This window comes from Chamaea fasciata, unplaced genomic scaffold, assembly GCF_029207755.1.
Source record: "Chamaea fasciata isolate MVZ Bird 193981 ecotype frontalis unplaced genomic scaffold, bChaFas1.0.hap1 SCAF_13, whole genome shotgun sequence".
NCBI classification, from domain to species: domain Eukaryota; kingdom Metazoa; phylum Chordata; class Aves; order Passeriformes; family Sylviidae; genus Chamaea; species Chamaea fasciata.
The window spans coordinates 17,903,230-18,191,587 of NW_027094098.1; the positions used below are offsets into that span (position 1 = coordinate 17,903,230).

Below are 288,358 nucleotides of genomic sequence, written 5' to 3' on the forward strand. Positions count from 1 at the left end.
CTTTATTCAACTAGATCAAGCACTTTTGTGTCAGTAATTACTGTGATGGAGCAGTTCAGTACTGGGCAAGGTTGTGCATGCTGTTAATATTATGCCTTACTAGTAGGACTGTACTTGTGCAGAGTCTTTATAGGCTAAGGAGTATAATCAGAAGATAAAGTGGGTTCTGTGTGAATTAGATTAGACAAAAAATAAAAAGGTTTAAAAGGTTTGCAGTAAAGCAAGCTTGGCTTCAAACCATCAGTGCAGCAGATGTGAGGACCTGGGTGAACTGCATCAGCCTAAAATCTCTTACTGTCTTAGCATTTCCAAAACTTAGCAGCACTGAGCTCTCTCTGGAGCTGAGGGAACTCTCTCTGTGGGCCAGAAGATGCACAGTAGTGTGTATTTGGGCTTGGATGTTGGAGGAGGGAGGAGGCAGCAGCATTCAAATATCTCAAATCCCAGCATCCCAACATCCCAACATCCCAGCATCCCGATACCCCAGCATGCCAACATGCCAACATCCCAGCGTCCCAACAACATCCCCATATCCCAACATCCCAGCACAGTGCCTGGTGCTGCTCTGTCCGTGGATATTGCTCTCCTTTATCTGCCCTTTGTAACTCGGCCTCTTTCCATTTCCATGCCTGGTGTGTCCATGGAAATGTTTCACCCAAATTCTGCTCTTTCCTTTCTGCCCATGTCTCTGCAACCCTGCTCCTCCCCCGTGTTCGGGTGAGTGTCCCTCTGTCAGGAGCACTCCTGGTGTCACCTCCCTGTCCCTGTCCCAGTCCCACTCACTGGGACTGCCCAGGTCCTTCTCACTCTGCCTGACTTTGCCACCCCCACTCTGCTTACTCACATTTTCCACTCCATCACACTCAGATTCCTTATTCTCCCTTTTATTTCTCTTCAAAAATCTTCTCTTTCCTATTTGGTTCTTAGAATTTTTCACACCTCCTGACTCCTTTTTGTTCCTTCTTCATCAGTGCTGCTGTCTTTCTCTCACAGAAGCTTCAGACTTTGCTCAGAAATGCTCCCCTTGCCCTTTGAATTAATAGTTTGGTTTCCTTCCTCCTCTCTAGCCCATGCCCTGGTGAGTATTTGTTGATTTTACCTTACCTAATGAGCCTTTGATGTACTTAAATAATCACTGGAGCACTGGTTGGGACCCCATGTGTCCCCTTTCCTGGATGAATGCTCTGAAGAGGGGTCAGATGTTGATGATAAAAAAAGAAAAAGCAAAAAAATCACTCTACAAGGCACAACAAATCTTTAGTTGTCCTCTCCAAAGTGGAACAGCTTCAGCACAGCCTGCAGGCTCACAGCCAGGGCTGTCTTTTGGGAAACAGGAGATATTTTGAGTCCAGCAGCAGAGAGAACAGAACCCAAATTGCTGAGCTATTAGCTGAAGGCAGCTCTGCTGTAACACACCACTGATCTCCCTCCCTCTTTTTGTCTCTCGGGAAAAGGTCTTGGCTCTGTGATGTGAGGAGCTGGCTCAGTCCTGCGTGTCCTGAACGGAGCAGTGAGCTCTGCGCACTCTGCATCCAGCCTTTAATCCCCTCTCCCTGCTCAGGGCTGGCTGCTGGCTCCAGCCTTGGGAAGGCTGAGCTGGAAGAGAGGCTGGACAGAGCTGGAGAATAAAGTAGACATTTATTCAAAGGCCTCTGGGATCCACCTTGGGCAGGACAGGGCCTGACCAGGGCTACACCCAAGGTGGACACAGAACGGTCACAAAATGGACCCAAGATAGACAAATGGTCATGAGGTCTTACATATTTATAGGTTTTGGCCCATTTGCATCTTGGGGTTTAATTGTCCAATTCCAGCTGCAGGCTGTGAGGTCCCATCCTTCTCGTTCCTCCCTCCAGCCCACCCTTGTTTGTGCCTTTGGGCTGAAAGTTGTCCTTGGTGTGCAGCAGGAGAAGGATTTGTTTTGTGTCCCTGCTGTGTGCAGAGCCCAGTGACACTGACTGTGAGCTCAGAGCTGCACCCCTGGGCAGCACAGAACCTGAAATCCAGGAAAGATAAAACTGAAGGCATCACTGCAGGTCACAGTTTGGGTCCCAGCTGGCCCTACCCAGCCCTGGTGTCCCCTGGGGACCATTGTGGGGCAGGGTCCATCCTGGGTCCAGCCCTGGCAGGATGCTGAGCTGAGCTCAGGGCAGGGTCAGGGCAGGCTTAGAGATGTCTGCAGCCTCATGGGGTTGGGTTTGGATGTTTCTGGCACAGCAGGGATGTTCCTCAGGATAACTGGCTGCTGGCTCTCAGCTCCAGGCTCTCAACCCTATGGAGAACAGGGCTGGACATCCCAAGACTTGTCCATTGTCTGCAGCCCCATCACCTGCTCAGGAGTGGCAGAGCTGCCTCCCCAGCCTCGGGACAGCTCTGTGCTCCCTGTCCCTTTCCCCTGGCAGCACCGCACCCTGTGACTCCTTTAAATCTGCCAAGGACCGAGGCAGATTCCAGCAGTGGGTTGGGCATTGGGGCAGAGGCTGCTGGCTGGGGGAGATCCACGTTCCCCTACCGATGTCTGCTCTGCTTTTATCTCTGCTTGACATTTTCTCTTTCCCACGTTGCGAGCCTCAGCCTGAAATAATTGAAAAGCAATATAAAGTGTCTTATTTATCTTTGTTCAAGATAGCAGCTTGTTCTACCCTTAAATTCTCCGAGGACTCGGGGGCAGGTTTTTTCAAAGCACTGCTTTATTCTTGGGCGAGCAGTACAAAGTTTTCTAATGTCTATAAAACTTGGGATTGCTTTCTGCAGACTCCAAGCAGGTGATCATGCAGCCCTCCAATCTTTCACTTCTTTATGGGCTATCATCTTGGGCCTCTCCAATTTTAAGGATTTTTTTTTTAAGTGCTGCTTCTCTGCTGTACTTTCATTTTGCCAAGATCTCACATCTTGTTTGCTACAAGCTCGCGACTTGGCAGACCTTATCTTCCTGCCATAACTTATTGGGATCAAAGAAACTTTGTCTTTAAAAATGCAATAGGTATTGAATTATTTTATTTTTGTGAAGAGACTTGAAAAAATTATCATCCCAGCAATCATCTAAATGGAACATTGCAGCTGAGTTATGTAAATATTTTTAAATTTTTGTCTCGTTTTAGGAAGAGAGAATCCAAAATGTCAAATTCTTACTGAATGAGGACAGCTTTTGGGTATTTGCTCCTGAAAAACCACATTACTAATTAGTTGTGTGTTTTACTTTCCTCGAGCTTTTTTTTTATATCAACAATAGGTTAACAAAGACCCATGACATTTTTTGGTTGAACCTTCTCTTCTAGTTTTAGCGAGCTACTTTAAATCACACATAAACACATCTATAAAAACCTATATCTTGGGATTTGGTGCCTGTAATTACAGCTTCATAATATTTACCAAACGAAATTGCCTTCTTACTAAAAATGAGACAAAGAATTTGGGGTGTCATGCCTCGAAGTTTGTGTGGGTTTTTTTGTAAGGCCCTAAAAATGTGTGTGTGCCTCTGATCTCTTGTAGGCTGCTGCTTTTTGCCGTTTTTCTTTAGAATTTTTTAATTGGAGATGGCTGAGCAGGATCCTTGCCCCATAAAGTGCACGTAAGAGAGAGAGAGAAGTGGAAAAGGAACCGAGGAGCTGTGAAGTGGAAGAGCGAGAAGGCGAGGTCTGTTAATCCCAAATAAAAGCCCTTAGGAGTGCAGGAAGAAGACAACCGTGTAAAATCAATCACTCAATCAGCCACAGCCCCACGTGCTGCCGTGGCACCCGTCCAGAGCCACTTAAAACAACCGTAAAATTAACAACTCAAATAATGAGCTCGTCAGTTCCAGGGGGAAGGCTGGGCAGGGACGGGGCTGCTGGGGAGAGCTCAGCACAACATGAACATCCAGCCCTGAGAACTGGTCACCACAGAGCCTTGCAGTGCTGGAATGGGAATTTTGTGGGTTGCGAAGCTGTGGAGATGGAGTGAGCTCTAAAGGAAGGTCCAAGGAAAGGGCTGGAGGTCCCTGAGCAAAGGCAGGAGGTGCAGAGACAAGTCCTTGCAGATATTCCATGGCACAGGTGTGTTCCCAGTCCTGTGTGGGATGTGGAGCAAGGATGGGACAGCGCTGGCTTTGGTAAGGGGAAAGCAGTGGGCATGTAGGATCTGGCCCTTCATCTGCCTTCTCCGTGCTGTGTGTCACGAAGACAGTTCAAAACCAGCTCAAAAAGGTCTCAGATTCAAGAAGAGAACAAAAAGTGCTTTGGCTACTCCTGTTGGCACGAGTTCCTGCAAGGGGAGGTGGAAAGCCACGAGGTTTGGCAGAAAGAGGATGCAGTGTTCTAAAGCAAGGGCTCGAAAAAGAGGAGAGGGAAGAAGGGGAGGGCTTTTGGCAGAAAATCAGTGGATTTGGTCAAAGTGTAGATAGCAGTGGACGTGAACAGAGGAGAGGTGGGGATCACCCTTGGTGACATCTCTTTGGAGGAGGGGAGCCTGTCAAAATGTCCGTAGGGTTGTGCTGCCAATTTCCATAATGCAAATCTGAGCCATGTGATACCTTGCACATCCTCTCTGCCCGTGTTCTCTGTCTCCTGTGATCTGCTGAGGAACTCAGTATCATTTTAAAGCACATTTCTAAGTCTCCTAATAAGCAAAAACCTGAATGAGGCAGTCTAAAGCCAGGAGGCAAAAGACATTGAAAAGCTTTTAGTTAAAATCCTCATAATTTGGGGCTTTCATTAATTAATTTTTTTTTTTTTTTAAATCCTTCTCTCAAGTATTTGATTTCACCCTTTGGTCTTCCTGCAGCCATCATGTTTTAGCCATGCAGCATCCATTTGCCTGTAATTACAGTCGTGTCATTCAGCTTTCAAACACCCCCTCAGACACTCTTTTGGCAAGTGGGATTTTAAATAGAAAGCGAGAGTTAATCAGCAGCCAGATTGAAGCATTGCAGAAAGATAGCGAAGCTGCTTGATATTCCTAAGAACTCTGGTGGCTGTTTTATGTGTGTTTTAAACCACGCTGTGCTTGATGACCTTGTAATGATGAAGTCTGAAGGGAAACAGAGACTGAATCATCACTTCTGAGACTGATGGTTTCGGCAGAGGCTGATGCTCTGCGCACGGTCACGGGAAAAAAAAAAAATCTGTTTTCAAAGGTCAGGACGTGGATTTGGCACCGGGCCCAGCTACCTAAAAACATCTGCAGAGCTGCTGTGGTGGCTGCTGATGAGCAGGGCACAGGAGGAGGTGGAGAACCAGAGCCAGATGTGCTCATTAGCAGCTGCTTTGCCCCCGGTGCCTGCATTTCCCAGAGCTTTGCCATTTCCTGCAGCACTCCAGAATGTCCCAGGAGGGACATTAGCACAAAACCAGTGTCACTGATCGGAGCTGAGATTGCTGCAGAAATTGAAACTGGTGGTGGGGGTGTTGTGTTGGTTGGGGAGCAGAGTCCCACATCCTCAGAGTCCCACATCCTCAGGGACTCAGCACCTGAGCCCAGCTGGTTCAGTGCAGGCAGGTCCCAGCTCCTGAGTGTTCCTTTCTCAGGAGCACACGACAGTCAGCTCGGCTCAACTGGCAGAGCAACGAGGCACTGGGGGAGCTCAATCCCAAAATCCAGCCCTTGGTTCTGGCACCTTTGATTGCCACTCTGCACCAGGAGAAAGAGCTCCTTTATCCCGGGCTGCAGGAGGCAGCCTCCACCTTTCCTGGCAGCTCCCGTGTTCCTGGCAGGGTCCAGCTCTCCTCCTGGAGCTGCCAGAATTGCCTGATGGCACCAGGCTGGCTCCAGGCTCTGGGCCATGCACAGGAGTTGCCAGCTCCCAGGTGTCTGCCTCAAGGCTGTGCTGGCCCTCCTGCTGCTGCTGCCTTTGGATTTCAGCTTTTCTATTTTTCATGTATTTGTAACCCTGCAGTTCTTTAGTGTAGAACTCTGAACTCCACACACAGTGTGAGCTGCTGCTTCCCCGTTTTGGGCAGGCACAACAATTCCTCTCCAGGCCTGGGGATCAAGGACACCTCACTGCCTCAGGCCTGAGAGATGGAGACAAAAGTGAGTTGGGGGCAGCAAACTTGGGGTAAATGACTTCATGAGCTGAAGCTGTAATTGGAAGATGAACCCCCAAAATGCAAATGGACCAAACTGATAAAAGTGTGAAAACCCGTGACCCGGGGTCCATTTTTGGGTTCAGCTCCTGGGGGGCTTTGTCTGCCCTAAATGTACCTGAAGGCCCTTCAATGAATAAAACAGCTTTTTATACCCTTAATTTTGCCTCTGTTTTTAGGCCGCCCCAAAAAGGCAGCACTGCCAACTCCCCCATCCCAACCCCTCCACCCCAAACAGCTGCAGCTTCCTGAAACCAAGTGCAGGGAAATCTCTGATCCCTCTGTGTCTGCACCTGGACCCCACACGAGCAGATATTTGGGCAGGGGGGTGAATTGCTGCCGTGGTGAGGCAGAGCTGGCAGCAGAGCTGCAGCATCCCAGGGAACAGAGTCCCCCCAGCTGCCAGCAACGTGCCTGGAGGGAGAGCAGCTGCTCCACTGGGCAGCCAGTGCCTCCAGGGAAGGAGTCCAAGTCCCAGACAGCAACTGGGAAAGACAAAGATGCATCACCTTGAAGGCTTGTCCTTGGAGATGCTGGCTACTTTCTAGCCTTGAAGTGAAACAACCTGTTTTTTTCCTGTTTTTCAAAAGAGAGCTGAAATATTTTGGATACTTGATTATATAATTAGCTTTTAGCTGCTCTGAATACCGTGGCTTAATTATTCTGGATTCCACTGTTAAATAATTAGAGCTGTCTTGTTTACTAGCAAATTTTCTGTTTGTTGCTCCAGGGTGATTTGTTTTATGAAATTAAGTACCCAGGGCAAGTAGCATTCAAGTGTCCCAAATGCCAGCAAAGAATTGGGTTGGTTTGTTTTGCCTCTGGGCACGTTTGAGATGTTTCCAGAACAGACATAACTAACAAGCTGTCTCTTGGTTTAAGATCCCTCTCTTTCCCAAAACCAAATCTTCCTTCTGTTTATTATTTTTCTTTTTATTATTATTTTTTTATTTTTTTATTTTAAATTTTTTTCTCTTGAGTTCTGTGTTGTCTGAGTTGTTCTTGGAGTTACTTCCAAGCTGAGGATTGGCATAAAAACTTTGGCTTTGCCCTTGCACCACTTGGATAAATTGGGATGAGATTCTCGTCCCCCTTGGGACATGTGCTGTCAGCTCTTCTGGCAGTTCATTGAGTTGACTATTTCTTCGTGTTTTGGGATGCCCATTGCAGCCCCAGCTGTTCTGAAACGCTCGGATAAAACTTGTAGAGAGAAGAGGTGGATAAAGGGAGGATTCAAACTGTAAGGATTACAGTAATTTCTGTAAGGAAAGTCTGTTGAGCTCATTGTTGACCAGCACCCCGAGGAGAATCACAGTCATTAAAACATGAGTGTGTTTTGGAGAGCCCAGGTTTTGTCACCCAGCCAGCTCTAACTGTGGCTCTCTGTTGACAAAACCTGTACAAATGCACTTTATCAAGAACGTCTTTTATCTTGGGTGAGGAAGAAGACCAAGCAAGAGAAGGAAGTGTCTGCAGAAAAGCTTCTGTCCCTCATTTATAAATGTCTGTGCAGCAAACAGGGTGAGAATAAAGCAGCCATCCACTGCTGCTCAGGTCAGGGGCTGGGTTTTATACCAGAAGCAATAAATGAATCAAAGGCAGAATATTGACATATTTTCAGGAGCAAACCCATTGCGATGCCAGGTGAGACCTCCCTTTCCTCACAGTGGTCAGCAGCAGTGGCTTCTGAAAAAAAAAAAAACCAACACAGGGAAATTTATAGGGGATTTATATTTTTCTCCTCCTACATGGAAATTTATGTGTCACCTATTCATTTGGGTTCGTTTTTTTTTTTTTTTTTCCCCCAAGCCTCTGCAATATCTATTTAGATGCCTGGGAAGGGGGAGGAGTGCGTGTCCTGCGAGGCTTGGCAGGAAGTTTGGAGTTTTATAGGCACTGTGCTTACTCAGTTATTTTTAGCCCGTTATTACTGGGCTGCTTTGGGTTATTTAATGTGTGGTATCGACTCCCTCCTCCCCCCTGCAGGCTGGACTGGCTGGGAGGAGCTGCCTGCTGGGGCAGCCGCTGGATGGGAAGAGCATCACCCATCTCTCTGCCCTTTTGCAGAGCCTGATATCACAGAATCACCAGGTTGGGAGAGACATTCAAAATCAGATCATTGTGTCCAACCCAATTATCAGGCACCCACGATTGTTGCCTGCAGGACATGAAAGAAACACTCCAAATATTTCAGAAGGCAAAGAGCATAGGAAAAAAGGCTTTTATTGTCTAATCCTTACTACCTTCTATAAGGTGTTCCCATACAGACTTAACATGGTTGGTGAAATAATGCCATTGGTTAAACCAGAGAAACAGCAAAACACCACCTGGAGAAAGATTGTTTGGAGAGAGTTGTTTGCCAAGATTGTTTTGAGATGAAACTTTCTTGAGAAAGTTTTCCTTGGGAAAAAGTCAGCAGCTACTAGCAGGCTCATATCTCTCAGACCCACACACGGTGACTTTTCTGTGCTCACGTGGAAGAATCTTGCCACTATCTGGTTTCTGGACCCCACTGATGAAGCTGTTGGAGCTCCCAAGCCAAGCCGGGGAGTGCTGCGGCTGTGCTGAGCTGCAGTGAGTGATGGCCTGTGTCCCCTGCCTGTGACAAATACAGCCTCACACCCCAGTGAAACACGCTTATGGGAACACAATTTTTCTTCATTTGCATGGGGATGAGGGTTAGTACAGCCAGCTTAGTGAAATGGAGCTGCTTGTTAATCCCTGGAACTCAATCACGGGGCTGGGCACAGGCTGGGCGGGGGGTAATTTGCCATGGCAGGTTGCTGTTGCATTGATGGTTTTCAGACAACTGATACTGTTTGGCTGGAAGATAAACTTTCCACAGGCACACAATGATTTAGGAGCTGTGGGCAAAATATATTGGAGTTGGGTATCTGAGCTCATTTACAGACCTTGCTGAATATTCTTATTCCTAAAATGTGGCAGTGAGCCAGTTTTCATAGATATTTAAATACTGACAGAAGCACACAGAATAAAAACCCTGCCAGGTGACTATCTGCATCCTTAAACTTTCAAAGTCTTCTGTATATCTAGCATTTAAAGGCTTAATTTTCAAGTCCCATTTGTTTGAAATAATTTAATGAGTCCACATTGCTTTCAATGAGTGAAGACCTCATTTCAGACAGGTATTTTTGCAAAAAAGCTTAAGTAACCTTATCATTGTCTACAACTCCCTGAAAGGTGGCCGTGCTCAGGTGGGGCTTGGTCTCTTTCTCCAGGCAGCAACTGACAGAATGAGAGGACACAGCCTTAAGCTGCACCAAGGGAAATATAGGTTGGATATCAGGAAAAAGTTTTTTATGGAAAGAGTGATAAAGTGTTGGAATGGTCTGCCCGGGGAGGTGGTGGAGTCACCATCCCTGGATGTGTTTAAGGAAAGTCTGGATGTGGCACTCGGTGCCATGGTTTAGTTGGTGTTAGGGCTGGGTTGGACTCGATGATCTTGGAGATCTCTTCCAACCTGATGATTCTAATCACTGTGAAAAGCCCCTGAATTTGAATTTCTTTGAATGGGATTCAAGTCTGAATTCTCTAGGACTCCCCAGTGCCAATGGATCCATCCCTGGAGGGCTCCCGTGGGCACAGCTGGGAAGAGGGAGTTGCACTCTTTGGGATGCTCGTGGTGGAGGAGCACCGCAGGGCCCTGACACTGCCAAGGTGGGACCCGCTCCTGTCTTTGAGTTTGCTGCCAAGAGAAGGCTTTGCTCCTGAGAGGGGAAAAGGCTCAGGTAGAAAAAGCCCAGGTGTTTGGGTAGTTTTACATCTTTTCTGAGCCGTGGGGTAGGTGACGGGCTCTCTCTGACTGCAGGCTGTAGACTTCTGCTCAGTTGTGCCTGTGAATTGCAACAAATTGTTACCAACTCTAAGTAGAGAGAAATGTGACTTTTTAATTGTTGTTTATTTTTTAATCAACCCAGTGTAAGCCTGTGCATACATCTGTTATCAGAGACCCTCTTCCTTTTGCCTTTAATGACATTTCTGCTGCCAGCCTGAAGACTGACTGTCCAGGCTGGCATTTTTCCAGCGTCAGTTTTTCTTCTTGTCAGCTTTTCACTTCTTTCTTTCCTTTTTTTCTTTCTCTCTCTTTGGTGACAGAATTTCTCTGTTCAGCCTCATTCCATGCTAGACTCTTCCCCACCACAAACCCCGTGCTGGGATTTGGCTGCACGTGCTAAGGAGAGATAGCAGAGCGTGCTTGGAAGTGGCTTTAAATGCTCACACACATGGGAGATGTCTGCTAGCAAAGGAAACGTTTAAACTGCAAAGAAATCTACAGTTCAGTGGATTTATGGAAATAAATTTGACTGCAAGTCAGGTCTGGAAGGTATAAAAGCGTGCTGGAAGGAGAGGTTTGTCAGAGGGGAAGTGCAAGGAATGGCTATGCAGGAGAAGGAAGAGCAGGGCACGAGGACGTGGATTTGGGGCTTTGTTTTGTCGTGCATTCATCCAGCAGGGGCTGGACTTGTTAATTTCCCGTCTCACGTGAATAGCAGTGTTTGCTCCTGGCCTGGCAGCCCCAGTCCCCAGCTCTGTGCCGCTCCTGCCTGGACCAGGAGCTTGACTTGTGCTTGCACATCCTGCAGCCTTTCCCTTCCTCCTGCCTGCTGCGCTGTTTATAGAGAAAGCCTGGGACATGGAAAAGATCCAGGGAGAGGATCTGTTGCCTGTGTAAGTCTTGGATGTGGGAAGCTTTCAGGGTTTTTTGAGTGCACAGGGCTGGAGTGTGTCTGGCTTTCCTGCAGCCCCAATCTGCCATGTCCTGGCACGGGGCACAGGCTTTGCAGCATCTGTGCCGTGGAGGAGGAGAAACCTGCTGTGCTCACCCTGCAGAGCCCACTGATGGTCGGGACAGCAGCTGGAAGTGATCACAAGGCACCCAGGGAAATGGAGAGTGGGAGCACCCTTCGGGTTGTGAAGATGGAAGCTCTGAACATCTCCTGTACCCAAGTTTTTTTCTGACAGCCAGAGCTCGGACTGCACCCTGAGCTGTCAGCACGTTCATTCATCCAGACCAAAAAAAGAAAAAAGATCTGGCTTGGCCATTTGCCTGAGACCTTTCTGACTTTGCTGTATTCCACAGGGCAGCCTGCAGGGATCCAGCCCTGCCTGTGCTGCTCCTGCTCAGCGTGAGCAGCTGCCTTGACAGAGTTTGTGTTTTGCTGTGCTCAGATTTCAGCCTGGCTCCAGCCCCGTGCTGGGTGGGAGCTGCAGGCAGGAGCCACGCTGCTCCAATGACACGGAGATGTTTTCTAGGAAGAGCACTGTAAAAAATGCTAGCAGCTTAACTGCATGAAATTCAATGTATATTGTCCTAAATTACCAGGGTTTGTAGGTCTTTGCTGGCGCACATCAAGGAATTTATGGGGTGTAAAGCAGTTTCAGAACTGACAGTGCAGAGATCAGAAAACACTGTTGTGCAGCTGGAAATGCAAAGCAATGGGTGAGTTTAGTGCTGGGAGAGGTGTTGGGCTGTCAGTCCCTTCCCCAGCTGAAAGCAGGAAGAGTGACAGTCATGGAATCATCCTAGGATGGGTTGGGTTGGGAAGGACCTTAAAGTTCATCCCATTTCCACGGGCAGGGACAACTCCCACTGTCCCAGGCTGCTCCAAGCCCCAGTGTCCAACCTGGCCTTGGACAATCCAAGGATCCAGGGGCAGCCACAGCTTCTCTGGGCACCCTGTGCCAGGGCCTCAGCATCCTCATGGTAAAGAATTGCTTCCTAAAATCTGATCTAAATCTCTTTCCCAGTGCTCCAAGTGGAGCAGCCTGGTCAATGGCTGTGAATTTTCCAGTGGATGTTGCACCTTTTAATTGGGTTCAAATGCTTAATCACATCTTTGGAAATACCAGGTAAACAAAACAGAAGTGTAATAATCAGAGGTGGCAGCAGCAGCAGCTCTTGCCTTTTCAGCTTCCTTCCTGGCACAGTAATTTAGGGGAGAAAATCAATTAAAAGCTGATGGAGATGATTTGAGTTTGGCCTTTGGGGGATGAGGTCTCTGCTGCAGGCGTTCAGGACAGTGGGATTTTCTCTGGCTTGTCTTGGTTCAGTTGACAAAGCAACGATTCCTCCCAGTAGTGCATGGGTAACCTTTTTTTAAACAACGTCAGTGATATTTAAATATAATGATACTTGAAAACATTTGAAGTCTGGCAATTTAGGGAAAAAATGGGACTGTTTAATCCAGGCAACGAGAACTGGCAGCAGTATATTGAAATATTGGACTGGTATTTTCTTGCAGGTAAGGCTGTAGATAAGAACAAAGATAAATTGCTTTTTTTTTTTTTCTTCGTGACTGTTGCAGTAAAATCTCTTTTCTCTGGAAGACTTTCTTACGGTCTCAGAGAAATAACTCAGCAGAGTTTCAGGGCTGCACCCCCAGCCCCAGCAGATGGGAATGGGTCCTGGTGGGGCCAGGAGGAAAGGTGGATATGGCAGAATGGAAATGCCTGGTTTGGGAGTGCCTGTGGGGTAATGATGTGAACATTCTGCCATTAATAGAGAATTCAAAGACAGTTGCTGGTGGAAAGAAACTTAAAATAGCCCAAACAGGTGAAATTAGCACCAGTAGGGGAAGCAGCAGAGATTTCCAAAGCAGGCACTTGGGAAGAAGGGACAATAAAACTCAGTAAACAAAATGCAAAGCTGTTTGGAAGGTGGAAATGCTCCTGAGAGGTGTTTCCACCGTGGAAAGGCTCATTCTGAGTTTGTTTGTGCATTTAAGATGGCCCAGGGCAAGATTCAGAGGAGGATTTAAGTGTTGCAGTTCTGTTTAGTGCAGCAGAATTTAGGAAGCTCATCCTCACCTTGAGCCTGTAGCTGCCTGCTGGGTGCAGGGTGAGAGTTCTCTTCGATTAATTACCTGTAATTGTCATTAAATGAAGGAGCAGATCTCGTGTTTTCCTCGGCTGTGCTGTAGACCACCTCCAGTCTTCCACACCCAGTGGAAGGGAGTACAGGAATATGGAAATACTCCATTTATTGTTCAGCATTGCCTCTCCTTCGACGCAGCCCCATTGGGTGAGAGCAGCCCTGCAGGAGCTTTTCCTGAGGCACATTTCAGCTCAGAGTTTTATTTCTTCAGAATGTTCCATTACTGCAAGGACTTACCTTGGAGAAGAAGCTGAAGAACAGCTTTTTTCAGCTTTTGGTAGTCACTAGGTTCCCACATGCAGTTCTTAAATGAAAATAAATTATTCTAGTAAAAGATCCTGTCAGAAATCAACTTGGTGTTAAATGTAGATTAATTATTATCTTTTTTTAATCCTTGTTTAGGCTATGTAGGGAAGAGACACCAACCAAATGTGCAAATCAAATGTTTTTCATGTATATATATTTCGTGATGGTCTTTAGCTGCTGTTCCCTTCTATAGGATGAAAGCTTCCACCCCTTCTCCACCCCAATATCTGCACTGTGTTTGATTTCCCAGGGCCAGCTGCCCAAGCATATCCCAGACCTTGTGACCCTCAGTCCTGCAGAACAGAGTCTGAATTCCTGAACTATCCCATCCATTCCACTGGGGCATTGCTGCAAGAGAAGTTGGTATTTTCCCTGTCCATCCAATTACCTTTGTGGAAAAATACCAGTTGGTTTTTTTTTTTGTTTGTTTTTTTTTTTTTTTTTTTTTTTTTTTAATTAATCCATTGAATCCAGGTTATGGATGGGCCCAGTGAAGTTCTCAGCAATTCCGTGCTGTAAATCTTACATTACCTACAGCCAGAAATCTACAGTTGCTTTATAGTTTAATTACTTGTTGTTATGATAAGAATTAGTTAAGTTGCTTGAGAATGATGCCCTTAAATTGTGCTACAAGCATGGCTTTGGCACTGATTCTGAGGTCTTTATTTATGTAGCTGAGGAGTTTCCTGGGCTGTAATCAATGGTTTGCATGAGCTCAAAGCTGAGTGTTGCAGAATCCAACCCCGTATTTTTGGGGCAGGCTCTGGAGTGGTGACATTGCTGTATGAGCTGCGTGGCAGCTGTCAGGTTGATATTAATGGTATAATCTCTTGAGGGCTTTGATAGAAACGCTGTAATTGATGTGTTTGTGACCAAGGATTGGAGCACTCGCTGCCAGAGGGTTCAGCACTGCCCCTGAGCAGAAATTCTCCAACATTCCCATTTGTTTCTCCCACTTACTACTCTTGTGTTTACCTCATTTACCCACAGCTGCACCCCTCAGCTCAGGCTGAGTTGGGGAATGTGACTAAACCCAAATTCCTGGGTGGAGGGGAGGGCTCTGCTGGTTTTCTTCTAGATCAAGCGGTTTCAATCCTGATTTTTCTGATGCTGTGCCAAAGGGTATTTCAAAATGGCTTTAAATAAGTATGTTATTCTCCAGCTTTGTAGTAACAGCTGTATCTGGTGTCTTGGCACGGACTCTGGAGTGGCTTAGTGGGGTAGAGCAGAGTCTCAGGGAATTGCTGGTGTCTTGGTGGAGTGGCAGGAAGGTGACATCTGGATGGGACACAACACCCTGATCCCATTTTAAGTGCTGTGCAGAGTGGATTGGTGGGGCTGATGCCTTTTTCTCTGGTCCTCTGGTCCTAGAATCACAAGGCAGACACAGTCAGGGTGATATAAAGGGGTCACATTTATATAAAGATCCTTAGGTGCGCAACTGGTGAGGTGGAAAACGCCGAAGATGCACACGCCGTGTAAGGTGGATACAATTTTTGTACATTTCGCAAATTAGCATATCTGACAAGAGTCCCCAGTTAGAAGCAAACCTGGTGAATTCACCCCCAGCTCCATCCTGTGCCTCCTAGATCCTCCCCCACTCACATGAGGACTAAACTTTGTTTAGAAAAATTATGTCTCCAAGAGCTGGTCTCAGCCTTGGTTTCTAAGGAGAGCCAAGACAGCGTAGGGGTCTTGGAATGTGTTTTGTCTTTCTGCCCAGGAAAATACTGAAGTTACAATAATAGACTAAGAGCTACAAATATATGTGTAAAGAATGCGGAGAGCACATAAAAGAAAAAGAAATCAACACAGCATGAGGGGAAGCAGGGTCAGGGATGAGAACACGGCTTTTGCAGCTCAAGGTTTAGGTTTAGGATATGGGTTTAGGATCGTTTTCATGCCCATTTCACACAGGTGGCTCTGTGGCGTGTCTCTCCAGAGCTGGCAGGTGCAGGGTGGGGACGCTCCAGCCTGATAGGAGGGGATGCAGAGTGCCCAGGAGGAGATTTTGGAAGCTGCTTCTGAGCACCCCGTGGTGCAGCTGGGACAACGCCCTGACCCTGGGGGATGCTCCAGGCAGCAGCAGCCAGGGCTGTCCCAGCAGAGCCAGGGATGGCACCGAGGTGGATTCGGTGGTGTCCAGCTCATCTGAATCCTTCAAAAGCAATTGATGCCTTTTGGGGCTACCTAAAAACAGAGGCCAGACAGAATTAAGGGAATAAAAAGCTGTTCTATTTATTGAAGGGCCTTCAGGTGCATTTAGGGCAGACCAAGCCCCCCAGGGGAAAAACCCAAAAATGGACCCTGGGTCATGGATTTTCATGCTTTTATAAGTTTGGTCCATTAATCTTCCAGTTACAGCTTCAGCTAATGAAGTAATCTACCCCAAGTTTGCTGCCCCCAACTCACTTTAGTTCCCATCTCTCAGGCCTGAGGCAGTGAGGTGTCCTTGATCCCCAGGCCTGGAGAGGAATTGTTGTGTCTGCCCAAAACGTGGAAGCAGCAGCTCACACTGTGTGTGGAGTTCTGAGTTCTACACTGAAGAACTGCCGGGTTACAAATACATGAAAAATATCAAAGCTGAAAGCCTAAGGCATCACAATTGGCCACAGCCGAGCAGGGGACACATGGGGCAGGGGAGGTGACAGCTCTGCTGGCTGTCCCTGCCCCTCGGGCTGGCACCAGGCTGGCCAGGAGGAGCTGTGGCACCATGCCCTGCTCCTGCTCCGTGCCAGCATCACCAGGAGTGGGACTGCGGCCAGGAGGGACAGGGAATGTGTGGAGATTGAACAGGGAATGTGTGGAGATTGAACAGGACGTGGCTTCCCAGATGCAGCGGGGCTGTGGCTGAGCTGGGCTGTCCCGGGGTGTCTGCAGCCCCTGGCACTGTCCCCACAGCAGCAGCTCCAGGGAGGCTCTCACTGCAGCCACCATCTGTTGGGAAGGGCACTGGTTCCTTTTCCATGCCCTCAAGCCTAATTTGCACATGAAAAATAGCGACCCAGCTGCCCATATGCTCCTGCAGGTGAGACTCTGCCTTGAAACTTCTGAAAACAAAGCCACAAATTCTGGTGGCTCTCCAAAAGCTGTGCTCTGACTGTGCCACCTCGGTGCTGGGATTGCAGACCTCCTGGTTCTGGGAATGCTGCTGCAACCAGCCTGGGCTTACACAGCATCACCCTGATCCCAAATGTTGTGGGAATGGTGCTACACTCAGCTTTACACAGCATCACCCTGATCCCAAATGTTGTGGGAATGGTGCTACACCCAGCCTTACACAGCATCATCCTGATCCCAAATGTTGTGGGAATGCTGCTGCAGCCAGCCCGGGCTTATACACCATCACCCTGATCCTAAATCTTCTGGGAATGCTGCTGCAGCCAGTCTAGCCTTACACAGCATCACCCTGACCCCAAATGTGTGATTGGTGCTGAAAGCAATGTCAATCAGAATGGGTGGTTTCTGCAGTACTGTGATCTACTTGGAAATAACCTGCTCCTAACTCAGAAGGGAGCAGAGGAAGGAACAGAAAATTGCCTTTGTGCTGGATTTAATATTTACATCTCCGACTTTGCCAAATAGGTTTGTTATTTATAGCAGGAGCAGCAGGAATATTCATCAGTTGCCATGGACATATTAAGCTCACCAAGTACAACAGTGAACCACAATCTGCACTGGAGTAATTTTAAAATGCTTCCAACGCCGAGCGAAAGAGTTTGTGTTAAATTTAAGAGTTAAACGCTGCGTTTCTCCAGCGCCCTTTCTGGGATTTCAGATATAAAAATGGAAATGCTTTATTGGAAATTTAATGGGAAGAGCAGTGCTGTACACAGGAACCCTAAAGAGCTCCCCGTCACCAGGCAGCGTTCAGGATCGCAATTTACGGGCCTTAAAAAGCAGAATATGCAATGAGGGTGCCTAGAATCCCATTAATGGGGGTAGACTTCTGACGAGTCGAAATACTAAATGTAAAATAACATTTTGTAATTTAAATGGAAGCATATTTAGGGGCTGGGTGCTGCCTTATTGCTGTTGGCATCTGTATTTGAAGCGTTGGTTGGTGTGTCTGTCCCGGGGCAGTAATCACACAGGACCAAATCCTCCTGTTCTGCTTCTGGGTGAGCAATCCTCATTTCTGCAAGGCCAGGCTTCCAAAATATTGCTGGAGCTGCAAGTTTTTCTTTCTCGGGCTAATTTAGGGAAAGGAAAAGGCAGAGAAATTATCCAAGGCTTTGTAGCCAGAGCCTGTGCAAGGAGTTAAATCTGGGCAGGGAGATCTCAGCAGATATTTACTGGTTCTCCACTGAACCTGCCCTTCCCCAGCCCAAAGAACAAATCCAGCAGTAAAAGAACAGCTGAAAGCTGTCAGGCTTTAATACCCACAGATAAGGTCATTCCTTAGGGGAGACCTGCTCAAATGCATAATAATATAACCAGGAGCTGTAAAAGACACCGAGATATATTAAAAGATAAAATAAAGCAGACTGAAGTTCAAACATAGAAAAATCTAAGCTTTATGTGGTGAAAGGTAAAATATTCTCCCAGATAAGCAAGGGCTCTTGAGAGAGGAAGTGTTTGAAAGGCCTGGGAGGCTGGAGAAATCCTTGGGGATGAGCGTCTGAAGAGTTACATGATCCAGATAATGCAGGAGGCGGGTTGGGAGGGGGCTGGGGGAGGCTGAGCTCACCTGCCACAGTGGTCAGGGGCTCTGGAAGCACAGCAGGGACTGCAGCATCGCTCTGGCCAACTGGAGGAGCAGCAGGAAACTGGGGAGAATGTCCTGGTAGAGAACAACAACCCCAGCAATAACCCTAAACCCCAAGAAGTGGAGTCTGGCTCGTGGTGTGGCACCAGCACTGGAGGCCAAGGCTGTCTCCGGGGGCTCTGGGATTTTTGTCTCCATTGTAGTCTGCCATTTTTCGTGTGTTAAAACTGAGAAAGTCTGAGTTGGATTGTTGGTATCTGTTTTGAAGGGATTCCTCTCCTAAGCCTTTTTGGATTAATGTTGGCACATTTTTGCTGTTGGTTTTTTGTCTTTAACTTGCAGGTTTTTTTTTTTTTTTAATGCAGCATCATCCTGTAAATCCTCTCAGTGGGGCTCTAGCCTGGTGTGGAAGCTGTAGCTCGGAGCAGGGGTTTGATGAGGTGTCAATACTCCATCTCCCCTGGGAAAGGAACCTGCTGCTCCCTGGTTTGAGCTGGCTGCCCTTCATCAAACCCTTTTCCATGAGGGACAGCCCAGTGCTGGATTCTCCTGCCACCTGGGCGGGGGTTCAGTGCTCACCCAGCTTGTGCAAGATGTGCTCTTGGATGTATTGAACAGATTTTCCAACCTGGTATTTCTGCAGGGATCAAGAAACTGGTGCTGGGACAGGGCTCAGCACCTCTGGCTGGGCTGGGAGTCATGGATTTTGTGGGGATGGTGCCTTGGGGGTGGTGGGGGACAATGCCAGCAGTTTGGGGGAGAATCTTCTGAATTCTGAGAGAGCTGAAGGCTGTCAGGATGTCTCAGCACCAGGACTGGAGCAGGTTATGCTTTGGGAGTACAGGAAGTATTCAAATATTTTATAATATATTTATTTGAAATTTACTAATTTAAAATATGCTTTGGGAGTACAGGAAGTATCCAGGCAGTACAGGAAGGGTTCAAATACCAGTTTTGCCCATGAAATTACCTGCACTTGGTCCAATACTGTGAGATTTTAATAGTTCTATGGTTGAAGACACAAAAGTGATTATGAGCTTGGGGAAAACGAGCTTCTTGAAAGTGATATTGCCATGGAACTGCAGAGTCGGGAGTGTTACACCCTGTTAATTAAACTTTTGGTCCTGGCTAAGTGGTGCTCTGGTTTTTGCAGACTGCAGGATGTTCATATTCCTCTCCAAACCCTTCCCTGCTGCCAGAGCAGCCTGGAACTCTCCCTGACAAGTTTCTCTTTTCTTTCTCAGACAGACTAAGATAAACTGCAGATATTTTATAGTTCTAGCCTGGATTGTTGTGCTCAGTGTGCAGTTGTTATTTCCTTGCCAGCAATACATTGGAATGAGAAACCCTCCACTGCTGCTGGATTCTCTTCCCTCCCATACAATGTGTGTGGGTGGGATTGCCTCCCTGACACAGACATGAAATCCCACACTGAGCTCTTCTGTGTGTTTTTCTTGCAGAGAAAACAAATACGAAAAAGAATGTGGAAAAAAAAAAATCATGTTTCAGTTGTTCAGTTTTGTATTTTCTTGGGGAGTTTTTCACCTACTGACTTTAGCCAAGCAAAAGGGGTTTGCAAAGTGAAAGCAGAGGGAGAACTGTTCAAAAACCTACTTATAAAATTCAGCATGTCTTGAGCCTTCAAATACTATTCCTCTTCCCTGAAGTGCAGGGCAAAGGGGCTGAATCAACTCTCCAGATTATTAGGAAAAAAAGGATAAAACACAGAGCAAATGATCCCTCCTAGGTGTGCTCACTGCATCCCCTGAACACCTCCTGCTGCCCTTCAGGGCCTCTTTGTGCAGCAGAGAGCTCCAGCAGCACCACTTTTCCTCCCTGGATTGTGTCTCCCAATATATTCATCTTTATATTCATATTCTCCCCAAATATGAGTACATTTTGTCTAGACAGAGCTCACTTCTGACTCTAAAATTAGAGTTCACCCAATTTCAGCTATCCTGCAATATTAAGCATGTCTTTCTGAAGGCTGGGAAATCCCAGCTATGTGTGATTTAGTTAAAATGGCTCTTGTTTAAGCAGGAATGATCTGAATTGAAAAAGAAAAAATTATGAAACCTCTCTGGAAGTAGGGAAATCATCAATGAGGTTTGTGTGATGTGTTCGCTGTCTCCATTTTGTATTCAGAAGGCTTAGCCCCAGCTACTGCAGAAAAAGTTGGGAAATTACCACTTGCAGATAAATCTTGTGTCTAAATTGTACTTCTTGCTTGCTAATTTTGCTAATTAAAATATCTATCACCCGTGCACGGCCTCAGACGGATTTAAAATGGGAGCATCGCTGTCTGTAATTTAATGAGGAGCTGTACATGATCCTGGGGTTCTTGCCTGTGCTGGAATTTATCCCTGAGGTGAGGATGTGGAACGTGTGCTGGGTGGGCTTGGACAGTAATCCACATTTCCATGGAAGGGTTTGGTGATGTCACCCCTGAGCCACAGTTCTACGTTGGAGGGACCAATGGCAACAGCGCGAGGTTGATGGCTTTAAATTAAAAGAGGGTAGGTTTAAACTGGGTTTCAGGGAGAATTGTTTTGCCAGGAGGGTTGTGAGGCACGGGGACAGTTTCCCACAATGGTGCTGTGTGGGAAGAAAAGACAGAGACAGTGCAGAAGACAATCCTGCCCTGACGTTGAAGCTAATTACCAAAGAGTGGGAGCAGCCTTGCCCTCCCAGCTCCGGGTGTGATGAAAAGGGAGTTTGCTGGGAGGGGGTTCAGCTGGGGTCTGCTGTGAGCAGGAAGGGACAGGAGGGTGTGTGAGGGACAGAAAGGCTCAGATGTCCTACCAGGGACAGACAGGGTGAGGTGGCCGTGCCAGGGACAGGAAGGAGCCGGAAATACAAAAGGAATGGAGAAGATGGAGAGAAAGAGGCAGAGCTGGGAGGAGCTGCCCATGGGAGGCTGCAGAGAAAAGGTATGAGGGACTTTTGAACAACGAGGTGCTGCTGCTTGGAGCCTTTTTTGGTGTCAGTCACATCTCCTCTGTCAGTGGTAGCTGCCCCGTCCCTGGAGATGTTGAAGAGGAGGTTGGACAGGGCAACCTCACCTGGTTGAAGCTGTGCCTGCCCGTGGCACGGGGGTTGGACTAAATCACCTTTATAGTTCCCTCCCAACCCGAACCATTCAAAGATTCTCTGCTGCGTGAGCTGCCGGCAGTGGGACACAAAAGGTACAAAGCTCTGTTTGCCCTCAGCCTTGAGGCCTCAGTATCATGTTTTTTGTGGAAGTTCTCATCAGATTCCCGTTGCCTTGTCTCCTGAGGGAGGAGGGGTGGATCCTGCTGCCGTGCAGGATGCTGTTTGCCTTGGGGACACTGTGGGACACCCCCTCTCCCACTGGGAATTTCCACACTGGACCCCACCCTCTCACCCTCACTGGCCTGAGGCACCAGGAAATCTGTTTTCTGCTCTGCATTCAAATGGGAAAGAGCATTCCCTGTGCACTAATGTGCATCATCAGTCTTTCAGAGATGCTTGATTTCGGTTTGATTCTTAATTATTATAATAGTTAAGGCACTTAACATGCTTTAGTGATTTACTCCATTTAATTGGATGTAGTGATTAGAATATCTTTTATATTGCCCTCTCTGCGGTTTTAATTTAAGATTATAATCTCATGGTTCTTTTCAGCTCCTCTGGCTTTCATTTCGAAACTGCTTTTCTTTTCTGATTTCATTTTGTTTATTCGTTTTTCCTGCTGATTCAGTAAACATGCTGCTAGGATGATTTCTTGGGAAACCTGAGCGTGGTTATAAATTCTTTCATTCAGCGCAGACATTAACGAATTTAAAAAAAAGATATGAAAATGATGCATGAGCCTGTGCTCAGCCTCTGGAGTTGTCTGTTGCTTTTTGCAGTAATTTGCTAGAATTTAAAAAAAAAAAAAAGAAAAAAGAAATTATTCTCTTGATGGGGCATATGAAATAAAGAGAAGGGAAGTGGAATTGTGACACTCTGTGTGTGTCATAGCAGATTATGACCCAGGGTGTGAGATTTTGGTAGGAAATTGAGGAGGAACTCCTCTGGTGAAGGGAACTCAAATCTGAGGCTGTGGCCTCGGCCACCAGTGCCCTGTGCTGAGGGCAGCAGCACAGGTCTGGGGAGGAGGGAGGAGAGCAGGGAGTGCTGAACAAGCTCATTCCCTGTGATTTGTGGAGCAAACAAGCACTTCTCTGCAGGGACAGTGGCAGATCCTCCAAATTAGCCTGACATGCACGAAAGCATGTTCCTTCCTCCTCTTGGTGCTGCACAAAATCACACAGACAATCCAGCTGGTTTGTCACTGTAGGAATACGTGGGATCTGTATTTTTTCCTCTCCTCCATGGCTCCTTTCAGAGGGAAAGGGCCAACAACAGATTCAAGCATGCGCAGGAACTCCGAGGACCAGCAGGTCCAGCAGGAGAGGAGTGGCTGCTCTGTGAGAAATTCCCATTTACAGTTAGGGCTGGGAAAGCTGAGAGGTCCATTTTAAGGGCTGTTCACTGCCTTGGGGCTTTGTGCAGCTGAAATCCATGAAGTAGAAAAGTGTTTTATCTGTTTTCTCTCCTCAGCAGCACAGATACTGCAGCAGGAGCAACAGGGTTTGCTTGAATCCTAACACAGAACTAAAACTACAAAACCCCCCAGTCCTTATCTTCAAAAAGTACCAGGGATCCTGTTCAAACAGAATAAAGGATGGGGGCTCCTGGTCCTGCCCAGGAGTGGCCACTCTAAGAAGGGAAGTTCCTCATCCCCCAGGGCTGGGGAGCAGCTGGAAACACAGGGCTCCTTCTTCTGCCAGGCCACCTAATGAAGTGAAAGCCACTGATCCATGCAGGGCCTCAGAAAGTGCCTTTGATGAATTAGTTATTGAGCCTGTCTCATCACACTTTTGAGCTGCTCTGCTCCCAGCAGCCAGGCAGGTGGGGATTTACACCTTCAGCCAAAGGCACTGAATTCACTCCCAGCTGAGGCTCAGGGGTGTCTCACCTGTGCCTTGGCACTGCGGTGCCACACAGCCTGGTCCCTAGCAGCTCCATCACCAGCTGGAAACAGCCCCGGGATTTTCCAGGGATGTTGCTGGCCCTGGGCTTCCAAAATCCCCCAAAACAAAAATCCAGCACACCCAGTGATGGATGCCAGGGCAGGGAAAGTTTCATGTGCCTTCACTTTAAAGACAGGGCAGCAGCAGCAGCAAACAGGTTAAACAATTCAGCCCAGGTTGTTCAATCAGTGCTTTGCAGAGCCTGGGTTGGGATCTGGAGATCTTGTCTCCTGCTATCGACTTGATTTAACATTGCTGGGAACACCTTAATTATTTGGTTTTGTTGTTCCAAAGAGGTGAGCATAGGAAAGAGTCTGGGAAGGTTCCCAGTGAAATCCGTCAGGTTTTGTGCAGATCAAGGTGCACCTGAACACGATTTCAGGTACCTGAGCCTGGCTCTGGGTGACCACAGCATCTGCTCTGACCATGCTGGAGCATCCCAATCACTGCAGTGCCGTGGAACATCAAAACAGCCCCAGTGCTTGGAGCTGCCAGCTGCCAGGCCTATGATACATGTCCTGAAGCAGTAAAGTGTTGTCATGAGTGCAAAAATATTAACAAAAAGTCGGTTATTTAAAGGGAATCATTTAGGGCTCATCTGGCTAATGAGGAAGAAAAAGCAGAGCTGAACACTTGCTCTGAGTTGTAGGGAGACGTCTGAGATCAGCTGTGGTGGGAAACTCTCAGGGAGCACACCTCGTTAGCTCCCTCGTGGAAAACTGCCTCTTATTAGTCTTTCATTAATTAAAGCTCCAGAATTCAGTGGTTTTTGTTAGCTGTTCTCTCAGCATGAAATTCAGCTAATTCTTCTCCTGTTGGAAACAAAGCTCCCAGAATGAAGTTTATTCTTACAGTGTTCTTGCAGTTATTTATTTCACGTTGCTGTCATGCATGGATGAATTTATATGATGCTCTGATGACCTTTAGAAATTCTTCTGATTAAATGCTGTTCTACTTCATTATGACATTTCTGTACTTGTAGTACCCGATTTGATGTGTACAGCTTAATAACACAACTAGACATGAATGCTAATAACTTTACAATTCATTGCATTGCTATTTTTTAATGTAGATGAATTTTAAAACAAGTTTCTCTTGCTGCAGGCTTACATGAATCATATAAATTAGGAGGTAACAAAAGAACATATTAGCATTTGTTAGCCTGGATGCACAAATTTTGTAGTAACCATTTTAATATGTACTACAACTTTTCCAGCCTCAAGTTTAATATGTACTACAACTTCTCACCCTCGATTTTTCAACCAACATCGTAATTGAATTGGTTTCCTTCTTGCCTAAGGATAATGATTTTACACTGATGGAATCATTATTAGATTCTAAGGATTATACTGATGATGCCTGTTTTACATAGAGCTAAAAAAAATTAAAATTATTCAACCCTAAAACACTTTTTCCCCACAAAGGCTACTGTAAGTTGGAGATAAATGAATTAATTATTGTGTTTAGAGTTGCTGTGAATATCCAGCATCCATAACTGGAGCCAAGTCCTTGCTGCAGCTCCGTGCAGGGCGTTTGAAAGCCTCATCCCAGGCTGTGCCCTTGAAGTGCTGCGGGTGGGAAGTGGCAGTGCTGGAGCTGCTGCTGGGTGAGCGTGTGTTCGTGGAGGAGGAGAGGGCTCCTGCAGGGGAACTGATGCCTTGGAAGATTGAGCTGAAACAGAGACTGGGCACAGCTGGAGAATAAAGTAGAGATCTATTGAAAGGCCTTTAGGATCCACCTTGGGCAGGACAAGAGTCTGGCCAGGGCTACGCCCAGGGTCAACTACAAATAGTCACAAAAAATGCCTGACTGGTCACGAGGTCTTACATTTTTATAAGTTTTGGTCCATTTGCACATTTGGGGTTTAATTGTCCAGTTCCAGCTTCAGGTTGTGAGGTCTCATCATTCTTGTTTTCTCTCTTCAGCCCACCCTTGTTTGTGCTTTGGGGCTGAAAGCTGTCCTTGGTGTGCAGCAGGAGAAGGATTTGTTTTGTGTCCCTGCTGTGTGCAGAGCTGAGTGACACTGACTGTGAGCTCAGAGCTGCAGCCCTGGGCAGCACAGAACCTGAAATACATGGAAGAAAAAACTTAAGGCATCAGAGTCAGGAAATTCCTCATCCCAGCAGTGGCGGGAGAAGCAGAGGAAAGGTGGAAGAGTGGAAAGGAGAAGGGTTTGCCAAGGTGTTTTCCTGGGAGGGAGCTGGGAGTTGGTGCAGTTTGGGTTTGGAAGAGCTGCCCGTGCTCCCCCTCACCCTCCTGAGGGGTTAAAATGGCTCAAACTGGTCCAGAGTGGGTGAGACCCAACTCCCCTGCATCCATCACGTCTCCCTGAACATCCAAGCACTGCTTCTGGCACGGAGGGAGGGGAAAACAACCCAGGTTAAGCATAAATGATGAATTTCTGCTATCCTGAAACCCATCAACATTTCATGGGTAATTACACTTCAGGCTGCAGAAATAGCTGTTGAATTAATTGATTTTGCAGTTACATCCTGATGTGCTGAGTGGGTGTTGGTCTGCGTGGACGTGTCAAAATAACATCTTCAAAAGTCTCAGGGGTGAAAGACATTTACCTCTGTCTGCTGAGTGATCAGCAATTAGAATACAATATAAATATCTGAACGTTTTCATCTGAACAAGAGGAAGAAAAGCCTTTAAATGCATGAAATATGTTTTGCAATTTTTACCTGTCAAATATAAAACTGCCTGGAACTGAAATTCAGCAAGTAGTCCTCTTCCTCTAGCTTTTTAAAGCTGGAGGTTAACCTCAATTAAAAAAAAATATTTTAAAATCATGTTTCTTTAAGCATCTATTTAAAATAATTTTAAATCACAGGTGAGAGAGCTGTCAGCATAACTCCAAGGGACTTGGAGCTCCTGCATGATTTTAAAAAGCCTTTATGCTTTGTGACTGCTGCTGAGGTCAGGGAATGTGATTGCTCCCCCTGCCTTCAGCTCCAGCCAGCTTTATTCACTCCAAAAAACAAGAGCAAGGAGCTGCACCAGCTGTAAACTTGCACTGTTCTCCACTAATTGTGTACAGAGTGATCAATATATGAAATCAAATGCTCTGCATTAAAACATTATCAAACTCCTGTGCTCCTCTGACGGGGCTCCAGGAGCAGCACAGAGCTCCTGTTGTGCGTGGTTCAATAGTTTCCTTAAGCTGAGACGTAAACTTGTCTCTAAAAGAAAAAAAAAACAAGCTGACCTACAGGTAATAGAGCTACATTGAATTCATCTCGAGCACATGTTAAATTTTCTTGACACCATTACCCTTTTCCTGAGGAAACTTCTGAGTGGCCTTGATTAATAATGAAAATAAGGAAAAACAACCTGTGAAAGCGAGCCAGGAGAACTCAGTGGCCAATCTACTTTCAACCTTTTGCTCTTTGTATTCTCGGCAAAAGAAACAAAATCTCATCAAGCTTTCTTTTCAGCACTGAACAGGGCTTTAGACTCTTTCCTATGCTCACCTCTTTGGAACAACAAAACCAAATAATTAAGGTGTTCCCAGCAATGTTAAATCAAGTCGATAGCAGGAGACAAGATCTCCAGATCCCAACCCAGGCTCTGCAAAGCACTGATTGAACAACCTGGGCTGAATTGTTTAACCTGTTTGCTGCTGCTGCTGCTGCCCTGTCTTTAAAGTGAAGGCACATGAAACTTTCCCTGCCCTGGCGTCCATCACTGGGTGTGTTCGATTTTTGTTTTGGGGGATTTTGGAATTTCCAGCTGGTGATGGAGCTGCTAGGGACCAGGCTGTGTGGCACCGCAGTGCCAAGGCACAGGTGAGACACCCCTGAGCCTCAGCTGGGAGTGAATTCAGTGCCTTTGGCTGAAGGTGTAAATCCCCACCTGCCTGGCTGCTGGGAGCGGGGCAGCTCACAGGGCACTACCCTACAGCACTGGTGTCTCTGCTGCTCAATCAGCTTCATGAGCAGCATCGGCTTTGGGGTTTTCTTGTTCCCCAGAGCTTGAATTAGTCCAAAAATTGGCCAGATTTCTCTAGATCTCTAGAGGAAGAGTAAAATCTGTTGTTGCAGTAAAGCCTCATTATAGACGTGGTGTGATGTTTCATGAGGGATCAGTTTGGGAACATCTGTCATTGCTCTGTCACACAAGGTGGAGAGTGGAGCTGCAGAGAAGCTTTAAGTTGAGTTTGGGGGATTGGGCATGATCAGGGACTTGCTGAAGACTTGCCATGTGCTGTAATTAAAGGGCTGCTGTCAGAGGCCAGGCAGGCAGAGAAATGTTCCTTCCTCAGCTGCTGTGCCCTCTGTGAGCTCGTCCTTACTTCCAGCCTTTGATGGAGAACTAAACTGGGAGGTGGAAGAGGGGATGTCTCATCTTTGGGATGCTGTGGTGACGCGTGAGGGTGTCCAGCGTGCACAGGCATGGAGGAAAGGGGCTGGGTCCCTGATCTACCACCCAGTCCCCCAAAATATCCCAAAGGCTCTGCAGGGAATGTGCTGTCCCCCAGCTGTCTGACTGGAGCAAAATCTGCTGCACCACTAAAGAAATCCTGGCCCATAGGCTTGGAGAAGACCTTTCCCTTGGCACAGGTGATCCCAGTGGGGACCTGTATCAGGAATGTCCCAAGGAAGGAGGAGTTCCTGAGGATTTGGGCAGAGCAGCTCCCGAGCTGTGTCTGTGCTGCTGGGGCTGGGATGTGTGGGACTGGCCAGGATCCTGCAGCTCTTGCAGAGTCCCTCCGAGGAGCTGGGAGCAATGGCCACGTTTCAGCAATTTCTGCATCCTGCAGCTGCCTGCTGGGGCAGAGAGGGAGCCCTCACCACCACCAGCCAAAATCATCCCAAACTCTGCAGAGCTGGCACCCGTCACCCTCACAGGAGTGACCACAGCACAGAGATCTCCTGTCGCCCTCAGACCATGCCTTGAACAATTGGGGTGCATTCTGCAGGACTTGTGGCCTCCCTCTTTGGAAAGAACAGGATTCCGCATTTGCCAGGAGAAAAGATTCATTCTCCAGTTGTTTTCCCTGCCAAACATTTCCTTCGGTGCAAGTGTGAATATTTCCGAGTGTGTCTTTGAGTGTGGGGGCTCACGTCGGGCTGAGATGGTGCCTCGGTGTTTAATGTACAATGCACACAGCTTGGATGGATGCATTAATCATATTCCTATTGCCTTTGTTATGGTAATGGCAGAAACAGGCTCTTGGGGTTTTTTTAATTAAAAAAAAAAGGAAAACGGGTTGGGTTATTTTTTTTTTTTTAAAGATGCATTATATTTCAGCAGCTAATGAAGAGGAAATAATGATGACTGTGCACTGTAATATGTATTAGAGAACTAATTAGACTATAGCAGAACTGCTTACAGATGTCTTTTAAACACCTGCTTGGTAATTTTCAGCCCCACGTGCTCCTCCATTCACCACTATGGGCATGGTGGGAGGACTGAGGTAACACTGAAACATGAAAGAGACACATCAGCCTCCAATTCTGTCTTTTGTTTGCCCTGCTCCTTGTGTCTTTAAGAAAAGGATCATGTGGGTGGTCACTGAAGGGCCCTGTGTGTGGGCTGGGGTCTCCCTTGCCTGTGGCAGGTATTGGGAAAGGAGTCAGATACATTTTCTGATTTCCTTGTGACCACCCAGAGGCAACGTGGTGTCGGGGCAAGAATTCCCAGTTCAGGCTGTGGTTCTGCATGTCTTTTGTGTACTGTACCTCCAACACACCTTTATCATTGATTTAGTTGTAAGTGTGTGTTTTAAAGACCATTAAAAGCTCTAAATCTGGAAATAATGATGGCCTTCATTTTTAAAGCTGTTTTGAAGTTGTCTTTTACTGTCATAAGAAACCACAAATATTTTCACTCTGTTCTCTTATTTGCTTTTACATTTCTGTCAGTTATGTAAATCATTGAATTGTAAACATGAATTACAAATGTGCCCCAAATCAAGCAGACATTAGAGTTCCTAACCCAACCCTACCTGTGATTCAGCTTGTTTCTCTCAACTCTTCCCAAAGGAAACTTTCCCTGACTTCATGTTCAAGTGTTGGAGGACATGGAGCTGTTGGTGCCTGAGATCCTGGGCACAGCCCAAATGAGGGTGCTACAGGTGAGCAACTCTGATTCAAAGCCTTTATATATATTTTTCTTTTCTTTGCAATGAAAATTTTCGGCAGGTGCACTAAATCCTGAGGTAGTCACAGGTTTAAATGGAGTATGACCATGTTTTTCACGGAATGATGCATTTAAATGTAACCAGCAGTATTTTCATTTATAGGTATGTCAGATATTTTTCTGTATTTTGAAATTTTTGGTACTGCCTGCAATTCCACAAAACACCATTTCAGGTGGCCATTGAGAGCAACAACTGATCTCACCCCCTCTGAGGGATCAGTTCTCCCTTACAGAGCTGCTGCTGTTTTATGTAACCCCTGCTCTGAACCCTGAATGCAGCAGCAAAACTTGGGTAACTTAATGCAACCCCCGCAGAGAGGACAGGGCTGAAGAGGAGAACAGTTCTGGGGAGTTCAGCTGTCCTTGGCAGGATCAGAGTCCCAGAATAGGAGCAGATAAAGGGACCAGCAGGGCCTGTCCAGGCTATGTGACAGATGTTCACATTTATACCTGCCACAGTGGCACTCTGGGAGGCACGCACATGGCATTTCTCAAGGTGCCTTGGGGCTGGTGGCAGAGAAACCCCCCGAGACTTCGGTGTCCAATATCCATTGTCCTGAAGGGATGCCCCAGGGACTGCAGTGATGGAAGGTGCTGTCCTCGGGTGGGAAGTTCACAGGCAGAAAGTAACAAAAACTTTACTCCAAGAATAAGACAAGGGACTTGTCTGGATACAGCAAGTTGCTAAAAACCCCAGAACAAAGCCCCAGCAGTTTTTGTCGTGTTCCTCACCGGGATAAGCGATGCTCTCAGCATCAGAGGTGAAGGCAGCAGAGCAAAGCACAAATGCATTCATACCAGGGAGGCCAGAACCCGAGTCTGGCAGAGCCCCAGGTGGGTGTTCTGCCTCTCTGAGGCAGCCTGGTGGCTCGGTGGCACCAGCTGCCTGTCCCCATTGTCCCTGTGGCACTGGTGGCACCCGGGAGCTGTGGCTGTCAGACCCGAGCTCACAGCCAGCCAAGTGCTCAACAGGGACCTCGAGGGTTTCTGACAAAGGCAAGCTCATCTTTCCAGGGATGCTGCTGGGCTTGGTGCTTTCCCTCAGTTCTGTGAGAAATCATCTCACTGCCGGGAGGGGAAGGCAGGAAACCTGAAATTGGTCTTTTTAAATTCCACCGTGTGCAGTTGTGCTGGGAAATCTGAGAGGGTTTTGCCTCTGCTCTCGATGCTGGGGTGGCACTGCCTGGGCGTGTGTGAGACAAACCTGTCCCCACCTCTCCCTCCCTTGTGGCTTCAGAAATTGTGCCCCCTCTCCAGACGAGATGGAACCGTGTGCCACCTCACCAGCATGAGATAAATGACCAGCCCAGAAGAGCTGAAATAAAATCCCCCTGGAGGGTATGCACGGCTTTTTGGGGTCAGATCAGGCCCTGCAGGGGCCCTTCCCTACCAGCTCCCCAGTGCATTCCAGGTGAATCCAAGGATCTTGGCTTGTATTGCTGTGTAATTGCTCACCTGTATCAGCAGACACGAGCAGTATCAATCTAATCACAAACCCAAACAAAGCAGCAGTCGCTCAAGTCCTTTATCTATTGGCAGGCAACAGCAAGCCCTCATCTCTTACCCACTCTGCATACGCACAATTTTTCTGCAGCCTTCATCAGCACCAGGAATTCAACAGCTGAGACCAACATTTATCTCAGTAAATCCAGCATGTGTGTCTGCCCCTGCCCTGACTATTCAAACACGCAGCCACATCAGTGCTGCTTGTTTGGAAGGCGATGACAAGGGTCATCATTTCATTCTTTATCTCCCGCTTCACCTGCTCCTGAATGCCAAAGCAAGGCAGGGAACAGCATCCCGGGGAGCTCGGGGGTGTGGATGACAACCCTGCCATGCCTGGCTGTTCGTCAGGGCGTGACAGGAGGATGAGGAGCAGTGGGAGGCAGAGCTGAGCATCCTTGCCCGCAGCCCTGGCACCGCTGAGGTGGGAGGGAGATGATGGTGCCAGCCCTGCCAGCCCCTCCAGCCAAAGGGCAGAATTGCCATGTCAGGTAGGAAACCTTCAGCCTGGTCAAAAATCCGTTTAATTCCTGAAGATGAGACAGGTTTGAATTGAGTCTGAATGTCTCGTCCTTCCCTCAGGGCTGTGTTTTTGGGAAAAAGGTTTCGTTCCGCCGCTTTCCGCTCAGGCGGCGTTTACGTGCCTAAAAGGATTCAGCTGTCACAGCCTGACAAGCGCCGAAAAGCTCTTGTTAAGGTCACTGGTATCAGAGAAGTGTCTCTCCTACAACATCCCAGTGAGTCAGGGCCGCTGGCACTGGGAGACAGGGACTGATGTCGAGGGACTGTGCTGCAGACCGGACTGTGACCCGCTGTCCCGGCACGGCGTCTCCTCCTGAGCACAGCCCTGCAACTCTGCTCCAGCCAAGTGAAAAAAAACCAAAAAAAAAAAAAACCAAAACAAAAAAACCCCCAGCTCTAAACATCCCTGACCTTTAAATTCAGGCTGCAGCGAACAGATCTGCTGCTGCTAACCAAAAAACCCAGGCTTGCTTTCATGTGTCTGAGCGTTCAGGGAATAGATGTAGCTTAACATGCAAATGCTGGGCTTCCTGCAGCACGCCGCTGCTTTTCAAGCTCTCTCATTTCATGCTGTTACCTCCATCCCTGCTGTGTCTGTGAAAAGAGCCTCTCTGAGGAAAAGTTTCCCACAGACACCAAATCTGACTGATGCTGTAAAAAAAAGCCCCAACAAGCAGTCACTTGTAGTTTAATTTCTAAATGCAGCGTCCATCTGCAGCCTGGCGATCAGCAGCAGCTCTGCTGCTGGCGTGGGGAGAAAGCAGCCCCTCACTCCCTCAGGTTTCTGGGTGTATCTTTCATATATTTGTCCTCATGTTTAAGTGAGGAAGTGCTGAATTTGTGAGGCAGGAGTCCTGTGCTGCCACAGGTGTGCAGGGGAAGGTTTTCCCTCTGGAGCAGTGATGCTCCAGTGCCCTTTGGCGTGTTCATCTGAGCGTCTCTGTGTCCGAGTTCCTGTGCTCACAAAATTCAGTGCTCTACACAGAGGGGGAAATGGATGTCTCCTGTCCCAGGTAATGAGCCCTAAGAGAGGAGAAAATGGCCTCAAGTTGTGCCAGGGGAGGTTTAGATTGGATATTACCAAGAATTTCTTCCCTGAAAGGGTTGTTAAACTCTGGAACTGGCCAGGGCAGTGGTGGGGTCACCAAGCTGGAGGGATTTGAGGAGGTGTAGATGTGGTGCTTGGGGACGTGGTTTAGTGGTGACCTTGGCAGTGCCGGGTTAATGGTTGGACTTGATGATCTTAAAAGTCTTTTCTACCCTAAATGATTCCGTGGTTCTCTGTTCAAATGCCTTTTTTCCTTCTCACCAATGAAAAATGCCCTCCAAGCCCACGTACAGCAGCTGCTGGGCAGGTGGCACTCACCAACAAATAACATTTTCTTGGCATCTCAGATATCTTCCCTGAGCCTTTCTTGAATCCTTAAAGCAACACACGAGGCATTATTGACAGGTGAAATAGACAAAATGTTCGATGTTTCTCTAATGCTCTTTTAATTCTCTTCTGATTTCATTTTTTCCCCATTCTATGCTACTCCCATATAATCCAACATTTTAAGTATATTGTCCCTCATAGTGTCAGCTTCTATTTATAAGCTCATCTGGTTATTTTGGCCACAGGAGACATCATGAATTCCATCAGCAATTCCTCTCCTTGGGAGCTGGTCCCAGCCCTGTGCTGCCCCAATAAGAGCAGTGAGTCAGGAGCTGCTTTGGGAATGGCAGGACTCACGTGGCTGCACCTCAGCTGGGTTGGACCAGAGAAAAGAGCTCATGGAGTACTGGAAATTAATTGAAACTTCATAGACCTGGGGTAAAAAATGAGAGTTAAACCCGATTTTCAGCAATTCAGTCTTGAAGTTGCGCCTGTGCGTAATGGAGGCCAACAGCAGATGATCCAGGCCTAGAAAACCAAACCATGGTCTCTAAAATCTGAGCTTTCATCCCAAACATGCAGCTGGGTGTTCATGCTCCCCAGGTGTATGGGAGAATTCTGAGCCACGAGGCTTCAAGAAAACCAAGAGATATTTGGGCCTCTCCCACACTTTGTAGCACAAACTCCCAATTAAGCAGGGAAGTGGCCCCAAGCAGCAGAATCTCTTCTTGAACTCCAAGAGCAGACTGACTCTGTCAGGGGAAAGGGAGCAACGCCTGGCTCTCATCTGGGCTTTTCTCAAGCTCCACCACGGTGTTCATGTTCAGATGGCAGCACTCTGTCCCCTCAGTCAGCTTTTCCATCTAAACCACCATCACGGACCACTCCTGAGCTCTACCCAGGACAGATGGCCTCTGCCAGCTCCAGAACATCGCAGAACTCTCACCTTTTGAAGAAAGCCTTCCCCTAACGGGGCTCACCTCAAGCATGGCCTTTCTCATTTCTGCCCAGAGAAGAAATGAGGAATGTCCCTTCTGCTAATGAAGTGCAGAAGGGCCAGCTCTGCTCCTCCCAGGGCAGGCACAAAAGTGGGTGTTTGATATCAAAACATTATGATTTGGTTTGGTTCCAGCACATCAGTGAGGAGAGATGATGAAGTCATTAGAATAAACACCAATAAATGTCTTGAACTCCCCATTTTTTCCGAGTTTCCCAGAGCTGGCCAGGAAGAGGTGAATTCTTGAGAAATATCTTGTGAAAAATATCTCTAATTTTTTTTTTTTTTTTTACTGCAGTGGCCAACCCCAATTCAATGTGTGTTATCTCTCATAAGTTCTATTAATAGTCTGCTGCCAGAATTGGTGATTGCAGCTGAGGAGCTCAGAGGAGGTGGTAACAAAGTCCTTGTCTCGCTTTCCAAGGTCTGCCTGCTCCAACCCAGCTGTTTCTGGCTGCCATTTCCCAGTCAATTGTCTGTGGTGGGAAACTTTATTCTCTTTTCCTCCTCTGCATCAAAATGGCTCCAAGAGATTCTTCTCCTCCAGGCAGGAAACCCTGGAAACTCTGGATCTTTTCAATTAGCTGCATCACAAACTGATTTCCAGCCTTGTCTCTCTTCTCTAACATGAGCTATAAAATCCCTTCTCTCCTCCCCAGCTGAACTAAAAATGGGCAAATTTTTAACATGCCTTTTACAAGCGTGTCTACATGATAGAAACGAGGAGTTCTGGCTTATCGTGTGCTGCGTAAATATTTTTGTGCTTCCCAAACAAAGTTTTTCTTTCCCTTTGATCTGGCTTTCTAGCCAGTGTAACCTCCAGAAAGAGGCAGGAGATTCACAGAGATTGCCACTGGCATTATCCTGAGGAAAACTGGAGAGAGAAAAGAAAACTCCCAATTACTGCTGTAAACAGCTCATTTAGAAGTGGATGCTCACCAAAGGGAAAGCTGGTCTTTCAGTATCCTTTTTAAGCAATTTTTCACTTAAAATAGCTGGGTCCAATATAAAAATAGCATTTGCTTGGTGTGGTACAAGATGAAAGTGGTGCTCCTCCAGCAGCCTGGGAGGTGCCTGTGCCCCAGACTTGTGCTGTGGGCAAGATCTCAGTATTACTGGAGTTATTTTTATCCTTCCTGAACTTTTTGTGCCTAAAATTCTCACTGATTGCTTTGGGCTGTGCTGGTGGGGGGGTGTATGTAGCATTCCCAAAAGAAACTTTTACGACGGCCACAAATTCCTACAAGAAGAGGCTGATTCCAGTTTCACTGATTTCACAGCGTTACTTATTATTAGAGTTATTTCACAGAGTTATCACGTAGAGTTATATTTCCTAATTACAAAATTAGCACCAAAGCACCAGTACTAGAGGGAGGTAAAACAGCACGTGCAGCCTGTAGATAAAAATGTTCAATTACACTTAGAATGTTATTGTACTGAGGAAGAAACAGTAATGATTTTGGCAATATTTTGGGTAGAATGACAGCAAAAGGTCTGGCTGAACTCCTGGTTCTGTGCCAGTGGCCAGGACTTCCAGAATGGTTTCTATCAGGAGGGAAAAAAAAAAAAAAAAGAAAAAAAATATTAAAAATATAAATATATATAAAAATACAAAAATATATAAATATAAAATTTATAAAATATAAATTAGGTGTAGATATATATAAAATATATATAAATATAAAATATATAAAATATGTAAATAGATATAGATCTAAAAATATAAAATATATAAAAATATACATATATATAAATATATATATACACACACACATATAGATATATATTTGTGGGATTTATATAGGGCTTGCATGCGTGTTTTCCTGGATGGTTATCAGGTCTGCTGCTGGTACCTCCTCGAAGAAAAAGTGCATTTACTATAAAAACCAACCAGCTGGAGATGTTATCGAGGTCATGGATGTGAAGGCAAGAGGAACCAGTGCCCTGGGAGTGTGTGCCTGGAGCCTCCTGGTGACCCTCTGGAATCCCAGGCAGCAGGAAAACCTGGCAGAGCTTTGCTGTGCCTCAGCCCTCCCCTGGTTCAGCAGGGCTGATTGATCAGCCCAAGGCTGCTGAAATTGGGGTGAGGGATTCATTAGCCTGGGATCAGGCCCTCAGCACTGGATACACTGCATGCTCCAAAATAGGTAATTAACGGTGCTTTATTTTTCACGTTTCCAAGGCAACGCAAACCCCCAAGACATTGTTTTCCAGACCATGGGCTGATGCTTTTGGCTGCTGCAGAAGCTCCCCCATCTCGTCTGGAGCTGCTGAAAAGGTACCAAAGCCATGGGTTTTTGTATTTTGTTTTTTTTTTTTTTTTTGTTTGTTTTTGTCATTATAGTCTATTTACATCCTATATCCAAAAAGTAATGGTGATCAGATGCTGCTGCTGGAATGATCTGCTCTCACTGCAGAACTCATTCAATCAGCAGAGAGCTCCGCTATTCAAATAGATAATTAGTGTTGTGACAAGGGTGACTGTAAATGCCTCCGTTTGGTGGCAATGTTAGGAAGTGTGACAAAAATTAAATTATTTGTCTGCCTTAAGCATGGCCCTCCTTGGATTGCTAACGAGGGAAATTCTTGTTAAACACGTGTCCTGTTCTGACTCCTTTACAGGTCCTGGGAAAATGATTTATTCTTTGTATCATCAGAGGCAGGAAAGACAGGGCTTTCCTGGGTTTTCTCTGACTCTTTTTTGTGTGTTGTGCCTGATGTAACAGATCATTGCTTGTGTTCCAGCACAGAGATCCCCCCAGGGACAGCAATCCCAAAGGACACCTTTCCTGCCCATCCGTATCCCCCCTTTAGAAGGAATTGGCTCAGGGAGAGCCTTTGGGTGCTCCAGTCTCAGGGGAACATTCACAGCACCTTCCCTGGAGGTGACAAAAATCCACCTGTGGTTCTCTCTGGGGCTGCAGTGTTCAGGGTTGCCTCAGAGTTTGTCCCAAGTGTTCCTGGAAGTCCCTGCCTCGCTTTGCAGGATCTGGATGATGCCTTAAGTTTTATCTTTCCTGTATTTCAGGTTCTGTGGTGCCCAGGGGTTCAGCTCTGAGCTCACAGTCAGTGTCACTCAGCTCTGCACACAGCAGGGACACAAAACAAATCCTTCTCCTGCTGCACACCAAGGACAACTCTCAGCCCCAAAGCACAAACAAGGGTGGGCTGGAGGGAGGGACAAGGATGGGACCTCACAGCCTGGAGCTGGAATGGGACAATTAAACCCCAAGATGCAAATGGACCAAAACTTATCAAAGTGTGAGACCTGGTGACTGTTTGTCCATTTTGTGACCATTTTGTGTCCACCTTGGGTGTAACCCTGGCCAGGCTCTTGTCCTGCCCAAGGTGGATCCTAAAGGTCTTTGAATAAATATCTGCTTTATTCTCCAGCTCTGTGCAGTGTCTATTCCAGCTCAGCCTTCCCAAGGCATCAAGGAGACTCCCAAGGCCCCGTGTCCCTGAGCAGGAGGATGTTGTGGAAGCAGGGAATCCCTCTGGAGCTGCCCATGGCTTTTGTTCAAAGGAATCACTTATATTGTGCATTTTCATTAATGGCCACACGCTCTGGCACCTGGGTTTAGGTCCCACCTTTGACCGAGGGCATGCGCACCTGTGGGAAACAGAAAAAGCAGAAAGCTTTCACAGCGGTGCAGATGTAGGCCTAAAGTTAAAAGGATACAAGAATAAGGACACAGAACAGTAAGACTGTGTTTTTGTGCTCTGCAGTTAGACCTCAGCAAGTAGAAGAATAAGTTAAGCAAGATAATAGAAAAGTTTAATAATGAGGCTCTGTGCTTTGTTTACAGAAGAGAACAAAAAGTTCCTGAATAGCAAAAAACATGAAACAAGCCCCTATTGTTAAACACGAGGCATACGTGTAGTTTTAATGGTTGGTTTATGCAGATGCCTGTCAGCTCTTAACAATTTGCTGTTGTTTAGAAAACTTTTTAAAAAGGCCTTGGAACACTGAGAATTCTCTCCTGTAACACAGAGAATTCTGGCTGCTGTTGGCATCTCTCAATTGTCTCACCCTGTACTGAGGCTGATGTTGCAATAAAAGCTTGAGGAACGTTTCCCAGCAGTCCTGTCTTGCTATTTCCAAATATTTCATATCCAACACAAACCTTCCCTTGTGGGAGACTCCAGCCCTGCACCCTTGGCTCATAAAGGAGTGAAAAAGCCAATCCCTGTCTCTCTCCATGCACCTCTGCATCCCAGTCACTGCAGGATTTGGGAGGATCAGGGCTGAGCAGGCAGCAAGGAGCTGGACTCCCACAAAATCTTCTCTTCCCTCATGGACAACTTCAGCTGTCCCACTGTCCTAGGAGCTGTTTCTGAGTTTAAATTATCATGGGCTGAGTTAATGAACATCCTGGAGTCGCATCCTTTCACAGGCTCCTAACAGGATGCTTTTGATTCTTCCTTTTTCAGCCTCTGCCAGTGCCTTGATGTTGTCTCCCCCAAAGGGAATTAATCTCTGGGAAGGAATGAAGAGCACAGCACAGAGAGCAGGCATGGTCCAGACCTCACAGGACTAATTATGTCTTAAAGGGGAAGAAAATAATCTCGGGTACATTGGGAAGAAAGTGTCTCAGTAATGCTGCATGGGGTTACAGGCACGTCTCCTGTATTTGTGCATCTGAGGAAAAAAAAAATAGTTTCAAAGACTCCTCTTGACCTCAGAAAGATCAGTGAGGAGTTCAAGAAAAGAAATTTAATTCCAAGTGAGTTTATCAAGTTTTCTTGACCCTTAAGGATGGAAGAAGCAAAGGAAGGATGCACATGAAGGTCCTGTGAAATTCTAATACTAAAACACTCTCATGCACAAACTGTGAAGTCTGCAAACAGAGAGTTCAAACCCAAAGCAAGAGCAGGGTATGAATTCCAACGAGGGCAGTGCAGACACTGCAATGTGGCAGCTCGGCCTCTGCAAGAGGAACAGGAGGAAAGGTGAGTGTTTATTCAAACACCAAACTTCTGGGGGGCAGCTCTGGGGTGCACCTGAGAGGCAGGACAGGGGACAGGCAGTCACAGCCACTGGCACAAACAGGGAAATAAATCCCAGACTGGTGCCAGGGTTGTTTGAGAATGACAGTGAGCTGTGTTTGCGGCAAAGAACTCGTGCACAGACACACTGGTGCCCACTGAGGGCAAATCCTGGGGACAGGAGTCTGGCTCTGGCATCACCTGCCAGCAGGAGAGTGGCAGAGCTGGCACAGGACTGTCCTGGAGGGGATGCCCAGGAGGCGTCCACACCCTCAGCCACCTCGGGAAACGCTTCCAAGCCAAGGTAAGGCTTTAATAACTGCAACAGAGCTCGCCGAGTGGGAGCTCAGCCTGGAGAAAGAAACTTTTTGGCCTCTTTCCTAGGCTGCTCCCTCCTCCTGAAAGACCCAAGCTGTGACCTGTGGGACTCTCATGAAATCCCTTTTCCCAGAGGACAAAGCTGCTCCCAGAGCTGTCGCAGGTGCCCCACATCCCCCACTCCTGGCAGCTCCCAGATTCCAGGTGCCTCTTTCTATCCATCATCCCTGAGAAAGCAGCAGCAAGGTGCACTCAGGTCTTTCTCTGCTGAACACATCCCTTTTTATTGCTTTGCAGGAGTTCACAGCATTAGCATTAAACAATCCAGGCGCTTGTTTCCCCTAAGAGAGCCGGGGCCTGTTTACAAACTCATTTTATTTTCACAATATTTCCATTGTTGTTTATTTCAGAGCTGTCAGATGAATGCACTCCCTGATGCTGGACAGCTTGCTTTATTGCCTGTTATTAAGACATAACAGATAGAACCTGGCAGGCACTGCCCACGTCTGCCTGCCACCACTGAAAGGCAAATTAAGTGGAAAAATGGAGATCTCCAATATTTCTTTGGCTTGAAGTGATATTAGTTTTTTAACTCGTTTTGTATTCATAAAGGATCCTGCATGTTTGTAATGTATCCCACAGTAAACTGTTCAAAGGAAAAGTTGGGTTTTTAAAAGAAATTTTTACTCCAAGTACCTCTGCGAAATTCAGGCTTTAGAATACAGCTCTGGTGCTGGACGGGGAATTGAAAACAATGCCGTTTTTAAAACCGTAATTGAAGCCTATCATTCCTACTTACGAGATTTCAAATATTAGTTGTGACAAAGTGCTGGTTATTTTGGGGAAGCCCAAGTCCAATGGAGTGGCAGAACCACCTTCCTCACCACCTGCAGTTCTTGTTTTATAAGCGACTCTAGTCACATTTTTCACTGTTATTCTTTTTCTTCATTATTTTTTTCACCCCAGGACTGAGTTGCTAATTTTGGATGGTCACAGGAGCTGCTCTGGAAATGCCTGCAAGAGGTAGGAGTTATCTCTTACTGCCTCTCCACCTTTTCCTCCTGCTCTTTCCCAATGCCAGCTTGTTTTTGATCAACTCACTGGAGAACCAGGACACTTCTACTAATGCAAACAACCCTGAGCTGAATTAACAGGATATGAGGAAGAAAGAGAGACCAGTTTAAAGGAAGACTAATCTGGACACTGGGGGAGGCAGAGTAAGGAAGAAGTGTCCACCTACCACCATCTGAAAGGAAAAAAATCTGATTTACTCAAGAAAAAATACTTTCAGTCTTGTGCACACACTTGTGATTTGTTGGGAGCGTTATTAACCCTTACTGCAGCACCTGGCTCAGCTCCTTATTAGGCAGGTAGAATCCACGCTTTAAAAACTTTAAAATGAATAGTTGTGCTGTGCCTTTGCTCCCAAGGAAAAGGTTTTAGTGCTGGAAAAATCTCAGGTTTTATGGGAAGCTGCAGGATGTAAGGAACAGGCAACTGCAGCAGCCAACAGGACCTGCAATTTAATGCAGAATAGTGAACCATTGAATAAATTATTATTAAAAAAACCCTAACTCTTCCTCAGTATAATTACACTGAGGTTTTTTTCCACTTTAGGGAAGGGGAGACTGATTGGAGAGATGGGAAATGGAGGTGAATTTTAGCCCATCCTGCTGTAGGCAGAGGTGGACCTCAGGAGCTTGAGCACAACCATTTTTAGATATATTAAACCCCCAACGTGTGCAAATATGTGACAGGAACAAGCAATAACACTTGGAGATATTCTATTATCCCTCAATGTAATAAATATTTTATTAGAGCCATAGAAAAGAATGCATACAGATAACCATAGGATACACACACAACTGGAAGTTCAAGGATAAATTTCAACCTTTTCAATATGAAACAAGGTACTGGGTACATATCTCATGGAGATATAGAACTAGAAATCAAGTGGTAGTACAATGTAAGCGCGTGAAAAATGGGCAGTACAGGAACCTGGACTAGAATTTTGTGAGACAAGAGAAAGAGTCACCCTTTGCTGCATGAAATATTAACTATTTACTCACTAGGAACACCTGGATTTCCATGTCCCACCCACCCCCCCCCACCCCCCTCCCCCTTTGCAAGTGTCTGAAAACAACACTGGTCAGCCACATGGAAAAGCAACTAATTTTTAACTCATTTATAGCTCTCTATGTACAGTATATACAGCTCTTGCTTTCCTCAGCAGCACGCTGTCTCATCTGCAGCTCAGCAGCTCTTTTGCCAGCTGAATGCATATCAAGGTTTTTGTTTTTTTGTTTTTTTTCTACAGTGCCACCATAACTTTATTATTCCTGGTTCTCCCTTTGTAGTTCTGTGTGTTGCAATAGTATTGCGGAATTAAAGAAAACCCAGTATTCAAGAGGAGATGCTTTATGTCACGTGAGCACATGCCGGAACAGGGATGCTGTGACCTCTCTAAAAGGTCTCTAAAAGGCTGATGTGACTGAAGCCACAACTCTAGAAGTCCAATGTACCAGGCTTAATGTGTCTTTAATTTACTGCCATGAAAGAAAGCACAGATTTCTCTACAACAGCAAGCCTGAAGTGTTGTTGTATCATTGTTTTTTGTATCCTAGTATTGCCATGAACTTCCCAGACTCATGTGACAGTAGTGGGGTGCAGCTGACAGCCAGAGCAGGTGGAAGAGGTCAGGACTGGTTCAAGAGCAGCAGGAAGGAGAGGTCTGACTGTAAGTCTGAATTCAGGGTGTTTGCAGGGCAGTGGGGCAGAGGAATGAGCAGGAGAATTTGGGGCTGTAGGTCTGGGAGCACCACGTCACCTCTTCCTAAGGCCACGGTGCCCCTGCGTGTCACCAGTGCTGCCAGCTGGGCACTGGAGCTCCTGGAACACTGGCAGGAGGGCAAATCCAATCAGCCTCAGGGTGGGAGAGCTTGGTTATGGACTGAGAACCTGGAGAGGAAAGGTGAGGTGGGGTGATGAGGAAATGAATTTCAGAATTTACCTCCTCCAAACACTGCTGGGGGATCATCTCTGGGGAGCAGCAGTGGAGGCCCTGCCTCTGCCCTGCTCCAGAGGGGATTTCTTTGATTTATTTTGGGATTTTCTTTCCCATTTAGAGCAACTCCCAACTAAATGATCCCAACGCCTTGGGAGGAGCCACGTGGTGGTTGTGTCACCCTCGGACTGGTGACAGCCACAGCTCTGATTTCATCTTGCCCATGCCAAATGTGATTTTAACAACGCACAACAGACCCTGAACAATTCGGGGTTGCTGCAAAAATGGAGTTTCTCCCTCTCCCTCACAGCCCTGACCTCACAGTGCCATCCCTCCCCCTCTCTCTTACACTGTATCTGAAGTATGGAACATGTAAACTCCTTTGGTTCAAGTATTAAGGCATTTTAGATTCCTTTTTAAAGGATTTGCTAAACTTTACACGGTATTTTTTACTTCAACTTACAGTGAAATAGAAAGAATTTAAAAACACGTCAGGATAGAAGAAAAAAAACATGCATTAACCACTGCAGGTTTTTTTTAAAAAAAAGCACTTTAGTAACCAATTTTTTTTTTCTCCCCAGCAAATGCAAATGTATCAGCACAACATGGAATTAAGGGTCAAGGAAAATATTGTTGCTAAGAAGCTGGAGACAGTGAAGGTACTCAAGACTGATGGGCCAGAACCTCTTGCATCCATACCTGTGACAAAGGAAAAAAATGAATTCAGGATTAAATGAAAGCATAAGTATGTGCTGTGCCACATTATTACTCTTCCCAGATGCTAAGCAAAAATTACTGTAATTTTTTTTTTTCTTACAAGCACTAGAGATCTACAAAAATACCGGAAATATTTAAAAATTGCAGAGATGTCTTGCAAAATGCAGTGCTCGTGAATGGTTTCAGTGCTTGGTTTAGCTGACAAGGTGGTGCTTGATCAAAGGTTGGACTCAATGATCTTGGAGGTCTTTTCCAACCTCAAAGATCCTGTGAGTCTACTTTCAAGGTAATAGTTGTTTGTTTGTTTGCTTTTTTTAAAAGAGAAAAAAAGTAAAAAAACTTAACATTTTTAATACCAATTTGGAAGGTAATTTACCAGTTCAGTAGAATGGAGCTTGTCATGCATAAGGGCATGAAGACTTTTAATTGCTTTCCCTTTTATTACATGATTACCACACAACATCGAAGTATTAATTTTAGCTTCCCCCCCCCACCAACAAAGGAAGCAAAGCCAAGCTGGGAGAAAATAAAGTGGTTGGACTTACTGGCTAGCCTGGGAATGAGGATCTGCTCGCTGCTGCTGCCATCTCCCCCCTCGGTGGTGGCTCTGACCTCGATGAGATAATCGTCCTGCAGCCGCAGCCACAGCTCGGCCGTGGTGCTGGCCGTGGTCAGCACGTCCATCCTGCTCTGCCTGCTGGTCCTGTACAGCACCTGCAACGCAGCACACCTCACACCTGCCCTGCCACTGCTCTGCCTCTAACACATGAGGTTCCAGTGGTTAGAAGTGATGGGATGAGAGAAGAGAGCTGATTTTTGGTTAATATCCCAGGGTGGAATTACATTTAAAGGAAGAAGGGAGCATCACCCTTGAGTGCATGCACAGGAGGCACCGAGGCTGGTGAGGGGCTGGGAACACAAACCCTTTGAGGAACGGCTGAGGGTGCTGGGGATGTTTATCCTGGAGAAAAGGAGACTCAGGGGTGACCTTATCACTCTCCACAACTCCCTGAAAGGTGGCCGTGCTCAGGTGGGGCTTGGTCTCTTTCTCCAGGCAGCAACTGACAGAACGAGAGGACACAGCCTCAAGCTGTGCCAAGGGAAATACAGGTTGGATATCAGGAAAAGGTTTCTTACAGAAAAAGTCATAAAGTACTGGAATGATCTGCCCAGGGAGGTGGTGGAGTCACCACCCCTGGATGTGTTTAAGAAAAGTCTGGATGTGGCACTCGGTGCCGTGGTTTAGTTGAGGTGTTAGGGCTGGGTTGGACTCGGTGATCCTGGAGGTCTCTTCCAACCTAATGATTCTGATTCTGACCAGTCAAAGCCTTTTATTCTAGATTTAATTTGAAATGGCACAAGGGATGATAATACTTATTTTATATTATTTTTATACAGTAACATGAAATAATGGGTGGTGGGACACTGGAACAAGCTGCAAACATGGACTTCTTGCCAATACAACTTGGTGGATAATCCGATCTTCAGCCTGAATCTTTTATTCAGGAATACATCATGTGGGATCCAGCTGTACAGAGCTTATCAGGAGCATCCTCAGCTGTTCTTTTACACACACTTATATGACACATTTAAACACTTCTACATTCGTGTGCTGATCAGATTTAGGGCAGATGCAACAGTGTAATTTCTATCAGGGAAATGAGCACGGCCCACAGCAGGTAAGAGGAGAAAGGGCTTCAAAATATCAGTTTAATAAATGTGATCATATATAATAAATATAATAAACACAGCCGGCCAGCAATGGAAGCTACATCCATCAGGCTAAATCTTTTCCGTTTCTTTCAGAGTTTTATCCATTTGGGTTAAGTGTTACACATTTAAAAGAAGTGTTACGGATGTGGTAAGTGTTCAAATGTTCTAAGATCCAGGCGTGGGTGGGATCCCAAGAGCTGAGCAATGCCAGCACGGGGAGGAAAAGGGATTAGGGGATGTTAATGGTGAGACACTCTTAGAATATGATTGAGAATCCCTAAAAAGGAGACCCCAGTGAAATGGTTTAGGGGTGATATTGAGCAAAGAGACAAGGAACTATCAGCTCTGGATTGTTCCCAGCTCTGCCCCCACTGACCTTGTAGCCCGTGACCTCGGACTCGTTGTCCATGGCTCTGACTTCCTCCCAGCTCAGGATCACTCTGGAGTCTGTGACATTCCACACCACGTTTCCTGGAGGTTGGCTGGGCGCTTCAAACACACAACAAAAGCACGACTTTAATTCAATTGGCGCTGGAGATTGATTCCCCAGCTCAGGTAATTGCCTGCCATTACATTTGGGATGCACAAGCAGCTCCTCTCTGTGCACGTCATGGTTCAGAGGCTAAATTCGAAAAACAGAAGGAAGGAGAAAGCCAGAATGGCACAAAAATGTTGTTTCTGAAGCTGAAATATCTGTTGCTGGTCCTTCATTCAATACAGCCAGACAGAAGCATGTGCCTTAGGACATGGGTGATTAATTAGAACAAACTCTAATGATGGTAACAGACAAATTTCTAGTTTTAGTACAGTGCCAAGAACAAGAAAATTCTTCACAATAGATCGTTAGACAGATTTAGTCTCAGTGAATATCCAAATTTACCCACTATGCTGATTTACTTTAAGATGTTTGTTATGCAAAATATTTGAAGTTTTTTTTTTTTTTTTCTCTTGGTTCTTCCAGCTTGAGTTGTGGTTCTGAACTGAGCCTGTGCCAAAAGTGGGCTTTGGCCAAGGAGATCTGCTGGGATTTTTTTGTTCATTTAGCAACCCAAGCCTGTTATTTGCAAAGCAGCTGCACGCTTTGGGCTCTGCCCCTCCATGTACCTTGGAGCTGCCAAGCTTTCAGGGAAGCACAAACCTCTTCAAATACCTCAGGTTGGTTTCCCAGAAAGTGCGTCCTGCAGTGACACAAATCAATGATTAAAATCTTTTCTAAATGTGTTAAGGAAAACAATTTACTGTTGCTGTCACCTAGTGGAGGCAACTGCTGCTTAGGTGGACTGAGCTGTGCTTTGAGACTGGAGGCTCCAGCTTTAAGCACCGAGAGTGGTTTTGAACACTTGTTTCCATGTTCTTATGATGTTTTTTCCTCTTTTTTTCTCCCTCCTCTTTTCAATTCTTTCACACAGGAAGTTCCCTGTCCTCTTTCCATAAGCAGTCAGATCAAAACACACCTGGTTATACTCAAAAAAAAGAAAAAAAACCCTGTGAGACTTAAAAAAAAAGAATTCCAAAGTCAACCAACCACCCACAGCTATTTTTTCCCCCACTATTTGTCTTGTTCTATGTACTGAGGAAGATTTAACCTGATGTTCTAATAATAACCACTTCTTGTAAATGTAAGAGGAGAGAGTTTCACTCCTGAGAATGAAGTGTTACAGCGTGTATGAATCGTTTTCACACTGGGATATTACAGCTGAATTTCAAAGGAAATGAGTCATCCTTGAAATCCACAACAAAATATTAAGATGACATGTGGAAAAAAAGAAAAAAAGAGTAATTATCTATAAAAACTGTAAGCCTCTGTCTGTGGGATTCAGAAGGCTCAGTTTGCTGCAGACACCAAAATCTCCAGCAATCACCAGTGCTCAGGACTTCATTTGTGGCAGGTCCTGATCCATCAAGTCACGTCAGGACGTGTCCAAGGAGCTGCAGGGATTTCTCAGGTGCTGAAAGCTGCTCCCACACAGGAGCCCTGCTCAGAATTAAGAGCTGATGGACAGAACTCGGGGTTTTATTTTATGACTTCCTAAACATGAAACAATTGTAACAACTTAGACAAGTCTTCCCCACCCTCTTGGCATTTTGCATAGCAATATTTAAACCTTCACTTGCTATTCTGGGCTGTAAACATGCATATTTCAAATTTAAAAGCCAAGATATTTTAATTGTCAAAGGCTCAATTTCCATTTTGAAATACCCTGCCAGTAGAACTGAGCTATTTGTATTTCTTGAAATGGCAAGAGTTTCTGTGATGTACCTGGCAGGTCCTGTGGGGGAATGCAAATCCTTCACACCAATCACAAATATTCAAATTAAATTACAAATTGGGATTGATTAAAAATCACACATTTGAATGAAAAATCACTTTCTACTGCGACTAGCACGGAGAATTATTTCTCTCAGTCATTCAACTAATTTATCAAAATCTTCACACTGACATTACATGGTTTCGCTCTCCTTATTCACCTGAAAGATCCATGGACATAATGCAATTAATTTTCCTTTGTAATTATTCCAAATAGCAGCGACTTGCCCAAGGGCCTGATGCAGATCCTGCTCACACATCAGGGGCTTGTCCAGTTCTCAATCACACACCTCAAAAGTGGGGAGCACACTAAAAATGGACTGAAAATTCCTGAGCTGACCAGCCTGGCACCACCACCTCTGGTGGAGCAGCCACAAAGATAATTAATTAGAAAAAAATTCCTTTTCCCGTGTCCTGTCCAGGCTGCAGGCACTGAGTCACTCCAGATCAGCCAGTTCATGGTAATTGTGCATACAACACACTTAAACTCTGGCAAATCTGAGCTGGTTTAGTCCTCAGTGACAGACTGACACTCAGTTTTGCATATCATAATTTCTGATAAACTAGCTTAGTTCATAATATTAATGCTACAACTCCGTCTGCTCGGGGAATTTAATGACTATTGCAGGGAATTTGACCCTTCAGACAGATTTAATTGTGTGTTCTTGTGCCTCTGACAGAAACACTTCAAGACTGATGACCCTGATTCCGAGCTGCATTACAACAGAGGAGCGCACTAAAAATATTTCCACTTGTAGAAAAATTAGTGCAGCCTTTGACAATCAGTTCTCCAGCTTAATTTGGCCTCTGCAGCAGCAGAGTGGCCTCGTGTGCAATTTGTTCAGGGGGAAAACAGTGGACATGAAGGATTGTTTTGCATGAACTCCGTGAGGTTCATTGCATTTCAAAAGCCATGCCCCAGAGAGGTTATAAATATGTTATGGAACACTGAAAAATTCAACAAGTCTCTCTCTTCTTCTTCTTTTTTTTTTTTTTCCCTCCCTTCTAAATGACAGAGATTTTTCTTTCCAATTTCTCCCAGTCATTAGCAGCCTAAGAAAGGCTCTATGCAGAAATTACAGATCTTCCCTGGGCTCCCCTGGAATGGTTGGGTTTTACTCACCCTGCTGAAGGAGAAGAAGAGCCTGGAAGCTCTGTGCTTGATTTATCCGACTACATGGAAATTCAGGTCACTCAAATTGTGATTCTCAGGAATGCCACCGTTTCTCTCTCCCCTTCCAAGTGCTGCCACACCATTTATGGGTGTCCCCACTTTAAACTGAGGTACTCACGTGGCTTTTTGGTGGTGGCATTGACAGTGGCACTGAAGGGCCCTGCCCCAGCGCTGTTGTAGGCACGGACAGCTGTGTAATAAGCCAAGTTGCTCCTCAACCCTGTGATTTTTATTGATGTTTCATTCCCTGCTGCTTTCACTCTGTTTGAAGATTCTTCTTTTTGGTCATTATTCCAGTACCTAACCTAGGAGATAAAAAACCAAAACCATTTAAATCTTGCCTGGAAAGGGCTGTTGACTCGCAGTGTTTTACTCGACTCTTTTAAGTGCGTTTTTTTTTTCCTTCAGCTGAGAAAGGTAGAAATACATTAAAGTTTCAGAAATACGTTTACTGTGCAAAAATGAAATATTCTTATCCATCTGCTTCTCACGCTTGCTGCTCTTTTCAGTGTGACTGCAGGAAAAAGGCAATTGAAATATTAGACCTTGCTTGAACTAAAGAATGACAAGAGGAAAACCATTACTTCATTAAGAAGGAAACAAGTTAAGCTCAAAAAAATGTACCTTACAAAGAAGTTTCTTTGAAAGTAAATGTAATTCTGAAAAATGTTACTTTGGAGTTACGTCAGGCACATGACTATCTATCAGCACAAGAAGCAAAAAACTTCTCTTTGTGGGGTTTTCTTGACAGAGACAGAAAAGAATTATCCTTCTTCTGGCTGTAGGTGGGGCAGGAAGAGCAAAATTTGGGGTGAACCTGTGTGGTTGTGCTGCAGCCTGTACAACCCTTCTGGCCCACGGCACTTGACAAGGAGGAGTGGGTTTTATTTAAAAACAGGGTTGATTCACTGAAATATTTCGATTTCCACAGACTCACCTCATAGCCCAGCAGCCTTCCATTGCTCATCTTCCAGGGGATGGCTGTCCAGGACACCTGGATGGCCGAGGAGGACAGGCTGGTGGCAGACACTCCCGAGGGGGCTGTGCTGGGCTCTGTGTGGGGAAATCAACCAGGGAGAAGTGACTGTGGGAATGATCTGGTCCCTCATCCCAACCCACCTCATCGCCCTGAGCAGCTGCTGGAAGGGCTTGGGGTGGCTCTGTTGGAACCCCGGAGGCTGAGAATTTGAGGTTTTCTGTGCTAAAAGGCACTGACCCTCAAGCAAACACTGCATTTGAACAGTGGAACAGAGTTTTGAAAACTGAGTGATAGCACTGGGGTTGTGGGTGTGCAGTTTGAACAGAATTGTGTGATATCACAGGGTGAAAAACTTGTGAGTTTAAGATTTTAATATACAGTAATATATATAGAGCAATATGGAGGTTTTTAGGGCGTAGGGTAAGTTCTTCCTCTTTCACCCTCTTCTTCATGGGTTTGGGTGGTTTTTTATAATTGGGTGAAAGGGTCCCCATTGTGGACCATGAGTGGTTAATTATTGGGTTAAAAGTATAAATAATACAGGTGTCACCTCATTACCGGATAGTTTATGCTTAAGAAAACCTTGGGAAGAGTTAGAGCCATCCATTTTCCACCTTGTTAGTTAGAGCCCACAACTCATGAGACTGTCCTATAGATAAGAATTAATAAACACTGAGTCCAAACACCAAAACTGCGTCCCCCGTGCATTAATCCCGGCTCTTAACAGGAAGAAAAGAAGACAAAAGCCCCCAGGCTCGAGGCTGTACCTTCCTCAGCTGAGAACACGGTGGTGACAGCACTGAAGGGCCCCTCTCCCTTGTTGTTGTAGACCCCGACCTTGACCTCGTAGGGCGAGAAGGGCAGGATGCTCTCGTTCCTGAAGACGTATCGGGGCGTGTCGGGGGACGTCACCACGGTCTGGATCCACGTCGTGGTGCCCGAGGGCCGGAAGGCAACCACGTACCCAAAGCCTTCCCCGTTCTGCAGCTCCTCAGGGACGGGCTGGGACAGAACAGCACGGGTCTGTGAGGCCACTGGGGGTGCTGGGCAGGGAGAAACTCATGGACGTGACTCATGGACGTGATGCTGGCACTGAGCTTGGCATCAAACCCTCAGCCAATTAACCTCTGGTACAATGTGGGAAAGGGATTTGTAGAGAATTCTCAAAGCAAGCAGACCAGATACTTTGGAGAAACAGAACTCTGAAAGATGCATTGTAGTAGGACCCATGAGGGATAGTTTTAGATGACTGGCTTTAAGGTGTTAGCAGCATTGTGTGGCAATAGCTGATAGGCCAAGAAACGCTTATAATGTATCTTAATTAGGAAGCAGTTTAGCTTCTGATTGTTATGGAGTGAACTGTAACATCTGTACTGTCTCATCCTTCACACGAGACTGAAAATGGAATAAAAGTTTTTAAAATGCCTCTTTCTCAGTTGCCCTATCTCTGGGTCTGAAAAAGGTATAATCCGACAGCACAGCAGAGCAAAATGTGCTCCCTTCAACCTTTTTTAAGGTTTGCATTTCAAGAAGAGATCAACTTTCAGGTATGATCTCTGGTTTTCACTAAGTATTCTGCTTCAAGACACTCTTCAGTAAATAGAACTTTTCTTTCATCAATCCACAGTTTATAAAAAATGAATAATTGCTTGGTCAGCTATTAGAGAATCCAATACCAGCTTCATACAGTGCCTTAAGCCTTCTTCTGATGTGATTATGATTAGATAACCACACAGAGTGATCAATACTAGGAAGAGAATATTAACAGTTCTTTAAATCATTAAAAAAGGGATACATAATATAAAGTGTATCCAGATTTAATGATGGGAAAGCAATACCTGCAAATCTGCACTGCAAAGCCCAATTCTTTGGCTTGACCATCCCCCTTCCCTCTTGCCCTGCCCTCCTGCCTCCTTTTCAGCATTCACGTTTGCTTGAGAAGAGAAGCAATCCCAGCCAATCTGAACTCTCAGGGGATTTCCACCCAGCACAGGGACACGTGGGAGCGAAAGAACAAGGCCAGTGTGCAGGGCTGACACCACACACGGCACAGAGCACGGGCACATCCCGGAGCAGGAGCTGCTGCAGCCAGGGAAACTCAGGGAGAGCAGAGAGAAAAGAAGTTCTGTGATGAAAACTTCCCCCCAGCAAACTTACATCCCACGTTATGACGAGCTCAGATCTGCTGCCTCCTCCCCCACTGACCTCAGACGGGGGAATTTCGGGAACTGTGGGAAGGAAAGGCAGAGACAGATGTCTGCACAGAGTAGAGACAAGAGAACACACCACATCACTCTCATGCTCTGAGCTTAACCCACATTCACACTCCTCTTGCAATCAGGGTAAATATTTTTGGGGTAGGAGGGGCAGAGCTGGAAAGCCCCAGCCCTGACCCACATTCATCCTTCCCTGGGCCAGGCTGGGGATTCTCTGAGCACCTGGAGAACCTCAGCAGCCCACAGGTTACACCACGTCTGCTGGGTTTAGGAACTCCTAAAAACTGGAGAGAAGCTTTACTTTTTCTAGAGTGAACTCAGAATGGTCTGGGTTGGAAGAGACCCCAAAGATCATCTTGTTCCAGGACACCTTCCAGTAGACCACGTTGCTCAAGAATTCCATGTCCTTGAACACTTCCAGGGATGTTATGCAGACAAATTGGGAAACGGCCTCATTCCAAGTGACCTGGGGTTACAATGGATGGGTTCTTCTGAGCCACATGCTTGTTACAGGGAAGGGTTTCACTGATCAAACACCAGGAATGAAAAATCCCTGTCAAAATTAACCTCTTTCCATCCATTAATACCTTCAGACTCTGCAGCACTGCCTGAGCTGGCAGATTTTGGCACAGCAAACGCAGTTGAAATGGATTTAGATGACACGCTTTTGTGATGTTCAGTAATGCAACACAAACTGTCCCACAGCTAAATGGAAAACTATGAACAAACTTGTGACAGGCTTTTATACCCAATGGCAATTCCACGCTTGTTTGCAAAGAGCTGAACTTATGAACACTCCTTTTCTTGGTTAATATTCAAGACTCTTGAATTAAAAACAAATAGAAGGACCCACTAACCTGCCTCTTCAGTTCTTACTTTTTCTGAGGGCAAACTAGGCTCTCCACCTCCTATTTTGTTAGTGGCAACTACACGAAATTCATATTCAACCCAAGGATTTAAATCCACTACTGTGCTTGTGAAGGTTTTCCCGTCGATCACATCTGGAACTGGGAAAGAGAAAGGGAGAAGGAAACTCAGGAACACGGTGCCATATGCAAAATGCAACCAAAATCATGTATTCTATTATCATCTCTTCAAACTGGTTGGGGAGGTGGTTTTTTTTGCTCTTCTGTGACCAACTGCTCATGACTCTGGGGGAGAGGGGTCTTCTGTTACTGGGCCAGCTGTTGAAAACAGCTGGGGCTGTGTTCCTTATCCCTTCCAGGACCCATCCTCCCTACAGGGGATATCCGCTGTTCATGGGCCATCGAGGCTCACTGCAGGGCTGATACAATTCCATCATCCCACTGGGAGATGCTCCACCCCGGGGGAGGAGCCAAGCATTCCTACCTGGACAAAAACTGGGATTCAGAACACCAGCACAGCCTGTGTGCACTGGATTCCCAGAGGAGGACCAGACCCATCTCACCACCACTGGACCTTTCTACAGGATCATCTCTGCTCCAAGAGAACCACATCCGTCACTCCAGGAGGACTTAACTGGGCTGCTCCCAGCACCCTGACCAGGGTGTCAGGTCGTTTTCTGACTCTTGTCAGTGTTTTTCCTTTTGTTAGTTTGCTTTTTTGTAGTACTACATTTTTATTTTTAATGTTCCTAGTAAAGAGCTGTTATTCCTATTCCCATATCTTTGCCTGAAAGCCCCTTAATTTCAAAATTATAATAATTCGGAGGGAGAGGGTTTACATTCTCCATTCCAAGGGAAGTTCCAGCTTTCCCTTGCAGACACCTGTCTTTCCAAACTAAGACACAGAGACATTCCCTGGGATGGCTGGGAATTGTGCTCACCCGTGGTGGCTCGCTGCCAGCCCACGGAGAAGGGAGTCCTGGCCTGGATGGTGTAGGTGGTCACGGGGCTGTGGTTGTCTGTGCCCTCCTGCCAGGAGATCTGGGCAGTGGTGTCCGTGATCTCGTCCACCTTCACGTGCTCAGGGGGCCCAGGAGAGCCTGGAATCAGATGGGAAACCAGGCAGATGTTGGTGAAGCCCTGAAGCAGCCTGGGAACCACTTCCAGCAGGGTGGATTCCCCTTTTTTCCTCCTCAGGGAGGAGGAGAACAATTTGAACTGGAATAAGAACCACTTGTAATTCTGGTTTTACATTCACCAAACTTAAGTCTGATAATTTCAACCTGAAATACTCTCAAGGGCAGAACAGATGACTGGGTTTTGTTTTTTTTTTTTTACCAAGAACCTTTGTTCAGCACATCCCTCTGTCTTTCCAATGTCTTTTCCTTTATTCCTAAATGTCCTCTTTAATCTACAGATACATCTCTGTAGTCTGGAATTTTTTTTTTTACCTACAACTTCTTTACTGACAAGGCACTGGAAGAATTTTTCAGCACATCTGACCAGCACCCCAAGCAGCAATTCACTCAGACAAACTTCCTGCTGCCTTCTGGAAAATTCCTCATTCTGGGCATTTCCTGGCCAGAGTGTTGGGGGCTGTCTCACCTGCGCCAGCAATGGGGGTTGAAATGAGTAACAGTGCACTAACAATGAGAAAATATCTGACATATTTTAAAATACATTGAGTAAGTGCTGATCACATAATGTGCTTTTCTAGATCAAAGCTTTTACCTTGCAATAAATGTAGCTGTAACATCAGCAAAGAAAGCCACAATTCTGGCTCAACTGTGAACATTCCAGCTTGGAATGAAAAGGAATAATCCTCCATTAAAGGCTTTAAACCCTAGGACAAAGCCTCTCCTGGGCTCTGGCGGAATTGCCCATTTCACAGCAAGGATTCTGGAGTCCCCAGCACTTCAGTCTGCAGCAACACCCACTGCCTCAGAGCTGCCAGTGAGTTACCTCTTGGCAGTGACCTGAAGGACTGGCAGTGAAGAAAGATGTGAAGTCACTATTACAACCCCCAGCTCCTAATCTCTCTCGGAAAAATCAGGCTTCACCCCAAACCTGAGCAGTAACCCTCCCTAGGTGCAAGTCAGAATGACATCATTCAACTCACAGCCATTCATCACACTATTCAAACCATGGATTGGTTCTGTAACCTCAAACATCAGTTAAATCTATAGCCTGAAATATAAAGTAAGGTGGAAAAAGGGATCCTGGGGCTGGGCTGTACCTCGCACGATGAGGTCGGCAGCAGAGGCCACGCTGTCCACCTCTGTCTTCACCATGCACACGTACTTCCCACTGTGCTTCAGCTGGATGTTCCTGATCATTAAATCACCTGAGGCACTCTGGGGGAACACAGGACACTCATCAATGCAAATACACCTCTCCTGCAGTGTGACGTTTTCTTCGCAAAGGGAAAAGAAATCCACCAAAAACGTGAAGCTGCTCAAAAGCTGCATTGCAGGGCAGCAAATTACTGCGCATCAGCACTTCCATGATTGTTGTCTGGGAGTGTTTTCCCAAAAAAAAATGAGGTAATGTCCCCTTTTTAGGAGAAATGAGTTCCAACATGGAGAGCTCATACTGGGAAGGCATCTCCTGCCTGCACTCCCAGTAATCCCAGTGCCCATTTGTCTCAAAGCCCAAGAAAAAAGTGTTTTCAGTGGCCATTACCAATTGGACTTCTAGACAGAATTCACAGTGTTTTTATCTAGAACTTGTAAGCCAAACCATGACAGGTTTGTAAGGAGTTCAAATGTGTAAGAGACAAAGCTGAATTCAGTCCATTCTCCAGGTTATTGTGAGCACTTTCATTTAAAGGTTGCATATTCTAGGCTGAATTTCCCATTTTACAAGCCCAACTTCTGTTCTTTGCTATTCACTGAGTATTTAATCTTTAGTCTTTTTTCCCTGTTGTTCTCCCTCAGCTCACAGCATGTGGTTATTTCCCAGATCATGGGAAACAGAAATAAAACTTGAATGAAACTGTAACTTCCTATCACATTAGGGCTCCTCGTGCACTGTTTGTTTTCTACACCACTGAACAGAGAACTTGATATTAAATCTTTGCTAGACAGTTTCCCTTAAAAAAAAATAAAAAATCTCCTCGTTGTGTCAGCTGAATTACTGCCTTAACTCAGTTCCAGTTGAATTTTCCAGGTGAAAAACGCCTCAGTCAGATTTTAATTTTTAAATTTTAATTTTCTGGAGAAGCGGCATTTTCTTCAAGGACAAAACCTTAATTTGTGGGGTTTTTCAGCTACTTAGGCCACTGATTCATGGGCAAACAGTAGTTTGGGAGAGAGGCAAAGACATGAAGTTTATTTTAGTCTTGGAAAAAAAACATTAACCTTTCAAAACATTTGGTTATTTTTCTTTGTTTCAGCATTACAATGTCTCAGTTCTTCATTCAACACAAGCTGAAGCCAATTCTGCCTGACTCCCTTCCATGTGTGTGCCTGGTCTTCTGTGAAAGCACAGATGGAAGTTGTTTGCAGGACAATTCAGCACTGATTGCTTACAATAAATTAAAAGTTGAGTCAAAAGCAATCTAAAATCCATCTCCTTGATTGGAAGTGGATATTCAGGGAATGCCCAACACCGAGCAAATCACGTCCTACACAAAGTGATTTCAGCAAACTCAATTTGAGACACCTCAACAGAAGGGGAGGGGGGCTGCAGACAGAACAGTTTAACTTGAATTAAACCCCAGGAAAATGTTAAGAGTGCGTTTTAGTTATTTGTGGGGGTTTGGGGAGAGCCTCAAAGGGCTGGGGAGGCAGCAGGAAGCTCCCCTGCAGCCGGGACCCCTTTCCATGGTGGTGTCCCAATCCTGCCAACACAGAAGAGAAAGCTCAAAAAACAAACATCTTCATTTTTAGCACGAGGAAAAAGGAGTTTGTGCTGGCTAAAGGAGGGAAGGGAAGGGAAGGGAAGGGAAGGGAAGGGAAGGGAAGGGAAGGGAAGGGAAGGGAAGGGAAGGGAAGGGAAGGGAAGGGAAGGGAAGGGAAGGGAAGGGAAGGGAAGGGAAGGGAAGGGAAGGGAAGGGAAGGGAAGGGAAGGGAAGGGAAGGGAAGGGAAGGGAAGGGAAGGGAAGGGAAGGGAAGGGAAGGGAAGGGAAGGGAAGGGAAGGGAAGGGAAGGGAAGGGAAGGGAAGGGAAGGGAAGGGAAGGGAAGGGAAGGGAAGGGAAGGGAAGGGAAGGGAAGGGAAGGGAAGGGAAGGGAAGGGAAGGGAAGGGAAGGGAAGGGAAGGGAAGGGAAGGTTTGCAGCTCACCCCTCCAACCTTCTCGAAGTGCGAGGCGTCCCTCTGGAAGTCGGTGCGGGTGCCGTTGAAGTACCAGGTGAAGCTGATGTCCAGCAGGGGATCGTGCTGCACCTGGCAGGGCAGCACCACGCTCTCCCCCACGGTCACATCCATGTTGGAAGGTGCCAGGGTGATCCTGGTGGGCTCTGCAGGGAGTACAGACATTGCTCATTGGATTTTTCAGTGCTGCTGAACTTTGCCCGCCACTGATATCCCCCTCCACATTCCTCAGATGGGATCCGTGACAGCCACTCCCAAAGATGCAGTTGGGCTGGGAAATGCTGCCAGGACCTTTGTGTCCTCGCATTTCCTAGCAGGAGCTGCTGGGCACTGGGAAGGTGAATTTGAGCCTGCTGGATGCAGCCAACCCACTGCAGCCAGCTGAATCCACAGGCAGGAGCTGCCATCCCACAGCTGGGTGGCTGTAGGCCTGGTTTTGTGCCTGAAATGTTTTAGTTTTCTGAAATTCTCTTCCCAAGGGTTTTTCTGTAAACAAGAGAAGTGTTTTTGTAACTGTAACTTTGTTCACATTCCTTCCCTAGGAAGGACTTCTTCTTGACGTCCCTCTGGTCTGACCAATGTGATTGAAGAAGTTTGTCTTCTCGTCACCAATCAAACTGGTCTGTGTAGAATAGTATAAAAAGAAGACACATCCCAAAAATAAAAAAGTCATTTTCAGCCTTCTGAAGTCAGAGTCTGTGTTGTTGTAGTGTACAACAACGTCAGGTGGCTCTCAGCAACCCCACTGTGCTTCGAAGCAGCAGCAGCCACTGGGCAGATGAAGAGGTGGGAGTAAGGGAAGGACCTAATAAACCCCAGAACCTGGAGGAAATCCACTTAAGGAAGAGCACACTGGATATTTGGGTCCATGCATCACACAGAACATAAATAGTGCCATTAAGAGCAGCTGTTTGCTATTCCAGAATCACATTAACGGAGGAAAAATTTCAGCTACTCTAAATATTTTTAAAATAAAATTTAATTCTAGGAATTCTCTGTATATAATTCTATTATTTGTATATAAAGGGACATGAATCATTTAGGAGCACTGGCTGGAAATATGAAGCTGTTAATTCACTGAACAAAGTAATTCTGTTTGGACCTATGAGATATACAGGATATGTAATGCAGAGGGACATTAGGTAATTCTGAGTTTGGGAAATCTTTCAGGTATTGAAATATCTGAAAAAGAACATTATGAGAGAAGACATTTTTCAGATAAACTTCACAAACTCCTGGCTCTTTTCATCCAGTATCTCAACCAGCAGCCAGGAATGGATGACTTGGAGGAAGGATCCCTCTGAACAACACTTCTGTATAAAATTTGCTTTTGAAAGACTGTGTTCTACTGCCCATGGAGTCTCTGAATGCTCCCCTGCAGCCGGAGTTTCCACCACATCTTTTTCCATAAGCAAACAGCATTTAAACCTCTTTTGGGCAAAACAGATTTTTGACTGGAATATAAAATTACCTCGAAGATTTTTTTTTTTGATTGACATGTTTTTTTCATAACAAATTAAAAACCCCCACGAACTTAAAAGCATAATTGCACTATTTAGTGTTTGGAGAAGTGAGAGGAGGGAGCGAAGCGTTCAGAACTCCCTCACATCTGAGAAATATCTTTGTCAGAGACAGAAAACTCCCTCAGCGTCTTTTCAACTAATAAAAGAGCTGTAACAGCTATCCTTTTATCTTTATACATTAAATAAATAACTTCTCATACTCTTTATGTTCTACCACATCACTCCTGAGCCTGCAATCCCAGCTCCAGCCCGTGTCCCAGCTCACTCACCTGTAACTATCAGGCTGGTGGAGCCCCTGGCTGTTCCAAACTGGTTTGTGGCCAGGCAGGTGTAGCTGCCAGCGTCCCCCTTGGTCACGTTGGCTATCCTTAGTCCTCCGTCCTTCAACAGTGTGATCCTGAAAAAATCACCAGGAGATTTTAAAAGCTGCAGAATTTATAGACAGAATGTTTCAATACTTTACTGTTATCTGGGACATGTTAAACTGTATCGACAATTAAGAGGAAAGGGAGCTCAATGCCAGCTGAAACCAGGACAATCACCAGCCTGGGGTTTGAAAACAGTGCGATTATCCACTGATAACACACAACAAATCTGAACCCAACCACCTACTTGGACCTATCATTCTGGACACCAGCAGAACCAGTTTTTTAAGAGATGTGGGCGCATGTGTGTATGTGAAAGAGAGAAATCCCACATGAGCTCCGTCTTTTTTAGCTGCACCAATGGAAACTGGAATAATTTTCAGCTCTTTTGTTGTTTACCTCAAGCAATCTTGCACAGCAACTTTGAAATAACTGTGATTACCATGACAACTCCATAGGACTGTTCATCAACTTCCTTTGTGGAAGGACCTCCAGGACAGAAAATTCCCTTCACCCCACACAAGCCCCCACAAGTGAGAGCATGGAAAAGCAGGAACGTGCTTATTAAATGTGGACAGAAGAAAACCCACAGCACTGACAGGGACAGAGGAGCAGGAATGTCCCCACAGCAGAGGTGACAGCCCAGACAGCAGCACTGGAGGGATGTAAGGCTGATTTGACTCCCTCTTCCCCTAATTCTTGTCCTCCCAACTGTTCTATAGGATTTCTACCCTAAGACAACCTGCAGCAGCAAAATAACTGAATATGCACAAAAATGTCCACAGTAATTAACAAAAGGTACCCATTTCCCTGATGTGCCCAAGTCAAAAGAGCTTCAGAGCTTTCCTCTCACATCCCATCAGCCCAGCTGAGAGGCACCAAGCTGGAGCACAGCACCCTGGCTGGATGGTGGTTTGGAAATGCCCTGCACTGAGCTGCAGGACGAACAGAGCAGCAAACAAAAAAAACTCTCCAGGCAAAGCTGTGCCTGCATCAGCTGGAGTCTTGCTCGGTTTTCAGGGGAAATGCCAGCTGAAAAGGCAGCAAATGTCACCAAACTCCACCTTCAGTGGCACCACACGGCCACCTCCCCTCCCTCAGAAGAGCTGGGAGGGTTTCGCCTGCCCACCTGCACGTGCCTCGTTATTAACCTGCTGCTTTATTCAGTATAAAGGGAATGAATTCATTACACACCTCTGCTGCTCTTTCTATTTTCAAGGCTCTTGAGGTAAAGTGATGTCAGTAGATCCCTGTCACTCCTCCCAGCTGAGCTCTGTGGCTGGATTCCGCTGTGCTGGGATCAGCATGGGATAATAAACTCTGCACAACCCTGACCCCAGGTTGTGGTGAGGGGTGGCTCAGTCTCCTCTCCCAAGTGACAAGTGGCCAAGGTGGCTTAGATTGGATTTTGGGGAAATTTTCTTCAGGAAATGGCCATCAAGGGTTCAGTGATCTTATCCTGCACACTTTACTCTGTCTGACCCAAACCCACACTCTGTAAATGCAAACCACAGCAATGGGGGTCCACCAGGGCTCTGGAATTCCACTGCCCCACTCCCTCAACAGCAAATTCACCTCATCCTCAAAGCCCCGTGGAGGCTGTTCTGAACCTCTGGAAGCAGGAATCTGGTCTCCTGCCACAGCTGCACTGCTCCATACAAGGAAACAGAATTTTTGGAATTACACTACAGAAATGTATACACCACTTTGAAATGTTATTTTTTTTTTTCTTAATTAGTTCAAATTGCATTCTGTATTTCCTTAAAAAGGGTGTTTCAGCTCTCAGTGCTGCAGCTGAGCAACTCTTCCTCTGGGCATAGGTGCTGCAATAATGAAATTAGCAGATGCAAATTACACGAGATAACAAGTCACCCTGTTAGAACAACAGACAAAAGCGCCTTATTGGGGTGAGAAAGAGAGCTGTAAACAGGCAGTTTAATCCATTTATAACCACAAAAGCATCCTGAGGTACCTCAGTTGATGAGGTGGAATTTGAGGCTGTTGATTTTTGTTTTTTTTTTCCAAGGGAGGATGTGCCTCGCCAGTGACTTCCCCGAGGTTCATTAACTTGTTTTGCAAAAATCCCTAAGTCATATTTGGCTGCACTTCATGTTAGATGGAACATTTAAAATTAATTAAACCGTGCCATATGGTTTATAGGTATTTTAAATGTGTTAAAGACATGAGTGATACATTTTATAGGTAATTAGGATGACATCAAAAAAGGGTGTTAAAATATATCAATTATGGTTACAAGCAAGTGCTGTTGCACTTTCTAGCTGAGGCTTCATCTACTTTGATGCAATTTCCAACAGAAAAAACACAAAACTAAAGAAACCCCGAGAGTTGACAAAGCCTAAGATCAAACAAAGGAAAAAGCAGGATCAGGGAATAAACCTGAAAATGTCTATAGTTTAATTAAAATGAATCACTTTTAGAGTGCTCTGAGCTACCTGCAAGCCCAGCTTGCCCGAAATAATTAAACAGAAAGCTTATTAAAACCCAGATATAATTAAGAATCATTTTTTTTTCCAGAATTAAAAACAAAAAGCAAACAGTACAGCAAAAAAAAAAAATCAATTTGAGAAAAATATTATAGTCGAAATAAAATCTTTACTGGTAAATTAGAAAAAGAGCAATGCTCCACTTTTTCCAATTACAAAAGAGTAAACGCAGCTCAAGAGCCTATGGAAACCCTAAATCCCAAACTGGCTCTGCTTTTAGTTTATTTAGAATTATTCAATATTCACACACGGTGCTGGAACACTGCCAGGGAGAGACGCAGACCTGTGACACACAAAAATAACAATCCAGCCTTTGCCATCCCCTGCATCCAGAGCTGGTTTTCCAAAACGTTTTGCTGAAGGCCAGCAACTTTCCATGGAAATTCCATTTTCTGCACCCTTCTGATACCCTGGCAAACAGCACAAAACCTTTTTCCCTTTAAAAGGGACCACGGGGGGAGTGACTGTCCTAAATCCACCTCAATTCCAGCTGGAGATGGATTTAGGACCTGTTTGGTCATCAGATCAAAGCATCATTGACAAACTCATCACCTCTCACAAATTCCTGAGCAAAACTGGGGGAAAATTGATGTCTGGGGAGATTTTTTTTGTCTCTACAGTCAAATAACACCCCTTTAACTCACAGCCACACCCTGACACTGAGGTCAGCAGGGTGGGGAGAAGGATTAAACAACTTCAGGACTTCGGGGTTCCTAATTAGAAAGAAATTTTTCCTCTTTATGTACTTATTTAAAAAGGAAACCTCTTTATATATTGGTATTTGGAGAAGGAAGGCAGAATGTGCCTCAGGATCCACTGAAACTTGGTGTCATTAATGCAACTGTTACAACTGCAAACCTCCCCATCCTCCCAAGGCAAAGCTTTATTACTGAATTATCCGACATCGCCAAACTCAGGGATCACTGCCTGATTCATTTGTCAGATTATTCAGAAAAAAGAAAAAAAAAGCAAATCAACTATTTTAGATCCTTATTGATAAGGTAATAAACACCACCACATTCTTTTCCAGTTTGGAACACTTCAGTGCAAAAGGAATGGTGGAAAAGTGGGTCAAAACTGTCTTTTAATGTATCAACCAAATTCCAGCTCAATTAAAGCAGATTAATTAACAGGCAAGTCAGCAAAAAAAAAAATCCTATGCAAGTACTGGTAAGTAAATTCATTACTTTTCACATCATAGCATTTCAAACTATAACACAAAATGAATAGAAATATCTAATTCAAATTGCAGGGAAGCTAAAATCATTAACTAATACTTCTAAATACAGTGCAATTTTTTATCAGGAATTATTTCCTTTCTCCCTTAATTTGCCATCACTTGGCCACAATGAAAAGCTGCTAAAACTGGAGTTTTCCTGAGGGAACTGCACTGGGAAGTCTTTTAGTCAAGTTTCTGCAGCATCTTCTCAGCTTTTTCTAGTCTTGGAAAATTTAGAAACATCTTGGAATAAAGGTGAGTTTGTTTAAAGGTGAAATGCTGCTCTGCATTTTCACAAAATCCTGGTTTTTAACCCTCTTCTAGTCAGGTATTTGAGCGAGGAGTTCGGGACCCACCACAGCCCACAGGCAGCGACTGTCAAGTATGAACTGAAACTCAAAAGTCATGTACATACATAAAACATTAGGGAAACCTTGGAAGGGGTTATGTCTGGGTTGCAGCTATTTTTGTATTTATTCTGGTTTCGGTGACTTAAACCAGCATCAGGAGCATTTAACCTTGGTGAAACACCAAATCCTCCTTTTCTGGAGGATAAAAAGACAACAAAAATTCATCCATCTGGAGGTGGAGCTGTCTCAGGCACCCAATAAATTTAATTCCCATTTTCTGTCTTTCCCTCTGCGTGTTATCCTATGCTTTTGCTTCTCTCTGCACTCCATTGCTCTTTAATGTTTAGCTCTCTTTATTAAAGATATTCTAGAAAAAAAAATGAATCACGTATTTTGCAAAATTAACAAGAAACAAGATTGCTTTCTTCAATGCTGAGCGATTTCTCAGCCCAGAGCTCATGAATCCATTTTGAATTATATTTCCTCCCCTCCACAAGACACACTATATTCAGCTCATTTAATTAAAATTTACTGAGTCATTATCCAAATCTTCTGCATACGGGAAAAAGCAGCACCATTTAAAAATAAATTAAGAATACGAGCAACAGTGCCATCGAAATGAAACCCTCTCAGGCTTCACTAAAGCATTGTGGTCAGTAGCTCAGTGCAACCCCAGTTCTCTGATTGCACTAAAATTCAAGTATTTGTGCTTTATCTTCGTTATTCAAATAGGAGTTTTCTTATGACATTAAGAAATGTAATTAAAATTTAAAACTCCTTCTGCCACCCCACCACCTCTCCCAGGTGTTGCCCGTGCTGGACCTCCCTTGTGGGAGGAACTCGTTCCTCCTGTTTGCTGCAATTAAAAAAGAGGAAACCCGCCCCACCAGACTTCTCCACTGGAAAGGGAGTTTAGTTAATGGCTGAAAAAAAAGTGCTGCTAATTTGAAACCCTTTCCTGAACTGCAGGAATTGAGGAACCGCATGAAATTCACGAATTGCAATTATTCACAGCAGACAGTAATGAACTCCGGGGTTTTCTGCAAAGAGCCACACTCTGCTCTTCTCCGAAGGCAACTTTACTTCATTCCGATTAATTCAGGATTACTGCCTCGTTATTGTGCTTCCTCTGGAAGCCATTTACAGTATGTTGTCAAAAATAAACACTCTGGGTCATTTTTGGGAATTACCTGCACTTGGCAGAAGTAACAGCTGTAATTTATGTTCCATAAACCTAAGCAGGCAGCATGGTGTTCAACTCATTTTTGGAAACTGAGCGTTGATCTCTTCAGCCTGGTACTATCACCCCAAATGAAACCAGTACCATCCTACCTTTTACGGAAATGAGACAGGAACAAAATTATTTAGGAATTTTCCTAAATGGATAAAATCAGGAGCTGTGCATTTTTTGCACGTGCTTTATGAAAGGAGTCATAAAAATAAATCCGACTGAGATCCATCAACAAGTTTCACAGATTTTAGAGATCATAATTTAATTTAACACATTAGTATTGTTTAATTAAAGGCTGGAAGTATTCAATAACCAAGTGGTGTTGTTTTGAAAGGGATTTTGCTTGCAGGCTGGCAGCCAGGGAGGCTGTGGCACAGTGTCCAGTTCTGCAACAGCAGATGCCCCAAATTCTGCCAAACTGTCACATTTGACAACACTTAACACCAGAACACGTGAAAGGCCTTGTGGCCCCTGCGAGCAAAGGGCAAAGATGACTGCCCAAAGCTTCTGGATAACAAGGAGACAGCTCCAGCCTCATGATGGAACAAATAAAGGTCTCCACTGCACTCTCTCCAAGTTTTATCGACCTGGGAGCAACTTCTGTGTTTAGAAATTGCAAAAGAAAAGCACAACGTGGTGTTCTGCAGGAATAGGACCAGGAGAATTCTGTCTGATTTGGAATGTTCCTGATGCCAGGCTAAGCTTTGTTCAGATCAGCACCCAGTGCTAGAGGAGTAGGGACACAACCCTGGAATCACACCACACTGCCATGGCAATCCTCCCTCAAAACCCACGTGTTTGGTTTCCCCAGTCTCCTGTCTGGCCTTCTGGACACTCCCTGTCCATGAATTATGTGGTGTGACCCCAGAGTGTTCCAGGAGGAGCTGGCACAGCCAGCCTGTCCCCACTGCTCCCAGCAAACACTGGGACCCTCCAGAGCTGCTGCTGGGACTGCACCTGGGTCTAACTCAGACAGAAAGGCTGACCTGGGGCCAGAGTGAACTCCCAAAAACCAGTTCTGGCTCCTCTGAGCCTGTCCTGAGCACTGAAGTGTGCTCACTGACCATGTCCACGGCGAATCAGACCTGTAACTATCCTCATCACACCTTTCCTCCAAGGAGGTTCCTTGCTGCCCCAGTTCACTCCCTGGAAGTCCCAGCCTGTGTAAATACCGAAGCGTAGAACAAAGGCTGGGAAGTCAGCAAGGCCCAGTGTGGGGGAGATGCAAACCCAAAGGCTGCTCCAGAGCAGAGAGGGACAGCCCTGCATTGTCTTTTTGTACAATCTAACCAGCACACGTGTGCAGCTTCAGTTTACGACTAATTCAATAATGCTTTAATGGGTATTGCTGGAAAAAACTCATTTACATGTTGTTGGAAATCAATAGCTGGGGGCATGGGTGAATCACAAACTCTCCCCTGGGAGTCACAACCCCAAAACACATCCACTATCACGCAAACAATGATGACATCTGTTATCCCTGGTAGGATCATGGCTGCTTGAAAAGAACCTTTCCTTGGAAAAGGGAAAAAAAAGTGCATTTTCCTTCTCTTGTCATGTTTTCACCTGCTATTCCTGACCTCCCAATTAACATTTCTTTCTTTTCTCAGCTATTTCATCCGCATGACTGTAACACACCTCAACTGCTCCTTTGCCAACATTTTCAGAGCATTCTGCTGAAGCCTTTTAGTGCTTTGGTACAGGCTTTGCCTACCCAGTTTTCTATCAGTACCTGGCTCTCTCTAAACCAGGCCCAACTTACATGAAACTGAAAAACAAAATCTGACCCTTGACCTTAGAAAAAGCACCACACTTAAACTCTCAGTGCTCACATACCATCAAAACAAACAAACAAACAAAAAAAACCAAGGAAAAAAAAATCCCCAGGCCAGCCAGACTTCAGAGAGACTTTACAAGCGTTTGGATCTACAGCTTGACACTACTGCATAAAGTGACACACAAAAGCTTCTTGTAAGGTTAAAACAAATAAACCAACGTAAGGTGATACCTTTCATTTTCGCGTAGCTGCTCACCTCCCTTCTTCCAGGAACATTTGGCCTTAGGGAAAGCTTTGGGTTTGCACTCAAAATCAACTGTGCTGCCTATCTGAACCTGGATCAGTCTCTTCATTGGACTCTTGGAAAAATCTGGAGCAGAAGCTAAAACAGAAGGGGCAGCAGTAGTGAAAGAAAGCACTTTTAACTATATTAATGATACTATTACTTAGCACTTACACGAGCACTTCTCAGACTCCAAACAGAATTAACACCATTAATTAGTTCAGACAGATCTTCTATTGGGCAATTAGGCATTTTCTTCTCCTTTTTTGTACCCCATCCTGCTACCAGAGGTCTCAGCTGTGCAGGTGAGCACCCACCAACCAAGCACAGAAGATCACAGCGATGGAAGCTGCACAACCCAGTGAATGTTCAGCACCTGCCCAAGTGGATGCTCTGCTGAAAGCAGCAGATTTATCCCATCAGCATCACACCAGGAGTCTCACTGAACCTCAGGGAACTGCAAAGTTCCCAGTTTCACGTGCCAGCGCACGTCAGATGACAGGAAATGACAGTGCAGCTCACCCTGAGTGAAGTTTTCATGAATTAACAGTTTGGAAAAGGCTCGTGGCCTCTCCCTGCAGTAACACAGAACTTGGAAAGGAAATTCAGTGCTTGAGGAGAGCAGGGCTGAAGGAGAGTGTGCTAATCAACACCACAAAGGAAATAACCTGAGTCCCCAGCACACAGCACTGTTACAGCTTAGTCTGGACTGTGTTGGAGGGAGAAACTGCACGAGCGTGAGTGTGTCGGTCCCCAAACAAACAGCTGGCACAATTTCAGCCCCAAGCACGGGCAGGTTGGGTGGATGGCTGAATGTCACTGCTGTCCCTGGCTCCAGAAGGGCTGCACACAGGGATTTTTTAACCTCCTGAGCCCCACACAGAGCTGAGAGCAGCTGATGGAGCCAGCACCACCTCCACACCACACCAGGCTTTAATCCTCCTGCCCAAACCCAAACCCCCATCCCTGCTCTTCCCCTCGTGAATGATTTCTCCTGTTCTGCTTTAAATGAATGATTGGCCTGTAAATCCTCTGGCAGCAGATGACTCAACTCCTCAGCTCTGCAGATAAAGACATCAGGTTGACAAAAAAAATGTTTTATTTCAGTGACAGCAGCCGAGCGAGTTAAATCTGAGGGGGTGTGGAGAGGGGTAATGAGGTTTGTGTTTTAGCGAAAAACGGAACATCTTACCTACAACCCTGAGCTCTGCACTCGAAGAGATGACACCATGTTTATTTTCAGCTATGCACTGGTATCTGCCAGAATCTGTCAGATTTAGATTTGATATTGTAAGTGCACCATTTTCAATTTGGATCCTTCCCTGAATATTAAGAAAAATACCTTTATTGATGATATATTTCCTGTGAAAAATTTAAAATAAGTAAGGAATAGAAACAGGACAGCATAAATACAATGAATAGGGTAAATGCAAAAGCATAATCATGAAAACAGTTCTAAAGGAAGTGACATGACTGCATCACGGTACAGCAACGGTGATCAGATATGGAGATCAATGCAGCGTATGAAGTAATTCTTCAAACTTGCCCAGTTGCAATCTCAAATGCCCTTTTACTTCTCCAGAAATACAGACAGAACCCTACCAGCCCCCTCAGACAGACCAGAGAATCCAAACTGTGCAGATGGCACTGGCATTTCACACTATTTAGAGCTTTCACATGTGCCACTTGCTAATGAGCTCTCTCGAACACTGTGCAGAAAAAATTCCATCAGCCATTAAACCAAAGGCACAAACTGAAGGGCCTTGGAGCCAGCAAGGAGCTGGGTCTTCTCACCTTGCTTACTCCTGGAAAGCTCAATTACAGCAGCAAGTGACTAATCTGAGTGGCAGAAATGGCAGGAAAAGGAACCAGAGAGAAAGACAAAACCAAAGGAGCAACAGCTTTGGGGAAAACCGGAGACACAGAAAGGGACCAAACCCCAAACTACCTGCCCAGAAGTGTTTCCTAAGGGCTGTTTTTTGGATCTGGACCTGGCTTAGGAGGCCCAGTGCAATCACTCCCTCCCTGCCTCGTGCCAAGGGCAGCACAGGGTGACTCCAGGGACAGCTCAGCTCCTTCCCTGCCAGGACCTGTCCCAGCTGAGTGTGAGGGGCTCATCCAGACAGACAGAAAACCACCCCAAAGAGGACAAATCCCGAGTCTCCATGTCCCGGTCTCCTCTGCAGCATCCCAAGCAGCTGCTCTTAGAAAAGATTTGCTCCTGGAGCAGGGGAGAGCTGAGTGGAACAACCCCAAGAGATGTTTGTGAAGGAGGAATTCCCTGGAATCCCAGCACGAGGGATTACTGCAGCCAAGGAGCAGAAGGCACCTGATCACTGCACACAGAGAACTCCTCTGGCGTCTCCTCAGGGCTGGTTCTCCAAGAGTTCTTTCACTATTTCCAGAGGAAGTCACACTTCTGCCCTGACATCACACCAAAAGGCTGGACAGCAACACTCCAAACTGGAGAAATGGGGAGACTGAGTGATTCCAAGGTATTTCTGTGCTTCCCGAGGTGAAAAAAGCCCATTACCTCAGTGACTCTGTATGACACAGCAACAATGCTCTTAAATCACCCAGGGGAGATTTTGTGCTCCCTCATTTAACCTGTCCACAAAATACCACCATTCCTTTCAGCCAGCACGGATGTAAGAAATGCTTTCCAGTGCTCTGCTCATTTTTCAGAACCATCCAGTGAATTCACTGAGCAATCCCTTTCTTCCCCAAAAGCCAGTGCTGAGCACAAGGACTGGCCAAGGGCAAAAGTTCATATTCCTGACAACCTGAACAGCGCTGTTTTCCAACGAAGCAGTGAGATTTAAAATCAATAAATAAGGGGTATCAGGTCCTGTTCTGCATTTCTGACCTTCCACCTTCTAAGTTCAACCTCTTCTCCCTGTCACCAAATGCATTCCTTTCAATTAATTTACTATGATAACTGCATTAAAGCAAATACCTATGTTATGTTGCTGTTTGTCTTCCATTCTTTGCAACAAGTAGGGGCAAATCCATGAATCTTCAGGAGTTTTTTCAAGAAGTTGGAAAATATTTTCCTACTACATTTAATGAAATGCCAGCTGCAAATACAGTAAAATAATTCAAGCTCTCCATCCCTTATTTATAGCTCTTTATTTAGAACATTATTGCAATTCCTTCTCCAGTCATTCCTTGCATGTTTCTGTGGCTCTATTGCTTTTGGATCTGCTTTTAGCTGGAATATTTTTGTTCAATGTAATTTGCCTTTGCAGCTTTTGAGGCTTCATCAGGATGCTCTCAGAAAATACAAACCCGGTATCAAAAATTTCTCTCGATTAATACCAGGAACTTTTGGATTCTCCAGTTGGCATGGACACTGTTAATTTCACACAGGACCACTTTTCCCAAACAGAATGTTACCTCTATTGCCAGCTGCTCCCCATTCTTCAGCCACCTGTAGGATGGTTTGGGCTTCCCACTCGCTCTGCAGTCCCAGTATAAAGTGTCCTCCACAGCAACTTCCACATCCCTTATGGTCTGCATCCAGTGAGGCTTTGCTGCAGATAAAAAACACAACGAAGACTCTCCCAGGTTATTGCTCCAGAGGGAATCAAAGGGTTAATGGGCACAGAACTCATCAATTTTCTGCACAGACCCATCTGTACCAACAGAGCTTCCCACTGCTCCTGCTTCAAGCCCCCTGATAAAACAAATAACTTATTATTCCCCTTACACATTTTTATGATGAGCACTAAACCAGAAGAAAATTGAGAGTGCAGATCACTAAAGCTGGACCAGTGAAACCAATATTAAAATCACTAATGATTAAACAACATCATTTTGCAATCAAGGCAAATGTAAGAGAAAGACATTAATGGCAAGACTGAAATTAAATAAGTGATGTGGCTAAATCATCAAATTAATGCTGAAGAGAATCCTTTAAGTCCTAAAAAAAAATAATGGTATGCCAGCCTTAGTGCTAAATACCATTTAAATTGTTTTCTAATGCAAGGCAGCACTTAACTCGATGAAAACATGGATATATGAGATTGTTTTTGAAAGCAGAAGTCTTGGCACAGAATTTGGGTAACGCAAACCAGCAGAATAAAGTCCATAAACATCTCTATTTTTAAAGCCAGAATTTGATGCAATAATACCATACATCCTTCAGAATCACCCAAAATACAGTTAAAACTGTGAAGATATTTAAAACATCTGAAACAGATTTCACAGGAAGGAGAAGTCTCACTTGGTAAATAAACATCAATGCATGAAAGACAACGGTAATTTATTTTATTTATTTTTACTTATTTATTCCTTTAGTGCTATTTCACACATCAGTTCAACACTGTTTTACAGGCAATTCGTGAATTTTCTTTGAACTTATTTAAGTTACCAAGAGTTTATAATCTCAGCCTATGCTATTTGTCCAAGAAAAGATAAATTCTGGACATTGCCTATGGAAAGAACAGATGAAAGAGCAGGGTGAAACATGGTTGCAAACTCTTAGCTATGGGCAAAGAATTATCCAGAGTCCGTTTGCCTATCTTAAGTCAGTAATTCAGGAAAATCTCATACCACCCTCATATGAAAACAGCTGGGAGAAAACAAATCCCTGATGATGGAGGAAAACATTATTAGATACATGAGTTTAGGAAGCACAGAAGGTCAGATTAATTCCCATTGAACTTCCCACTACAATGGAGCTCCAGCAGCAATTAACTTGGGCCAGGGTAATTAATGATTTGCCCACGGGCACAACTGAGAGATGAACCTTTCCACTGCCACGGGCACAGCACCAGCCAAGCCAGGTCTGGATGAGGGCTGGCACTAATTTCATTTTAAAAGATTCCTTGTTTCCCAGCATGGAAATTTCCTCTCAATCCCAGGTTCTGCAATGCAGTGGAAAGACCTCAACATGACCATGTACAGCACCAGGGTTTTAAGGTAACGATTATTATCTATTTATGATTTATGTATCCATATTTAGGATTAACTTCTTACAGAAGAACTTTCTAAAATGCATTCACTGAGGTTTTAACTACTAATAAATATTGGAATTCAACCAATATTTGCTGGCAGTGAAACCCTCCGAGTATTTTTTTTTCCCCCACATCCCCATGAGGATCAACACCTTTCACTGATTTGGGGATAATTTATTTTTTGCACCCTCTTCATCAAGGCCAGCTGAAAAAGACGGGACGACCTGATCTTTGTGTCACGTGGATGTACAATTTCACCGGTATTAACTGGGGTTACACCTTCAAAGTTCATGTTACAACACTGGAGTTCAGCCCTCGCTTCATCTCACATTGTCACCTGCCCCACAGGTGCCAAGGGAATGAAAGCTCAGGGCTCCAGGTAATGAGCTCCCGGCACTTTGCACACCTAAATATTTATGCAACATTCAGCAGTGCTTGAATTACTGATGGATCCACACACGTGGAATATTTAACATCTGCTGCCTGTCTCCACTTGAAAGTGGGTTAAATATCATCTGTTTTCAAGTCTAAAGATCTTGGATTCAATTATACCAATAAATTAAAAAAAAGCCCAACATTGTCTAGCTAATCTTGTTTCAGGACTCTGTGTCAGGCAGTCTCCATAGGAGGGTTCCCCAAATTCCCACAGGATACAATAAAGCAGAAATGCACAGAAAAGCTTCTCAAGGCACAGGGTGAGAGATTCCGGGTGCTTTTACATCCACAAGAGAATTCTGATGAAGACTTCAGTGATTTCCTGGAGAAAGGCTCTTTTTCTCTTCCAATTACTGATGGAGGAGTCGAGCAGGAAGAAAAGCACCACTTTCAATCTGTCTTTGAAAGAGAACAATTCGACCAGCCAGCTGAGAATTGAAAAGGCAGCTCAACAGGGGCAATTCCAGCTGGGAATGCTCCGACTCCTGGCCAGGATAAAGGTGCTCCATGTGCAGAAATGAAGTCAAGTATCAGTAGCTCTGATACCCTCTCAAAACAGGCGCAGGACTTGCCAAGCCCAGCATTGTCCCTTTTTGTTGAGCTGAGGACACCTGAAGGACGCTGAATAAACAGCTTCATTCCTCTCCAGGTTTAGCCACTGCCAGGCAAATTTTACTGCCCAAAATATCTGATTCCACCACCACTACCACATCTGTGCTCCTGAAGGGAAGGCTGGGTTACAACGCCCCATTTTCTCCTGGAACTGCTGCAAAGTTATTGTGAAACCTGGATCTTCCTGAGGAGAGAGTCACTTCTTCCTAAAGTAAGGAACAGACAAACAGGCAGCACATCCTTGCTGAGAATAATAATAAAAAAATAACATTGTCCTGTAAGCCGAGAGGTTGGAAGTTAATTTTAAGGGAGTTCACTGTGCAGGGCTTGAGACTGTGACAGGAATCCATATTTTGGGATAAGACCAAGAATTCTTCGGAACTTGCTGTGCAATCTTCATGAAAGATTCATCTGGAGCTCCCCCAGGACGAGATGCTTGTAGGTAAGTGATTTTCTAAAGCAGGTTAGCCGTCAGCTCCATGGCCAGTCACTTGGAAAAAAGCGCCAGCCTGGATTTTGCTTCAGCTGTTTTAGCCTAAAATATTCCTTGCAGCGCTCACGGTCCCAGAGGCAAGGAGAGAACAAGTGTGTAACTTCATAAAAAGTATCCCAGTGAGAGGCCTCTCTCATCTCTTTTGTTTTTTATTATTTTTTTGGTGGTTATGATGACCCTTCTCTTCCAGGCAGTTAGGCCTGCAGGAAACAACTGTTGCTTCATTACATTCCCGGCCTTCCCTGTGGGCCGAAAGGGAAGGAAGAACCACATTTTTTCCTCAGATTTTACCGAATTTTCCAGATTTTACAAAATCCTTCGAGGCGTTCTGGGGGTTGGTGTGAAGGAAGACCAACTGCAGTGAAGCAATGGCTGAAGAAGTGACACTTTCCAGAGGCTGAGGTGAGATTTGTAGATTATTTGTGGGCTAACCACGCGCAACGCATCAAAACGCATTTTTATGGATCATTTCCTTCAGAGTGAGAGAATCCAACGAAAATCCGTTTTTAATTCTCTAGGCCAGTGGAATAGTGAAGGGAAGGCAGAACTTCAGGGCCATGACTCTTCCAGGGAGTTCTGTGCTCTCCAGGAAACCAAACCCTCTGGGAAGCTCTTCCAGCACAAGGATTCACACAAGATGTTGCCTTCTTACAGTCTGACATTTCCACCATGAAACCTGGGCTGGAAATCTCTTGAACACCTTTGGGGCGTGTTTGAAATCAGAGCAGAAAGAACTTCCCAGGGCACAAGAGGAAGCAGCTGTGAAGCAAACAGGGGGGGAGAAACCCACCCCCAAAGTGCGCCCTGCAGTTTTCCAGGCAATTCTGTCTCAAAGCCAGGCTCTGACACTCACACTGGTGCCCGCAGCAGGGATGAACCCTTATTTCATCTCCAAACTCCTAAGGACTTCAAGCACGGATCACTTTTGTTCTGCTGAAACAGCTTGGCCGAGAGAAGCAGCTGACACATCCCTGAAAATGTCCATTCTTGGGCTCCCATTTGAAAATAAGAACGCCCTCAAGCAACAGGTAATTCCAAATCACTGGGAAAAGCTTTAGTATGCAAAAGAAGACAAACTGTTTGCCTGGACAGCAAGAAAAACTTATTATTAGACAGCATTAACAATTAAACTCTAGGCTGATCAAACGCAGCAGCTCCTTGATATCATTTAGTTGTTTGCAGCTCTGTTGATATTTTCAAGACATTTCCATGCACAAGACAGAGTGCACAGTGAAGCTATCAGATAAAACCTTTAAACAGAGATATTCATCCAATACACAAATAACACAGTTTCAGTTTGCTGGTAGATTATTAAAAAAAAACCCCAAAAAACAAACAAAAATAACCCCAAACAAACAAACAAAAAACCCCCACAACAACCCAAAAACCCCAAAACACACAAACCAAAAAATAAAATCCAAAAAATCCCCACCAAAACCCAACAAAATATTATCAGTAGTTTTTAATACACTAAAAAAAATGATGTAGATTCTACTTATTCCTGGGGAATTTTGTCTTTGTTATCACAGCCCAGAACCGCAGAGCAAAAGGAGAACAGCAGCAGAATTTCTTTCTCCCTGTCAAACATTTTACCTTGGTACTGCCAAGCAGGACTTCTGGTATATCAGCATGGACTAATTAAGAATATATTTTCTTCAATTATACTTTACATTAATTGCCTTATGTATCTTTACCATGCTTCATGTTTAATTGCATCCTAAAACACAAAAATGTAATTGTTTCATCTCCCCTCGTTTTTCTTTGCCATGAAACGTCGCCGCGGATACTTTCTTTTTTTTTCCCTCTTATCTCTTTATGGGAAGCTAAAAGCGACGACAAATGAACATGCTAATAAAGGGAAAGCAAATTATTTATATATTCAGGTTCTACATTCAATCAAAGTTGGATAATCTCGTCCTATTTTTAGCACAATCTGCACTCCCCTGAGTAGAAAACTGGCATTTAACAAATGTTAGAACTGCAAAAAGGACAAAAAACCCCTGAACATTGGATGTCAGGCTTTTCTTGATAAAATCCTTCAGGAGAAAAAAGGAAGATTAATAGTCTGTGAGTACTGTAATGAACCCAGACTATCTGGTTTAGAATATCTATTTTAATTACCAACGCCAGCTATGGGTTGAGAGCTATATTTAAAACACACCATAATGATAATAAAACAGACTAGTTTCATTTTTTTTTTTTCTGGATTTTTCAGGAGAAAAATTTCAGGATTTTTCAGGAGAGTTACAGCTGGGACAGATTTACAGGAATTCTTGAGAAACTGACTATGGACAGGAGTGAAGCTGAGTCTGTGTTCAAGGGCTTTGTGGGTTCAAGGCTGTAATTCATTACTGGATGAAAAAGAAGGCTTTTAACCAAACTATTTATGCACTGGAAAACCTGATTTCCAGATTTTAAACTTTCCAGTTTCAGCTCATGAAACAAATCGGAACAGGAGTGTTTCTCCTCACAGCAGAGCAATGAATCCTTCAAGCTTTTGTTTAGGGCCAGCTTTATGTTACGTTTACAAAGAATCCTTAAAGTTTGCAAAGAAAGAAAAACCTATTTTTCTGGTACATGAAAGATTTTGATCAATACTTTTTCATCCTAAAGACTTCTTTTTCACATTATTTCACTACCACAACTTGCAAAATGTTAACCCCAATCCTTCTCATACTGGTATTTTTGGGTCAGGCAGGAACACGCTTTGTTCTGCCAAGAGAAAAATCAATGTTGTCCCTGTTGAAATAAAAAGACATTTGTACTTTTGTTTTGTTTATATTTTTCTGTGTTTGATAAGCAGACACGCCTTAAACTTCTACCAGCAAAGTTGTTTTAACAGTAGCCACCACTCCCTAAAAACACCAGTTCTGTGGATTTTTGACAGCATTGGTACTTTCTGGCAAATGAGTAATTTTTTAAGCTAAGTCTTCTTATTGCATTAGTTTCCCCCAAATCCTCATCTGCTTTTAGAATAACTTCCTTAAATAATGATCTTTTATTGGAAGGCTGAGTGGGATGTTGTTAGATTTCTCCACCAGACAGATTTCTGGGCTTTGGCACCAGATGAGGTGGCAATCCATCAGAAGATATTATCTTTAATTATAGAACTTCGTATTATCAAAAAGAGTTAAATACTCTTATCCTGAATCCAGGCTTGTTGGAATTCTAACTGCAACAACAAAGCAAGTACCAAAATAAGAAAGATTACTTAAATCTATTTAATTCTGCAGAATGGGTTCCATGAAGCAGAACAAATGAAATGAAACAGTTGGAGTGCCATTACTGCCATTACAGCACTCATTATTCTTTTTAAGATAAACATCCATATCAGGGATGACTCTTACCATGGGCAGTCATTCCTACTGGAGTATGAACTCCATCTAAGGGTTCAAATCCCTGTCTAGATTTGCAATGAAAACATTCACTCTGATTCAATTGTCACAGAACTGCAGCTGGGTTGCTTTTGTTCATTAGCAACATCCTTTATTTCAGCTCTGTGGCCTTTTAATGAGCAAAGAAGAATTTGGGCAGCAGGGCTGATGCCTTAAGTTTTATCTTCCATGTATTTCAGGTTCTGTGGTGCCCAGGGGTGCAGCTCTGAGCTCACAGTCAGTGTCACTCAGCTCTGCACAGAGCAGGGACACAAAACAAATCCTTCTCCTGCTGCACACCAAGGACAACTTTCAGCCCAAAAGCACAAACAAGGGTGGGCTGGAGGGAGGAACGAGAAGGATGGGAGCTCACAACCTGCAGCTGGAACTGGACAATCAAACCCCAAGATGCAAATGGACCAAAACTTATCAAAGTGTGAGACCTGGTGACCATTTGTCCATTTTGGGCCCATTGTGGGTCCACCTTGGGTGTAGCCCTGGCCAGGCTCTTGTCCTGCCCAAGGTGGATCCTAAAGGCCTTTCAATAAATCTCTACTTTATTCTCCAGCTCTGCCCAGTCTCTGTCCCAGCTCAGCCTTCCCAAGGCATCAGGGCACAGGAATGGCCACTGCTGGTATTACAAGGACTGATGAACAAATCTACTCTATTTTATACGTAATTTACACTGACGTATCTCACAACTGCCCTGATTTAACACTGCCACAGGAATGCTGAGCCAAACTGATGTACAAACCACAACTCTGGAACTTTCAAGCAGCAAATAAGGTCAGTCAATAAAACCTAATGCAAAGTGCCGAGTTTGGAATGGCAGAGGACACTGGCAAGTGAAGCAGCTTGGATTTGTTGCCCTCTGCTAATCACAGGATTTCTCAAAAAGTCATGATTACAATCAGTGCATGGAAAATCTGTGTTGCCTCAGGTCCCCTGTCCAACCTGACCTTGAACATCTCCAGCAAGGGGGCGTTCATTCAGGGTAAAGATTAATTTGGAAGCTGGCAAAGAGAAAAATCCCTTTTCCTTCCTCCTTATAAAATCTACTGTGCCTTAAACTAAAATCTTCATGGACCAAAACCTGTGTGTTCTACCAACCAGCAGCTCCCCACGGAGAGGCAACAAAGAACCTGCTCCCAGTGGCAGAGGAGCTGTGCTCTGTGCCTTTATCCAACTAAAAACCCATCTCTTTGCTCAAATATTCCTCCATGAGGGAAACATTCCAAGGCAGAGTCAGAAGCACCGTTTAAATTGCCACTGAAGTAAAGAAAATTATATTTGCTGAGATCTGGCTTTAACAAAAATTGTCAATTACCACTTTGTTGCAAATCACTCTTGCTTTACACCACCACCACCAGTGTGCCTTGCTGATACTCATTTCACTCTATAGCCTTAAAAGCACAAGAGACTGCCTTTTTCCCAGCTATAAAATTTCATATTATTTCATTTCCTATACTGGATTATATCCTCCCATTTATTTACTCATTTTAAAATAAAATTGGCTGTTTTGAAAGCACAGGATTGAGAATATCCACCAGTAATCTCTTCACAAAGCAAGACAAAATTTGTACTCCCCATAAACGGGAGGCCTAAATGATCCCCCAAATAAATCCAATTGACTGAAAATTGAAGGTTTCACCAATGGACCAAGAAGAAATTTTTTTTTTTAAAGTCTTTCCATCACAGAAAAAAAAAAAAACCAACCCAAAACCACAAAACCAAGCACAAGCACACTCTGCTTCACTCTCTGCAATCCCTGTGAGCTTTTAAGCCATTTCTTAAGAGATCCTAGCAAGAAACTGCTGCAGAAGTTCTCATTTTGTGGGAGCACTTAAAATGCCATGGGTTTTTTAAGCCCAAATGCCTGATGGAACTGCAGGAAGTGGAAATTCCGGGGCACCCCAGAGCAGTTTGTATTTCATGAGTAAAGAAAGGTGGGAGAGAGGCAGAACAAAGGTTTCCTACCATAGTAAGTGAGACGTCCTCTTGCAATGTTTTTGCCTCTGGAGTTTTCGGTAATACATTCATAGAGCCCTGCATCCTCCTGCTGGAAATTAGGGATTTCAATCATGCCATTGGATTTCCTCAGCTTTATTTTACTTGGAAATGGCAGCCCGTCAGTTCTTCTCCAGTTAATCTGAGGCACAGGGCTAAAGAGAGAGTAATGAGATTTTAAACAGTTTTGCTTGAAGTCCTTGATTGTCATAATGAGATACTTAAAGCAAACTAAATTCAGCAGTGACTTAGAGGCTGTGTTAAAAGCAGCAACCACAGTGTACATGACAGATGGTCAGACACTCTGGCACCTGATTTGCATTCACTGCTGATTCCTGCGCTGCATTCATGGCACCAAATTTGTCAGGAATGCCCAATAATTGCAAAATTTCTTGTAAACCAACACTGGCCTCCCCTGAGGATGGCTGAGATTTACCAGTGGCTTCCATGGAGGAAGAATCCAGGCAAGTCTTTTGGAATTTTCATCCTCCAGGAGCCTTTTTTTATTCTCTGATTTGCAAACTTTCCTCCCCTCGCCGGGGAGCCAAAGCAATGGTTTGTGATCAAGTTATCAATCTGATAAGGGCACACCTGACAAAGCTGCCTGCAAACAAACCCCACACTGGTAAGTAAATACATCCACAGAAACACAAATGCATTCTCAGATCATCTGTGAAAGAGAGATCAGCTGTGAGTGAAGTGTCATTCAGAGGAGAAATGCATTTCAATCTTTATTTTGGCTATAAAGAAAGAACAATATTATGAAAGCATCAAGTACATTTAAGAGGAAAATTCAGACAACATTCTCACAGACTTCAGCACCATTTCCTTGCACACGGAAATGAGACTTAGTTCAAAGGCCATATGCAAAATCACACTGAACCTACTCGAGTTAATTTGAAATCTAATGTAAAAGTGCTGCCAACATAAACATCACAAAATCCAAATATGCTCCAAGAGCCTTAGCCCTCTGATTTCAAGGCAGGAGAAGAACAAGAAGAACAAGAACACCAGAACCAGTGCCAGAACCCCACACCTCTTGTGCGGGTGAACCCTAAGGTGCCTCAATTCTCAGTGAGGATGAAAACTTACTTTCCTAGTGCAAAGCACTCCAGCTTCACCGTGGAGCCTTTGGCTGCAGCAAGAGTCTCAGGGAACTGAACTTCTATTTTGGGCTCGTATTCTCCCATCACACCTGTGGGAGACAATGGAGAAGGTCAATTTTCCAAAGTGATTTTTAAAGGGTTTTCTTTCTCTCTCTTTCGCAATTCAAAATCAAGTTTATTTCTATGACAATCTACTTAGAAAGGGAAGCACGGTGAGATCAGGGACAGAGGAAGGGTGTACCAGAGTTTATCTCTGCAGAAAGCAACCAGTGTTGGGACAGCACATGAGAATTTGTGACAGCATTGTTTAGGCTGGGAAAGACCTCCAGGATCCTCGGGTCCAACCATTCCCCAGCACTGCCAAGTCCCACTAAACCACATCCTTAAATCCCCCTCTAAACATCTTCCAAGTACCCCAGAAGAAAAGGACATCTGCTCTATGTTATTTGAAGAACACCTTCAGTAAGACAATGTGGTCTAAAACCCTAAAACCATGCCAGGGCACTATACATCTCAAAAAACCGCCCCAAAACAGTAACACCCCCCCCCCCAAAAAAAAAAAAAAACCAAAAAAACCCAGAACAAAAAAAACCCCAAACCAAACCCTACATCTACTAAATGATGAAGCCAAATTCTCTCAGCCACCCAGCCAAGCTTCCCATTATTTCAAGTCCTCATCAGAACCCTTTGAGCATGGCTCAAGAGCCAAAAGCTCTGAGGGATGCTGGGAATTATCCTGGATTCCTGGAGACTCCCTGACTGTGGTGGTGCCTTGGGAAGGCTGAGCTGGAACAGAGACTGGACAGAGCCAGAGAATAAAGTTGGCATTTATTCAAAGGCCTCCAGGATCCACCTTGGGCAGGACGAGACCCTGGCCAGGGCTACATCCAAGGTGGACCCAAAATGGACACCAAGTCTCACACTTTGATAAGTTTTGGTCCATTTGCATCTTGAGGTTTAATTGCCCCATTCCAGCTCCAGGCTGTGAGCTCCCATCCTTCTTGTTCCTCCCTCCAGCCCACCCTTGTTTGTGCTGTTGGGCTGAAAGTTGTCCTTGGTGTGCAGCAGGAGAAGGATTTGTTTTGTGTCCCTGCTGTGTGCAGAGCTGAGTGACACTGACTGTGAGCTCAGAGCTGCAGCCCTGGGCAGCACAGAACGTAAAAACCACAAAATCTGGGCCTGAAGGCAGCAGAGGTGCAGCCGTACCGTCCGTGCGCAGCACCAGGGGCGTGGGGGAGCCCAGCACGGGGCTCTTGGTGGCCCTGGTGGTCACCACACAGCTGTAGTTGCCCACGTCCGAGGGCTCCACCTTGGCTATGTACAGGTGTCCTGTCTCCTGGGACACGAAGCGCCGGCTGTCCTCCTGCACGAACGACGGGTACTCGTTGAAGATCCAGGCGAAGGACAAATCTGGGTGGGGAAAAAAACAAAATGAAACACAGGCAAAGATGTTTGATTGGATTTTTTCCCACTTTTTTTTCCTTTTTTTTCCTTTATTATTCTATTTGACAGCCTTATTGTAGCCCCGGTTGGTGCCTGAGATGCTTTGGTTTTCTGAAATTCCTTTCCCAGGGAATTTTCTGTGAACAAGAGAAGTGTTTTGTAAACTGTACCTATATTTTCACTCTTTTCGCTAGGAGGGACATCTTGATGTCCCTCTGGTCTGACCAACGTGATTGAAGAGGTTTGTTTCACCAATCAAATTGGTCTGTGTAAAATAGTATAAAAAGGGAGACACATCCCAAAAATAAAGGAGTCATTTCAGCCGTCTGAAGTTGGAGTCTTTGTGTTGTCGTGGTGCACAACAGCACCACCTTATTTACAGTAAATTATTTACTGTAAATAATTCACATTATTTACAGGGCTTTACAGTGTAACAAACACAGCCAATGACTGAGAAAAACATTTTAAAAAGTACTTGCACACATTTTAAAATGTTCTTAGTACTAGTACACGGTTTAAAAAGTACTAGCAACTAGTACCCAGAAACTAGCAAACCCTCACCTCCGTTTTTCATCTCCATCTCCTCCAGCAGAAGGAAAAAAAAGGCAGAAGAAATCCAGGAGTTTGTTTAAATCTCTCTTTTTTTTTTTTTAAATTTAATATGCAAGGAAATAGGAGCAGACAGCAAAAACGAGAGCAAACTTTGCTAAAATGGGAAGATTATTCATTCAGTAGCTACTTAACTCCTCAGCCAGATGCTTAGCAGGTAGGAACAGGACAGGAGTATCCACGTGATAAGAATGTCAGAAGAAGCCTCAATTCCCAGTGGGGCTCATCACACAGCAGGACTACTTTTTTCACACAAAAATCCATAAAAACTCCATTAAAAACATTTCTGTATGATGTGGCAAAGTTTCTGCCATTCCTTATGATTATTTAAAAGGAATAAAAAAAAAAAAAAAAACAAACCCACATGTCAGAAGATAAACTAAGAGTTTTGGCAAAAAAATCCACTGAATTTGTTCTGTTTTCTGAGCATCACTCTGAACTTTGTGCGCCCAGTTTTAATTGGCAAGAGCCCCTTCCTGTGTGAGGCCACGTGTTTGTCTCACTCATTTCCTACAGGATCAAAAGGAAATAAATTTTTAATGGCGTTCCAGGCAAGGAATAATTTTTTCACCCACGTGCCACTTATACAAAGATTACAGCTTCTGGAAGTGCTAATTAGCAATGATTACAGCTTGATTGACCTCTCCGCGGTGTTGCTGTGTCTGCAGCATTGGCACTGCCCCCACGAAATGGAGATCAGCCCTTCCTGCACAGGTTTAATTCGAAGGTGCACAAATTTGGGTGCATCACGGAACGAAAAGGTGACACATCCTGAACCCTCAGCACCTCCCCAGGCTGCCAAAGCCACCAGGACAATTTAACACAAGGTAAGACCGTGCAGGTGAAAATAAACCCCACTCAATAAATGAAATTATTAAGATATTTATGGGCTGCCTAATGCAAAAAAAAAAAAAAAAAAAAAAAAAAAAGGGCATCAAATGGAACGGCTGATCATTAAACTGCATTTCATTTTCTTCCATCAATATTTAAACCTCTCTCATTACGATGATTTTGCAGCAGCAGCGTGTGCCAACCATGAACAGGCTCAGGAGTTAAACTTTTGTCATGCTTAGAAATATTCATGGTCAAAACCCAGCACCATAAGGAGGAAAAGACCTGCGAGACCATCACCCCCGTGGACCTGCAGCATCTCCTCAGGAACAACATTGGATCTCAGCACAGCTCCCTCCTCCAGAACTCCAAAAGTGCAAATCATTTATGGAAAGGAAGGCAGCAAGGATTTGTCAGGAAACAACGAGGGAATGAGTGCAGTGGGAAGCACTGAATTATTTCCAAAAAAAAAGGGAAAAAAAACCAGAGTACACCTGAGGGGTTTGGAGGGGACTACATGGTCTCAGTGAGCAAGGAATGGGTCGTCCTTCTAAATGGGAAAGGCAGAAAATAGAGGAGAACTCTTTCCACAGAAGAGCAGGGTGGAGACTGATCACAGGGACGCCAAGTTAGGGACCAAAAATCCCCATTTTCAGCTCCACGCCAAGCTCAGACACCCACAGAGCAGCAGAGGGTGACACCAGGCTTGACTGGTTCTGGTATCTCTTGAACCACTTGCATTTCCTTGCTCAAAATATTACTTCATGCTTTTAAAAAAGGAGAAAATAAAAAGAAAAAAAAGATGTCCAGAGCAGAGGGAGGGGGTGGAGAGATCTGGAGATGCAGCAGGAAAGAAGCAGCTGCATTTCATTCCTGTGATATTGGGTTACGCCAAGAGTAATCCCACTGAAATCAGTCACTGGGATTATGGCAGCCATGCAAAGTGGATTCCAGTTTAATTGGGTCCTTCAACCTATGAAAAAACACTCCAGGAAACCTAATTCCCCATTCAACACATATTTTCACTGACTCTCTCAAAAAAGGCTGGGGCATTTCTATCCCTGTGCCCCACCACCTCATTTTATATTTACTGTCCTTGAAAAAACTGTATTCTTATTTTCCAAAATAAAAAAAAAAGGAAAAAAAATCATATTAAACAAGTTGTGTGTGATTTATTATGTTTACACCATTTGCCTGTTGCTGATCTCAGGGCACCTCCAGGGACACAAACTCACTCCCTTTCTGTCAATTACAAGTTTTCAGTTGATTTTCTGTTATAAATGGAAGTAATATGTCTCTCCTGGGCTTCCTCTGAGTTCTAAGCCTTTGCTTTCCAATGCATTTTTTCCCTTATTTGGTGACCATGCATGGATAAGGTATTGGAAATTACAGTTATTACTCAATTTTTATTTGCTTACTACATCTTGGTTGGCGGCTTCTCTTTATTTTGCATTATTTGATTATTATTTACTGTGCAGTCTCCAACACACTCAGCATGTTCACACTGTTCCTTTCTGTGCACCTAAGTGCTCAATTAAAAAACGCTTATAAAATTACCTGTCATTTTAAAACCTGAATTCTTCACGAAATTCAACAACTAAATCACCGTGGCCTTTGAGGTTTACCAGGGTCATTTCCTGCTATTTATGGACCTTAAAAACCCCCAAATTACTGTTGTTTATAATGGGGTAAAACCCACACATTTATTGGTTTTTAACTATGGTCAAAGCCAAGCCTTAAGTTTATGCACATCCTTTTGAAAATAAGGCTTTAAATTATGCTTAAAGAATTTTAGAAATATAGAATTTAAAGAAATTACAGACTTCTTCTAAGTGAGAGTGAAAGACTTCAATGGGAGATCATTTACAGAACCAGGGTGATTTTACTTCCTGTAAACAAAATTTAAGTGGCAACAGCAGTGGTGGAAATCCCAAACTGTAATTAATTAAATTCAGGAAGTTGGAAAAGGAGAAGTTTGGGGGGGGGGGGGGGAAGGCACACAGACCTCTGATCAAAAGGAGAAGGATAATTCATGAAGTTCATTTATCCACTATTTGCATAAAATAATGTCAGCTTGTCTTCTGGGACATCACTGCTTTACACCTGCTTAATATTTACCTGCCAGCCCCATAATTCACACCTAATTGAGGCTTCTAAAATAGCCAGGAGTGAGTGATGTGAGCAATGTTCTTCTGAAACAGATTTAAAATGTTCCAAACCGACTGAATTTGAATTAGCCAAGTGGGTGTTTCCAGAAATAAAGCTGGTATGAAATGAAAATTCTTAATTTTGGGGAGCATGGAGCTGACTGAACAACACTTCAAGGTTAAAAAAAACCAAACCCAAAAATCAAAAAAACCCCACCCAAACCCGAACAAACAGAAAAATCCAAAACATAAAGAAGTTTCATGTCAATCATTGACACCCAAATCTCAATTATTTCATGCACTTCTCCAGTTCTGATTTTACAATATTCTGTAGCAGACACTCAAGGAGAAGCTGAAATATCCTGGAATTTTGTGTCCCCAAGTGGCTCTCTCCCTATCCCACAGGATGGCTCCTGGAAAACCATTTCCAAGAAAGTAATCAGACAGAATTTAGCAATGACAGAAACTGCAATTAAAGAGATGAAAATCTGCAGCAAACAGCTATTTTTGAATGATCTATCTCAGGTTAAAAATAACGGGAAAGTAACACTGATTTTGAGAGGATAATAACAGACTCCCTAATTAAGGCAGAAAGCAATTAGTTCTTCATTGGGCCCAATTTCAGCTCCAAGTGTGACGAAATGACAGAAAAGGGAGCAAAGTCTCTTGTTTGTGGGTGAGCATCACTCACTGAGGAGGGAGCAGCTCCCAGAGCTCACCCTGAGCACTCAGGTTGGGTTTTGAGGGACAACCACCCACAAAAAGTCCATTTATCAGCACTGCTGCACTCTGGCTGTCTGCACAGGAACCCCTGGGACAGTGCAGACAAACTAATTAACAGCAGGAAGTGAATTGATGAGGTAAAAGTGCCTCAAGGTCTCACAGGATGCTCTTGGGTGCAAACTGTCCTCACCTCCCTGCAGGCAAATCCCTGGATCACACTGCTGTGGGATCGGGATTCTGGAATGTGAGTGCTCCCAGGGCTGTAATTTGTTTTATTTTACGTCAATTACTTCAAACTTCTCCTTAATACTTTTCCTTTTCTCATTTGGGTCAATTTTCCTGCACTCAGTTCAGCACCTTGAGCACCCCATGCTCTCCACCACCAAGCTGCTCTTGGTGATTCTCCCTCTGTGCCGTAAAACAAGTGACATCTCCCTCATTTCTTCTGGCAAACGTTAAAGGTTGCTTTCCAAATAAAAAACCTCCTGCTCTGGAGGCGTGGGACAAGGTGTTTATGTGCTCCCATAACATATGTGTAAACTGGAGCTTAAAATGCCACGAGGTGCCACCGTCAGAAATGGCAGCATCCTGGCAATGAAAAAAACAGTTTAGAATATTGCTGGAGATCAACTGTGCACAATTTCAAGGGTTTAGGGGCTATTCTTGCACAAATTCAATGCCCAGTAATTAAAAACTAGCCTAGGTGTGTCCCAGCTGGGAAAAACAAACCAAACCAAAGCTCGGAGTTCATTTCCAAGGGGAAACCCGGGCTGTTCAAACAATTCTATCACTGATAATGAAAAAGTCTTTAGCTGCAGAGACACTTCAGAGAACAAACTGAGTTGGTCGTTTACTCTTTGTTCATGTTCTCTGTATAAAAATAATGCCAATTACAAAACCTCTATAGCTGGGCTTGAACTGTGACCTCCAGGAGCGACGTGAGACAGTGAGACCTGCTTCAAACAGCTGCAGAGTTTTCCCAACCTCTGAAATTTCACCTGAACTCTGCAGAGCAATTCTTTTGGCTGAATTTTTTGTTTATGCAAAATGTGACCTAAACTGCGTGATGGGAATGAAAGTCCAGCTACAAAAGTGAAGAACGTAGCCCCAGAAATTAGTTTTATTCCAGAGTATGACGGCAGCACTCTGCTTTGAAACTAATGTGTAACATTAATTGTTTTGGCATAGAAGGTGAATTGTTTTATAGCTAAAATATACCAGATCAATTTTCAGCCTGCTGTGCAGGTAATCAGGCATGCAACTTCTGTGTATGGAACAGCCCAGAACAAAGAGAGCACTGAGACACCACACACAGTATCTGGCAATTCCAATCTACTCATTTCATGAGGATATTGAAATGTTCCAGCTGAAGTTGCAAGGTTCCTACTTCGAGCTAAAACCTGATTTTCATTTTTAAATGAAACGGGGTAAGAGTCCACTTGTTTTTATGATTTTGGAATGAGCTTTAGTTTGATGTAAAAACAGATGTAATTCTTCAAAAATACTAAATTGTACTTTTTTTTGCTGCTGTCCCCCAGCCTAGAGCACAGCCACAGAACTGGCCAAGAGGTCACCTGTGCTCAGGTGCCACAGGGATGTCAAACAGCCACTAAAGGTCCCTTGTTCCCTACAATTAACAATTCCTGGAACTTTTCTAAATCATTCAAAGCAGCGTCACAAGCAACGCTCACCACTGTAATTAAAGCACCAACATTTCCCAGCTCATCCCTGGGAAACAGATGTTCCAGACTGGCAGCTGATTTCTTTATTAACACCAGCTCCTGGTAAGCCCAATTCCATAGGGCACATTCCCTGGAGAAGGGCTCAGCCCGTGGCCCTGCCTGCTGGACAGGGACCATTAGCCAGGAGCAGCTTTCAGCCCCAACACGGCTTTTCCATCCCAAACCGCTCGTCAGCTGCCAGGTTCTAACATCCCAGATGTCAATGAGAGCCTGACAGAACAGCTCTGCTGCACTTGGGTTCCAGTGCTGAACCCGTTTCCCTTCCCCTGGAGCTGTGCAGGAGACGGATTGGTTTCTCTTTATCACTTTTCTGCACTAATTGTTCCAGACTGGCTGTGTCATTCCAAGAGCCCTGGCTCTCAGCACTCTGCTCCCACTCTGGAAGCAGGCAGAAAAGTCAGAAAGTGCTTGAGGAAGCAATATGTAAATACATCCCCATTAGCCACATCCATTTCAAGTGACAAATTGTTCTCTTAATCACCTCCCCAGAACTTTACATTTAATTGCTGAGAGCGTTTCCAGAACTCTGTTGTGCTTTTTTCAATAGCTGGAAGTGTTTTAAATTGCTTCCTGCCTATAATAATTTTGAGGATAAAAAAGGCGATAGTTCAGTTTATTGCCGAGCTAAAATAAATCTGATTTCTTGTGAATGTTAAATATTAGGGGCATAAACCAAGGGAAACTAATGGAAATACCCAGGAGTCAACTTTCAAAGTAAAGCACCAATATTTATATGTGGAAGCAGTAATTAGTGACACTTTCATTTGGTGCTCTTGCACTCTTTTAGGAGAAGGTACTTGATAAAACCCTTGTGAAAAGCAAAAATCCCTTTCAGCACTCTTGTTCCAAGTGCTGGGATCAGCTGGGACTGCAGCCACCTCCCTCCTGCCTCCTCCTAATCAATTACCCTGTTTCCAAAGGAAAACCCAAATATTTTAGCAGAGAAGATAATAAAGAGCTGGAGGACAAATACCCCACAGCCACAATTTAGGGATAAAAATAAACTTGCTGCAGAGGCAAATGCAGTTATTGTCTCCAGTTTTCTCCTCTTGCCCCCAAGGCATAACTGAGATACCTGGGACTGGGTAACTGAAAAGGTTCAACCTGATTTTTTTTTTTTTCCCTAATCTACTTCTCCCTTTTTCTTTCCACCTCCCCATTCTTCCTACAATGGAACGTGGAGTTAAAGAGTTCTGTAAGATTTTGGGGTAAGAAACTGCTAAAAAGCTCCTCAAGTCAATCATCCACCTCTGTGTCAGCTTAAAAACATGCACTATAAAGCAACTGAGAATGGGGCACACATATATAAATAAGATATATTAATTTCATCCTGGCACACAGGTTTATCAAAAGGAAAAAGTGCTTCAGGAAGACTGAATTTGACAAAGTGCAGAGCAGTTTGGTAGTGGTGACGAAAATAATGCTCTGGCAGACAGAAATCATTGGAAGATCCAGCTGTGAACATGTATTATTTCCCCTCATATGGACAAACAGAAGTGTCTCTCAGGTACCATTTGATTTCAAACTGTCAGCTGAAATTTGTGCAGATGATGATGATGACACCAGCAGGACTATTGAAAAATATGTTTTTAAATAAAAATGCCATTCTTCCTTGGCAGATTGAAACAGCACAGGAACACTGTGGAGCCAGTTTTAAGGCCAATGCTCTTACAATATTCAAGGCACCACTCTCCTTAAAATCCATTTTTGTGCAAGAAGCTCTGCAAGTGTGATTTATGGCTGACGCCCAGACGTGTGTCATCCACAGCCTGCAACGAAAGCAGGAAGCAAAGGTGCAAAAGCAGGATGGTGAAAGGGGAGTTTAGATGGGATATTGGGAATGAATCCTGGCTGGGAGGGTGGGCAAGCCCTGGGATGGAATTCCCAGAGCAGCTGTGGCTGCCCCTGGATCCCTGGAAGTGCCCAAGGTCAGGTTGGACGGGGCTTGGAGCAACCTGGGACAGTGGAAGATGGAATCAGATCTTTTCAGGTCTCTTCCAGCCCAAACCTTCCCTAAAAACACGGATGTGCAGCAGGAAAGAAACCATATTCTGAACTTCCACCTGCTTGACTTTGCTTCGAAGGGATAAAATGTTTCCAAAGACGAATAAATAAAATTAATTCAACGGATAGCTCCCTGAAAAACAGCACAGTTGCTATTCAAGAGTTGCAGAAGAGAAGCAATCAGAGCATCCAAATATTTCTGGCATCTGAGACTCTTTCCATGCCATGTTATTCATGAAGCAGAGCCCTGCTGGAACTTGCAGGTCTCCAAATGGCAACACAAGAGACACGAACAGAAATTTGCAAGTCTAAACACTCGTTTGGAACAGACACGACATTATTCGGTGAAGGATTTGTCACAGCAAACACTGAGCAATAAATTGGGATCTATTTTTCCATGATCTAATATTATTTCCTACCAACATGTCACAACTCTGCCACAATATGCTGTGAGCTGAATTGATCCCTGTCCTTCACATCCAGCCTCATTTATGGATTAAAGCTACATTTGTCAGGGAGTTATATGAAGAGGGAGGAGAAATCCTTGCTGCTTTATCCATGTGGGAACATCCCTGCCATACTGCATGGAATAGGAACACAGAGCACACAAGGCTAATTAGAAAGAAAGCAGAATTTCCTTGCAATTTCCGAACAACAGCTCGTCAGCTCCACAAAATTCTTGTTTATTTAACTTCTCCTGGATTATGGTCACATTCTCCATGGGAATAATGCAGCAGGAAGTACACCAATGTAAAATTAATTTTAGTTTTTCCAGGAAAACTAAAATTTCTTGAAATGTACAAATAACCATCAAGAAAACCTTCACACTTCTACCATTAAAAAAATCATTTCCTCCTCCTCTCCCAAAGAGCAGAAACACCTCAAAAATCCAAAATCAATGTCACATGAGGAAAACTGACTGTACTAAATGAAGATAAATCACAATATACAGAAACAGAAATAACAGCTGAAGAAAAGCCCCACAATAATCACAATACAGTAGAGTAGTAACAGGAGGTAAAACCCTGCAGGAACTCAGATTTGCTTTACTGAGGGCTTTGTCACTCGTTAGATACCAATTCTGGAACAAAATCAATAGCAGAGAAAAATCATTTTTAGATCTCCATATGTCTAGCTTTTCCCATTCTTGGCAGAACGGGCAAAAATTAGCATCACATGAATGTTTTTTAACCAGCTGCACATTAACTGCGTCCAACATTAAGTTTGGGAGATGGAGATGTTTGTTGGATTGACAGCCCTTTAAAACCATTAAAGACATAACAGTAACACAGTAAAAAGTCAAAATAGCTGTCGAGATTTCAGTGCAATTTAAAGGTTGTAACAACTGGGAAAGTAGCAGGAGAGCTACGTAAATCCATTTTTGATGTTATTTTGAGTGTGTGGGTGATTTTTGGTGGCAAAAAAAGGGTATTTTAGCAGGTTCCCTGCAATAGAATTCAAAGACCAAGAAGTATGGCCATGCAGAATGATGACAGATGAGCATCTTAATTATCCAAACATCACTGCTTAATTATGATACGACTCAGAGTATTTAACATAAAACCAGCCTGAATCAGAAAAATATTTGGGGAGGGAAAGTCTTCACACTCAAACCAGTCATGTACCAAATCTTCCACTCAGTAAATCCCAAACAAGGCTGCTAAAAATGGGAATCCGATTTAACTTCCAGGAAGAGGAAATGTGGTAACTCTAAAGAAAGTATTGGAGAGGTTTGTGATCGGTAAATGGAGTTTCATTGTTGGTTTAATGCTGGATGTCCACACCCCAGTGGAGCTGGAACTGCACACTCAGAAGGACAAAACCACTGCTAACTGCAGGAATAATTTCCTCCCTGCTGAAAAGGGACTTTCACATGACTTATGTAAATATCCGTGCCTAAGATAAGCAAGGGAAAAAATACGATGAATTGTAGAAGGGAAGCAATTTTCTTTTTCCGTACTATGAACTGGCATTTCTTTGGGGATGAACAGTGGTTTCCATTGTAACTGGGATGCTGTACATGCAGGAATAATCACTATTTAATCAAGTCTCTTCTTGCAAACTCTTTACAGAGAATGCAAGAAATAAGTGCAATTAAGTTTAGCAAGCTCTCAGAAACTGCACAACACGCCAGAAAACAAAAGCAGAGTATTTTGGGGGCTACAGGGGGAGAGGAAACAAGCTGGGGGAGAAGGTTTTTAGGATTAGTGGTGTCTGGAATTATATGATAGCTCAACGCAATAAATACAGACACCAAGTGAAAAAAAAAAGTCAGCTCGCTGATGTGGAAAGGGCTGAACATCCCCCAGGCCAGGTCAGCTGGTCCTAAACCATCCCTGCCCTTCCTAACAAACCACTTCTGCTTCCTGGCTGGATGTTTTATCCCAGACTTCCTGCCCTGCATCCCGCCTGTCAGGGGCACTGCGTGTTTGATGTCACCCTGCTACAGCTTTATCTCAGGGAGGATTCTTTTCCACCTTGCTCCACGTCTCCTGAAAACTTAAACAGTTAATCCTCCATCTCTCAGAGGGATTCAAGGGTTTGAAATAATTCTGGTAGCAGTTCTCTGCTCCATTTGGTAACTCTGGGAGCGCTCAGCTCTGTTTTCTGCACCAATACCACAATTAGTGTGGGGGTGTCAACCATCTCCCATCTGCTGACTGCAAGAGGAGTTCTCACCTCTCCCAACCACGGGAGCGTGTCTGGCATCACCTCCTGTTCCACACCTCAAACTCAAACCTTGCCAGAGTCAGGCAGCGTTGTCTCAGCTTGGCCATCACCTCTGGGTGCAAACCCACACACGGGACACAGCTGCAACAACAGCTGGGGCAGTTCAGACTTTGGACTGCATCTAGAAGGAAAATTTAATCATTCTAATTCTTACAGCTGGGAGAATGACCCATTTTCTCAGCTGCTGAAAGACAAAGCTGTTGTAAGGCTATAAAGATGATTTAAGGGTATGTATCAGTTTAGAGGGGAAAAAATTCTGCAAGCTCAGACAGTTGTAAAATTGCCACTTTATGGCTGTGTCTGCTTGGACTCTGCCAAATTTATGAGGCCACAACACCTATATTATTGAATATAATGTCTAGCTTCTATTACCTTGTCTTTGCAATCAAATCTAATGTTTAACATCCCAGCCCTTCAATAACGACACTCCGTGTCAATTAAAAACAATAAAACCAGTTCCTCTCAGATATTACCGGAGGCTCAATAGCAATTAGTCAAAGACTGAAGATGCAGAGTGAGGCATGAAATGCACTTGCAACTTTTGGTCCACCAAGAACCCATACACCCACTTTTCTCACCCTCTCAGTGCAGCAGTGGTTTAAATTACACAGCATCATTCCATCCCACCACAGACTGTCTTGACTGCGAGAACACAGGTGACACTGTTCTACACCACGACACAGACTCTGAACTTCAGAAGGCTGAAAATGACTCCTTTATTTTTGGGATGTGTCTTTCTTCTATACTATTTTACACAGACCAGTTTGATTGGTGACACAAAGGCAAAACCTCTTCACTCACATTGGTCAGACCAGAGGGAGAGCAAGAAGAAGTCCCTCTTAGGAAAAGGAATGAAAACATCGATAGGTTTACAGAAACACTTCTCTTGTTTACAGAAAATTCTTTGGGAAAAGAATTTCAGAAAACCAAAACATCTCAGGCAGGAAACCAGAGCTACACACAGGCAGACACCAGCACGGTTAATGACAACCATCCCCTTCCTCTCTGCAATTCTCTGCTCACAGGGAAAACTGGATTCATCGAGGCTCAGCAATTGTGAAATTGGGCAGAATGTATAACTCCAGAAGATACTCCATTAATTACAGGAAATCCCATAAAAATCAGACACATTAAGTGCACAGAAATTACCAGGAACCGGAAAGGCATTTCAAGATAAAAGTAAATCCTCTTAAATACCTCCCAACCTCCTCCCTCATTTTTGGTTTCTCTCTCCCTGCATTTACTTTATTTTAAAACTCATATTTTGCTGTAATTCTGTTGTTTAGCATTCCCAGGGATGTTTCCCAGCCCCTCCAGCCCCGAGGATTCCCCCTTACCTCCAGCCCGGGGCGGGGTCCCGCAGAGCAGCACGACCCCCTGGCCCTCCCGCACCGACACCGCGCTCCTCATCTTCGTCCTGGAGCTCTCCACATCTGCCAGGGAAACAACAGTCAGCATCAGGGAACACCAACAGACGGCAGAGTGACACCCCGAAATCCTGACCTCCCAACTCTTGCTCTGTGACTAAACCCAGCAGACTCAGGGCAGCAGCTGCAGAAGGAGACGCTGGGCACGAGGGAGGATGACAGAATTAGGGCTGAAAGGAATAATCTGCAGAGAGATAATTGAACAGATCCTGTGGCTAATTTTGTTCTTGTGCCTGGCTTTGATAACCAAAAAGGAGCCAATGGAGTAAAAATAGGTCCTTAAGCCACTGTTTCTTTGGAAATGAAGGCTATGATGAACTCAGCATCAAGATCCTGCTAAGCTCCCATGCCCAATGTAAAACAACATTAGTAACAGCTCTTCAGAAAACAGATACGGATCTTTCCCAAGAGAAAGGAACCTCCTGCGCCATACTCCTGCAGGAGAATCTCCTGGAGCATCACTAAGCCAAAGCTTTGCCCCTCGCTGTGCTGACCCAGTGCTCTGCTCTGCCTGGCCCCGGGTCTCTGGGATTATTTTAAGCTGTGTAAGGATCACAGAGATGCCCTGAGATGGAAAGGACCCACAAGGATTATTGAGTCTATCTCCTGGCCTTGCAAAGGACAGCCCAGAAATCACACACGGCATTGTCCAGCACTTCTTGGGGGAGGAAGCAAACACTTCAGTTTCCATAAACGTAAATATTTTATAATAAATTTAGATTGGCTTTCCCTCTAGCTGGTGAGTCAAGACCCAAGGAAGTTGGGCATCATTATGCCCTTACACTAAGCTAAACACAACATGTAATACACACCAAGATTGAAGTCCCACACTAACAAAGGCTTTTCCATAAATAAACCATATATTTTTTCGTAACAGAAAAGCAGGCAATTTAAAAAAGAAAAAAAAGATTCTGTTTATAACCTTGTATAGGATACTAAACTAACACAGCCTTTAAATAAGGCTGTCTTTACAACCAAGCATAATAGCAGCAGTGAGTTGACCAACAGTAGCTATTTCCCCAAAATACAGTGTTTTTTATTACTGCAAAGCAACAGCTGTTACAGGGAGAACACTGAATAAGAGCCATTAGAATTTCAATGCTTCCTTTAAAAAAATGCTGCAGTAGGAGAGTGTTGTACAATCCTTTGTTAGTGCACGTGAAGTTCACAGGGATGTTTCTCAGAAGGGTTGTTCTCAGCTTTCCAAGTGAATTTCCAAGCAGGTACCCTCAGAATAAACTCAGATCCTTTTGCTGGACATGACGGAGAAGTCACATCCAACCCCAGCCAAACTGATTTCACTCAGGGATCAGAACAGCACAGCCTTAAATTATTATTTCAGGTCTTTCCCCCATAACATGATACATTCATCTGCCCCAACACCATTCCCCAGAGCAACGGAAGGAAAAACCAGGAGCTGAGAGAGAACACACACTGCTCTGTTTCAGGATGAATCACACCCACAGAATCAGTACTTTACACGTAAAACTAATTCAGACCACATTTTGCCCTCTTACATCACAACATTACACGTCCTAAATCTTAAAAGGGTTTTTAAGCCCTTGTATTCATTTACTGCAACTGCAGACCCTCGGAACATTCCATCTTTGTGTTGTCCAACAAATCCTATGGGCAGGATGGGACTGGGCTGGGAGCACCTTGGGAAGGGATGTGGGACATGAGGATTGGGAAGGCAATCATCCCAGAGGTACCCAAAGAGGACCCACAAATGCTGTAAAAATTGGAATTATTCATCACTGACTGCAGGTGAAGACTGTTGTCACAGAAAGAGTTTTTGGGGGAACAAGAAGCAGTGCACATCCACCCAAAAATGGAGAACATGAGCCATGCTACAATAAAAGAACGATTTTCCACAAATTAGCAGGAAGCTCCCCATCCCAACTACCAGACTCACCACACAGCTGCCAAAACACCATCACTTCATTTCTCTAGAAACTCCTGCATTTCTCTTGACTGGCACAGCTTTGAGCAAAATGAAAAATCAACATGCAAAACAGGAGCAGGGTTCTTTATTAGCATCACACAGTGAAGTCCCGATGTGTGACCTTGGAGAGCTCTGGCTGCTCCTGAACGCCATGCTGCTCTGATTTTCAGGTGTTGCTGCAGCAGATTCAGAGGACTGAAGGTCAAACCCAGGCGTGTTTGGAAGCATATCAAGAGTGATTGTTTATATCCTTGAGCTTCTTTGTTAAGTTTTTGTTTGGGTTTTTTTTTTAATAAAGCCACTATTCCAAGCACAATAACACGAGGGAGCAGAGCTGTATCTTCTAACAAAACTTATTATTACATTAACTCATTGGGAAGGGACATTAAGTCCTCAGGGTAAATAAAATACCTTAAAAGGTGGACTAATAATGGCAAAGCTTGTTTATTTTTACAGATTGAATTGTATCCCTGAAATCTGAGGCTCTCTTCCTGCTGAAACGTCTCAATAGATAAAACGTAACTGGAAGCAAAGAACAGAGATTAGGACAGAAGACGGTTTTGAGGAGTGGTGAGTCACTTTTCAGCACCCATGGGATGACAATTTCCCCCTGTTCAGTGAAAGAAAAAGACAGAAACACCTGAAGTATTTTTATCGGCTGGACTAAAGACTGGTTTGTCCACCAGCAGATTTTTAAAACTCTCTCAAACTCATCACCAAACTGAAGTGCTTTCATTAGTTGCTCCTGCCTAAATCTTTTTACTTCTTCCTTGCATTTATTAGACCTCACTTCCAATCTCCTTTCATCTGAAATGCAACTGTTCATGGACAAAGTTAACAAGTTAACTACTTAACCCTACCAGGCAAAGGCTCTAATCCTGACACTGAAAATATTTTGGTAAAAATGTTACTAAAAACCTGACTACAAGGGAAAAAAAATCCAACATAAAAGTCAAGCTAGAACTGTAATTTGCGAATTAAATGCTTTTGTTGCCCGGTTATAGTTTTCCATATAGAAGGAAGTTTAAAATTAGCAACTGAGGCTTTCTGACTCCTGAAACAGCATTTTCTTCTCCTTTTCCCGGCTAATAGTACATGTATTTGCCTCATTGCTTTAGTACCAAGTCCATAAAGTTGTATCAACTGAAATCCACATGCCATTGCAATAAAATGGAGGAAAAAATCCGCAATTCAGCTTTGTCGAAAAGTCTTTGATTCTGCCCAAAGTGAGGAGAACAAAACGAGTTCCTGCCCACACAAAAGGATGCAAAAACTGCATATTCCACTGGCTTCTCTTCCTCTGTTTGACAACTTTTCAGTCTCAAGCACTGAGACCCAAAGCTGCTGAGAAGGATTCCAACATGTGGAGTGACAGAAACGTGAGCATCAAACCTGCAACAGCTGCATTTGAACACTCCTGTGACACTCAGGACAATTAAAAGACACGGATTTGTGGATTTATGAGGGGGAAACATGACCTGGAGCATCTCTGTAAGGTCAACGAGACTGAAAACAGTGACATTTTTATAAAAGAATACATCAGAACTCATCAGCAGAGCTCGCTGACCACATTCCCAGATGCTTCTGGTTTCTGTAACCAAGAAGGGAAGCAGAGGAATGGGGCAAGATCACATCAAATACCACAGCCACGCTTTGAAAAGACACAGAACATCCTGCCATGAAAAATTCAGAGCATTTCTGATGACAAAGCTGCTCCCCACACACAACTGCTGGCGTGTGGCAGGGCTGAGTTATGTCGTATTTTGTCAAGGAACCTGTGTGATATTTCACCCCCAGACACCGATTCTGTACACAGGAGCTTGGTAAGATTTGCAGGCACTGCTAGAACTTACACCAAATCCTTTTTTTTTTTTTTTTTTAAGTAATACACAGAACACATTCACTGTGAGAGGAGCAGGATTCAGTTTTCCAACTGTTTTTTATTTTTAGATTCAGGTTTCCAAGTCCAGCAACACCCAAGCATCTCAACACGCTTGTATCAATTGCTCTTTGTTGTCAACACTTGTTTATTAGCAATTCTACCACGTTTTGAAAACTGCAGAACAAAGATTCAAGCTCTACAAACATAATTGTCCCTTAATAGCCATGAAAATATTTATTGTATCGCCGCATCAGACCCACTGTTCTTCAAAGGAGCAGAACTTGTTAAATGTACTTTAGGTACAATTCTGTACTGGTAGGATGTTCAAGTGTTTAAATGAGTCAGACAACCAAACCTAAGCTGTTTTCTTGAGTGGGTAATTCTGAAGTGAGGACTCTGTTTGATGTCAGCCCATAATGAAGCACTAATTCACAGCCCACTCGCCCTGGTAAAAAGTCACTTTATTAAAAAGATCGGAAATTCCACTCTCTCGGCTCTTGAGGGCAAATAACAGCCTCAGCACGTTGTAATAGCTGTGTTGGTAATGAGAACTGCTGGAGAAAACAGACTAACACCAATTTGTTCCTTTAAAAAGCAAAAAAAAACCAAACACAAACAACAACAAAAGCCAACAAACTTCGCCACCAGGCCCCAACTAACTCACTTGTGTGCATGAACAACCCTTCTTCGCCACCACCCTATACCCCACAATTGGCTGTACCAGGGCATTTCTGTGGTCATGGATTTTGCATTTCTTTAGGCAGGCACCCAAAACTCAAGGCACACTTTGCATAATTAATATCCACCCGGATACTTGGGGTGGTTAACATGTATAACACTGCCTTGAAAAACACCACAGCAGGGCTGCAGGTGAGCCAGTGAAAAAACCTTCTGCTGCCTCCCCAAGGCTTGCATCGAGCCTGGGGGAACCACACTGAGCTAGGAGCAAGGGACGAGACCAAAAATTATCTCTGTACTCAGTTTCTGCCGGGCAGAGAGAGAGAGGATAGAAATATTAACAGTGAATGTTACTCAGAGCAGGCAGGGTGGGGGTGACTTGTCACTTGAGGAGAGATTCAGAGGCTGCTGGGGAACGTCTCCAGGGTTTCACTTGGTCAGGTTGGTGCTACAGGGAAACCACAGAATTGCACACAAATCTCTAAAAAAACCCCTTTCTGCTGTGCCACGTGGCTGAACCTGAACTTCATGCCCTGAAAGCTCCACGGCAGGGCAAGCAAAACAACCTCCCAACCCTTCAAGGCTCATTTTACACCCAAAATGCTGCTCGGACAACTTCTGAGTTTGGAAATATTGCACCCATCTCTGCTCACGTCAGCCCCACCAGCAGAGCCCACCTGAGCGTTCGTGCATCCACAGAAATATTGCCAATAAAATGCAGCAGAGCTCAGCGCAGAACAGGCCCTGCAGGTTTGTTTCCAACCCATGAAATGGTGAATATCTCACAGGTGAGTCCTGCTGGGATGAACAGGCTGCTGGAGCCAGGTGCAGTGAACAACCAGCCAAGAGCAGCCAAAAAAAAACCCCACTCTTATCTTTGAAACTCTTCCCCTTCCCTTGAATCAACCTGAGATGCAGGAAAACATGAAACAGGAGAAAATTAAATGCTCTTACATCAACTAAAGGAGAGGAATTCAAAAGTCTGTGTTACGGAAACACAAAAAAACCCTAAAAAGCTAAAAAATAAATTGGCACAGATGTGTCAGAGCACGGTGAACAGGAGATGGCAGCTTGGGAAGAGGTAGAAGGGTTTGGAGTAATGAGGGGAAAAATGGACAGAGAGGGATGAGGTCATTTGTGGGCTCTGCAGAACTGAAGGAAGGGACCAGAGACAGCAGAGATTAAAAAAAAATCAGTAAAAGGATATTAATAGCATAAAAGTTGAGTCAACATCCGATAAGCAGGGAGTGTTTTTTAAAAACATCACTGGCAAAAAAAATAAGAACGAACTGAAAGAACTGGAAAAAAACCCAAACCAAACCCTAACAGCGTTACTAGGGAAATGCATGTTTTGAAAGAAAAATGTTCTCCAATAGGTATGTCCAAAAATATGCCTTTCATAAATTCCTATTATCTGGGAATTACCACTCAACTCCAGGCAAACACAGCACTGAACAAAGCAATTCAGGCAATTTGAGGAATATCTCAGGAGGCAAGGATGTTTGCTCAAGGAAATTATCCTACAGTCGACTCCTCAGATGCAACACAGAATTTTTTTTCCCCCTCAAACACTTTGCCAAAACAAGCCCTAAGAACATCCTGACAGCCCTAAGCACCGGCCCTCGTAACCACAAAGCAGGTTTAGTGCTGAAGAACACCAGGCTATTCACATTTTAATAGTTAAACAGATGGCTAAAGCCCTGCCAGATCGAGCTCTAATTATCTGAAGGTTTGTTTATTTATTAAATATGCAGCAGTGTTCCCAAAAAGCCTTTCCTCAATAAATAAATCAATGAAAACCATCCTACAACAGCTCAGTTTTAAAGCACTGGGAGCATGCTGATGACAGTGGGATTTATTTCTTTTTTTTCCTGCCACTGACTTCAGTCCTTCGTGTTTGCAGAGATGCCACCTCTCCACAGAGAAACGGAGAGATTCTGCCCAAGTATTGAAAACATTCCATCACCAGGAAGGATTCCTGGGATATGGGAAACCAGGATCTGTCATTTCCTGCCCTCACAAGGTGTGGAGCACCAGGCACAGATCCCAGCTCTGACTGGGGCCACCTGGGCCAGGACAGATGTGACAGTGACAAAGGACAGACCCAGCAGATGGAGAAGTGTCCTGCCCACAGATGTCTCACCCCAGCTGCTCTCCACACCTCCAAACCACCAACTGGAGAGTCAGCAAAAAAATCCAGCCTTCCAAATCAGGCCAATCCTGGCCTTCCAAACAGTTGTGTTCTCATCCAAGTGTGTGGCCTTACCTGGGCTGAGCAAAATAATACCAAATGTTTTGTTCTATGTGCAGTGAAACAAATCATCTCCCTCCGTCAGCCACAACAGTGAAATAATGTGCCAACAATAACCTTACCCTGCCACAATCACCTGTGCCGTTTTCTGTCCCACAATCAGCTGGGTTTTATTTCCAGGTCCAGCTGCTGTTCAGTATTTCCAACTGGACACGTTAAACGCTAACAGACTTTTATTTTTATATCTCTTTTAGTAATTCTCCTGTTTAGTGGTTCTCAACCTCTAAGGTATGCTATGCCTCAACTCTTTAATGAAAGAAATACAAGAGAACCTGGAGAAGGTGACTATTTCTCCACAACTGAAGTCAATAACCCACTTGCAGTAAGCTGCAGAGAGGATAAGGTGCAAGGATAGAGTCATACTGTAACAAAAATAACATTTGCAGAGGAATTTAGGAGAAATTAAAACTTTTAATTCTGTTACTGAAGATAAAAAAGAGGCAGTAATAAAAGTAAGACGTTTTCAGAGCACATTTGCCTGGCTCAGGCAGGGGAAGAACAGTCATTTCACTGTATTAACCATTCACATCACGACCTGAAGGAAGAGGTGGGCGAATTTCCACGTTTGACAAATAAAGCACCTCAGACTCAGTATCCTGAACACAGCACTTGGCACTGACATTAATTGCTCCTGTGAAGCTCAAACTCACCATTTCTGAATCAGGGATATGATGTGCTCTTCCCTGCGCTCCACTCCGAGCCCTGCAGGATCTGAGCGAGCACCAAGGTGTCACCACAGCATAAAACAGGTTTCTGGGAAATTGCTGCAAACATTTCTGACTATAAATCTCCAGGGTTACTCGCTGGGATTAGACTACATTAACAGGCTCAGAAGGACAGCAGAGATAAGAAAAATGATCTATTTCTATCCCAGCACCGTACAGCAACGCTGGAGTTGTAGCTTAATGGATGTTCAGGAGCACATCAAAGCAAACCAGAAGAGATTTTGTTCACTTCCTTCACAGCAGCAAAAAGTGGCTAAAGCTGAAGGTCTGGAGTGATTTCCTTACAGACTTCAGGGAATGCAGGGAAAGGCATTTCTTACCCTGATGTCATTTGCAGCTGACAAGCAAACAGGTATTTTCTGTGGCAGATAAGGCAGGAAAATGGAAAGAAACCCCGTGTTACCGTGATGTGGACAGCGGAGATGTTTAAAACAACAATAATTTGCCCAGTTCACGTAAAAATGCAGAAATGAAAACTAGAACTTTATCTCTGGGAGGCAGACCATGGAAGAGTCCATGAGGCAGAATCATTTCTTCAGCACTGAAGGTGAACGGTGAGGTTCCTCGGTGAAGTCACATCTCCAAACTGTGCACAAGCACGAGCTGTTAATTAATTATTTAATGAAAAGCAGAAAACTACTGCATAACCTAATTCAGTATTGTGCAAACCTACTGCTCCCTAGTCCCTAATAAAATTAAAAGAACACACTGGGGCTGCAAACTCAATTATTTGGAGGCAGAAAATACCAGAATTAAGGTTGGCCAAGACCACAAATACTGGCAGAGGAACAAACCAAAAGCCCCATCAGTGCGATTTCACTGCCGGTTGACACCAGAGCCTCCTGCTATTAAAGCAGCCACTTCCCTGCCTTACCTGGAAACCTCTTAAGTGCTGCTGAGTGTGTTTAATTAGTTTTCAAGAGCCTGAGTGCTAGGTGGAAGGTGTGAAGTTGTTCTGCACTGGGGTTTGAGCCGCAGCAGGCACTGAGCTCTGGCTGAGCACCAGCTCCTGGTCCTGGTGGGATGTTTGGGGACACCAGAGGAGCAGTGGCCACCTGTGGCTGCTCCAACACGCAGAGTTGGGCCCGTGGTTGCTGTTCTGCTGATCAGGAGCTGTGTAAGCAACTTCCTCACGCTTGTACTTCCCCTCAGCAGCTCCCAGCAGGCAGCAAAGGCTCCTTGGTGTGGGGTGAGCAGCTCCAGGAGACGCCCAGAGCGGCTCTGTGCAGGATGTTCCCGCTCCCCTGCCCACCACAAGGTCAAAGCACTTGGTCCTGGTGGCATTTCTGAGGCAGGCCGGACCCAAAGGCTGCAGGCAGACAAACTGAAGGCAGAACGACAGCCCCAGGCCAGTCACTGCAGAGCAGGGAAGGGGCTAACACGAGGGTCAGGCAGTAAAAGCGTGCTGTGATAGCTGCGAGAGCAGCACAGGCATCTCACAGCTCCCGATCTCTCATCAGAGGGAGACAGGAATAACCTCTGGCACAGCTTCTTTTCTCCAGTCTAAGTACAGCAAGCACTCCCTGTCAACCCACCAGAGCACTGCTCCTGCCAGTGACAAGCCCAGGCTGATCAGCCCCAGCACGGTGACAAATTCCTCCTGCTTGTAATCAAGCCCAAAATTCCACTGGCTCTGCCACTCTTGTGCCCCTCACAGCCTCTCTCAAAATCCCAGCAGCCTTTTCAGGACGTGTGCTAGAGCTTCAGCCTGGTTACAAAACCTCTCTTTCAATATTAATCATTGCTCTGACCCAGATGTAACGGAGACACGTTGAAAACCCAATCAGAGTAATCCCCATGCAGATAACAAATCCCGTGTTCTGCTTTATGGAGGCAGGAGCGATAATCGTTACACAATTAAACAAAGGGGGAAACAGATGACAAAACTGCATTTGGCCTGGCTCAGACTGAACTGGGATCTGCAGTGTCTGGAGGAAGAGCAGGAGACCCTTGCAAGCATGACTTGGAATAAATTAAATTCATCACACAAAGCTTTTGTGGTGAGAAGTCAGAGCCTTGACCTACTCGGTCACCTTCCACAGCGACAGATCAATGGAACCCGGGGCCTGTGGCACACCAGGACCTCTCTGTGCCCACGTCTCTGACTTTCAGCAGGGACCACAGTGATGCCTTAAGCTTCAGCTTTCATATTTGCAGATTCTGTGCTGCCCAGGGCTGCAGTTCTGAGCCTCATATTAAGTGTCACTCAGCTCTGCACAGAGCAGGGACACAAAACAAATCCTTTTCCTGCTGCACACCAAGGACAACTTTCAGGCCCAAGGTGGATCCTAAAGGCCTTTCAATAAATCTCTACTTTATTCTCCAGCTCTGGCCAGTCTCTGTTCCAGCTCAGCCTTCCCAAGGCACCAAGAGCAGCCCTTTCCCAGCCTCTCCAGACACTGGGATGCGAGAAACCAATTCTGCCCTTGCCATGGGGTCAGTAAATACCAGGGTCTGGAAGGATGCTAAGGTCCCACAAGTTTAGAGACAAAGCTCAGACCTGCAATCACAAGACAAGTTGATTTTATTTTTTTTCCTACTAAGGAAGGATTTATTATGAGGCAATAAGGTTTCTTGAAGAAATAAGACAGTAATTCCACTGAATCCCCATCAGGAAAGACAGGAGGAAAAAAAGGGCTGGATAAGATGCAACTGGCTTAAAAGAGATGCTAAAGTGACTTTTAAATGGAAGCAAAAAAGAGATACACAGTAAGATGAAAAAGTAAGTAAGAGCACATGTGTTATTAAGAGCTGAAGTTACCAAACACTAAGGAGAAAAATGCTACATTTTGCTAACCAAGGCAGCATAGAAATTCTTCTGAAAAGAATCTGAAATAAAATCAGGAAGAGAGATGTAGTAAGAAATCAGAGGTTCCAAAGCAGCTGAATGCAAAGGGGTGTTAACAACAGACGAGGAAACGCAAAATACCACTATTAATATCAGATTATTAAAAACCAAAAGCATCATATCACACGCCCAGGGAAGCCTCTGGCAAATCACACTCGAGTTGAGCCAGCAGATGAGAAGCTGCGGCAGTGCAGAACCAGCCCCTACACCCAACAACCCACTGGCTCATTTGATTTTTTAACTTAATTAGAGGGTGAAATAGCAGCGCGTACAGTAAAGGCAATCAATGCGATTCCAAGTCATTAGATGTGACAATGACAGTAAGTTCATCCAGGGCACGTGCACTCAGGGACAGGATTCCTGCTGGGGCTGGGATTGTCGTCCCCAGGCTCCCTGCTGACCATCCTCTCCCAGCTGGCATTCCCAAAATCGGGGATCACTGTGGCCACAGGCTGCAAAGCACCGACGCTGCAGACATTCCCTGCAGGCTGAGGGGTTTTCTGGAATGGTTTTCTGGAAGTCACCACCTGTAAGTGACAAACGGCTGTGGACAAAGCACCGCTTTCAACTTCAGACCGAAGCGATTCCCAGCCTCATTAATATTTAAACCTGGCTGAGCTTGTTTTGGGTAAAGAGGTTTTGACTCAGTTACTTCCGTTTCAGGGAAACATCTGTGTAACGTTTTTGTAAAAAGCTGTAGAAATACAAAGTGCTGAGGGAACAAATGAAGGCATTTGAAGCACAAGTGGTGAAGAGAGCTTCTACCCAGCTGGTGAGTTCATCTTCCCAGTCTGCTCCATCCCCCAAAAAGCCAGTCCAAACAGATTATCCAGGAGCACTCTATTTTTTTTTTTTTGCTCTTCTTGCAGCAAGAGAGCAAGAAGAAAATGCAGGGATCATCTGAGCACATTAACCTCCCTGGAAGAAAAGGGAATGAGACAAGATCTTCAGAGAATTGCATTTCTGTCTGCCTCCACAGTAATGGCATTACACTTGAATGAAAGCAAAATTATGTGGAAGACTGTTAGTTTACTGAGGGGTCAAAGAGATGACAGCTGTGGCAGGAGTAGGCAAACCTTTAATATGCCATGATGGACCAATGTGCACATCCTCCAGTGGATGAATAAATGTGGCTGAACAAGGGATTACACCTGAGCAAGCAACGGCATAGATTATAATAAATTCAACAACAGAGGCTGCAGGCGTGGGGAAAAAAAAAAAAAAAAAACCAACTCCTGAGAAATATCTGAGCTCTGCTACTCTGTTTATAGAAACAAATACCATCCCGGTGTTGCTGAGGAGAGTTTAATGGATTGAGACATGTACATAAGGAGAAAACCCCCAAAACACAGGGGGACCTCAAATCTTTTTTGCTGGGATCTGAGCAGAATGGTTCTGTGACAGATGTTCCATGTGCAGGCTGATCCCCAGCCCCAGCCAAACTGCTCCTTGCAGGGTGATGTAATCCTCACAAATATATCATTAACTGCAATTTAATAAAAAGTCATGGGCTGAAAAAACACAGTTTCATAAAAAAAAAAAAAAAAAAAAAAAGAGAGAGGAGACGTCTCGCTGCGCAGGGCTGAGAGAGGCAATAACAGGAAAATAAAATCAGGTACTGCATCTCTTCTCATAAGTACAGAGAATTTCCTTGGTTATTAAATGAGACTCCCCACAAGTCCCAGCCTGTGCTCTCTGTAACTACTCAGTGCCACACTGGATGAGGAACAAGACATAAATACATAATCAATACAAGAATAAAGACACAAGCAAGGCAGTGTAATAGGAGCAGCTCTCTAACTTCCACTGCCTCAGTTTTAAGACGCCTGCTTTGCTTTGCAATGAACATCAGAAAGCAAAACATGCAGGTTGGCAGCAAACTGGAGCTCTGAAAAAGAGTGTTTGAAGTAAGGTGATACCCAGTGAAGGCTCTGAAATTGTTTTTTTGCAATCTGTCCACATTTATTGGGCTGCAGCCAGGGGTTAATTCAGTCAAACTTTACTGTGTATGTCTTATAAATCCACTGAATGTCAGAGTGATTCTGTACATCACAAGACACCTGTGCTTGTTAGAGCAGGACAGCATCCTTTGGGGCGGGAAAGACCTCCAGGATCCTCGGGTCCAACCATTCCCCAGCACTGCCAAGTCCCACTAAACCACATCCCTAAATCCCCCTCTACACGTCTTCCAAGCGACCTCAAAAGAAAAGGACATCTTGCTCCATGTTATACAAAGAACATCTTCAATGAGATAACGTTGTCTAAAACCATGCCAGAGCACTCTACAGCTCAAAAAAAAGCCCCCAAAACCCCCACACAACCACCAAAAAACCAAAAAAAAAAAAAATAACACCCTCAAAATGCCCCAAAAATCCAAGCAAACAAACCCCAAAACAAAAAACACAAAGAAATCACAACAAAACAAAAACCAAACAAACCAACCAACCACTACATCTACTAAACTATGAAGTCAAATTCTCTCAGCCGCCCAAGCCAAGCTTCCCCTTATTTCAAGTCCTCATCAAAAGCCTTTTAGCAGCACCCTTTTTTTCCTACATCACAGCTTGGTGCCGTAAAACACGTTCCAAATTGATATTCTAGATCTTTATTTCACTTTGAGGGGGGCTCCAAATCCAATAGCTTTATGAGCCATGAAGGGTGGGGTAGGACACAGCACAGCCGTGTTTCTGTTGACTGGAACAATTTTCATGTTTGATTTTTTTAAAATTTTTTTTCTTTTAAACTTGCAAAAACTACAGTTGAAAGATCAAAGCATTCAATTCCTACTGAACATTCCTATTAACTTCAATGGGCTTTAGATCAGGGCCTTAATGGGGTATTAATGTAATGTAAACATTTTTAAGTATTATCTTAATATTATCAGTAGCATGTTAAATGGGCTAACAAGACCCCATTAGGGTAACTCTGACAAACAAACCTGAAATACTTTCCTTAGCAAGGACTTGCTTTGATTATTCAGCGAATATAAGCTCTGTTTTCCCAAATAATCCACATTTCAGAGTTTTTAAGAACAGTCCTGCAATGCAAAAATCCTGAGGAACGTCACTGCTTTTCTTAAGCAAAGAAACCAAGCAACACACAGAAAAGAATTAAAGTATTTTTGACGTAGAGCTTTACCAGGTAAGGGGAGCTGTGCAGGAAATGCTGAAATTTTTAGCTATTTATAAGTATTTTTTTACAGAAATGAAGCCAGCATTTCAAAACGCTCCTGCTGAAAAAAATTCAGAATTCTAGGCATAAAGTCTAAAAACATAAAATCATATTGGTGTCCATTGTCTCCATTGCACTTCAGACACATACTAAGCAAATCCAGCCAGGGGAAGTATTTAATATGAGAAAAAGATGTAGGGAGACAAAGCAACAGCTGCATTTTTCAACATCATTTAATGCCTGAAACCAACCAGCAGCTGCCCCTCGCTGAGGATGTGCAGCCTTTTGTCTGACCAGGTTTTATTTAGGCTGTGATCTGGAGCCTCATCCCTGGGATTCTGAGCATTCAGGATTCTCCCAGTTCTGGACCAACAGGGAGAAGGGCTGGACACAAAGCTGGGGCTCCTGCTCAAAACTCACCCTTCTCCTGAGAGATTCCAGTTCCATGAGGAGCAAAATCACAGGAAGGCAAGATTACCTTTGCTCAGAGTGGTGGCACTTCTCCCGAGTTACAGAAACCATAATGCTACGGATCATTAAATCTGTATTTTTGGCTGCGCACGTAGGCTGGCCTAAACTTTTTGGAGGAGTTAAGCTCATGCAACATCCTAAAACAGCACTAAAGCTTTAAGCCTTGGAGAAAAAACTAACATGAAAAAAAATGATGGAATAAATAGCTTTGGGAGGAAAAAAAAACATCTTTTAGCTTCTCTATTTCTTGCTCCAAAATATTCCTTCCCTTATTTTTCTATGCCAGAAAGTCTCTGCTTTCTCCTTGCCACACTCCTCTCCTTCACAAGCTATTCATGCACAAGCTTTGAAAGATAGTAAGAGACAAGCAGATTTACATCAAAAAAAAATAAAGAGAGATAAGGTTGCTATGGGAATAAGAAGACAAAAACTGTTACTTAATCCAACATAAAAAGGATGAGAACTGGAGAGAACTCAGATGGAATTGAAACCGTCACCCCAACCAATGAGGTTATGGTCTGAAACAACTGCTTTTTCTCCCTCATTTCCTCTATGCTTTCATGTAATTTCATTTTCTCGTCAGAATCTCCTTGCAGAATACAGCATTTCATGTTCAGATTCAAAAAACTTTAAAAAATGAATTAGAAGTAATATTTTCCAACATGTTGCTCACTACTGTCACTCACCAGGCAAACTCTGGCAAAAGCTGAAATATGTCCCCTCTGCAGCAATGCTATGGATGGAGATGGGAAATTGGAGATGAATCTTCAGATTTTAGATATAAATTATGTATAAAACATAGATCCAGCCATGCAATTGTCTTACTTTTAACTACAGTCTGGAGCCTACAATAAAGTTTTACATGGGCTAGCAAGCAAGATTCAGATTCAGGGTTTTTCTACAGCTGCAATCAAAGGCAATTCTTACAAACTGTGAAGGCAGAAAGAACCGTCACACCCCCCCTCTCCCCAAAAAGTCAAGGCACCATCACCGCCAGCAGCTTATCTCAGAAAACACTGTCTCTTATCAGTGCTGGCTGGAATCGCTGCCCAGCCAGCACAAAACATCCTGGCAAGGAATGAATCTGTCCTATTTTCAAGTTGTTGATACAGGATAAATGTTTCTTCTCGTTTTGAGAAGCGCAGGGAAAATGTCTTTTCCTTCCATCCCATACCCCCAGAGCTGCCCTGACTCAATAAATCCGGGGCCATACGATCTCCCCACACAGCAAACCTTAAAAATGAGAAATGGGATGAAACCTTGAAACACCCAATTCAGAAAGTCTCTTCCAGTGGATGATCTCTGGCAACATAAAGACTGGAAATCATCTGGAATAATCAAGCTAAAACCTTTTCCTGGACACGCAGCACGGCTTTGGTCGATGAATTCTTATTTGCACCTTATCTCTCCCCAAGCTATGCCCCTTATCTCCAATATGAAAATTTGCCATTCAGGTGTTTACCAAGAGTGGGATCTTGATGTGCCACCTCTGAGCTACAGGAGAACCCTCAACTGAATCAAACATCAAACTACCTGAGGATTTTCTTCATTGCTTTCAGAGTTATAAATAGCCAGACAAGGAATCAGGATAAAATATACACTAATTACCCTTCACTATGCAAATGGAGCTATTTTTAATTCAGGTTTGAACCATTTTCATTGCACAACAACAGCCAAAGGCAAGGGGATGCTGCACTTCCCTTTGCAGTCCTTTGCTTCCTGCTGCATGCAGAGCACCTCGAGCTGCACCAAATTATTTTGCAAAGCAGGCGCAAGGTGTGATTTGCAGCTCACCTGGGCACAGCCTGTGAGGGTGCAGTGGCAGCACTGGAGATGTAAAATTTCCTGATTATTTCAAACAGGATCCTGACACAGTCCGCTGCCTCAGCTGAATGAAAGTGATGCTCCCTCCTCACATGGTACTTTTTAACAAAATGACGCTTCAGAGACGGAACAAACCCTGATAAATGCGGCAAGTCTCAACTTCGGCACTCTTTTCACCCAGACCCTTGGGACCACACAAAAACTTTCAAAGTGTCATTACGCTCTTTCCTGGCAATTTAAATGGAAACTTGGGTCACCTGCACGAGCTCACAGCCATCACGTTCAAACCCGCGTCTCCTCAAATCTCCTTGCATTGTGCTGTTATTCCATGTGTCTGCGTCCCTGCCCGTGACAGGAGCTGCAACTAAATAATCTTTCAGGTTTCTTCCAGCCCAAACCATTCTGTCACTCCCATTTTACACCACAGGGAAACACCCAGTTGGCTTCAGTATGGAATTCCTTCACTTTTATCACTGCACAAAGTCACTCTGTACCTCCTCTTCTTCACTGAGGTTTTCGGGTCCCATCTGCTGAGTGAAATACTACAAATATTTGTAGTGGCAGCTTCAAATAAAGCGGTTTCTACGATCTGACTTCCAAGTATGCAGAAAAAAAGGAGAGCCAAGCACAAACACATTTACCTACATGGCATCTTCTGCTTTCTATTCCAAGGCAGCAAACACTTGCCTACAGAAAGTTCTGCTCCCCTGCCCCAAAGGCCTGGCTTTGAAATGCCTTTGGTTTTTCTTGCAAGACCCCTAAAAAGTCACCAAGAAAGTCGTAACCCCGTGTTCCATCCAAGGAGGGGGAAAAACATCCTGCTCTGCTAGCTAACTGTATTTTAATATTCTGTTTATAGTTATGGAAATTTGGCTCGTTTTAGCATCAATAAGTTCTGATTGTGCTAATCAGACAGGAATATAAATGAGTTTTTATTCGCTTAGGTTTTCACACACGTTTGGTAAATACGGCTGAGGTTAAGCTTTAGACTTTACAACGTTGTGTTATTTTGTTACTGAAAAAAACCACTGAGTAAATTGTGTTCTAATCCCTGACAAACACTGATCCCTGAAATCTCACTGCTGATATGTACATCCTGTATTGGAAGAGCTAAAGGCTACTATTAACACATTTGTTATTACACAAAAAACGGAGAGGTTAATTATGGCACAAATACAGCTTTTGTCCGAGGCACTGGCAGCCACATATTTCAAATCACCAAAAAATTAAAAACCTAAAGCATTCATTTTGAACATCATCATTAAGTAGAACAAGAAAAATCAGAACAGTTTCTGCTGAAGTGCTTTTTTTAAAATCCAAATGGAATTTTTTCCTCAGTTCTGCTGTTTTGCTGAACATCTGCCAAATTATTCAGCTTTAGATTTCAACCCAGTGTACCTTCCCTGTTTTTCAACTGCCAGGCACAGCCTCTTAAATCTGTTTTTTAACTCCACTGTGTCCTGAGCTTCCCAAGCGAGGGGGTGGAAGGGATGGAAGCCAAGGGTCTTGCAACATCTTCCAGGACCTCACTTCTTCTGAAACTTTGACAGTGTTGGCCCACACTAAAACCCAAAAAACAGCCGTGGAGAGGCTCCTGTCCTGTCCTTGTCACCGGGCAGGCTGGCTTCATGCTAAGGGAAATCAGGGAATCTTCAAAAGTCACTTCTTCCAAGGTGTCTGGGAAAAAAGGCTGAAGTCACACAGCAAGTAAGTAGCCATAAACAAAATACCAGGCAATGATCTATCCATCAAAAAAACTTCAGCCAACAGAAGTCCTAAGGCACTGGGATTTACCACAATTCCTATTAAATCAATATTTAGCTTGTGGATCGGAGTAAGTATTCCAGTAGGGATTGCTGTTCAATGTGCCCATAACATTTTACAGGAAATATATTGGAATTACTTTTTCTACTGTACCGCACTTCAAACTGCAGCAGGCAGAAGAACTGCGTAAGTACAAATGTACAGCCTTCACGCTCGCTAATATCTGCAGTAACAAAATTTTATTGCAGGATAAACCGCTCCGAAATTCCTTCTTGGTAATTCATGTGAAAATCAGAATTGCCACTAGCCAAAATTCCTCCATTCAAACGTCATCAAATCTGAAGTAAGCTTAATTAATGAAGATAAGGGCAGCATTTGTCTTGTTGAAATGAAGCATTAATTGTCTGAAGGTGAGGATTCAGCTTTCAGGTTAGACAGTGTCTGCAGCACGAGGGAGCTGCTTTTCCAGGGGAGGCTTTCTCCAGCTTGAAAGATGAAGCAGAAACCAAGGAGACTCTTCAAAAGCTATTAAAGGTCTCTCTCCAAAGAAGAATTTGAATAAAACAGCATTTTCAGCACTTATGGAATTAAATATTCTAACCGGTAAGAGCACGCCCACCACGGAAACCCAGATTCCTGGAAATCCATGAACTTGGAGCAAGGCTGGGGTGTCAACAAAGGTCTTCTCATGGGCTTTGGACTTCAATTTATATCCAGGTCCAAGTTTATATTCAGCTGGCCAGAAAACACAGATCCTCATGAAGGAGACTCTTGTTTCCCCTCACCCAATTCCGAGTGAAAGGATTAAATGTGGTCACCTCGCCCAGGAGTGCCCAGGGCTGCTCCAGGAGGAATACAGGAGCCGCAGAGGAAGGCAGGATTTACCCTGGGGCACACAGCAAGAGGTGCAACCGGGTCCGCTCTCAGCTCCCAGCACCTGCCAGCTCACGAACACACCCACGGCAGGACACATCCCTTCCTCCTGAGCCTGGACTGCAGCCCGGCTCCTGCGCCCACCACAGGGGAGTCGGGATTGGGATTGTGTCAGGGCTCTGTGCTAAGGGAAATCCAGCACGGCCTTTGCAGGTTTACAGCACCCGTTTCATGTGGTCTTACCACATCCTAAAACCTCCAGACAGGAATTTCCACCCCATTCCCCAAAGAGCAATCAGGGCACCCAGGAGGGGTGAACGCCCTGCAAGAGCCAGGAGCTGCAAGAAGTTACACCTGGAATTAATTCATCACTCCACCACAGCTCACCGATGAGTTTTGCACGTTCCACTGTGGATGTTGTTCGGCATATTTTACTCCTTTTCATGCTTGAAGTTGCTCTTCAGAGTAATTTAAACATAATAATGCTAAAGAGTGTGGTTTGAAATTTCAAACAAGGCAGGCAGAAACTCCACACATATATATATATACACATATATATGTGTAAATATATACACACACATATATACACACACATACACATATTTATATATATATTTAATGCTCCTTTTAGTTCCCCAAACAGGCACCAAACACTTCAGAAAAAAAAAAAAAAAAGGCAGAACCCTTCAGACTGGTTTCCCATTTTGTAACTAACTGAGCCCAAACTCTCTGCCAGTGCAACGAATCCTGGTAGTGCTGCACAAGCCATCCCAGCTAAACAATTCTGACAGTCACTACTGGCGTAGCTGCACTTGAACATGATGGCTGGACATGTATAATGCACAAAAAAGGAGATTGCTATTAATATGCAAAAGCATTATGCATCAAAAGCCAGGCTGGCTCTGTCTGAAGGCTGTAACTCTTAATGAAAACTGAATTTGAACAAGAGTATTGAATGATGCTGTCTTTCTTTTCCTTACAAATGGACTTTCACCCATAAAGAAACTCCCCACCGAAGACTAAATCTGAAGAGGATATTTCTGCTTTCCTTGTGGCATGATTTAATCACAACATCAGAGCAGTAAGAACACAGAAGGTTTGCTTTCATGCTCTTTGGAAAATAAAGAAAGAATCATGCTCTCCAATTTCATAAGTCTCCTAAACTCGATAGTAAAAAAGAGGAGGACTGTGAATCTGATACACGACATTGCTGTGCCTGAGGGTTTAACAGTTTATTTCTGTATTAGACTGAGAAAACAAAATGAAAAAAAAATGAAAATGAAAGCAATAAAAACACCTGAATTGACATAAAGAAATACACAGAGTATGATCTAGTTTTAAACTCAAATGGACTGCTGAATAAGGAATTAGAAGAAAAACTTCCCTATTGGCAAATTTTAGTATAAAGTGAGAGGAGAGGAACCAGGCTTCGATGTCCCAATAGTTTCTATATATTACAGTAGCGCATTGGATGGGTTTTTTGTTTGTGGCTTTGTGTTTTCGGCGGGGGTTTTTTTGGTTTTGTGGTGGGGTTTTTTTGTTTGTTTGTTTTTTTTGTTTTGTTTTGTTGGTTATTTTCTGCCAAGCTTGCAATGGCTGGAGGAAAAAAATTAAATGTTTTTGGCTTTCTCTATTTAAATAAAGTGCAGCAAAGACAGTGTTAGGATACAGTGTTTGTGGTGGCCAGGAGTCAGAATTTTAGGATTTTCAATCCAAGTGGCGTCTCCAGGTCTCACCCTGGACACGATGTTTGAAATGTGCCCTTTCATCTCCTGAAGGAGAAAAATTTTTATGCATTTGCACACAGAGCCCACCTTGTTTCATTTCTTTGAACTCTCTTTTGACTCACAGCTTTCCTTCCCCTTCAGCCACCCTTCAGAAGTTGTTTTTCCCCTTTAATTCTCAGGTGATCCTTTAAGGACAAATCTTTCTGGGGAGGAGAGAGCACTTGGTTGGAGCAGCAGAAAACAGCAGAGCGTTATGAGAAAGTGAAGAAAGAAATGCCTGTGCCCAGCACTGCACCTGGGGCTCCTCAGGAGCCTGCACCTGATCAACAGCGCAGCAGGAAAATGAAGCCAAAATTCCCAAAAGCGGGGAAGTTTCCCGAATTCCGGGAAGTTTTTACACACTCGTGTGATGGGGGTTCACAAATTCATCACAATTGTTCAGGAAATTGGAATTGCCACCCCAGTTCCCCAAAGGGCCAAGTGCAATCAGGGCACTCAGGAGAGGTGAAGGCCCTGCAAGAGTCAGAAGTTACACCTGGAATGAATTCAAGACTTCACCACAGCTTCGTTTGGCACTTTTTGTTGATGCCGTTTTGCATATTTTACTCACTTTTATGAGTAAAATTTTATTTTACTCATTTTGAAGTCGCTCTTTAGAGTAATTTAAAGACAATAATGCCAAAAAGTGTGTGTTTTGAAATTCCTCTTTTAACAAGGCAGACATTTGGAAACCCCACGTATATATAAAGATACATATTTATAATCAGTAATCACCTTTTTTGCTCCCCAAGGTAAATGGACAAAAAGACCACGGGACCATTAGTCACACAGATGTAAGCACACTTCAATAAACAAAAACCCCAAGGGCCACTGTTTTTTTCCATTAGATCCTCTCACATTCCCCTCTTTGATGAACTATGAAGATTCACAAGGGATAAAGGAAAAGCAATTCAATACAGGACACTGCAATAAGGGGCCTAGTTTGAAATACATTATCTGCAAAGACAGAGAATGTCAGGGTTTATAAGCCAAGATCAGCATCATCTCCTTTTCTGCAGCTATGATGTTATTTCATAACACTGAACTGCAGACAGCTCTTCCAGGAACTGTCTTTCTGCTTATAGGCAAAGCAAAAGAAAAATGGTTTTCTATGGGGAGGCAGAATACCTGCTGCTCTGTCTTAATAAGAGGTTAAAATAACATTCTCCAAACTGTCTGACAACTCGTTTTTACATTTACAGCGGGCTCTTACTACAATCTGCTTCGAAATCAATTCAGCTCCAGGATTCTCAAGTGGATTTTAGCAGCCTGCTGTTCCAAAGGTCCACGGAAGAGTGACACAGTTGAAGCAAACAGGTAAATGTTAGCATGGACCACAGGCCCAGGCTCCAAAGAGCAGATTTTAGCGTCAGGATTGAGCCCTTCTGCAGGGTTTTGAGGGAGATGTGTAAGGCAGCTGGAAATGCTCAGTTCCTCAAATTGCATCTGGCTCAACTCTTGTGTCCGCAGGTGCTGCCTGGGACTCCACACCACCTCCTCAGTGCCAGCAATTCCAGGTTAAATCAGGGATGTAGAGCTGTGGTGGGTGCTCCAGGCTGCCCCACCACGTCAGCTGCCTTTTGGGAAGAGGAAAAGCAGCTTTTCCTTGACTTCTTGCTGGTCCTCTGACCTACCAATTCCTCACGGCCACTGAAGTGACATTTGGCAAGTCCCCAGCAGCAGGGAGGGACCTGAAACAGGTGCCAGGGAGGACTGGGAGGACGGACACTGGTTTTACAATGTCACCTGCCTTTCCTCAAAGTCCCTGACTAAAGCAAAACCAAACCCTGGCCTCCTGAGCCTCCATGAAAAGCTAAACCCACCTACCTTGGAGCTGTGTGCAGGACTCCAACCCCCCTGTGCCCAGCCAGGACACAAACACTGGGCACTGGAGGAAGGGGATGGAAGGAGAGGCCGGCACAGCACAGGATCAGGAGGAAATCACAGCCAGGGGACTGCCCAGGGCAGCCACAGCATTTCCCTCCATCCCCTCCTGCACTGGACTTCTTGGAAAGCAAACCTCATCCATCCACAACAGACCCTGGGGATAAACCACTCCATTTTCAGGATCCATGGAGTTCAGGCACTGCCCTCCTCCCCAGAGCTGTGCTGACCATCCCAGAGAGGATGCACAGCGGGAACTCGGGCACAGAATTCACCAGAGCCAAGCCCTGAGGACAGGACAGGAGCTGCTCCTCTCCCCTCACACCCCTGGCAGCACTGGGGATGCCGGAGCAGAGCAAGCTGAGCAGAGGGATCACCACAGCAAGCCCTGTGCTGCTGGGAGCCAGCACTGAGCTCCAAACGTAAAGACAAATGACCCTGCAGAGCTGATGTGGCAGCTGAGAGGAGACCTCCACAGCAGCACCAGCTCCAGAGTCTGAGAGCTGGCTGGCACAGCAAGAAAAGCAAAATCTCCGCACCAATTCAGCAACAACACAGTGCTGCTCCTCAGGAATAAACCCCGTTCTAAGGCAGAGTTTTGAGAGAAGCTGCAGCAATCAGCCACAGCAAGACTCTGGAATGGCCAGTTAGAGACAAACACGCATTGCAGCTCTTCCATCAGCAGCACTGCCACCACCAGCACCCTTAATGCATTCAAAGACCTTCCGCTTGCTTGGGAAGCACATCCCTATGTAGCCAAGGTTCTTTTAATTCAGTCACTTTTGGTATTTTGCATTATTTAACACGTCTGTCGCACGCTTGGTTTCTAAACTCTACATCACTCGTGCATTTCAAAGCCTCTGGGTTCTCCTCCTCCAGTGCAGCTGAAGCCTTGGATGTGGGAACTCATGCACAGGGCTGGAAGAGAAGTTAGAGATCACTGTTACCTGCAAGGCAGCCAACAAACGACACCAGGAGCAGCTGCTCCCACAGCAGCAGCAGCATCTTCAGCCTCCTGAGCTCAGTAATGCTGCTCATCTCAGAGGAGCTGTGGGTTTAACTCTTCCAGAGGGCAAGGTTTAACCTGTTAAAAGAACAGACAGAAAACTGAATCCCTCGGTGGTCCTTACGAACTTACTTCCTTGTTAATGCACTTTTAAATAAATACAAAATTGACAGATCCTTTGATGTTCCTCTTTTTTTTTTCCTTTTTTTTTCTTTTTTTCCAGGACTTAATCCCCCAACAGAAGGGTGCATTCATATTTCACATTTTCTCATGTACATGAGGTGCTGGAAGTTTTATTCTCCAGCAGGAGCAGAGCTGACAGCTCAGTTGATTTTGCAGTTCCCACTTCCCACCAAGCTGCAGCACTGGTTTATTTGTGAGATACAGTGGGTTTAAAGGAAGGGAGTACAGGAGGTGAACAACCATACACAGCTCAGCAGCTGGACACATCTGGGAGGAGCAGCTTGTGCAGCTGGCAACAGCACAAACCAGTAACTGATTTAAATAAAGCCACGTCCAACCCATCCTTTTTTTGGATGTCCTGGAGTGTGATGTGCTCCCTGATGGCTTTTTTAGGTTTTAATTCCTCTTGGGACTTCTGGACCAGGTGCAATGAACCAATTTAGTGCCACTTTTACCTGTGTCACTGGCCAGATGATAAACCCTGTGCCAAGGCCTGCCAACCTGGCTATGACATTATTTTACTTGTGGGTTTTTTTTCCCTAAAGAAGCTTTACAGTAATTTTTCTTCAGCTGTAGGACAACTCTGGCCTTTGTATTTCCTGGATGTTGCTTCCACAGCATCCTCTTTCTTCAGGGGAAGGGGAGAAGGGCAGGACACAGCCCAGACTAAGTGATTCCTTCCAGAATTAGCCCACAGACCACTGCATGGCAATATTCAGGTCAAGAAAGCAACTACTAATTCTGAGGAGCCAGATCTGACCTGCCTGAACTGGATGTTTCCATGTCAACTATTATTTTTCTTTTAACATTAGAATTAAGGGTTTAATATTGCTGTTGAACAAGTGTTTGAATTTCTAGCTAAGCTCCCCAGAAAAAGAATTCAAACAGAAGCATCCTCTCTGATACATACCCAAGCTGTGATCAGCCAGGAGAATTTACTCTCCCCCCAAACACATCACCCTTTGCCACAAGGTGAGTATTTTTCCCTCATCCTGCTGTCCCTGTGGGACCCACTGTCACCTCCACACCGGGCTGGCAGTGGCACCCTCCACCCAGCGCTGAAGTTCTTGCTTTCTCCTTTTCTCCACGTGCTTCTAAACCAGAAAATAAGCAAACCCAACCCCTCACATCTCTACCAAGAAACAGATACTGATTCCCCAGCAGGGAGTCGCGCACTGCAGGGATGCAGCAATCCCCAGGCACCTCCAAGGGGAAGGGGAATATCCCACCCCAGGGAAATTCTGAGGGAATATCCCATGTCTGGGACAGGGAAATATCCCACCCCATGGTACAATTTTAGGAGCCTCACCCAGGTTCTCAGAGATCTCACATCAAAAAATGTTCCAGACACGCAACTAAAATGTTTTCCAAAAGGAGTGACGGGAATACAATAAATTCTGTTCATTTTGGATGCTAAAAGTCTCAGAACAGTTTATTGGCAACAGTGTAACTCTGCACAGAATCACAGGATATCCTGAGCTGCAAGGGACCCACAAAGATCATAAATCCAACTCTTAGCACAGGACACCCTGAGGGTCACACCCTGGGCCTGAGGGCATTCCCCAAACTTTCCTTTGAGCCAAGAAAAAAAAGGGAGAGTGCAAAGAAACCTGTTCTGTGGGACCTGCAGTTCAAGGCTTTACTTTTCTCCTCTTCTGTTTGGTTTTTGGTTTTTTCCTTCCTTAGCAAAGCAAACCCACAAAAATAAAATTGCAAACTAACAGGATCAAAACAAAACAAAACCCCACAAAAAAAAGGGCAAAATGAAACAACAAAAAATAAATCAAACAGCAAAAAACCACTTTTGCTTGAAGGTGTCAACTTGGGAGTTGGCCATTCCTCACCCTGTGTTTCCATGAAAGAAATAAAGAAGGGAACATTATCCATGGACAGGCAGGCACCCTCCGGCACAGGAACATCCCAGAACAGCCCAGCTTGGGGCTATGGAGATAAATCCTGCTGGAGCATCACCATCCCAGCCCCTGGAATCCAGGAATTCCTCAGCTCCCCGGAGCAGTGAGAGCAGCCAGAAGGGCAGGGAGGGGAGAGGGGAGGAGGTGAAGCAGGAATATTAAAGTAGGTCACTCTTGTGTTTCAGCTCTCTTGCAGTCTTGCAAGGAAAAAAAAAATTATGGAGAAGCAAAATTAATTTGGTTTTGTTCTCTAAGTGCTCTGGGCAAAGCAGAACATGATAGATCCATTTCAGGCCAGAAAAAAAAAAAACCTGCCTTGGTAGAAGCTAAAAAAAATTATTGAAAGCTTTGTATGTGGGTATAAAATCATAAAAATACATCCCAACCTCTGGCTGCATTCTATTTTAATAAATTTTAATATCTGAAGAGAGAACAGCAGCTACCAGCTAACATTGTAAGACTTAAATGACTTTAAACACTTCATTCTCCCTGTGTTCTGTGAGGTTTTGCTAATCTAGGATCTATTCCTGAACACCACTGCTCCGTTTTAAAAAGCACCACACGCTCAAGAGCGCTCAGATTTCCAGCTCCAAGCCAGATAAACGCATCCCTGTGCTCAATAGCGTCTGCTCTTTACAAAGATGCAAACCCAGATGCACACCCAAAGCCTGAACTTATTGAAGTTTCTCCTCAGTTCATTGCTTTCCTATAAAGAAAAGGAGCCCAAAGTCGTTTTTCTCTGCAGAGAGGTGCACGAAGGGCTACAAAGCAGAGTTGCCCCTGGCCAAGTCAGTGGGATCAGGCTGTTTATAGACCCTTGGTCAATGCCTGGCACTGGAGAAAGCTTCTGCCTTGCAAATTGCTCCAAAAAGAAAGAAAGAAAGAAAAAAAGTCAAATATTGAACAGCAAAGCAGCTCAGCTTCGCCGTAACCTTTTGTTTTTTACTGCAACGATCTAAAAATTAAGATGTTTAAATCCCCAAAACGTCATATTAGAAAGGCTGCAGTGAGTTGCTTTTTATAACATAAGAGTATATATTTATTTAATTTATTAATAATAATATCTACAACATAATAATAATAGAAATAATATATAATTTTTGTAATACAATTATATAATACTCCAATTAATTCTCACGTGGAAACAACCTGCATCAAAGGAATCCACTGGCCGTGCAGGGATCCAGAATCCAAGGGCAAGGCTGAGCATCTCTGTCACCTCCACCACCCCCCCTGCCTCTGGATTTTGTTTTCAAAACAAAATTAAATTAAATTTCAATGTAATATTAAAATATCCATATGAAAATATCTGTATGAAAATATTAATAATAGTAAAATATCGATTACAATATAATTACTCTTCATATTAAGAGTCATTTCATGTCCCCCTTTACAGAAGCAAAGGGGCAGACCCACAACGTCATCTGGGGGTGTTTTGGAAATAAAACTTAAACTGGCTCCCCCAAAACTCTGCACTTTGTACGTCAAGGCCAGAAAAAATAAAGACAATCAGCACCTGGTGTGGTGGGGAAAGACTGTAAAGAAACAAAGCAACGGCCACAGAATATGCAAAAGGAAAGGGAAATTTATTTCTTTAAATCAGAAAGCTCTCTATTATTAGGTGGTACTCTGTTTTCAGAAGCCCAAGTTACTTCAAGGCAGTAAAAAAAGCAAAGCTGTGAAGTGGTGTGAAAAACACCAGGAAAAATTAATACATTACATTTCTTTATTTATTTCATTAACTTTCAGAGAAAAGTCAATTCTCATGAGTTGCTCCAATCATTTTTTCGATGGAAACAACTGGTTATCCAGAAAAAAAACCAACCCAAACAAACGACCAGCCAAACAAATTAATTAGGATGGGAGCACACACATATAAAAAATTCAGCTTCGTTTTTTTTTTCCTTTAAAATTAGCCTTCCAAGACCTCTGAGCTTTCAGATCATATAATACAGCAAGTGATGCACACGAATGTCTGAAGGAGATAAAAAAAGTTTGGGAAAGGTTCAAGAGTCAGTAATTTTATTCAGTGACCTTAATTTTTTCTACACAGAGTCAAACACAAAAAAGCAGCAGTTCCCTAGAGGTGGAATTTTTATTTCTATAAATAGAACTGGAACTTGCCAGAGCTGGCTGGCAAGTTCATTTTAAAACTTGGGACTTTGAGCAAGAGGAATTTGTGGAGTCATCGAGTCTAAATTAATCAGAAATTCCTGGAACTCAGGAGAGCTATGGAGACCCAGAACTTATTTTTTCTGTATCGATCACAGAGCCCAGCACAGAAAATCAAGTGATGTCCTGACACTAGAGGTCAGCAGATCTTTGCTAAGGCGGGGGAATCATTAAAATCTCATAAAATCACGGAATTATTTGGGTTGGAAAGGACGCTGAAGATCATCTCATTCCCACTCTGCCACGGCAGGGACACCTTCCACCATCCCAGGGTGTTCCAAGCCCCAGTGTCCAGCCTGGCCTCGGACATTCCAGGGATCCAGGGGCAGCCACAGCTGCTCTGGGCACCCTGTGCCAGGGTCTCGTGGATAAATTATGAGATTTACACTCATGTTAATGCTGGAGTCATCTCCACAGCCCAGCATGAAAAGATGAGGTGCTGAACACTCCACGAGAAGCTCAAGCAGCCCATTTTATTGTTTTTCGGGGAGGGGAGTGATATCCATCTCTGATTATCCTCAGAACGAAATCAGCAGTTGTGAAAAGTGACCCAAATCCACTTGGTTTGAAGGAGCAAACAGCTGAGCTGGTAATTTCCCTCATCACTGATTCAAACCTCTGCCTCCTACAGTCCCTCCTGCAAGCCTGAAATGATGAAAATATTCCAGTTTTGCATGGGAACTCCACACTTACCTCTCCATGGTTAATAATAAAAAAAAAAAAATAGAAAAAACCCTACATTTTTCAGGCTTTTGAAAACCCAAAGGAAAGAGAAATAAACCCTTGTGGTAGTTCTCCATTTGTACCTGATTCATCAAGCCAGTCTTTCTTTAACACCAGGTAATCTCCAGATTCTGCCTCGATACCAACACAGCCCAGTCCACTTGCATCTGGCTGTGCTGAGATGAAGAACTTTTTGAGTTCAAACCAACCCAAAAGTGATAAAGGTATCTGCAAACACCCAGGCAAGGTTACACTGCCCAAAGCCACAGCTGACCACTAATTAATTATTCAAATCAATCTGGTATCTCTCTTTTGTTGCACTGAAGCTGAGATGGTGCCAGTTTAAGAAGAGAACTTGGAAGGGATTTTTTGTCAGTGGAAGGGAAGAGTTAATTCAATTTGAAATGGAGAATAAGGTAATCAGAGTATTTTCATGTTAGAGGTTGGAAAGGCTTTGGAAAACAAAACACAGAGGCAATATTGACCAGCGCAGAATCAGCAGTGGCAGCACACTCGTGAAACGAACACAAATGCATCCGCTGCACCTGAGAGGCTGCGAATCAAAAAGGATTGACCAGCTAAAAGCTACAGCAGCGAGACAAGGAACAGAGTTAAAAAAACCCAAACCTGCTAAGCAATGCGGTGGCCTGCTCCTGAGATAAGTTTAAAAAGGTGCTCCAAGGAAAAATGTGGTTGCTCCAACTCCTTTGGGGTCTCATTAGATCCCTGCTCCATGGCAGTATCACTCATTAGGAAGCTGCTTTCCCAGGCAGCCCCTGTGAGGAGCCCGTGGCTCTTCCTCATCCTCCTGTCCCTGCAGTGACAGCACACAAATCCTCCTGACCCAGCTGCAGGCACCAAAACCAGCCAGGAACTTCCACAGAAACTCCTCCATTCACCCAGCACCGAGCAGGATTCAAGCCCTCTCCAGCGGGCCATTAGCAGGAGCCTAGTTAAAAGCATCGTTTTATACAAAATTAATTTACAGCGGCTTAATACGGCAGCAGCAGCGACTGTTCTGTGGAGAGCTTTGTTACAGCTTCTCCTGTCTGGCTGCATTTATGGATTCTCAGGCGGGTCCCCGGCCTCCCCAGCCCATCCATCCTCTGCACTTGATCCGATTTTCCCTGGAGCACGGATCACACAGGTGGCTGTGCCCTGCAGAGCATCCTCCCTGGCCCTGGAACGTGTTTCAGTCCCTCCTCCTCCCACTGCAGCAGAGAGCACTTGTAGTGACTGACTGCCCCCTCTCCCCACACCGAGTGTCACAGAACGTTTCTGCTTTTTATCTCTCACGGCTCCTGACAGCCCAGCCCCTGCACACACCAGCAGGCTCTTCTGAGCTCCCTACCTGCACTTCTGCCATCTCAGAGCTGTAACCACCAAAAAACCCTCAGCTCAGCCCAGCCCCTACCACAGGGAGCTATTCCAGCTCAACAAACGCAGCACGGCTGCAAAAAGAAAATAATTAAGGAGTGACATTTATCCTCAAGCCCTCAGGAATCCTGCTCTGATTTAGAACCATCACCTTCCACAGCTCAGTGCATCAGCCACTCCAGAGCCTCTTTACATCTTCATTCTGCAGCACCTGTGGAGACAGCTCGGCTCAATCAACCCTGGGACACCCATGGGAGCACCCCACGAGAGAACCAGCTCTGCATTCTTCACAAAGTTTTCCAGGAGATGTTTACCAGACTTTATAAACTCTTGTCATCTACTCAGTTATGAGATACAATTTAAAATTAGGAAGTCTGGAGCAACAGCAACTCAAAACCCAACAAATTGGGTTTGTTGAAGACCAATTCCCACCACAGTGACCCAAACCTCATGCCACGTGCTGTTCCTGGAAACTATTTTTGGTGTTGGTGCAGTGAAGGTGTTACACTGATAGAGCAGGTTAATTTTTCAAACTCAAAATGCAGCTATTAAATTAAATCACAATTTTATTGCCCTTTTCTGCATTGCTTAGTGAAACATCCACACACTGAACTGCTGGGGAAATCTCCTTTATCTCATCTGCACACGGACTTTGTGTGCCCTGCTTAACACCAAACTCACTGCCAGGCTCCAAGCAGAACCTTCATTCAGCGAAAAAATTGTACTTCCCAAACAGATAGGAGGGAAGGATGTCAAAACCCAAATATTTTCAGGCTGCAGTGCCTTGGGAAGAATTCTTTACTCGTGGTAACCCAGAATTTTGCATGTTTAGCACGAAGAAAAGTTTGAGATTCCGTACAAGTGTTAATAAAATTGAAAAGCAGATATTCATATTCAGCACTCACTGCCAAAAGCCAACTTCAGCTGCTACTTTAAATATTTCCATTTATTACTCTGTACAGACACATTTCTCTGTACTTCGGTAATTATTAAATGCCTTCCCAACCAATGACAGCACAGACCTGTGCATTTAAACCCATGCAGATTAACACAAAAACATGAAAACTGCGATGAATCCTTGATGACATGACCTGTGCTCTGCCCACTCATTCTTCCTTTCTGGGAGTAACAAGATTTTACACCAATAATCAACTAGACTTTTTTTTTTTTTCCCGAAAGAGTGACCTGTCACAAGTCAAGTATTTCCTCTGTTACTTTCAGGCCCCTGTTGTTGTAATTTGTATGCCTGAGGCTTTCCCCCCGTGACCCAGCAAATCCAGACATCCTTCTGATAACATTTATGGGTCATCACGTTCGACCAGGCAGCCCAAGACAGGTACTTCCAGAGGTCAGGAATTCTGTGAACCCACACGACAGCACATCACAAAACACTTCAAAATAATGTATAATTATGATAAATAAATCAGAGTTGTTGGAATTTAAAAAAAAAATCAAATATGAGGTTGGGTAAACTCTGGCTTGTGAAGCTGCACTGCGAGGAAAGGGTGAGACCCGATTTCGATTTCCATAAGAGAACGACTCTGACGTCTGGATTCGTGTTCCAAACTCTCCAGGGCTGCCAGGAGCACAGGCAGCCTCGGGATGGAGGAGATGCTGCTGCTGAGTCAATTCTTAGTCCCTGAAAAGAAGGGTGACCATTGGAATCGGAATGGTTTGGGTTGGCAAGGACCTTAAAGATCATCACATTCCACCCCTGCCATGGCAGGGACACCCCCCACTGTCCCAGGTGTCTCCAAGCCCCAATGTCCAGCCTGGCCTTGGACACTTCCAGGAATTCAGGAGCAGCCACAGCTGCTCTGGGCACCCTGCGCCAGGGCCTCAGAACCCTCACAGGGAATAACTTTTCCCAAAATCCCATCTAAACCCACTCCCTGTCAGTTTGAAGCCACTCTCTGTGTCCCATCACTCCATCCCTTGTCAATTCTCTCTCTCCATGCTTCCTGTAGCACCTTCAGGTTCTGCAAGGCCACACTGAGGTGACCCCAAAGCTTCTCCTCTCCAGGTGAGCAATCCCAGCTGTGCCAGCCTTTCCTCCCAGCAGAGCTGCTCCATCCCTCTGCTCATCCTGGCGCCTCCTCTGGGCTCTCTCCAGCAGCTCCAGCTCCTCCCTGTGCTGAGCCCAGGGCTGGGGCAGCTCTGCAGGTGGGGTCTCACCTGAGAGGGGCCGAATCCCCCTTTCCTGCTGGGATCAGCCCAGGATACTTTTATGATCCATTCCTCATGCCCGAGTCCGGAGCCTCCATCAGCACACCCAGAGCCGTCTCTGGTGAGGCACAAATGTAGCCCTGGTTCCTGCCTGAGATGTTTTGGTTTCTGAAAGTCCTTTCTCAGGGAACTTTCTGTAAACAAGAGACCTGTTGTGGTAACTGCAAATCTGTTTACATTTGTTCCCCTAGGAGGGGCTTCTTCTTGATGTCCCTCTGGTCACACCGATGTGACTGAAGAGGTTTGTCTTTGCTTCACCAATCGAACTGGTCTGTGTAGAACAGTATAAAAAGGGAGACACATCCTGCAATAGAGGAGTCATTTTCTGAAGTCGGAGTGTTTGTGGTGTGCAACAGCATATCACACAAGCATCAGCATTTCTCTCCAAGCACCTTCGGTTCCATCCACTACAAACCACAGCTTCAAAAGCCTCTTTCATCCTGCATGGCTGCCCCAGTAAAAACTCACCACTCCCCACTGCATACATAATTCCACTTTGATATTCCTTGGCCGGAACAAAGTTGATCCGCGCCTCTCGTGGTGTCCCAGGCGGAATTAACACCCACATCCCACACGGATCCCCAGGAATGCTGATCCACACCGGCTGCCCCGGCTCCAAGGGTCACCTGCAGCAATTTGTCAGCAGTTCCCTCTTCATCAAAAATTTACAGGCTGCTGAATTTCCAATGATGCTGCAGCCCATGGTGAAACCAGCTACATCAAATATATTCTTTTTTAACCAGAATGTGCCGTTCTCCTTCCTATCTCTACTCAAAATCAGAGGATAGGATAAAATCCTACGCCTGAGATGGGCTTCAAATCCTTCAAAGAAAGTGAAATTCAGGCAGATCCTGAACTGAGGTATCCAGGGAGTGACAACAGGCCAGCAAGCACTTGAATAAAGGGAACAAAAAACCCCACACAAACCTGAAGCCTCTCCTCAACCCCCTCCCAACACGAAGATTTAAAACCAATTAAGAAGAAACAACAAAAACCCAACCGTAGACAGCCCATTAAACACCACAAAACAGCCACCCAGACACTCCACTTAAAAAGTGCTGACAGTATTACCCTGCAACTTAAAAGAATGTAAAATTCAACACAAAAACACTCTCAACATCCAAATGTACTGAAATTCACATCAGCAGGGCCCTGTGTTTCACTTCTCCTAAGAAGTTATTTTGATTTTCAGAGCTCCCTGTGGTTGCTCTTAGTCCCAAAAATCCTCCTCAAAATGAGCACTCCAGCCTGCCTGGTCCCTCTCACCACAGCAGAAACTCAAACTCCATCAGAGCAGGCAGAAACAACACTTCCAACCCACTAAACTTCCCTCACACTGACACTTCAAACTGCAACACACGAGAAAAATCATTCCGTGCCGAGTACCTTTAGAGCTGACAAATTAAACAGTCAGACACTTCGGGATTGAAAAACTCTAGAGACTTTTTTAGGTTAAACAGTAAAATGTGTTGCCACCTACACATACATACACATGTATTTACAGAGAGATATAGAGATCAGTCTAATAATCAGTGTAGTAAAGAGAGAATGGCAGAAAAACCTCTTCCTTCTCACCCTCTCTTTCCTCCTTCCAAGTCTCATTAATGCTCAAGCGCCTCCAAGAAAATTTTTCCCATTTAAATGGTGTTTTTGTCCTATGACCAACTCTGTAAAGGAAGAAATCCCCCACACACACCACCACCACACCTTTAAAACACCCAAAGGAACCTTAAAACACGACCTGTGCACTGCATTAGCCAGGAATTTTCCAGAAAAAGCAGTGCAGCTAGTTCTTTGTCCCAACAGAAATTCAAAAGAATTCCTAAGAGATGTGAAGATGAGAACCTGCACCTCTCCCACCCAAATGCCACCACTGGGGCTTCCCACAAAGCCCTGGCCTCAAAACAGCTTTTAAATGGAAAAAGCCTCCAAGATTGCAGATTTTAAACTCTTTAATAATGCATTTTAATGCAGACTTTTCTGGCCAATTTACTCGGAGCAAGACAGGACAGCCTTTCCCCGCCGCCCTGCAGATGTCTGTGTTGGTTTTATTCGGGGTTTTTAACATCAGAGAGCCTAATCCATCAAAAACTGAAACAAATAAATGTATTACATCACACAAAGGCAGATGATTGTCCTCTAAATGGATCCTGCACATGGTGTGAATTTGATATTTCATTATTATATTACACATTCGTTTCTTCCTGACCAACATCGGGGAAACTCCCCAGACCAAAGCTGACATAAAACTGATGCTCCAGCATCACATTTGTTTACAGCCCAACATGCAACAGGTAAGGAGGTACTTCATCTCTGTTTAATCACAAGAGAACAATTAATTCCCAAGCAGTAATAAAGCAAGAGAGAAAAATGGGACAGAGGCTTCAAGCAGGGAAACAAACAAGGGGAAGAAAGGAAAGAAAGTGAAATTTACATTTCATATACAGCTTCGCCAGCTTTTTCTGATTCTTTTCAAATATATATATATATATATCTGTAGCTTGGGAATGGAGGAGCTTGATAGAAATATTCACCAATTTCAGCAAGGAAGTGAGCTTTCAGAGATACGGCCACAGGTACCCTTAATCTATCCCGTCTGTGATTATCTCCCTGCAAGTCACATGCAGGAAAATAATCCCCTGCAGCATAGGGCACTGATGTGAAAGGCAGGAAAAGCTCGAAGTCACAGCTGAATGGCTAGAGCTGAACCCATTTCAGCACTTTTCTTTTTCCCCCTTCTACTTCTTATTTGAGACCAAGGCAGCTTAATCTGCATTGATGTCTATGAAGTTACACTTGAAAAGTTCTTCAGTCTGAGAGAGTTTCCTCTCTCATGAATAGGAGTAAAACGCTCAAATATTTTTATGAAAAAGTTTCTTTTCTTTTCTTTTTTTTTTTTTTTACAAAGGAAACTACGAGACATTGCCTGAGAACCTGAACACTGCATTACAGCCAAATTTCCAACCGGCAGCGCAGATATTAATCAAAAACCGCGATTGTAAGAGGAAAAAAACACCCAACCAGGAGGCAGAACAAAACCCACAGGAGACCACGAGAAAACCACTGGAGACGTTCAGGGGATGAGCGTGGCTGATTTGTAGAGAGCAAGAGAATCAAACCATTTCATGGTTGTTATTAATAACACAGAATATGGTTTTTTCAATGATTATTTTCATTTTCATGAACACTTCTCCACCTCCTCCCACTCCTCACTTTCTCTGTGCTCTGCTGTCCACATCCCTGCTCCCCTTCATTAATCCACTTAATTCCAGCGTTAGTTTAGCTACTCATTTGCTTCATTAACTCACTGCTGGAGGAGGCCAGTACCCAGACCCCTGTGATGGAAAGTTCATCTCACTTTTGTACAATCTAGATATTATAGTTATTATGGTTTGGGTGTCTTTGTTCCTTGTGTCTTCAGGAAAATGAGTCTCAGCATAAGACCATAAATTGGAAAAAGCAGAAACTGGACGTTAAATTCCACCGAGTTTTCTTCCACTGACACTAAAAGATGAGTGTCACAGCCCATCCCAAGGTTAATGCATGCAAACATGTCTGATCCACCAAACCAGTAAAGAAAGAACCAGATTTTTCAGCCAAACAACAGTGGAACACCTCTTTTATCCTTCCCATGTAATGAGGCCTCACTTTCAGGGAGAAAGAAAAAAAAAAAAACCCAAACAAGTATTTAAATTACTTAACAAGATCTCTTTAAATATCAGTACAAGGTTAGATGTGATAACGACTCCACTGGCTTTGCCGGCCAAGTTTGACAGCTTTGGTTTTAAAAAAGAAACACCAAAAACCCAAACAAAACTGGAAGGAGCAGAGAGCTACACCGAGATAACATTCAGTGGTGATGAACCTAAGAGTATCTAAAGAACTAAAAAAAAAAAAAAAAAATCAATTTCCTGACTTAGCAACTAAATTCAAATTAGGAAATCTCTGTCTGAAAAACATGGAAGGAAAAGAAGATGGGGAGAGAGGTTAATTGGTTTGTACTGAAAGCACCAAGACACAAAATGCCCTGGCATTCTGCCCTGGCAGGAAAACAAATCTGCAGAAGGGTGATGCACACAGAGCCCACGGAGGGGGATGGAGAAACAAGCATAAACTTAAATTTTGAGCTTCAGGAGCTTTATTTCATCATGATGATGATAATATTGTTGTGAGGTTAATTATGGCACCAAAGTGAGTTTGAGGTACAACTCCAGAAAAGCTACACTGGGAGCTTTACCAACCAAAAAGCTCCACTTCTCAAATATCACTCTCCTTCAGAGAGTAACAATTCTTTTGCACCATGTCTAACAGGAAGGCGGCAGCAAGCCCCAGGCCTGAGAAGATGCTGTTTTTCTTTCAGATCTCCAAGGTTCACTTCATGTCTTAATGCACTTGGCGTTGCTCTCGCCATTAATCGTGGACTGCAGACCAAGAGAAAGTGCTTTTCCAGAAATGACCTCAAACTAAATTCATAATTCTTTAAAAACCAATAAACCCACTGAACCAGAGAGCTCAGCCCTTCTGCAGTGGGCTCCAGGCACACAAAGCTGCTTTATTCCCTTAAGCAAGATCCACGAGCACCTTGATTTAAAGCACAGAGGGGAAACTGTTTATGTGGTTTAACAGCAGCCCTGTGGTTTGAGCCAGGAAAGGCAGGAAGAGGCCAGAAGACACCAGAGGTCCTTTATAAACAGAGTCTAGAGATGTGCTACATAAATTCAACCCACCACTAAATCTGTATTTTTCCCTGCTGAAGCATGGTCCTACCCAAACCTCTCTTCTTCTCTCTTCTAAATGCTTCTTCCTAAAGCTCTCAGATTTAGGGGCAGCACCCCTTAACTCCTTCCAGATGTTCCCAGAGAACTCCAGATCTTCTGCATTTCATTTTTTTTCTGGAGTTACCATCATCAGGAGGGAAGATGCTCTCTGAAGAAGGGATATTTGTGTGTGTCAAGGCATATATTGGATGGGTTCTCATCTTCCTCAAAGGGAAACGCTGTTCTAAGCTGAACGTGGAATTTGAGCAGTCACATCTGTTACACACGGCCTGAAAGATGCTGCAGCTGCTAAAATATTTGGGACACCTCTGCATCCTCCACTGTACAGGAGAGCTGGAAGGTGAAAATCAGAGCCTTGAAGAACACATTGTGCCTGGCTTGAAGTGGTGCCATTAATGCAAGAACAAAGTATCAACTCATCTATGAAAAAAAAAAAACCTTGCACAAGAGTACTCGAAGCTGTGCCTGCAATGCGTGTTTTTAACTCATAAAAAAGAATCTTAATTCTACAAAGGGTTTCGGAGCCTTTAGCTTTTTTTTTTTTTTTTTTTAACTAAGCAGACCATTAAATTCACCTGACCACAGTGAATCAGAAGCAGGATTTTTCAAAGCCTAATATTAAAGGAGACTTTCAAGACTTCTTTCACTCTCCTATAATGCTAATTGGATCTCCATATACTGGACGTCGTGGAAAGGAGGAACAAAATCACAGAGCTTTGCCAACTGATGATAAGGCCCTGCCGGGATTTTGTTTCCAGAAGTACCAACCCCTTTTAGCCAGAAAAGTCTCAGGTATGTAAAACACATCCCAGTGAAACAAAGGGCTAGGTTCTTTTAGAAAACCTCCACACAATGCAAAGACAACTTGTGGAATTTATCAGAATAATGCATCCCTCAGGAGGGTTTGCAAGGAACCAAATAAATAACAAATGTGGCCAGAATTGCAATTTTCTGCATCTGGAGAGAGGCACAGGGTATCCAGAGCAGCTGTGGCTGCTCCTGGATCCCTGGAAGTGCCCAAGGCCAGGCTGGATTTTGAGGATTGGAGCAGCCTGTGATGGTGGAAGATCCCTGCCCATGGCAGAGGGTGGAATGACTTTAAGGTCTCTTCCAACCCAAACCACTCTGGGATTCTCTGTAAGTTCATTATGAGTTAAACTTTAATAAAAGGAAGGAGCATAAATGGCTTTTCCATCAGTGCAACATTAACATTTCTCTTGTGAAAGTAAGGAAACCACATCAGCTCTCTGCTGCCATCCCTGCTCGTATCTCAAGCCCTTTTCGCAGGTGCCATTTAACCAGTTCAAATCACTTTGCACAGGAATAAATCAATCTGAGAAGGGCATGTCCATTACCACCTTTAATTAGGCTTATTGGACAAGCTGCCGGGCCTTTTGGAAAAGAAAAATGTGGATCTTTACCAATCTAGAATTAAAAGAAATTTGCATTAGAATTACAGGCACTTAACTGTCCGCAGCGCTTATTCTGGGGAATAATGCACTTCCAATTTTTCTGAAAATACGGAGGAACTGCTGATTCCTCTCTCCCTGCTGCAGGGAGCCAAGGGCTGGGAGAAGATGGCCTTTGTTCCAATATTATTAAGGGGCATCAGGACAGAGGAGGCTATTTTCCTTCTCCTGATTTTCCTAGGTCCACAGAAAAAAAAAAAAAAAAAAAAAAGGCAATTTTTAAGTTCCACATGTTGTATGTTTCAAATAAAAATCCCAAGCCTGGTTCTCTTAAAAATGTCACTCTAAACTATGATCTGTTGGACAGAGAAAATCCTCAGACAGCAGAGGGAAGTATGCTGATGTTGTTAGGGATTTATAAGTTTGAGACATACATACATAATTTTTTTTCATGGAAACACCTACTGTGACAATGCCCAAGGTTCTCAGAAAGGCAGCAGGTACCAGGTGAGGAATTAAAGGGATTCAGTGATCCAGATCAGAGCTGATGCCTATTCTGTATTAAGTAATCCAGAGCCCATCTCAGAACGAGAACAGACTGGAGAAAACTCCAGATTTAATCCCAGGCCTCAGCACGGTTTTCTGTCGGTTTCACACATTTTACTGTTGTGTTTTCATTCTGTATCCACAGCCATGCAAAGGTCTGGGAGCTTGTTGTTCTTTCGGGGTGACACAGAGGCAGGAGGAGGAAACTGCGCAGGTTATCGAAATCGGTCACATCGGGATGTTCAGATGCTGGGGGAGGAGAGGACTGTGTAAAAACATCTCAACAGGAGGGAACACGAGGTGCTGGAGCTTTGCACCTTCCTTAAGCTGCTTAGCTCCAGATAAGGAGCTTATGCAACTTTCTTAACTCTGGAGAACACCCAGCAAGCGATGGCAAACAGTGCTCAGGTTAAGTTACACTCCGGACAGACACTTCAGGAGTCATTCTGAGCCCTCTGACCAAAGAAAAGAAGCAAAAAACCCCAAGTCCCCTCCAAAAAAACACCAAAATCTGTCCAGGAAAAGTCAGGTACAGTTCAGCAGAGATGAGTTCCATGTTTGTTTTCCCTGATGTTTCCCTTGCATGGCTCGGGGAACGGCACAGTAAACCCGGTTTTTGAGCCAGAGATTATTTCTGATTATTTAGATTGTTTCTAAGTGGAGCCTGGCTGTGAAGAAGCTCCTCCGTGGTGGCTCTTTTGCAGGCAGAAGAGCTTCAGGAAGGAGTACAAACACTGCAGCCATTGGCACCTACTGAGGGCTGTTCAGATCCTCCAAGAAAATAAACCTGGAAGTAAACCCATCAACCCACAATGGGCCTCTCAAGGGTCTTTAAAGGACAGGATAGGGACGAGGTCAAAGCCTTAAGGACTTACAAGAGGCATGATTAAGTTCCATCCAAGGAACTGAATGAGTAACAAACAGGAGGAGAGAGACACTCCAGTCCTCTTGGCAGGCGTTGAAGAAAGCATTAAAAATAAAGCTTGGAAAAATCCTTTCTCTCACCTCAGTGCCTCCTGGAGAGGCACCAAATGCCACCAGGACCATTCCCAGTGGTGTCACACACCAGGTCAGGGCTCAGGGAGCTGGCACCAGTCCCCTGTCCAGCCAGGGGCTCCCAGGGCTGTGTTTCTGCATAGGATGGTGTGCTTCCCCGTCAAGGTCACCCTCATTTCAGCTGTTCTGTAGCAGGACAGATCTGCAGAACAACCCTCCAGCCTCCAAGTGCCCCTGATGAAACACTAGGACTTTCCCATCTTGGGATTTCAGTGTGTGAACCACAGTTCTGTGGCAGGGAAAAGAAAAAAGGTGCCAAACAAAACCCACAATCTCTTATTCCAGGAGAAGAGGGCATGAAACTCTACTTATCCTTCATTTAACAGCCGCAGAAGAACAGCACTGTTAGATGTAACACCTCTTCTGTTTACATTTGAAGCTTATCGAGGAAAAGAGAAGCTCAAGGAGACTATAAACCAGCTAAAACAGCTTTTAAAGCATTACAAACACTGCTCTTCACCAGGGCCACAGCGATTTTTATTTTCTTCAGCAACAGCAAAAATAGTCAATGTGCGATTTCAAAATCAAACAGCTACAAAAATTAGAGTGAGAAATTGAAACGCTGCAAGATCTATAAACAGATTAAGCTCCACAACTAAAAGGAAAACTACCATGTGTATGCAACCACTTCAAGGACTGCATTTGATTCTACAAACAGTCTGCCAGTCCTCTCGAAGGCTTCATTGCTTTTTCCACTATAATTTCTGCAGGATTTTTAGATCCAGGAAAGATGTGAGACAATCAGTGAGAGGAACAGTGCTGAGTGAGAATGCAGCCCCTCAAAAATGGGGGAGAAGAGGGAAATAACTCTGGTTTACATTCATTTAGCTCCTTCTAGGACAAAAGCTAACTCCTCTTGCTTAGTCAAGAGTAGAACACAAACAAGTCAATTTCCAAGAATGGGAAGGGCTGCACATCAGCAGCTGCCCCTCATCGTGTCCAGAAGGATAAAAACCCATTAAAGTGCATTTCCCCTGCAGGCAGGCAGTGATGGCACACAACTCCTGGGGGCTGTGAATGCGGCCCTGGGCTAAGACAGGTCCAGGAAAACCGAAATTCCACTCCAACACACAAAACGGAAGTTTTCAGCATGAATTTAGCCAGGCAACTTCCACCACTTTTAGCAGGAAGACATTAGGGGCAAGCAAATCGAGGTTCATCTTCCCTCTTTTAGGATCAACGATGCGATCCTGAGTCTGAAACAACAAAACATTTTCTGTGGGGTGGAAAGCTCAGTGTGCAAACAGCTTTTCACACGCCACTGACACACACACAAACACAAAGCTCTGCAGCATCCGGAAATCTTTATCCAAAGGAGGAGCACACTGCTAAAAACAAGCACTCAAATGCTCAACTGCTGCAGCTGAAGGACCACAAACCAGAGAAACCTGGGGTCTTCTCCTGATCTTAACAGTGGAAAGGAATGCACCTATGCCAGGGGAGATGCTAATGGTTCTTCATCGTGTTCCTTTGGAGCATTTGTTTTTAAAAAGTGAAAACAAGGTCACTGTTATGATTTAATTGTCCAGCCGCCTGTTCCCAGAGCACGCAAACTTCAGAGGTGAAGAGGTGCTGGTGGTCGAGCAGTGACCTGGCAGAAATGTTCCCAATTACACCCTGCTTTGTAAATTACCCTGGCAAAGCAAATATGCATCTACAGCCTTTGCTTTTTATTGTCATTTACAACCTACACCAACACGCTGGGCTGAGATGTTAAATAAATAACCCAGGGTGCTGCAGAGAGCTCTCCTCCCACTCTGCTTTGCCCACACAACAATCTGCACCACATTCGCAGCAGCAGGCACCGAAAATTCCCCATTAAACAAAGGGAAAGTCATCACAGCGATGCTGATATTTTAGTCAGGAGCTTTTGATGCGAAAACTGCACCAGCCAGGACCACACCAAGGGTTATTACCTGCTCCAGCACCTCATAAAAATCAAGTTTCCCCCCCACTCTGGCAAAAACAAACCCTGTTTTCATGGCTTTAGACATCAAGCAGATGGACAGGTGGGACAGACACATCCAGGTGACTGCACTGAGCTTTAAGAAGCCAGGATAAAATCCAAACCTTTTGCAATATCCAGGGAAATAAAGGGTGGTTTCTGCAACAACCACACCGGCTGAATTTGCTGCTTTCTCCCTATAAAATACTCCACGGCAATGTGTCATTAGAACGGGATTTTTCATCCTGCACACTTTACCAGGAACGCTAAGAGATGCCAACTTCAACAAATGGAATGTCTTCAAATGCAGAGACGCGTGATCCTTCTGCAAATGAACTATGAAAATCTGTATGCTCGCAGGCTGAACAGAATTTATCATTTACTGATCCACCCCGGATTGGATTAGACAGGAATTGCTCCTTATGTAGTCAAGTACTGCACTACACTGGAAATGACTGTCCTGACCTCAGCACAAGCAAAAGGGAGGCTGGACACGCTTCACATTAAGCCAGACTGTGGAAAACCAGTGGATTTCCTCCACCAGTTTACTCCAACGAGAGGTTTACAGCTACAAACAGCTGTAATTTATTGTATTTTACATTTCACAAAAGGCCTGAACATGTTGAGCAGTAATACTCTTCAGAATTGTCAAGGCCTATTGAAGTGAAATATGCTTCCCACATCAGGAACATGGCACTGTGATTTCAGCAGCGCTAGAAAAGCAATAGGATTTTTTTTTTTTTTTTAAGAATCAGTCACAAAAAAACCCACAAAAAACCAGGAATAGTGAGAGGAGTGTTTTTAGAATAGTTAATACCAGGGTAGCTCATTACCACTTATGATGTTGGTGGAAAAGGAATCGGGATTTAACCATGAATTTTCTACGAGGGCTCAAACCACTGTTTCAAAACTACAGTCAAATTCAAGATTTCTCACTTCTCTGTTAAAATTCAATGTACAAGTGTGCCTTTCCTCAGCCATGTATCTCAAAACCAAAGGAACGGGATACAGGAATAGATCTATAGGAACAGGCAGGAGACCTGCCCATACCTGGTGCCTCTTGCAGTGCTGTGTCCATCAGCCCTCACTCAGACAGAACAGCTCTGGACTCCACAGCTGCCTTTGTGCACCACACAAGTGACTTCCTAGCATTAAAAACTGCTTTATTTTTTTTTTTTTTTTTTTTTTTTTTCATTTAAACCCAGTGTGGAGGGACTGATCTGTAACAGCTGAACCAGTTCAGCCATCCTGGACTCGTTCTGCAAATAATCTGGGCTGAGGAAAGCAAAGACAGCTGCTCACACTGGTGGTGCTGGAGCCCTGCTCCATCCTCAGCTGCTGGAATCGCAGCAGATCAGGGAGCACGAGGTTCCCCAGGGAGGCTTGGTGGCACTGTCTTGCAAGTCAGATTTCACTTGCACAAAGATTTTTCTTTTTTTCAGCTTCTTCCTGCTCCCACCTATCCACTCCTTGCCATCACAGTCAGCGCTCCCCCCTCAAATTGCAGCTCAGAAATGCATCACTTGGATTTTCCAGCAACCAAGGACTGGCTGACAGAAAGAACCTCCCAGACAACTCTGGTCATCCCTGCTTTTCTCTTCCTATTCCCACTCACTCCAAAGCCTTTTCCAGCCCACATCTCATTTTCTGGGAGCCCCCCCAGCCTGGCAGCTCTGTTTGAAACACTCCATGATTCAGTCAAACACAGATAAAGTTCCTCCTGCGTGCAATCAGGATTAAGGTAAACACTAAAATACACGTCCAGGTTTCAAATCCTGGCTGTTCCCATTAAATGAGTTTCTCCAGAAGAGCACCAGCTGCAGGGGGGATTGGCCAGGGCTGAGCACAACTTCAGAAGCTCCCACTGCTGCTACCCCCAGCTGGAAGTGCAACATCTCTGCCAGTTAATTAATTATTCTTTACAATAATTAACAGAGAAATTTTTCAAGAGAAAAAAATACCTGGAAGTTACAATTTGGGAAAAATCCCACATCAGCTATGCCAAATGCAAGTATTAATTATTTTAATGAACATTATTATACTTTATTACATTTAAAATGAAACTTTAGGGGGTATAAAACTGACTTCTCTTTAAAAACAAAGCCAATGCTATAAACACTATAACCTGCATTTCGGTTGGTATTTTCTCTCACCACATTTCAACTTTACACTAATAAAATACTTACTAAATTATTTCATCAGCTGCCCACCACCTTCACTCAGTCAAGAAGGAGAATCCATAAGATTTTTGAACTCCTGCCACTTCTCCTCACTCTGTGTTAAAACTTTTCTTTGCATTAGACAGCACATTAAAAAAAAAAAAATCTATATACAGTAAATTTCAGTTAACTGTAGTCAAAGCTGAAAGGTTTTTTTTTTTCCCCCTCCTTCCCACTTTTGTTACCCCAGCAATGTTCTCCTGGATATACTTCTCTTTGAAAGGGCATCAACTCTGATCTGGTTTTCATCTGTCTCAGTGGACAAGAGAACTGTGTGGCTTTTTGAGCTCTGAATCAGAAAAGCCCTTCCCAGCTTATGCAAACCTGCAGCCTGCACCTAATCCTTTCCTGGTTAAGGTACATTACAAAGTATCACTGACAATTATTTAATTTTTTTCCTGCAATTCATTTTCCTGCGCCACATCCTATAAAACGTGGACCATCAAATCTCCACTGAACAGTTTTGGCTACAATTCTGAACAGCCTCACTAAATCAGAGGTGGAGATGTTGGCACAGGAGGGAACTGCAGCTCTTCCAACTTCATTTTTCTGCATTCCAGTTGTTTTTCAGTGGGATAATCACTGCCTGAACTATCCCTGGTTTGGCTGAGGGAGGGAAACTTCAGCTGTAGAGCTGCAAAACAAAACAAACAAACGAAAAGACCTGAGAAAAGAATTGCTGTCACTGAAGATATATTTTAAGGACAACAACAACAGAGCACCAAGGCAAGTCCATCTCCAGAGCCAGTTCCGGTGGCACATTCAGCTTCAAAGAACCAAAACTTTAAGTTCCTAAGCTTCTTCAAACAAAAGTTAATTTCAGGGTATCCTGCTGTTTATGTTTCATCCATCTTGACATCACCCATGCACAACAGGAGCTTAAGCAATGCTTGCATCACATAAATCCCTTGAAAAAGTCATTTCTCATCACTTGTATCTCCAGTAGTGCTCAATGTGTGCATGCATCCCACTCTTCCCTGGTTTCCCTACAGGAACTGGGACATTATGGATTTGACCTAGCTCCAAGCTGAGCACCAAGAAGGATGAAAAATTACTTCACAGATGACCAAACTTCCCATTTTCCTTGATCTTCTAGTAAACCAAGACCAGGCTTGTGACTCTTTCTCAAGTCATCCAAAGTCAGGAGGGATGCTGTCACCTCCAGCCCCAGTCATTCCTAATCACTAATAACTTCCCTGGCCCTGAAGGCTTGCTGGCTCCTCACACCACTGTGAATACACAAAAAAAAAATCCTGTTTGCAGACTGCAGTTAATCTGTGTCTTCTGGTATCAAAGTAAATCCTGATTATCACTTCCATACATATAAAACCACTGGCTTATGTCACTTGTAAGACTCAGCCTCTTCCAGGAAGAACAGCAAAAAAAGATTGCATCTATTTGCAGAAACCTCCCGTTGCTGTACCACAACAACATTAAGATGTTCTTGTGGTATTGCGATGGGAAAATTCCCACAAGAGAAACACCACAACAACATAAACATAAACAACATTAAAGACAGCGAGGCTCGCTCAGAAAATAAAACAAACAACCCAAACCGCCGCCCCTGCACAAGTGGTTGGAAGCATTTGTTTGTGGGTGGAAACTCCAACAGAAGCATTATAGGAAAGTGACAGGGAAATATGGCATCGCTCCTTAGCTACGGTGACGTGATCTTTAGGAATTTAAAGAGCAAGTTGTTTAGGTAGGTCCAGCTCAAGGATTTGCAGGGCGTGCAGCCAGCAGGGTGCATGCACGGATTTCTGGACAAGACCCCAAGTGAGGTGACCAGCATTGGAGCTGAGTGAGTGACAGAGCTACAGGAATCACCACCAGAGCTTCTCATCACTCCACAGCAGCCCCAAACCCCCCAAATCCAGTGGTTTAACTGACGTCATCGTCAGGAATTTAAAGAGCAAGTTGTTTAGGTAGGTCCATGTATCACATCCAGCTCAAGGATCTGCAGGGTGTGCAGCCAGCTGGATCCATGCTCGGGTTCCTGGACAAAACTCCAACTTAAGACAGCAGCATTGGAGCTGAGTGAGTGACAGGACTACAGGAATCACCACCAGAGCTTGTCATCACCCCACAGCAGCTCCCAAATCCCAAAAATCCAAGGGTTTAACTTCCTTAACACAGAAAAACCCCCAAGCTTCAGATCAGCTAGACAACTTCTACCTGTTCTATTCATTGAGGTGCCATCCACGAAACCCACTCTGGAAAATCCCCATCGCCACTGCCAGATCCTGTGCTCCGAGCAGCACCTCCCACGGCTTTATTCCCAGAAAACACCAATGCTCCCAGCTCCAAACCTGCACTCCATCCATGCCCTGCAGTGCAAGGCAATGCCAGAGTGAGAGAGAGAAGCAGAAGGACCAGGGATGCTGCGGGAGCCCTGAGGAGCAGGGATGTGGCAGGACAGAGCTCACAGCACTCTGTGCCTTTAGCGCAGCCCCAGCACCAACTCGGCAGCATTTTGGCAAGAGTTAAACACCTTCACCAGTCACTCCCCTCAAATGCTTTCACAAATGCATTTGCCAGTTTACTATGGGAAGTCTCCAGCATAATAAACAACTTTCTGGAACAATTCCACGTGGGGTAGTAACATACTTTCAGTGCTTACGAGTTCAGTATTTCCATTCCTAATTTTAGTATTTTGTTCATAGTTTCCCACATACATTAAAAAAAATACATCACTGAAGAAGCCTGGCATGCAGCTTAAGCTAGAGTTCAAGTTTCTCTTGCAAAATACAGCAGTCAATACTTTGGGAAAGTTTCTTGTCGCTTGTAAGGTCTTGGTTTTGATTTCTGCACTCACAATAAAAATACTGACATTCTTTCCCCTCGTGTAAAACACGGTAAAAAAAAATCAGGATTGATTCTGTGCGTGTGTCAGGGGCACCGGTAAGGTAATCCCGACCAACCAGTTCCCACCCAAGGCTATTGCTGGATCATTCCCCAACAAAATGGTGCTTGGATTTGGGTTAACCACAGCCAGGCACCACGCTGGATTGGCAACAAGGTCACACATCACGATGCTGGGGACGCCAGCAGCTCGCAGCCAGCCAGGTGTGAACCACAAACGCGAAGTTGCAAGAGGGAAGGCAGAGCAGTGGGTAGAGAGCAGTGAGCAGTGGTTAGAGAAGGAGCAGCAGAGCAGTGGGTAGAGAAGGAGCAGCAGAGCAGGCGAACCCTGCCGAGGCTGCTCGGGGAGCGGAGGCAGCGGCCGTGCCGAGCCACCGCTGAACTCGGTGTGCTCTGCCCCGGCTGCCGGCAAAGTTCCGCGATCGCCAGGATTCCCCCAAACCCGAACGGCCGCGAAGGATGTGCAGGATGAGAGAAATTCTCCTTCGAAAGGGAAAAGGCTTTTCCAAGAGCCTTCACTGGCGTGGTGCGGGGGTTGCTCCACACCAACACGCCAGATCCCCACCGACACCAGAGCTGGGGGCGAGCTCCCGTACGCGCCTTCTCGCCTTTGAGACAATTAGCGCTTGATTAAAAGCAAAGCCAGAGCTGCCCAGCTTTAGAACTTGAGCAACTCCAGACTCAGAACAATTCTAGAAGGGAGGAAAAAGCCCAAACCCCGAGCAAACGCTCAGAGCAGCAGCAGCCGCACGCCCCGGCATCGCGGAGCCGAGGCGCATCCGCAGCCCTCGGGGGAGCCCCGGGCGCCCGGCGGAGCCCTCGCCCCCGGGACGGGCGGATCGGGAGGGGACGGCAGCTCCCTGCGGGCAGGCGAGGAGCCTCGCAAATGCCACCAGCGGGGATCAGCCAGGCGGGCAGCGGCACGTACCGAGCGCCCGTGCCTGGCGCTGCATCTCCCAGCCCGGCAGGGACCCTCCCGCGGCGCCGTGCCCGTGTCCCCGGTACCCGCTGCATCCCCCCCGAGGGATGCGGGGGGCTCGGCGCTCCCCTCAGCCGCTGCCCAACTTTGTTGCCCGAAGTTGCCCACCTGCAGCCGAGCCTTTCCAGCCGCCGCAGCGCTGCCCTTCCCCGCGGAGCCAGCGCCGTAATCCTGCGGCTCCCGCGGCTCCCGGCGCCTGTTCTGGAGCGGCGCTGGCCGCGCTGCCGGCGGCGGGGCGGGCCCGGCGCGATCTCCCGCCCACCGCTCCTCACCGATGCTCACCGATGCTTACCGCCCCGGGGCTGGACAGCCCTGCCCAGCCCTGCCCTGCCCAGCCCAGCCCCTCCGGACACCGCCGGGCCCGCTGGCGCCGGGGATGCTCCGCTGGCGGCGGCCGTGGTTCCCCCGAGAGCCCCCGCTGGACCCGCCCGCTCAGCGGGGATGCGCTGCCGGGGAAAGTTGAGGCGTTATGGCTTAAATAAAAACTCCATCTCGTTTCTGGGCTGGAAGCCCAAGGAAAGAGTCAGGTTCGCGTAGGTCGCTGTGCAGGAGCCGGGTGGAGGGTTTATTGGATCTGGCTCCGGCTGATCGCAGCATTAGAGCTGTGTGGTGTAATTAAGGCTGAGCAGAATTCCTTTGAGTGCCCTTTTCTTTTTTTTTTTTTTTTTTTTTTTTTTTTTTTTTTTTTTTTCTTCCTTGTGGCAGGTAGTACTAAATTTCCTGAAACCTGTATTATCTTTCAGCATCCCAAAGCACAGTGAAGTGTGTGTTATAATAAAGTGTGCATTAGCTCCCTGTGCCTCAATTGAAATCGAATTTTGCCAGGGATGACTTTGTCTTCAGAGCCACAGTGAAGTGTTAATTTAAGAGAGTCAATCTTAGCACCACAGAATGGTTTGGGTGAAAAAGGGACCTTAAATCCCATCCAATGCCACCCCTGCCATGGCAGGGACACGTCCCACTGTCCCAGGCTGCTCCAAGCCCCAGTGTCCAGCCTGGCCTTGGGCACTGCCAGGGATCCAGGGGCAGCCACAGCTGCTCTGGGCACCCTGTGCCAGGGCCTGCCCACCCTCACAGGGAACAATTCCTTCCCAATATCCCATCCACCCCTGTCCTCTGGTAGTGGGAAGGCATTCCCTGTGTCCTGTCACTCCACACGCTTGTTATCAGCCTCTCTCCATCTTTCTTATAGCTCCTTCAGGCTCTGGAAGGTCGCAGTGAGGTCACCCCAAAAACTTCTCTAGGCTGAACAATCCCAGCTGTGCCAGCCTTTCCTCCTGGCAGAGCTGCTCCATCCCTCTGCTCATCCTGGTGCCTCCTCTGGGCCCCCTCCAGCAGCTCCAGGTTCTCCCTATGCTGGGACTTTCCCAGAAGGGAGAAAGGACTTGATGTCTGTCCTTTTGCACACAGAGGAATTCTGGACAAGGTGGCGATGCTTTGCTGTCATGGTAGAAGGAGGAAGGACGTGAAGAAAACAATTTGCCTCTTCAGCAAGTAAGATTTAAGTCCCTGCCACCTCCGTTTCCCTTTCTGTCCAGTTGTGTCATGAATTATTGAAATGTGCTGGCTGAGAAACAATGACATCTCCTCTGGGGATAGCAGAGACTTGACACAGCATCTGTTGCCCCAGACTTGGTGCAGAAGCCCTGACCTGAAGAGATATCCTTACTTTGCCATGCCTGTGCAGGTCTATAATTAAGAAATGTCCAGCACAGAAGTGTTTCCTCTTCTGTAATGAAATGTGGAACTGGTCTGAGGAAGGGATGTCAAAAAATAAATTAGCTCAGAAAAACAAGATGCATTTTTAATTGGCAGAGTGGGATCAAATAGGACTCATAGAGATGATAGAATTACAGGGATTTAATGAGCAGAGATTTATACCAGTGAGGTCCAGCTCAGCCCTGGCACGGAGCAGGAAGATGCTCTCAGCTTGTTTGGGGCTGATGTAGCACAGATAACCCCACCACATCTGTCATGGGTTTTGATCTAAACCAAGACAACATCTCTGAAACTCCACTTTGGGCTTTTGCCTGGACAATAATACTAATTTTCAGTTATTATTGCACAAAGCCTTCGCTAGGACTGGGGTCAAGCCTTAGTTCCCCAGCAAGCTCCAGCTCAGATAGGAACATGGTGGCTGTGAACTCCTCTGTGGGGCAGGAGCAAACCCCAGATGCAGATTTGGCTTCCTCAGAGCTCTGCTGGTCACGTCACATTCACCACACCCGAGTCTTATGAGAGCTGACAGGGTCAGGGACCTGTGGCACAACTCTCCACATGGAAATATCAGCTTTAGCTGTGCAAGGCCAGGGTGAGAAGGAGAGCCTGTATTTTTATGCTTGACCGACCCCAGAGGCTGTTGGAATTTTGAAAATGCATCCTGCAGCTTGCCTTGCCTGGTGTCTTTTGTCACCTCCAGCCCAGCCCCATCTCTGGACTCCTGTGGCCAACTAATATATTTTTTCAATTTCAGTTACGTCAAGGACTTCAAATTCCTATCATAGGTATCAAGTTAGGCCACATAAAAGATGCTTTTATTTTAAGTTTGTCAGAGAGGCACTTTATGAGATTGTGAGGTTGAAAAGATGACTCTAATCTTTAAGGTGACAAGTTAAAAAGGACAAAACCCACTCTTCCCCTCACTTATTTTCCAGCAACCCAGGCATGCATAAATGGTGGGTTTGTAAGTGCTTTCCCTGTATTCATTTCAGAAAACACAGCAAAGCTGCAGTATCACCATGTACTTATTGAAGGGAAGCAATTTGCAGACAGTGGATTCTCTGAGGTTACCTGGAATGTTTTCACACAGCCCCTGAGCCTGTGCTGCCCTTCTGCCATCTGGGGCTTCTGAACCCACTGCAATATTCACATTCAGTAATAACAACTTAATTGCCAGTCTCACGCTCCTTCCAGCTAATGATTATTTTTTTTCTTATTTCCACTTGTCATTCAGACATCACTGTCAACAGCTCTTTGAAATTACATGTGAAGAACAGCAATGCTTCTACTCTAGTCTTGTCTAATTAAGGCTTCCTAAGAATCAAAGTGGGGAAAAAAGCCCTGCACAGGTGTAAGCAGGTACATGAAAATAATATTTAAACTTCCCAATTAATAATTTGTTTTGATGACCTGGCTTAACCCTGTCCATCCTGATGGCAGATGGTGTAGACCCAAAATACCAACTGAGCTCTGGCTCTTCTTAACTACACCTTCTCACTGTTCTCTGCTTTAGTTGCTGTGCCCATTTCCAAGCAATTTTTCCACCTTCATATTTTCACCACATGGGTTGCCCACATAACTTTTGTGTCCTGCTTTGACAAACCTTGTTTTTCAAATTTTAAATGGGAATTTAGCCACCAGTAACAAGCGGAATCAGACACACCGTAAATTCCTCCAGAAAAAAAAAAAAAATCAATCAGTGCTTTTCTCCCAGCTGCTTCAGCTTTTGAAGAGCTTCTCCTACCATTGGCAGAAATACCAAATAACTCACCTCAAGCTTAAGCTGAGCTTGGTTTGTAAAACGTCTCTAGGACATTGCCAAAGTGGGATCTTGCCAATGGGGCTCAGTGGACCATTAGTCTGGTCTTGCCACTGACAATCACTATCAGTTTCAATTAACTGAAACAGCCACTAGAAAGTAGAATATTAAAAATAAATTTAACACCTGTTGAAAATTTAGTTTCCAGTCCTTCTAGGTGTGAAGGTTCGAGCAGCCCACCTTTTCCAATCACACTTTCAGACATAATTGTGTCAATGGCAAAAATACTTGGCGAAAGTACAGGATGCAGTTAAATGAGTAGAAAATCGACTCTTTCCTGTTATACTTGTGGGATTCTTATTTAAAGAGAAGTGCTTAATGTCAATTTAATCTTCCTAATTTTTAAGTGATGCTTCCCTCCTTAAGCTGACGCTGATACCAACCGATCTGAGGCCTTGATCTGCAGGCACAGTTAAGAGATTGTGCATTTCTCTCAAGATCGAGGTCAGCTGTAACAGCTGGGGTTTTTTTGGAATATCTGTATCACAAGCCCTTGGGGAGATTCCTTGGTGTGGTGGTGCCACAGGATAAGCTGCATTCACTGCCTTGCCTGGTCCATGGTCACCAACATGCTCCTCGTGCCCATGGCCAGCTGGATTTTGCCCCCACTTTGGATAATCCTGCTCTCCACAGGCCTGGGAGGCGTTTTCTTAAAGTAATTCTGTTCTTAGAAGCAGCCAGCACAGCTCTGGTCCAATTTCACTGAATTCAATGGTAACACTTCCTTTGGCACCGAACCCAATTGATTAAATCACCAAGCATCTTAAAATTCCCATTTCATTGCCTCCATGAGCTGCTGCTCGTGCTAATAAATGGAAGAGTGCGACTGGTGTTGGGAGCAGCAGGAGGGAAGGGCCGGAGGGGGGAGGCTTAATGAGGGGCCCTGTCTGTGTTAAGGAAATTAATTCTGTGGCTGGATTAAAGTGCAGCACTGGAAGCCTCACTTTGCCCTGACAGAGTCTGCATTAAGGGTTTACACCTCTGTAATAACCCCAGTGGTGTTCTGGGGATGCAAATGTCCTTAGATGCAGGCAGGACCTGCAGCAGGCCGCAGTGACTATTCCAAAACCCATCAAAGGAAGTGGATTATGTGCAATTGTGCTGGAGAGCAGCGCACAGAAAAGAAAATGATAATAGGAAGGTTAAGTGCCCAGCGAGTGCAAACTGATATACAATATCTTGAAATCACGGAGAAAGAAAATTAAAATGGGGAAATGATTTCACATATAGGTAGATGGAGGCGTAAAAGCAATCTATGAACTCAGAGAGGGAGAGCAATGAGAGTGGTGCTGTCAGATGTGCAGCCTTTTGCCCATTAGAAAGAAGTGATTGAAGGCTAATTCCAATAAACAGGCAATTTTAGTTTTGTCATTATTTCAGGGTTAGTTTTTTCTGACTCTGCTTTTGTGTGTCGTTGAAATATTTGTGTATTAATAGCTACTCATTTTAATAGCATTACAGTAATTTGAACATCTGCAGCTACCAGGCATTAAAATACGATCACTCCCCTATATTTCAAGTTATTTTTTGCAGTACTTCTGCCTGATTTTGTCACACCCATTAAAATGCAAGGGATCAGTTCTTATCATTACCCATTAACTGGCAACCTTGAGCTGAAGTGTTCAGCAGGAACCAGCCTGATGCCTGGAGGCCTGGCCAGCAATTCAGTGGAAGGCAGAGACATTTTATGGCTGTCCTGGAAGCTGAGTGATGGGCTGTGTAACTTTCCTAATCAAATCCAATTAAACACAGAATTCTATTCCCACCACCCCTGCCATCCTTTGTTCCAACAAATTGCCTGATGTGCTCTTCAAGTTTGCTAAATATGGAACGTATCCTAAATGAGAGGCTTTAATTCCACCAAAAGCTCAGCTTAGTTTATTAAAGAAATGAGAGGTTTTGTTTAGAGTGTTGAGGAGCTCTCACAGGGCAGGAGGATCTCTCTGGAGGAGAAATGACTCCTCTCTTGGGCTCAAACTGGCTTTTGAGGAGGTGAACCCACAGAGGATAAATGAATCCAGAACATGACTGTGAATTTGCTCTTCAGGGGGTGAAGACAAAGACCAAAGCGCAGGAAACCATTGCCAGTAGAATGTGGTTGGTAAATATTTGACCAGCAAAGAAATACTCCTGAAAAGTGCTCTGGAACGTGATCACTGGCACTGTCATGCCAAGGAGGAGAGGAGGAAACAGCAGCTCCTCCTCCTTCCCTTCTTAGCCTCACAGGGTTTTTTCATTCTACTCCAAAGAGCTTAACTCACATTTTTTAAAGTGATTTCTGTAATGGGACAATATTTACTTGCAAATGTGATGCAGGATTTTAGTCTTTTCCCTCCTAGCTGGGGAATTCATGGCAGCCAAACATCAGGAACTGTCTTCATCCTTTCAGCCATTTCTCACTTTCCATGCAGCCAAGGAGTAATTCTGTAGAACTTTAAAAAGCATCTGACACTTGAAATGTTAATATGATAAAGTAGGATCAGGCTTCAGCATTATGCAGTTTCATTCATGAGTTAGCTCAGGCATCCCAAACATGTCTGAGGGGGAGAAAAGGTAAATGCATTTAAATCCTTTGCCAGCAGGATCAGATGCAGCCAGATAAAACAAGGAGCATAAATAACAGTGACCTGGAAAGGAACAAAATGAAAACCAGCCTACCTGAGAGATAAACAAGGCAAAAAAGGGCCCCGGGAGCCTGGATTTGGTGAAGTATTTCAGCCGCTATTTACATTTGTCTCCATGAAAACACACGCCCTTAATTCCTGCCCAGGTTAGGAATACTCCCCTAAATCAAATATTAATAATTTTGAGATCTATAAATACCCTGATGGGAAAACTCTGCGTCAGTAATGAATACAAATGACCCTGTGCAAATGTCTTTGAGCAGGGAAAATAAGGACAGCAGCATGTCAGTGACCTCCAGCCGGAATGTCCCCAGAGCTCAGCATCAGGCCACTTGTGAACCTCAACGCATTGAAAGCAGACTTCCAAATACTTGGAGAATGTTAAAATAAAAGGAAGATCCTAAGAGAATTCCAGTTGATAACGGATTATTTTCCCAGTTCCTGCTGTTGATCCTTCTCGTGCCCCTCTCCCAAACACCAATTCCATCCATGGCAGGCAATTTTCCACCTTCCTCAATGATTGTGTCAAACTTTCCTTGACAGCAGAGTGCTAGTTGGCTGGAAGATAACATCTCTAATTTCAGCATTAGAATCAATCCAATATCAGGTTTTCTACTCACTGAAACCCTGCACGGAGCTGGATCCAAAAATTTAGAGTTGTTGGCCAGAAAGTGGAAGAAAACAAGTTACTGGGTTGGTTTTTTTTTTTTTTTTTTTTTTTTTTCTGGGTTGTATTAAACTTTGTCCCACTGGATGCTCTTTCTGTTAATTAATTTTTCCTTTACAATTGCAGGTAAGCTATTAATCTATTGACTTGAGGATTTTTCAAAGCCTTTCCAGAAATAAACTCTGGGATGAAAGGATCCTAAGATATGCATGGAAAGTAGAACTGCTGTTTTGTCATTTTCAAGCCCGTGGTTTATCCCCAGCCTCTCTAATTCCCTTTACATGGATGTCAGATGGAATAATGCAATGAAAAATTACCCCAAGATTCTGTTTCCCATTGCAGAGGTGATTTGTACAGAAAGTTTACCAAGTTTTTATATGAAATTTGATTAAAAAGTCACTAGCATTCCAACTGCTATTATTTAGAAGCAGAAAATTAATGGGGGCTTGGGTTTAAATTAACACTGGTTTTATTCTATGCATGCACTTCCATCTCATTATCTTTCGTTCCCTTAATCCCATTGCCCAAAAATTTGCTTTCTGATAGTGAACTCGACAGAAACTCTCAAACACTCTTGCAGTTGTGGAATGCAAATTCATTTAAATAACATTTTTTTTTGCTATTCGCAGTTCCTGGATAATACAGGAAAATGCCACAAAATTTTCATTATTGGAAATAGATTTTTTTTTCCCAATAAATTTTTAAGTTGCCTCTATTATGGCCCACTGTGTATGAAATAAATGTGATTTAAACTGTTGTGCCCTCTACTGGCATAAAGAAAATCATGAAAAAAAAGAGAAAGAAATCCCTTGTTTCCAGATGTTGCACCAAAACACAGCTCCCAAATCAACTTTTTATTGTTCCTTGGGGGTTTTTTTTAATTATGTTTTTGTCACATTTGAAGACTGGATTATTTTCATCATTAAATCTTAGCACATTAACAGCTTACAGATATAATTTTTTTAAAAAGAGAAAATCTGTTTACACTATTAAGAGAGTATAAAAAGGCTTTGCCATAGAAGAATATGATGGTGGGGAGGGTGTGTTTACACAGTTAAGAATAACTTCGTTTTTATGAGACTTTGAAGAGCTGTGCTATCAGAGACCATGAGAACCAACCCATCTGACAAAGTCCTTTATGAAGTTCAGAGCAACTCTGGAGCATTCATTTGAAAGAAAATCTGTAGGAGTTGATGCATAATGTGAATTTGAATATAGAATTTCATGTAATACAGGAGAATCAAGATCTCACCCTCTGCTGAAACCCGTCTAATCAACCCTTCACCTCCCACTTTAAAGAAAACTCGATTTTCTGTCCTATCCCCCACCGCTGCAGTTGTCAGCTGGCATTAAAGTGGAATAAAAAAGAAACAAAACCATCCCCTTTGGTGAGGAACTCGCATGCTGCAACTTCCCAGCATGGGCAGGATTAGTCAGGGATGCTAATTGCAATCCCAATTGACAGATTTATGCCATAATATGAAATCCATTCAGCACAGTGGCAAGAATGGTCGTATCTAAAGGAGCTGTGGGGAGCAGCCCTGCGCTGGGAGTCAGCTCCACACTTTTCTTCCAGCCTGTAGGAACGCATCAGATCCCTCATTTTTCACCTTTTGCAAAATGCAGTTTCAGGCTGCAGATTAAATGGATACCAGACCACACGGATCAGAGAAGAAAAAAAAAATTACGTCCCAGAAAACTTAATAATCAGCAGACGAAGGGGCCAGTGTACTCTTGCCCCTTTCTTTGGCTCCAGCATTGTCCCTCTGCAGTGGAAGGAGTTTGTTTACCAGCAGAATCCGAAACATTAATCACAGAATTAAGTTATAATGTCCCCTCTAAGTGGCTTTATTCATAAGGACCTGCGTCTGGAGATGAGGTGGGTACAAATAGCACGGGGTCAGCCTTCAGAAATCTCAGGCTGCCATTAAAGGCTTCATTTCCAGAGAAAACTACAGTGCCCAAATGAGCTGTAATCACACTGGGAAGCAGAGGATGGACTTGTGCTTACACACAATTCCTTCTGCCAGCTTCTCTGTGCTGCACTGTGTCACAACAGAAGTAAATATTAATGTCTCATGCATGACTGTTGCTTTGAACTGCTGTGTGTTTCAAACACATTTAGCTTTACGGCAGAACCTTTTTCTGGACAGAAAGAAAAATCCCTTAATATTTCTAAATTAGGAATCTTCTGTGTGTCTTTGCTGACTCAGTGGAAAGCAGAATATTTTTTAATGTATCACAGGAATATCTCAGAGAAGAAAGCCAATTCTATTGCCATGATCATCTCCACCCTGAGCCTGGTAACCAAAGTCTCAACCTTCAGGCAGCTGTTGCAACAAGTTCACTCCTTGCTCCTGCCATGAGCTGCATGGGGCAGTTTGGGCTTTACTAAGTGGATTCCAACTTATTAATTGGTTACAACAATTAGCCAGAGTGCCCAGGGCTTGATGGCCCTTGGTTTCATGTGGGTCAACTATAGAAATTCATTCCACTTCATCCACACACTAGAGCTGCTCCCCCATTCCTCTGGCACAGTCCCAGCCCTCTGTGAAACGAGAGTGGAAAGATTTTCCCTTCCTTCCACATTTTGTTGATATCAGGCGTTTTCTGTGGCCATAACTCCCGTGGTGGGGATGCAGGTAAAGGACATCTGAGAGGGAAGAGCTGAAGTGGTCTGGCCCTGAGAGGGAGACAAGGATTGAGCTGGATCCTTCTCTGAAATTCCCTGGTGTAATAAATTCACCACGGTGCTTTACCCTTCTCACTTCACCACAGGAGCATCTCCCACCCCCAGACTCAGGGAGAACAGGCTCACCCCAGGGCCACCTGTGAGGGGATTTTCCTAATTCCTTCATACCATACCTGTGATCTGAGCTGGCAGTTGAACCAACAGCAGTCCCACTCACATGGTCAGGGAGGGCAGTGCTGGGGCAGCTCCTCAGAGCACAAACCCCTCGAGGCGGCTCAGACGAGCCCAAACCTACAGGCAAACCTCGATCCCACGTTCTCTGACCACCCAGACCTCAGTGGTGACTGTGGAAAGCAGTGCTGTGATTACCTGAGCCGCCTGGGACACTCACCTGGGCCTTGGCTGAGGCTCCCGGGGGAACACCTGGAGATGGCAAATCCTGGGATGTGTCACAGCATCTTCAGGCACGGTGCCATCTGTGACTGGTAAAACTGGGTCCCTGAGAACTTCATTCAGCTGCTCACCTCTCTGCAGCTGGCTTTCTCCTCTCTTGTCTGGCCCTTGGTTTAGAATCCTTTCCCTTTCTGCTGCTGTGATTTTGCTGTTATGGGAACTTTGCAGAGGAGAAAAACAAACAGATCAGTGTTTGATGTTGCGCTCTCTGTTTAGAAGTTTGTTTTCCTTTCTTCTTCCATTGCATCAATATTAACATGTTGATTCATAAGCCAAATAAATAAAGGCTATAAATACATTCTTTCTGTTTTGTTTTTTTAAATTGTGAAACCTCAAAGTTACAGTTCCCACAGCAACTGCACAATGTGCACATATATTAAAGGCAGGGATATTGCCACCCAAGGCAGCAATCAAATATGCATGAGGGACTTATTTACACATGAGGACTGTGCAAGTTTGAAATCCCAGAATCAAGGAGCACCTTGGATCTATCCCTGATGCTCTGTTGGGGAGAAAAATCCGAACATGTTGGTCCTTGTGGGCACAGGGGAACTCGACCTTGCCCTGTGCTGAAGTGCTTATGGATAATGGGATGGCGGTGACTTTACCAGAGCTAAAGATGCTGTGGATAAAGTAATTACTGTAATTAGCTGAAATCCACAGCCAGAAGGTGTCATAACAACCAAAGCATTATGAACAGAAATCATTGTTCACAGTCCTGATGATCCTTAAATGCTGTGAAATGCTGAGTTTGATTGAACAGGAGTGAAGAGTGCTCGGTATGTTGGAGAAGTTCGTGCTACCCAAATGCTGTATCTTTTGCCATCCATGACTTGATTTAATCCTGGTTTCTGGTCCTCAACCAACTACTGGCCAATCAAAATTTCTTTTTTTCTAGGTCGTGAATTCAGCATTTCAGCCCTTACCTTTGCCCAGCACTGGGATCTCAGTTTGTCCCAAAGGCTGCTCTGCTGCGACTGATGTTCTTCTCTGGGCCTTGCCGTTTTCAACCCAGGTTTTCCAACAGTGCAGGCAGCTCTGGCATTGCACCCTGAGCCAGGAATTTGGGCATCTCCCTCAGCAACAGTGTTGCTTGGCAATCCAGTGTGCCTCCTGCTAATGGGGAACTGTCCAGAGAGCCTCTGAGAGGTGCCCTGAGAGAGAATTCAGATTTAAAAATGCAACAGTATAGATTATCTTCTTTTCCGTAGTCTATTATTACAAATAGTAGAGGCTGTAGGCATCAGATTTCAGTGATAAAAAGGGAAGCAGCGTGTCATCAAGTGACTGAATTCTTGGTGCCATTAATCTCGTACAATCTAGTAATTAAAAGGAACTGGAGGATTCCAGAATTTGAAAGGAAGAGCCATTAGCATGTTTAACTGTAAGCAGCTGGATATTTTACGGGCAAAAATGGGCGAATGTTGATTGGTTTTGAGGCCTTTGGAGCCCATCTCAGCTGCTCTGGCAGCTCTCCTCCAGAACACACACCGGGGAGAGGATTTATGGCCCAGAGGAGAACGCTGTCCTCAAGTGTCACCTTGAACCTGCTCATACGGATGGGCTTGAGCATTATCATCCACATCCCTCACATTCAGCATCAACATGTGCCACGTTGTGTGAGGCTACAAGAGCCTGGTGTCTGTTTCTGTAGAGAATGCATCAGATTTGTGTTGATGGAAATAAGAGTGATTAGCATAAATTTACCTTACCACAGGGACGACATTTGAAAGCAGTTGTATCAAAGCACCATCATTTCTGTGGAGCAAGTTTGTGCTGCGCCGTGAAAGATGCCTTTTAAAATGCTTTTATTTCCTCTGAAAAGCAGCAGGAATTGCCAGGCAGATAATTTTTCAAAAATGTTCCAGGATTTCTTATGGATATTAATTTCTGTTTAAGCCTCTCCAAACTTTGGCAGAAAGACAAGTTTCATTTTTCTCTCACAATTCTTTTAGTTCTGCAGATGTTGTAGCCAGATTGGCAATAAATTTTGCTGGAACAGTTAACTCAACTTAGGGAAAGGTGCTGTTATTTAATATTCTGTTTCTGTCTCACCTTTTGAACCTTAATTTATAGGTGGTGTCTTTTACAGCTACCATTTCATATAAGTCTGCAAAACTTATTAGACCATTATGTTCTCTGCCAACCAGAATCTGATTGGTTTTCTTAATAAATATCTTCAGGAGCATGAGCATTAAACACAGTGCAAAGGGAAAAGTCCATTTTATGTCCCATTTGCAAATGGATACACGTGTTTTGATTACACCTCTATAATTTCCAGCAGCCTGTTTCTGTCTCCCCTTTATTGGCCTGATTAAAACCTTACTGGAATGAGTGGGAAATCAAACCTCTCGTTGACTTAAGTGGCTTTGAAGCAATTTTCAAATAGTTGCTTCACATTTGTTCCTTATTACACTTGAGAAAAGCTCTGTTTTCCTCCGTTCTCCATTTTGCCTTGCCTAAAGATCAGGAATCTATCTTTGCTCTTTCATAACCCCAGACATCTGCACTAGTAACCATCCATGAAGCGCAACAGTTCACTCTCAGTTCAGGGAAAGACCTTCTGACTGCCAAACATGTTTGATATTCCTGGGAAATGGAGTGTGGCCTCCACCCTGCGCAGCAGCTGGGCTCTGCAAGGTCACTTTTGGCTCTTTAGGGAGCACTACACAGGAATTGGCTTTTCTTTTTTTCTCATCTCCCAATTCAGCAGAAAATCTAATCAGAGATTTTGGTCCTGTGTTGCACTGTCTCAAAACAGTCGAGGAAACCAAACCTGCTCCCAGTCAGTCCAAGTTCCCTGTACTGGGCTCTGCACCCTGACTGGGGTGCATTCAGGAGCCCCACAGATCCCCAAAGCTCTGTCCTGGCTCCCGTGTTCCTGCCTGGCCCTGCAGGAGCATTTCCTTGGCATTTACCCCTGGCTGGTGCCCAGATGATGGAGTGATGGTATTTAAGCTGCTCGTTTTGGCAGCTGTTTTCTGTAATTCAGAGACGGGCTCTGAGCTTGGGGTTACAGGTGTTTGACCAGCAGCAATTCGAGATGACAGGAGATGGCTGGAATTGTACCAGAATGCCCATGACAACTGACATTTTCAAACAGACAGCAGATCCTCACCTGCTAAACGTGCTCGGCTTCAGTGGCTGGGTTTGCTGCAGCACCTGGACTTGCCATGAGCTCAGGGAATTTTGTTTTGCTTCAGTACCTTGGGAAGTACAGAATCTATTCCAAACATCGAGAAATACCATTCTTTCTGCAGGCAAAGCAATCCTTTTGCATCCCAGACCGATCTCTTCTGGCTGAGGAAATCCCTGGGAATTTTCCTGTCCTGTGGAGGATGCAGAATGAGGATCATGCTGGAGGTCACACATCCAGGTGTTCCAACCTGCCTGACAACCCTACGAGAGCTGTCCCTCCCTCACTCCTTGCTTTCCTGGGTGGGAACTTCATTTTTTCCAGCTGAGGAGCTTTTTCTCCCTTCCTTCCCTCTGCTCAGAGCTGGAGCAGCTCTGTGATCTCTGCATATGACTCCTTCATGATACACTGGCCATTAGAGTCCAGCTTTATCTATTCTGAGCATCTCTTTTTGCTGCACCTCTGCTCCTTCCTGCCAGGCTCTTGGACATCCCGGGTGTCTGTACAGCCCCAGGGCACAGTGGCCAGTTGAAATCCAACCCAATTTTGCCTGAATGTCAGGTGTATCCCACGCTCAGGATATTAAAATAATGAGCATTCCTGGGAAGAGTATGGTTAGGTGTGAATTTGAAGGTTTATATTCAGTGGTTGCTCTCAGAGTTACCAGCAAAAGCTCACTCAAGGGGAAACAGCACACACCAATAAGTATAAACAAACTCCAGCCCTTGGAAATCAGGGGGAAAAGGGTCCTCAGCACTGCTGCAGTCCCCAGAGAACCTGACTTCTGAGGCTCAAAAAATAGCAGCTTCTCACCTGAAACACTCCATTGTTCTTGCAGGGATTTGGGGAAGCTTCCATGCAGATTGTGCACTGGAGCCACTGTTCATCCTTGCAAATTTTATTAAATGCTTTTAGAAAAGCCAAGGGACGAACAGGGCGAGGTTTCTTGGGTGGGCAGATCGCTTTCTGTGGCACTGCAGTGAGATGGTTGGCACTCAGTTGGATCTAAATTAATAAACTTCTTTATGATGGCTCAAAGTTATGGCTGCTGTATCATGGAGCAGACAGATAATTGGAGTGGCCAGAGTTGTATCTGCAGTGCTGGGAAATTGATGTAATAACTCTGGACCAGAAATTGTCTAAATAGAGAAGAAAGCATGAGCATACGCATAATACATCTTCTAGAATTCTGCCAAGACCTCTGGTGAATTGGACTGGGAGTTAATAAACTGTTAAATAAAATGCCCATGACAAGGGGAAAAAAATTAATTAACTAGGCCTATTGACAGCTTCCCTGATAAGGTAAACAACAGTCTATAATCATTAACAGCTCGTGCAGAGATCTGCATGGGTTTGCTGATAGGAGTTCTAATAGAGCCATTGAGAAGGAATTACAAACGCAGGCAGAAAGGACATCGTTCTCATGTGTCACTTTTTATGGTGTTGATTTGTATTTTGATTCCTTTCACAGTGAAGGTTGCCAAGAGTTATAGCTGTCTGAGGGTCAACAAATTTCACAAGGAGCTGGTCCCCTCCATCGGCCTGAAACAATCCCAGAACCCTGAGCTCTGAAATTCATGACACCCACCTGGAAAAGTATCATTTGCTGTGATTTATTCTGGCAGGTACATTATTGGGTGCATGTTAACCAGGACAGATGGCTGTGCACGAGAGGAGCACAAGGAGCTCCAAATCACACTTTTGCAAACTTTTCTTGGTGTGGTGTGTCAGGAGCAGGGGAGAGCAGAGCCTTTCATGGGGTGAGGTAGCACCAGCCAACGTGAATCCATCAGTGCTGTCTCTCCCAGCAGGGGCATGCCCAACACCCTCTGCCAAACCTGCACACCAGGCTGTCCATCGGGTTCCTAAAGCCTTCACAACATAGTAAGTGTGAGTGCGCAGAGAGCAGAAATACCAAATATTAATGTGGTGTCACTGCAGCCTCTTCCCTTTCACTGCTTTGCCCTTCGAGGCTGCTGTGTAATCTGGCAACAACACAACCCAGTGCTTTACATTTCCTCTCAATGGAACATCCCTTGGTGTCAAATTTGGTTTGCAGACTTGCACTCATGGTGCAATTCCTCTCAGCCCGAGAGGCAGCAGCAGAGTGTGAGGTTGTTGGCGTGTCTCCAGTACCACTGTTAACAATTATGACATGACTGTCAAACCTGATTAGCACCTTTTAGGGATCTCTGTGAGATCCTGTAAGCACAGCAGCTTGGCTTCTCCCTCAAACACCACACCTGGAAGGTAAGAGAATGGGCTTGGCCTTTAGGAGGAACCACTGGGTGCTTGCAGGAAGCCATGGCAATCAGGACTTTTTGGGGTCCTCTCTACCTGTGCTTATGTGGAGGTTTGAGAAATTCATCCCCAAGAGCCTAGGTTGATACCTCAGAGAGAAATTTTGGCAAGTGGCCATAGCAGAAGGTCAAGGAAGGATGCTGCCCCCACTGGAATGTCTAAATTAGAAATGAGAAGGTATGGAGAAAGGGGAGAGGGTTGGGAAAGGGCAGTGCAGTGTTATGGTGACCTGCATTCCACGTTTGCACTTGTGCTCTCCTCTCTGTAAGCCAGGACCTCCCTTCTGCACTCACCAAACTGAATCCCCCATCACCCCCTATATCCATCACTCCCCATCGTGGAAAACTCACATTGCACCAGTTGGTTCCTCTCAGGTGAAAATAAACTGGAAAGTGTCCCCACAGGAGTACACCCAGTGCACACCCTCAGGAAATTCATCCCAGGGGACGAGACCAGCCTTGTTCTGCAGTTGAAAGCCCCAGGAACTGTAGAGCCAACACCAGCTCCCCACAGCTGTGGATCTGCCCCATTAACTGGAGGTGACAGGGCCCCACCAGTACCTGTGTGCTTGGCATGGCACAAGACAGACCATCGTGGTGACAGAATAAGAAACCAGTGATGCCGGTGTTAAATGGTGAAGGGAAATCATCCATTATCTGTTATTTTACCTACTGTCGTATTTTTTTGCCATGTTTTACCCAATGACAGAGGGTTCCAAAGGCTGCAAGGAAGGAGCATCTCAGTTTCCTGCTGGGTGGGGAAGCAAATGTCTGCAGAAGATGGAAAATGGAGGATGATTATCCCATGCAGGTGGAAACTCTGCTTATTTGCTTTGCATCACCACCCCTAATCTGCCCTAGGAGATGGAGGCTGGAGTTCTGAGCTAAGACGTTCAGCAGGCCTCTGTCTCACACCCTAATGGCACAAAAAAATAACAGATATTACATTTCACATGCTATTTCTTCGAGTCTGGAGCATCCCTCTCCTGCTGGCCTTATCAAAACTCTCATTGTAATTGGCAAGTTTTCATTTCAGTGGGAATCTTGGGGGGGGGGGATGTTGGGGGGAGGTCATTGATTTCTCACAACCGATTCAATCTTTTTATATGCCTGACTGCCCTAAATCACTACAAGTAGGAAACTATTTTCAAAATTTCTCAAGAGCCCTGAATGTATTGATTTGGTCTAACTTTGACTTCAGACATTAAATTCTTTCTTTTCCTTGAGAAAAACAACCCCTAACCTTCTATAAGGCCACTTGGTTTTAGTTGTCTTTCTGCTCTTGCTCCATTTATTTATGCTCCTCTCAATGGCAGTCAGATTAAGCCTTTGACAGCTTGTTCAAAATTTCCTTCTTATCGTTTTCCCGTTTTCCAATGAAAGTTAATTTTATTCAAATTTTCTCCCATTGTGTTGGTTCAATTACTAGCCCCAAACAAGCAGTTGTTGTATCTTGTGCTTAATAGCAGCATATTGCCTGTGGAGTCATGTTTATAATTATTTCTCCTAAATTCCACGATCTCCAATTAAACTGCGAAAACTTTGAAACTTAGAAGTTGGCTAATGGGGAAAAAACCCTTCACTGTTGGATAAATCTTTTTGCTAATATCCTCCCTTGCCTTTATAAATATACCCTGAGATTTAATGCAGTTAGCACAAAGATTAGTGATAATGTTTTACCTCATTTCCCCCAATCTATTACAGTGTGCAGCTCAATTAGAACTTTTAGAGGTGGTCCATCATGGTAAGGGCTTCCAGTTTGGGTTTTAAGTCATGCAAGAGCTCATCACACAGTAGCACATCTGGAGGTTGCAGTATCCGGAGCCTTAGCAGCTCAGAACTGTGTATTTGGAAAAACAGGTGATAGTGAGCTTAGGTGGAGTACGTGGAATAATTTACATTGGAGCAAAATGGCAGCAAAATAAGGAAAAAAAAATTAATTCAATTAGGCTGGGGAACCCAATTCTGTTTTAATGTCTTTGTCACTCAGAAAGTTGAAAATTGTTCACCAAGTGATCATCTCCTGTTAGTTGGGGAAGAAAGGGAATGCCTGTTACAAACAAGAAATGAACATTGAAGAAAATCTTCCGTGTGGAATAGAGCCCTAAGTTGTCCACAGGAATTTTCATTCTGTGCTCATTCTAGCCAAATCCCAATTACCAGCTTTATATGCAATTAAAAAAAAAAAAAAAGGCAAAAAAAAAAAAGAGAAAAAAAAAAAAAGCAGATGGATCAAAAATAAGAGAAGTTTGGATAGTCAAAGGCATCTTTTCCCAGAGCAGCTGTGGCTGCCCCTGGATCCCTGGAAGTGTCCAAGGCCAGGTTGGATGGGGCTTAGAGCCAGCTGGGATAGTGGAAGATGTCCCTCCCCATGGCAGGGAGTAGAAAGAGATGATCTTTAAGGTCTCTTCCAACCCAAACTGTTCTGGGATTCTGTGATTCTTGCAACGTGAAAAAGTGCAAAAGAGCAGATTTGTGCAAAACAGTTGGAAAATTTGAGGAGATACCAAGCTATTTCAACACGTACCTTGATAATTTTTGTGCTCCTTACCTGGTGGAAGGCACAAATATCCCATCAGTGACAGGGCGTGACAATTCCCACTGCCACAGGCGACATCTCAAGCAGAGCTCTTCCTCCTGAGCCTGCCTTTTATTCCCTGCATTCCCATCATGTTCCTCCTGCCAAGAGCTGGTTAAACCTCCATGGAGAAACCCCAGCTCTCACCTTGCCAGTGCTGCTGGTGCCTTGGAATGGCTGCCTAGAACAGAGGCTGGACAAGATTAAGAGAATAAAATAGGGATTTACTGAAGGTCTTCAATAGATAAAACTTGGGCAGTCCAAAGCTACACCCAAGATGGGCGTTGGTCACGGGTTTTTCAGAGAACGATGAGTTTGGCCCATTTACATATCAGGGGTTAATCCTCCAATTACAGCTGCAGGTAATGAAGTTGTTTACCCCCAGCTCCCTCCCCAATTCCCTTTGGTTTATACTTTTCGTGGCCTGAGGCAGTGAGGTGCCCTTGGATTTCAGGCCTAGCGGGATTGTTTCGTCTGACCGAAATGTGCGGTTAACTAACACTTTATAAAGAGCTTAGAGTTATACACTAAATCAATACAGGGTTTGAAAAAAAAAAACCCAACAAACCAACATAAAAGCTAAAATCCTGAGGCATCACCGCCCCCTCAGCACCAGGCCCCGTGTGACAACCCCGCCGTGCCCGGCCTGGCATTAAAGAAAATGTCGATGGCATTTGAGCGGTGTCTCCCTGTGACAGCTGCTCCCTCCTCAGCTCGGGGATGTCACTCCTGCTCCCCGGCAAGGCTGACAGTTCATAATCAGAGCTGGGGATGCAATAAAGCTGTCGTGTGGGTGATGCCACCAAGGGGCAGCCCGAATCCGGGGCGGCAATTACAGCCCGGCCTCCTGCGCGGGGATCTGCAAAGGAGATTTCCTTCTCACCGTGCTTTGCTCCAGCTTGGAGAGGCCTCCAGCTCACACAGGTGAAATTAAAACTGTCGGAGATGTGATGGCAACTTTTAAAGGACAGGTGTTTTAAACAACTCTGTGGAACTCAGAAGTTCCCGAGGAGGGAGGAGGAAGCAGAGCAATGATTTTGCTTTCTTCCTTTCCCCCGCATAATCACATTTAATATTTTATTTTATTTTTGGATGGACATCAGTTGAGCAATGAGATTTTTATGCTGCCTGTGCTTTGGTTTCGGGTTCCTTTTTGTCGAGGTTTGTGTGTTTAGTTTCTTTGTTTTAAATAGGGTTATTAGGCTGACAGGTTTCATCAGGAAGGAAGCAAACAAGGAGTGCAGGATTGGTATTGTCCAGGGACTCTCGTCCAGGCTGGAAAGGGACATTTCACAAGGGCATGAAGTCATAGGACAAGCAGAAATGGCCTTAAGATGAAGGAGGGAGGGTTTAGATGGCGTATTGGGAATAGATTCTTCCCTGTGCCCAGAGCAGCTGTGGCTGCCCCTGGATCCCTGGCAGTGCCCAAGGCCAGGTTGGACACTGGGACTTGGCGCAGCCTGGGACAGTGAAAGGTGTCCCTGCCCTGGTTGCACATTGTGTCACTTTGTCCTTAGATAATGAGGAGCTGGAGACGCCAGAGCTTGTTTTATGGCATTGGTTGAATCTAAAACACTTCCAGCTTCTCCATACAGAGGCAGATTATGTAGAACATTCCTCCAGTCTGCAAATCAATGCATCCAGCTATAGCCAGTGTTCAGGTGTAATCCCAAAGGCTTGGAGATGCCTTTACATGCAAATAAAAAATAAAAAAAAGAAAAAAAAAATTGAGCGCACTCTGCAGTTTCCAGTGCTTGGATTATGGCTAGGCTGTAAATACACACAGGCATCTCTGCAAAAATCTGGTCCCAGTGGGAAGCAGTCCTTGAGAGCACTGATACACAGTGACAGAACATCACTGAAAGGAGCTGCAGCCTCAAATCGGTCTGGTAACTTTGATGCAGCCACATATAGCCTGTAAGAAACTGCTCTTCATAAAAACAGGCACTTCCACACACCCAAACTGTAATTCCCTATGAAAGTTAATCTTTTCTATTACTCTTATTCCATTTGTAAATGGAATGCTGCTTTGAATTATGGCCTGGTGCAGCGCTCCTTTTATGCTTCAGTAGTCATGGCTTTGGTATTTCAGGTATTTATTGTAGAATCTTGTCTACTCTCATTCATCAAACACCTGCACACCGGTCCTGCCCAAGGAGAGCTCAGAACCACGACAAACTTGCTGTGGGGATATTGCAAGTCAGCGTTTCTGTTGCCTCTCTGCCATACATTAATTACAAAACAAATAATCAACAAGCTCTTCAGCAGATGTTTGAGCCAGCAGCATTTCTTATGTGCTTAAATCATAAGATCAGAGGATCATTCAGGTTGGAAAAGACCTTTAAGGTCATCAAGTCCAACCATCAACCCAGAACTACCATTAAACCTTGTCCTCAAGAGCCAGATGGAAGTTCTCTTTGTGCTGTAAGCTGAACCCTGACACAGCCATAAAACCCACTACACAAAATTGAATTTTGCCTTACATATATGATAACATTGATACTATTTTTTCGAGCTGTCATCTGCATGAAAATACAGCTTCCTATTCATGCAGAGAGCTCTTTATTCCATGGGTGCTGTGGAGAATCTTGAAAAGACTCCTGCGAGCTGTCAGCCACTGGTAGCAAATCGATGTAATCTGCATTACAATACTTGCATCACGACTTTGAAGAGGGACCGAACTTGCCTGGCTGGCTGTGCATCCAGAATCACTTCAAAGATCCCATTTCTGACACTCAGGGATGTCTCTGGCTTTGTTCCAATTCATTGCCTTGTAAACTGAATTCAGAGGCAGCCGAAGAAACAGCTCCTCAGTTCATATCCGTGGAATGTGCAGCAGCACAGACCCTGTCCTCGGGCTGGGCTGACAATCCAAGGATTTTGCCTTTGTGGGGAGTCAGACAGACACTTACTGTGTCACGTGTGCCCAAAGACTTGCTGACCCCACAGGAAAAACTCTGCAGGAGTGACTAGGAAAGAATCCGATTTATCCCCTTTTTTTAGAGGCTGGCGATGAACTGTTCACTGCAGCAACAGAAGATAATGCTGTCACATCTTACAGATATTGATATCCCCCCTCAAACCCTGGAAAAAGGGATAAATGTACTTGCATGCACATTCTATAGTTCACATTGTCTGAACACCCACAAAATAATGTCTGCAGTGTTCCTCTGAGAGCAAATCACCGAAAAACATCACGGAATATCCTGGGTGGGAAGGGACCCAGAAGATCATTGAAGTCCAGACTCCGCAGAGGACACCCCAAGGATCACACCCTGTTCCCAAGAGCATTGTCCAGACACAAAAGCTGTAAGAAAAAGCACTTTCTCCTCCCAGTTCCAGCAAGTTGACCAAATCATCATCATCATGATCATCATGATTATCATCATCATCTTCATCCCTGCCCTGTAAGCAAGCTGTAAAACCCCAGAGCTCGCCCGCCTACCCCCAAAATTCCCCAGCACACCCAGAGGTCCCCCAAAGCCCTCCCCAGCTCTTCTCCCATCATTTGCATTGCTGAGGTGCTGCTCACACACCTCTGCCTCATCCAGCCCCTGTAACACACGCTGGACATCCCAGCAAGTCATTTTTTCCACTTCCTGCTGCTGGAAGATCTTCCAGAGGGGAATTCCTGCTCTGAAGCAGGCAGGCTTGAGTGCCACACGAACAAAAGCAATGAGACAGCAACAATCAGAAAGAATCAAACATGTACAAGCCGTTCTTCCCTGGAAAACCCTTTTTTTTTTTTTATTCTCTAGGAAACCTCCTTCTGAGAGCTTCAGGTTTCTCCTGGCAATGCTTTATTGATCCTGGATGAATAGATCCTTTTCTTCAAACACTTATTATCTTAATATCTCAGCAGCTTCTCTAGTTGATGCGTGGAAAGCAGAGCCATTAGCCAAATTCTACGTTGGAAATTTCAAAGTGCAGGGAAACGTGGCATCAGCCACGCTTTTGAAAATGTTGATACTTCTGCTGGCAGTTTATATAAATGATTTTACCTGAATTAATAAGTAAGGAAGTATTTGAGTGGAATAAAGCATGGGAAGGGAAGCTGTCCCTGCAAAACAAAATAAACCTTCAGATTTCTTTGGTAAATTATTCCTGGCCTTTCTAGCACAGACCAGCTACAGCTTTCATGACGACAGTGGGATAGAATAACTTTTTATGAACTCTTTCAATATATTAAAGTGGATTTACAGAGGCTGAAAACCTTCTATTGTCTCTTGGTGGACAAGTCAAATGTATTAAAATGGTAATTCTTTCCCATATTTTTAATCCTCTCGACATGTTTCCCTCACACACAGAGTATGAACCTGAGATAGCAGGATTTAGCAGAACATTTGCAAATTTTATTTTGGCAGATTGCGTAACGTAAGGTTCAAGGTAATGGAATAAATTACAGATCCCTGAAGGAGAGGGAACATTGTCATTTCTGAAACTCAGCTGTAATAATTGGGCATCCCAATTATGTATAATCCTGTGTGAATTAGTAACTACAATGGTTCCACCGAATAGGTCACAACCACTGCAGAGAAGCAGAATTCTGCTTGGCACTAATTTATCACTGCTTTTAATGAACCCACTGTGAATAAATCTGGTCCATTATTGATGGAGTTACCTACCTGCCCGTACATTTCTTTTAATCACAATTTTCAAATTACTCTGCCCTCCCATCTTTTCCTCTCTCTCTCTCTCATGTGGCAACCTTTTCCATAAGGCAAAATGATTCATTGATATTTCTTGATGTTTAGATTTACCAGCCTCCCTTTATGGGGTCTTTCTCTTTGAAACAACAAACCAGCACATTTTGTGCAGCACAGTAAAATTTTGATAAGGATGAAAGACAATACCTGTTCCTAACGCACTATAAAATTTTTATTAGTCAATGAAAGAATACAGAGTAGCAAACTTTCACTCAATTCAAAGTCTTTGGGAAGCCCTTTCCTCTCAAATAATTGATATTTTCTTTGGTCTGGATCTATATGAACCTGCCTGAAATGATACCACACTCAAAAGGTGATCTCAGAACTAGATGAGCTAACAAGAGGCTGACTGGTTTAAAACCTAAATTATTCCCCCTGAATTTCTGTTTGCAGATTTACTCATTGCACTGTTCAGCCTTGTTGTAGGGGTATTTTTGCCCTGATTTTAATGGTGTTGGTCATCCTGCCTTCAGAAAGGATGGAAAGCACACAGGATTAGGAAAGCAATAGGCACAGTCCTAGTAGAAAGAGCAAGAAATGAAATATTTTTCATTGGATTATCAAACTAAAGCTAAATTAGATAAGGATGTCCTTGCCAATAGCACAGTTTAGCAACTTTTGCTAAATATAGGAACCCAAGGTGGTGGCCCACGGGACTTACGGGGTTCAGCCTTCTGCTGGAAGTCCAAATTCTCAGTCTCCCATGCTAGACACTGCAGAGTGCTGCCCTGAAGTGCTTTTTTTTGTGACTCGGCTCAGGGACACTGCCACTAACACAAGAAAATGTTTAAGAGCTTTTTCTCCAACCCCTTCTCATATGGTGCCCTTCTGCACCTCTGTGGGTTCAACTGGTGCTGCTGAATTTACGAGGAACAAAACGCCCAAAGCTGTTCTCTTCATGTTTTATTCATGTTCCCAACCTCTCATCTTATTTACCTGGTATGCTGCCTGCCAGAAGTAGTTTTTGGCAGACGCAGATAATTTATTTTGTGGACATCTGCTCCAAATGTTTTGTGAATAATTAGAGAAATCTGTAGGGTCTATTCGGTGGGATTGAGCTCTGACAACATCAAGGGCTTTCTGATCCTCTGCTCATCCTCTTCATAAAATAAAGAATTATTGCATTTTTTTTTTTGTATGTAAAAAGGAAGTTTCCTCAGTAATTAAGGGTTTTTGTGAAGCAAAAGAGCTTCAGTGAGGACCTGTTGGGCTCCAATCACTCTGTGACATATTTCATTGCCTCCACTCTGATGGTGAAACACAGAAAAACTTAAGAAACAGTTTCATAAAAAAGGAGAGGGGAGGACAAGAGCTCCTCTGTGAAGATGATGCCGCACTTTAATAAAGAAATACCAAGTTTTAAGTAAGGGCTGAGCACACTCTCGTCTTATCTGATTCATCATTTAGCGCCCAAAAGAATCCAATGAGAGTGAAGTTCCTCAAAGTGCATTTGTTCTTGTCTATCAGTGCAGCCGTTCATGCTCATTAGGTCAGGGCTGGCCAGAAACATCTGGTGTAATTTAGATATTTGAGCCATTTTTGCTCCCATCCAAATCTGTCTGGAAAACCCATCCGTGCTGGTGGCCTGTTTCCATTTCAGTGGTCTTTGCTTCATGGAAGAGCTCAGAATGAATCTCTTCCACAGGATTTTAACCCACTCAAAAGCAACCAGGCTTTCAAAAGTTTTCAGACACAGCATGTTGAAAACATACGGTTTTAGCATCTTGTTGATGCTTTAATTTTTAATAATTTTGGGCATGTTTTTAGAACATTCAGAATTAACCAAAATTTGCCATTAACTAAGTCGTTCCTCTTAGCTCCTTGGCAGGCTAAATATCACAGATTGTCGTCTTCATTTCTGGTTTTCCAGAGAAATACCCTCATGACAAAGTGGTAACAGCATTTAGGCCTCACAGAATCCCATCCAATGCAGTGACACCAAATACCTTCATTTGTTTATTCCCTGGGCTAATTCCCAGCAGTGCTCATCAGCCACGGGGTTCTGAAGGATTTGGTGGCATTGCTTTTACGGTGAAACAAATATAAAATGGAAGAGGGAAATGAAAATAGCCTAAATTGGTGCCAAATGTTTGGAATTCCATGTGTGTGCAGTAAAGGGAAGCCCAGCTCCTGGAGTTTTCCCTTGGAAAAGAATTTGTTCTTTACTTAGAACCTGTGTTCATGATGACTATATAAATATGGGTAAATGGCATAGGATTCTGATCAAAGGGGCAGTTACAAGTAGTAAAATAGGAAATATAATTATTGCAAGCATCCCACCCCAAACCCCAGCCCGGCTTCCTGGGAAGTGGCTGCCAGCTCCAAACCCCACGCCGATTTCCTGAGATGGCAAGAGGGGTATCCCAAACAAACACCCTCATCTCTGTGGGGATGCTCACAATCACCACCAGCCATTAGCTGGGCCGTGGAGGGAATTAAGAGATGATTGTCTCCTACATCAGCCTTTTGATTTGCCTTTTGAGGGTTTTGTTCCCTGCAAAAGGCACGAAATGAGCTGTTGGGTAGTTGGCAGCAGCATTAACAACACTCGTACCTTCCTGCACAGCCTCGTTCCTGCACTAATCTTATCTTCCCTTCATCAGGAGATCCTTGGCTTGTCTGCGTTTAAATGAATTATTCTGCAGCCATTAATTGGATCTTTTTTTGCTATTGTTTTCAGTGGACCTCAACTGAACAAAACAAAAGTTCAGGGATAATTTCACAGATTGCACAATTTTGTGTTCTTCCAGAAGAAAAAATGAACCAAAAAAAAACACAAAAAAACCCTAAAGAGAAGCTTGAGATTTTTTTTTTTGTCCAGTTCCAGAACAATCTAGAGAACAAACTGCCCTGTCTGAGCCATCACTTCCAGACATTACAGGCAACCTTTGGATAAATTTGTAATTCCACAGAAGCATTATATATATACCCCACAGACTGTATAGTGTATATTGTATATATTCCATAGAACATTTTATAGATCAGGGTCATCCAATAATTAAAGCAATACAAATAAATGCCCTCTCAATTACTTAAACAGAGATAATTAACCCTAATCCCCCACACTTTGTCCTACTTTGCCACCTGTCCCCAGGTGTGAGGCTTATTTTGAACTCTGCTGATGAGAGCACAAGTTGAGAACTTCCTTCAAAAGTAAAAATGTTTCTTAATCTGTTACCAGCAGCCTTGAGCTTCTTCTTATTCCTTCCTCCCTTCCTGCTTTTGAATTCTCCACATTTTATTTTTTTTATCTTTAAATGTGGTTGGGTTTTTAAATTATATATTTACTTGCTTATTTTTCCAAATGCTGTAAAAGTGAGAAATAATTACCTGGCCTGGGAGAGTGACATCTGAATGTGACTGGGTATCTTGCTTTTGGAGATATTGCAAATCTTCAGTGTTTACACTGTTAATATTTAAGAACTGAGATTTATTGCAAGGTAGTAGATATCACAGAGAAGAGAATGCTGGAGATGACATAGCTGTGATAATTTGTATATGGGTTCCTCTTTTTGGACTGCATTTCTGCATTCCTTACCTGAGTAAATGGGGTTCATGGGTTTCTCTCCTTGGTTAACATGTGAAAAAATCCCCAAAAAGCACCTTAAACCCCAAGAAATTGCACACACCAGGAGCTTTAAGCACCACAGCACTGACGGTGCTGGACAATGTCCACCAACACAGATTTCCAGCAGATTTTGAGCAGAAGTGAGACGTAGAGAGGATGAATTAATTATGAATTAATTAGTAATTGTTCTGCAAATCTCTGGCTTTAATCAAAGAATACGTGGCTGTTCCTCTCTGCAGCTCGAGGAGAAACCCTCTGGTGAGGGGAACTCATGGACGCACCAGGAGGGGGCCCATGTTTATCCCGATGGACACAGCCATGGGCATCGCTCTCAGATGGAGCCAAGGGCTCAGCAGGGTGAGCTGGAGCTGTGTTTATTTCCTGGGTGATTATCTCCAGTTTATAAAGGACTCCAAGCAGAGTTGAGCATCCACCGAGTGGCTCAGAGATATTCTTGTGAGCATTGTTGGCTCAGGGTAATTACAGCAAAGCAGAGGAGACATGAAGGATTCCAGGGAGGGTTTTTCCCATTCCCAGTGGGCATTGCAGGCGTGCCAGTCAAAGGAAACTGGAAAAACAAGACACCATTACTAAGGATTTACTGTAATGTCAAAAGAACTTTAATTACAGTTGGCTCCAGGACTCTGTCCCTGTAATTGTGCATCGCAGCTTTTCAGCCACTGCTCATCAGCAATATATTCAGCAAGAAATAGATCTTATATCTCGCTTTTCCCCCTTCATGCCATGAATTATCTGGAGCTGGTGGAAAGCTTCGACTTTGGCTTGACTGCCTCATGGAAAGTTCAGGATGAAAAAGGGAAGAATATATCTTTTCTTTTCCCCTGCCCAGCCACATTCGGGGACCTTTCCTCAGGGCTGTCTGGGACCTTTCAGCTCTGCAGCAAAGTTCACGTTCCTGGTGAGCGAATTCTCTTGGAATATTAAACTGCAGGGGTGGAGACAGGCCAGGAGCAAGCAGTGTGATCAGCAGCTCAGTCCTCCAGGGTCTGTGTGCACCACCGAGACACTGAACAGCTTTTCCTGGCAGTGTTGGGATCAATACAGCCTGGATGGGACAGCAGCATCTCATAAGCTGTGCCTGCCAAGGTGGCAGGGGACCAAGTTTAGCTCAATCCACGAGATTCCTTCCAGGCTGTGTTTTTCAAGGGATTTGATGCCAAGGACAAAAATAAATGAATCTCAGGCATTTCCTGGGGTGGAATTGGCAGAGCTGCGGTCACGGTGCGAAGGCAGAGGTGCCATCCCTGGCTGAGGAAGAGGAGCAGCTGCTGGTGAGGCAGTCAAGGAGCCACTTGAACTGCCCATGGCACTGGAACAGCCTGGCCATCCCTCATCCAGCCCCTGCACCACGGATTGGAACACAACTACCTGGAAGAGAAACTGCAGTTCCTGCCTGAGAGCGTGCAGATGGTGGAGTGAGGACAGGGAGGAAGAGTCCAATCAACAGCAAACTGAAACCTGACACGTGAATTTTAAATAGGCAAAATGCAATTACCCAAATTGGGCCTTGGCTGGGGCTCCAGGCAATTGAGGGGGTTATATCTGTGGTTTGGGAGTTGGATGGGCTCACGCAGCCATGGCATTTGAGTAGCAGGGGCAAAATAATGGCTGTGCTGAGAGAGCTGCTCAGGCTGTGCTGTCACATCCAGGGATGGAATCTCCCCAGTTTCAAACTGTGCTGCCACAGCAGAGACTGAAGCGTTCAAGGTGCTTTTGGTGATCAGAACCACCGGCAGAAACAAAACCGAAACCACAGCAAACCAACAGTCCACAGCCCAGACTAAGGCTGCCCTGCATCACTTGGTGGTGAAGGGTCACTTTTGGCACAAGGGACACCAATTGAATTGATGATTTGACTCCTACCAAAAACAAAAGTAAAAAAAAAAAAAATAATTCCTTAGAAAAAATAATTCCTTAGAGGTCTCCTTGTAAAAATAGAAACACACTGATGTGATTCAAACATACTTTTTTTAACCTCAAACAACTATATGATGCAAGAGAGAACAGGTAACGAGCTGCGTTCTGTCTTTGCAGTTGCATTTCTCCTCCTTGCAGTGCCTCCCCAGCATCCCTGGCTGCCTGGCATCCTGCAAGGGCTGCATTTGAAGGCGGGAACAGCAGCCTGGTGCTGTCTTGTTTTGGCACTGACACAGAGGGATTTAACTGCCTGCATGGAGGAGTTTAGTTAGGAAGTGACAATTCCTAAGCTTTTCCAATAGAGTTGTCTGAATGATTAGCTCCTGTTTTCTGTCTTTATTTAGAGAAAAATGCATTTAAAAAGAAGTTATCTCTGTTGTGGTCCGCCTGGCTGACTGCTTTCACCAGCAAGGTTGCCTCACCTGTCTAAAATTTCAAGTCTTTAAGCACAAAGCTGAATTTTCATTATGCAGCAAGTTTCTTAATCAGTTCAGAAAATGAATCCTGATTTAAAGTAATCCTGCAGAGATATCAGCTCTCACAGCCTCAGGTGCTAATTCCAGTTCTGACACAAGCTAAGCACTGTCCAGTTTCTCTTCTGCCTTCCCTCCACTGCAGCTTTTCTCTCGTTTCCAGCAGTGTTGCCACACTGGGGTTTTTCCCTTCTTCCTTCATGGGGTTTAAGTATAGAAAGTCTGGACAGGTTGAAATCTGTCATTTAATAAATCACCAAATATGAATAATTAGGGTTTTTTTTTTCCTGTCTTCTTCCAGGAATTTAACCTATTTTAATATATTCAATGCCCATTGTCCTACTGTAAATCCAATTTATAAGGGCAATGCTTTAACTACACAAACTGCCTTCCAAATCAGCACAAGCTAGACCAAGTAAACACCCTCTCTGTTGGATATATACGTTCCTAATTGTTGTCTGAAATTCAGCAGTGGGATTTCCTGCCTCATGGCACTTCAGGAGCAGAGGAGATGTGCAAACTCAGAGCTTCTTTCGAGCTTGGCTCTTCTGGACTTTGAGGTTGGTACATGGAAGCTGTGCCTGGGAAAACCAGTGGTGGTTACTAAGCAACTCCTGAGGCCAGGGTTGGTGGAAATTCCAGCAGATTTCCTGCCTGCAACAGCATGTCTGCAACCCTGCAAGAGCAGCTTCCAGAAGGGAGCCCTGAAGGGTTCTCCTAAATATATATTAAAAAAAAAAAAAAAAGCACGTGTAGAGCATCGCGCAGCCCAGCTCACAAATCAAAGGGTTTGTGTTTAGATGTCGTTTGTAGATTCTGTGAAGAGCTCAAAGCAAGCTCAAATCTCATAAATCTTGAAAGAAGCCAGCACTGCTTCTAGCTCATCTATCACGAGAGGCATGGAGCAGCGCCACGGAGTTTGAAGAGGCTGGGAAAGCAGGGGAGGCAGCCTGGAGCCTGACAGCGGGAATGGGCTGAGGAGAGGGGCTGGCAGATGTTCCTCCACGAGCAGGGGATGTTCACAGACTGCCACCACCAGCCCTGGGCAGAGGGCAGGAGCAGGGTGAGAGGCAGAGGGACAAGGCGGGGACACGCAGGCGACACCAGGGGCTGCAGGAAGGTGCCACAGGCCAGGCAGGGAAAGCCCAGACAATGTTACAGGCTCAGGAAGGTCCCTGATGCATTCTTGCTTTGTTCTGATGCCATGATGATGTTTTGCCTCTTCTTTTACATATCCCTCATGTGTTCTCAGTACCCTCAGCATGCGTACTTGTAATTCCTTAGCTCTGATGTCTTAGCATAATCCTGGTGTTCTGTTAGGCCAGAGGACCAAACACCCTAAACACCTCACGGCTGAAAGCCAGAAAGCTTTACACTTCTTACACTGTCTTGAAAAACCAAAGTGCCCTCCAAAACACACCCTGTAAACCGAGATTAAACCCATCTAAAGGGAAATACTCTGAGATAGAAAAATATCCCCCTATTCATTCAAGCCTCTCCTTGGAGCATCTTTGTTAAATATGCGAATTTGCAAAGTCTATAAAACTGTACACATGATCTACCATGAGCATTTCAGTGTTACACCTTGGCAAATTGTTGCACCATAAAAATCCTTATTAAACACTGAAGTAAAAAAATCCCTTTATCCCTTAACTGTGTCTGGCTCTTAATTCTAGAACCAAAGAGAAGGCATCAGTACAATGTCATTCTTTCCTTCAAATCCGTGGGTTTAAGCACAGGTGTTACTTATCCCTCCCTTCTCTCCAGTGAGGCCATTATTTCACTGCTTTGTTCTTCTACCACATCCACACAATTAGTGGATAAATCCGTTATTCAAAGGTGACAAGGGGTAAGAAACTTGTCCATCTTATAAGCCTTGGATTCCCCAAAATGTTTGGGATAATAGTAATAATAATAATTATAGATCACAGGATGGTTGGAGTTGGAAAGGACCTTTTAAAAACCATCTATGCGACCCCTCTGCCATGAAGGGACAGGTTCAACCAGCCCAGGTTGCTCAGAGCCCCTTCCAAGCTGGCCCTGAGTGTTTCCAGGGATGAGGCATCCACAAACTGCCAGGTTTGGGGAGATCTTTTCTTAGCAAGCAGAAAACCTGTGGTGGAAGGATGTGAGTGTCCCAATGCTCTTCCTCCCAACTTAGCCCTGACCCTGTGCCAAAACAAGAACACTAAAAATCCTCTAGAAACTTCTGATGGAACAGGAAATGGGAGAAAAAGAAATCTCACCTGAGATATCCGCTCCATGGAATTCATTGCAATCAGAAATGATAATAAAGAGCAAAATCTGCTTTCTGGAGTGCTTGGGGATGTTTCAGGCTGCTCAAGCAGAGTCCCAAAAGCTGGAACTGTAGGCAGTTACTACGGCAGTGGGAAAAGCAGGGGAAAGAGACTTAAATAAATCTGCTAATTTTTGGTTGTGTTGCACAGGTCATTGGAAATACTGGATGTTAGTGCATCAATGCACCCTGGAGAAGTCCAACACTGCCAGTTTCTGGGTGAGAAAACCATAAATATATAAGTGTAAGATATGATTTCTACCACAGGGCTTCAGCATGAGCATAGGAGTGGATCAAGACAAGAATAGAAAAATTTGTTATGACATTCCCTCTGGAAAGATTGTAAAGTTAAAATCTTGCTTCTTTCTAAATTCATTTTTTCTTAAGAAATATTTGAACTCTCGGATGGCTCCTCTTAAAATAACCAACGTACGGTGGGGGTTCATTCCACTAATTAACACTTCACTGGGAGAAAGGGGATTCACCTCTAAATTCTTCTGCTTTGCTACTTAAAGATGAGGATTTGATAGCACACAGTGAGAGCGGGTTCCTAACTCCCTGGAAGTCCCAGGACTTGCCAACCATGAATTGAAGGCAAAACAAAATGGGGGAGGAAAAAAAACCCCCGAATTGAACATCTGTTGGCTGTGCAGAGACTCAAAATTTATATCAAAACAGAGGCAGTGATCCCTCTTTAAAGTATCACAAATCTAAACCCCAGCCTGGTGGGTGTCACAGCACACCATCTGTTAAATTAATACAGTTTAATTAATCAAAGCTAAATGTTCTTACATGTTTTCACTTTTTGCATCTGAAGAAGCATTAACTCTACAGGGCAGTGAATATCCTGCAACTGGATCTGGGATGGATGCAGGATGATTAATGTGTTTACAGTCAACATCCAGCCAATGGAAATGCTGAATTTTAAGATCTATGGGGAAATCTGTAAAAAGTGCCAAATATACTGCAGCAAGTATTTAATGCACCGTGTAAAGGAAGGGGGAAGAGTAAGGCTGGGGAGGGCAGCTGCCATCCAGGTGACCACCATGTGGAGAATATCCACGTCTTACCCATTTTCCTAAAGTCTGGTATTGAAGGTTTTGCCACATGGAGAAGCTGGGTCTCCTTTGTATGGCCAGGTAATATTGACCCGTTGCCATCTTTGATTCCTAGGGGATGTTTCCTGGGTTTGGATAAAGAGAAGGGGTCCTATAATTCTGAATTTTATTGCTGTCCTGCTCTACAGGAGCAGAGCAGGGAGTGCTGGGGACACACAAATGATGTGGGTGAGATTGGGTTTCATTATTTTCTGAGAGGGAGAGAATTTGAACATTTGTTACTCTTTATTCTGCATAAGCAACCACTGAATTATTGCTTCAGTAGAGAAACAGAGTGTAGAGAGGAAAGAAGAGTTTTATTATTCCTGGAGCAGGACTGTGAAATTCATCCCTCCAAAGCACGGCACACAGCTGGATTCTTCACTTTGGTGAGAAAGGGTGGGGAAAAACAAATAATGCTTTCCCTGTTCTGTTTTTCTTTTCTTTTCTTTGTGCTTTAGTTCACCTAATAAAGCAATTTAGGCAACAAAGTCAAGCAGAAAATGGGTATTCTCATCATTTTTTGGGGGCAGGAAGCAGAGGCAGATCCAGCTGTGAGTTCCAGCTCCATTCCCACCTGTGAGAGCTGTGTTTGATCTCACACCTGCCTGGGCTGGGCAGATTTTCGTAGGGATGGCCTCTATCCCTGCTCAGGGCACGGGGGGTTTGTTCCCTGCTCCATCTGCTCTGCTCTGGGCCTGGAGAGGCTGATCCAGGATCCCTGACTTGGCCAAGAGAGGATGAGTGGGAAAGGGAGGAAGCTTTTCCCTTGGGAATGGGGAGGCAAGGAGAGCACCCCGAGCGAGTCAAGGGATGTCTCTAGGGGACACGGAAGAAACCACACTTACTCGTCAGGATGTGAGATGAGAAAAAAGGAACTTTATTTTTGGGTTCAGGGTTTAAATAGGGTTTGGACTTTGACCAGTGATTGGGGGACAAGGTTAACACCCCTTTGACCCCGCTGGTCAAGCCAGGAGTCCGTTACAGAGAAGAATGCGAAAACAATCTACTTTGTTTATGTTACAATGCGTGAGAGCTCTCCAGTCCAAAAATAAAAAAAAAAAAAAAAAAATCAAAAAGCTGAAAAATCAGGGCAACAAAGGGGAGTTCACTCCGTGGCTGAGTCGCAGCTCAGCTGCTCTGGCCATGAAGTTATCAAAAATACAGTGTTGGACTTTGGTTCTGTCACTGCTTCATTCCCAAATGCTTCAGTGATTTATGACCCTGAGACTGAACCAAAAAAAAACCCCCAAAAAACGGATTGCTTTGTGTCCCTGCTGAAACTCTGCTCCTTGTGAGGCAGGGGGAGAACAGGTCACTGCTTAGGATGCAGGGCTGGGACCAGGAAGATTTTGTTTCTTCCCTTGCTCCGTCCAAAACTTCCCGTGTGACTTTAGAAAACAGCTTTGCCTCGCATCTCTGGTGTTATTCAGTAACTAGTCGAGATTCAGGAGCTGGCTGGTCTCTGGAAGGGTAAAAAAAAGCACCTTTCTCCTTGGCTGGGGTAGGGTGAGACGGAATAGATGGGATTTTGAGGAGCTCAGCTCTCGGCAGAACAGGTTGATCAATATCTAGAGCAGATTCGAGCTATCTGCTGATGGATGGCAGGGAGGGATTTACCAACAGAGTTCAGCACAAGCTTAATGAAGCTTTTGCACAGCATGAACTCACAACTATTATCACCTCAGCACCTCCTGCATTCATCAGTGGATTCTTGAGGTGTGGGGAGGAAGGGGAAAACACAGAATTTATTTTCTTTTTTTTTTCTGTTTCAAGCTGATGTCCTGATTAAATGAGTAATTTGGTGGTAATTAAATAGCTGAGATGGTGCACGGCAGCGTTCCCACTGCTTGTCACAGCGTGCCAGATCCCACTGCTGAAGGACCAAAGCAGATCTCCAAAGGCAGCCTGTGCTCCCTGAGAACTGCAGGATCTCCTGGAGCTTTTCTCCTGAGAGGAAAACCAGATTTTTTTTAAATCAGATTTGAGCATGCTGAGCTAGAATGCTCTAGAAGTTGCTCCTCCTCCTGATTTCTCCTTTTCTCTGACCAAAGGAATTCAATCAACAGCACTAAAAGTTTCTCAGATCCACGGGTTTTCACATTTGCGGGGGATTGTTGCAAACTCTGCAGAAAGTCAGAATATTTGTGTAGGAATAATCAGAATTGGATGCACATGGCTGCATAGGGGTCACATGAGCAATGTATACGTGCACATATATATGTGAATAAACTCATCCTTTCCAAAGGAAGTTTTCTACTGTGTGCAGGATTTGTTTTCTCATATTTTTTTTCCCTGAACTGTATATTTATAAGCGCCTCAGCAAGTTGTCAAGCAGAATAGTTTTTATCAACAAAAATAAATTCATAACTGTAATTTCCTTTCAAAGACTGAATCAATTTCTTTCTGGGTAGTGTTTATTCTGGATTTCTTAGTGAGTATCACTTAATTTCGGAATAGTTTATTGCTGCTGTGCTCTGACTTCGGAGATAATTTTTTAAACTCTCTTTAAAAGAGCAGAGACACAAGACTTTCCTGTTCAAATCTTCATTATTTATCAATTTTCTTCCTGAAATTCCTCTGTAGTTGACATTGCCTCTCCTAGGTGTGTCTAACAGTAGCTATTGATGGAACAGGAATAATTAAATTTACAGTTCAGACTGTTCTCCCTACTCCTGTCATTTTGTGAATGACACAAACCCTGATGTGTAGGCTGACACTCATAGAATTAATTGTTTAGGAGGTGATGACATCAGGCATCATCTGCCCCCAGCCAGCCTCAAAAAAAAATGAATATGAAGTCGATCCCTTGTGCCAGGAGAGATTTAAATTGGATGTTAGGGAAGATTTCTTCATGGAAAGGTTTGTCCAGCCATGGCAGCGGTGGAGTCCCAATCCCTGCAGGGGATTAACAGATGTGTGGATGTGGCACTTGGGGACAGGGCTCAGTGGTGGCCTGGGCGGTGCTGAGATTGGGCTCAGTGATCTTGGAGGGTTTTTCCAACTTAAAAGATTCCACGGTTCTGTGATATTTGGGGCGTGTGCCCCAGCCAGACTCTATGGGCAGACCCAGACTTGGTGGTTGTCACCTGCTCTGCCCCAGCACCACAGTGTCCCCTCCTCTGACCCACTTTTGGGACGCATTTTGGGGAAATATTTCTGATCCTGTGTGTCTCCTGGAATCAGCAGACTCCGGATGCTCAGCGTGTTCCCAAAGTGAAATCCTCCTGGATCCAAGGAAAGGGGAAGCATCCAGGCAGAGCTGCTTTGGGAGCTGCTCTGAGCCTCAGCTGCAGCTCCCTCCAGGACACACTCCTTGATTACAAAGTCACCATTAAAATTACATTATGGGATGTGAATGGGGTCAACAATCCTGGTAAACAAGAGGTAAAAGCAGCCATTAAAAGACATTTGCTGGCGGCGAATCTTTGTAGTCTTAGAGGAGGCCAGGTAGGTCACTGGATGTGAAACAGTGAGATGAAGAAGGAAGATGAATTATTAATTGCCAGAATTCATTATTTATTTCCTCAGTGCTACAGTTTACCCAGAGCTTTATAGGCAAACAAAGGGATGGGAGCCGTCAAATCAAACTTCAGTTCTGACGGTTTGGTTTTGTAGCATTTGTAGCCAGGGTTGTGTCATAAATTCAGGGCTGCATTCAAAGGACACTCCACTCGGTGGCAGATCTCCCTCCTAATTAAGATAGGAGGCAATTAAGGTTCTCTAATCAGCTTTATTCCTGCCATCCCAGCACATGACTGTGTCTACAAACCAGATTAACCTCCTGGCTTCCAGGCTGGTTCACACCCCTGTGCTCAGCAGGATTTTTGAAGGATTTGTATAGAAAGGATTTTAAAATCTGTTTTACTACCAAAACGTTCTCTGGAAATTTTGTTCCCTATTTCCAGTGGGTAAGCACTGAGTCTGCAGCTGTTTGGATTGACAGAGTGGAAAATTAAAAGTTAGTATTGGATAAAAATTTAAGTTATTTGACCCTATACATTTAAACTTGGCTTAATTAGATATAGTCCAAATTGACAATCACCTTGGTCATTAAAAAGTCTGATTTAGATGAAGGTTTTGAACTTAGGAGCAGGATCTGCAGATCTAGTTCTTGGTTTAGGCTGAGCTCAGTAAGATGTGCACACACATTAACCAGCCCTTTGTGGGTTAGGATCAATATTAACCTCAAAAACAGTGGAAGGAATTTTTCTTTTGGATGGAAATAAAGATTTCATTCCTCGTGAAAACCACCGATGATGTAAATCTAGGCTAGGACCTTTCTAGGAAATCTAGGAAAGGATTTTTGCCAGATTGAAGCTTTGGAAAAAGTTGCTCTGTATTGTCTGCTGAGTTACAGAGATGAAGTTTTCAGTGAATTCTGAGCAGAAGGAACTTTTTAAAGCTTTGCCTTCTGTAAATGACGATTCTCCTATCCTTTGACTAACAGTAAAAACAGTTTATGTTGAATGATAAAGTCTTTTAAAATGCCATTCACTAATGATGTTCCCTATTCATTTCACCTCAGGAATTTCATTCAAATAAGCACCAATTGATTTCCTCAGGCAGTCTGCACTAACCTAAGCTGGTGGGAATCTGTTTAAAGGGGAGCTCAGTTGTCTCCCATCAGCAGAGAAAATTCTGTTTTTAAACACGAGGTGCTGACAGAAGCCTGACAGCCACAAATCTGAGAAGAAAAATATTGCAGCAGTAGATGTGAGTGTTATTTATCTGTTTAATTAAAGAGCAAATTAATTCCTGTTAGGAGGGGAGGGAGCATTTGACAACCCCAGAATTTGTTGCCTAAACCCCTTGGGAAGTAGAACTGATCCAGACACAGAAAATGAAAGCCTACACTGGGATCTCAGAGCATCTCTGAGGATCCAGAAGATGAGGAAGTTCCTGTGATGATCATATCGTGCCTGACATTCTAATTCTGTGAACCAGAATTAGGGAACGGAGCTGTACAAAGTAAACCATTAAAATGCATTCTGGCAAGTAAAGAGGGAGAAAATAATTTTATTTCTAAATATTAATATGGGTAAAAAAAACCCCCAAGTCGAATATTATTTAGTAATTAATGAGACTTTGGGGTGTTTTTATGAGCCCCCTGTACTTCAGGAGAGGGTGCTGGAGCACACACCAGGCATTTACAAGTGAGCAGAAATGAATAGCCTGTCTGATTCTGACAAATTATCCTTGCAGAGGAAAATAACTCCATAAGAAATATAGTCGCTGTTAAACTTAATAAAAACAGACCCTGATGGGCTCCCCTTGGAATTGTGGCAGACCTTGCCCATGCACTCCATCCCCTCTCCTGTCAGAGAGCTCCATGAACTTATAATACATGGGAAAAAAATATTCCTTTCATCCATTAATACATAATTACTTTTCCCTTCCCCCCAGAAAAAAAAAACCTGCAGGTGAGGCCCCATCCCTTGATGTACCTGCTGGATGAAGAACTGAACAATTCCAGCTAAAATAGGAGCAGCTTAAACCACTCACTTCCTTTTTTTTCCAGAGACTCAGCAAGATATGTTCAAGAAGAATTTGCTGCTCTCCTGGGAAATCCGTAGAATTTGCTTACCACAAGGAAAAAACCAAGATTTCCATCCAGCTCCAGGCAGAAGCACTTGAAAGGGTCACAGAGAGCTGCTGCATACATTAAACTTTTGGAAAATCTGCACATGTGGGATGCAGCAGGGGTTAGCCTCTGTCCTGGAGGAGATGCTTCACCTTTCGTCCCTTCTGGTGGGCACTTGTCAAGGTTTTGTCACTGTTTTGGCAAGCAGCTGCTGCGTGCCGGGGCTGGGAGAGCCACCGCTCATCCTGAGGGAAAGGATTGCCTTTGCACAAAGATATGGGGGAGGGATGGAGAAATAAAAGTTCTGCAAAGTACGGGGAGAGGAGAGGTGGCAGTGAGGGATGGGGTCAAGGAGTGCTGGGTTGTGTTAAAAATCCGCTGCCTGGGAAATCCAGGAAGGAGCCAGGGCTTTCCATGGGCCGCGGGGACCTCGTGGGTTGGATTGAGCATTCAGATAAATTCTGTGTAAATCTTTGAAAGGCTGTTCCTAAACGCACTCAAGTGTTTTGGAAGAGAGGGTTGAGGCTTTGGAGGAACATCTGGGGTCACTTTGTGCTGCAGTTGTCACTCTGTGATGGGATTTGGGCCCCTCTCCTCCATCCCTGTCCCCTCAGCACACAGAGGGTGCAGGATCCCATTTCCATGTGCTCATGGCACAGCCTGCCTGCTCCAAGCACTGACTTATTCCGTGGTTAGAGCCAGCACCAGCCATAGATTATATTTAGCCCTGTTAAAACTGTAAATTTAACAGCAAGCATGCAGTGGTAGAAGCCTCCTTTGCATGGTTTATGGAGGGCTGGAAGGATTTATTTCTTCCACCCAGAAAAATTTCTTCACTAATGCTCAGAGATTTACAATCCCCCAGATCGGGTGAAAGTCTACTCCCAGCTTTATTTGAATATCTGCTGGTAGATCAACAGATCTTCCTGCCATGAAATCCTCCCTTTGCTGCTTCCTTGTTTGTTTGAAGCATGGAATATGTGGGCTCAAAAGTACCAAATTCCTACAGCTGCTCTCCTTGGGAGGTAACAAGAAGAAAAAAAAAAAAAAAAAAAGAGGGAAGAAAAAGGAAAAAACAGTTAGCTGATTTACTTTCTGCATAGGGCACCCTCCAAATGTTGAATATTGCATTATGTGCACAGCAAAGATTCCAGGCTTGTCTGATATGAACAGACTAATGGCATGTTATGGAATTGATTTTCTATCAGCCTTTTCAGGGATATCACTCCTGCTTTGTTCTTCTAATAGATAACATCACCTTCTCTAACCTCTCCTCTCTGCATCTCTTGGCTGCCATGTGCATTCCTCCCCTTCCCCCTCGCTTTTTCCAGATTCTGTGTCTTGATAGGAATCTCGTTTTTCAAATGGGAAATATCTCAATAATAAAGGGAACAGGTCTGATGCAGATATGAGCCTTTTTCACAAAAGAAAGAAGGAAAAAATTGCTGAGCTGAGACTGATTCTTTCATGATACAGAACGAACACTGGTGCAGAACACTGCAGTCACCAGCCTTGGGCTTGATATAAAATTACAGCTCAGTTTTAAGAATCTGATCTAAGAGAGCACCTCAGTCCTGGGGTTTGAAATTATATCTAAGCTATTAATTCCTATTAGTTTCTCTCAGATGCTTTTGCACTAGTATTAAATATGCATATTTAAAAATCATATAAATTTTAAAGTACATCCTGGAAGATTTCTCTGGCCTTTGGGTTAAGCCCTAATTGATTTATACCAGTAAAATACTCAATATATATTAAATTGTACAAGGAGAGGACTTTTCTGGGACATCTTTAAAAGCAAAGGAGCAGCTAAGAAACGGTGGAAGATTTTGAAATGTATCATTAATATATATTACAGAGAGGGGAGAAAAAAGCTCTAAGTATTTTTTTTTTTTTCTGGGAGGCTTTTGGTTACATTTCCGTTGCCTCTTCAAACACTACACGTCCTTATCCTTGAAGCAAACACACTCCCATATTCATGGGGAAATATTTCATGTTGAAATTAGCAAGTTGCTGTACTGATGTCACCTGGTCCATCTTTAATGTATTCTCCTCTGTTCCAATCTGTAATATCATCCCAGTTATGCAAAGCTGACTGAAGGTTGTGCCAAGTTCAACTGAAGTGTCTATTTATCAATGGGAGGTTTCCTGCTGGAGCCAGAGATGTTAATATTGAATATGCCTAATAGCATTTTTTCAAACTCAAACAGTCCTGACTCACTGCTGAACATTTGGAAACAGAGATCTCAACTGATGGGTGCATTCTGCCTCAGAAATGCCTGCTGGAATTATGGCTTGTCATGATATACACTTGTCCCCATAAAAATAACCGGGGAAGGGACCTGAGGAAGTCCAGTTTTTTCACAAATCAGGCAGCAGAGTTTAGATTTCCATGCCCCCAAGAATATTTACGTAGTATATAAAGTGGAGGTTGTTAATTACACACTTTACTTATACCTGTCTTAGGAGAGAAGTGTCAACTCCTGGTGCTGAAATGGAAATTGCTCTTTTCTTCACATCTGCTTTATCATCCTGATACACCATGAAATTGGACAAGAATTTAAAAAGTATAATCCTGTTTGCCTAAAACCCCCAAAACCTACTCAATCCACCTCCTCCTCCTGTCCTGTCTTCCCTTATGCAGCTTTTGAGCTCCGTGGCCAATTCTTACCAATTCCCAGGGATTGTGTAACCACCTCAAAACTGAGGGATCTCTCCAAGCTCTGCAAAAATAGAAACCTAAAGTTTGCATTGGGAACACATCCTGCTTCTGTATTGAAAACAGGAGGGGGAAGAAAAGTAATACCTTCATTTGTCCTGTCCCTTTCCTCCTCTCCAGGAAGGGAATGTTATGAAAACCTCCTTTGTGTGAGAAACTTGGGCTGGAATTCACTTTAGTGGGCACCAGAGGATCCAACGCCGAGAGACAAAGCCGTAAGAAAGCAAAGCTTCATTAGTTTCATTGCTCATGGAAGTGCTTGTTAATACAGACACTCCATTTTTAAAATGTGTTTCTCTGAGCACAGAGCCTGTCTGGTGGAATTAGAGCTCCAGAGCAAATGGGCCCCTTGCCAGTTCCAAGGAGCACAAATTAAGGCTCTGATGTTGGGAGCGTTTATGCGCGTGCTTAATTTTACAAACCAGAGGGAGTCGTCATAGATCTGAAGTCGAAAGTATTTTGTTAAGTGTTTGCAGGCTGTTTGCGGGGGAACTGTGGGAATAGGCATCATTCTGGGATGTGGTGTGTTTGTACTGTGTCAGCGGAGTGCAGCACTCACAGATCCACCTTTGGAGTGACACTGGATGGAGGCGTTTAAGGACTCTGCAATGGACGTTTGTGATTCCAGGTTTGCTGATGAGATGGTGGATTTGGGTTCAGCAGTTACAAAGTCTACACAGGTTGTACTGTCCTTAAAAACAGAAAAAAATTGTTCTTTGGGAGAACAATTGGTGGATGCCAAGTTAGTTATAGTCAGCAACAGCAACATTTGGCTTTGAGGGGAAGAAACCTGATAACAAAGGCGCGTACGTGCCAGATCTGCCCAGAGGCAACTCTTCATTCTCAGTCTTTTCCCCCATGAGTTTCCCTTCTCTCAGTCCCCTGCTCCATTCACAAGTGCAGCCTTGGAGCCTGTGCCCCAGCAAGGGAGGGAACGGAGCACCCCATGTTTTGTGTGCACAGACAAGAAGACTCTCCCCAGGCTCGGGGAGCAAATCCAAATGAGCTGTTGAGTTAAAAGCAGAAGACAACCAAGGAAGGAGAGATCTGAGCAGGGTCAGCTGGAGGTTCATCAGAGCAGAGGAGACAGTGGTGGAGGTACAAGGAGGGCACTGAGATGGGAGTGAATCCAGGGCAGGAAGAGCCAAATCCCAGCTCTTCATGCCCAACTAAGTGATCCCTCGGCCACTCCAGTGGTTCTGAGAACTTTTTCCTGGTGGTTCCCTGAAGCTGACGGGACTGTGGCCTGCTGTGGCTCAGCAGAGATGCCAGGGGGTCAGGGCTGCTCTGAGCCTGAGCCCTGCAACCACACCACGCCCTTGTCCTTCATATTCCAACCCCAAATGCAGGGCCCTGAGCTGCACAAATCCCCACAACCACGTGCAGCCCGACAGATTTACACCAGGGGGAGATTTGGTACTGCCAGCTCTCCTTGCTTTCAGAGGGTGTTCCTCCAAAGCCTCAACCCTCTCTCCCAAAACACTTAAGCGGGTTTAGAAACAGCCCTTCAAAGATTTGGACAGAATTTATCTGAACGCTCAATCCAGCCTCTTGTAAAAACACGGATGCTGGGAGGGGAATGGACTCATCAGGAATTCAGCCTGGATGCACTCAGATCATACCTGCAGTGAATTGGAAACTCTCTGCATGTTCCTCCCCATTTAGGGCTCCAGGATGTTGTAATTTATGTCTAAATATTGCAGCCCACATTTGTCTGTGACATTGAACTACTGCACATTGTTTGGAAATAGAAGGGGACTATTTTTCAAACCCTGGGAAGATGAACAGGTAAGGAAGGCGCCCTGGGAAGATTTTATCACACAGGCTCTGCTTCCAAGCACAATTAATGAAAATGTATATAATAGTTATAGAAACAATTTACTTAAACCCCCCAGACTTTTAGCCTGATTCTCCTCTCGTTTCCATTAATATAGATTGGGACTATCTCCCTCTGAATCCCAAGGTAAATTATCAGCTGATTTCTGTTAACTCAGTGAGGTAAAACTAATGGAGCAAGAATTAGACCCTTTCCATTAACTGCTATATGTTCTTTCACATTTGAAATTAAGATTATACCAGACTGTGAGAGTAATAAAGCATTACAGCCATTCTGCTGAGTTATTTCACTGACCTTAGTTGTTCCATTAAAAATTATTGCCATCAACATCAGCACTTCCATTTTGGGTCATTTTTATACATGTCTCGCCTGTGGATGCCAGAAAATTTGCCAGTACCTCAATACTCTCAGAGAGTGGATGAAAACCCCCCAAAAAACGCCAATATCAGACACAGGGTTTTTTTTCTAAGGCATCTCAGGATAAACTCAGCCCTATCCAAAAAACGGAAGAGGAAGCTAGGGAGGAAGGGAAGAAACTGTAAATCCAGGTGTCATTTTTGCCTGATTAAGGATTCCTTTAGGATCAAAGAACAGAACATTTTGGAAAAGAAAAAAAAAAAAAGCCCTGTGAAATTCAATCTTGGAGGGTTGAGGGAAAAGCCACTGACACTCTCCCCATTTGCTGGGAATAAAGTGAAAAGAAATTTCCCTGGCTATATTTTTCATAGGCTGCCATTATTATGTTTATATGCTTGTTTTCCTCCACTGTGTATTTTGGAAAACAACCTCAATCTTTTCAATGGCATCTGCAGCAGGAGGCAGAGCTCTCCCTGCACACATTTTTGGAGCTGTTAGCCTCGTTTGTAGTCTGGAGGATTTTCTGTAAGCTTGAACTATTCATTGTGTTGAAGTACCTGGTTTCCATTAAAGCCTGATTAGATTTTAATGCCCAACTTTCTCGGGCTTCTTAGGAAATCCCAGCTATCAGGCATAAATAATTTCCCAACTACTTCAAACAGCCCCGACTTGTAATTAAGCACAGAGCTATATCCAGGTTAGGGAAGAGCTGATGTGAAATGAAGGTGACCCAAACTTCAGAGGAATTTTAGCGAAAGCTGAGCCTTCGATTAGTTCAACAGTTGGCAGCCTGTCCTCCTGGCTATGGACTTGGGAGAGGATTTGAAATATGCACTGCACAGGCACGTAGACACAGATCGTGCAGATGTGGGATTAAAAGCAGATATTTGGCTCTGAAAATGAGTTGTAACCTCTCAGTGCATCCTCTCTGCATGTTGCACCTGAGAAGATGCCCACAGAATAATAACAATGAAACGATGGGAAGCAGCGTTTGTGTCTCGGGACATCGGGAGCAGCAGAGACAGATCCCACAAGGAAGCTCTGGCTGGTCGACCACTGTGTCTCTGAGCAACCTTGATTATTACAGAGCTGCTTGGCCTCCCTCAGGCATTTCCAGCAGTTTGTAGAAGCAAAAACCCAGTCCTGAACAACGAATCCATGCTCGTGCTGGAGGACGGCACTAAGGCTGACTGCAGGGAACGGGAGCTGATTTCTGATTTCTGCCCTGTGATTTGGACCTCGAAATAATCTTCCCTGGAATATGAGAGATGATGCAGGAGGAGGAAAAGCAAAGCAGAGGCAGCCCAGTGACACGAGGTGCATGTGTAATGCTGCCAGCAAGCCCAGGGAAAGAAAATACTCTGTGTGCAAGCAGGAGCAGACAGAGAGTTTTGAGAGAGGAGCCAGGAGCAGCCAGCCAGCACATTGCTCAGCCTCACTCCTGCAATCCCAACACGGTGTCCCAGCCTCTCCAGATTCCATCCTGGTGCTCTCTGAATTACATCCCTGAGGTCTGAGGCACTGGCAGGAACAGGCAGGTAAACGCTGTCTTAGTTGTGGGGTCTTTTGTCCCTAATTACCTTCATTATGGTTACCTGCATCCAAATCCTACCTCAGTTTCTTCTCTCTCCTGTTTTCTTGTTATTCCAGCTGCTTTGGACATTATTACCTTTCCCATCTTGTTTTAGGGATCTTCCTGCATACTACTGCAGCATTAAATAATATTTATTAGCTATAAAAGCAACAAAAATTATTATAAACTTTGATCCCGCTTCCAGTGAAATAATGCTACAACTGTCATTAATTTTCAGCCAGCAGGAGCTGGAGAGTTTTCCTTCATCCTCTTTACAAAGTAAAGATAGGAGAGTTCTCCTTCAGCATGGATGATGAAATGAAAAGCTGTGTTCAGCATCGAAGTATCTAAGACTTTTTGGGCATAAAAAGACAGTAAAATTTAAAATAATTAAACCCAACTTTTTTTTTCTCATGCTATTTGTTACTGTTTCTCCTTTATTTTCTTCTCCTATTTTTCTCCCATTCTCTTTCCCAGGAGAAGGCTTCTGTAATTTCTCTTACTTAGACCACCATTTTCTTCTCTACTCTCAACTGGGATAAAATGGGATAAACCCAGTTCTTGATCTCTCCTTAACATTTTCAGCATAGGAATAAGTTGCTGCTTATGTTTGAACACTCCAAAACTGATTTCCAGACTAAGGAACAGGCATGAGGATAAGAAATTCCAGATTCTCAGATCACCACAGTCGTTGTCTGTCACCTTGGGCAATGAGGGTTGGACAGCTTTACTCAGTAATTCGTCCACCATTCTCTGTGGTTACACTTCCTGAAACCCAACGGCTTTTGATCCAAGGGTATCACAGAGCAGAAAGTCCTTTTAATTCCAAAATATAAGTTATTCTGATAGCTACAATGTTCATTTCAAACTTGAATTAGCCTCACTTCAGCAAAAATCTTTTTAATACTTTTTCTTTCTGCTCGATCAAGGACTTGTTTACCACCACAAGTTCCTCGTTCGTCACTGAAATAGAAATGGGAGCAGGAGGAGCTCCCACTGCCACAGAACCAGCATTTATTGTGGAGCTCTGATAATGTGCCCCACTGGCAAATCCATCCTGGGCATGGATATTATTGAATGGTTCAGTGTGGCCTCCTTGCAGGTGTGTGGAAGGAAAGGCAAAATGTGAAGGATCTGTGTTTCCACTTCATCAGCTGCAGCTCTGTGGTTGCTCAGGTGGGGTCTGCAGCCCTGGATGCCTCTGCACCTTTCCCCAGGTAATCTCTGCTGCCTGCTGAGCCCAGCAGGGCATTTCTGCATGGGTGGAGGAGTCAAAGGGCTGTCCCAAAGCAGGGCAGGTGGCAGGAGGGCTCCTCTGGTCACATCAAATTCACCCTGCCGTGGTGTCCCACCTGCAGAGCTCCCACTGGGGGCCACGGATAACAACCCAAACTCTGCTTTTCTCAGCCATAGTCCTGCTTCAAGCACCAGGAATCTCTCTCCTTAACAACTGATATTTGTGTGTCAGTGGCAAGTGACACTGGTGGCTTCTCTCTTGCCATGCAGGTCTCAAGCAGACATCTGGGAGAAGCCAAACATGAGCCCTGGGCTCCAACAGCCCCTGTTCTGCCCACAAATCCCAATCCCAGGGGCTGGGACTCCCTGGTCTTCAGGGGAGACCCAGCAAAGTGCTGTGCTGGCTGTCCTGGAGTCTCCAAATCCTTCTCTCCTCCATCTGTCCCAGGATTTATGGTGCATTTGCTGCTGTTCAAGAGAAAGAAACCGTAACTCTTCTGCAAATAAAACCTTAAAATGAAAGAAACCCGTCTTGTCTGTGATGTCAGAGAGGCAAGAGCAGCCCAGGAGTAGGAAACATCACCCAGCAGGGCACACAGGGGAGGAATTGAGGTGGTGGGGACAGAGTCCCAGCCAGGTGAGCAGAGATCAGCTCTGCACTGTCCTGCTCATCCAGCTGGGACAGCATCTGTGTTCCCAAGTCAAAGAGCAGGGGGGAAAAGCAGCTGGAAGGACAAAATGCACCTCTCCAGCAGCACAGATAAAAATCGCTGGGCTTGGAATATCAGCAGCTATGTTTCCATGTGCTCTACTAAAGAAAGAGATTTATTTTTTTTTTTAATTTTTATTTTTAAACAAATGAGACCAATGTAATAAAGGTGGAACTTGAATAATCTGCTAATTCTGTGCCGGTCTGGGGGCATTTTGAGGAGGGATTTCTTTCCAGGACAGGGAGTTCTGTGGCATGGTTCCCATCATCAGCTGTGCCTCGAGGTGACAGAAAAACCCAAACCCTGGGGAAGGCAGAGTGGACGGAATCCTTCTCCTGCCACACCAAATGTTGCACTGCGCCTCTGCCTGGCAATAGGAAAAGAAAAGGGGGAAAAGTGGATTGTGGGGATATATTTGTGAATAAATCAGCGAGCTGCTCCATCTCTTTGCAAACACATTGACGTTGAGTGACAGAGAGACACCCGGATTCCTCAAGTGTTTGCCTCAGACTGCTCTCAACCTCACTTAAACAGCACTTGAAAGAAATAATGGGGATTAATTTAGACACTTAGATGTATTTTCCAAAACTGCAGAAAAAAAACCAAAACAACAAAAACTGAATGCAGATTTGTGCTGGAAGAACTGAAGACATCAGCATTGAGCTAAAGATGAGAGCTGATTTTTTAAAATAGCACCTTTTTTTTTTGGTGCCTTTACTAATTGCAAAAGCATTTTATATTTGGAATAATTGTCCTACATTTGTTTCCTGGTATCCACACATCTGCAGGAGAAGAAAAGGAGAAGAAATGGAGGTTTCAAAGAATCCTAAATGCTAAAATACAATTTATAGATATTTTCATGAATAACACTCACTCCATGGCCAAGACTTAATTTCCTTCCTTCTTTCTTTTCCAGGTCAAACCTTTTTTCTCTTTACACTGCAACTGTTTATGTGCTTCACGTGCAAACCAGTCTGACTAAAGAAGGGGACGTTAAACCAAACCCTAATCAAGAAATCTGTTAATTTAGGATTCCACTCTGACAGTGCCGTCTTATTCCGCCCCAGAAGTTTTGTCTGAAGTAAACAAGTTTTCCGCTTTAAACTTTGCAGGGGAAAATTGTCTTTTAGAGAGAAATTTATGGCCAAGCACTGCCTGGAACTCGGGCTTAACAGTGATGCACCTGATTTAATATGCCATGTTTTAATAGGCAAGGCATTTACCTATCTCAATAGGAACTCTGGCTCCCTATAATGTATTTATTTCAGTGTACTCTGAGGCATCTCTTGCCCAGGATATATGTTTCAATTACATCTCAGTGCAAAACACATCCTCTGCAAGAATCTTCATACTCCAGGATCTTGAGTAATGGAACATTTTAAGTGCTGGAGAGCCCAGCACTGAAATCTTTATTCAGGCAATCTCCCCCCGAAGGCAACTATTCCTCTCAGCAACACTGATCAATACCCCAATATGCCAGACCAAAAAAGCCGTAGCAGGAATGTGGATTCCTTCTGTTCCTATCAATAAAATATGTAATTAATTGAAAATTGAAAACTTTATTAATTTGAGTTTGATTTTTGTCCTTTCCATCAGCCCTGTTTTCAGCCGTGTATGGATCCAGCCCGGATTGGATTCTGGCACGAGGCAGGGAAGCTCCAGGAAGGTTTATAAAATCAGATTGAGCCTAAGATCTAGGAGACAGAAAGAGCTGGAAAATGAAATAGCTCATGTACAGTGGCTGCTGAATTTACTTTCTATTTACAAGTACCTCTGCTGCAGGTGCCTGGTTGGCAGGAAAATGAAATCAGAAGCTTCCAACACCCAAATATCTCGAGTTAAACGGTGACAATTATTCCAAATTGTCCTACATTTGTTTCCAAATTCCAAAGCCCAGCCGTGGCTTGCTGGGCACTGGGGGCTTGGAAAGGGTCTCCAGAGGAGCAGGAGCCATCCAGGCTGATCCCATGTCCATCCCAGTGCTGCCCCCAGAGCCAAGAGGAGCTGGAGAGATGCAAGACTGGAGAAGCCAAGACAAAACCCCACCTGATTTTCTGCCCTCTCAGAGCTGTTTTATGCCAGCACAAATCCATGGATGGCTCTACACCAGGAAAAGCTGGGGAGGGGCAAAATGTGGGAAAGGTTTAAGGTTTTGAATAATTTACCCTGTGCCACATCCTCAGCTGGCTTGAGAGAGTCAGGGTGAGCCAAGGAGCTGCAGGAGTGGCAGGGAGAGCCCTTCACCAACCACAACCTCCTCGTGAAGCTGCCGAACCTGACACCTCCCAAAGCTCAGGATTAATATTTGTTTGATTTTTTTTTTTCCTTTTCATTCAATTAAACTCGACAGCTTTCAAAAAACACAAGTTGCAAATTTCCAAATTTCCCTGCTGCGTTCCTGGTACAGCCACTGGATTTTTTGTTCACAAGTGTTGTTTCTTAGTGGAGTTAAAGCCTGAACCAAGTGAAAATAATCTTGTAAAGACAGGCAATAGATACAGATATATGAGATTTATATGCTTTCCACATTAACAGAGCTTCTGTTATAAATCCCTATTAATCAGGCATTCCATCAATATAGAGTTTTCCATTAAATTCAGAGAGGAACTGTAGCAAGTGTAATCATAGAGCTTGTTTAATACAGTGCAATGATGCCAACATTTTCATCTCATCTATCTGGCTGCAGAGCTCTTCCCCTCCTGAGCTCATTGCTGAGTGGCTGAACAGCTCAGTGACAAAGTGGAAAATTCTCCTGAGTATCAACAGTGGGGGAAAAAAAAAAAAAAAATTAAAATCCTTCTCTCATACTCTCAGCAGTTGTAAAGCAAAGCCTGAATGGTGAATTACAAGTTTCATGGTTTTTGGACCCACAGCTAAAAAAAAAATACGTCAAATGTTGTTGTGCAGCTTCTTCCTACTTTTGGTTTTTCAGGTGACATCTGGACACTTTGCAGGAGCAGAAGTGAAAAGCTGCCCGGACTTGGGTGAGGCGCAAATGGAAAAAAGTGTTTTATTTTGTATGCTCTGTATATTTGTTACTGTCCAGTGTCAATATAGGAGAGGCAAGAAGAGGAGAAAACAAGGAAAAGAGACAAAAGGAAGGGATTGAGCAACTCAGACCTTGCAATGAAGTGCTGTGCAACAAAGCCATGTTTTTAAAAGGAAACATTAAAGAGTCTTGTTGAAATTAAAGAGCTGGCGTTGAGGTAGATTAGACCTGAGAGAGAAGGAAATGAAATGGAAGAGCGTTGGGAGGTGGGATTTTTAACTCACCTGGTCTCACTGGTGAGGAGCCAATGAGAAGGAGCAAAGCTGCTCAGGGATCATTAGGCTCCTGTTCCCTTGATGTGAAGTGAGATGTGGATGTGGGGTGGGCAATGCTCCACCTCAGGGGGCTCCTCAGGCTGGCAACATCTGCAAAGGTTCACAGACTCCCATTACAGGGGTTTTTGCTTAAAAAAAAGTTTAAAACCCTGATATTTTTCATTTCTTTATCATCTCGAGCCACTCTTTTGGTGTGTCCCCGGTGGAGTTTTGTCCTGTTCTGTCTTGTTTGCCCCAGGCAGAACACCCAGGGCTTGACTCAGCTCTGCCCTGGCATCTTCAGCTTCCTGAGACAAAGGGCATTCCCAGAGAAGCTGGATTTATCTTCCCTTCACCTCAGAAAGGAATGCCAGCAAACAGGGAAACGTTGCAGCTTTGACCAGCTTTTGTTCTGGTTGGCCTTCAGGGAGATTTGTGGGGTATTTCCAGTGTCACTGGTGCTCCAGCAGGCCCAGGAAGGCTCTTCTACCCCATATATTGTATTTCCAGCACAATTTGTGCCCTACCCCAGTAGACTGCAGAGTGCAAAGTGTGTCACCAGTCAAACATCTGTGACAGCTCCCAATATTTGGGCTGTGCCACCTTCCTGCTCGTCCCTCCCAGCCCTGGGTCACCACCGTCCCACCTGGAGTGGTGACAGGGACACAGGCCAGAAGATTTAGCACAAAGCTCAGACTTTGGAGAACCAAAACTGAGAGCTCCTGTGTTTGGAGGAACATCTGATGCGTTTGCCCACAGGGGATGATATTTTGATGGTATTTTGCTGTTCTCCAGAGCTGCACAGCCCCAGCGCAGTGAACATCCTTTCCCTAGACGGAACATAAACAGATGAAGTGGAAAACACAGGGGAAGGGCCAGAACCAATTTATTTTCCCCTGCTGAAGACCATCCCACCTGCCTGGTTCAGCTCAGGGCTGTGCTCCCCCACTCAGGAGCTTCACCCTGCAGAGGGAGAGCTGCTCCTCGGGTCCATCCTGGATTTCTGCCCCAGCAAGGGCACACCAGCAGAGATTAACCATCCTCTGTCCTCTCTGTTGATGTTTTAGCGTGGCTGAGCTGGGCTCTCTGGTCTAACAGCACAGTTTTTCCCATCAGACACAACTGCAGCCATGCAAACAGGTTTTCAGAGCTGGTGGAGCAGCAAAGGAAGAGCCAAACATTTTCAAACACGGGCAGAACGGATCCTTTACCCTTTCTTTACCCTTCTCTCTTCCTCCTGTGCCAGTTCCATGTCTTTCTGCAGGCTGGGCTGCAGACAATGAGGTTTCTTTTCAGGGAAAGTCTGATATTTCTGCCCAAGAACAACAGATGGGCTTCAATTTCGAGGTGTTCTGAGGCATCCCTGACTCACGACCCCAGATATCCTTTGGCAGTGAAAACCTCCCTCCCTCCATTTCTCTTTTGGAGCTAATGAGGCTGTGCATTTACACAGCAAATTCAATACATCTCCTGCCCCCAGTTCTGCAAGCAGTACATTATTATTTCCTGGCCTTTCAAAGGCTTTTTGGACTGGAATATAATGGAATGGCTTTTAACAAGGACTCCCCCAAAAGAAGAAAAGTCAGCATAGAGCAGACTTTGCTATCAACATATTAAGCAACTCAGCTGAAACCCGAGTTCCTCTTACAAGCTCTATTTTCAGGTGTATCCTTAAATCATAAGGCAACCAACAGAAAGTTAAATCACAGTGACAGCAAAATGCGGTTTAATTCAAAGTTAGCAGGTCAAGAAGGGCTATGAAGGATCCTCACATTCACCCCAAGCTATTAATTCAGATAAAACCCACCAGCTGCTGCAGCCCCGGAGGATTCTATTTTTCATATTTCTGCCTGTTAGCTCACACAAACGAAGAAAGGAGATTTTTTTTTTTTTCTTTCTTCCTTTCTCCAAGATAAGGGTTTCAATTGACTTGTCCAACTTCATGGCACGGGCTGCAGCACTTAGAAAACGTCCACATTCCAGTGGGAAATGTGGGGAAAACCCTCTGTCTTTCCATTGCCGCAGCAGCAGAGCAAGGAGCTGTGCCTGGCTGCTCCCACCCTGCTGGTGCTGGGAGCCCTCCATGCCAGGCTGCCTCCAGCATCCATGGAGATGGATAGCAGCTGCCAGCAGCTGTCCCCTGAGCTCCCCAGAGAACAATGAAGCAAATAATTTCTTTAATTATTTATCAAGGGCTGCTTCCTCAGTCAATAAATTTGTTTGGCTGTCTCCTGCAGGCCGGGCTCTCTGCTTTATTGCGTTCTTCCACATGCATTTGAAACATGTTCTATTGCTCATATTAATATCCACAGAAAACTTCTTTTCCTACTTTTCTTTTTATAGTTTTTTATATACTTTTATATTTTTGTATAATCTTATGCCATCCTTTTGTTTTATCCTGTTGCCTTTGTGTTGCTTTTCTTCTGCGCCCGATGTTTTATGAGACACAACTTGACTTTTAATTAACCTTTTACCCACTCTCTCCCTTTGCTCCCTTCCTCCGTCTTTACATTGGAAAGAGCTTGGCATATGTATTGTTTTAATTGTCCACTGGGCCATTGAATTCCCTGTGTATTTTCAGGATTTGACTTGGGAGAAAACTGGACTGTTCTTGTGAGTGAAAGCTCCTCCAAATAAGCCCATTTGCAGTTTTGTTATGAACTATTTTAATCAACAGCTGTGAAATGGCCAATAAACTAAATTTGTATTCAGCGCTTATGCAGTGGGGGAGAAGATTCACGAATAAAAAAAAAACCAAACCGAAACAACATAACAAAACCAAATAAAAATCCTCCTTTCCTTCCTGAAATGGTGCCTGGTTTGGGTTAAACTCCCCAGCCTGCAGTGGTAAAATGACCATTTTCCCCCCTTGACCATTTTCCCCCCTTGAATTTTGGCAGCTGTACCAAAGGAAAGAATCAAACAAAGACCCTGCAAATGTCTCCCTTAAAAAGCACAGAGGGGTTAATTATTTCTGTTAATTACTCAGAATAGAACCAAATCAAGAATGGGAGGAAGAGGAAAGTCAAAGGGGAGAGAAATGGGAGGAGCAGAAGAAGATTTTTCACCCATCCACAGTCTGGTCCCAAATAATCAACAATCATCAATTCTATTCTTTATAAAAATACATATTTTTATCTATAAATATGTATTTTTATCTATAAACATAGATTTTCATGTGCAGTGATATAATCTTGCATTTTAAAATATTTAAGAGGGGGGAAAAAAAGCCTGAAAAAGTCACACATAACCCCGTCCCTCCATGCTACCCCACAGAGCTTTGCACACATTTCCCCCCAGCGGAGGCTGCCTTTCCAATCAGAGGTGGACGGTGATTATTCAGCAGGGATTATTCCCTGCAAACATCATGCTTGTTTTTTATCACTCCTTCCATATGCAGTTTACAGCCTTTGTTCACCTCAGAGTCGTACAGTGAAATATGAAAGCAGCCAAATCCGAGGGAAACAGACACAAGAGAAAAATGAAATTAAGTCAGTCTTACAGAGAGGAGACAACCTTCTCTTTTATGCCTGCAGAAAAAAAAAAAATTAAAAATTGAAGCATAACTGCATCTTGAAAAATAAAGCCTCCTGCTCTAGTACAGAGGATGGTTTCAATCACATCCATGTCAGATGTTGTTGAAAGAATTTTGACATTTTTCAGCTGGTGGAATTTTGTCTTTCATACCCAATATCCTGCTAGGAGTGCTGCATACCAGCTCACCTCAGGGGTCATTAAAGACACACACACAAAAAAAAGTCTTTTTAATCCATAAACTGAAAAAATAATCAGCAGGAGACAGTATATGGAATCTACCCTTGCAAAGCTTCAGCCCAGTGTGGTTATAGAGACAGAAATCTTTTATTATTAGGTCAGGTGCACTCAGTCCACTACTGAAATTATATCATTTCCTCTCACTTCCATAAATTTTAGAAACAGTGCGCTCATTCTAAAAGTGCAAAATGATAGAAAGAAACCACATCCACACCAGCTTCCCAGAGAACTCACTCCCTTTCCCCCTTAAAAGCAAAATATAACTATTTCAAAAATCATGACCTTCCCAAGGAAATCCTCAAAAAATAAGAACACCCAATCTTTTATTTTGCCATTGTCATTATTCCCATCTGAGCAGTAATAGTCAAGTTCATGCTGGAAAAAGACAGAGGTGGTTGGGGTTTGCTTAGAATTCCTCAGGACGTGGTTTCGTTTCCATCCACATCCCAAATTTACTGATTTGGAAGGAGCCTGGAGGTTGCTTCCTGCCAAGGAAGTCCCACAGATCTCAAACTTTATACAAATGCTTGGTGCAGCACTGAAGGTTCTTCCACATTGTTTTTGGCCGTTATTTCACAACTCCTTATTTCCCTCCCTCTCCAAAAAAAACAGGCAGTGTTGGTAATTTCCAGGCAAGAACTGGGAGGAGTCTCAGCCAACACCACTCACCTTCCTCAGCGATCTTGGATGAGTCTGGAAGGATTTGTGGATGAATAAATACCCACAAAACCCTCTGAATCTTCAAGAAAATTCACCTTTTTCTCCTGACCAACGAACCTCAGAACCTCTACGCTTCTGCAACCATTTACTGCAGTTTCCTTCCTAGGGCTTCCCCCTCTATTTGAAAACAAGATACTGATAACAACCGAAAATACAGAACATTGATAAGAGCTGCTCCTCTCCTTAGACACCTGACTGCTCATCTTCTTTTTCTTCGAGTCAAAATTTCTTTAATTACAGCACAAATCATAAATACCTTGGCACATAAAATCTTTTACTTGGTAGGAAGGAACAGTGATAATTATTTTTATGCTAATTTCTAAAAAAACCCTCTAATTAAACAGCAAATAAATACATTCAATCATTTTGATTATTGGAAAAAAGCACCGTATGATGAATGTCAGCTTCTCAGTGACAGCATGGCATATTACTTGCTGCCATAATGGACATGTACAAGTGAACCTTTTTGAAGTATAAATGATAAAATAGTTTTGAAAACAACATTTGAGCCTTTTTTTCCTCCTCTAAAATATGTTTAACTTGGCATGAGAACAAATGAAGAAGCCTCACTGGCTGCATTTCAAACTCATGTCTTGGGCCTTTTCATTCTAGACTCAAAGCTGACGCTGCTGGAAAGCTCTTTGCTGAATTAAAACATCTTGGATCAGGTAGTTGGGCGGGAAATAAGATGTTCAAAATTTTAAAAAAAAAGTGGACTAAAAATTGAGGAGATTAAAAAACTTTAATTTTTTTTTATTACAAATGTTCTTGTGGAACGTTTCTTTATAGGATTAATAGTCAGCAGTTATGTAAGTGAAATGCACTTACAGCGCTTTGGGTTTGGAGGGACCTTAAAGCCCGTCCAGAGGCACCTTCCACTGTCCCAGGTTTCTCCAAGTCCTGTCCAACCTGGCCTTGGACGCTTCCAGGGATCCAGGGGCAGCCACAGCCCAGAATTTCTTTCTCATATCTCATCTAATCTAATCTACCCTCCTTTATCTTCAGGCCAATCTCATATAAAATATTTCAAGGCTCCTCTCCAGGATTTTTGTAGGAATCCATTTACCCTCCTTAGTTCAGCTCAGCCGCTCCTTTTCTGGGCACTTTATCCCTTTTCATTACTTACGAACAGACCCTGTTAACAGACCTGCTTCCCTTAAAAGTCCTTCATTTGTTCTAATTCCTTCTCCATCACACCCCTGAGTGTTCTGTGAGTGAGGAACAGACAGTGCTAAGAGCAGAGGTTAAAAAGTGCCTTGTCTTCTCACAACCTCCCCAAATGCAGGGGGAAAATCTGCATTTTAACCCCCTCCCTGCTCTCCCCATTGTAGGGTAGGAGCTGTGTGCTCAGGAATTGACCACCCAGGCACTGTTTCAGCCCAGGTTTAAAAGCTGGGAGCAGTTTAAGGAGCTGTTGTGGTTTTGGTTTGAATTTGAGTTACAGTATTATTTGTGTGTTTGCTGTGGTTTTCTTCTCTTAGTGTATGTTAATAAAATCTATCTGTTTTTTACTTCTAAGTTGAGCCTGCTTTTGCCTTTTCCTCCCAAAAATCCTCTCCCCCAGTTAACAAACAAATTCAACAAATGGAAAAAAACCCCACACAAATAGTACCATAACTCAAATTCAGACCAAAACCACACCAAGAGCACAGAGCATTTTATGTGTGTGAAGCTGTTCATGTTGAAGCACCAGGTGCCCAGGGGACTTTTGCACTGGGTTTGCTTCACACATTCCACTGCCACCTTTTGCCCCAGCTCACACAAAACCTTAACAGGGGTATAATTCCTGCATATACCTCATGTGCAGCTGGTTCTTTCCTGGGCACAACTTGTTTTATTTTCCCGTACTCACTGCTTTGCTAAAGATGCTCCAGATGAGCTGAAATTGTGCTGATTTGTCAGTGGAGCAGAGTGAGGGCGGGCTGGAGACTGACACACAGGAGGGGCAGAGCACCGTTTTACAGGATAACCCCATAAAATTTAACAGTTGCCTCAACACATAAAGGAATAGACAAGTTGTCTTAATTTTTTCTGCTCCCTCCTGCTATATTCTAGTAACAGATTCTTCTAGCCACTCCTACATCTTTCTCATCAGCTGATCAACTGAGGTCTGAGTCTTTTTAAAAAAAAATGTTTTTCTTTATCATCACCATTTTGAGGGGTTGATTCCAGCCCTTGGCTGTCAAGATGCCCTGCCCTCCACAACAACTCTCTGCTCATGGTAGACTGCCACTGAATGAAATTTTTCATGAGAACCAGACCAAGATGTGTTTTCCCCTAAGATCACTTTTCTGTCTACGACTTCATGTGTGTTGATTTTTTTTTTTTTTTTTTGGATGGATCTGTGCACAGTGGAGGAAGGTGTGGCAAGTGATTTGTGGGTGTTTCGTGTGGAAGCCACAGTTTGTGAAGCACAGCGTGTGCTCAAACGTTCATTACCCAGCGCTGCTTTGGAATTTCTTGTTTTAAATTTAACAAAGAGCCATGGAATGGCTTGGGCTTAAAAAGACCTTAAAGATCATGTCCTTCCAAACCCTTGCCATGGGTGTGCTGTTGTTGCCTTGGGAAGGCTGAGCTGGAACAGAGACTGGACAGGGATGGAGAATAAAGTAGAGATTTATTGAAAGGCCTTTAGGATCCACCTTGGGCAGGACAAGAGCCTGGCCAGGGCTGCACCCAAGGTGGACCCAAAATGGTCACAAAATGGACAAACGGTCACCAGGTCTCACACTCTGATAAGTTTTGGTCCATTTGCATTTGGAGGTTTGATTGTCCAATTCCAGCTTCAGGCTGTGAGGTCCCATCCTTCTTGTCCCTCCCTCCAGCCCAGCCTTGTTTGTGCTTTTGGGCTGAAAGTTGTCCTTGGTGTGCAGCAGGAGAAGGATTTGTTTTGTGTCCCTGCTGTGTGCAGAGCTGAGTGACACTGACTGTGAGCTCAGAGCTGCACCCCTGGGCAGCACAGAACCTGAAATACATGGAAGAAAAAACTCAAGGCATAATTTCCCCCCTTTAGAGGCTTGACAAGGCCTTTTCCTTGTCGAGTCTCTATTCTAAATATCAACCAATAATAGGCATTTAATAACAAATAAGTATCTAACAACAGTAAGCAGCTAACAATAATAAACATCTAACTCCAGGTAAAAAGTGACAAAGCCACCTCAGTCAGGGTTCCCTGGAACCAGCCCACCTCAAGGAGTGAGGGCAGAACCTTCTCTTCCTCTCTCTCAAACACAAACTCTTCTTCCCCTCAAATGTCCTTCTGGAAAACCTTTGTGCTTCTCAAAGAGGAAAGGCTCCTGGATTACATTTTTTTGACAAGATAGATGAGAGGGTTTTCACATGAGACCAAGGGAAGTAATGAGCTGTAATCTTCGAGCTGGAAGATATCTATCTTTTTTAATTACAGGTAGATTATTTCTATATTAGCCCCCACTGCAAAAGACAGAGCCACAGAGGTTTCTCAAAGCACTGCTGTGTCAAGACAAAGGGCTTAGAAGAGTTTGGGACCTTGGCAGAAAAAAAAAAGAGATTTTTCAAACTTGAGTCTATTTTGAATTTTATAACTCCATGCAATTTATGTGATTCAGCAAGCAGGTATTTTGACACTTATTCACTACAAGTAAAAGGATATTGCCATCACATCAGGGAGCTGGTTATTAGACAGTCCCTGCCAACATTTCTGCCTCAGTCTGACGTGTCTGCACTGTCCTTGTCAGAGGAAGCTGCAACCTTCCCGTCAGTGAGAACAACTGAAATCCATTTAACCAAAATATCTCTTTGCATTCATATTTTTACGTCAGACTCCCTTTATATTTTGCCTGAAAGAAGGAAGTCTTGCCTGACTGTGGTGCTCCCTCGAGATACATTTTTGTATTACAATTTTTGCTCTTCCACTTGTGTTTGCCAAGGCCTTGGTGAAGTCTGGAGCCTTGGAGGAATTTTGCCCGAGGCACCATGGTTTAACTTGCTGCACAGATGGGCATGTTGAGTGTTTCAGGTCCCTGTGATCAGCCTGGGGGCTTAAAAAGGGCATCTCCAACCTCCAAAACAGCTCTTGTAGAACAGCTGCTTTCCTGAGACCTGTTCCTACAGGAAGAGTTCCATGAGAAATTTCCTTGAGTGAAATCCTGGTGCTGCTGACATCCCGGGTAAGCCACAGAGAATGAAACCAGGATCCACAAAAAATGTTATTGGAGAACATTTGTATCAAAATATTTACTGTTTGGAGTCAAGTTGTTTCAATGTTTTGTTAATGGCTGTTTTTTTTTTTAATGGGATTCATGTCTTGTGAATGTGATTTTGTTTGTGTCTGTGGAAAACAATTAGAAAACTGATTTCCTGGAAAGCAGCACTGATAGTGAAATTTCACACAGCCCTGCTCTTCCTGAAGTTTATTCCTCATTGGAAACACTTCTAGGGTTGAGTTCTTCTAAACCAGAGGAGCAGGGCTGCGTGCAAGTGATGAAGAATGGCACAGACATTTCCGCACCTTGGGAAAAGAGGAAAAATAAAGATAACAGAGACAAAAGGGAAGGGGAAGGCTTCAAATCAACTGAAGGAGAGAAAAGGGGAATCAGATAAAGAGTCAGAGAAGTCAAACTTAAGAATTAATTTAGGAAGGAAGTGCATGATGAAAGATGTCTTTGTCTTTAGGTATTGAACTGAGCACTTCAGGCCTGGGAATCACTGTTGGGTGAGCATTGAAAGCTAAAGCCGGGAAGCAGAAAGTGGTAACAAAGTAAACTCATACCAGAGGAAACCTTTAACAAGTTTTACTTCTCTTACTGCACCTCGCAGGTTGTGTAACTTCAGATTTAATGGATATTCTCCACTGGAGTTCGATCTGTGAGCTGGAGGGAAGGCTATTAGAATGCTAATCACCTCTGCAGAGTAAATTGGTTATAGGAGTGGGGTAAGGCACAATAGGGGAATATTTTTTAATTAGCACACTATGAAGCCAATACTCCCCTCGATGCCTGTGCTTGTCCCCTATTGACATTAATTTCAGCCACACCACTTCCACTGGAATCACATTCCAAAGGAATTCCCGGGGAGGGAATTGGCCAGGCTCTCACCTGCAGCTCTGCGAGTTCTGGGAGGTTCCAAGCACAGCCCTTTGGTGTCCCATCACCATCCCAGAATGGCTTGGGTTGGAAAGGATCCTAAAGGTCATCCCATCCCACCCCATCCATGGGCAGGGACACCTTCCAACGTCCCAGACTGCTCCAAGCCCCAAAATCCAACCTGGGCTTGGGCACTGCCAGGGATCCAGGGGCAGCCCCAGCTGCTCTGGGAATCTGTGCCAGGTTCCCTCCCATCCCAGGGAGGAATTCCTTCCCAAATCCAATCCTGCTGGAAGGTTTGTGGATTCTCGCACGAATTTAGAAAGGCAAGTCTGACCTGTTGGAATCAATTGTCAGGTTTTACAGCCAATTCCAGGTGGGTTCAGTGCTTATCCTGGACTCAGACTGAACTCAACATTTTCTGCAGATGGACTTGAAGGGTTTATCACTGATGTCGGAAATACCTGGGAGAATCAGCCCTGCAAAACAATCTCGCTCACTGATTATCTTTCTTTTTATTAAAAAAAAGTTTCTGAGGTTCACAAGCCTCAAATGAACCTTTGGAAGACTCGGTGGAGAAAATAATTAAAGCACCAGGAAAAAAAAAAAGGTGTTTTGGGAATCATAATGTGAATAATGAAAACAGGGCAACCATTTGCAGTTTGGTATGTGGGTTTTATCACTTGAGCCACATTCTTTTAAATTTGCTTCCTTCAATATCAGCCACCCCCAGGAGAGGTGTTTTAAAAGTCACTGTGTAATGGTCAAACTTTCATTTCCTTTCTAATTTCTCCCTGCTAGAGCTTTTCTACTTGGTTTCCTCAAACTCTTAAATGAAATCAAAAGTTGGCTTTTTACTTTAATACCCTTGAACAGCTAAATTTTATTTGCAGTGTTAATTTAAATTATTTTGGAATCAATTCTTGTGCTGAGAACCTTGAGGTCCATGTGTTGATGGAGAGTCCTGCTCGAGAGCCGAGTGTCATGTGGCCATGAGACAGAGGATGTTGCTGAAGGAAAGTCAGCAGATATCTAATTTCTACAAAAAATACAGATCAAACACCTCTGTGAGCTCCAGGCTTTTCTTGGTGCATCCCACACAGCCCCCTCGTGCTCCTATTTATTTTAAAAAAGGGCAGATTTTCACCCTATACTTTCATTTGTTTATATTTTGCTAAGCAACAATTCAGTGTAATCTGAGATTTGAATCCTTGAGAGAAATTTAAGCTGCCTCTGTAATATTCTTGACCAAAGTTTGAAAATGGCTCCAGCATTACTGTAGAATCCTCTGGAAAGTCAATTTTAATTTCCTCTCTTGCAGGTAAAGGATAAATGACAGTTCCCTTGTATTAATTTCTGAGTAAATTTATTTCACTGAATTAAAAGGTTTTAACATTATTCAAACACAATACTGTCTAATAAAAAGGAAAAGATTGCTGGGGGTTTTAAGGACCTCAGCTTTAATCTCCTTGCAATAACCACCTCAAACATATGGTTAAAGTTTATTAAAACACTGAAGAAATGTTGTATTAGAACAGCTGAACATAAAATTTTGGTTAATTGGGCTACACATCAGGTGTCCTACCAGCCTTATCCCTTTTATCTCAGGCTCAGGAGATATTTATAAAGACAACTCTGCATTTGATGCTTTTCTCCACTCCCCCCCTATTTTTCCTTATTTTTTTTTTTTTTTTCATGCAAGCTGATAATTAATCTTTTGGAAGAAAGGAGAAGATGGTTCACATGCTCTGGCTCTGTTTGCTACTAAATCTAAATCTTGAAGGTCCAGGACCTGAAGCCTGAAGATGAGAACAGCAAATACAAACGCAGAAAATGCAACCCCAACCTCCCAAAGCCCCCCTGGCAGCAATAAACACGACACAACACAAATCTGGGCTCTCTAATTGGGGTTTGGGAAGAAAGACTGGAGGGCATTTGCCCAGTGCTGGTTGTCCTGAATTAATTCTTTAGGGAACTGGAGAAGATTTTCCAGGAAAACTCCTGGAAAACTTGGAGCCTGAGTTTTTCGGCAGAGAAACAGCCACAACCCATTGCCCAACATTTAATCACCTCAGCTCTAATTTCTGGACAATATTTCTGGGGTGATTTCAACTCCTCACCACTGCTAAACTAGAAAAATGCACTTCTGCTGCTTGTGTTCCATGTTCGCAGGGAGGGATTAAAACTTCAATGATTTCCTGCCTGATGGCCCAAACTTTTCCATTTTAAGGGCCACGTATTTCTATTTATGGAGCTTCCACTGGCCAAATATGAAGTTAGAATGCTCACCACCCACTCACTCTTCCTGCAAGGCCTGGCATCAGCTTGCAGAAAAGCCTAAAGGATTTACAGCCCCCAATAAATCAGAGGTTTTTTGTGTTGTTTTTTTTTTGTTTTTTTTTTTTTTCTTTGAAATCATAAATAAAACAGCCAAAATAACAATGAGAAATTCATGGAGTCCATCAGCAGAAGAATTACATGGCTGGTAAAGGTCACTTCGAGTTGTTTTGAGCCCTGTCAGGCAGTTTTGGCCCCGTTTTACGTGATCTGTTTGTTTTGTATCTCTCTGGTTTTTTAATCAGTCATGCAGCACCGACTCAGATGTTTTATAGAAGGCTGCTACAGGACATTACCATGGTTATCAACAAAATTTGTAATCTCATTCAGAAAAAAAAAAAAAAAGCAATTTTGACAGGATCTTCTTTCCCTAAGCCCACATTGATTGGCATTAATTAGGTTTCTACCGTTAATCCTTTATTAATCAGATTCTCCAGCAGCCATTCCAGGCCCAGTATCAATCTGACAAACCTGTAATTACCAGGGTCATCACATCTCACTCTCCGAAATACTGGAACAACGTTTGCTTTTCCCAGCCTCCTGGCACTGCCCCACTGCTCCCAAACTCATTTAAAAATTCACAAAGGCAGCTGGAGGAGCTGAAGCGCAGCTCAGTCTTTCCAGGCACTGCAAAATTTGGCAAATTTGGGCGAAGCACTGGGCTGGTTGGGCTTTGCTTTGAGCTCTCCTTGCTCACAGGCTCACAGCAGTGCTGCAGAGATGGAGTTTTGGGTGATTAAACCAGGATTTTGCTGAGCAGAAAAGAGAGAAGAGAGGAAAGGGGATGGGGGAAGGGGGAAGGGGGAAGGGGGAAGGGGGAAGGGGAGAGGAGAGGAGAGGAGAGGAGAGGAGAGGAGAGGAGAGGAGAGGAGAGGAGAGGAGAGGAGAGGAGAGGAGAGGAGAGGAGAGGAGAGGAGAGGAGAGGAGAGGAGAGGAGAGGAGAGGAGAGGAGAGGAGAGGAGAGGAGAGGAGAGGAGAGGAGAGGAGAGGAGAGGAGAGGAGAGGAGAGGAGAGGAGAGGAGAGGAGAGGAGAGGAGAGGAGAGGAGAGGAGAGGAGAGGAGAGGAGAGGAGAGGAGAGGAGAGGAGAGGAGAGGAGAGGAGAGGAGAGGAGAGGAGAGGAGAGGAGAGGAGAGGAGAGGGAGAAAAGGGAGAAAAGGGAGAAAAGGGAGAAAAGGGAGAAAAGGGAGAAAAGGGAGAAAAGGGAAAAGAAGAAAGAGGAAAGAGGAAAGAGGAAGAGAAAAGAAACCAGAAATAAGAAGGAAAAGGACACATGAGGCAGAGCTGAGAGCAAACCTGATGTTTCCTCTCCATACCCCGGTGTCCTCATGGGCCATGTCAAGGTGAAGAGCCCTGTGGCTGTGACAAGGCCTGGGGATAATCTGCTCACCCCTGGATCCCTCTCTGGGATTCCCAAACCTCCCTGAAGTGGCACCAAGAGCTCCAGCTCAGCCCTCAGCCGGAGCTGGTCCAGCCTTGACAACCAGGGCCTGGAGAATCCATCCCACACAAATCCTCACTGGACTTTCCTGGAGCTTTGAACAATATCTTGGAGTCGCTGGCATCATCAAAGTGCAGCTCTGGGTGGTTCCTCCATGGGGAGGAGGTGAGAGAGGACAGGAAGGCCACAGCGGTGACATTTTCCCTTTCCCTTGGCCAAAGCTCTCCGAGATATTGGGGATGCACTGCGGGTCAACCCCTGTGTTTGCAAAGACTCCCAAACACGGAGCTGGAGAACAATTCCATGATTTTCCTGCCCTCTTCTCTTTCCTTGGACTCACAGAATGCTTCCAGGGATGGGACATCCACAACTTCTCCCATTTATTGCCTTGGTGTATCTTACTTTCTATCAGTTATCATCTTAACTCAGTCCTAGGGTGGTCTGGATATCCCCATTTTTTGGGCTAATTTTGACCATCTCATTTTGTCTCCTCCCCAGCTGCACCATTCTACAAAGCTGGAGAATTTATTATATTTTCATCCCTAGCACGTGGTCTGGATAATTCTGTCAGCCAATTTTTTTTTTTTTCCAAGAAATCCTTTTTGTCTTAATGGTAGAAACTTATCACGGAATCAGATTAATATTAATCTACAGAAAAGAACAAGATAAAGATAGATTTTGCCTATTAAATTTAAGAATGACAATCAGTTAAGTGTCTCCTAAGTAAGCCAAATTAAAATGAAACACCAAGAGAAGTATATATGACAGGCTATAGTGTATTAAATGGTTTCATTATCCTCTGATATAATGGATAACAAATGGATTTGGAAAGTGATGCAATGTTTAGAAAAAAGGATTCCTGAAGAATTGCAATAAAATTAGGCTGAATTTATGTCTCCACCATTAAATTTTCACTGCCACCTCACGATGTTAGCTGTGGGTTTTAATGTCTGTTTATGTGCCTCTTTCGGGCAGAATTTGGAATTAGTTATCAGTTATCGTAGAAGGAATGCTTAGGAATAAATCCATATTAAATTAAAAAAAAAACTAGGTAAGATAAGGATGTAGCATTTGTAATACTAGTAGGGAAAAAGTAAAGGCAGAAATATGTTTATATTACTAATGAACTAATTAAATTAGGTATTAATGTAGCCAATATCTACAGAGATTGTGCTGCTTCTTTATGTTCTAGATAAGTTTTCTTGCAGCACAGCCCTGTTATAACGTGGAACAATTTTTAGTGCGTTATGTTATACCTGAAAAATCACCACAGGTTCAGTTTTGTCCAATAGATTGCACTTCTGAATCAATTTGAAATTCTCCACGAGATCTGAAGATGGATTTAAAATTTATTAACAGGAGCATAAAAGGGCGGATTAAAAAAAAAAAAAGGTGCAATTTAACCTAAAGTATTATTAGCAATCAATCACCCCTCCTATCTACTCAGATGCCTTTAGATTATATCATTTAAAATTCCCTGGCGAAGACAAAATCCTGCTGAGCTGAGCCCTGCAGCCGAGGTTTGCAAAGGACCATGCTGGGATTTGTCCCTCAAAAACCCAACTCCTCACCAGCTGCTCCTCCTGCATTTGGGGGACTGAAGAGGTTCAGGTGAGGGAAACAAATCAGGCTGGGAGAGCTGGGAATGTTCCCCTGGAGAGAAGTTCCAGGGAGAGCTCAGAGCCCCTGACAGAACCTAAAGGGGCTTCAGGAGAGCTGGAGAGGGACTGGGGACGAGGCAGGGAGGGACAGCGACGCTGTTTTATACCACGGCGACAGACTCGAAACTTCAGAAGGGTGAAAATGGCTCCTTTATTTTTGGGATGTGTCTCCCTTATATACTTTTTTACACAGACCAATTCAATTGGTGAAACAAAGACAAAGTTCTTCACTCACATTGGTCAGACCAGAGGGACATCAAGAAAAAGTCCCTCCTAGGAAAAGGAATGAAAACATAGGTGCAGTTTACAAAAACACTTCTCTTGTTTACAGTAAATTCCCTGGGAAAAGAATTTAAGAAAACCAAAACATCTCAGGCACGAAACCAGGGCTACAGGACAGGACACAGGGAATGGCCTTAAGATGAGGGAAGGTGGTTTTAGGTTGGGTATTGGGAAGAAATTCCTTCCCTCCAGGGTGTCCAGAGCAGCTGTGGCTGCCCCTGGATCCCTGGAAATGTCCAAGGCCAGGTTGGAGCAGCCTGGGACAGTGAAAGGTGTCCTTGCCCATGGATAGAAGTGGAACTGGATGGGCTTTAAAATCCCTTCCAACCCAAAATCACCCTAAGATTCTGATAAACTGGAGATTCCATCTTTTTAACGGAAAACTTCAGAACCTCTCGGCTCCCTCCTGCATTTTAACATAACATGAACAATTATGAGAATTGTTAAGCCCAAGCAAATACTTGAAATCCACAATGTGATTTTGCAGCAATTTCAGCTCTCTTCCACTGGGCTGTTAGGCAGAAGAGGTTTCTGTTGCTCTGGCTACTGTTCTAAGCGCTGCCTGCTGAGTAGTTCCAAGGTCACGGCAAGGAAAATCAAATAGAAAAGCTGGGAATGGGGAAAAGGCATCAAGTGGGAATAATTTTGGTTTGCTCTGCAAAGAGCACAAGGGGCTGAAGAAGCCCAATAAATAAATAAATGCAGTTTGGGCATCACTCTCTGTTGTTTTCTCTATTACTTTACTTTTTCTAATATGCCAACAAAAATAGTGTCAGAAATTCAGGGAATTCAGAGGTCACAACGAAAGTGACCTGCAAAAGAGGTTGCAATCTGAATTTTCCAGGGGACAAGGCATTTGGAAGTGGAGCAGAGCTGGTGCCAGCAGTGTGGAAGAGAGAAACGAAGCAGCAGAAAGGAAAAAAAAAAAAAAAAAAAGAAAGCTTTAACTTGTAAAACCCCTGAGAGTCTGGGTGTATTTAAGGTGAGCAGCATCAGCAGTCTGATCCCTGCCTGCCACCAGCTCTGCTGCTGCTGCAGCCCCCCAGATTCCTGCAGCAGAGGTTGGGAATGTCCCCAGCCCCGTGTCGAGGCAGGTGCTGTCAGGGGCTGCTTGCTTGCTGTGAGAAATAAGTCAGAGCTGTACCTTGGAACTGAGTTTTCCAGCCTGCCTGGTGCAGCGGTTTAATCAATACTTCACTTTGATGTCTCTGTTACATTAAGGCGAAAATGAAGTTTACAGGCAGCTCAGGAGATCTGAACTCCGGCAATCAGCCCCCAAACATCTCCTCCCTTGTTTTTCCCCAGCCAGCTGAGTGTTAATGAGCACCAGGACTAGGGAACCAGCACTAAACGTTCCTAATCCATGGCAACCCAGGAGCAACTGGAGGCTGCTCCTACTGTTGGAAACTCTGTGGAAAGCTCCAAATTCATCAGGGATTTTGAAATTCTCAATTCCTTTTCTTTTCCTCTTGTCTCTGCCATCTTCCGCAAGGCACAGCAAACCATGCTGGGGAGATAACACATTCCAGGCATGCAAACATTCATTCAGTTCTTTTCCCAAACTATGCTTTGATATTTCCTGGAAGAATTAAAGGACGGAATGATTGGCTGCATTGCTGGCCTGAGACCAGCCCAAAGCTCTTTACCTGAGGGATTAAATGCATATCTAGGCAGCCTGGGCTGGGGGTGATGCCTTGGGAAGGCTGAGCTGGAACAGAGACTGGGCAGAGCTGGAGAATAAAGTAGAGATTTATTGAAAGGCCTTTAGGATCCACCTTGGACAGGACAAGAGCCTGGCCAGGGATACACCCAAGGTGGACCCAAAATGGTCACAAAATGGACAAACGGTCACCAGGTCTCACACTTTGATACGTTTTGGTCCATTTGCATCTTGGGGTTTAATTGCCCCATTCCAGCTGCAGGCTGTGAGCTCCCATCCTTCTTGTCCCTCCCTCCAGCCCACCCTTGTTTGTGCTGTTGGGCTGAGAGTTTTCCTTGGTGTGCAGCAGGAGAAGGATTTGTTTTGTGTCCCTGCTGTGTGCAGAGCTGAGTGACACTGACTGTGAGCTCAGAGCTGCACCCCTGGGCAGCACAGAACCTGAAATACAGGAAAGATAAAACTCAAGGCATCAGGAAGCTGTCCTTGTCTATGCCAGAGGGTGGAATGGTCATGGGCAAGGACATGAGGGAATGAGATGAGCTTGGAGGTCCATTCCACCCAAACCATTCCATGATTCTGTGATTTTTTTGCAGATTCACTGCTCTGAGGCAAATTTCATTCATGACAACCACCTAAACAGATCAGTAAACTTCCCCATAAAGACAGTAGTGTAGGGAACACTTGTACTGTTCTTGTTCAGTATTTTAGAGAGCAGAGTTCAGGGGCAGGAAATTCAACCATGCAGGTGGCAAGGCCAAGGCTGGAACTCTCCTCAGAGACCCAAGTGGCCTTAAAAGTGCAAGAGCAGGGCTGGAAGATGTCACTTCCAGTAGGAGATGTCACCACTCTGACACCATCAGGAGACCCTCCTGAGCTCACAGCCCCTTCTCACACAGTGCGGACTGAGAAGAGAGATTCCTCTTTCCCCACATGGAACTCGGGGGGATTTCAGGTGCCCTGAACTCCTGTAAGGCTTTTTCTGAAATCACAGAGTCTGGGAAACTGCTCTTTCCATTTTGTTATTCATCAGCTGCCTGCAGCTCTTTAGTATTTCCAGGGAATCCTCCTCCTTCCGAGCGCCAGGGAAAGACATGACAGAGCAAAGGGCAGCACAGACAACATCAAGAAGCCAGAAAAGTTGGGGAAGGGGGGAAATATTGTTTCATCCTTTCCTCACAGCCACTTATTTCCATGCTGCAAGGCAGCATGAGGGGCTGAGCTGCTTTACTTTGCATTTTACACTGGAATTACAGGAGTTTTTGTCCACTTCTCACCCAAGGGGAATGGCCCAGTGCAGTTCTAGTCTGAGGGTTAAACCAGACCATTAAACCAGCCTGGAAACAAAGGAGGAGATGTGCTGTAAAATTCAACTTCCAATTATAACGTGTCACCTTCTAAATCAGATTATTTACCTGGGGAGGAAGAAAAGGCTATGGACCAGCTGCTGCACTTTGTGGACGCTCATGAAGATCCACTTGAGTGTCACAGAATACTTGTGAGGACTTTCTCTTTTTCAATTGCCCCTGCTGGGTACTTTCCCACTCCATAAAGCTGAGCCCTACCCTTTTCCCACCTTTTGTCTGCGGAATTTGTGAGTAGCAGCTGCTGACATACCCGGGAATCACCCTCTGAGCCCTTTTAAAATGCAGTGAACAAGAGAAGAAAGATTTCTGTGTGCCTCAAGTGCCAATTTGGGATTCAGGGTACTCAGATTAGACTCTCCTCTGCAAGACCCTGGAGGAATGCCCCTTTTCCTCTGGGTTTCAACCCCTTTCCAGAAAGGATGGGTCCCTTTTCTCCTCCCTGAGCTGTGACAGCTTTCAAACACTGTAACTGATAAGACATTAATAAATTAGCTTGTAACAGAGCATTATTCTACTCATCTTTCTAGAAGGACCATAGTTCCCTCCCTGTAAAAAAAAAAAATAAAAAGTCAGTCTGTAAAATGAATGAATTGATTATAAATGTGGCAGCGGCAGCCCTGAATCATCTCCCTGAAACCCTCCCAGGGAGCTCCTGTCTTGCCTGGGCAGAGAGCAGAGTGCAGTCACAGCCTGGCACATCCTGCCCCATCAGCACTTCAGCCTCAGCTGAGTGCTAAATCAGCTCCCAGGAATTTTCACGAGGAAATTCACGTTTCCGTGGAAGCTGCCCCAAAAAGGAAAAGCAAGAGTGGCAGGGTGGGCCAGGGAGACGAGGCAGCGGCACTTAAAAAAGACTGCTTGTGGTTAATATATTCCATTTGGGAGGATTGCTGCTCGTGGATGTGTCTGGCAAACACGAAGTGACAGGCCTGAGGAAGCATCCAGACAAGTTCACCTATTCTTAGCTCACTGTGCGGCAAACTTCTGTTTGGAGGCAAGGACTCATTTTCCAGATCACATCTGAACATTTTTAGGATAATTGAGACAGCTGTTGGTGAAAAAACCCAAAACTGCTCTAGCTTGAAAAATCACATGGGTGTTCATGCTGTAAGTGAGCTGCTCTTTGGGGGTCCTTGTGGAGGAGAAAGGAAACACCCCCTCACTTCTTACCCCAGCACCAGGTCAGGAGTATTGGCAGGAAGAATTCTGGTGAAGAGAACAGATTTATGGTGAAGGAATGAGGAAAAGGTTTAACAGGTTTCAGTTCCTTTCTCACCACGACACTGAATACAAGACCTCCAGCCTTTACATGATTATAGAGTCAAGGATTTTTTGCTCCTTCCCCATCATATGATCACTGCTGCAAACGTCCATATTTATGAGCCCTTCAAGTGAATCCAAGTTGTGAGCAACCTGGTATTTTTCTTTATTTTCACTCAGAAGTGTGGAGATGTCAAACAAGCCCCTTCCTCAAGATCAGCTCACAGAAATAGGAAAGCAGAGCTGGCCTGCAGCCACAGGGTCTTCTCCAGGCTCTGGAAAATGAGGATATTCTCATGTGGCTCAGCCTTGAGCACATAAAAAGGTTTTCTGAATGTATTTTCAGTGTGGAGCCTGCACAGCAGCACTGCTGGAAGGTAGATGGAGCAAGGTTCTGTGCCTGAGCCCTGAGCAGGACATCTGAACTAGCAGAAGAATCAGAGAGAATGGTAAGCCACAACTGCTGATTGAAAAGAACTATCTGGAATTTTTGACCAAACTCTCCTAAAACGTTCAACTACAGCGAGTTGAAGTCTAGAATTGATCCTGGTGCAGAGGAGAAACATTGTATTTTCTAGGAAGACGACATCCAGGTCTCATAAGATTTTGTCTCCATAACAAAACATCAGGTTTTGATCTCTTTAGGTTGACAGAATCCTCCTCTTTGGCCGCTTGTCCATCACCAGTTAAATTAACTTTCAAAGCACCTTGTAGTGTACCTTTGCCACACCTACAGGATCAATGCTAAGCAGAACAAATCACATTTATTTTCCTGTGCCTGGAACCCACCAGGGATCTCTGCCACAAACTACACCAAGGCAAACTGGAAATTCCCTTTAGGAATTCCCTGGGAGATCCAGACCCTAAACCTGCTCACGGTGGAGCAAAGAATGAACGCTCAGCTGGTGTTTCTGTACCCAGACATGATTGCCAAAGTTCACAGGTGGATCCTTCTCTGTCAAGGCCCAGTGCTGCCGCCATTTGAAGAGTCTTTTAATAATAAAATTACTTTTGAGCAATTGACATTTTCCTTTGCTGTCAGAGTACACAAGAGCTGGGCTTTGCACCTAAATGTCTCTTGAAATGTGCGCAGGGCTGTATTCTCTGCTTCCAAACTGAAAATCAGGTTGCTGCCCTGAGTACTAGCTGGAGTTCTGATGAATGTTTATTTGGCACCATGTTCATACTGTTATGCACAAGCGCATAGAATTAAAATAATATTTTCTACTTGATTTCATGCTTCTCTGGCTTAATGGTCTCTGATGGTTTTTAGCAGATCCATTATACATACTTAAATACAGAAAAAAAAAAACCTACTGCATGGAAAAAAAAAAAAAAGTATAAACTTGTGATCAAATTTACTCCAAAAAAAAGTTGGAAAGAAAATTGCAAATATGACTTTTGCTAGGATTTTCCACTGTGCCTTTTCTGGATAATATGACAGCCTCGGCATTTGTAATAATCAGTGGTGTCCCCAAACCAATTTCCTTCTTGTCTCTACAAAACCCTGACAACTCCTGCTTTTCCTCTAAGTGCTGTTGAATGTAATTAGCGACTTACTCAAGGCGTGATTAAAATGTCATCTTGTGAATCTCTGCCATCTTCAGGTCCTTCCTAAAGCCACTCACCACCTGCCCGGCGTAACCCTGAGCCACGTAAAGATCCTGCCACCAAATCGGGGGAAATGATTTAACTCTGCAGCTCAACAGCAGCCAGAGTTTTCCACATGGTGAGGACCCAGAGCGGCAGGAAGGATTTTGGGATGCTGGAGTGTGTCCAGAGCAGGGAGATCATTGGCACTGGTGAGGCCTCACATCGAGTGCTGTGTCCAGTTCTGTTCCCCTCAGTTTAGGAAGGACGTTGAGACACTTGAACACATCCAGAGGAGGCACCGAGGCTGGTGAGGGGCTGGGAACACAAACCCTGTGAGGAACGGCTGAGGGAGCTGGGGATGTTTATCCTGCAGAAAAGGAGACTCGGGGGTGACCTTATCACTCTCCACAACTCCCTGAAAGGTGGCCGTGCTCAGGTGGGGTTGGTCTCTTTCTCCAGGCAGCAACTGACAGAGTGAGAGGACACAGCCTCAAGCTGCACCAAGGGAAATATAGGTTGGATATCAGGAAAAAGTTTCTTACAGAAAAAGTCATAAAGTACTGGAATGATCTGCCCAGGGAGGCGGTGGAGTCACCATCTCTGGATGTGTTTAAACAAAGACTGGACGTGGCACTCGGTGCCGTGGTTTAGTTGAGGTGTTAGGGCTGGGTTGGACTCGATGATCTTGGAGGTCTCTTCCAACCTGGTGATTCTGTACTCTGTACTCTGTACTCTGTATTCTGTACTCTGTATTCCGTATTCTGTAAAGCAGGGAGAGGCACCAAAAGCTGCTGGAGCTTCCAGGCAGAGTGGGGATTGGCAGTGTCAAAAGCCACACCTTGGAAGATGCATCCCTTAGGGGAGAGACACTGCAGTGCTGTGTCACTGTGGCACTGGAGTGTTGGCAGGCTGAGTGCTCAGGGAGCTGTGCAGGGCCTCAGGAGGGATTTCCTGGGGAGAGAAGGGAGATAATGTGAATAAAAGTGATGGCTGTAACGTGTGAACATTGCCACCCCTGCTCTCCCCCATCCCCTCCGGCTTCCAAGGGCCCTGCAAGGATTTGCTGTTCAGCTCCGCTCTAACAGAGTCGGGTCAAAGCAGCTCCAGCTTCCCTCAGAGCAGCTGGGAGCTGCCCAAGGGAAGTGCTGTAACTTGCCTGGCAATAATTGGGATTTTGGTGGGAAGGCTCAGGAGGCTGTTCTGGGAAGGGTCAAGTGTTTGTGGTCTCCCCACCAACCCCGGGGTCCTCAGCTGTTGTCACCTTCTGAAGAGATTGTTTGGTTCGGTTTTGGTTTAAAAACAATTTATTGGCTTCTCTCCATTCTCACAAACCCCGAGTTATTTTTATCTTCTTCCCCCTCAGGGGGATAAATTGATATTGCTTAACTTTGCAAGGCCTGTTTATGCCTCATTTTCTTACAGGATCTCACACCAGGGGAGCTGATACCCTCTGGTTTTAGCTCTGGGAAAAACACAACTCCGCTCCTCTCAGCTGTGTGAACACACACATTCCACATGGAAAATATTCCCCAACATCTGTCCTCTCCCAGCTCCCTCACCAGCATTGTTCCTTCTGTGTCCTTCCAAATTTGGGCTGAATTCCAGCAGTATTGGTGTGTATTAGCTGCTAGAAATAAATCATAGAAAGAAATTAAAGGTTTGCCCCAGCACCTGTTAGTGCAGCTTGGCATGTCCGGCATTTCTCATAATTCCGCTTTTTCCCCCAGTAAAAAGAAGAAAGAATATGAGAATTTATCTGGAATTTTCTACCACTGCTATGTTACAACCAGGGTGATCTCACAATTGTATCTTCATTGTCTCAATACAAATCATGATTTAAATGATTAAATAAATCTTAGAAAGGGCGTGGGATTTTCAGGACTGAAAAAATTGAACTCCTATCTCTGAAAAAATTGAATTCTCAAGGGAGCTGTGAATTTTGCATGTTTAATTATTGCAGACTCATTTTTGTTTGGTATTGTTCTGGCAAGTCTATATTTTATAAGGCCTCCGATGATTTATAATAATAAACGTTTTTTTCAGCAACAGCTGGTCTCAGGCCATTATCTTATCAAACTATTTATTTACCCCACCACATTTTTAACCCTTGTGTGTTTGCTTTTCTTTCCCTAGTCACAATATTTTATCTGGAAAGCAGTCAAGCTCCCTTTGCAAATCATTCATAGCACGTTAAGGTCAGATGTTTCTGGAGCAGATTTTGGGTGGTGCTTGAGCACTGAAGCTCCTGCAGAACTGGTGGTGTCCTCTCTCTCCGTGGGTGCTGGCTGCTCTCAGAGACAAGTGAGGGACACTCTGACCTTCCCACAGAGTTGTTACCTTCTGGAAAAAGAGATTTATTGCATTGGCAGCAGGCTGGAGGCTCCGGAGTGATGTCAGTGGAGTCCTGCTCCTGGCACCGTCAGGGAAGAGGAAACATTAACAGACCCTGGATGTCATTCATGTTCCTCGGAAATGTCTGACAGGCTCCACACCCAACACTCCCCTGGAGACAGGTCTGAGGTGAAACAGGGATTGAAATCATCCCCATGGCAGGAACTCAGCTGAGAGCTGGTGGTTGAGGTGCACAGGGTGGATGCTGGCTCTGCTCTGCTCTGCTCTCCCTCCTCTGGAAGCAGCTCCTGCGGGGATTCTGGGATCCACCACGCCCTGAGCGGGGTGCAGTGGTCACACAGAGCTGGGGGAGCTCCAGCTGCTGACACTGGCACCATCTGCCCCTGCAGGAGGAGGTGCTGGGAGCACACCACAGCTCCACTCTGCCTTTTTGGGAGGTGCTGTCTTTGGCCCCTGGCAGGTGGGGACCTTACACCGTTCATAAAAACCATGGAATCACAGAATCACTGAACAGTTTGGGTCGAGAGGAACCTTAAATCCCATCCAGTGCCCCCCCTGCCATGGCAGGGATACCTTCCACTGTCCCAGGCTGCTCCAAGCCCCAATGTCCAGCCTGGCCTTGGGCACTGCCGGGGATCCAGGGGCAGCCACAGCCGCCCTGGGCACCCTGTGCCAGGGTCTGCCCATCCTCACAGGGAGGAATTTCTTCCTGATATCCCTCTAACCCTGCCCTCTTCAGGTTAAAGCAACTTCCCCCACCTCAAACACTCCACCCCTTGTCAAAAGTCTTTCTCTACCCCCTGCAGGTAGTGAGAGGCTGCAATAAATCCCCCCTGGAGCCTTCTCTTCTCCAGGCCAAACATCCTCAGCCTTTCCTGGCAGGAGACGAGATCTGAGTGTTCTCCTGACCAGAGCAGAACCAGAAGGGAAAAGGGAGAAATGAAGCCATCATTCAGCTGCCCAGGGTTAATCATGGGAATAGGGGAGATTTAAGTTCAAATCCATCCTCCTTATTTGAAGCAGAGAATTGAACTTGACACCTCTCCTCATCCCAAATCGGAGTGCATTAACCATGAGACCAGAGAGTCAATCCCTCAGTTTTCCTCTACCTTCATCTCAAGCACAATTGAAGCTGACATTATTTAAACTCAGAAGGAACTTCAAGGAAATACAGAGGAGATTGGGAGCATCCAAGGTGCTGGAGTGGCTGCAGAATTTTCTGTGGGAGCAGCAGGAAGGGCACCAAACCTGAGCTCAGATCAAACAGAAAATGGAAGATGCATAAAGCTGAGATAATATCACAAAGTGTGAGTGTAACTCGACATCTACTGCGTGTGAGCTGTATTTTCACTGGCATCACACAGCTTGAACCAAATGGATATTCAATTTGGACATTTTTAAAATCAATTCTTCACATTTTTAACTGGAAAAAAAATGGTGACACCAATTAAAGATAATAGTGGGATTGGTACCACTCCTATTGATCAAAATCAAAATAAATATCCCAATTGAATAAATTACAGCCAAGACATGACCTTCATCACAAGACTTTGTACCTGCTGTGGAATTTGTTTGGATACATAATGCTTTTCAGAAATGGTTTAAAATATGATCATTTAAAGAGCTAACTGTTTTGAGAAGGTGTAAGTTAACATTCCAAAAAATTGCAGCCTTACATGACATTCTCATCCCTGGGAGGCTCATACTCAAACAAATCAGAATATCATTGAATTTCATTTCTTCTGGTCAGAGGTCATCAAATTCACAGAGTGAGAGCACAATGACACAAGAGGGAATGAATTCCGAAATGCAAATCTCAAATAGGAGGCACGAGGACATTTTATTTCCCCCTAGGTGTTACAGTTTTGGGGTTTAAGTCGGGCTTCGCCCCTCCATCCTTCAGCACATCTGGGTGTTCTATCAATGAGAAATGCACACAAATGGGCTCCCAGCTCTGGCCCCCCGGTGCACACACACCCTGCCCGGAGCTGCCCTAATTCACACCACGGCACGTGCAGACAGCAGCTCCTGCCCGATGGAATGTCTACACGTGGGTTTTCAGCGAGACTTTCTGTGTTTGTGATCTCCGTTAGAGGGGGTTTGCTGACTCTTGGGCTGCCCCTCGGGTGGATGGAGCTCAGGAGGAAGTTCCTCTCCGCAGGGGAAATGCCATTTGCAGCAAACATCAAAGTGTTCAGTTATTTTCCAAGTGACTGCTCGGGCTCCTCTCTTTGCTTTCATGTCACTCAGTCACAACCCTGACCCAGGAGCACGGGTTGTGGCAGCTGAGGCAGCAAGAACCTCACTTGATGGCATCCTGTTGGCCTGGCTTTTCTTGCCAGGTCTTGTTTGTTGTTTTCTTGTCTTCTTTTCTTCCTGTTAGAGCCGGGATGAATGCACGGGAGTCTCAGTTTTGTGTTCGGACTCAGTGTTTATTAATTCTTATCTATAGCACAGTCCCATGAGTCGTGGGCTCTAACTAACAAGGTAGAAAATGGAGGAATGCATGCCTGTAACTCTGCCCAAGGTCTTTTTAAGCACTAATTACCCAATAACGAAGTGACACCTATATTGTTTATACTTTTGACCCAAAAATTGAACACTCAAGGTCCACAATGTGGTCCCTTTCACCCAATAAGAAAAAAACACCCAAAACCATGAAGACCAAGGTGAAAGAAGAAGGATTTAGCCTATGCCCCAAATCCTCCATATTTCATTACTACAGTCTAAAGCCTTAAATTCTCAGCTTCCAGGGTTTCAACACTCGTTTTCCTCTCCAACCTCTGCTGGCTCCATCCTCCAGCTCCGAGTGCTGCCTGCTCCCCAGATCCCCACAGAGCCACCAGCAGACACACTGCACAGCTCCTCTAACAACAGAACAAGCCTTGGGAAGCCCCCGTTATTGGCTTCATGCTCCAAGCAGTCCCCAAATCTGGTTTATGGTGAGACTTTTGATTCACAGCACCTTGACTGGCTGTGTCACAGAGCTGAAGTGCCTGGATGAAGGCTCCGAGCACGCACAGCGTTGTTGGTGTTGGGGGAACATCCCTGTTCCACTGAGTCCTTCACAAATACACTGTGACAGCTTTCACTTTAAGATTTTCAGAAGCTGAAAGTAGGGGGAAAAGCCTAAACAGGCAGGAAAATCCAAGCCTCAAAGTAGAAAGTTGTGTTGAGCTTTTAAATGCATCCTCTGGGAATTGCTTGTTCATCCTTTTTCTATAAAACCCTCAAACTTACAGATTGATTCTCATATGGGTTATTTTGTTGCTCTTTTATGCAAAAACCACGAAAAATACTCAGGGTTTGGGGGTTTTTTTGCATTTTTTGTAAAGCACAGAAGCTCCATTCCTTTCCCACCAGCACTTTCTTTAAATGAAGGCAGAGTTGGAAGCTGATTAATGATGTTTTTATTTGTTGATTTTTTTTTTTTTTTAAATAAGGAAGTGGAGCAGGAAGGAAAAAACAAGTGACCAACCAGATAATAAAGATGTGTTTATGCAGAGGTTAATTTTGCTGGGCCTGAGAAGCCATAAACAGAAGAACAAGTATGGTAAGACATCTCCAGGTCCGCAGCCACACTGAGGTGCTCCTTTGAGAAACCCCATGACCCAGAACCAGCTTTTGCATGGCCTGAAGAGAGATTGGAAGGAGCAAAGACAGAAATAACAGAGATCAGATGAGGAGGGTTGGGGTTTTTTGTTTTGGCAGAAGGGCAGCTGCAAGGGAAGGGCGTTCAGGGGGGTTGGGAAGAGAAATGAGTAAAAAATGGAGAATTAGAAGCAGTAGGGAGAAGAGGCAAAGGTGGCTTGAAAATCAAGAATTCAAGTGACATGGGCAAAAAAACCGACTCAGTAGCAGGAGAGATTTGGAAAGGAGAGTTGAGATGTTACTGTTCTGGTTGTGTTTATAATAATGAAGTGATCAAAAGCCTCAGTTTGAAATGAATTAACTTGTGCAGTATCTCCCACTATTCTATTTAAAAGTATTTTGCATTTTTCCTTTGAAGATGAGCTGAATTTAGGATTATTAGAGGAAAGACCAACTTCTGTAAGTCAGAAGAAACAGAGCAGGGCATGTGAAACGCAGCAGACGTGTAAAGTCAGGATGTGTAAAGTAAGGATGTGCAAACTTCCCTGTAACACAGAGAAATATTCCTGTTCCAACATTCCCCCTGCCCAGGCAGTTCAGATTTACGCCCTGAGTCTTGTGAAAAGCATCTTCAGGAAATTCTGCTGTCCTGGAAGACTGGCACGCGGAGGAGACAATGCCCTCAGCAATCCCCACAGTGCCACCACATCCAATTTTCTAAAACAGCTTATGAGTCACACCTGCAAGTGAAAGAGCAGCAAAGCAGAGCTGGATTTTAAACCATTTTAACCATTATCCACTGCAAGGTGTCATATTGTGTGTTTACAGTCACACGCACAAAACCAGAGCATGAATCATCAGCTCCTGATGCAACAGGGTCACACTGGGTGACAAGGGACTTGGGAGAGTCACTTGGATGGAGAAAGGTTGGGAGTAGAAATTCTCTGTTCATGTAGCTTGCAGTCTGAGTCAAATATTGCTGCAAGAAAGGGAGAGACTCCCCCAGAGTCAGGAAAGGAACACTTAAATCAATATAAGGATAATAATTCGATGCCCTGGGGTGTCCTTGAGAAGGGCACAGCTTTCAGATCAAACACCTGCTTCACTCTGACACATCCAGGGGCCTTGGAGTCGTGACTGCTCCACTTGGAATTTGCAGGGAAGGCCCAGATCATCCCCAGGTGAGACAAGGAAAAAGACAGGGCGAGTTATTGTATAAAACCTCATTGAAAAGTCTTGGCTCATTTAATAAAGAAACACTTCTAAAGTGTCCTGATCTCTGTTCTTCACTCTGTGTCTGCTGCCCACCCAGGTGTCCCTACATGCCAACCTCCACTGGCAAATCACACAACTTAAAATCCCTCTTGACACATCCAACCTCTTCAGCCCAGCCAGAAATCAGTTTCAGGCAAATAAATCAGATTGAGGAGCTTTCTGCTGGTGGCTGAGTGCCCCTAAAGCCAGTGGAGCGTCAGCGTATGCCACGGAGGAGATGCAGACCTCAGGGTATTGATTTCTCCTGGCAACTGCAAAAACCAAATGGGGGAAAATTGAGAATTCTGCAGCGTCCTGCAGACCAAAGCCATCAGCAGGGAGGCTGAGCCTGGCTGTCGTTGCTGCCTGGGCCACAGGAGGCAGGAGGGATCTGCCAGGATCCCTCTTGCTGTTCCACATCTGAAAAATGAAGTGCACCGGAGCTCTGTGGTAGCTCTTGGAGAGGGTGAGGCATCAGTCACGCTGCTCCCTGGGAGCTCTGCACTCCCAAAAGCCTTTTGGAGGAGTTACCAGTCCTTTGAGGGACTCTGAATGCACTTGGCTGGTTTGGGCAGAGATATCAGCACACAGAATCACACCTTTAAATAAGGTATAACCTTCACAATCAGAGTGAACACAAATGCCAAAACATTTCAGAAAATAATTAATCTGAGCAGTTTGCTCGAGTTGCTAAGATGGATTTTGGTACAAATTGACTCACCTGGGGTTTTTTTTCCCTCCTGGCAAACCCACGTTGTGCTTCTCTCTAACATTGTCTCTGCTTTTTCAAGAGCATATCAGATTTGATTTGAAAGTAGAGCAAACAATATATTTTTTTTAAAGCCTTCATGTATATTTTATCCTAAAGCGATCTGTATCATTATTGATTGTTCCTGCAATAAGAAAGTTAATAGGATGAATTGCAAGTAGTTGCCATAGAAACTACCATTGGTCTCTTTCTCTTGGAGAGGAAGCACACAATTAATTTGTCTTTTAACCTACTTTATTGCTGCAAAGTCCATACAAATGCAGCAGCACAGGTCCAGATTCATTATACACTTCTGTGCCATTGTCCTCCTAAATCACCTTCTCAGAGACACTTTTGAAAGTGTTTATTGGAAGGAAAGTTTGGGTTCCATGTATTTTCCTGCTGGCCAATTTGCCTGGGATGAAAGCAGAGATTGGTCAGGGAAGGAGGATCCATTCTCCCACCATTCATCCCACACTTTCCTTGCCATGCCCTGCTGTCTCTCCTGCCAGCAGAACACTTTGGATCCCCTGGAGCCAAAACACCTTTCTGGGCCATACTGGAGGTGGTTTGCACTTTCTTACTGAAGGGATTTCATTTTGATGCTTTTATCTCATCCCCCCTGGCATTATTAATGCAGCTTTGGGCAGTTTTACCTAAATAAGGACTTGGGGATCTGGAACACATTAAACCCACCCCGTTCCAGGTCAGTCAGAGGAAAATATTTGTCATTTTCTGCTGGAGTTTTCTGGGGGCTGTTTCCCCAGTACAGACATTAAACCACCAGAATTTGAACCATTAAACCATCAGAAAAACATTGGAGGAAAGTGTTTGTTTTGCTTGGCATTCCCTTTACACCAGAGAAACTCGACATCCCTCATGTAACTTCTACTTCCCAGAGCAGCAAACACTTTGATATTTCTCTTTATTTGAAGGAAACCAGGTTTTATGGGAAAATCTTGTTCTGCAGGTTCTTGTTGCACACAGATAGTTTATGTTTCACTTTGGCTAAGATGGGCCAGAGTAGCATCATTCAAAAGAGGAGCATAATGGAATAATCCTCAACGTGTGCAATTTTAATTTTTTTTAATGGTAAAAATATCCAGAAATAAATCCATGAAGTAAATCCATGAAATAATAGTGAAAGTGCCCATATGTATTAAGCAAAAGTCTGTGCAACTATTTGGCATAAAAGAAGTCCTTTCCTTTCCCTCCTTTGGACTCACAGGTGTCGATGACCACAGCCCCAAAGCCAAAGTGATCCAGAGAAAACCAGGAATGTGCAGTGACCTCTACAGCTGGATTTGCAGCCAGAGCACTCCTGGCGGGGGAAGGACACACAAGCTGGGAGCCACAGGGTCCCACAGGTTTGCAAGGGGACGTTTGCACCCTCAGCCTCCTCACCAAGAGCAGAAAACCCCACAGCATCCCAGGAAGTGGAGGATGTGTGCAGTGAGTGAGGAACAGAGGTGTGGTTACCCCAAAACACTTCCCTCATACTCATCTGTGGAACACCAAAAAGAGCTTTGGATTGGGAACCAAAGACAAACCAGAGTTTCCCTGTGGACAGTTCTTCCCTAGCTCCTTATGGAGACTGAGGGAATTATTTCCAACTAAAGACCCATCAGAAGCTCAGGCAGGAGCTGATGCCTTTTGGGGCTACCTAAAAACAGAGGCCAGGCAGAATTAAGGATATAAAAAGTTCTTCTATTTATTGGTGGACCTTCAGGTACATTTAGGGCAGACAAAGCCCCCCAGGGGCTGCACCAAAAATGGACCCTGGGTCACGGGTTTTCACACTTTTATCAGTTTGGTCCATTTGCATTTTGGGGGTTCATCTCCCAATTACAGCTTCAGCTAATGAAGCCATTCACCCCAAGTTTGCTGCCTCCAATTCACTTTTGTTCCCATCTCTGAGGCCTGAGGCAGTGAGGTGTCCTTGATCCCCAGGCCTGGAGAGGAATTGTTGTGTCTGCCCAGAATGAGGAAGCAGCAGCTCACACTGTGTGTGGAGTTTAGAACTGAAAGAACTGAAGGATTAGAAATGTATGAAAAATATCAAAACTAAAATCCTAAGGCATCAGAGCCGACAAGGACCCCTTGCAGTTTTCCTCCATGAAATGGGAGCTCAGCCCCCAGGCAGATCTCCTCACAGAGCTTTTTTGGGAGCTCATCCACCACGTCTGCATGCATAGGGACAGGAATGGTGGGGGAAGAGGAGAACAGAGATCCCATGGCCTCTGAGATGCACCAGAGAGGGTGGAAAGACTAAGGGCAGTGAGAGGAAAAAAGGTGAATAAAAAATACCAGAGAGGTCAGGGAGTGGGATTCTCACAGGAACACCTGCAAGAGGGGAATTTTAGCAAATTTCTGTCAGAGGAGAGAGCAGAGGTAAATCCTTGTGGACAGGTAATTCATTTTTACCACCTCCTACAACTTCAACCCTCAATTTAAACCCTTATTAGACCCTGTCTGGACATCAGAACCTGCTGAAACGTGGCACAAAAGGTGGGGTCTTTTTTATTTTAATTAAAAAAAACTAGTTTATTTTTTATCAGAATTGTTATATATAGAATTGTTTGTTATAAGCATGAAAAGTGAGATCATGCTTTTCTTCTCATGCAGGGGCTGTAGCCAGAGCAGGGAACTTGTGAGAAGAATGTCTTTTTTAGAGAAAACAACCCAAAAGAAAACAACTTGAAACAAACAACTGAGGATTTAAAAACCTGAAGAAATTAAATGGAGCTCACAAATTTAAAAAAAAAAAAAAAAAGCCTGAAGATTAGTACATGAAAGAACAGTTAAGGTAATTAAAATAGCAATACAAAAGTGAGATTTTATTTTTTAAAAAGTGTGGATTTTTTTCTTCTCCTTTCATACGAGCCTGAAGTGAACTTTTGTTTTGCTTTTTAAGAGAAAGCAGTGGCTGATCTATTCATGCTTGTTGACAAAAGCGCTTCAACAGCTCAAGGAGGAAGAAAGGTTTGATGGAAAAGAGGTGTCAGTCACTTCCCACAGTAGCAGTGGTACCTGCGAGGGGAAAAGACAATAGAAAAACACTTTCTAAAAGGACTTTCCTCCTGAGAGGCAATAAAACATCCACCCCAGACTCAGCTCTCCATAGAAAACTGATTTTTGAGTGAATGATTCTCCTCATTTCAGTCCTTCAAGGGCAGCCTGTGCACAGGTGGAAGAGAAGACGCCCAGCCAGGACGGGCTGTCCCAGACCTGCAAAGCCCTTGCCCCCGTTTCTGTGTCTTTAACTAAACCTGGCCCTGTGTATCTGTGTCAGTCGTGCCTTTAATCCCAGGTGTAATTTAGGATTTCTCATCAGCAGGATCAGATCTCTGTGCCTGCTCCCATCACCTTGTAAACACAGGCATCCAGCAAGGATAAAGTGAATTAAGAGAGAAGTTTCCCAACCCTTTATGGCTTTGTGTTGTCAATGCCCTGGTAGCCTGCAGGCCTCGTTCAGCTCTGTTTCCACGCACCCAGAGAAGGCAGACACCTTGCCACAAGACAGCACTTTTATTTCCTTTTCTGAGCCTAATTATTTTTCAGAGGACACAGTAAACAGGGATTTTTTTCCCCTCAGGACTCTGATGCACCTGCAGAGAGCACAGCCTGTGTGTTTGAGAAGAGGGAGCCTTAATTCTGTGAGGAATATGTGAGATGGCACCTAAAACCAGGACAGAGCTTGGAAGCCTGGATCCCATCCCACGGATCCCATCTCATTCCATGGATCCCATCCCATCTCATCCCATGGATTGCATCCCATCCCATGGCATGGATCCCATCCCATCCCAATCCAACCCACCCAACCCAGTCCCATCCCACTGATTCCGTCCCATCCCACTGATCCCATCACATCCCTTGGATCCCATCCCATCCATCCCATCCCATCCCATCCCATCCCATCCCATCCCATCCCATCCCATCCCACGGATCCCATCCCATCCCGTCCCACGGATCCCATCCCATCCCAGTTTCCCTCAGCCTTGTTCCAGAGCTCAGCTGGAGTTGGTGACTCCAACACCCCAGGAATGGGGACACCCCAAAGCCAAAGGCAAACCTGTGACTCCTCTCTGAGCTGGGCTGTCCCTCCTCACCCCATCCTTCATTCCTGGATTCTTTCCCTCTCTCCTTAAATAACTCATCTGGTTGAGACAGCAAATCCCGCTTTCTGCTGCTAGTTTTTGGAATTTGTAACAGCCCCCCCCAATTCCTCCAGCCTACAGGAAGATGAATTTCCACAAGAGAAATCAGGGCTTTGTATTGTCACCATTATTTCTGCATTTAGGCCATAAATGCTGCAATCAAACATGCAGATTGTCACTGCATCTTCAACCCATGGCTGCATTTTAGCTGCTCCAGATCTTTCAGTTATGAACTTTTTGTGTGTTATCGAAGAAGAATTCAAAATTTGAAAAAGGAAAATGGAAAAAAAAAAAGCCCTTGCTCCAGCGTTTTGTTAATTATGAGGATATTTATTCAGGTTTCCCCTCATGTTGCTTTTGTGTACCCCAGGCAGGTTATTTTATGAATACCAAGGGACTGGCTCTAGTTTTTTTTCTTGCCCCAGAGGGTTGTGATGTCAGTGGAGTTATTTTGAATAACCCTATTATAAAATAGGTCAGGATCAGGTACTTTCACTGGATGAAGAGTGTGGTTATTACCCCTTATTAAAATTTCCCATTGCACTTTATAAACTTCCCAGTGCATCAGCAGAACTTGTGATGAAAGCTCTAAAAACCAAAGCTTTAGTCATTATTATTATTATTATTATTATTATTATTATTATTAATAATAATAATATATTCAATGTTTTGGTGTTATCCATTGCCCTGCAAGTCTCATTTCATGGTCTGGTCTGAAGGGCTGTGGGCAGTTGTATGATTTGGTTGCTTTGCTGGACTCTCCCAACATCTTCTCCATTGGAATTCTCCACTATTAACTTAATTATAAGAAAATTTATATAATAAATTATATAAATTATATTTTATGATAAAGAAATCATGTGTTTTAGGATAGTGCTGGCTGAACATAGACCTGGCTGTGCTGGACACCGGAAAACTGGGAGAGAGACCTGAAACACAGCAAAAAGCAAAAAAAAAAAAAAAAAAAAGGTTGGCAGAAAGATCTCAGGATGAATTAGATGGACAACATCAGGGCTGGGACAGGGAGAGACCCACAGAGGGAGCAGTGAAACACTGTATAAACCCCATCTTTCCTGTTTTGTTTTGATTTCAGCGGAGCAGGACCTGGTTCCAGCAGGATTTAACCTCTCACAAAGCTAAACTAAAAAGAGAAGGAGGGTTGCTGCAAGAACTCAGCCAGTTTAGGTGAAAAAAAAAATCAATCTAAAAGCTGCACAGGATTTTGGATGGGCCCAACCTGATGAAGAACTCATCAAGGGCAGCAGTGTTGTCTAAAATTGTTTTCTGCTCCTGCTGCCTGCCCTGATCCCCTGGGACCCTTCACCATTTCCCTTTGCACTCTCATGATCCAACTCAGCAGTTCCTCTTCCAAGCTTTTCAAAGGTCCCAGATGTTGGTGGGCAATAAATATTCCATTTTGGACCCAGGATTTTTGATTTCCCATCCAAAATCCCACCCCTGTGGGAGCTGTGGGCACAGAAACCCCCATTTGGCAGCTTTGGGGCTCCAGAACTGGCAAGGAGAGGCTTTGGCCACCAGCAGCAGCACGTGCTGGAGCTCCTTGTGCATCAGACGTGGGAGATACAGAGAATTATGGAATGGTTTGGGCTGGGAGGGACCTCAGGGGAGGCACAGGTGACACAGATCCTCCTCTCACCCCACAGGATCTGGAGGATCTGTGGGTCTGGCTCAGGGTGTCTCATTAACGAGAGAAGAAACAGCTCACTTGCTCATCTCCATGGCAAATTCCTCGAACAAAGGCTCATAATTAACCCCCAGGAGATTGTCCCTTCTCCCAGCTTCTCCTGGAGGGCACTGGGAGCTGCTTGATTGCCAAATCAAGCCTGGATACCCGAAATTACGAGCAGAGCACGTGCAGGAGCGTGGCAAATCTAGCTTTTTTAAGACCTTGTATTTCTTGCAGCAGGGATGACAGCGCTGTGTGTTCCCATTAAGGAAGAGGTGGAATGCTGGAAGCCTCACTCAAAGTGTGGAGCTGCTGCCTGTGCTGCCACACTTGTTTGGAATCATTATTTGGCTAATGACATTAATGAATTTGTCCAGCCTGCTGCAGCAGTTCAGTTCCATCATCATTCTGTTCTTTGGGAAAATGTTAAAAGCATAAGCTGAGGGGGAAAGGAAAAAAAAAAATCAAACTGATTTCCCAGCCAGAGAAAACTATTGCATCTAAATTGTACATTAACTGGGCTGTGTTCCACACAAAGGAACATGAACTTCTGCTGCACCATTTTTTTTCATATTCAAGATAATTATGTATTTGTCCTTGCCTTACCTTGTTCCCTTTTTTTTTTTTTTTTTTTTTTTTTTTTTTTTTTTTTTTTTTAGCTCTAGTTACTTTTTTCTAATAGGAACTCATTTAAATGCTCAGATTAATAAAAGGACTGGTCAATGTGATAGGTTATTCGAACAAAATCGTGTGTTAAATCCTCCTCTGCTGTTAACTGATTCTACTCCAAATGATGTGCAGCAGCTGAGGGTTCAGCCCCATGGAACTTCTGATGAAAAAAACACTTCTGGATTTCACTGGTGTGTCCTTTCTGGGTGGTTTTTAATGTTGATCACTGAGTGGGAAGAGGGAACAGGGCTTTGGGGGTCCCCAAGAGCCCTTGAAGGACCTGACCAGCCTCATCTGAGTCTCCCACTGGGGTTTATTTTGGAGCTCAGCCCTGGGGTCTTAATCTGGTTTGAACTTTGCTGAGGGGGAGGGTCCCTGCCCTGGCTGGGACCCTAATTCAGCTGGGTTGGCTCCTCCAGCTGCACCTGGGACCTGCTTTGTCACCACGGGTTGGTTTGGTGCTCTCAGCTCATGGCTGATCCTGCCCTGCTCAGGTTCCATGGGGTGGCTCTGGTAGGGAAGCTCCAGAGTGTGCTGAGCTCCCCTGGCAGGAATTGCCACCACCAGCATTTTGGGAAGAACCCAGAGGTTCCCTGGGGTGTGCTGCTGAGGGAATTTTCCAGCCTGGATGATTCTGTGTTGTGGAGGAACCCTGTATTGATGGGCTCTGAATTATTTTTTAGTTTTTTTTTTCTACTTGTATCTTAAATGATGTGTAGGAAACAATGTGAGTGTCAATACCTATTGCTCTTCTTTTTGCACCAGAACTCACGAGGTTTTAGACACATTTAAATACCTGTGGGGTGTTCAGGTGGGGACTTTACACCACTCCGATCACTAAAATATTTTGCCCTTCTCAGACATCATTTGACAGCGGTTTTCCCTGGCATCCCCTCTTTCTACCTGGGGCTGTCTGCAGCAGGTGGCCCCTCCTGTGCTCCTCTTCCTCCCCCTCTTGTGGGAGTGTGGCCTCGTTCCAGGGGGGCTGTTTGTCAGCAATCAGCAGGGCTCTTGTGTCTCCAACAATGGAACCACATCGAACACAGCTCAGCACAAAAGACTCTGTAAAAAAAAAAACCAAAAAACCAACAGATTATCAAGCACAAACCCCATAATAATCCTGCTCGAATTCCACGAGGTAAATTTGCTCACGTCTCTGAAGGACAATAGGATTGTCATGGCATTTGGGGAAAATAAAAGCAACTCTAATATTGCATGAACTTCCTGCCTTTTTTTTTTTTTTATTATTTTCCTTCAGCTGGTTTGTCTCGAGACTGCTGCGACAAATCCTGAGTCTGAGCAAATCATCCAGCGTGATTAGACCTTGGATTCCTGCTTGTAGATGAGCCTAGAGGAGAATGTCCAAGATCTTTGAAGCTGAAAATTGAAAAATGAATAGCAGAGGGAAGCCAGATCTCAGAGCTCGTGTACAGCACTGCAGAATGCTTCACAAAACTCCTCTGTAATTGCACTTAGCAGATCAGCTGCTCCGAGGGTAATGCCTCGCCTTCCTCGCCTCTTACCCTGTCGCTGGTGAAGCAGGGAGGAAAAATCAAGTCATAAGCATGTTTTAACCTCTAAATTTCACTCCACCTGTAAAACAAGAGGTTGCATTAACCTTTGCGAGGGGGAGTAATGGCTGATAATTTATATGTGCAATTTGAGGGAAGCACAGCTCCGTGGGGTGATTACTGCAATAAATAACTGGAGTAGAACACCCTTGTCCTAACATAAACCCAACTTCATTTTTCCCAATCCTCTGCACGAGGAGTGGAGCTGGGAGGGCAGGGGGGGAGGGAAGGAAGCTGGAAGGGAAGGAGCTGCAACTTTCCCATGGAAGCCAAAGGGATGGGGGAGACAAGGATTTAAGAGCCAACGGATGAGATCCCAGGTTTTTCCTGCAGTAACATCAGTGTGTTCCCATTGTGTTGGGACAAGCAAAAATAGAGAGGCACTAGCAGAGGCAATATATGCTATTGTGCAGGTAAATTGTTTAGGGCAAGAACTGTCCTTTAGTTTTATGGGAACATTACCTGGCACAACCTTGTTCAGCCCAACGAGTAGAATTTCACTGAGCTGTGAGCCAAAGTGATGGCAGTGCTATTACACAGGTAATAAGAAGTCTATGACCTTTGATAAATATTTTTGGCTTAGCTTCATTTTAATTTAAAAATGTCTATATGTAGCAGAAACATCCATCAAGGTAAAACCTCCTTTCTAAAGCAGCTCCAGTGTTGGTTCCCTCTGCCAGCCCCGTGGTTTGCTTTGCTGCAGGAGCAGTGTTTGGTTTATCTCTCTACTCTGCCTTTTGTAATCTATATTTTTTTTCCCACCCCTGTCTGTTGCTGAGTTTAATAAATCAAATACAGGATAGCCCAGTAGGAAATACACTCCAGGAGAGAATTTGCTGGGCGTGTGGGGTTGAGAGGTTGTTGTAAAGAATAGTGGAATGGAGACCCTGGCAGAGGATGTCTCTTTTTCACCCTTTTCTCAGTTCCACAGCACCTGGTTGTGCCCATCCCAAGGTTTTTGCGTTTCCCTCACTGACCAAGGGCACCCAGGCTGTCGTTTTAGGACACGAAAGAAAGATGAGAGACTCCAAATATTTCAGAAGGCAAAGAGCATAGAAAAAAAGGCTTTTACTGTCTAATTCTTGCTACCTTTTATAAGGTGTTGCCATACAGACTTACCATGGTTGGTGAATAGGAACGACACCTCTCTAATGCCATTGGTTAAACCAGAGAAACAGCAAAACACCACCTGGAAAAAGATTGTTTTGGGAAAGGAGAGTTGTTTGCCGAGATTGTTCTGAGAAGAAACTTTCTTGAGAAATTTTTCCTTGGGAAAAAGTTAGCAGCTGCGAGCAGGCTAAAATCTCTCAGGCCCAGCAATATCAGGCCCACACTCAGGGAGTTTTTGGCCGGATATCCCTGCTGGATGAGCTGCTGCGAGGGGCTCTGGTGAGATCCCATGGAAACCTCCAAGGCCACCAAGCTGCAGCCCCAGAGGCAGCAAGGGGACCTGCTCTGAACGATTCTGCCCACCAGGCAGGTGGGCACTGTCCGTCTGTCCTCCCAGAAATCCCTGAGTGGGCCCTGCTGCTGCCCTCCAGGGTGGCACTCAGGGGAGTGACACCTCTGTGCTCATCCTGCCTGGCCCAGCAAACACCCCTGCAAGGCTTCTCTCTGGTTCTGCTGCCAACAGAGCACCCAGGAAATCCCCCAAACTCCCAGCTCCATCTCCAAACCCCTGGATTTGCACTCCCAGCTCTCCGTTTGTGACTTTGCCCTGCTCCTCTTGCCCAGCCAGGCTGCTCTCACCCAGCCAGCCCTGGTTTTTCCTGGGGCTGTTATGGGAGAGCTGAGGTGTCTGTGATTACTGTGATTTTTAATGTTTTTTTTTTTTTTTTTTAATGTTTAAAACCTAGCAATAACTATCTAGCAGCCTTCTTCCACTGGCCTGTTGCCTGTGGCCATAATGAGCATCTCTAGCAGGGAATGGCTGCACACTGCAGATGAGGGAGCCTGTAGTTTAGTCCTCATCAAGCTCCTGGGTGTATAATCAAAGAGAAGTTGACAGAGAAATTAGAGTTGAATGCAGAAATGATTTATTGGTTTTCTTCCCACAGCGAAGAGTTTGGGGCTTTTTTTTTTTTTTACTTAAAATATTTTCTTTGCTGAAAATCCAAATGTGTCATTTATTTTTGAGTTTCTAACACCTTTTCAAACTCTGCACCAGGAGTTCTGGAAATATTCTAAATTAAGAAAATCAGAGTCAAACTCTTGTGGGTTTTTTTTGTCAAGTGACTATTACTCAGACGTGACCTACCTGCCGAATACTTCATGATTTCCTCCCCTAAAACTGCATTTCTCAGTGCATGAGCTCTCCTGCAAAAATCCCACCCACCCCAACTGCCCACAGCCTTCTGAATTCCCTGAGACAATAACACTTAACTCAGACGCTTCAAAAAGAACAGACCCCTCCTGGCCCTCAGCGTGGAGATTCCACCTTTTCCAGCCAAATACAGATTATCACTGGTAGATCATCAGCCAAATGAAGATCATCAGCCTGGGTCTCTCAAGGATGTTTTTGGGGGCTGAATTTTGGGTTCAAATGGAGAGCAGCACAGAATCTGGGTGGGTGACCCAGTGTGGATCTGGATGGTGAAGCTAAGGGATGAAATGAGCTGTGAAGGTGCTGGTTGAGCTCCCACAGTCTGGTTTTGTGGCCATGGCACGTGAGGGAGGTTTAAATCTGGAATAAAATTGGCTCTTCATAGAGGTAACCCAAGTTCTGTTGTCCTCTCCAGCGTCCCTGATGGAGTGCATGAGCCACAGTGAGGAAAAAATAGCTTGTGGCAGGTGATTTTAGTGGAGCTGACAGTAATGTATGGGGGAAAAAAAGGCATCAGACCCTCTGAGATGTTTGTCTCTCCCTGTGCCTGCTTTCACACGAGGTTGGGAGCTGCTCCCTGCTGTGCTCATGGTTCTGCCCCTCTCCTTTTGCAGCAATCCCAAACTTTGTCTGCTCATTCTTCATCTCCTGGAGCATCCACCTCGTTGTTCCTCCTGGGTTTTGCAGGAGCTGGAAAAAGAACAGGAGTAGGAGCCAGGGGCTTGGGGTGGTGAATGATGACGTGTGGGACTTTGAACAGCTGCAGGGGCTAATTCCAAACCCAGAAATGAGCTCTGGAGCAAGAAGCAGCCAATGCAGCTGTGGGAGAGTGGGGAGCAGGGTCATGGTTAATGAACATTTCTGAGGAATAGGTTAATTTCTCTGAATTTTGAGAGATGTTGCACCGATCTGGGAACTCTCAGGGCACAGCTGGGAGGCCAAACATCAACCCAGGCACTTGCAAGGTTTTCCTCTCGATGCTTTTAACTTCCAGCAGCCAAGAAATGAAGAGCAAAGTACTTTGTTGTCGTTGTTATTGCTGATTGACTTCAAACAGCAGCTGGAAACAGCAGCTAGGAAATAATCAGCTGTAAATTAGATCAGTACACATGCCTTGGTCCTGCTCTGCTGTGGGAATGTTGTGGAAGGAGCAGCTAGAGAATCCAAGGTCTTGATTAGGGCTGAAGAAACAAGAATAAATTCCCTGGATGTGTCTCAGAATAGAGCAATGCACCAATATGTCATCCAGAAATATATTAAAAAATTCTTTGTATTTACATGATCCTGCTGTTGAGATAATTTTTTTTCCCCCCACAAGTTTTGTGAATGAAGCCACAAACCCATTAGGGTTTATCAGCTTTGTGAGTGATAGTGATGCCTTGGGAAGGCTGAGCTGGAATAGAGACTGGACAGGGATGGAGAATAAAGTAGAGATTTATTGAAAGGCCTTTAGGATCCACCTTGGGCAGGACAAGAGCCTGGCCAGGGCTACACCCAAGGTGGACCCACAATGGTCACAAAATGGACAGACGGTCACCAGGTCTCACACTTTGATAAGTTTTGGTCCATTTGCATCTTGGGGTTTAATTGTCCAATTCCAGCTCCAGGCTGTGAGCTCCCATCCTTGTTCCTCCCTCCAGCCCACCCTTGTTTGTGCTTTTGGGGCTGAGTGTTGTCCTTGGTGTGCAGCAGGAGAAGGATTTGTTTTGTGTCCCTGCTGTGTGCAGAGCTGAGTGACACTGACTGTGAGCTCAGAGCTGCACCCCTGGGCACCACAGAACCTGAAATACAGGAAAGATAAACCTGAAGGCATCAAGAGGATTGTAGGAGCCTTGCTGAGCTGACCAGAGGAGACCTGCACTGTCCCTGCTCACACCTCCTCCAGCTCCCTACCCAGGCCATGGGAAACACAATGAAATTGGACAAATACATCAGAAATTTGGCTTAACAATGAGGATTTAGTAGGAGGAGCCCTCTGTCACATGTGGAAATGTGGCTTTTTCCTTCAGGAAGCCTTTTGCTGTTGGCTGATTCCCTGGGTTGAGAAGTTTTGCTGTGCTGTTCCCAAGCCCCTGCCAGGATGAGCTGTCACTCATTTCACCCTCTCTGCAGGCACTCTTTGAGATGATGAAATTCTTCACCTAAGCCAGTAGGACTTCCACTGAAAACGATCACGATTCCATCATTTATGATACAAATTCCTGTATTTTCCAAGGTTTTGTGCTGTATCTTCAGAGTTACGGATTATTGTGTTTTCCAATAGAAGGGCGTGGTCAGCACCATAATTATCAGAGAATTCCAGAGTGGGTTGGAAGGGGCACTAAAGATCATCCAGTTCCAACCAGGGAAACCTTCTATTATCCCAGGCTGCTCCAAGCCCCAATGTCCAACCTGGCCTTGGATATTTCCAGGGATGGGGCAGCCCCAGCTGCTCTGGGCACCCTTCTCTTCCCCACCTTCACAGGGGAGAATTTTACTTTCTAGCAGGGATTTCATGAAAGCATAAACTCCATTTGTTTCTCCGCAGTTTCCTATTAAAAAGCAAAATAATCAAGAAATCAAATATTTCCCGGAAAGTTATTTTTTTAGCATTTGTTTCTTGCTCTCGCTGGAGAGGTAAAACAGCCTTGTTTCCAATTATGGAATAATTTGTGTAATATAACAGGATTTCTGGATTTATTGTCTTGTGTTTTGTTTAGCTCCTGACAAAAACAGTTTGTTGTGAGAGGAAATAAATGCACGGTGCTGTGGGCTGGATGGGGATTGTTTTTTGGGGAATTTTTGCCTGCTGAATTCACATTTTGTGCACTGCTGAAGATTTGCTCTTGAAGGATTTAGGGCTGAGGTATTAAAATTGGTGAGAAATGAGAGTGAGGGGGGTGCTAGGGCACCTGGGAATTTCACAATGGGGTTTGCTCTGGTGAGGAGGAAAGATTGGCTGTTTTCTATTAAAAAGCCTTGTCCAGGTGGTGAGGCTGCATGTGCTCAAATGCTGAATATTTCCTTTGCCTGACACAAAACTGACTTTCACAACTGACTTTTTGGTTTTGTTTTGTTGGTTTTTTTTTTTTTTTTTGCTTTTGCTCAATCCCATAAATACTGCATGCTTTTGAAATGGAAGCTGTTCCAGAAAGCTAAAATTAGTTTAGACACTGTCACAGTTTTGGAAGGAAATCTGAGTGCTGCTCAGTGGAAGTGACATTGGGCTGTACTGGAGTGAATGACTGGATGATGGTTTAAATGCCCCTCTGGAACATGAATACAGACATTTTGATTAATGTCTTTGTCATGGGCAAAGATTATTTCGTTAATGATTTGCAGTTTCCTTTGCCTGGCTCCAGGAAATTGCCAAATCCCTGGGTGCAAGGGAGGAACCACACAGCTCGAAGCCATTGGGTTATTCATGTGCTGTCAGCACGTGCCCAAAGCTCCTCTGCATCAGGCTTGAAGCTCACAGGAGAATAAAGCTCATGAAATGCCAGAAATAAAAATATCTTGTATTCATGTTTTGATTTGCAGGGCTCAAAAGGCCAAGGTTATTTGGGAAGGCAAAGTTTTGTCTCTTTTTTTCTCTTTCATCCCCCTGCCTCACGCGCTGAGCGTGGGGTCTGGAATGTCCTTTTGGCCATGTGGGGCCAGCTGTCCTGCCTGTGACCCCTCCCAACGTCCCACTCAGTGCCCTGGCCACCAGCACAGAAATCAGAGAAGGGATATCTCCCTTTGGCTCTGCTCAGCAACAGCAGAACCACCTCCTTTATCACCCTGCCTCCAAACCACAGCCCCCTGAGAGGGGAATGAACCCCCCCAGCCCCAAGCAGCACAATGGGATGAAGGGGGGACATGAGGGGGACTTGGGGCAGCAATCCCAGCGGGGAGGGGACAAGGGGCTCAGGTGATGGGACAGTGCCACCGGCACCCTGCTGCTGCCCTCCAGGGGCTCAGCCGGAACAATAAAATTTTAGCTCTGTAATGCTAAATGCCTTTATCAGCAGGGATCTTAACGCTGCCTTTTATCAGTAGGAGCAGTTGTGATAATGCTGCGTGTGTGAAAGAGCAGCCCCGCGCTCGCTGCCATTTTTAGTTTCAAGGCTCATTTTGGAACAAAACGTTTTGATATTTACACGTGAAGTTCTCTGTAAGCAAATTCATTTCTCCAGCCCTGTTGTGTACAGCCTGTCCCTTTCTGTTCTAGATGCACATTTTACTTTTTTTTTCCTTCTCCTCCCTCTTCATTCTCAGCTTTCAGAAAGACAGAAATGGAAGGAGCCATTCGAGGTTTAAACAACTTAAGCAGTTACTTTTAAATTATCTTAACATGCTCAAAAACCTTGCCAGATTTACCCTTTGGAAGGTAATAAAATAATTTTGAATAGAATGTGACCAGATAAAATGAATATGATTATATTATTCATGAATACTTTAACCTGAATGCTTTAATGCCTACATCTCTCTATTATATTAAATAATGGGGAAACATAAAACTGTCACACTGGGGTTTGTAGATTGATTTTCCCTATGGATTTCCCTTATGCTTTCCTAAAGTTATCCCTGCTGCTGCTAATGGAACTATTCCTTGGATACCTTTTCCCTGGTAGTTATGTTCTCCCTTTGTTGAATACTGCCAAGCCCCTTCCTGTCTGCTTGGGAGATTATCCCTCTTTTCACGGAGAACACACAAATAACTTCATGTATTTCTACCCACACGTGTACTTTTGTATCTGCCTTCCTCTTTGGCGTTTCTCCTCTTTTATTTCTTCGTATGTTCTCTGGGCATTTTTTTCCCCCCCAGACATCCCACTTGAGGGTATAGTTTGGGAGTGATGTTCGGATATTTAGGTGAGAATCCCATTAAAGTTAATGAGACCTGTGGTTAAAAGCCTGTGCACCGCGTTAACAACACGCTTTGCTGTTTATTGTCTGCCTGAGAGGAAAGGTCACATTGGCTCCTTGCTCCTGGTCCTGGATCTTTTCCTCCTCTAGATCTTGGAGGTCACTGAAAGAGAAGAATGAAAGGCACAGGGCCTTGCAAATCTTCTTTCTTCAGCTGCCATCATTGTTCTGTAGCTCCAGTTCCTTCGGAAAAGGAGCTGTAGGAATTACAAAGCTAAGCAGAGCTGTCATCCCTAATAGCCAAAAGCACACTGAGGGCAAGTTACTGCTGAAGAAACACAAGGTTGACTGTGGTGTTTTGTGCAGAAAATTCCACCAGAACAGGGAGGAAAAAGCAGATTTTCTGAGGAGGAACTTTTATCCCACCGTGCCCTTCCAGAGCCTGGCACTGTGGGATGCTGGCTCTAGGCTGGGCACACTTGGCTTATCCCAATCTAGATAATACATATTAACAATAAATATTTGCCCAGACACTCTAAAGCACAGCACACACCTCCACCTGTGTCCTTGCCTGAGGAGTTTTGGTTGGAGATTCTGCTGCAGTAGCAGAAGGAGGAGATGAGCACAGGTCTGAGCTGAGACAGGAGAGAGAGAAAAGGGGAAGAGCTGCAGCTTCAGAGATGAATCCCAGGGAGTGAGAGTGAAATTCCAGCCCCTCCATCTGGGCTTGGGTTAGAGTAGCATCCAACTGATCAGGAAATTGGTAATTCTAAACACTGTTCTTAAATGCTCTAAAAAATAAATGTTATTTAAGTTCCTTGTGCCTCCGTCCTCTCATGGGGATTATGATATTTAAGTCTTGGTAAACATGAGCTGAGAGCCTCAGGTGAAACATGCAGTAAATGTAATCTTTGTAATGCGAGCAAGAGTCCAGCTTTAGATCCTTCTTTTCATTCATTTATTAGCCCAAAGGTGATCTCTGTACTCTGTTATGACAGAGTTTATGTGGTATAATGAGAAGTTCCCTATTCAATACAGTCCTCACCGACACTGCATTTCTTTCCTGTTTCTAAACCTCAGTAGAAAATGACATTAATCATTGTATTGAGCTGAAGAGCTGGAGTACAACAAGGTTAAAGACAGCTTTTGTACTAAAAGGAAAATAAGCCTGAGATTAAAACTCTAAAGTTAAAAAAAAACCCCAACAAAATACATTGGGTGAAATGAAACATTAAAATTAAATGACTAACATGGGTGGGTGAAGTTCAGTGCAAGTAGGAGTGTTTAAGATGAGAAGGCTTTCATCCAACAGTGAATAGGCTAACGATGTTGCTAATGTGGGATCCTACAGCTAACAGTTTGTTTCTCAGGGCTCTGTCCTAGTTCTGCTGTCCGATTGTGGAGAAAGAGGAATGTCACCCAGCTGTGCCCACCATCAACCACGAGCCAGCCCTGTCTGTCCTCTCATCTTGGTGCGGGGAGAAACCCACAGCAGTGGGAAAGGTCTCAGAGACTGAGAATCAGAACAATATTTTCCTTTCGGTGTTCCTTGAGTAAAAAAAAAATCTAAAACCACGGCCAGATAAACCCGAATTCCTGATGGAAAGCATTTCCAAACTGAGAGCAATGTTTGCTAACTTTCCCTGGCAGCAAGGTGAGCTGGGATATTGGCCCGTGTGGACAGAAGTATTTTGCCCTTTAGGCAGGGAAAGCACGAGTCTTCCAGTGCAGACAGCAGGAACTAATTAATTGGTTAATAATGGTGTCATTAATATGCTTATTACTCATTTCCTCGGCGGTATCACACAGGTGCTCCAGCCTTAAATAGCTGCTGTGCTGGGGCTGTGCATGCCCGGAATGAGGAGTGTTCTGAGGGAAAGTGGCTCTGTGGCGGTGCCTTAGGATTTCAGCTTTTATATTTTCCATATATTTGTAATCCTGCAGCTCTTTAGTGTGGAACTCTGAACTCCACACACAGTGTGAGCTGCTGCTTCCCCGTTTTGGGCAGACACAACAATTCCTCTCCAGGCCTGGGGATCAAGGACACCTCACTGCCCCAGGCCTCAGAGATGGGAACAAAAGTGAGTTGGGGGCAGCAAACTTGGGGTGAATGACTTCATGAGCTGAAGCTGAAATTGGAAGATGAACCCCAAAATGCAAATGGACCAAACTTATCAAAGTGTGAAAACCCGTGACCTGGGGTCCATTTTTGGGTTTTTCCCCTGAGGGGCTTTGTCTGCCCTAAATGTACCTGAAGGCCCTTCAATAAATAGAACAGCTTTTTATTCCCCTAATTCTGTCTGGCCTCTGTTTTTAGGGAGCCCCAAAAGGCATCAGTGGGATCCCTCCGAGGGCTCTGATCCTCCCTTCCCAGCAGATTCCCAAGGACCCTCCCTGTGGGAAAGGTGATCCTGAACATCCTCACTGAGAGCTGTTGACTTCTTCACTTTGGTCAATACCCATGTGAAATAGTTTAAATTACTTTAGGGTTTTTAGATAGAAAACAGATGTTTTCAAGATATTTTTCTCTGTTTCCAGCCTCGACGACCCCTGAGTGAACACTGGCTGTCAACTTGCACATGGAGTGGCAAAATTCCTGATATTTCCTTATACAATAACATATAAGGGCGATTCTTTCACATCAGTCAAAGTTATTTGCAAACCTGAATCCTTATATGAAAAGGGATATGGGGAATTACAGCTGGGCAGGTGATGAATTGTGAACAAAATATTTCTTTTCAACACTTCCAATCTATCACTGTGGCTTTATTTTTATTAGAATTTATATTTCTAAGCAAAGCCACAGTTTCTGATCATTCTGGAAGTCAAGTTTGATGTGTTGCAGGTCATTGCAAGTGATCTTAACATGCAAGAAGTTTGGAATTACCTGCAAGAAGCTGAGAATCGATATTTTTAGAGAGGGTGGAGATGGAAATGGAGATTGAAGGAAAAATTTCGAACCAGGTGTATTAGGAATGTAAGAGACTGGTCTTACTGAAAATTGAGGGCAGTTAGGATCTTGGTTATCCATGTGTCTCTAATTCTTATCAGAAGAAAAAAAAAAAAAAAAAAAAAAAAAAAAAAAAAAAAAAAAGGAGGTGCAGCCCTCTATTTTCAAAGGGTATCAATTAAATTTGTAGAGAAAACTGATCTTGGATTCTGGATGTTTCCTTGACTTTGTGCCTTCACATCTACAGCGTTGTCTGGGGTCAGATTTGAAACTCCAGCAAAGAGATGTAACCAGGAGGGGGCTGGAGAAATTGCTGGAAATGGATTTCCTGGGCAAATTTCTTAATTCCCTCAGTCTGCTTCTTTTCTGAAGTAGCAAAAAGGAGATTATTTTTCCCTTTCTTCTCTACTTTTTAATGAGTGTAAATTTGCTGCAATGGAAACTTTTCCTGTGTCCTGAAAAGTAAAATCAGGACACACCTGCTACCCAAGAATAATAATAATAACAATAATTGCATGACTACTATAAAAGAATTGTTGATGAGGCCTCGGTGGAGTTAGCAAGTGATGAGGATGCTCAAACGAGCAGCTCTATTTGCTTACAGATCCCCGTGCTTCCACTTCTGCATTTCAGCAGTTGTTGGAGCATTCCTTGGGAATTTGGGAAGCATTTTTTGGACTCACAAATGATAGGGAAAATGCCAGGAATGTTGAAAGAGCTCCTCTCTCCTCAGCTGAGAAGACTGGGTATTGATTTATACAAGACTGCATCACATTCATTTAGATAGGTGTTCTGTGTGTTGTAATTTTTTTTTTTCCTTCCCCAATCAATATTTTTTCCAATTTGGCTGCTGGTAACAGCCAGGCTGCAGGCCAGCATTCCCATGTCAACACAGCAGCTCAGCCTTTGCTTTAATTGTCAGGAGCATCTGGCCCTCTTTGCCTCCTGCTTGCCCCATCTGAGCCACATCCCCGGCTGGCCAGAGGGAGCCTTAAATTTGATAAAGAAGTTGGTTACAACGCAGTCCTGCAGCTTAAATGCCGTGACATTTCCCAGGTATTAACATAAGAACATTAAATTAAAATGACACTCCTCGGGGACTGTGGCTCTGTGTGGCTGGGGAGGGTTCACTGGCTGATTCAGTGAGTCTCAGAGTTTGGGCTGATTGCATTCACAGTTCCCAGATTCCTTCCAGGGCTGCACACAACCAGGAGGCAAATCCTGCTCCGAGGTGCCCTGGGACAGCTCAGAATCACAGAATGAACTGGGTTGGAAGAGATCTTTGAGATCATCAAGTCCAACCTCTGACCTCACACCTCCTCATCAACTAAACCATGGCACTGAGTGCCATGTCCAGGCTTTTTTAAACACCTCCAGGGATGGTGACTCCACCCCCTCCCTGGGCACGATTCCAGTGCTCAGTCACTCTTTCAGAGAAGATTTTTTTCTAACATCTAACCTAAACTTCTCTTGGTTCACCTTGAGGCTGTGTCCTCTCGTTCTGTCAGTTGCTGCCTGGAGAAAGAGACCGACCCCACCTGAGCACGGCCACCTTTCAGGGAGTTGTGGAGAGTGATAAGGTCACCCCCGAGTCTCCTTTTCTCCAGGATAAACATCCCCAGCTCCCTCAGCCGTTCCTCACAGGGTTTGTGTTCCCAGCCCCTCACCAGCCTCGGTGCCTCCTCTGGAAGTGCTCAAGCATCTCAACGTCCTTCCTAAACTGAGACACCCAGAGCTGGACACAGCACTCGAGGTGTGGCCTGGCCAGTGCTGAGTCCAGGGGCAGAATGACCTCCCTGCTCCTGCTGGCCACACCAGTCCTGATCCAGGCCAGGAGCCATCGGCCTTTTTGGCCACCTGGGCACACTGACTGCTGGCTCATGTCCAGCTGCTGTCCATCAGCACGCCCAGGTCCCTCTCTGCCACTGTCCAGCCACTCTGTCCCTGTCCTGTGGCCCTGCAGGGGCTGTTGTGGCCAAAATCCGGGACCCAGCTCCTGGGGGCTCTGCCTTAGCCCTGTGGGCTGGAGGCAGGGGATGGAGCTGAGTCAGGCTCCAAACAGCCAAGAGCTCACCGTGGATGGTGGAAATCTGCACTGCCCTCATTGCCTCTGGGCTAACTCTGACGGTTTAAATCAGCTCAGCTCTGCCCGATTGAGTCCTGAGTGGGCTGAAAATGAGTGTGGATGGCAGCTGTGCTGAGGTGGGGAGCTGAGGGTGCATCTGAGCTCAATCCTCTGCTCAAAGCTCATTGCAATTAGACAAACACACTCCTGGCTTTCCACTCCAGAACCCTGAGCATTGGCTTGAGTTGTTACCCACATCATCCAAGTGCTGCTAAAGCTGGGATGGTGTTCCTGGAGTTATTATGAAATAGGATCTGTTGTTCTGCAGTAAACTGGAAACTATAACTCGGGCTTTGATTAATCTTTCTCTGAAACATGGAGGTCATCCCTAACTTCCAGATATTTCTGTTCTCCCTGCATATTAATTTCTAGTAGCCTGGGGTTTAATACGTATTTCTCTGTTTCATTTCCACAATTAATGGCTCTAAGACAACACAGATAAAAATGCAAATGAGCAACTCATCTTTATGCTTTTCAACTACGTGTTTACAATTGCAGTTACAGTGAGCTTTTAAAACTGCCCAAACAGCTTTTCCTGCAGATATGAAAATTATGAAGTTACCCCTCTAAATTACAGATTTTAAAAATTGCTGTCATTTTAAATAGCCATATTTTTTATGTTTATTGGAGCTCTTTTGAGTGTAAATGCAACACAGTCTTTCTTTTTTGTAATGCAGAGACATACATGGTATTAACATAAAGAGAAGTCCACAGACATATAAATATGTGTATTTTTTTCTTTTCTGCAATCTTCTCTGTAAAAATTTTAGAGCAGAGACCCATAAAAGTGAGCATTTCTTGCGATGGTTTTCTCTAAATTCTCTTCCCGGATGCAATGCTGTGACAACATCCTGGAATCAAATGTGAAAAAGAAAGTACAAGAAAATTGTGGATCTTGACAAAAAAATGCGGGGCTGTTACAGCTGCAGCATAATGGGGGCACTGGGAAATTAAAACTTCCCACTTTTCCCTGAGCTGCATTTCTACAGCTGGCAGCGAGAACTTAATTTCTGATTATGTGTTAGTTAAAGAGCTGATAGAGTTGGGAAGAGGCTGCTCTAACAGGCAGATAAAGTTTCCACTCACCTTCTTGCAGCTAAACCAAGAATTGAACTGGGGCAAATGGAATAAGGAGGTGGAATCTGAACATTGCAAATCTGCTGCCTTGGGAGGGCTGGGTTTTAAAGGTTTTTTTTTTTCCCCCTGTCCTTTCGGACAAAGAATATTCTAAGGCTGGGATGGGTTTTTATTCAAGTAGTACCAGGTTAATTCTTCAACAGAGCTTATGGCTACGTCTGAAATACAAGGAAAATGTAAGGAAAATGTCAGCCCTTGGTGTCCTTACTCCTGGCAGGGGTTTGGAATGGGATAATCTCCAAGGAGATGCTGCAACGGTAACGCTAAAAGCTGAGTTGAAGGCAGAAAGAAATGAAAGCATGCTGGTAGTTTTTCTAAGGACGAGGAAAGAAATAAAGGAAGTAAAAAAAAGAAACAGAATTGGGGTAAAGAGAATTTCCTCACAGCTCTCAGGAGGTTTTGGATAAAGAGAAGAAGCAGGGAATATCCCTGCAGTAGCATCCCCTCCTGTGTGGAGCAGGGCATCCAGCACTCGAATGGAGGGAATCAAAGCCACCATTAAATCCTTTATTTCCTTCAAATATCAGTGGGAAATGGGATCAGAACTGGCACTGAGGCCTCCTCTAGACTGGTCTGATTTTAGAGTGTTTCCTCTCATTCCAGGTGGAAATTTCCTTGTAGCTTCCACTGTGTTTCTGCTGGCAAGGATCACAGCCTGGAGTCTTGGGCTGGCACGGAGTTTTTAATCCCAGTTTTTCTGTGACTCCATTCACGTTGCAAGATGTCAGAGCTCTGTATGGTAATGAACAGAGATCTGCAGAGGTTTTGGGGACAGATTTCTCATCACTTTTGTGTCAGATTCAGCTGAGCACGGAAAGCTGCACTAAGCACAGGGATTACAGCCACAGTGAAGAGTCTAAATCTCTTCTCTCTTTTCTGATCACATTGCTGTGACTGTAATTATATTTCTGAATTATGTCCTACTGCCAGCTCCCACCTGCCTAGGAGAGGGTATTTGTTTTATCCTTTGTGTTGAGCTGTTTTAGGCAGTGGGGTTGGCAATGTCCCCCTGCTGCTCTACCTCACACTCAACACTTGACACCAATTAACAAACAATGGCACTTCCATTCATATCTTACTTTTGTTATTTTACTTCCCTGTTGTTTGAAGGGTAGGAGATGTGTTTGAAACTCTTACTCTTTCACCTGTATTCTCAAAATAAAATACATTCCAGCCACGCTTGTCTGGGGTCTGTCTTTGCAGCACAAAGTTGTTTGCGTTGTGTTCTGAGGGAGCACTGGCTGGATTTGTGGCAAATTCCTCTTGGTGCAGCAGTGCTGCAAGAGGCACCAGCAGGGTCTGTGGGAAGGTGATGCCCTCGCAGCAGAGCTCTCCTGAAACCCTCCAAAAATAAACTATTTTGCCAAGGCAGGCTGGAAGGGCCATCATTTGTCTGGTGTTTCTCACCAGGTTTCCTGGCCAGGACCTGCCCAGGCTCCAGGCTGTCCTGTGCTGAGATAAAACTTATTCCACTTTCTTGGACTATAAATTTATCCTGCTAAAATCAGGCTCCCTGCTGTTCATGATTAACTCAGATCCCTTTTCACCATCAAGGGATCCACACTGGAGAATAATCTCTACTTTTTTGGAGTTTGGTAAAACCCTAGTCCTGGGGAATTCAGTTGGTGAGTTCCTGCTTATCAGGAGGAAAAAAGGGGAAAGGTCCTAAGCCCTAAATTTGTGGCAATTCACCCCAATAATAGAGATCTGTGACTGTTTACTAGGTGGGAGAGAGAGGAAACAAACAATACAGACATTTTTTTATTTTATTTTTAAATAAGGCTTTATCAAGAAAGGAATCTTTGCTTTTTGTTTTGGAAGAATGGTTAGAGATGCTGAAAGTGATGCCTTATTATATTTACTGTGGTATCTGCTGCATATTATGCTTTCTATTCTATCTTTGGGTTTAACAGGGCCATCTGTCAAAAATATTGGTAATAGAGAAATACACAGGATAAGGCAAAAGTAATTACTCACTTTCCTTTGGTCTGATTTACAACAACTTAAGTCAAATAAAAGAGCAAATAATAAAGTTCCCAGGCAAAATCTGAGCGGTTTTGGTATCATCTTTCCCCGAGTTTGCTTTGCAGAATATAATTAAATCTGCCCTTGGTAGATAAGGAGCAACCCTGCTCTCTCCCATCCCACACATGGGCACAGTTTGCTCCCGTAAAGTTGTTTTGCAGAGTTTGGAGGAGGAGTCGTGTAGCCCTGGTTTCGTGTCTGAGATGTTTTGGTTTTCTGAAATTCTTTTCCCACGAATTTTTTCTGTAAACAGGAGACATGTTTTTTGTAGTTGTAACTTTGTTATTCATTCCTTGTCCTAGGAGGGACTTTTTGATGTCCCTCTGGTCTGACCAATGTGATTGAAGGGGTTCGTCTTTTTGTCACCAATCAGATTGGTCTGTGTAAAATAGTATAAAAGGGAGACACATCCCAAAAATGAAGGAGTAATTTTCAGCCTTCTGAAGTCAGAATCTGTGTCGTGGTGTAAAGCAGCGTCAGGATCACTCTGCTCATGCTGCTCCCAGCCCTGGGGCTGTGCTGCCCCAGAACCCCAAACCTGGAGAGCAGCACAGCCCTCCCAGCTGTTCCTGCACCCTTCCCACCCTCTGTTTGCCATCCCCTCTGCCAGGCTTCTCTGGGCCTTCTGCATGGGTAAATTATGTTCGGGATGCTCAGCAGCCCTTCAAAGAGGTCCCAGCTTGTTTGTGTGATGCCTTGGGGTGGCTATCTAAAACAGAGGCTAGACAAGATCAGGAGAATAAAGTGGGTGTTTATTAAAGGCCTTCAATAGATACACCTTGGGCAGTCCAAAGCTGTACCCAAGATGGAAAACGGTGACGAGTTTTTCAGACAATTACAAATTTGATCTATTTACATATCGGGGGTTAATCCTCCAATTACGGCTGCAGTTAAAGAAGTCATTTACTCCAAATTTTTCTCCTCAATTCACTGTTGTTTGCATCTCCCAGGGCCTAAGACAATAACATGTCCTTGAGTTTCAGGCCTGGATAGGAATTGTTTTGTCTGAATAAAATGGGAGAAGAGCAGCTGACAGGCTGTGGAGGTTTAGAGTTATACACTAAAGCAGTACAGGACATGAAAAATATGAAAGCTAAATCCTAAGGCATTGTGTGATTGCTGGGTTTTCTCTGGAACCTTTTTGAATGCGAGGACGGGAGGCAATTCTTTGTTCCTGGCTCCTGCTGCAAGATTCCAGGTTTTCCTGGGGATTTTTTTTTACGCATACAGAGCTCTGACATCTTGCAACATGAATGGAGCCACAGAAAAACTGGGATTAAAAACTCAGTGCCAACGCAAAACTCCAGGCTGTGATCCTTGCCAGCAGAAACACATTGGTAACTACATGGAAATATCCACCTGGAATGAGAGGAAACACCCTAAAATCAGACCAGTCTAGAGGAGGCCTCAGTGCCAGTTCTGATCCCATTTCCCGCTGATATTTGAAGGAAATAAAGGATTTAATGGTGGCTTTGATTCCCTCCATTCGAGTGCTGGATGCCCTGCTCCACACAGGAGGGGATGTTACTGCAGGGATATTCCCTGCCTCTTCTCTTTATCCAAAACCTCCTGAGAGCTGTGAGGAAATTCTCTTTACCCCAATTCTGTTTCTTTTTTTTACTTCCTTTATTTCTTTCCTCATGCTGGTACAAGCAGAGTGTGCAGTCACTGCAGAAGTTCAGATTCTGGAAGAGGAGGAGTTTCCCCGGAGCAAACAGTGAAGCAAGAAGCAGATGATGTTTCCAGGGTGCTCTTGGCTTTGGCTGTGAGCTGTTTGGCACTGAGCGTTCCTGGGGCTGGGAGAGGATCTCCTGCAGCCCTGAGCTCTCTCCAAAAACCCAGATCCTGGCACAGATCAGGCACATGATGCCCTCTCCTTGGGAAATTCAGATTTTTAAACCTGCACACCAAACCCAGGAGGAAATTCCATCTCTTGGGCTGGTTTTTGGGGAGAGGAGCTCTGGAATCAAGTCAGTGCTCCTGCTTGAATGCTGCTTCCAGCTTCTGCTCATTTGGGAAAGTATTTGAATATTTGCGAGGTATTTTGCCCACAAATTTGAGACAATAGAATGTAGCTTCTAAAATATGCTTTACATGCACCACCATTTATACCACTGGTAATAAGACCCCAGTTACAGAAATATTCAACAATAAATAGTCTTTGGGCATTAAGCAGAAAAATTCAAAGCCACTGAAACGACGAGAGATATTTCTGTTTAGTGGTTCTTTTCTGTCAGTAGAACATGGTGGACACCATTTTAATGGCCTTTCTTTGTAAATAACCCAATTACCTCAATGAACTGACTTTGTGAGCAGAACTGTTTTTGTCTGGGAGAGTGGAAGGGAAATCAGAACAGGAAAGAGAACATTAAGTTCATTTTGGGTACACACATCTATCTGCAATTTTACTGCTCCATCCCCAATTTTTTTCTTTGTGTGCAGCTTTGGGTCTCTCACCCTCCTGCAATTGCTGTTTGCATTGCTGCTTTTCTTTCCTCACTTTCAATGGCAAGATAAATGTTGTGGTTTTTTTTCGTATTTCCACTAAAGTTTTAGCTCACATATTTGCAAAATATCATTACAATTTGGCAAGAGGAAGAAAGCTAACATTCACTGTTTCTTTCTAAGCAAACCTCAAAAAACGCCACAATTTGGGTCTTTCACGGAGTCTGCTGGAGACATTGTGGCTTTTACACAAATCATGTTGTTACCAGTGACTTGAATCTTCAATAATCCCATGGTGTTTTTATTCCATGTACCCTTTGGATGTGACAGATTGCAGTCCCTGTCAATAAAAGGGACATTTCATGGTGGTGTCCAGTGCTCTGACAACGGGATTTTTTTTTTCTGTATGAGCACACTGGGTAATTTTTCAGCCAGCATCTGTAACAACAGTGAAAAAGAAACTGCGTCGTTCAAATTATTGCAGGAAAGTCCTGGAGCCTGTGCCCACCCTTTTTAATCTTTGTAAATGAAATTAGCTGAGGAGTTACTTCATGTTGGGATATTTTAAATATATATTCCTGCTTAGGAAGCCATTGGAGAATGGGAGAGCTTATTGGATCCATTATTAAAATTATTATCCATTATTAAAATCCTTATTTTTAAAATTTTCACGTTGAAATAAGTTCTGCCACTGCTCAGGGACAATAAACCACCTTAGCACAACCAGCCTGTCTGTCAGGCAGAAAAGAACAGAATAAGGAAAAAATCACATCCAAAATTATATCAATATACCTACAAAAAAATCATGGCAAGGGAAAGAAAATATACTACGGTACATTTCTTGTGTAGATGTCATGTTGGATCTAAGGTTAAGATTTATACCTATCTAAACACAATTAGGAATCAGATTTTGAGGTACGATGTTGTTTAATAATAGTAATAGAGTTAAAATATTACTATCTCATTAGGGCAGGAGCAATCTGGGCTAGTCTAGAATTAATAATTTTTAAATATTTCATTTTATTAATATTTTTTCTAGAAATTGTATAATTCAAAACTATTTTTCACCGAATTAATTCTGGAGGGTTAGCCACTTTGGGTTTTTTTTTGCATTTCTACCATTGAAATACTGCCCGACGGGTCATGTTTTATTCCTCCTGTGTCTGAAGATAACTGGGAATGGCTCCTGGAATCAGGCAGGCTTTGGTTCACTCCTGCTTTCAAAGACTGACACAGGGACGTGGGACAGAGCTCTGTCTCCTGCTATCTCCTGACGTGTCTGTGACAATAAAATTTCCTCTTTCATGATGAAAGCCCCCTTTAAAATAAAAGACAACTGAGGCAAACAAAAATAACTCCATCATGAAAGCAGCAGCAGAAGATGTGCAGCAGCTGTTTGTTGCTGAGTCAAACCAGCCTGAAAAAAACCCCAATTTTTATGCCCACATGTAGCTCTTTTTAATTATCCTATTACTTTAATCACACCTGCTGCCTGACATCCCACTCTGTGCATCCAATCCTTGCCACAGAGGAAAGTTGACAGGGGGGGGATGAAATCTGATTTTTGAGTACTGTTACCTGTTCCTGTGATGCTGAGGCTCTGTTGAGCTGGTGCTGGGGAGAAAAAAAAAAGGAAAATATTTCTTTGCTCTTCTTGATGGGAACTTGGTGGACTTAAAAGTGACAGGTCCAAACTCTAGAGACCCTTAAACCAATTTCCTACTGAAGCCACAAGAGAGAGATGTGACAATTAAACAGCTCGGCTGGTTTGGGTTGTTTGGTTGTTGTTGTTGGGGTTTGGGGGGGTTTTTTGCTCTTTTTTTTTGCTCTAATCCAGCAAATTCTCTGTTAAAGCTATTCCATTTTCTCTAAATCCCCAACAGATCATTGAGGCTGTAGGGACTTGGCTCAGGGCAAGCTACTTCCACTCTGTGTCTGTCTTTGTCATCTGCTGAGTGGGAATAAGAACGTTTTTCAGGGATTTTTGCTTTCTTGAGAGGAGGTGGAAGCAGTGATGGACCTTATTGCTGCCATAACCTGCTTTAAAAATCATGATCAATCTGCTAAAATTAACCACTTTTTATATATTAAAATCTAAACAGCAGTGACAGAGCTTAGGACAACAGAGACAGAACCTCCTTTATTGCCGCAGCTCCTGAAAAAAGCCCCAATTTTACAAAAGCTTTTATCAGGTTGGGATTTTCACTCGTGAAAAACTGAGTTTATTTGAATTGGTTATGTCTGTTCAGGGATAATTAATATATTGATTGTTCATTAATAATTCTTCTGTGGAAGTTTCTGGTGCTTTCAAAGGTCGGAGTGGAGTGAACCAGAGAAGGAACCAGGAAAAGCCCAAATATCTGTGTAGTGCAAATGCACCAGTCTGGAAGGTCCTCACCCACAGAACCAGACCTGATATTTGCCTCTGGAAAACAGTTCTTGGATAACACTTGGATTTGAAGAGGGAGCTGGGATTCTCAGCTGGAACCAGTGCTCATTTTAATGTTCTGATATCACATTCTCTATTCTTTACGTTCAGCATTTCTGCTGCAAACATCAATGATATTACACCATGTGTGAATAAAAGAAGGGAAAACCTTCATATGAAGCCAAAGAACCTAATTAAGGCAGATCATTAGGGAAGGGGTGGGGAAAGAAGAGTAAATAATTGGGGGGTTTTATTCAGAGCGCCACTGTCGTTATTTGGCTTAAATTTATGGATTCAAAAAGTCATTTAAGTTTTTTCCTTAGCGGTGAACTGATGTTTATTTTGATTTTTTGAACTTATTTTGACTGATTTTTCACTGTAAGGTCTCTCTAAGATTGGGGTGGTCAGGAGAAAACTCTTTCATTGCAAATTACAAAAGATTTCACCCTTTAAACGAGAAAGTGAGAGAGAACAGAGTGGGCTGAAACTGCAAAGGAAACGAAGGGGTTCCTGAATTACATGACTATATGGATAGATTTTAGATTTTTCATAAAAAATAAAGTTGCAGAGCAGTTGATGGCACCTCAGTTAATGTGCACAGGTCTTGCCTGCTCTTTGTTAAACAATTTCAAACCTGCCTGGATGTTTAAAGGAGAAGCTTCATAATATATAGAATTTATATTGAAATATACAGAAGGCTAAATGTTACAAACAGCTTGAAATGCTGCTGGGTTTTTCCTGGTGCAATAACAGCTCCAATCTATAACTGGAATATTTCTATACCAGAATGCCCCTGTGGGATGCTTCGGAATGAGTTTATTGGAAATATTCTGGAAACAACACTGGGAGGGTTTTCAGTGAGCAGTGCAAAATCACTTCATCCTTTCCCTCTGTCCCTGTGAAATCATCCCTGATAAACCACCGAATCTGGAATTTTAAGGGTAAGATTTTTGGCTCTGTTTTAAGGCCTTGGCACAGAATGGGAAGAAGAAATGAAACACAAATGGGAGCATTGTGCCTCCATCCCTTCTGTGGTGCTGACATTGGTGTTTCCCATGATTTAATTAGTTCAGAAGAGCCTTCGTTTCTCCACACACTCCAGTTTTAGTGTCTATTCCCTGCTCAGGGCTCCTTATTCCTCTGCCCTTGCCCAACAGCAGAAAGGTTCACTGCAGTGAGTGGGACAACACAAAAGAAGCGAAAGCTCCTCATTTTTCTTGGCAGCGCCACCTGTAGGGTTGGGAAGTCTGGATTTCTGAGCCAGAGCAGTGCTACAGACACACACCTGAGCTGAATCTCCGGGGCATCCCAAAAGGCTCAGCCCCATCCTGTTTGGATGTTTAATAATTCCATGAAATTAGCATCGATTTCCGAATGGGGCGAAGGGAATTAAAAATTGCCTCCAAAAATTAGAGAGCAAATTAGCTGATCCTCTGAACATCCAGGCATGATTAGAAGCCAATAACAGCTGGAAAACAAATGTCAGCCTCAGCTGGAGGTGTCAGGAGGAAGTCATCAGCCAGCACTCTTCTTCCTTCCCCCAGTCCAAACAGCAGATGAGGTTATCCCTAAAATAAACATGGCCCAGCTGCTGCCCTCAAATTCAGGAGAGACGGAAGGTGAAAACTCCTGTGGAAGAGGCTCAGACTCAGGAACTATTGGGAAGATGGAGGATCAAGAAGTTCTTTGGGATGGAGGGCCTTGCCTGGCTCTGTTCCTTCCTCCTGATGCCTTAAGTTTTATCTTCCATGTATTTCAGGTTCTGTGCTGCCCAGGGGTGCAGCTCTGAGCTCACAGTCAGTGTCACTCAGCTCTGCACACAGCAGGGACACAAAACAAATCCTTCTCCTGCTGCACACCAAGGACAACTTTCAGCCCCAACAGCACAAACAAGGGTGGGCTGGAGGGAGGAACAAGAAGGATGGGAGCTCACAGCCTGGAGCTGGAATTGGACAAATAAACCCCAAGATGCAAATGGACCAAAACTTATCAAAGTGTGAGACCTGGTGACCGTTTGTCCATTTTGTGCCCATTTTGGGTCCACCTTGGGTGCAGCCCTGGCCAGGCTCTTGTCCTGCCCAAGGTGGATCCTGGAGGCCTTTCAATAAATCTCTACTTTATTCTCCAGCTCTGTCCAGTCTCTGTTCCAGCTCAACCTTCCCAAGGCATCACTTCCATCAAGGAAATTTAGATGGAAGCACCATCGTGGGCTTCTTTCCTCCATGGAAATTCCAGCTCCACACCTGTGAGGGAAAGGAAGGAGCAAACCCTCTGCAGGTCACCTCAAGGGACTCGTGCTTTGGGACCTGAAGCTCCCCACATCCTTTAAAAGAAGAGGTTCCTCTGGTGAAAGAAAAGGAAATGCTGGAAGTGGAAATTTCCAAAATATCCCAGGGTAAACTGGTGCTGAGGAATCATCTTGTTTCTGGTGAGCAACTCAACAGCTCAAACCTTCAAACAGATGTAATGCAAATAGAAATTTGACACAAAACTGAAGGGTAGGGTTCTTACCATGGTTTGATGAAAATAAATATCTAATCACAGGTTTTATTTTTCAATAGAGAGTACTTATCTAAAGGTTTGATTTTAAATTAAATTTCACGGGTAAAAGTTTTGTACTGCAGACATAAAAATCCTCAACCAAAACCCACCCTCAACCCCAACTGAGTGGAAGAAAACCCAAAACATCTAACCCAAATCTAGAGATGGAGGAAAAAATTGAGGTAGCAGGTTTCAGTAAACTGCCTTTCCCTTGCCTGGTTTCCCTCCAGGATTTATTAAACCCCAGAAGAATTTAATTTAGGGGAAATTATCCTGGACTAAATAAACTTTGCTTCCAAAAGAACAAATACACGCAAAGGTTTTTGTTTTTGCTGTGATTTCAAAAAGACTCCAGGAAAAAGAAAAAAGCTCTTTCTCTGACCTCGTGAAAGCAGAAATTCTTCTTCCTTTCAAATTTAACAGCTCAAATTCAACATCAGCATCTTTTGTACTGCTTAAAGTTTCCCAAACCATGAGTATGTGCAGAATTTCTACGAGGAATTCCAACCCTCACTCTATTTTTCCTCGTGTTCCTTACTACCTTTAGCGTCATTGGTTCACTTTTCCAGCATTGGAATTGTCTCCTGCACTCATTAAAATTAACAGCAAAATTTTAATTCCTTCACTTGAAGCTTAATATTTAATTAATGAGACATTCCAGAATTATTTTTCCTGTTCAAAAAAAAAAAACCCTTCCTGTTTCTGAACTTCACCTGGAAAATTTGATAAATATTTACATGTTCCTTTTAATTTACTTGGTTAAGTGTCTGTGTAGACTTTTGATTTATGAAATTTTGGATTAAGATTTAGAGCTTTATTTCAATGCAATTATTGGTGTTTTGTGAATCAACAACCAAGAACTGGAACCTGTTCAAGTGCCCCTTTTCTTTTCAGAAATGATAAACAGAAACTGGACTAATTTTTACTCTTTCTGTTCTTGCAAAGCTCAAATTCCACATGAAATGGTTCAAATCGAGGCAGATAATGGGAGGCTGAGTTTACATCTAATTTCTCATAAAAGCCTGATCTATTCTGGTTTGATCTCTATTTAACTTGTCAGGATTTTTTGCCAGCTGGGTAACTGAAAAAGTTTTTGCACAATCTTGTATCTGAAAAAAAAAATTTTTTAAATTTTTTTTATTTATTTTTTTTTTTTAATTGAGTGCTCAGTTATATTTACAGGACTTTGGTTTTCAAACAAAAATTTCATATATGCTTCCAGGTTTGGAAATCCATATTTTTTTCCCCTCTTTTCCTGAATGTGGAGCTCTGTATTTTTCCCCAGTGATGTATGAGCTTCATGGGGGCACAGTAAGGACAAATCAATGAGCCAGGTGTGCACAGTGAATCATCAGGGGCTTAAAACTGCCTCAAGATATATTAACTCAGGGTGAGTTATGCATGAAGATCTCCATTCTCCTAAATATCCGTCAGCATGATTTCTGGATAATGGAAAATTACCAGTTCTGTAATCCTTTTTTCATATTATGGAGCTGGGGCCAAATTTATGAAGTCCCGTTGGGTTTTAATGCAATCCTTTGTGCCAAAACTGGGGAGAACTTTAGAAAAATATCGACTGAGAAAAGCCTTGGTCTTCGTGTTCCAGAAACCAAAAACACAACTGGCACTTTACTGCAGCACTGAGGGAATAGACCAAAAAAAAAAAAAAAGCCATATTCCACAAATCCTGATCCCTACATATTTGATTCCTGCACGAAGCTCAGGAAAACCTCAGAGACACCCGTTTATATGTGCAATTAAATCAAATAAATTCTATGTATTTGGTGTAAGCTTCCTCTTACTTTCAGACTGCAACAAATTTTTTGCTCAACAGTTTTCATAAAATCAAGGAATCTCAATATGGATTGGGTTAGGAGGGACCTTAAATCCCGTCCAGTGCCACCCCTGCCATGGGCAGGGACACCTCCCACTGTCCCAGGCTTCTCTAAGCCCCAGTGTCCAACCTGGCCTTAGACACTCCGGGGATCCAGGGGCAGCCACAGCTCCTCTGGGCACCAGGGAGTTTTTCACAGGGAACAATTCCTTTCTGGTATCCAGTCTAAATCTCCAAGTCTTCCAAGCTTTTCCACTCCTTCCTGAAATATATGTTGCACTTCTCTTCCTCTGCTTTGCATTCAGGATGAAATAATATTTAAAATGCTGTGAGGTTTTTTCCTTGCAGGATAATCCTTTGTTATCCCAACAGCTCCTCAGACAGGGAGGCCCCACTTCAGTGAATCTCCATTTCACTTCAGGAGCCCAGATCTGACTGCAACATTTTATTTTTTTCTGTCCTTGAAGGAAAAAGACAGCACCATCTGCTCTGCTGCAAACCTCCTACCTCAGGAACTCTCGGAGTTCTGAAAATCAGGATAAAAAGGATTCCGTTCAGGAGCCACCTAAAGGTTAAATTCAAGCCTATGTAAAGAAGGAGAAGTGCAAGGGAGATTCCTTGTCTTAAATCCATTTAAAGTCTTCCAAATGTGGCTATAGCAGGACTTAATGCACAGAGCTCATAAAGCTCCAAAATGAAAGGGAATTTCACCACCTGTAGGAACCTGCAATTCTCAGCTATTAAATATCAGTGTGAGGGGAATTTTGTGGAAATCCTGAGCAGCAGCAACATCTGAGAGAAGGAATGATCTGAATGAATGAAGCCACGGAAAAGGAAAAGTTCCTGGGAGGTGACTCTTAGGTCCACCACTAAACCTTGTCCCCAAGTGCCACATCCACACGTTCTTTGGCACTTCCAGGGGTGGTGATTTGACCATCTCCTGATCAGTCTGTTCCCATTCCTGAACACTTTTTCCACACTTTTCAGTAAGAAATTTTTTTCCTGGCCAGCGTTTCTCCTGTTAATGGAAAGTTGATGGAAAGGGGAAGGTGAAACTGTGTCGATGTCTGAGTGATTCCCACATTTCTCAGGTCTCGAGGATGCGGCACCAGTGGAAGGAAGGAAGGTTGGTCCCGGCTGTCCTTGGAAGAGTTCCAACTCTACTGGGAACCTTCCTTGGAGTGTAACAGGTGAAAGGATAAATCCCTTTGATTGCAGTGCACCCACATTGCAGATTCCAACTTTTCCAGATTCCAGCTTTTCCAGCATCACATCGCCCGCCTTGAAGCTTCAAAGGAGGAAAAAAGCTGATTTAAGCTGCACGAAACAACAAAATTCACAGTGTTCATCGTGACAGCAGAGAAATTTAGCATTTCTTTAAAACCCAGGAAAGTGAACACTGTTCCCTGACTGAAGTTGGGTAAAACCCCCCGATTTTCATGAAGACACTCATTATAGTTGCATATATTAAATTATAATTTCAGGGGAAGTATGGCTGATGCAAGTGAAACCCAAAAGAAATCCTGCACAGGCTGCAAAAGAACAACTGAAGTTTTCCTTAAAAAATCAGCTTTTGTGTTCGTAATGTGATAAAAGAACCTGCTGGTGGCAAAAGTTTCTTTTTAAAATATGCAGATTCTAAAGTAATATTTTAAAGGCAAGAAGGAAGATTAAATATGAAAGTTGTTCCGGCTCTTTGGAAACCAAACATCACCCATGAAACTGCGCAGATAATTTATAAATTTAGAGGAGAAGGAGTTCTACATGAAAATGGTATTTTTAGCCGGACTTTGGCATTAGAGTGTTGTGTTAAATTCTCAAAGTCCTTAAAATACGGAGACTGCAAGAAAATATTAATCTGTTTACTTTAATTTTTCAAATATATGAGTCACAGTCATATATTTTTGTCTTTTGTGCCCATAATTTTGAGTAGCTTTAAGGATTTGTGACTAATACAGGGCATGACTGTCATTCTCTTTTTTTCTCCTCAGTTTTGAATCAGTGTTTATATTTTTAAAGCCTGTTTTCAAAATTTGTTCTACATTTTCCCCGACCTCTGCTCCGAGTATCTTTTTTCTGCAGTTGCTCAGTGTTTTATTTTAAAGTCACCTAATAAAGAGCATCGAGTCAGGGTTCTCACACTGTAGGAATATTAGACTTTAAACAAATGTCTTTATCAGCCTTTTGCAGTCAGTGTTCAGCTAAATGGATGAATATTTGACTCAGTGTTAAACGAAAAAAAATATTTGTAAAAGTGTTTATAATGTATTCCCTTTCCTTCCCCAAGTGCCGTGAAAAAACAATTCAGGTTTCAAGAGAGCCAGGAATGAGAGTCTGAAGAATATTATGCAAATATGAGCATAACTGTGAATCTCCTTCAATATTTGCCATCCTTCTGCTTGTGATTTTTAGCCACTGAGGGAAGAAATACAGCCTGGCTGTAGCCTTGGCTGCCTCCATCGTTTTAAATCCTGCTAGGACAGAGGCAGTGATCCAACAATAAAACCTGCCTCTTCCTCTCACTTTTCCTATGTGAATTATTGATAATTATTGTCAGTATTTATGGTTCAGTTTGTCCTTAAAAAAAGGGTGGTTCTCACTGCAGATTTGCTCCATCAGTTGTGGGAGGCCCTGGCTCGGGGGATTAGCCACAGTTGGGTAAAACCCCAGATTTTTATCAAGATACTCGTTATAGTTGCATATATTAAATAGTAGTTTCAGATAAAGTACGGCTGAGGTAAGTGAAACCCAAAAGAAACCCCACACAGGGTGAAAAGGAAAAGCAGCACTGGTGCCTGGCACACCCTGAGTGCTGTGGAAACCCAAAATCTCCTTTTCCAAAATCCTAAATCTCCATTTGGCTGGAGCCAGACTGGGAGGAAAACTGGCAGCGTCGCTCCATCAGTGTTTTGGGACATGAAGGGTGTGCAGGTGGCTTTCAGGCCAGCCTGACGTTGGCACCAGCACATTCTGGTTTGCTTCAATCCTGCCCAGATGAGGACTCTGGATATCCACAGCCTTGGCATCCCCACCCTGCTGCTGCTGCTGGACACCTGAGCAGCACAGGAGCGGTGACATTTCTGAGCTGCAGATCCAGAGGTTCCAGAGATTATCCCCCAAACCCAAAGGGGTGTGGAAGTGTTCACCTGTGTGCTCCTTGTGGAAGGCTGACTCCTCTGCAGGCACAGAGTTGCATCTTTTCCATGTCCACAAAAGCAGGGAAAGTCCAATGGACTTCAAGTTGGAAGCTCCAGGAAACTTTTCTCTTCTTCCTTTTCCTCCTCCTTGTCACAGACTGAAGTGTTTCCTCAGCCATCAGGAGGAGGAGATCCCACTGGGAACAGCTTCTGATGGAAGTGTTGATCTGCTGACTGTGGCTGTGACTCCTCCAAGATTCCCTCAGGCATCATTTCCCTCTCTCTTTTCCAAGCTCAGTGCACGGTGTCTGACACAAGCTGCAGTTCTGCACCGAGGGCTGGTATCACCAAAATCACATTTCTGTGTCATTTCCCTCTCTCTTTTCCAAGCTCAGTGCACGGTGTCTGACACAAGCTGCAGTTCTGCACCAAGGGCTGGTATCACCAAAATCACATTTCTGATGAATGCAGAATAAAAAGGCCCCTTTTGAGTCCTCCGGTGTGTGTATTTTCTTGCATGAATGACCCGGAATATTGCAGATGAGCAGAATTCCCTGCATTCCAGAGTCACCTTGGTCAGAAGTATCCTGTGAGCTGCCAAAACAATGTGGGTATTTTAATGGTAGATATTTTAATTTTAATTTAACGAACCTCACAGATGTTGGCGTTGTGTCACTCAGGTTTATACTGAGAGATGAATTTGCCTCGTCTCTGCTCTGATCTTAGACATAAGTTGCTTACCAAATTGCTACAAACACAAACAGAAAACTTTGACAAGACAATAGATCAGCAAATTGGATTCACCTTCCCCCCTTTCTCAGGGTATGAACCTGTGCAATCCTCACAGCTTTTGTGAAAACCCGTCTGAGCTTTCTCTTATCGAAAGGAGCCTGATGGCAGCTCCCAGTGGCTCTTCAAAGTGGGGAACCGGGAAGGTGCATTTAAAACTGACACGGGTGCCTTGCTCTCCCTCAATTGCTCCCTCTCCAAAACTCAGCATGCTGAAAAACTGCCACGGAATAGAATCATGGAGCTGGTGGGGATCCCCAAGGATCTTCAATCCCAGCTCCTGGCCCTGAACAGGACGTCCCAACAGTCCCACCCTGTGCCTCAGAGTTGCTTTTTTCCTTTTAAAATGCAGTTGGTGAGTGCTCACACATCCTCAGTGGAAGCTCTGGCCTTATTTCCCATAAATGAGGATCATCACTCAGATGGTATCTGTGCTCTAGAGCAATTCTTCAGTGCCTTCCTCACCTGGCACGTTGTTTCCTGGCCTGCTTGATATTCTGCTACCTCTTGGCATCACAAAGAATGTCTCATAACCTTATTTCTGTGGCCTGGAAAATCAGACCTTGTCCCTCAGGATATTGAAGGTTCTTAAGGCATTGCAGTCTAAAGTTTCCTGATGAAGGGAAGCGGAGGGGCAGAGACTGGTCTGTTGTCCCTGCTGCCAAGGACAGGACCCCAGGGAATGGCTGGAGCTGTGTCAAGGCAGGGTTAGGTTCGATTTTAGGGAAAGGTTCTCCAACCAGAGGGTGCTGGGTACTGCCCAGGCTCCCCAGGGAATGGGAACGTTCCCAAGGCTGCCAGAGCTCCAGGAGAGCTTGGACACCACTCCAGGGATGCCCAGGGTGGGATCTGGGGTGTCTGTGCAGGGCCAGGAGCTGGATTGATGATCCTCTTGGGTCCTTTCCAGCTCAGGTTATTCCACAAGTCCACATTTCAAAACACCAAAAGCTCAGACATGACATCATCTCTGAAATGCATTATGAACTTGAGATGGGGAGGGGAGCTCTGTGCCAACAGAGAAATTAGCTCTGATTGCCCTTGAAGGCCCAGCTCACACTGTGGTGGCATCTTGAATCTGTCACCGCAGAGCAGCAGGTGGCAGGGGCTCCAAAGAGCCACCAGAACACACTTCCAGCACTTCAGTCTGAAATTAGCTTCAGTTCCTGTCCACCCACCTCAGCTGGAAACGCTGTGGTAGCACGGGGGAAGTACCTGTGAGGAGGAAGGAGAGGTGTTATGATATAACCTCAGCATCCAGAGTAATAATTATTTCATTTTATTCGTGTGTGGAAATGATTTACCAGCAGGTCTTCAATGAACAAAAAAAGCTCCTGCCTTTAGTGCACACACTCCTGTGTGCTTGCAAACAGAATGCTGCCTGCCTCATGAGCTCACAATGCAAGGAGAACCTGTTACAAATTCAGTCAATGATCCAACAGGAAATTAAACCTTTTAAAAATGGATGAACCAATGGACCAAGTGTAATGGAAGAAAATGCACAAAATGGGAAGAGTGAGTCATTAACTTGATTTAAATATGATTTTTTTTTCTTTCTTTGGCGGTACGGCACCAAGGTCTGACATGATTTCCTCTTTCAAGGATGCAGCAAGATGGGAAAAGAATTGGAATTAAACACTGCAAAGATACAATTTTTTTCTTTTAATTAGAAAAAAACCTCAGTGTCATACCAGGCAGGAGAAAAATACTAGGAAATATTTAAACCTGTGAATCTCAGTTTATTATGAAGTGACCCTTTTCTGTGACCCTGAGGAGGAATGGACTTGTTCTTTCTCTATAATATTTAATTATATGCAAGGAGAGGAAAGACAGAAGAAAGGTCTTTTACTCTGAATCTGAAGAATTCACAGCGAGCCAAAAATGCCAGGTATTGCACAATTCCCACTCCCTGACCACAGCACTGGGATCTGATTTAAAGTCATGAAAGTTCCAGAAGTTGTGGTTTGGTTTAAGGAATTTGGGTGTTTTTTTTGTGAAGTTGCTTTGAAGTTTTCCTTTCCTTTTATGATTTAAACCCCATTTTCTCTGCCCATATCAATATCACCTTTGGGAAGTCTTTTCCTTCTCCATGAAAAGTTTTGTCTAATTTCTTTTTTAGGGAGGTAGGAGTGCAAGGGAGGAGCTAAAGCATCATCTGTGAGCTTTTGAGGGGAGTGGTCCTGGAACACAACTACTTCCTTGCTCAGGATCTATAAGAGGGAGGGGGATGAAAATGGCCAAATAAAATCATTTCTTGAGCCACAATGGCCAGTGGAAGAAAAGCTCCTTTTGAGGATGTTGTCTATGTACGATTTGTGATGTCCTCTTCGGCACTTATTTAGGTGGAAAACACTTTTGTTTTAGTGGAGCTCTTCATATTTTTTCACACACAAGAGCATGGTTGGAATAATTAGAAGACCATCCTTTAAGGGGAGCTTTTTAGCTGCCCCTTTGCCTCTAAAGCTGATAAATTCACTGATAAGGAGCAGAGTGACGAGGGGCACCAGAGTAAATCAAGGAATGGGAGTCCCTGGTAGTTACTTTGGAAGTTTAATCCCAAGGTTGTGTCCTGTTCCATCCCAGGCCACATGAGGAGCAGGCACACACCCAGGGCTGCTTGGAGCTGCTGCTGCTGCCAATGGGATTATTCTGCAAATGAGGCACAGCCCTAAAGTCCCCAAGCCATAAACACAAGGATGCAGACAAATCCTATTAACAAATAACAGGATTTGTGCTCACACTGTACCTCCTACTCACCACCTTCAACATTTACCCCGTGCTGGCTGAGCCGTTGTTCTGCATGAAATCAAGTGAATTAAAACCCATTTAAAAACCCGGCTAAAAACCCCCACCGGATTGCACTGAAGTGTGAATAATGATTCAACATCATCAGCTGTGGTTGCCATAAGAAACAAGGTTTCATAATCCATAAAGTGTAGAAGAGACAGAAATGCCACAAGCAACATTAATCCACTCAAATGATAACCAAAATGGGATCTTATTTTCAGTGCTGGAATAGTTTTTTGGGGGGTGTTTCCCCAGCTCCTCTGATTTCTCAACAAATCAACAAAAGCAGCTGTAAACCTAAACAGTTTTGAGAAGCCTGAAGGCTCAATCTGACTGTATTATCCACCCTCTGTTAATAGTCATAAATGATTTGTTTCTCTTGGAGAAAACCAAGAAGAACGACAAATAAAGGACTTTTATCTGAATCATAAGTCACTTCATATCACAGCCTGCTGTTGCACAGTCAAAAATACCATGCAGAAGATGAAATTTGCTCCGAATATTTGCAGTGTTTAATATTTTAGAAGTCCTAGCGTATCACTTTGGGAGAGCCATGTATAAATGAGCATGAACATGGAAAATGTTTATTTTATTAATAAAAAGTAGAGCAGGCAAGCAGAGCAGCGCCGCTCCTAAGGACTGGCTGGCTGAATTTGAAGCAGAAATCTCTGTTTTCCACACCTGATTTCTTGTTTGTGTGATGAGGAGAAACCAGCAGAGCCCCAGCGGGTCAGTGGGTGATGCGGGCGTGAAGGCAAAGCGCCGTGTGACACACTGTCAAGAGGAAGAAAAAGGCTGATGAACACTGGGAGACGTAAACTTTGAGATGCAGTAAAAGTTGTCAGGAGGGAAGAAAAACTCCGGGTGTTTTGTGCAGGCTTTGACAGGAAAAGCTCGTGTTTGGATCTGCAGGGTGCTGGGAGCAGAGCAGAGTAACCCGGGCAGGGATGGATGTGATGAACTGCTCGGCAGATCCCCTTGGAAGTGTTTGCATAGGGAGAAAGATGGTTCTGGAGTAAAGAATTACTCATTGAGCTCTTTCCTACATTTAATAAACTCCTCTGGAGAGGAAGTGGAAGTGGAATATCCTTTGGAAAAGATATTTTTATGCTTGGATACAAATGGGTTCCTTGATGTTTTCCATCCTTCCAATGACATTGGACATTTGGTGTCGGCTTCCAGAAATTCCTGGGATAAAACACAACTGTCCAAATTTTCCTTTTACTTAAATAATTAAAAAATGGCTTGCAGTTAGGATAAGATTACTCTTCTCTGCATGCACTAATAAACTTCGGACACTGAATGTCTCAAACCCTCATTATGGGGACTTCAGGTAAATAAACACAGAGACACTCCATCAAATGCAGGAACAAACTGAGACTGAAGAAGTTAGGAACAGAACTTCATTTCATTTCCTTTATTTCATTTCCATTGCTTTCATCCTTGATTTCATTTTTCTTTGCACAATGGCATGTTCACACACACAGCCCCAGCAAAGTCACTGCATGAAGTGTGGCTTTGCATTGCAGATCTGTGCAGAAAGGTGGATTTAAACTCAAGTGTGGCATTGCTGGTGAGCCCATCCTGCTTTGTACCCAGATTTTATTATTGCGTGACTGGTATTTAAGCCTGCAAAGCAGCTGGTTAATGTTATGTGGAACTATGGAAGGTGTTCTTCTGTATTATTTCTGTCAGATCCTGGGTAAAACCTCTCCTTGTGGAATGCTCGCAGGACTTAAATAACTCCTGTTTGTGTTAGCTCTTCAAATGTTAATACCAGGCTCTGTTCTGTTCACACCTGCACATCAGTTTTTGATGAGTTGGAGACTGCCAAAATCATAACACTGTCCTGAATGTCCAGAGCTGGGCCAATATATTCAAATGTTTTGTTTGGGTAGCTTCTTACATCTTCCTGCTTCGGTTTTGCTTTTTGCCTTCTTTACCTTCCCCTCTTAATTCTTCATCTCCCTTCCTCTTAGTGTGAAATCAGACTAAAAAAAATATTTAGGGAAGAGAAGTGCCCTCATCTGACTGCAAATTCCATAGAGTGGGCTTGGAAGAGCAAGATAAATAACATAAATTATGGTAAGGATATATTTAGGGGCTTGATTTTTTAATGTGTTTTTTTACAGACACCTGCCCTGCTTCGTTTGCAAGATAAATAACACAATCAGATCTATCAAGGAACTAATTTTGTTATGAAATGTGAACCTGAGAAGTTTGGACAGGCTGACAATATCAAGAAACTCATGAGCTTTCATCTGCTAAGGGCTCTGTTGATTATTTTATGTTCTGGAGTGTCCAGTTGCAATGATGTGAATCCTCCCATGGTTCTTCCGTGGGTCTACTCGACAGCAAATCACGCTCCTACTCAGGAACTTGGAGAATCTAATTTATGTATGCTCATTAGGTGTTTGTCAAAAAAATACAAACTTTATTCATGAAGCTTCGCTTTCGCCCATGATTACTGCAGATGAACAGGCTTTCATTATGTTGTAAGAAATAAATCCTTTTAAAGACTTAAAACCAGTGCTCCTCAGATCCAAAATTATTAATTCTCCTACTTAAGGAGGTAGAGCTTTCCTTAAGCTCGTGTGAATGCCACAGATAAATGATTAACATTGCCTCTTGCATAATTGCAGGGCCAGGTGAAATGCTTCCATATATATTTCATTGATATAAAAGGTGCATGAATCCATACATTGCATTTTAAAGGTAAAAACAAATGAGAGCAGCAGCAGCAGGCTGGCACAGAGTGAATTCTGCTTTGCATTTTGGAAGGGCTGTAAATCACTGGAGCTCTGCAGTCAGAGTTTATGATTTCCATCAAAGAGCACGAGGGACATATTTCACTGTAGCCTATCCATTATTCTGCACATACTTGAAAAGAGAAACTCAAACAAAGCTCTCATTAGGAAACATTGACAGAGGACCAGCAGAGAATTCATTTACTGGTACATGGTGATACAGCAAAGCAGGCAGCCAGGGCCATATATCAGAGTGCTGTGGGGATGGAGGGCTGAGGAGGAGATGTGCATCTAGACAGGGAATTTTGTACAGCTATTCCAAGGTTTCTGTTTGTTCTGATTTCTGGCAGCCTGAAAGCAAATGAAAATTGATAGCAGAGGCGTCAGGGAGCTGGGAGGGCTTCCTGCTCCTGCAGGAGCCGTGGCACAGGAAGGACATTCCTGGGGCAGCCAAAAGCCAAAAATCAAAGGGGTGGGGCAGCTCATCAAGGATTCCAGTCAAGAACAGGCCTAAGGATGAGATCCAGGGTCAGCCACATCCCCTGATCAGCAGGCAGGGACAAAGGGAAGGTCCAGCTGGGACATCAGAGCCCAGGCTTGGGGACAAGATCCACAGCAGGACATGTGGGTGTCCAGGTGTGCTCAGGGCAAGGCTGAGGATTCACAGCTGGAATGGGGCTGGGGAGGAGCCAGGAGAGGCTGCCCAGGGCAGTTAAACCCTTTTAGTGCCCTAGGGACCCCAATGAACAAATGTAAACCTCCTGAAGGACTGCTTGGTGCCCAAGAGCCACTCTTCCTGCAGTAGGAGTCGTGGGTATTTTCATGGATAAACACCCAAAGGGGTCTGTGTGTTTTTAAAACGTTTTCATGACTTATCTGCACCTATTTCATGTCCTCCCTGTCTCCCAGGGGTTAAGGATGATGCTGCTGTTACGGTTAAACTCCTGCTGGAGTAACACTGGAAAGCACTGACGGCATCTCATGGCTTGGCCAGAATAAAGTGGGAACAGGCAAGAAAAATATTGTCTCAGCTGGGTTTCTGAGGGTTTGGGTGCTGGTGTGAGTTTTGGGGATTTTATTTTGTAAGTTTGAGAAAATTCAGAAAATGCAGCAAAAATCCATGATGCATCAATTCTGCGGAAGTTATTTTTTTAAATATGTCTTGCTGAACATTTATTCTAGTTTTGCAGCTATCAGTCAAAATGTATGCAGCCTGAATAATATTTATACTTTAATTTACACTAAATGAAATTAATTTTGTTGCTCTTTTGACACTGGGTTTTTTGGTGTGTTATTAGGATCACGTGGTGTGTTCATTTGGCTTCTTAACATTAATGGTCATTATTTAGGTTATTGCTGGCACCATGCCCTGATACCTCCACACATGGAGATATTAATAATTGGAAAATTGAAGTTGTGTAAGGATTTGTGGAAATAAATGCATGACTTTGACACAGCCTTCCCAAAGCAGCATGGACTGAGCCCCTCTGCTTTTCTATATGGGAAATAAATTAATTTTTCCCAGTTTTGGAATGATGAGTGAGTTGAGGGAGAAGCTGGGGTAGAAACAGATACTCCAAGAGGCCAAATGTGTTAAGTTTGGTTCTTCAGTTTTGTTGTAGCTCAGTTTTAATTGCTGCTATGAATCCAGATCTTTAGGAATAGATCTGAAAGCTTTTCCATCAACGTGCTGAAAGGAACATGCGCATGTAAACCACTCTAAAGGGCTTTATCTGCATCAGCAGCAACTGTTGCACTTTAGATCCGCTTTAAATAAAATTTGTCTTCTGACATCTTTTTTTTCTCCCAGCCAAGCCGTGGCTCTGACAGGGGGTGAAATGATTAGTCTCATGTCAGAGGTTGTGGATCAAGGTCTCTCCAGAGCAGCCCTGTGCTGCCAGTGGCCACTTCCAAAGGGAATTGGGAATATCAGCTGCCTTTAATTGTGTTCACTGCCAGTGTGGTGCTTTTTGTTAAGTAAAAGGTCAGGAGAAGCTGAACTCATTTAACATGGGCTGGAGTGAAGCACTGACTTTGCACAAGGGCACGGAGTGAGAGGACAAAGGAGGGGAGAGTTTAATGGGATAGCGGGAAGAAATTCTTTGCTAATGGGGTAGTGAGGCTCTTGATCAGTTTGTCTGGAGAGGTTGTGGCTGCCCCTGGATCCCTGGAAGTGTCCCAGGACAGGCTGGACAGAGCCTGGAGCACCCTGGGATAGTGGAGGATGTCCCCGCCCATGGCACTGGATGAGCTTTAAGGTGCTTTCCAACCCAGGCCATTCTGGAATTCCACGATAAATTTCCAGGAGCCTGGAAAATGTTTCCTTGTCTGGCAAAAGCACCAGAGGGGTTCATGAAGCCAAAGGCACAGGCTCATGGGACTTGTGCCTTAGTTTAAGGTTTTTCTGATCGCATTTTCCTTGATGTAGGATCAGAGAATGGTTTTGCTGCCACATCCGTGGGTGTGATGACGTTGTTTGTCAGGATTTATGGCATGGAAAATTCAGCCCCCAAGTTAAATTGGTGTGTGATGGAAAGGAGGAAAAGATGTGTGGGGGCCTCTGGCTGGTCTGGGAAGAGGACCCGGGTTGGGAGTGTTGATCCTGCGAATATTCTTGGTAATTTGTATTATATACAATACACATGGTTGGAGGGCTACAGACTCAGAATTTATTGTCCACCCAATGTGGAATCACTGGTGTGACTATTCTGGTGATGAATACATCCACAATTCCATGTCCTTTTTTCATTCCTTGTTGTATGGAGACATAAATATGAAGATCCAAATTCTTTTGAACAAATGCAACGGAATTTACAATTTTACATACTTTGAGAACACCTTTGTGTTCAAATTGGCTATAATTGAGGAAGGAATTAAAACTTATACCACATGAAGACCTCGATATTCAGGTTTAACATCCTTGTAGGTAGTGAGAAAACCTATTTTGACGAGAAATTGTCTCTCCCAACTCCTGTGGACTGAGGGAATGAGCTCAAAGTGCCACTTAGGACACTCCTGGCTGATTGCTGCCTCCTGAGTGACAGCAGAGGTGAGGGTGAGGGGCTGGAAAGGGAGAAGGAGTTCTGCTCACTGTGGTTTATGAATTTCAAATAATTGATGCTTCCAACCAGTGTTCAGTTCTTCATCAGTGAGAAGCACAGCTTGTTTATCACGTCCTTAAATGGATGGAAGGAAATATGTGCATATTAATGTGGAAAAAAAAAAAAAAAGCACTTTATAAATGGCTGAGCTAATTTTTTTTTCTGTGAAATTTTAATGAGGATGGATAATAACATGGAAGAGTTTAACCAAATCTGGTTTTCAGTCACATCAGAAGGGACACTTACTCATAGTCTCCATAGGCTTGTTCTTCTGAGGGGCAGTGGTGCTAAAGAGAAACCTCCAAATCTGCTGGGTGGGGATGAAATGCAGCGCTGGCTGCTTTCTCAGCTGGTTGGTCTGGGATAATGGCACTTCTGGCCTAAGAAATATTTCCATTTACATGGAATACTGACAGCTGAACGAGTTTCTCTTTACTAGCTCCAAACCACAACATCCCGAGCTTTAGTTTAATCTCAGGTCAGGCTGCCAAGTGACCTTTAGATCACTTTAGTATTTCAGCTGTTTTGCACTGTCTGTGAATAAAATAAAATCTTTGATATCTTTATGGATTTAAGAAGTTATTGGCTGGTGGTCCAGGCATGTTTGCAGCATTTAAATAATGAGTCTGTTTGCTGTGAGAAGCCAAGGAAGAGAAGCACAGCCCAAGTTAGCCAGGTCTCCCCACCCTGAGAGGTGCTCAGGATCCCTCTGTGTTCCAGGTGTTACAGTCAGGCAATGCCACGATTTTTGTGTGGTTTTCCTAATAGTAATAATAATAATAATAATAATAATAATAATAATAATAATAATAATGAAACTGCATGGCAGGCTGCTGGTATCTTATTCACATCCCAGCCTGGCAGCTATTTTTAATTTTTGCTGAAGACATTGGTCTCTGGGATATAAGAATCACAATGGGTTAAGGTTTGGTTGTAGCAATCTTCTTGGCTTTTAAACTGACCCCGAATCCCAGCCCTCTTCCTGGACCCTGCAGTCAGAGAAACGCTCAGTGTGAAGGAGGTCAGTGCTGAATGTGGTTTAATTGTAGAGTGGGATGCTGGAATTTGGGGAATCTGAAGAAGCTGATCTCCAGCAGGAGGAGAGGAGGCAGCAGGGTGGGAGCACCAGGCTTCTCCCTAATGGATATTAAAGTAGTTGGGGCCTGAAGCTCTCAGCTCCTGTATTTAATAGATGAGCAGTAGCTGCAGCTGTCACGCTCTATAGTGGAACAGCACTATTACTATTTTATTACCTTTGATTAGCTGAAATTGTATCTTATAGCCAGCAAACCCCCTATAAAGGCATTTACCAGCAGCTGTATTTCTGCCCAGGCCTGGCACCACGAGGAGCTGCTGCATTAGAGAGGCCCCATCCATCACACTTTAGATTTGAAGCAATATCCTCTCCCTAAATTAACGTCATCACCTCCTAACAGCTGTGGCCACCAGCTCAGGCATGCTTGATGAGCTTGTCAGAGTTTCCAATATAAATTCTGCCTTTAATAGATTTATTTGTAAGTTAGACCTACTTAGCTATAAAAATCTGCTCTGGGTCGGAACTTGGCATGGAGGGCTCTCCCTGGATGGTTTTCTTCACAGTCCTTCTGTGCTTGATTGAAAACTTTTTTTGCCAAAGCCAGTCAAGCATAATGAACTTCTGGAAATAGTAATTAAGGGCCTTGATGGCTGCGTGGCTGTGGGTTTGGCCAAATGGTTTCTTCTGGGGGGGGAGCAGGCAGAATCTATTTATTGCTGATGTGATCTTCTGTCTCCAAAGGGTGTTTGAATATTGTCTTGCCCTAAATGGTTCACTGAGAAATGGAAGCCTCCAAAATATCAGCTCTGTTCCCTCCCCTGAGAATGACAGAAATTGGAACGAGAAAATTTCGTGTGGATGTAACAAAAATGTGGGTCTATGTGTTTACTTTTTGGTTTAATGTATGAAATCCTCGAGTTTAAAAACACTCCAGAAAGAAATCATTCCTTTATTTGGGATATAGTGAATCATTTCAGCATCTACTTTCTCCCCTTGCTTTTTAGGTGATGATGGACTCAGAAAACTCAACCTCTAAATATGCAGTTTGATTTAGCTGGGAGGGAATTTTTGCTAAAATGCGGTTTCTCTGGAAAAAAATAAATATCTGGTTTTAGTCTTCAGTTGATAATCTATCACCTGTTAACGGAAAACTTGTCCAACAATATCCTAAAATGAGAGTTGGTAACGACCACGCACTCAACATGTATTTATCAGCAGAAATTTAAATATGAACACGTGATGACCAGATGTTTCCATTCTTATCGCAAGATAACGCATCTTAGCAATCTTTGTGTTTGAAAAGCAGGTGATTCATCAGTTGTTTTTTGTGAGTTTTCATTTGGGTGAAATAAATTTTTCGGGCAGAATTCATGTAACTGCACAGAGAAGCTCCAGTGGATGCCAACCAACCAAATTTGGTGTGGTCCATGCTTTTTCCTCCTCTCTTCCTGATTTGTGTTTCTACCCTGCAGGTCACTGTGTGTCAGGAATGATCCAAGCTTTCCATGGAAATGGGAAAAACTGCCAAGGCAGCGCTCAGCTGAGCATCTCATTCCCATTTATCTACCTCTTGTAATCGGTAATTAGCTGCAGTTTCCTCAAATGCTCCTGGCACAAACATTTTCAGGTGTACTTTAAACTCCATCTCATGAAGAGACCTCAAGGAGCAGCACCTTGACACCCTTCCCGTGTCACTGTGTGGCTGCAGCTGATGTTTATCCCCTCACCAAAGTCCTCCTGCACACACAGCTGGGTGCGAGTGGCCTGGGGGGGGATGAGAAACATCCGAGTTTGACCTCTGAGATCAGCCTGATAAGGGTTTGGAGTAGTGCAAATCCAGCCTCCCTTCCGCTCCTTGGAGCTGCCTTTAAAGTCTTCAAAACCTGTCAGCAGTGGAAGGAGGCATGATTCAAATAGTGCAGGAATATGAGGGGAAAATGAAAAATGGGGAGCTCTGCACGGAGCAGCACCACCGTGTGCTATCAGCTCTCTTGAAGCCTTGTAAACCTGTCAGGAACATTCTTGCTAATAGTCCATAATACCTTGTTGTAGAAGTAGTAATCAGTGATTTCTGAACCAAACTGGCAATTCAGAAATGAGTCATTGCTCGCATTGATTTTTATTTTTTTTTTTATTTTTTTTTTTTTCCAGTGGTGTCAGGCAGTAACAGGAGCAGCAGCAGCGTGTTCCCATCCCATTGTCACAGGCACGGTTCAGGTCTCAAACAACGAGGCACGACTCTGACCTATTGCTATGCAAATTGCCTTCCGATGTGTGGTGATGGTGCAGCAAAACATGTTTTGACTAAGATCTCAAAGAAAGGCTACCATTAGAGAGCTGAGACCGAGCCATTTAGGGCCGAGACTAATCATTTGTTAGGAATTGCTTACCGAAACCTGCTCTTAAAAATTTCTATTAAGAGCAGGCTTGGGGTGTAAGGAATCCTGTGTGTTCTGTAAATAGAAATGCAGATGGGCAAGAACATTATGGGATGTGTTGGAGATAGGGAATGTTTGCAGGTGTTAGGGATGTCTTCTCTGACTTTGGAGTGGCACTGAGGTACTGACAGTTCAGCCCTGACTCAGAGGTTGGAAAAGCCCTCAGGATCTCCAAGCCCCATCCCCACCCTGTCCCCAGCCCTGAGTACTGAGTGTCACCATGTCCAGGTGACACCTCCCGGGATGGGGACTCCAAACCTCCCTGGGCAGTTCCAATTCCTGAGCACCCTTCCCATGTAGAAATTCCTGCTGCTGTCCAGCCTGAGCGTCCCGTGGTGCAGCCTGGGACCATTCCCTCTCCTCCTGTCCCTGCTCTGATGCCTCGAGAAGGCTGAGCTGAAACAGAGACTGGGCAGAGCTGGAGAATAAAGTAGAGATTTAGTGAAAGGCCTTTAGGATCCACCTTGGGCAGGACAAGAGCCTGGCCAGGGCTACACCCAAGGTGGACCCACAATGGTCACAAAATGGACAAACGGTCACCAGGTCTCACACTTTGATAAGTTTTGGTCCATTTGCATCTTGGGGTTGAATTGCCCCATTCCAGCTCCAGGCTGTGAGCTCCCATCCTTCTTGTTCCTCCCTCCAGCCCACCCTTGTTTGTGCTGTTGGGCTGAAAGTTGTCCTTGGTGTGCAGCAGGAGAAGGATTTGTTTTGTGTCCCTGCTGTGTGCAGAGCTGAGTGACACTGACTGTGAGCTCAGAGCTGCACCCCTGGGCACCACAGAACCTGAAATACAGGAAAGATAAAACTTAAGGCATCATTTCCCTGGGAGAAGAGGCCCTGACCTCGCTCCACTCTCCTGTCAGGGAGTTGTGTGGAGCTCTGGAGTTTCCCCTGAGCCTCCGTTTCTCCTTTCCCAGCTCCCTCAGCCCCTCCCCACATCCCTGACTCTGCAGACCCTTTCCACCTCTGTTCCCTTCTCTGGACCCTCTCCATCCCCTCGATGTCATTTCCCATCTCTGGAAAGTTCCAGCCAGCTCACTCTAATCCACCCCTTTTCAGGCATTCCTTCTTTTCCTGTCAAAGAGAAAATTTGAAATTTTACAGCGCCCAACTCTGAGCACTGACAGAGTTGTGATTGTGAGTTCTGTTCCAGGGCTATTCATGACTTTGGAATTCCAGAGTTCTGTTCACGACTTTTGTGCCTAAAAGGGAGAAACCCAACTCAGGAATGAACCCTTTGGGTCCTGGGCCTGGCAGAGGCTGAGGCCATGAGTTATTCTGTGCCATGTTCACTCTCAGTGCTGTAGGGACAAGAGCAAGGTTAGCAATTCTATTACAGTTTGATTTTCTAAGGCCGTTTCCCTGTCTGGCAGGAGAGGTTAAACTCAAGACACAGAAACATTTTCTTTTGAAGGCTTGACAATGGTTTCATAAGGATTTCATGGTGTCCACCACCATCTCTACCGAGAAAATCCAGCTGGTGTCAATATTTGCAGAGCTGAGAGTGGACCAGGTATCAGAGATGGTTTAGGAAATGTTTGCAGTCCAAAACCAAACAGGAAACTCCCAGGCCTAACACTGCAATGATAAAGGAAAACATTCCTCCAGATACTTGTCAGGACAAAATTGAAACAGAAAAAAAATAAATGTTCTTTTTTTTTTTTTTCTTTTTTTTTTTTTTTTCCCCTGAATAAAAGTGATTATGGAAATTGATAATAATTGCAAAATACGATCATTGGGCTTAAAAGCAACTGTCATGTGGACCTGTACTGAAAAAGGTGTCATGAGGCTGCTTAATGAGGAAAAAGATATTGTTAATTTGTTTAGGATTAGTTCTGGGAGAACAGATAACATCTGAAACTCCATTTTGAATTCCAATACTCCCTCTGTCCTGTCTTCAGTGACTGTGAAAATGCACCTTCTCAGTATAACAAATGAGTTATTTCTTTATTTCCACCCGGACACTGAACTGAAAACTGTAAAAAAGTGGTAGAAGATGAAATAATTTTCTTATCATTTTCCTATTCAGGAGCCAGTGGATATTTATTCGGTATCCTGGAGGTGATTAACACTTAGACAGGGAGATCAAAAAAAAATGACGTGCAACTAAAACTAAAAAAAATTAAAAGGAGGGAGTAGATATTAAGTTAGAAAATTTCTCCCCTTGAGATACTCCATGAAATTCCCATTTCTTAACTCTAATTTCTTTACTATAAATTTTCAGGAGGCTTGATCTTCCTGTGTGCAGAGGAATTATCTTTTATCAATACAGCCCCATTGAGCTGCGTGTATTGAGTTGTTCATGCTGGTGATAGTTCCTAAACTTTCCAAACCATTTCTGGAATGAGTTTTCCATGAAATCCACCACCTGCACATCAAGCACGATGGGGCCTGGAGATTTTAACTGGGTTTTGGTTTGAATCAGCTGGGTTACTGACTCTTCAAGGCATCATTTGCTAGGAGAACTCTGTTCCTGTATTCTTCTGTTTCCTCTCGCTGCTGCAGCCACTGGAAGAAAATCAGGTTTGCTGTCGTTGTAAAAGAATCAGGAATTAACTCCTCCCCAATGTCCCCGGGACAGTTACCAGCTTTTTTTTCATGTCTCCTGCTTCCTCCTTCCCATGGCTGGGCTGCAGGGTGAGGAAAGCAGGAATTTGGTGTTCAGAGAGTGCTCAGACCCACAGAAATAAAGCACATCAAAGGCTGCCAGGGACCAACCCCCAAGGATCAATCCAGAAGCACCGAGGAGGAAAATGTAAATTCTGTTGAAACCTCTGTGTTTGTCCCAGCACATCCAGCTGCAGACAAGACCTGGAATGATAAACAGCAGATAGGATTGGACCACAACGTGAAATTGCAACAGATTTATCTGAAATACATGGTTTATATACAAAGGGATGCTCCCTTAAATCTGTAGGGAACGTCCTAATCACAGCTTCAGAATTCAAAGTGAAATTTCTTTTTTCTATCTGAAATACAATTTCCTGATGTAAGGAGGGGGCATCTCTTCACTCTTTGATTATTTTTTAGACTATTTATTTTTTAATTAGCTTCTCAATTTAATTAGCTTTCCCAAATCACTCTCAGTAGCATCAGAATATTTGTGGCACAATCTGAACTCCCTCTGGTGGTCAGACAACACTTTCGGAGTTTTGCAAATAAACGATCAGTTAGTTCATGTTTTTTTCAGGGAAGGGTGGTGGTGTCAATGGTTACATACTTGGCGGCAAATTTTACGGTATCTCTCATCTCTTTTTATGGTATTTTATTTTATGGTATCTCTCATCTAGTTCTGTGATGAATTTGGCATTTAAAAACTTCATATGTCATAGAGAAAATTAGCTGAATCACTGTGAATAGAAATTAATTGCGTTCAAAAATTTTTATTACAATTTGTAACCCCTTTCAATCGATAATTTCCTACACATTAATCAGAATCCAAAGATAATTGCTTCCTTCTGTGGGGCCTCGTACTGCAGCTTGTATATAAGACAAGCACAATCCTTACTCATTTTACACCATATTTCTGAAACGGCGAGGAACAAACACCACAATTTAGCTAAAAGGTTTCATACGAGCTGTTTAAAAAAATCCACACAGGAAATGTCTGCTCGGTGTTGTGGATGTGAGTGATCTGAGGGCAGTCCTGATGGGAAGATCAGGAACTGAGCTGGCAAAGGAAATGAGTTGGTTTTGCCTGGAATATGGAATTTAGGAGGAGACCTTGATCTGGATGCCTTGGGGTGGCTGCCTGAAACAGAGGCTGCACAGGATTGAGAGAAGAAAATGGATATTTATTAAAGGCTTTCAATAGATACACCTTGGGCAGTCCAAGGCCTCTGTGAAACTACACCCAAGATGGACAATGGTCATTTTTATAAGTTTGGTCCATTTACATATCAGGGGTTAATCCTGCAATTACAGCTTCAGGTAATGAAGTCATTTACCCCCAGTTTACTCCTCAAATTCACTTTTGTTTATACTTTCAGGGCCTGAGGCAGTGAGGTGTCCTGGGACCCCAGGCCTGGAGAGGAATTGTTGTGTCTGACCAAAACAGGAGAAGAGTAGGTGACAGGCTGTGGAACTTTGGAGCTGTACACTATAACAGCACAGGACCTGAAGAATATAAAAGTATAAAATATAAAATATATTTATAAAAATATAATAGCTCAATCCCAAGGCATCAATCTCAGGTACAGCCCTGAGCAGTGGCAGCAGAATTCCACAGCTGCTCCTTTGCTGTTCTGCCTCTCCCCTGTGCAGGGTGAAATCCCCTCTCAGGTAACCCTGGCTGAGGAGCAGAATGGAAACACTGCCCAGCTCCTGGAGAGTGACCGAAACAGCCCCAGCACATCAAACCCGGAGTGGGGCTGAAGTGCAAAATCAACCCTGTTAGGGCTTGGTGTTGCTTAGGAAATGCTCAGGGTGTTGTGTTCAAGTGTTTTCAGTATGCCTGAAATGAAAGTGGCTTCCTCAACTTAAACTTCAGGGTTTGCATGACTGTACTGACCATTGCCTGTGCCGAGCAGAACTGGAGAGCTCAAACCAATCGCACAATAAATTCACGATCTGATCTGTTTAAATGTGACTTTGGCAACAATCTCTGCGCATGAGTTAAGGCACCCGAGTCAGTGAATGCCAGTCCCGTGTCTATTAACAGAGCAGGATCATTAAGTGTGTCATTGCCTATCAATATCACAGCCCATGTTAACAGATAAAAAACCTTTCTGGGAATATCTCTATCCTCAGCCACGTTTCCAAGCCATTCCTAGGCGATGGCTCCCTCTTCAGTCCTGCAGCAGGGATCAACATCCATTTCTCTTGGCAAATAAAGTTTATGTGAATAATGCCAAACACATTCATTGTCTTTTGCAAAGACATTTACTCCAGAAAAGCTGAACAAAGTAATGTGCTGAACACTGGAAGCTTCATGGCAAACATCGTTTGCAGCTCTTGGACTCTGTTTTTCCTTCTTTGTTTGTTTGGTTTATTTTTGTTTTGTTTTGTTTTGGTTTTGTTTTTGGTTGGTTGGTTTTTGTTTGTTTGTTTGGTTTTTGTTTGGCTGGTTTTTGGTTTTGGTTTTTGTTTGTTTTTGTTTTTGTTTTTTGGTGCTTTTTGTTGGTTTTTTTTTTTTTTTGAGTGATTTGTCCCGGTTGGAATATCAGGTCTTTGATCTTTGGACTGATTATGTGAGGTTAGCAAAATGATTACAATGGAGGAAAACACAGATGACATAAGAAACAGAGCCACCGAACAGTGCAGTGTGTATTAAACTGGCAGTAAAACAATTAGGATGTGCACTCATGCAATGAGCAAACACAAAAATATCTGCACGCAGAAACATCTCGAGCAGAGTGAACAAAAGCTGATTCCAAGCTCAGGATGATAATTTAGGCCATTGCATGAGCTCATCCCCGTGTTGTTTGACTAATATCAGCAGTTTGCTCCCATAAGTACAAAATGATGTTGAATTCTAATGGCCACTTAAGTCATGGAAACAATATAATTAGAGTAATAAATACAACTTCATGTTTTCATAATTAGAGTCATAAATACAGTGCCATGTTTCTATAATTTACCTGATTGTTATCTGCAATTTATTGTTGTTAGCCCCTAGCACTTGAGGGCCCAGGGAACAGGGGAGTGAACAGACAGGATGTACTGACTCTCCTTAAAATTATCCTCGTTCCAGAGGGGCAAGATGGGTGGGAAAGGGCTGGAAATGTCCGGGAAGGTCGTGGTGTCTGCAATGACGACAGAACAAGAGATATGATCATAAAATCCCAGAGTGGTTTGGGTTGGGAAGGACCTTAAGCATCATCCCATTCCAGCCATGGGCAGAGACACCTTCCACTGGACCAGGTTGGTCCAGGCCCTCTCCAGGCTGGGCAGGTGGAATATGACAGTGGAGATAACAGGAAGAGTTTAGGAAAACTGCCGACTTGGTGAAGTAAAGGATGTGCCCAAATCTACCAACATTTACACCCGATTCCCTTTCAACTTCTATCCTGACTTTTTTTTTCCTGTGTGGACCCAGAGAATCCCCTGGCATTTCATCTCCCATAGTTACTGTTCCTGTATTCCTCTGAAGAGTTGGATATTTGAACACATCCCCATGAGTCCCCACGCTGCGGCCAGGGCACTCTATGGAAAACCACAGCAGCCCTTGTCACTGTGGGTATTTCAGAAAATAAGGGTGCAAAAGGAGAAAAGAGCCACAGGAATGCCGAGTTCCCATCGATACTGGGCTGACTCTGCTTCAGTTTTATCTCTTTTTTAAACTGTATTTTTAATGCGGTGTGAAGTCACTGTGAGCTGAGGGCCGGGTGGTTGTGGCTTGGTGTTTCTTTGTTTATGAGGTGTGAGGAAAGACAGGCGTGGGTGTGATGCCACACTGCTGCTCCAGAGGAGCTAAATACCAGGTATTGAACTCACCAAGTTCCCAGAGCTGCTGCTTCCATCCTTGTTTTAAAGGACAGATATCCAGGGACACGGTCACCCTCCACATCCCACAGCTGTGGCAGCAGACCTAATTCTGTTTATTGATACTCATTAGAGTGACATAAACAAGTAATGCTGTGCTAACAGGGAGCATAAAAATCACTTTGTAGTATTTTAAATGCGCTGTCCTTTTTTTTTGGTTGGTTTTTCTTCTTTCAAGTTCGCCTGTAGATCCTGCTCCTGCTCACTGAGATGTGTCTGGCACTCCTCGTAAACCCACTAACATGACGTGGGGATGAAAGTGGAACTTCCAGCGTAAATTCTAGATGCTCCAGATGTGCTGAAAGTGCCCAGACTAATTCAGATAATTTATGAACAGGAAACCTGCCAGCCGTGGTGTGCAATAGCTTGGCACCTGCTGCTGGGGAGTAACAAATTTATTAGGAAGTCCTGTGACTCTTTCTTTTTCCTTCTTGTGCTGAAGAAATTATTTCTGTATATTAAAAGACATGTAAATTCTTCTATAGATTTTTATTCTTGGAAGTGACCGAAGAAAAATTCAAGTGTCCCACTCACCCATGCCTCGATGCTTTTGCCTCATCAGGAAATGATTCAGCAACGCTGCTGCTGATGCCGAAGCTTTGTTCAGAGGGTGGCACATCAGAGGGTTTGGGGTGTTTTATTTTGATTTTTTTTCCTTTTTTTTTTTGTTCATTAGCAGTCTGGTTGCATTTTTGCACCATCAGAGAAAACCCGTCATTACTCTGATTAAAGAAAATGATGACATCACTGTGCTTCAAGGCTGTGTTAATTATCTGTGTTAATTACATAAATGTGGAGTCATTGTCCCAGGGAGTCCCCCTGAAGTGTCCCATGGGGGTCACAGTCAGGAACAGAGCAGGCCAAGACATGCAAACAATTATTCCAACCAAAATTATCCACCAGCTGCTGGAAAACCAGTAAATAATTTCCTCAGTGTGTACAATTTGAAAAGCTAAGCAGTAGCAAAGTAGCATGAAAACATTATTGTCAAAAAATTTATGAGATCAGTAGTGGGTAAGAAATTATTCATAAAAATCCTGTGGGATTCACTTCACCAGCTCTAATTCAAGTTTTTTGAGCTTTTAAAATCATTGCCCTGGTTGATCAGCCTTTGATCACTGTTTATCTCAGGACAGGAGTGTGGGGATCCTTCCTGGTGGGGCACAGCTGAGCTGCTGCTCTGACATTTATGGTTCATTTCCTTGTTTTCCTTGGCACCACGGGCACAGAATTCCAGGAATTAGGGCCCAAAAGTCCCCCAGGCCTGAGGTTTTCATAGATTTCTATCCTTCGAAGGTGGAGAATCCTATGGAAGGACAGGAGATTTTGGCTCTGCTTTAGGCAAAAGCTAAAATAAAAGAATATTAATAATCAAAACGAAGGTACTCAGTGCTGGGATCAGTTTTACCACAACCCTGATCTCACATCCCATAGCTGGGAGCTGGAGAGAAAGGGACAGATCTAAACGTGTGTAGCTGAATTAGAATCCATCTTCCACTTGTTCTTTCTCACTTGATGTATTCAGACTGGTTGGGTTTTGTTTTTTTTTTTTAATTTGTTTTCATGGGTTGTATTTTTGGGCAGTTGTTTCAAATTAGTTGATCAATATCTTGGGACTGTCAAGAAATGCATCAAGTCAGTGTCTCTCGTATTGCAGGGGACGTATTCACTTAGTAATAAGATTTTACTCCCCTTTTTTTTGTCTTTGAGACCAATGATAAAGAAATTGTGCACAATAAGACCTCGATGTGTTTCTGTGACAAACCTTTATTTACACACAGCACAGAAATACAAATGGTGCACTATGGTACATGCAAAATAGGGGTAACACTTTAAATGGGTGGGTTAGACCGGCTTTTAATTTGCATTTTGAAAGCACTTATTACTAGTTAATGAATCAATTGATTGCTCAAAGAGCACTTAGTGAGATTTATTGTCTTATCAGAGAGAAAGTCAGTAACTAAATAAGAGATTGCAGTTGTCACGGGGGGTGACACTGTGTCTGTACCCAGTGAGGAAAGGCTGATAGAGGGGCAGCTGTGGGCTCAATATTGGCAGAAACCTCTTTTAAAAGAAGCCAGACAGTTGTACATAAATAAAATAGGAGCAAACACAGGTGTGTGAGTGCAGAATGCACCTGATGGTCCCCAGAGCAGATTCCTGTTCACAACGGGTTTGGGTTCAGGTTGGTCCCAAGGAAAGGAGATGAAGGGAATTTCTGCACAAACTACCCTAAAACACCAGCGTGGTCTTGGCGAACAGAAACCCGACAAGGACTGCCAAAGGTTTATCAGCTGTGCAATGTCTAAGAAAATGTCCAATATTTTATTTAGAACAAAGATATATTGGTTTAGAGAGTTTTGCTCAATATTCCAGCTCCCTCTACCCACTGGGTTGTGTTGTCTCTTAAAAGTATTCTGGTGGCTTTTCCTACCCATGTTTAAAAAAAGGAAGTGAATTCCTTTCAAGGTCTGCAGAGTAACCTATCAAACATCCTGACTCTGGTTTTAAACTCTCTCCTGCTTTATATAGTTTCAGAATTCCCTTCGAGTGTTCCTGAGACTAAAAAAGTCTGAAAGTTCCTGAGACTAAAAGTCAGCTGAGCCTCTTTCCTCTCTGTGATTGCGGCATCCCAGAAATCTATTCAGGGAAAACTCCCCTCTGAGTTTTCTGTGTTTTCCTTCAAGAAATGTGAGGCAGTCTGCCTTGCTCTCCTTTAGTAGGACTCAGCAGAAATGACAAAATAAATTAGAATTTTAGTTCTGTTTGAAATGCAGGCACTTTCTTGTTCCTTTTGCCACATCTGCTGCCTCGGATTTCTGTTTCCTTTCGCTCTGCCATCTGTTTTTAACAATAGCAAGATTATAATTTTCAATTTTCGGTGAAATAAAATGCCTCAGGTGTTAATTCATGCTTCACTGGTATCATCCTCTGCTTTATCAGTGCTAAATATGGATCATTGTCTGACTCTGCATCCTTTTTCATTAGGCAGTTTAGTATTCTGGCATGATTTGATTCACCTTATTGGACTGGAAATAATGGCCACAGTCTGATTTCTGTCGAAACCTCCACTACAGGGAAAGCTGTCTGAATTTATGCATCCTCATTTGGGTCCTGGAAAGATTGCTATGACCAGGTTCAGTGTTTCCAAATTGTGGACTTAATTTCAGTTTGGAACAGTTCATTTTCAGGGCAATGGAAACATCACTTCCCCTCATTACTCTTTCCTTGTACAGTGCAAATGGAAATCCCAAGTTCTGCTGGACACAATTTATTCTGTTCCTTAAGTGGCAGAACTAACTCCTTTTATTGAGAGATTGCCACAATCTGTCCCCAGTAATATTTTCTATCGATGGTCTCTGTTTTGATGCACCTTCAGCTGCATTGTACATTGTGCTGCAATTTTTTGGCCTTTTGTGTTGCTGCAGAAGGGTTCTGAACAAATGATCCTGCCCATGGCAGGAGGTGTTGGAGTGAGATGTCCTTTAAGGGCCCTTCCAACCCAAACCATCCTGTGCTTCTGGGATTTGAAGCTTCCATTGATTTAGAAGCAACTACAAGGTGATTCCTGTGCTGTTAATTGTAAGTTTTACAAATTTTGTTAAATGTCCATACTCCTCCCTGCTTTCAGCTGCCTGAGGTATGAAAAGCCAGCTGAAAAGGGACAGGATGTAAATCCTGCAGATCCTCCTGCCTGGCCCTGCTGCAGCCTGAGATTCCAGAGATCCAAAGCATCCTGGATGATGTTCTTGATGATGAGATTTGATCCTCATTTTCCAAATTCGCCGGAGAAAAACAGCTGTTTCCTCCACTCCAGTCTGTGCAAGGAATTCCTGGAGGACTGAGCTTCTTCAGGTTCAGGTGACAACCCCAAAAATTGACCAAGACTGACAGATTGAACAATTAAAGCTCAGGTTCCAGTTCTGTTTTCAGGGCAGCTTTGACAGTCATTTCCTCAGGTGCATGAGAAGACCTTAAATACAGCTCATTTCTAAGTGATTTTAGATTTTAGGAGCTGGACTCTGGTGGGACAATGAGCTGTAAAGGCGGGAATCTCGGCTGCAGAGGAGAATCTCTGTTCCTGAAAAGTGAATTTCCAGGGAATTGCACATAAGTTTGTGACATTGCATAATTTTTAAGGGACGCTGTAACAGACAGATCTGTTAATGCTTATCCAGACTCTTGTAACTCTTTTCACAGGAGGAATTCACCGTGCTAAATTTGGAACAAAGTGCCTTCGAGGAATGATTTTAATAGCCAAGATAAAGAGCCTGCTAGTTAATAAAAAATATAAAAAAATAAAACCCAGAAAACTGTTGAACATGAATGTCAACATTTTTAATGGATTGCATTTTTTATTGTGTGCTGCGTGTTTCTGTCAGGGGAATATGATAATTATAAACTAGGAACAATAATGAGGGTTTGAATATTCATAGGCAATTAAAATATGCCTCCGTGCATTTTGTTGGTGCCCGGTGGGAAATGTTGCTCATTTTTTTTTTTAGGAATGAGTGGTTCACAATCCTCGGTGAAAAATGTGGGGTGGAAATCAAAACACCAAGCGAGGCACAATATTAACAAAGTTCTCTTGATGATGGGGAAGGAAAAACAAACATCACAGCATTGATTAAAAACACATTAATGTGTGGTTTTGTGTTCCTATTGACTGTGGATTCTTAAAATCATGGAATATGCTGAGTTGGAGTCGATGTGGAATAAAATTATTGCAGAATAGGTTTTAACAGGTGTAGGGACACTTTCCTCAACTCTAAATATTAAATATCTGTTTGGAATCAAAGAATAAATGCGAACATACCCAAACAAATATGGAAGAAAGGGGATGACCCAGCAGAAGGCAAGAAAATAAAAGGGAATATTAAAATAACTGGTGGATGTAAGTACTAAAAATCCTTGAAGCAGCACTTGAAGCTTTTCCCCCACAGTTTTATCTTGGTGCAGCTGAAAGTTATTGGATCTATCACATTAAATGGACAGTTTGGCTTTTAGAGCTTGTCACATTAAGAGCAGATGATCAGTTTGCTGTTGAAGATGAATGAGCCCATGTTTTTCAGGGATGCAGTCACATTTTCCAGTGGTTTTTTTTCTAATATTGTGCTTATTTCTGAAACCTAAACGGGGCTTGCTTCAGAATTGCTCCCTCTTTGGAAGTGTTTTCCTCAGGAGATCCTTTTTTTTTCTGATGGCACGCCCATGTGCTGTGACACTGAGCTGTCACCAGCCCAATTTTGCTGTCAAGCACATCATTGCTTAATGAGAACCTTTAGCAACTTCATCAGCAACTTTTCAGGAGGGATCTTGTGGAAGGAAAGCAAGGAAGTCAAAAGCAGCAGCAGGGACATTTTGGCAGGAATTTTCCTGGGTCCTGGGCTGACAGCACCTGTTGGAATGACACCTGGAGTTCTGCAAACAATTCCTGAATGGCAAAAACGACAAAGAAAGGTTGAGTGGGGTGTTAGCCTTGTCTCAGAGCTGATTGATGAAGAGTTTTCCGTGGCAGCTGTTCTGATCCACCTGGGAATGCTGCATTCCACTGAGGTGGCTTTAAAGCTGTGTCCTTGACTGCAGTGCAAAACTGATCTCAAGAAAAAACTTGTGGGGTTCTAAAGAGAAGTAAAAAATATTTACCATTGCCCCAAAGGAGTAAATTCGGCAGCTTTGCCTTGACTTTACAGCTCAGGAGGGTTGGGCAGAACTTGCACTCAGTAATTTCAAGGTGGTTTTAATTGATCTCCTCTGATTACCGGCAGCATTCCGGAGCAAGAGACAAAACAAAAATGACAAAGGATTTTAGAAATGCCACGTTTTCTTCTGTGAGTGTTTCTGTGGTAGGATCACAGTCCCATGGGATGCCCGGGTGTCCTCACATTGGCATCTCTGTCTGTGGGAGGTGTGGCTGCAAAACCTGGGAATGTTCGAGGTGTGGCTGGTGCACAGTGACACAAACAGAAGAGCCTCAGATGTTTGGGCAGCTTTTTATCTTTGTGTTTGAAGTGGTTTTTCCTTCAGATAAATTCAATTTTAAAAACGAGGTGCAAAGAGATGAAATGATTGTTGTGTGTGCCAAGAGTTTCAGCCTTGTAAGAACTGTATTTAACATTTTTCCCACTGGGCTGTTCAGGCTGGGGCCAAATCCAGTTCTCCTCCAGCTGATGGAGTTGTAACTGTGCCTTCCTTAATCCAGTATGGACTTTGGCCTAAAGTTTTTCCTTTTTCTTTCATCCTTTCACCCTCTTCGACCCAAAGATGTGATTTTTTGGGGCTTGTGCCGGTGCTTTTGCTGATCTTTTCTTTATGGGCAGGTTCATTGCTTGCAGTGAGTGTGTGACGGTGACAAATCTGAGTGCACAGAGGGGACACAGTCCCAGCAAACTTTGCTATTCAGACATTACCCTGAATTTAATGGATGGATCCAAAAAACTGTGAAGTTTGCCTCTCCAAACTTGGAAATATATCAGGTTTGTGTCATCTCTATTTTCTTTGGTACCTTGTAATTAGGCACATATCCCAAAAAATCCACTAAGAACCAAAAGAGAGTTTATTGAGTTTTATTAATAGTGAATTGAAATTCAACCAGAAAATGATGCAGTTAAGATGTCCTTGATCCAAAATGAAGCACTGGCGGGGAGTATTGAAAAAGGGATTTTTTTTTATTTTCCTCCGCCAGCTTGCTTGATAAAGCCCAGCAAATATCCTTACAAACCCAGGGACTTTTTAATTACTTCAGGAATTTTATTTAGAAAATAGTAAATCTGAATGTTCCAATATTTTTAACACTTTCAGGGTTTCTAAAGGAAAACCAGTGCAGGTACATGAAGTATTTTGGCATTGGCAAATTTGCAGTGCTTGATTCAGAAATTATCAATAGCAGAATGTGCCCAGATTGCTGTAAAGCCAACATGGAAGCTTTTATAAGGGTTTTGTTGTTGTTGTTCAGGTAGCCAATTGTATGAAAAGGAGCATTTATATGTCCTGTTTGGGCCTGTATTTGGGATATTCAGCAGTCCCTTTAGTGTGAAGTCAAGAATAATAAGAAATATATCCAGGAACCTCCCTCCTGAGAACTGGGGAGGTGGGAGGGAAACAACACAGGCAATGTAAATAGAAAAAATTCAATCAACCCAAGGACTTCAGAGGTGTTTTAGTTTGCCAGGTCGTAATTTTTACTAGAGATGTCAGAAAAATGAGGGATTTTTATTAACAATGTGCAGTTTGTGTTCTGTTTTCAGCTTTCCTCCTTAACACAAAACATACAGAATTATTACCAAAGAAATAGAAGCCAAGTCCCAAGCCTGATAAACTGTTTTAATTTTGTTCCCTCAAAAGGTTTCCATCATTTATAAATAATAAGCTTAAAAGCTGTGGCCACTTGCTGCACAACTTCTGGGAAGTCGTTTTCCAGCTCACCTTTCTTTGCCCACCACAGGCCTGAAATCATCTGCAGAGTCAAACCTCTCACTTCCCACTCCCAACTTTTCTCCTCAAGGAGAGCTCAGGGGAAACTCTCATTTTGTCAGCAAAAATCCAGCATTGGCTCCCTGAGGAAAGAAACACGGAAAACTCACCAGGGACTAATTCCTTTAATATATTAAACCACATTTTTACATGCCAGGATATTCCACTGTTCTTTGATGTCCCAGCATGCAGCAAATGACGATGGTTTCATTGTGGCTGTTTGCAAGATGATGAGTGATAAGGTAAGCTCTGTGCTTTCCAATTTTTTTTTTTTGTTGTTGTTTTTGCTTCTGCTTCGTAGGCCTTGATAAATAATTCATGGAGCAAAATTACTGTCCCAGAAAAAGGCAGTCTGTTTCATCAGCCCTTTCACACTTTATTGATTAACACATATGATTCTTTAATGTGCAGCAGCGCTGGAGTTTTGAAGAATGGGGAGTTTGCTGCTCTCTCTCACAGAATGCTCCAGCAAGGACTTCAGGAAAACTGGGACAGCCACGAAAATGTTCTTTTAGGTCCAAGAAGAAGAATACAGCTGGCAGTGGGAATGATGCTGTTATGGATACATTTTAAGTTTTGCCAGGTAATAGGAGAAGACATGTAAAATTGTACCAAATGGAGAAAGGATGACAAAGAAGAAAATGGAATTGTTTTGAAGAGTTAAGTGCTGGGTGTGCAGCTCCTGTAAATCCTCACTTTTTTCTTCCCACTCACTGGCCTGATGCTGATCTTTGCAGGTTGCAGATTTGCCCAGCTGATGTGTAAAAGGAGGGGGATCTGTGATGGAAACAGGAGGGAAATGGAGAAAACACTTTCATTTCCTGCACATTTGCAGCACATAACAGGCATTTTAAGACTCTGTCCTTAAAAGCCTTTTAAGGCAAAACCCCAATAAACCATCAGTTTCCGAACCTTGTTCCTAAACTTGTCCCTTAAACCCCTGCTGTGGTTTTTTTTTCCACCACGTTTTTCAGTTTGTTTGAGGCTGAGTCTCTAAAGAGGAAATTCTGCTTTTCTCAACTTCTTCACAGTATTTGAATTTCTCTTATTTACAGGTGGGATAGAAGTTGTTTCCCCAGGTATTAATCCTTTTTTCTTTTTTTTTTGTTGATCTGGTGGTTAGAACTTTTTTAAAAGGAAATTTCAAATGCTTGGGAGTGACTGTTCACAGATTGGGTGTCAACCTTGTCAGGGGTGTTTCAATTAAGTGTTTCACCCAGAGAGAAAGAGGATTTTTAATAGAGAACATTTAGGTTTGTCAAATTTTTCATGCAAAAATTAGAAGTATTTTGGAAGCGTCAGAAGAAGTGCTCCAAGAATTTTCAAAACCCAATCCATACCTGTTCTGGAGCTGTTTTTATTTAAAATTTGTACCCATAATATGCTATTGAAGCTTGTCAAGATTATCAAGAAAAACCCTGGAAGAGCTAAAATGCTTTTCTCTGATCCAACATTAGTTTTTATTCTTTCTTGCAGAGTATTTTAGAACTGTTATTCTTGTATAAATAGCATAATTCAAAGCACACCAATATTTCTTTACCAGCTATTTGTTAGATTTCTGTGCATAAATCTTTGAATCCTTGAATTTATGAAATTATTGTGGCGATTCCTCTTTGATTTACGAACACTCAGAACATGGGTTAAGACCCTTTCTTTTCCTAAAGGAAGAGCAGTGATAGATTTAAAAACTGAGGGATTTTCCAGTTGAGGATGGGATGTAAAGCATGGCTGGTCCAGCCCCTGTGGTGTCTTTGCAGCTCTCTGTTAATATCTCAGTTATGGAATCACTGCTGTAAATCTTTACATCAGCCAGCAGTAAATGGGCAAAGGATGAAATTTTTATGATGGCTGCTGTAAAAAAAAAATGGTTACAGGAGTAATGATGGGGCAGTCCTGGAAGTTGTTGCTGCTGGAAAAAAAGGGGAAGGTGTTCCTCTCGTTAATCCGTTCCTGCTGGAAATGAGAAGGGAAGGATTTAAAAGGAAAGGCCACGTGCCTGAGGGCTGAAAGCTGAGCAGGTAATGGTTGTCCTCCAAGGGCAGCCACAATGTTTAATTTTTGCAGGGTTCCCCTCACATCGTGTCTGCAAACAGCTGGAAATAAGAGCAGTGAGAAAGGCGTGAGGTGAGACAGGGAATGCAGATTGCACCAGATCTTTGGTGTGGGATCCTGGCAAGAGTTCATTCCCTGGAACAGGAAACAGTCATGGAAAGGGAAAGGACCTTAAATCCCATTCTGTGTCATGGGCAGGGAAAGCCTCTGGTGCCTTGGGAAGGCTGAGCTGGAACAGAGACTGGACAGAGCTGGAGAATAAAGTAGAGATTTATTGAAAGGCCTTTAGGATCCACCTTGGGCAGGACAAGAGCCTGGCCAGGGCTGCACCCAAGGTGGACCCACAATGGTCACAAAATGGACAAACGGTCACCAGGTCTCACACTTTGATAAGTTTTGGTCCATTTGCATCTTGGGGTTGAATTGTCCCATTCCAGCTCCAGGCTGTGAGGTCCCATCCTTCTCGTTCCTCCCTCCAGCCCACCCTTGTTTGTGCTTTTGGGGCTGAGAGTTGTCCTTGGTGTGCAGCAGGAGAAGGATTTGTTTTGTGTCCCTGCTGTGTGCAGAGCTGAGTGACACTGACTGTGAGCTCAGAGCTGCACCTTGGGCAGCACAGAACCTGAAATACATGGAAGATAAAGCTTAAGGCATCAATTCCACTGTCCCAGGCTGCTCCAAGCCCCAATGTCCAGCCTGGCCTTGGGCACTGCCAGGGATCCAGGGGCAGCCACAGCTTCTCTGGGCACCCTGTGCCAGGGCCTGCCCACCCTCACAGGGAGCAGTTTCTTTCTAACCCAGAAACACTAAATTGTCCTCTCTTTTTTCCTTTTTTCCTTTTTTTTTTTTTTTTTTTAATCCACTAAAAACTTGCTACATTCTCTATGTATCATTCTCTGTATTTTTAAGCCGACACTGAACGAGGCTGTATTTTATTCCAGATGTATCTAGGCAAGATTCCAGTTAGGTATTTATTTAGAAGAAGGGCATTTTATTTACAAGGCCTTCAGGATGTGTTCCGCTTTATGAAAAGAAATTAATGCAATTTTGAAAACTAGAGAAAATAGCTGTAATTGCAGTGTGCATGTAATGGGATTCTTGTGACAAAGCACCTGTCAGGTGCTACAGAACCCTGTGGAAAAAGACATTTTCTGAAATGGATGGCTCCGTTGTGCTGAGTGCTTTTTACCCAATTCACCAACTCCAGCCAGGCTCTAAGACTGAGAATATTAATAATGATAATATTCTACAGGCATAAGGAGCAGCAGTTCTACATGTGCCTTGTTTATTTTGCATTTACGACTCCATGATCCATTGGTTTATGGCTTTGGAAGCTGTGATCACATCCTGTCTCTCTCTTCCCCATAAAATCTGTTCCCCTGCCCAGCTGTTAGATTGGTGCTTCAGGATCTATTATCCAACCTTATCCATTTATTGTTGCAGTGGAGTGAGGGGTCTGCACTTTGTGCCTCTGGAGCTTTTGGCAGCAATTCATTTCTGCACTGCAAATTTCTTTTTTAATCATGGCAGGACAACAAGCAGCAGACAAATGGCTTTTGCTGGTAAATATCTGTATTTCACTGCTGGGTTGGCAGGAGCTCCTCCCCTGCTGCTGTTTTTTGGGACAAAGTGCTGTTGTTTTATTCTATCCTGTTAAATAAGTCAGGGTTAGAAACAATTCTGAAGGGTTGTGGTAACTTTGATTACCTTGCAAGAACCAGAAGTGCTCCGGAACTTTGAAGAGCAGAAATTGGATGCTCTGCACCACTTGCTCATTATTTTATTTAACTTTGATCAGGCTCTAAAGGTGCAATGAAATGGGAATAAGATGCATTAAAGTAACGAATATTTGATGATGTGACACTTGAAACATTTGGGGATTGTCTCAGGTTTCCCTTGCTGGGGAGCAGAGGCAGGATGGGCACAGAGCTCTCTGTGGTGGCTGCTGGCAAACCCTGCTCAGAATTAACCCGCAGCTTTATCTCTTTCAAGGATAATCTCAGCTTACAAATGAAATTTTGGTACATAACTTTTGATCGAAAATACTGATTTATGTGGTTCTATACTGTAATAAGTTAGCCGCTACTCCATTTTCTTCATGCAGGAAGAAATTCTTCATTATCACAACTCATTTTATACAGTTTTTACAGACCTCGAATGCAACTTTAATTGGTTAATTGCTTTCTTTCCAATTTCTCTGTTAGTAAAAGGTTTTCTACTTGTCCATCAAATCTCTCTATTCTTGGATTTTTTACATATTTTCTTTACTTATTCTCATGAGACAAATCCTTTGTCATTACAGGTGCATTTGTTTTTTAACTCAGGAATAGGTTGTTGTGCTAATGAGTTTTTATACCAAGACTATATAAATAATAAAGTTTGTAATAAAGGAATAAAGACAGGCTAACTTTGGTAATTTAGCAGAGCAGGCCTGATTTTATGAGGCGTTTCTTTTATAATTCTTTCGCCTGTCACGACAGTTCCACTCACCAGAACATTCAGCCAGCCCAATTCTTTGCTGTCACAAACTTTTTAAAAATTGTCTTTAAAACTGTTTCTAATATTTGGGATCCTGTTGATATTTCATTGGCAAGTTCAAATATCAATCCATTTCTACCGAGAGGTTGAACTTTGTTCTTCTTGTCCTGAAATTGGAAAATTTCTCCCTACGGTTCAGAAAAATTTATTGTGAGTAAAACATTTCGATTTTTAAAATGCTGCTTTACCTTGGACTTAAGTGGGAAAAAATACTTTTTTTTTCTTCCAAATCTTGTGTTGTAATGACATTAAGATGCACCAATAGGATTTTTGGTTCAAAGATGTTTTCCCTTTAAGGTTTGGATTGGGTTTGGGTTTACCAAATAGAAATGAAATTTTTCAAGGAAGGAAAAAGGGGAAAGTTAAAGATAGGAAGAGTTATGGGACTGGGTTGGTCAGCTGTTAGCATCTTCCTTCTTTTATAAATCAAAATATTAATTGAAATGAGATACATCTGCTGAAGAGGACCTGATTAAAAACCAAATATTGCACTTGAACAAATCCTAGAGCTTGACCTAAAGTTGACCAGAAATTCTCTCTTCATAATGAGCGTTTCTCTCAAGAGGCTCCTTTTGAGCTTTAAGAAAATATAACAGGTATTATAATATAATAACTAGTGTCTGTTTAAAGGAGGGAAATCTGCTTGAATATCTTGGTTAGAGAATAAAGCAGCTTTACAGGTCTGCTGTGAAAATCCTAATGAGGAATTTACTTGCTGGAATTATGGGCCTTGATATTTTGAGTCACTGATGACATCCTAAGTCAAAAAAGCCACTAATCCTTGGAATTTGGTAAAAAAAAAATCTGGCAAAATAACTAACAAGTAGTTATGGCTGTATATTTGACCTTCAAGTTTTGTTGTTTTGTTTTTTTGGGGTTTTTTTCTGTTTTTTTGGGTGGGTTTTTTTTTTTTTTTTAATGCTCCTGGTCGTTCAAGGAGTAACCTTTAATTCTGGTTTGGTTTACACAGAGGAAGAAGATTCAAGTTGTTGATTTACATTGATAAAATCAGTCTTTATGGCTCTTCTATTCCTTCTGTCAGAAGTTTTGCTCACCACTTGTCCCGTGGGAGCTGAGAGAGGACAGTAAATATCTGTATGAGATGGTTTCTTTGTAATTAAGTGGATTCAGAAGGCCCCATTTGATTGAGTAACTTTCTAAGCTTGGGGTTTTTTAGTTTTGTGTAGTCGTTGGGGTTTTTTTTTTTAATCTCAACATGATTTGACAAGATGAATTCTTACTTTGTAATTATGTCTGTGCTAAATTTGTTTTCCACTGATCATAATTCTCGAGGGAAATCTACCGTGTCAGAAGGAGTTTTCTGGTTAACAGCTATAACTAGAGCTTGCTTTGAAATGTGTGAAATGTTTCAGTCCGAAAACAAATTAAGAGCATTGTGATTGCATATTCAAGTAACATCTTTGGCATCACATCTCATAAAGAGTTCTGGTTTGAAACCTACTGTCACTTGCAAAAGGAGATGTAAAAGAATGAGAAAACATCTCTGGCTTCACACAATTATATCTAAATAACTAAATTTATCTTAAACACATGAAGATTGTAGCTTGCAATCTGTCATGGGCTCATCTCTGTAACTGAGGGACGAATTTAGTTTGTGAAAAGCAAAAAGCTGCTTTTTTACAGCATCAGTGCTGAAAGTTTTTTCTGGCCTTAATTTGAATTTCGATGCAATCAGGTCCTGTCCTTTTCTCACCAAGGGCCTGACAGAAAGTCTGTGACTCTCACCCTTCACCTCAGCTGGGGTGGCTTTCTGGGATTTCCTCTTCTCATCCTTTCTTCCAGAATCACTTCCTCTCATCTTTCTCTGCCGGAGCCCTGCCCCTAATTCTTAAGAACCTATCAAGGAGCGATTATTTTATCTATTGATTTCTGTATTGATGCTTACACATGAATATTTTAGCAGATACAAATAGGAACGGATTACATCCATTTTATCTCTGATTTAATTTTCTCCCTCCACCTCAATCATTATTGATGTCCTTTAGAATGTGTCAAGCCAGCAAACATAATTTTCCCATGGGTCAGAAACGTCTCTAGAGAAGCTTTATGTCTAAAGCCCTGGATATAAAAATATTTGCTGCATTTGGGACCCAAGTGAGCAGCAGTGATGCCTCAAGTTTTATCTTTCATGTATTTCAGGTTCTGTGCTGCCCAGGGGTGCAGCTCTGAGCCTCACATTAAGTGTTAAGCAAGTTTTAGTCAGCTCTCTTCACAGAGCAGGGAGACAAAATAAATCCTTTTCCAGACTAAGACCAAGGACAACTGATAAAAGTTTTCAGGCCCAAAAGCACAAACAAGGGTGGGCTGGAGGGAGGGACAAGAAGGATGGGAGCTCACAGCCTGCAGCTGGGATTGGACAATTAAACCCCAAGATGCAAATGGGCCAAAACTTATCAAAGTGTGAGACCTGGTGACCGTTTGTCCATTTTGTGACCATTGTGGGTCCACCTTGGGTGCAGCCCTGGCCAGGCTCCTGTCCTGCCCAAGGTGGATCCTAAAGGCCTTTCAATAAATCTCTACTTTATTCTCCAGCTCTGTGCAGTCTCTGTTCCAGCTCAGCCTTCCCAAGGCATCACAGCAGCTCTGCAGGTTCTCCAAAGCCATTCCCAGCTCCCTGCAGTGCTCTGCACTTCCCTGCCCAACGCTGAAAACTCCTGGAGCCCTTTTGTCTTGAGCTGGATGTGGTTTGGCAGCACATGTTTTATATCAGCTGTAAAGCCCCGTGGAGTGGTGATAACCTGCTCAGCTGTCAGGGAACTCCTATTTCACTGGGCTTTTAGGTGACCATAACTGCTCATTCATAATTTATCAAATAGTGCTGGGGCTGGTTATGCAGGTTATAGATGGACTCAGTATTTCCAGATAGGGTGTGAGCTCTCAGTGCCTTAACCATGCAAAATGACAGGACACTCATCATCATCTGGTTAATATTTTGCTGACACTGTGAAATGTTGGCATTTTTCACTGCCTGTGA

General features: G+C 44.1%; 1 protein-coding gene across 3 annotated transcripts; it reads right to left on the bottom strand.

Annotated features, from left to right (window-relative positions):
- Positions 1-40,982: 40,982 nt before the first annotated feature.
- Positions 40,983-149,640, bottom strand: CNTN3 (contactin 3). Of its 3 annotated transcripts, none has more exons than XM_066195178.1 (21): positions 149,493-149,640; positions 115,134-115,270; positions 91,955-92,050; positions 79,595-79,798; positions 78,375-78,477; positions 77,253-77,437; positions 68,800-68,936; positions 66,596-66,725; positions 65,352-65,502; positions 57,944-58,071; positions 56,122-56,297; positions 54,075-54,192; positions 52,780-52,938; positions 51,830-51,979; positions 50,914-50,984; positions 49,524-49,758; positions 48,715-48,830; positions 47,896-48,082; positions 44,672-44,784; positions 43,128-43,296; positions 40,983-42,564 (listed from the first exon to the last, which is right to left on the bottom strand). In XM_066195178.1, exons 2-21 carry the CDS (start codon positions 115,222-115,224, stop codon positions 42,461-42,463), a joined length of 2,823 nt encoding a protein of 940 aa, XP_066051275.1. In that variant the 5' UTR covers positions 115,225-115,270; positions 149,493-149,640; the 3' UTR covers positions 40,983-42,460. The 3 variants fall into 3 exon arrangements, with proteins under 3 accessions (XP_066051275.1, XP_066051273.1, XP_066051274.1); XM_066195176.1 differs by lacking the exon at positions 149,493-149,640 and adding an exon at positions 139,689-139,769; XM_066195177.1 differs by lacking the exon at positions 149,493-149,640 and having other exon boundaries at positions 115,134-115,637.
- Positions 149,641-288,358: the final 138,718 nt, after the last annotated feature.

Bases quoted from the DNA above. Each gene is read 5' to 3' on its own strand.
- CNTN3 (XM_066195178.1), bottom strand. From the start codon at position 115,224: ATGAGCAGCATTACTGAGCTCAGGAGGCTGAAGATGCTGCTGCTGCTG. The intron at 56,298-57,943 runs GTGAGTGAGCTG...TACTCCCTGCAG, and splicing joins CACCAGCCTGATAGTTACAG to AGCCCACCAGGATCACCCTG. The intron at 43,297-44,671 runs GTCAGTGGGGGC...GCTGCGTTGCAG, and splicing joins CCGAGGTCACGGGCTACAAG to GTGCTGTACAGGACCAGCAG.